This window comes from Symphalangus syndactylus, chromosome 4 (assembly GCF_028878055.3).
Source record: "Symphalangus syndactylus isolate Jambi chromosome 4, NHGRI_mSymSyn1-v2.1_pri, whole genome shotgun sequence".
NCBI classification, from domain to species: domain Eukaryota; kingdom Metazoa; phylum Chordata; class Mammalia; order Primates; family Hylobatidae; genus Symphalangus; species Symphalangus syndactylus.
In genome coordinates, this window is record NC_072426.2 from 159,166,372 (window position 1) to 159,413,249 (window position 246,878).

Genomic DNA, 246,878 nt, shown 5'->3' on the forward strand with positions numbered 1-246,878 from the left:
TGGTGTGATCACAGCTGACAGCAGCCTCAATCTCCCAGGCTCAAGCAATCCTACCCCCTCAGCCACCTAAGTAGCTGGGACTATATGCACACACCACAATGCCTGGCTAATTTTTGTTTCTTTCTTTCTTTCTTTCTTTTTCTTTCTTTCTTTACTTCTTTCTTTCTTTCTCTCTTTCTTTCCTTACTTCTTTCTTTCTTTCTCTCCTTCTTTTCTTTTCTTTCTTTCTTTCTTTCTCTCTCTCTCTCTTTCTTTCTTTCTTTCTTTCCTTTTTTTTGTTTTTGTAGAGACAGGATTTCGCAATGTTGCCCAGGCTGGTCTCGAACCCCTGGGCTCAGGTAATCTGCCCACTTGAGCCTCCCAAAGTGTTCTGTTTACAGGAGTGAGCCACCGAGCACAGCCTCCATTTTATTTTACAATTTTAATTTTCTGCTGAAATTCCTTATCTGTTCACACATTCTATTTTTTCCTGAAAACCTTAAAAAAATTTTCTTTAAACTGCAACTTTTATTTTAGGTTCAGAGAGTATAGGATTATTACAAGGGCCTATTGCATGGTGCTGAGGTTTGGGTACAATTGAGGTAATGAGCATAGTACCCAATAGGTAATTTTCCAGTGCTTGCTTCCCTTCCTCCCTCCCACTTCTTGTAGTCTCCAATGTCTATTGTTCCCATCTTAATGTCGATGTGTACCCAATGTTTAATCTTTTAACATAATTATACCAGCTGTTTTTAAATTCTTTCTTTGCTAATTCCAGAATCTGAGTAATTGAAACTCTATTTCTATTGCTTGTTTTTCTCTTGGTTCTGGGTCACATTTTCCTGCATCTTTGCATAACTAGTAAGTGTGTATTGAATTCTGAACGTTATGTATGAGATATTGTACAAAATCTAGATTCTATTATCTTCCCATAAAGAGTACTCCATTTCATTCTGGCAAATATTTAAATATTTGGTGGATGTTCTTGATTCTATTGAGGCTTGATTTTGGAATTTGTTATGGAGGCTTATTTGAGTTTACCCTTAGATTTGGGGCATGGCTTGGAGTTTATTCTGGTGACATGGCTCTTAGGGTTTCATTGGAAAATCCAAAATGTTTTCTAATCTCCTCCTTCTTGACTAGATTTGAACTCTGAACTATCTTCCTAGAACCATGTAGCTACTGAAATCTCTGCTTATATATATTTTTTTCTTTTAGTTTGTGTGTATTTTCTTTTTTGTATTTTTTATTTGTTATTTTATTTTAAGTTCTGGGATACATGTGTAGGATGTGCAGGTTTGTTACACAGGTAAACATGTGCCATGGTGGTTGGCTGCACCTGTCAACCCAACACCTAGGTATTAAGCCCTGCATGTATTAGCGATTTTTCCTGATGCTCTCCCCACTCCCTGCCCTCCCCTGACAGGCCCCAGTGTGTGTTGTTCCCCTCCCTGTGTCCCTGTGTTCTTATTGTTCAGCTCCCACTTGTAAATGAGAACATGTGGTGTGTGGTATTTGGTTTTCTGTTCCTGATAGTTTGCTAAGGATGAAGCTTCCAGCTTCATTCATGTCCCTGCAAAGGAGGTAATCTTGTTCCTTTTTAGGGCTGCATAATATTTTATCTTTTTAGCCCCTCAGTTGCTGACTTCTGCTGGGTTCCTCGCGTGCCATTTAGGAACCAGCCAGAGACTTGCAGAGACTTTCTATGATGACTTTAGAGCTCTCTCTTTGTGTCTAAGATTTCTGCTAAGATTTGTCCCCTTGGTTTTCAACCACTGTGGCATCTTTGAACTTCAGTTTCTGTTTCCTGAGCAAAAAATGTCTTCTTTCAGTTTGAACTTGATTTCCTCATGCATCATGTGAACTGAAAAGTTCCCATATGGGAAAAGTCAGGTAAATGTAGAAGCCACTTAGTGTCCTTTGCTCCTTTCAAGCGCCTTCTGCTGAACAGTTTCTGCCTTCTTCAGGTTGTTTTGTGTTTTGTATCATTGTTATTAGCATGAGGGTTTGTCTCATACAAGCAACTCCATTATTACTTTACTCCCATTAGTGTTAAGTTCCTCTATTTTCCTAACACTTGACCTGTGTAGCCCCTAAAAGCATTTGAGTTCGTAGCCCCTATTTTAAATTTATAAAGGTCTGATTTTTTTTACAAAATATATTTTATAATGAACATGATCTATTTTTAATCAAAAGAAAAAAAAGGACACAACCACCCAGTTTGGGAAGGGTCTATTTCCCTAGATTTAGACAGGTATGGAGAATGGTATATCCCGTAAGAGCGGGAGAGCACTGCTCAGGGAAAGCCCTCTGTGGAGGGAGGGCAGAGATCAGACATCTAAGCAGATGGCTGTGAGGGGTAAAACTCAAAGCTCCCAGATTCCCAGCTTCAGGCTGGGCGTGGTGGCCCATACCTGTAATCCTAGCACTTGGGGAGGCCAAAGCAGGAGAATTACTTGAGTCCAGGAGTTCAAGTACCATCCTGGGCAACATAGTGAGACTCTGTCTCTACATGAATTAAAAAAGAAAAAATTAGGCGTGGTGGTGCACGCCTATAGTCCTAGCTATTCGGAAGGCCAAGGTGGGAAGATTGTTTGAGCCCGGGAGTTTGTGGCTATAGTAAGAATCATGATGCACTACTGCACTCCAGCCCGAGTGACAGAACAAGACCCCTCACAACAACAACAACAACAACAACAACAACAACATTCCCAGTTTCAGGAAGATTCCCTGCTCTATTGGAGATTTGGAAGCAGAAAGCTAAGGGAGTTTTTAAAAGGTCAGTGGTGACATGGTAACATTGATCCTCATTTCATTTCCTAGGGTTCATGAAAACAGCACATTCTGGAGCATTCTTGGAAAGGATCTCAGTAGCACTGGAAAAATCATTCCTCACCAATACAGTGGAATGGGAGCGGAAATCCAGGATTAATTCATATGAAGGAAATCCAGAAATATTTTTCCTACAGCTGAGTTTTTGGCCTGAGAATCATGCTTTTGCAATCCCGTAGTAGACAGGGTGAGACGTGCTATAGACCCATGTCACAAGGTTCCAGTCATAGCACACCAAACAACACTTTTGAAAAAAAACATGTTTTATGGGTGGGTCAGCACTTGTCAGATTAGGGGACCTTGTCCTCACTGATGTCACTTGATCCTGTTAATTACCGAGTCCTGAGAAAGAGACACAGGTAAAGTAAGCTCTGTATCCGTGGGCCATGTGATGTTTCCAGATAATTTCCAGATTATCTGTAGTTGAACAAGGAGTTCACAAGCTTTCCCCATGACTCAGAAAATTATAACTGCCCGAAGAATTTTTAGAAGGCTGTAAGTGAGGAGATAGTCCTCTGGGACTGAGCAAAACATAGAAAACCATGCTGGATTTTCCAAATGTGGGATGTGATTTAGATAAGCTTCTACCCTTGATATGCTTTTCAAAAATAACCTTTATCATATTGTTATTTATTATTTCACTCAACACATAGTAAGTATTGACTAAGGACCACTCACTATTTTAGGCAGTGACACTACCGCAGGCCGGGGCAGAGGAACCTGATTGGAAACAGTCCTGCAACTGGAGGAGGTGTCTAAAAATGTAGGGAGATTTCCTTGTTTGTCAGAATGACTGGGAGTTTCTACTGACATTAGCTGCCAGGTGTTTAGTGATGGTACAATGTGATGCAATGCACAGAACATACCAAGAGCACTTGCATATGTCAGTATTTGTGAAAGAACAGAAACTATTTAAAATGGAAAATGGCCGGTGCAGTGGCTCACGCCTGTAATCCCAGCACTTTGGGAGGCCGAGGCGGGTGGATCACTTGAGGTCAGGAGTTCGAGTCCAGCCTGGCCTACGTGGTGAAACCCCGTCTTTACTAAAAATACAAAAATTAGCTGGGCGTGGTGGCGGGCACCTGTAATCCCAGCTACTGGGGAGGCTGAGGCAGGAGAATCACTTGAACCTGGGAGGCAGAGGTTGCAGTGAGCCAATATCATGGCATTGCACTCCAGCCTGGGCGACAAGAGTGAAAGTCCATCTCTAAATAAATAAATAAATAAATAAATAAAACAAATAAATAAATAAAATGGAAAATGACTTGTTACAGCAAAATAGGCATGTTCAAAACCATTTTCTGTGCTGGAACACTTGTAGGTTTGCTGTTCATTAGAGATTTATCAAATTGCCTCTGACATCCTTGCTAGGAACTACAGGAACCCACCACCAATAGTCACAGCCGCTTTCATAAGAAAATGCCCTGAGGCCACCAGAAACACCTCAATTCATCTTAGCAGCCAGGAAAAAGTAATGCCTTTTGATCTCCTTCTGCCTTCCAGATCAAAACCAGAACCTTGCTTATGGGCATTCTGGGGAATGTAGTTCCCAGGTTCCTGGTCCTGCAATACAGAGGAATAGCATAGATTAGAGATTCTCAGACTCCATCGCCTCTAGTCACAAGGGTTTGTTGACACACTGTTGGGGTTCAGTACACCTTGATGAGCCCTTGGAATTTGCATCTGTATCACGTCTACAGGTGATGCTCATGCTGGTGGTCTACGCTTTGAGGCCATATGCTTAGAAGGGGAAATAACGATGTATGCAAATGCCCAATCTGTCACAGCCAGATAAAGACATGGCGTTCATCCTGAGTGAAATGAGGGGCCATTGGAGAGTTTTTAAGCAGAGGAATGACATGATCTGACTTCCATTTTAAAAGGGGCTTCCAGGGAAATAATAAAAACAGCCATGCCAGGCAAAAGGTCATTGTGACAAAAAAAAAAATTCATAGTGGAAACTTAGGAAAATACAAAATAAAAAGACAAATACAATAAAAATCACTTACAATCCCACCAGTCGGAACCAACCATTATTAATATTTAGATATATTTCCTTTCTGTGTGTTCACTGAGATTATAGTTTACACGATGTGTAACATCATTGTTTAAACTTTAATATATCATGCCATTGAGAATTCTAGCTCATGGAATAGTCTTCTGCAACAATAAGAGGAAGCTGATTGGTGGAGGGCATGCAGAAAATGTCACTGAGGTGTCACTGGGCCTATTAGTGAATGTGCTTCCTGAGGTGCCGGTCTCTTCTGTTCCTCTTCCTAACACACCTAGCCTATCAAACAGAAAATATTTTAATCAGAATTTCAAGTTCTTGACTTAGCAAGTGCTTAGCAAAGGCTTACTTTTTAAGTCACTGAAGCAGTGAGGGAGGAGCTTGGGCAAGGATCCTTGAGATCTCCAGTCCAGTGTTCTTAAGATCACAAGTGTAGACGATTAGCCGTCAAAGAATGCTGTCACAGGATTTTTCCATGTATATATGATGTATTGCTTATCACCTTGTCAGAACTCAATAAACAGTTATGGGAGAAATACATTAATGAACTACATCTCTAAGCCTTGACCTCTACCATATTTCTTCCTTCCAATCAATATGCTTCTTGAAGTTTAGAAAAAACAGTCTCTAATCCTTCATCTCCTACTCTTTTGCAAGCGGTATGGAATTTGTTTCTTCCTGAAAGAAGGGAAAGGTGAAATATTTTTCTCTGGAAAGAAGGGTAAGAAAATAAGAAACTGCAGAGTTGGAACTAAGAACCCCAGAGTACATTTAAATCAAGCATAAATGTATTACTCACCCTCCCAATGCCCCAAAGTCAACTTCCTTAAAGGGCTAGACAGATAACGTTGTGACTATTTGGAAAAGATAGATATAAGTCAATAGACAGTACTGTGACCCATGATAAATACAATAAAAACATATTGAAATTATACGTCCCAAAACATTATGGATTAGGTATTCTGGAAAACACCTCTGAAAAGAAACTTTAAAATATCAGAAAAACCTGCAATAAATATTTAAATACTTAGTTGAACGTTTAATTGAAGGACCTCATTTTAGGTGATAAAGCAAGGGCTAATGCATGGAAGCCCTAGAATTGCTAGCTGACACCAGCAAGTTTGTGTTTTGGGTTTAATGTGTGAGGAATAAGAGGCAGGACCTCAGGTCAGCTTATGATAGGGAGTTGGGACTGAGATTTCCTCATAAATCTAAGGGTCTTGAAATGCTATAACTTTAATAAAAGAATAGGTTAGAAAAAGAGTCTGTATATTGTCAACAGGAAGGACACTTTTCTTTCTCAGCATCAAATCTGAGTGGGAAAAAAAAAAAAACTTATGTAATTCTAAGCATGCCCGTATAAGAGTCTGCGATTCCCCGACAATCCAGGGAATCCCAAGGAGAGAATTAACACAATGGTCCAGGATCAATACCACTCTTGGATGTGTGTTAGAAGCCAGTACTTTCTGGAATAATGTGCCCTCCACTAAGGCCTCCTGGAGGATTTACTAGATTTGTGTCAGTCAAATAGGTTGGCAATGACACTCTTCCTCTTAGAGCTTTCTAGATATTCCTGATCTATAAAACTAAGTTATTGGGCTAAAATATTTTTAGTGTCATTTCAACTTTCTGTTTGTCTGATTTGGCTTGTGCCACAAATCTAAAATTTTTGCAAGCTAATATCACGGACGTCTCCAAGTAACTGGAAAACACTAAGTGAACTTTGTAGATGTCTCTTGTTTTCCTGTAATGTTACAAACTATATTAGTGCTTGATACATTGAAATTAACATGATGGAAATAAAAAAAAGATTTATTCAGCTAATTTCAAACAAAATAAACAGCTCCCATTCTCATCAGTCAAAATCTTACCCTACTCAGAAGATGATCAAAACCAAAACTAAAGAAGTACCCATGGAGTTGTCATTAAATTTTACTTGAAATGTGTTATGTAAGCAGTCTTGTTCTCAATCATGCAGAAAATAAAAACAGACACGCTGTGGAGGCTGGTTTGAATGGAACAGAACGAAACTCATGTCTGTCAGTCACTGATCCTTGACAAGCTGTGCGAATCATACTTGTTAAAGTGATTGAAGTCCTCAGTGGTAGAATTTATTTTGCCTTATTTTCCCCAAAGCTTTACAAGCAGAAAATGTTTCCATTTGCATAAAAGCTTCAATTAGTACTGACTAATTTTAATTTTAGGTTCTTTGAAAACCCACATCTAATTATCTAGGGCATTTCTGGCACTAATAGTGGACAAACTGTGAAAATTTTTGTCTACTAATAGTAGACAAAAGGGAAAATTTTTCTCTGGAAAGAAGGGTAAGACAATAGACTGTAGAGTTGGAATTGAGAATCCCAGAATACATTTAAGTAAGACATAAATGTATTAATACATATTTGATGAACGGATTAAGAAAAATAAGCTCATGATAATTATGTAATTACCATTGCACTTAAAGGAAAGTCATTTGGGCCCCCAAACTAACTGTAAGGTGAAGCTGGGCTGAAAGCAAACAAAAGGAACTGCAGACATTTTTAAAAAAATAAGAAACACACAAAATTCAAGTCATTTACTCAAATTTAAGTGAAATAATCAGCACAGAGATTGCAATTGTTGCTGTCTATTGTAGAAAAAACTAGAACATAATTCTTCATTGATTGCTTTCAACTGGACCAGTCAGTTGCTTCCTTGATTCATTTTTTTTTAAAAAACAAAAACCTTAACAATTTATTCCTGCTGGTGTACTAAAGCACAGCGCTTATGTCATTCTCCAAGCTCTCGTCAGGGGTAGAATGAAGTCAGGGCTAAAGCTTTTCAGGGCTTTGAAGAGGAAAGTGAGGGTTTAGGGCACCAACAGTGAGAACTGCTTTTCCCCACACTAATACAATATTCCAAGAAGGTTTGCTAAGTTTAATTGAGTCTAACTGAGCTAAGTTGAACTGAATTGAATTCAATGTAAATGAATCAATTGCAGGTCATACTGTTGAGTTTTAAACTCATTTTTTTTTTTTTTTCCTGAAAGAGTCCTTGAGAGCCATCCTTCAGCACAGGCTGAGAATATCTATCTGTAATTTCTTTCTGGGAGCAGTTAATATTTAAAAAGATTTTGTTTAGAAGTGGTTTCCTCAATATCTTTATGATGCAATAGTAGTTCTCTTTCATAGCCATGATTTTCAGTTGGAACCACAAATGAGAATATTTCTTGCTGCACTTCTGGTTAACATCTGATTCCGCAACTAGACTCCACATCTCTGTGCTTTGTTCACCCCTCTGTCCCAGGACTGGTTTAGTGTCTGGCACAGAATAGTTGCTTAATAATTATTTGATGAATGGATTAATTAATATAAATAACAAGAAAAATAAGAGAATCACAATTATGTAATTACCATTTCACTTGAAGGGAAAACTTGGACTAAGGGAAATGTTAATTCTTGCATTTATGTTTAATGAGTATGCTGTGGAAGTTGTTTCTCTCTATACCAGCCCGTGCCTCTACGATTTTGGTCTGTAGAAGTAGTTGATTTCTTTGAAGTGCTCGATTCATTGTTGACATTAGTATGTACAGCAGGAAATAGCTGATTTGAGAATTTGCCAAGGTGTTAGGGCATCAAATATGGGTCTTGGAACAAATGGAACAGAACTGAGTTTGTCTAGCCTTGACGACAGACAAAGTTTTTACCTGCTAAAGTAGATTTTATGTATCAATTTTACCATGAAGAAATTGAAGACCAAAGAGGCCAAGGAGCTTGTCCAAAGTTCAAAGGCAGGGCTCGTGTGCAGGCAGCCGCATGTGCTCCACAGCGACTGTCTTGCTTCGTCAGCCGCGCCATTACTGTGACTGTCTTGCTTCGTCAGCCGCGCCATTACTGGTTGTTAAGATTCAGGTACTGCCGTGGACAGCAGTAGAGCACACACAAAAATAAACTACAAAGCTCCTGTTTTTTCTAATATTCTCTATTGGCCATCACTATATTTTGAGTTCAGAAACCTGAATATGACCCAGGATCCCCTTTGTATTCACTCTATGGCACTCCATAAGGCACTCGTGTCCTCAGAATGTCATTTTCTTTGTATGTGAGAACGAGGATCACGGTCCCCACTTTATTATTGTGAGAGTTAAACAAGAAACCTTTGGGAAAGGTAATGGAAGGCCTGGCACTCACTCACTAAACCCTGGCACTCACTAAACATCATTCAAATCTGGATCTGTCGTGAACCTCAGGCATCCTCTTGATATTCCAGGTTTGATCCATATTTTCCTGGCATTACTCTGAAATGCATTGTCTCACCCTTTCTTCAACATCAAAGCAGTTGAGACCTATGCACCAAACTACCTCGTTTACTGTCTCCCAAAGCTCCCTGGTTGGACTGAGCCTCTGCTGCCCACAGTGGTGAGCGCTTGACACCACACACTTGATTAGCTTCCGGCTCTTCCCCATCTTCCTAGGCTGCTTCCTGGATTCAACATGTAAACAATTTGCATTTAAACTACTCGTCTCGGGAACTCAAACCACTCAACCAAAAAACAATTATCCCATCAAAAAGTGAGCAAAGGTCATGAACAGACATTTTTCAAGAAAACATAAAAATGACCAAGTATATGAAAAAAATGCTCAACATCACTAATCATCAGAAAACTGAAAATTAAAACCACAATGATGCACCATCTGACACCAGTCAGGACGGCTATTAATAAAGTGTCAAGAGATAACAGATGTTGGAACGGCTATGGAGGAAAGGGAAAGCTTATATACACTGTTGGTGGAGATGTAAATTAGCACAGCCTCTATGGAGAACAGCATATGGAGATTTCTCAAAGAAATAAAAATAGAAATAGCACTGGATCCAGGAATCCCCCTACTGGGTATCGACCCAAAAGAAAAGAAATCATTATACCAAAAAGATACCTGCACTCATATGTTTATCACAAGGCTATGCACAATAGCAAAGATATGGAACTAACCTCAGTGTCCATCAGAAGATGATTGGATAAAGAAAGCGTAATACGTATATACATACATAATGGAATATTATTCAGCCATGAAAAATGAAATAATACCTTTGACAGCAACATGGATGGAACTGGAGGCCATTATCCTGAGTGAAACGACTCAGTAACAGAAAGAAAAATATCACATATTCTCACTTATAAGTGGGAGCTAAATAATGAGCAAATGAGACAACGTGTGGAATGATAGATATTGGAGACCTGGAAGACAGTCAGGGTGGATGATGACAAATTACTTAATGGGTACAATGTGTATTATTTGAGTGATGGATACACTAAAAGCTCAGACTACACCACTATGCAATATATCCATGTAACAAAATTGCACTTATACCCCTAACATTTATACAATAAATAAACTACTTGCCTCAGGGTCTGGTTCAGGGGACTCCAATTAAAATAGGGCATGTCTTCATGTATGTATTAGTGAGAGTTCTCCAGAACCAATAGGGTGTGTGTGTGTGTGTGTGTGTGTGTAGATATATATTATGGAAGGTGGCTTGCACAATTATGGAGACCTAGAAGTCCCATGATCTGCCCTCTGCAAGCTGGAGAACCAGGGAAGACAGTGATGTACTTGAGTTTGAGCTTGAAGGCCTGAGAACCAGGAGAGCAGATGGTCTTGCTCCCAGTTCGAGGCCAAAGGCCTAAGCACCCGTGTGGCTGGTGGTGTAAGTCCTGGAGTCCGAAGGCTCAAGAACCAGGAGCTCCAGTGTAAGGGAGGTGGAGGAGATGGCCGTCCCAGCTCCGGAAGAGACCGAATCGGCCTTTCCTCTGCTTTTTTATTCCATTCCAGCCCTCAATGGAATGACTGATGTCCGCTCATATTGGAGAAGGTGATCTTCTTTACTCAGCCACTAATTCAAATGCTAATCTCTTCCAGAAGCACCCTCCCCCACACAGAAATAATGTTTCACCAGCTATCTGGGCCTCCCTTAGTGCAGTCAAGTTGACACATAAAGTGCACCACACAATGTGCTGCACCCCCACTCGCTCCCAGCAGGTGCAAGCTTCTTTCTTTCATAGCAGCCCCACGGCTTTCTGTATCCTAGGGTGGCATAACTGCTTTGGCAGGGCGTACGTTAGAAACCTCTGGCTGGGCCATCGTAGTGTCTCAGTTTGTGCCTGTGTCACTGTTTCTGAACATTAATCCAATTGCCATCCATCCTCACATAAATGGATGCCTGCTCTATGATTTACGTGGTCCTCACCCTTTCGTGGAATTCCACTGTCTGCTTCCATCTTTCTCTCTTTCATTCTTATGGCCTTAGCTACTGCCTGGAGATGCATGACCACCTGGGAAGCAGATCCTGAAGGTGTCAGGAACCAGGCTGCAGACAATGCTGCAGTAAGATTTAGACAAAACAGAAATCTGGGGTGGTGAGAGAGACTTTCCCAACTTCATTGCGATTATGAGAATTTCAAAGAAGTGACATCTGATTTCTTGAGTAGGTTACTTAACATTATTTACAAGACATATATGTGACCCTAAAAAGTAAAATAAGGCTGGGAGCAATGGCTCTCACCTGTAATTGCAGCACTTTGGGAGGCCAAGGCAGGTAGATCACCTGAGGTCAGGAGTTTGAGACCAGCCTGGCCAACATGCTGAAGCCCTGTCTCTACCAAAAATAGAAAAATTAGCCAGGTGTGGTGGTGGGCACCTGTAATCCCAGCTACTAGGGAGGCTGAGGCAGGAGAATCACTTGAACCCAGGAGGCGGAGGTTGCAGTGAGCAGAGACCGCGTCACTATACTCCAGCCTGGGCAACAGAGTGAGGATAAATCTCAAAAAAAAAAAAGAAAAAAGAAAAGAAAAACCAACATTTACCGATTATGAGAAAGTGATACAATTTTCAGATTAGCACTGTTGCCAGCATCAAGACAATGAAACATTCACCTTTCATCCATTCATTCCATAAATTTTAATAATTGATATTTACATGCTTGTGGGAATATTTTGTTTGTTTCCTTGAAACCCATAGCTGTGCCATGTGCTAGGAGATAGGCTGATGAATTAAAATCAACAGTCCATGGTCAGGCACAGTGGCTCACATGTGTAATCCCAGCACTTTGGAAGGCCCAGGTGGGAAGATCACTTGAGCCCAGGAGCTCAAGACTAGCCTGGGCAACAAGGTGAGACCTTGTCTCTATTTAAAAAAAAATTTAAAAATTATTTAAAAATCAATAATCCTTGACTTCAGAGAGCTTATAGTTCAGTAGACAGGAGGCAAAAAATCAAATAATTATCCAAGTGAAGGTATAATCATCATGTGAGATAAACACCTGGAAGAAAATACATTCAGTTTTATGAGATCATAGAAAAGAAACCTTAATGAGACTAAGGTTTCAGGGCAGCCTTCCTTAAGGAAGTCACACTTGAGCTAATATCTGAAAAATGAGCAAGGGGGAGCTACAAATAAGCGGAAATTAACCAGATGGAATTGGAGATGTAAGGTACTAAAGAGAAGTTCCCAAAAAAGAACAGATGCTGCCTGGTTTCCGGTAGCAGAACATTCATGATGGGAGAGAGAAAACTACTTATCCTAACGGGCTGCACCCTCACGGGAGGCTGCACTGGACTAGAACCTCCAGGAGGGAAGGGACTTGCCTGCCCACCTGTGGTTGCTCCTCCAGCACAGAGAGCTGCGTACACGGAGCGTGCCCTGCAACACCAGCCCAGTAGCAGTGCAGACAGCCCCTGGGCTTTCAATGCCAACCCCGGGGCTACCAGAAAGGCTGCCACGTCGGAAGCGCCCAGTAAATACTTATTAAATTAAAGAAAGTGGGCCAAGTGCAGTGGCTCACGCCTGTAATCCCCACACTTTGGGGAGCCGAAGCAGGCAGATCACAAAGTCAGGAGTTTGAAACCAGCCTGGCTAATATGGTGAAACCCCACCTCTACTAAAAATACAAAAAAAAATTAGCTGGTGTGGTGGTGCATGCCTGTAATCCCAGCTACTCGGGAGGCTGAGGCAGGAGAATTGCCTGAACCCAGGAAGCAGAGGTTGCAGTGAGCCAAGATCGCGCCATTGCACTCCAGCCTGAGTGACGGAGTGAGACTTTGTCTCAAAAAAGAAAAAAAAGAAAAAAGAAAGTGAATGAAGCCTCCAGAACATAACTTCATATCTTAATATTAGGAAATTGTTCTTTTCCTGCATTTTTCCTGTTTCATATTAGTAAAGGGAGGAACTATCTGGACATCATGTATTATTTTACCTGATGGGGAACACCCTCCTTCAGTGTTCCCTCCACAAACAAGTGAACATTCCATAATACGATTTTAGATAACTGGGGAGAATTTACCAAGATAAACCAAAGAACATTCCTTCCAAAGTATATTTTTCTTTAAAAGTTTTAATGGCAATTTCTTTACAAAGTTCAATGTATTATAAGACATGGAAAGATATATTGTACCCAGTATTTACTGCAGTCATGAACTCTTAGAGTTTAAAATGTTGCTTTATTCAAAATCCAAAATTATAACTTGAAGTATATGGAAAATTCCCAGAACCTAAGCAAATGAAGTTAAACTGGCATGGGGCATATGCTTTTATTTATTTATATTAAAAAATCAAGTTATCAAAATATTGGCAACATAATTTTAACGTCTAATAGAAAAGGCAAAATAAACATGGCTGATATGTTAAAAACACACACACGCAAAACCTACATTCCTGAAAAATTTTAGTGCGTTTGCAAATCTGTTACCAAATTGAACATCTATAAATGGAAAGATAAACAGTTTGAGAGTCAGCGAGTTCTGGGTTCCAGTCCCACTGTGTACACTCTGGGATTCTGCAGGCCGTGGCATGGCCGGAAGCCTGCAGGCCTGCCAAGAGGCCGTGGGCACAGCACCATGCCTGAGCACAGCGTGGCAGTGACTGGCTGGTAGCCCAGCACATGGGCCTAGGAATCTATTGTGGTGTCTGACGCCATGCAGGTGTCACCACACATTGCTTTACCCGACAGATGGATGAACTGAATTTACAAATAGCTCTAATTGGTTAGCATCAGGGTGAAGACTTAGTATGGTGACAAAGAAATCCCCCAAATAGTGGCATAAAAACCTTTACGTGTATTTCTCCCTCTCAGAAAGCCATCCCTAGGTGGTGGGAAGTGCAGGCTGGCAAAGAGCACGTCCCCCCCATCTCGTTAGCACATCCTCTTCTGCATGATGAGAACTGGGTCAGAGGCACCTGCGTCTACCAGAGCGGGTGAAGGGAGAGGGTCGAGAAGCGCATGCTCAGTGTTTTAAGGCCCTGGTTCAGAAGGGCAAATGCCACTTCCACTCAAACTCCAGTGGCTGGCACTCAGTCACGAGGCCACCACTCTCTCCATGGAAAGTTCAGAAACGTCATCCTGGAAACCCAGCTGCAAGTGCAGGGTCAGCACAGCGTTTCCAGAGTGTGAAGCTGATCTGGTAATGAGCTGTGTCTAGCTCAGACCCCTCCAGTGTCACCCGATATCTGTGTGTGCTCTTATCCTATGCACAGACACATGAGGCACATGTGCCGCCCTCCATGGGGAGCCCCAGAGTCCCCTCTGCATTTCCCCCAGCCCAAGGTCTAGGTCCCTGCAGTATCGGTATTGGAGGATTTTTTTTTTCTTTTTGAGACAGAGTCTCGCTCTGTCTCCCAGGCTGCAGTGCAATGGCGCGATCTCGGCTCACTGCAACCTCTGCCTCCCAGGTTCAAGCGATTCTCCTGCCTCAGCCTCCCAAGTATCTGGGATTATAGGTGTCCATGCCTGGCTAATAATTTTTTGTATTTTTAGTAGAGACAGGGTTTCGCCATGTTGGCCAGACTGGTCTTGAACTCCTGACCTCAGGTGATCCACCCACCAAGGCTTCCCAAAGTGCTGGGATTACAGGAGTGAGCCACCACGCCTGGCCTGGAGGGTCTTTTTGATCTGGTCCAGAGGTAGTGGCTCACTGTCCAGCGGCCTCCAGCTAAAGGGCCAGTTGTCTATGTCTCTCCCACTCACAACCACAGTGGTGGAGCTGGAACAGCACATCTGCAGGGAAGACTCGGTTGGGACAAGGGAGGAGCAAAGGGCGGATCTCTGATGGTCCCCAGCTGGGCAGGAGTTGCTCACGCCCTGCCCTGCCCCTGAGCGTGTCCTTGGCCACTTGCCCTGACTGCGGCTGGCTCTGCGCCTCCCGGAGTCACCCTTGATCACCATCTCCCATGAATCTGGCTGTGACAGCTGGCTTCACCTTTTGGAAAGGGTCTTCTCTGTGCGTTGTGTCCACACCCATATCCAAAGTGGAGCGGGGCTAACGGCTTGCTTAGGTTTCAAGTAGTCACAGGCATTTGTAAACCAGGTTTGTGGTTTTTAAAAATTTTGTGGGCTTCTTAGTGTGTTTATTTTCTTTCACTCAGTCCCAGGTTCCAGAAACCGTGCACAGAACTCCAGCCTGCACATAGTTCTCCAGGCCTGCCTGATGGCCTGGCTTCTGGGATCCATCCCTCTCTTTATTGTGAAGGCACCAATTTTGAGGCCATGGGAAACAGTGAGCTTATAGGTAGAGGTAACACCCCAATCGGGTCTTTTTGGCTTTGGCTTAACAGTAGGCTTTTAAGAAAGGCTCTGAAAACCAAGTTATGTATCTACTGCCTTTGAGAGCACAGAAGCAGGAGGGATTTCTAGCCCCAGCCCCATCTGCTTTCTTCCATCTCTGCTTTAAAACAAGCCAGTTCTTGCCTGTGTTTATTTATCTTGTAAAACCTCCCTAACGCAGCAAGGTCGAGCAACACAGATCCACACTCTGTCACCACGGCTCCAGGTTTGGTCTGTACACGTGGTCTGCCTCTCAGGTTATCACAGGGCACACAGTCTTCCAAACATTTCACTCACAGGGCACAGTCTTCCAAACATTTCACTCACAGGGGACAGTCTTCCAAACATTTCAGTCACAGGGGACAGTCTTGCAAACATTTCAGTCACAGGGGACAGTCTTGCAAATATTTCAGTCACAGGGGACAGTCTTGCAAACATCTCACCGCGCATAACAAGGCTCACTGGTTCCCTACCCTGAAATAAACATGCCTTCCTCTGCCGCCTCCTGGCCGCTAACTCAGTGGACAGGTTCTAGGTCCTGCCGTGTCAGCATCCGAGTTGCAGGTGCTGGCTCTGGCTCCTCTATCAGTTGTAGGGAAACCAAGCTGCCAATATAAAGAGGTACCATGATACCCTGGGTTAAAATAGGGCGACTGTGTAATTCATTTTGACAGCGAAAGGGAATGCCATTTATAATGATGCCAAGACAACAGACATAAAACCAATTGAAACCATGTTCATGCTATTTAAATACCAACAGTTCTTTCACTCTCACGTAAGTGCGCTGAGGTGAGTGGTCTGAATTGATGGTGGGGCCCTCTCCATGGGGACCTTGCAGGGAACCAGCTCCTTCCATCTTCTTTTCCTCCATTCCTTGGGGTGTTTTCCCCAGGGTTCAGTAGGATCTCAGCATTTTAGAGAGAGACAGACAGAAAGTATGGAAGGGTGCTTGCCCGATACTTGAAGGCCAGGACCAGGAGTGGCAAACGTCACTTTATTCTCATGTCATTGGTGAGAACCGTTGCATCAGTTCTGCAAGGATGACTTGGAAATGTGGTATCCGACTGGGCAGCCATGGGCCCAGCAACAAGGGTGGTCACTCTGGAGTAAAAGGAGGAAGGTTTGGCTGGATATACGGAGGCCTCCATCAAAACAGCGATCTTCCTCATCAGGAATTCTTTCCTCTGCAAGGATGACTTGGAAATGTGGTATCTGACTGGGCAGCCATGGGCCCAGCAACAAGGGTGGTCACTCTGGAGTAAAGGGAGGGAGGTTTAGCTGGATATCCAGAGGCCTCCATCAAGAATTCTTTCCTCATTTGTAATTTAAGGATAAAATGCCCAGTGTCTGCAGGCTTTCATAACTTCCTTAAGATGGTATCTACATGTTTATTAACTTCATTCACTCATTAAAGAACCTGGCTTGGAAGTATCCAGGGCCTGAAGCTTTAACCAAACTTTTGACATATGTGGGCTTCCATCGTTACTTTTCATATTCATGCTTAGTTTTGTAGTATTTCAGTAGCGTACTATCTATTTTTTATACAAATTGACCTCCCCTTTTTTGTAAGCACTGACATTATTCTCAATTATTAAATGGTGCAGCCTTTATTATTATATTAGTCAGAGATTCCCAACTTTGCTTATCAAAGAAAAATTATTTTTTATCCTTCTCTTTTCCTTAATTCCTTAAATATATGTTCATATTTTCCCTGATTGTGCATAAGACTTGAGCCACTGTCTTAAGAGCAATCAGCATCCAAGTGTTCTCTGCAGTCTTTTATTGCTTGGAAAAACGTTACTGAAACTTACCTAACAAGAATAATGATTAAATAGTTTTGCTTCCTTTTTTGGAGGCAGCGCAAACACCTCTTTTGGTGGTGGACTCCAGTCCTTCTTTGTGCCCAGTGGCGATGACGGCTGATCTGACTCTTCCCTTCCCTGGGAATGAGTTTCCCACCACTTTTCACTGCTCACGTCATTAACTTTGGTGCTTAGGGATTTACTAATTGAAGCCTTGACAATCTCCTACTGTTAGAGGGGCTTGGTTTGGCAAAACAACTCAGAGGCCGTTTTCACCGAAGAAGGATGACTTATGTGCTCCTCATACACAGAAGGTGCTGGGTCTCAGCCCTTAGTACTTCTCAATCCTTCCACATTCCACATTTCAATTCCACTATTAAGAATATAAGTCCCCACTGTTCCCTGAAATCTTGGTGTAAGTAAGTGCAGAGCAATCGCCTACTTCGAGATCCTTTTTCCCAGTTGTTTATCTTCTCTAGGGCACATTATCCAGCCTTGAGGTCAATTAACTCTTCCAGAAAGCTAGCATAGCATTTCGACTGGGCCACCACTGCAGTGGCCGGAAAGAGTCACTGTGCTTTATAAAAGTTAGGAGTTTTAGAAGAAGATAGCTGGGGGAATTTGTCTCACTGTGGGATCAATTGCTGAGGGAGATAATTCTCTTTGCATAAAAACTGCCTGGAGGTGAAAATGTCAATGTATGAATGTACTGTGCAAACATGAATTTATGAAACGACTAAGTGTGAAATGAACAATTAATGACTGAAGGTTGAAGGGCTCGTTTTACACACAGATGACAGTGATGGTGAAGGTGACACCGGAGCATGCACTTCTGACTGTTGTATTTTCATGAAACACTATCAGAAGGATGATGGAACTTTCGTCTTCTTTTTGAATTTTCCTAATACAGTATGTTAAAATAAAGCCTTTCATGGGAGTTAAAATGAAAGAGTCCTTTCAGCGTTCCAAAAACACTACCCAAACTCTGCCAAGATTAATGCGGTCAAAGTTTCCACGAAAAGCATAATTTCATGGGAGTGAGACTTGTTCAGATGTGTACAAAACATACCTGTCGAGAACTCCTTTCCGATCAGAACACCATATGGAAGTAAATTTGGTTGATCGTATCACACCATTCATATTACCTTTGGTGTTGCTACGATAGCTTTTGTCCATGTCAAAGGTGGAAGTTTTGTTTTTCCTAGTTTAACATCAAACATACAATAATGTGCATTTGTAACTCTTTATCCTTTATATGTTTATGTCACGCTTCCTCATGTCTGAGCTAAGTTTGTTGGATATTGTGTTTTTCTCCAATTTTTAACAAGAAAGAAAGTGAAGCACAGAGACCTTGCGTGACTTAAACCAAAACCATACAGCAAGTAAATGTGAACTCATATCGAAGGCCCCAAGTCTATTGTTTTCTGTCTACTGAAACACCTCTGCAGTATGCCATGATTTTAATAAAACTGGATGATATGAAACAATGGGTTGCCTTTAACACAGTTGTAGCCAGAGACGGCACTTTTTGCTAAGGCCGTACCTTCGTCTTCAGAGCCTGTGCTGGCCACTCGCGTGGGGAAGAAAACAAAACTCCTGAAAACGAGGTCACCTCCAGACTTGCCGTCTCTGGGCCTGCCCAGGAGAGCTAGAAGCGACCAGGGTGCTTTTCGGAACTGTGCTGCCTTTGAGAGATAGCATCGCTGTAAGCAACACTGCTGTCTCATTAGCACAAATTCGAATCTGGCTTTGTGCGAGATTTTCCACTCAGTCCTTGGTTATTGTCCTTTGGTGGAGAGATCTGGCAAATGAGATTTGAGTGACCTCATTCCTCTAAAACACCAGCTTAAGCCAGAAATTGAATTCTGCAAAATGGAAATGGCTTGAGGGCAAAGCAAAGTATGAAGACTGGACCAGTCAGGGAGGCTGCTAGAGGGAACAAGTAAAATGTGACTCTCAGGATTGGATTTGGCGTCCTTTTTAGAGATCAGTTAACAGGTGGTGTCGTTCCGGGTAGACCGGTTAGAAAATTAATTTACCAAATACAGAAGTATTAGATTTGGTGGGCTGTGAACCAAATTAACTTAACTCTTATGAAAATCAAATTTCCCATAAAGTGGTCATTTATATGTGGCACAGATTACATACAAAATACAAAAGACTTGATTCATATTCTAGTTGAATTTTCCATAATACCTGAGGGTAAAATAAACTTCAAAAAATCACTAATATACTGACTTAATTAAAAAGCAAGATTATATCCTGAAAATATCCTAGAAGAATAGTGCCTCAATTGTAATTGGATTTGCCATGTCATATCTCCTCTATAATTAGATCAGACTTGTCAAAAATAAAGGGTCAATTTGAATACTTTACTGCTGTTAAAGACAGACAAAGACACACACACACTCATATAAAAAGACAGCAAGAGTTTAAAGCATGTATAGATCTATGGAAAAAGTAACAATGTCTGTGGTAAATTTATATCTAACATAAATCATCATACAGAAATGAGTTTCCTTCTCACAAAAAATAAACAAAATTGTGGTGCTTAATGCTCTTTTGTGACTAAAGGGACATAGGCTAAGGAGCCAGGCAGACTTCGGTTCATATCTCAGGCCTGTAAATATCTATATAGCCTTAGGCGAATTTCTTAATCTTCTTGAGTCTCAATTTACTCATCTGTGTAATGGGCTTGGTGATAACTGAGGTAAGAAGAGCTTGACATTCAGCAGGTGTTCCATAACGGTACATTCCTGACCTTTCTAACCTTGATGTGATTGTTGCAGGTGGTGGAGTGCGTTTTGGCATCTTCTACCTGTTTTGCTAGCAGGGTAGAACTTTGTAAGTCAAATGCTATTAGTATCCTATAATATTTCTAACAATCATATTTTTTGCAATTTAAAGCTTTATGGAATATACATTTACATTTTAGTTTTGTGACTTTCTACTGCATGTTCACAGACTGAGTCATTATGAACTACTGACTTTTCCATAGTTTTGCAAATGATTTTTTAAAAATACCATTCACAAACATTTTTTGCCTGTCTACTAAATTTTCAACACTTTCGACTCGCTTTATTCAGTGTTCAAGTCATAAACTTCTTAGTTGTTTGGCAAAGATAGATACCTGAAATAAATGAACATTGTATTGTAACCAAGCAGAGTGATACACTCTTTTAAAAATACTTTTTATTTTTTAAATTTACACATAATAATTATATATATGTATGGGTACACAGTGATGTTTCAATACATACAATGGACAAGGATCAGATCGGGGTAATTAACATATCCATCACTTCAAACATTTATTATCTCGTTGTGTTGGGAACATTAAATAACCCCCCTCCTAGCTATTTGAAAATACACAATGAATTTTTGCTAACTATAGTCAGCCCACAGTGATACAGAAACTAGAACTAATTCCTATCTAGCTGTAACTTTGTATCCTTTAACCAATCTCTCCCTATCAGTAACTACTATTCTACTTTCTACTTCATGAAATCAACTTTTCTAGCTTCCACATATGACAACATGTAGTGTTTATCTTTCTGTTTCTGGCTTGTTTCATTCAGCGTAATGACCTCCAGTTCCATCCGTGTTTCTGTGAATGACAGAATTTCATTCTTTTTATGCCTGAATAGTATTCCATTGTGTGTGTGTGTGTGTGTGTGTGTGTGTGTATACATGCACACCATATTTTCTGTGTCCATTCATCTGTTGATGAACACCCAGGTTGATTCTGTATCTGGACTATTGTGAACAGTGCTGCGATAAACATGGGGATGCAGGTATCTCTTATTATACTGATTTCTGCCAGGTGTGGTGGCTCATACCTGGAATCCTGGCACTTTGGGAGGCTGAGGTGGGTGGATCACTTGAGGTCAGGCATTTGAGACTAGCCTGACCAACATGGTGAAACCCTATCTCTGATAGAATTACAAAAATTAGCCGGGCATGGTGGTACATGCCTGTAATCCCAGCTACACAGGAGGCTGTGATAGGAAAATCCCTTGAACCTAGGAGGCGGAGGTTGCAGAGAGTTGAGATCTCACTACTGCACTCACACTCCAGCCTGGGCAACAAAAGTGAAACTCCGTCTCAAAAAAAAAAATATATATATACTGATTTCCTTTCCTGTGGATCTATGCCCAGCAATGGGATTGCTAGATCATATGGTAGGTCAATCTGTAGCTGTTTGAGGAAACTTTAAATTATTCTTTGTAGTGGCTGTACTAGTTTACATTCCCACCAACAGTATATAAGAGTCCCCTTTAACCCTCAGCAGTATTTGTTGTTTTTTGTCTTTTTGAAAATTGCCGTTCTAACTGGAGTGAGATGATACCTCATTGTGGTTTTGATTTGCATTTCCCTGATGATTAATGATGTTGTGGATTTTTTCATATACTTATTGGCCATTATGTGTCTTCTTTAAATAAATTTCACGAGCCCAGGAAGTGAAGGTTGCAGTGAGCCAAAATCATGCCACTGCATTGCAGCCCGGGCAACAGAGACAGACCTTGTGTCAAAAAAAAGAAAAGAGAGAGAAATGTCTATTCATATCATTGTCCACTTTTTAATGACATTATTTGTGTTGTTTTAAACTGCTGAGTTGTTTGAGCTCCTTGTATAGTTTGAATATTAGTCCCTTATCAGATGAATAGTTCACAAATATTTTCTTCCATTCAGCAGGTTGTCTCTTCACTCTGTTGATTGTTTTCTTTGATGTGTGGAAGCTTTTGAGTTTAATATAGTCCTCTTTGTCTATTTTTGTTTTTATTGCCTGTGCTTTGGAGGTCTTAGCCATAAAATTTTTGCCTAAACCAATGTCATGCAATGTTTCCTCTATGCTTTCTTCTAGTAGTTTTACAATTTCAGGTCAGCCATTCTAGCATTTAATCCATTTTGAGATGATATTTTGTATATAATGAGATATATGGGTCTAGCTTCATTCTTGTGTGTGTGGATATCCAGTTTTCCCAACATTATTTATTAAAGAGACTGTCCTTTCCCCAATATATGTTCTTGACACTTTTGTCAAACATCAGTTGGCTGTAAATACCTGAATTTATTGCTGGATCCTCTATTTTATTCTGCTGATCTATGTGTCTGTTTTTATACCAGCACCGTGCTGTTTTAGTTACTACAGCTTTGTAGTATATTTTGAAATCTGGTAGTGTGATGCCTCCAGCTGTGTTCTTTTTGCTCGGAATTGCATTGGCTCTTAGGGATTCTTTGTGGTTCCATATGAATATTAGGATTATTTTTTCTCTTTTTGTGATGAATATTATTGGTAGGGATTTCATTCAATCTGTAGATTGCTTTGGGTATAGTCATTTTAACAATATTCATACTTTCAGTTGATGAACATGGGCTGTCTTTCCAGTTTTTGTGTCCTCTTCAATTTCTTTCATTAGTATTTTATAGTTTTCCTTGTAGAGATCTTTCACCTCCTTGGTTAAATTTATTCCTAAGTATTTTATTATGTTGGTAGCTATTGTAAATAGGATTACTTTCTTTTTTTTTTTTTTTTTTTTTAGGATTACTTTCTTGATTTCCTTTCAGCTAATTCATCATTGGTGTACAGAAACACTGCCAATTTTTGGTATGTTGATTTTGTATCCTGCAACTTTACTGAATGTTTATGAGTTCTAAGAGTTTTATGGTGGAGTTTAGGTTTTTCCAAATGTAAAATCACGTTGTCTGCAGAAAGGGACAATTTGACTTCCTCCATCCTAATTTAGATGACTTTATTTCTTTTACTTGCCTAATAGCTCTGGCTGGGACTTCCAGTATTATGTTGAATAAGTATGGTGAGAGTGGGCATTCATGTCTTATTCCACTTTAGTATGTTGTTCGCTGAGGTTTTGTCATATACAGCCATTACTATGTTGAGATACGTTTCTTCTATACCTAATTTTTTAAGAATTTTTATCCTGAAAGGTTGTTGAATTTTATCAAATCCTTATTCTGTGTCTATTGAGATGATCATGTGGTTTTGTCGTTTATTCTGTTGATGTCATGTATCATAACACACTCTTATTTAGTAAGAATGAGATCATGAGTCTATCTGATTTTAGAGCCACATTCTCTGAGCTGACAGCATAACTGTTTAGTACATGAAAAATAAGAATTCAGACAAACTGATTGCTCATAAACATGAGATTTTATGTTCTAAATTTTTTTCTGTTATGTTAATGTTGGAGGAGTTTTCAGGTTTCAGAATCTTGGCCATTCACATTTCATGTTATCAGAATAAACAAACTCCATAGAAACTTTAGGGCTGAATCATATTTCACATAATGTCACCAACCCAATCAACATCTGAATGCATGTTTTAATGTCTAAGTTTTCTTGCAATGGCTTCTATTTAAAATTTACAAAGCTGTTTTATTTCTACTGACATGTAAAACTCTAGGCTCTGTTTCTCAACCACTTCCTTCATGCCCACAAAAATCTGAGATTTTTTTTCTTTATTCTCTAGGTTCTAGGTCAGTTAATGCTTTCAGACATCCAATTGAATATACTGACTTTTTTGCATAATCATTCATATCATGGTAATATTGGCTTTGCCCTATAAAATCTGCCTTATGTATAACTCTGTATAAAACAAAATCATATACAATGATTTATGAAACATTTTAGATTTTTCATTAAGTTTAAAGTAGCAAACTAGTATGATTAACTGTGGGTAAAGCAAGACTAAATCCAATCACCCTAAACAGACTAACTTCTCAATGATTGAAAAAAAAGATTCAATTTGTATTGAGAAGATCTGTTCTTTTGTTGCCCCATTCCATCACTTCCTTTGATAACAGCATCTTTATTTTCTTCAGCAAGCCATAGTGTTCCTCTTCACTTCCAGACCATGTGGTTTTGGGGGTGCTGATGCTGACTCCAGGCTCTGGTTAATCCTGGTCTGAACCACTGGCATATCCCAGAACTCTGGCTTCGGTGATTGGTTTAAGGATGGTCACATGACCCAAGGTGTTCAGGGGACAGTTGACCGCAGGACGTTAGTTGAACCATTGAGAAAACAATGAGCTTCCTTTCCTACCAGGCTGCTAAGCTGCTATAAGGTGAGCTTGGGAAAGTGAAAAACTTCTTGCCACCATGTCGGGAACCTGTCCTAGAGTGAAGTTCACATCTTGAAAACCAGAGCTAAGACATAAAGACGAGGTCTGTACAACAGCATTTGATTTGGGAATCTGGGACTTTTCAAATAATGTGAGGCAACATGTTCCTTTTTTAGTTGGCTGGTTTGTTATAGCAATTTTTAATGGGATTTCTGTCCCTTGCAACCAGAATAATTGTGATCAACATCACAGTCTTTTAAGAGATCTGAAGGAAACTACATTCCTCAGAGTCCTTAAGCATAGATCAAATAACAACATAAAGAAAATTAGAGTAATTTAAATTGCTGCTTTGTGCTTTAATCTATCTGAAATGTCCTTGACCCAGCCTGCTAAGATAATGTTGTCAATTATCCTGACATTCATCTTTGATGAAATAAAGATGCTTTTCTTCAGAACCTCACTTTAGCCCAGAAGCAAGCTGACAAGCTTCAAGGAAACTTAAATTGGCATTAAATTTCAGGTGCTTGTAACTCACGTGACTGTATCCCAGGGCTTGGAGTCTGACATGCGTGCGTTTCCTCCTCCAGCCATGCCGGGCTGCACCCCATTGCCTGCATGTGGCATCCCCTTCCCACTTACTGACCTTCACACACATGGTTCCGTCCACCAAGAATGCTCTTTGCTCTTCTTTGGATCTAATTAACTTCTATTTATTCTTCACATTTCAGTTCCAAAAAACATTGCTGGCCTCTGGATTTAATGAGGTCCTCTGTTAGCAATCGAATGCCTAGTATGTCTTCTTAGCACTGTGCCTATTCATAATTAATTTGTAGTTATTCATTTAATGTTTGTCTTCTCTGAAGGAAACTGCATTCCTCAGAGTCCATGGGGAATTTGCTTACTACTGCCTTCCAGCACCCCGCCCAATTCCTGGACACAGAAAATACTCAGTAATAATTTCCCTGTAACATACACAGCCTAGGGTCACCGTCTTTATTCCAAAGACTTATTCTACTCTGCAGCCCTGACTTAGCTCAGCCTATTGCTGCTCCAGTACACGTATTGGACAGGGAGCTGGACACCTTCTTTTTGCTCCTTTCTAATTGATGTTTCCTTGCTTCTGGGATCTCTCCAAACTCTCTTTTCCCAAGATATTCACTGCTCATTTAATGCACTGTAAATGATAGCTGTATTTTGAGGTGCATACCTATATGACGCATTACTGAGTAGATATAGTGATTTTTTGTCATGATTCTGTATTTTTATTTATTTACTTATTTTTTTTTTGAGATGGAGTCTTGCTCTTGTCACCCAGGCTGGAGTGCAGTGGCGCAACCTTGGCTCACTACAACCTCCGCCTCCGAGGTTCAAGCGATTCTCCTGCCTCAGCCTCCTGAGTAGCTGGGGATATAGGTGCCTGCCACCACACCCAGCTAATTTTTTTTTTTTTTTTTTTTTTTTGAGATGGAGTCTCACTCTGTCGCCCAGGCTGGAGTGCAGTGGCGCAATCTCGGCTCACTGCAAGCTCCGCCTCCCGGGTTCACGCCATTCTCCTGCCTCAGCCTCTCCGAGTAGCTGGGACTACAGGCGCCTGCCACCACGCCTGGCTAATTTTTTGTATTTTTAGTAGAGACGGGGTTTCACCGTGGTCTCGATCTCCTGCCCTCGTGAACCGCCTGCCTCGGCCTCCCAAAGTGCTGGGATTACAAGCGTGAGCCACCGCGCCCGGCCTAATTTTTGTATTTTTAATAGAGACAGGGCTTCACCATGTTGGCCAGGCTGGTCTCAAACTCCTGACCTCAGGTGATCCACCCACCTCAGCCTCCCAAAATGCTGGGGTTACAGATATGAGCCACTGCACCTGGTGGAATTTCATATTTTCTTATGCATAACAATGATCTCTATTAGAATCCTGGTTTGGGGACGTCAAATGATATTTAGGTGCCCTTAGTACTTTAGCAGATTGTGGTGTGCCCTGACCTAGGAACAGCACTTTCTTCCTTCCAAGAGTAGTGCAGTCATGGTATCAGGGTGAGACAGGCTAGACTGTAGCCTGGCCCCCAGAGGACCAGAGCAGCTGCTCACAGAATCCAGGGTGGACAGTGTGGCCTGATCCATCTGGGCTCCATGAAGATCATCAAGGGAGAAGGTTCCCCACTGTGCCTTCCATCACAAACCTGAGAATGGCCTCTCCACTGATATTTCAGCTTCAAATACATATAAAATGAATATATTTAATTTATACTCTACAATCTATGAATAAATTTTCTCCTGATTCTTCCCCAAATATTTAGCCATTTTTTTAAATGCTAAAATGATGCCATAATAAAGAAATATAAGAATAGGCCAGGCGCAATGGCTGACGCCTGTAATCCCGGCACTCTGGGAGGCTGGCAGGGGCACATTGCCTGAGGTCAGGAGTTCGAGACCAGCCTGCCCAACGTGGTGAAACCCCGTCTCTACTAAAAATTCAAAAATTAGCTGGGCGTGGTGGCGGGCGCCTGTAATCCCAGCTACTCAGGAGACTGAGGTAGGAGCACTGCTTGAACCCAGGAGACAGAGGTTGTAGTGAGCCGAGATCGCACCACTGCACTCCAGCCTGGGGTACAAAGCAAGACTCCGTCTCGAAAAAAAAAAAAAGAAAAGAATAAAAGTTAGAAAACTTCAAACCATCCAGATTGCAGTCTCATTTTACCCATGTAACTTAGGTAATACCGGCTATCTCTTCAATTTTCCAATCTTTAAATTGTGGGAAACCATACTGGGCTTTTATGTATAATAGCTAATTGCAAGCCTAAACGTCTATACTAAATAATAAAGATAAACGGTGGTTTCCTACCTCCTCCATAGGCGCGCCCACAAACTATCCCGACAATGTATTTTATGTCGAAATCATGCCAGTGCTTATATCCCTTCCCCGATCCATTGCAATGCAGTCTGTCGCTTGCAGCACACTGATGACGTAAGAATCTATTTCTGAGCATCTCTTGCAGAGTCCTCATAAAAAATGGCCGCCACTTTGGGGATGACTTTCCCATTTAACTCTTCTTAAAATACTCTGAGTTTCTTCTAATGATTTTAAAGCATCGATATTTAGAAATAAAAATTTTCAAGATGACTTCTGGAATTTTCTTCCTTTTGTAAGAGCAATTTTAAAAGATACCATTTCAATTCCATATTAGACATTCTGCCGCTTCCAATGCAACATCTGGGTTTGTGTGTGTGATCAAGAATGACAGCTGACATGTCACTGCACTGATTTTGACGTTCATGAATACAGAAATCATCACAGACTCGGACAATGTATCTTGGGTGGTAGCGGTATGATCTGTAACATTCACCTATGCGTGTTTTTACCACTTTTTAAAAAATGTAAATAAAGTGAATAACAAGGGAGGTAGATTATGATTTTTAAAAATCTAATGGGAGCATAATAAAACACTCTGAACTTTATTTTTTTCTTTACCATTTTCACCACTACCTACTAGGCTTAAAACTATTCTCCACTCTATGTGGAAGATAACGTTTATACCCACAACCTTGAAAGAACTTCTCCCCAATCAGCTGACTAATTATAATTTACCTAATGCATTAATGTGGCATGTGTAACCTGTGACGTGTAAGTAGAATTAAGGCAGTGGAACTTTAAGAAGTTAACAGATCTGCAAACTTTGCCCCAGGCTTTTGCAATCAGAAACTCAGGGTTTGCTGGAGATCTACAAAGGATTTTGACATAGCCTCAGGTGAGAACCATGAAAATGAGTTCTGTTATGGAGGAATGTGGTAAATGTCCTACACGGGTTAGCTTCATCATGCGCCCCAGAGCTGACCTGAGCTGTCCGGTGGGTACCTAGTTCAACAGCAGCCCAGGCCTGTGGTTGCAGCCCTGCATGCACCCTGCATTACCTGAGCACTTTCAAACACTGCTGGGCACAGCCCTACCGTAGACCATGTGTACACACCACAGTTCCTGGTCTTCACCGCGCATCAGAATGGTCTGCAGAGAGTTTAAAAACAACAGGTGTGTGAGACCCACTGCTTGGAGACTGTGTTTCACATGGTCACGGGCGAGGTCCAGGTGTTCATATATTTTGGAAACCAGGTGGGTGGTTTCAATGAGCAGCCATCAAGTAACACTGGTGTGTGTCCGTGTGTGCACACACACGCATAGGCAGTATAAACACGTATGTTAACATGGGCTCCACTGCAGCCTCGGCTGAGCGTTAAACACGGACCTACCTGTGTGACTGGCTTACTGATGAGGCCACCGGAGTTCTGTTCACGTAAAGGAGCCCAGTGTGAGGGAAGAAGGACTCAGGCAGCTGAAGCCGCTGTGAACAAAGCCTTCGTCGTGGGGGTGGGAGGCGTCGTGCGCCTGAGTGCAGCAAGGCGCCCGCCTTTCAGCTCCGTCCCCACCCCACATCCACAGGCTTGGTCCTGGGAGACGGACAGCTTTAAAGAAAAAAGAAAAAATCCCAGCGACTTGAGATTGCACTAGCCAACAGAAAGGAACACAGAACCACGAAAGCGACATGCTCCTCACTTCTCCACGGATGACCTTTTATTTGCTTTTGTGGGATGAGGCCGTCAGTGCCTTGCAGCGAGTCTGGGGTGGGGAGAAAGGGTCACAGCTCCTGGCACATGGTAGAATTAGTGAAATGTGTCAGGTGGAGGTCTGCAGGCATCTGACTGGACAGTGAAACCCACTGCTCCCCTCGTCCCTTTCTCTGTCACACACACACACCTAGTGACCTTCAAAAGTGTCTCCGGAGAATTTGGCAGGATGCTCGTGTCCTGTGCCGGTGACAGCGCTGTTATCACTGTTAGTGTGACCCTATCTGTTTCTCAGGCTCGTAAGGTGACCAGGAGGAACACACACACACACACACACACACACACGTGGCCACCGTCCCACGGGAAAGTGAGGACAGGTTCACACTCTGGGGACATGGGAAGCAAAATATCACAGTGGAAGCTGCCCCCCAAGCGGAAGACGCTAGACACCCAGTTCACCCGTCCCTTCTGCAACCACAAGAAGTCTAATGATGGGGAAATGGAACCAGCCCACACACCAACACTGGAGTCACATCTTGCACTTGTGTAAACACACAACCAAGCTGCAAGTTACATGGATTTGTTTCTGGCGTTGACCAAAATCCCCCGTCTCTAGGAACTGGTGAACACAGTATCTGGGATGATATTTCTGACCCTATATTTCTGACCTATGTATTTGTTTCTTCGTGTTTCTGTTTTTAAAAATTCTTTGTCTCTTCCAATGAGTTTATAATGGGCTAGCCACTTTCTGGATAAAGGGCATTTATTACATCTATAGAAAAACCTGGTTTCTCTGTCTACAGATAGTAAGTCACATCTCAAGCAGTGAATGTCTCCTTACGAATTTGCCTCTAGCCAGTTATGTGTGATGCTGAAACTGAAGATCTGTCACCCTCTAGAACATCTACAGGATGAATGCCCCCCACAGTGGCTAGTCAGCCAGAATTGTCTCCTCCCCACGTGAACGGTGGCCAGGCACAAACAGCTGGCAATGGCCCCAAGTTGTGGTGAGAAGAAAGTCACTGTTTAATGCTTTCTGAAAATTTCCCTCTCACTTTGCAGAAGATGATGACTTGTTACTTCCTAAATTTCACAGTTGGGAACCCTGGTTTTCCCATACAGGTTTTGCTGTTTAACTCTCCAGGCTGTAAATGCAGAGAAAGGAGTCAGAATTAAATGAGTGCCTCCTGTGGGATATTTTAGAAAGAATTCAATGAATTCAATTCCATAAGAAAGTCTGCAGTTTTATCATTTAAATCATCAAGTCTATAAATTAACAAATTTGGGATTAAACACTCCAGGTATATGATGTGGTGGGGAACTTGTTTTCCAAGCCCTCTGAGAAAGACATGCCAAATGCTTAATTTTTTTAGCATGAGATTTTCTTTATTAAAGGAAACCAAATTAAACACTTTCAGAAAATAATCTGGAACAACAAAGAAAACTGATTTACTTTGTGTTTCCCTACTGTTTTCTGCAATCGCTTGCCCTGCTAAAAGGGACAGACAGTGCTTTTATCAGAGTTTGTGAAAAGGATGCACTATCTGTTCAAGTTTTAAGGCCCACTATTATTTCCACTATTATTTTAATGATCCACAAAGTTGATATGGATTCCACACAGATTAACCAACACCTTCCTCACTATTTCATCCTAATGTCACATGTAAACATTCATGTGAATCCAACCAACTGATCAAATGTAAGAACTTGACGTTCTTTAATTTTGTTTTGCTTTCCTCAGATTCATTCTTCTGAGAATCTAGGGACATAGAATATGCTAGTTTGGATGGCTGTGGATTTGATTAATTTAAAGATTCAAAATAAAAGAAGACCTAATAAATATTTTATTTTCTTCTTATACACACACAACCCTTTTACTCGGTTTTTTATTGTGCACAAAGACATAAGGAACAGATGAAATGATATGTAGGACCCTCCTAACACTGGGTGCTGCTGATTTTATGAAATGTATCATTGATCACTGATCATAATCAGGTGCACAATTCTACCCTAATTGGAAATGAAGAACAGAGCACTCAGCCAATAAAAATTTGAGAGCACATTATTTAAACGCATAAAATACCTAGAATTTTTGCTCTTCAATTATTAATAAAGAAATGTCATGATATTCAAATGATAAGAGATTTCTTTGAAAAGTTTTTTTTGTTTTTTTTTTTTAGAGATGGAGTTTCCTGTTCCCCGAGCTGGAGTGCAGTGATGCGATCTCGGCTCACTGCAACCTCCACCTTCTGAGTTCAAGTGATTCTCCTGCCTCAGCCTCCTGAGTAGCTGGGATTACAGATGCCCGCCACCAAGCCTGGCTAATTTTTTGTATTTTTAGTAGAGACAGGGTTTCACCATGTTGGTCTCGAACTCCTGACCTCAGGTGACCCACCCACCTTGGCTTCCCAAAGTGCTGGGATTACAGGCATGAGCCACTGCATCTGGCCTGAAAAAGTTTTAAACCCACTAATCCCAGATATATAATTTGGTCCGTGCATGTGTCCTGTTATTTGAAGTTTGATCCATCACAGTAGGGATGACAATTATTAATGTTACATTAAATTCATGGAAATATCAGAAAAAGCAATGCTTGGAAGCCAGTTGTTCTGTGAGTTTGTGTCTTTCCTCTCTGTCTCTGCATGCGATCTCACAGCCCATGTTAAATGGATGTCACCCTTTCTCCTCCTTAGATTCGACCTGCTTACCCTGGGCTAACGGAGCCACAGAATGGCCAGTGTGGGAACTGTGTGACTCAGTCTGGGTCCCATCTCCTCCCTATCCCCTCAGATCACACGTAGTCCTGTTTCAATCACTGTTCGGGAACAGCTCTGTTAATTTCACTACAGAATTCTTCTTTCTCACAGTTACTCACTCACTCAGTAGCATTTACTGAGTATCTCCTGCATCCTGGGCACTTCTCCACTCCAATGTAGTGAGTCAAATGACAGCTATCCCTGCCCGCAGGCACTTGCATTCCAGAGAGCGGAGGCAAAGAATACAAAACTAAAAATATAGAAGATGATGTGCCACACGTTGGAAAGTGACACGTACTCTGGAGGTGAGTAAAACATGAAGACAGAAGTATGACTACAGTGAGATAATTTTACCCTCAAAATCTGGACATTTGTAAAAGAGAGAGGATAAGAAATAAATGGCAAAATGTCACATTCACAGCAAGACCTTTCCTGGTTCAATTCATTTATTTTTTTACTTAAGTTTTAATTTTTTTTTTTTTTTTTTTGAGATGGAGCCTTGCTCTGTCTCCCAGGCTGGAGTGCAGTGGCATGATCTCTGTTCACTGCAACCTCCACCTCCCGGGTTCAAGCGATTCTCCTACCTCAGCCTCTTGAGTAGCTGGGATTACAGGCATGCACCACCATGCCCTACTAATTTTGTATTTTTAGTAGAAACGGGGTTTCACCATGTTGGCCAGGCTGGTCTTGAACTCCTGACCTCATGATCCACCTGCCTCAGTCTCCCAAAGTGCTGGGATTACAGGTGTGAGCCACTATACCCGGCCTAAGTTTTAATTTTTAAAAAATTTTTATTTAATTTTTTTTGAGATGGGAGTCTTGCTCTGTTGTCCAGGCTGGAGTGCAGTGGTGCAATCTCAGCTCACTGCAATGTCCTCCTTCTAGGTTCTAGTGATTCTCGTGCCTCAGCCTCCCAAGTACCTGGGATTACAGACGTGCGCCACCATGCTAAGGGGCCACTGCTGATTCTCCTGTAACAAAAGACAGGTTAACAAGAGAAAAGCACACAGATTTGTTTAATCAAAGTTTTACATGCCATGGGAGACTTTGGAAATGAAGACCCCAAGACCCAAAGACCCAAAGACCCCAAGACCCCAAAACCCAAGGGAAAACTGCCCATTTCTGTGCTTAGATTTGATAAAGAGTGGTAGCCCTGTGGAGCTGTGACTGGACACAGAGGGAGCGATGGAAAGTGACAGACGGAGGGGAACCCAGCCGGGCCTGTCTGTCCAGGTTCCTCTTGGCCTCCCTGTGTGGTGTTCCTTCTTTCCGGGTGTAGGGCAGGGCCCCTTCTGGAATGAGGGTCTTATAACCTACTTTCAGGCAAGTAAGTCAGAGAACTTCTTTATGGCCAGCTCTTACTCAGAAAGGCAGGGAAAGTTCGAGTAGTGATTCTAGTTTCTAATGGCTGGCTTTGGGGAAAGAGATTCTAGTTTCCGTGACCTGCTTTAGGGAAGAGGATTTCTCGTTTCTATGACTCACTTCTTTGGGGAATGAGAGGCGAGAGACAGGAAGGCAGGAGGAGGTCAGAGACTTGGTTCTGAGGCTGCTTCTGAGGCTTCCAATGCCCTTTAGTTCAAAGTACTCAGCAGGTCAAGGCCATACTTGGGGTGTCCTTTTTGGAGCCATGACTTATGACTTAAAGCAAGACGAACTCTTTTGCTATTATGTAGCAGAATCAAGACGAACTCTTTTGCTATTATGTAGCAGAATCGGAATGAAACCCCGCCTGCAGAATTCAGAGTCGCATGTGCTCCACTGTTATGCTATCCCAGTCTATGCAGTTGAGTGGATAAAATGAAATGGCTTCATGGTGCTTATCCCGTAGGAAGCAACCCATACATGACAGATACTGCTGTTATAACTCAGCACCATCCATTCAGTCATCCTGTGGTCTTCATCTTTTGAAGCCTCATTTTCTCATCTGTAGAATTTGCGTGAGTATTAAGAAGATGTCTGAGGATGCCAGGTGCTAGAGCTGCAGAGAGAACCTGCAGAGAGAAAGGGTGTTGGTTGTGTTGGTTATTAGGGTGTCTCAGGCCATCGTTCAGCCCCCCGACCTCTTCCCTCAAGCTGAGCCCTGGGGAAGGGAGTAGAGGGCCATGAACAGGTCAGGTTTGGGGCCCGCCCTATGACCTCCACATCTCTCTTCTTCTTTCCTCTTCTCCAAATTTTAGAATGTGCATCCTTTCAAATCTTTTTTGTTGTTATTGTAGTTGTTTGTTCATATGCCAGTACCGCAGCTACAGAGGCCCTGAAATGCCAAAAATTAACTTCTTTTCTTCCCTATACTGTTTTAAAGCACAGGTTTTGTTATAATTTTGATAGGGCAAGACCGGTAGATAGGAGACGACTACCACTGAAAAAAAAAGTCTCATGCTCACAGATGCCAAGAGGAGTGAGCGCCACACCCTGTGGCCACACGGGAAGCAGCCGGGTCAGGCAGGAGGCAGAGTGAGCAGGGGGAGAACCCGGGGGAGAGGATTCTGTGGGAAGGAGCAGGTAAGGCAGGGTGAGCAGGCTCGGGGTGGAGAGTTTGAATAATTTCAGCAGGCCCTGGGCATAGGGCCTGTCCTAACTGTCTGGTACCACCTGGTTTGGGGTGATCAGGGCAGGGGGAGTCATGCCCCCGAATTTGAGATCCCCAATAGAGGAGGTGGTTAGGGGTGTGGGCTTTGGATTGGTTCATTTGCATTTGAAAGGCTCTCACTAGAGGCGGAGGTCCCTCACTAGCTCTAGGAATTGGCTAACTACAGACAGTAGTAGGCTGACTAATCGCCAGTCCCCCCAGGCTCAGCCAGACCCCAGATGTCAGACCATGAACATACATAAAAGAAAAAGACATGGTTAGACACATGCATTCTGCAGGGTCAAATAACACTTTGGCAATGGAAAATTAAGATCTAGTCTCCCAGTTGGGAAAAAAAAAGGAGATATCAAGAACAGTTACTATTGCAAAGTGTTATCCCGCTAAACACCCTCTATCTCTCTGTGTTTTGTAGCATGAAGCTTTGTTATCGTGACGTCACATGCTATCCGTGGGGTTTTGTTGCTGTTACGGGGGTCCCCTTAACATGCTGTTCTGCATTTGTAAAAGTGTCTTTGGTTTGGAAGCTGACACCACCGAAAGAGAACTGCAGTGCAAATGCTGTTGAAATCCTCCACTGATTATCCTAGAAGCTCAGCTAGTTTCAGGGCCTTCCATGACTCCAATTCCGAAGGACTTCACGTCAAAACATTCTTTGCTTATTTTGCTACCCCCCAAAATTGCATTTATCCCTTCTCTGCAGATTTTAACGGCTGGTGAGCTACCCTAGGCTCTGGTGGCACCCTCTGTAAACGACCCTTGACCTTCCGCTTTCCTGAACTGATGAAAACATAGCTGTGTTAGCTCAAATAAATATTTCCTAACTGCCTACTTTGGGGAAAATGCTGTGTGAAATGCTCGACGGATTTATTTATTCAACACCTGTTTATGAAGTGTTGATTATGTGCTAGACACTTTTGTAGACATTGAGGATACAGTAGTGAACTAAATAGACAAAAGCTCCCTCATGGAGCTTATTTTGTAGTGGGGTAGGCGGGTGCTGGCAATAAACAAGGTGAAAATATATGGCATGTCAGGTGGTGATAAGAGCCAGGGGGTAAAATGATGCCAAGATGGGGGAGAGGAGGCCTGCCACTTTAAATAAGACAGTAAGAAAAGGTCTTTGTGAAGGTGACATTTTAGCAAAGACTTGAAGGATGTCTCTGAGAGAGGATTGTTGGAGATGGAAAACGAGGGACTGAGCGAGAAACACAAGCGGTGGCAGCTGAAACCTGGGTTGCTCAAATGGAGTTTATGGAGAGTGTGTGTAACAACAACAAGATAAAAAAAAGCAGAGATAGAAGATCAGTGACTTCGCCTCAAGAACTTCATGGTCTCACTAGAGAGGTTTCTTAACAACAAACCATTAGAAATGAAACAGAGCAGGGACCCCTCTTAGGGGCCTGCCGGTCCCTCAAGCATGAAAGAAAAATCCTGAGTTTCTTCAAGGGGAATTCCAGGCACCCAGCTATCCCTGAAGAGTAAATGAGCAACTTGACCAGCAAGAAGGTGACAGTAGCTTAAAACAATAACCAAGGGAGTTGAAGTCGTGGGGTGTTTGCTGAAGTCATGGGGTGTTTAGACAAAGCTTCACCTCCTTACCCAATTGCAAATCCCAACATCTTTGAATCCACCTGTGACCTGTGGAACCCTGCTCCATGACACCCTACTTTTTTAGGCCAAACTAATATATAGCCTCAATGTATTAATTGACTTCTTCGCCTGCAACCTCTGCTTCTCCAGATTTAAAAACTCCTACCTGCAAGCCATCGAGAGGTCAGGTCTCAAGTGTAAGCTGCTCAATTCTCTTTCCTTGGCATCCTGCAAATAAACGCCTTGCTTTCTCCTGCTGCAAACCACAGTGTGGATGTTTGGCCTCACCCCACGGGAGAGCAGACACCAGTTCAGTTCAGTAACATAAATAGGTTATTAAAGATGGATTCTGTCTATGGTTCACCCAAGCAAGTGAAGTCTATGTTAAAATACTCAATAGTACCTCTCTTAGCTCTTGCCAGAATGAACACGAAGTCAATGACAGGTTGGTAACTCATAAAATTAAGGCAGATTTCCACACTCATCATCACCACTCTCACCTAACACTTCGTCAGCATCTACTGTGCACAGTTTACTGAGTGTAGGAAGAGGCACAGCCGTGAATGTGAGCTTCCTGAGTGGGGACGTCCTGCGCTGTCACTTTTAAGGAAGGCTTCACATACGCCATGCTGGAACTCAGAGTGCCCTGAGACGATTGCTGGGGAGGAGACTGCCTGGGGCCTGTGGTTGAAGGAGAATGAGCCAGGGCTTCTCACAGACAGACATGGGTGTAAAGGGAGACGAGGGAAGGAGTTTGGCCTTGATGTGCTGGTCCTTACCCTGGGCCAATGGCGCTGGATGCAGGGTGAGGTGTGAGAGAGGCAACCCTTTACTGAAGGTCTTAGGAGTTCAGCAGTGTGGGCTTGCTGGGATTCAGCTCCCTGGGCCCTGCCCTCTTCTGCAATGCGGACAGCAACCGGGTAAGGAGGCTTTGAGAGAAGAGACTCGTAGAAGGGCAGGTGTGCAGAAGCAAACACGGAGGGCATTGGTGAGACGTCCCAAGGCTTCCAGGAATAGCTGCAAAGAGCACAGGGCTGCCTGGAGAGCCTGTGTCTACAGCAGAAACCAGCACCTGCGGGACAGGCCATGGCTGTGAGGGGGATGTTGGAGGTGCTCAGTCTACTGAACTCTGGAGCCAGCATCACATGTAAATATGTGTTAGCACGTGGCCCAGCACCGCGTGATTCATAGTAAATCTTTACAGAATTGAAATCTATCCAGTGTCTCTATAAATTGATTTGAAGCACAAGGTAGCAGAAGGTACTTGTCAGAAGGAGACAGACGCTCAGTTCGGAGGAGGGAGAAACAGGGAACCCAGAGGAGGGCAAAGGTGTCACCTGTGAGGCCAGGCGTGTGGCCGTGAGCAGCCCCGTCGTGTTGCAGCGGTTTCACAGATCACTAGTTACTGTCTTCATCTGGACTATGGAGAGCACATATCACATAGGCCACAAAGCCCGTCATTCTCCACAGTAGAAAACTTTTACAGGCTGTTTTTATCGCTAGAAACACTGGATTGTTTGGCCGTCACCAGAAACATCTGTCCACCCACACACGCCCAGGGAAGCATGTTGAACATCAGTGAAGTACGTTACACTGGGGATTGTGCCGTGTATCTTCTTATGTAGCAGTTTTTATATAGTAGTTCATTAGGGGAGCAGAGATTTTTTTCTCTCCCTCCCCTCCCTTTGTAATTTTCAGAATAGCGAATAGCATGATCAAAGCCATCATCTCCTGTTTTCCTTTCTCTAGAGAGTAAATAAATCAGGCTGAAAAATCTCTGAGTCTATGATAACAATCACTCACTTATAGCTTGTCACTTAGGAAGAGGCTTCAAGGGCTAAAAGACGTAATGAAACCCCAACGCAGAACATGTAAATGAACAGACTGTTTCTTTCCCCTCATACATCCCACACTACTCAGTACAGAGGCCAAAGCTCTGTGAGTGCACAGGGCTGGGGAACGAGATGCCATCTGGAACTGGAGAGGCAAAGCCACATCCCATCCCTGATCCGTATGGCCCAGGCCCAGCCTGGGAAGTTGTGGGGTATACTGACTGCGGGGTCCCATCAGTTCTCCTAGAACGGGGTCCCCGCACGCTGTGCAGAGAACAATACTGTCCTCTAGCGGTCAGAGGTCAGAACTGGAAATCAAGAAGCTTGTTTTTATTTCTCCTCCCGATATTGTCAGTGATTCCCAGAGCAATATACCACTCTCAAAGCAAAGGGAATGATTGATACAGTGTACAAAATCCAGGCCAAAATCATCCTGGCTTTGCCTCCCTTGTCTGGGTAATGACAGCTGCAGGGTTTGATCCAGTCTTTGGGGCAGTGAAGCATGTATTTAATCTATCCATAGTTCAGCTTTGCCAAGGGAGAATCAAGATTTTTCTCTCTTTATTAAATATGCATGTAATTTGTCATCAGCTAAATGAGCAAACCATATCTCCTTGTCCATCTCATAGACTTATGATGAGGATCAAATAAAAGCATAAAAACAATGTAAAAGTATAAAACTGAATAAATGGGTTATTATTGAGGAAAATGCACATTTATCTGTTATTTAAAACACTTCTTTAATTCACTTCTATGCTTTAGGATTTTTACCTAGATATACAACATCACAATTTATATATATGCAATGAAAACATAATCTATATTCTATGTAATTATGTCCTTTCTAGCCCTACTGATAAGTCTTATCATGAAGAAAATGCTTTATTTGTGACTTTAAACTCTGGACAATATGTGTCTTCAACCTCTTATAATTCACCCACAGGGATTCTCTTCAAGGATGGTATAACCCACATTTTCAGAGCAGCCACACAGGACAGCCGCCCCTGCACAACCATTACCGTAAGCATGCGTGTGTTTGGTACAGACAGAAATGGATGATGGGGAGTGTGGGCCCTACGTTGGTGAAGGTAATATTTCCTACCAGATACCACCACCAATTTGCTTAAAATTGCTTACAAGCTATTAAAATACTGAGAAGGGGATGATCATAAATACTTAGATGGCTGAAGTTTTTGCTATATTAGGATAAAAATTGGATGGTAATACTTGGGTTCAAATTATATAAGAGCGTAGTGATTTTTTTCACCCTTGCAAGAAAAAGATTCTCAATGAAATATCAGATTCAGAAAGAAAACAAGAGAAAACGTCTTTTCATATGCTTCAGAGGGGAAATGGGATGCAAAGGAACACTTCCAATAAGGAAAACATTTGCTTAAAGTGATTTTTAAGGAAAGTTCTTTTATAATGACCTTCAAGATAGTTAAGATCATATCTGGTGGCTGGGCGTGATGACTCATGTCTGTAATCGCAGCACTTTAGGAGGCCGAGGCGGGCAGATCAATTGAGGTCAGGAGTTCGAGACCAACCTGGCTAACATGATGAAACTCCGTCTCTACTAAAAATACAAAAAAAAAAAATTAACTGGGCATGGTGGTGGGTGCCTGTAATCCCAGCTACTCAGGAGGCTGAGGCATGAGAATCACTTGAACCTGGGAGGCAGAGGGTGGAGTGAGCCGAGATCAGGCCACTGCACTCCAGCCTGGGCAACAGAGTGAGACTCGGTCTCAAAACAAATAAAATAAAATAAACAGATCATATCCAGCAAATGTTGACAATTATTTTACCTTCATACTTATTCAAAAGTTCAAAATAACAGCAAAAGACTAAAGTAGGAGTGCTAAGGCAACCACAAACGGGCCAGCAGTTTAGTTTGCACACAAAATTGAATTGTACAGGGCAGGGCGCACACACTGACCCCTGCCCAGGAGGACCCTTAAATATCGAGGCAGGAGAACATCGGTGTGTCAGCCTACGTGGGACCAAACTGCGGAATTTCCTACAAGATCCGTCTTTCCTCCTCTTTTATGGTCTGATGCTCTCTGTCAACCTGTTTCATTAGTTAGCAGGTCACAAAAAGGGAAACTTCTCAATTGCTGAAAAATCTTTCTCTAATTCTTAAAATCACAAGGTTTGTGCCTTTAACATACATGTTTTATATATATTCCGACAGTTACCGTTCAGTGTGTATTGTTACCACGTTTAATACATTAAAGTAAATCCCACTGCACTGTGCGTGTGGACTGCTCTGCGCACTGACTGTGCTCTCCTCGTTCAATAAGGCTCTGCTTTTAAAGCTGTGGTCTGTGTGTGTGTGGACGGTGTGCACGGCTTTCTGAAACGATGCTCCAGTGGTGGTGAAGGGGACAGTGGGGCTGGACTCTGCCCGCCCTGGCCCAGCTGGGCACCCAGCTCCCGTCCTGGCCCCTGCTGCTGTCCTGCCCATCTCGCCAGATTCTGAGCCTGGGTTTGTTCACAGACTGATCCCCAGACTCCCACACCTTGCACTGCTCATTTTCAATTAGCAATAATCATGCCTTAGATAAACCTCATTGGCTATGATACTGCCACGGCAGAGAGCTATGCTGTTCATTTTCTTCACCTAAGACTCACAAAGCAGGGGATGGGGGGGGCAGTCAGACCTTAGCTACAAGAGGCTGGGAAGTGTAATTTTCATCCATCTTTCTTTCCTTCCCTCCCTGCCTGCCTGCCTGCCTTCCTTCCTTCCTTCCTTGCTTCTTTCCTTCCCTCCTTCCTTCCTTCCCTTTCATCTTTCTTGTCCTTTCTTCTCTTTCTTCTTTCTTTCTTCTCTGCCTCTGCAGTTCAAATAGGCATTCTAGCTGTAGTTCAGAAAGTGATTCCATAAATGGGTTGGAACAGGAGTTGAAAAGCCAGTCCATAATTTCTACTGCACCTCCCATCCCACTAAATACCATTATGTCAGAGATCCTGTTTACTTCCTTTACAGTGCCACAGCACTTACAACAAAACAAAATACACATAATGGTGGTTTATTTTTCCTTATTTAATGTCCTCCTCTGCCCCATTCATTTATAAGTTCCTCTCATTCCTCGTGTAAACAAAAAATAAAACTCTAAGCCCTCAACCAACTGAATGGATCCCTTCTGAGCCACAGAGACCCCAGATGATATGGTTTGGATGTGTGTCCCCTCCAAATCTCATGCTGATGTGATCCCCAATGTTGCAGGTGGGGCCTGGTGAGAAGTGTTGGGTCATGGGGTGGATCCCTCATGAATGGCTTGGTGCTATCCTCATGGTAATAAGTGAGTTCTTCCTGTGTCAGTTCATAGGAGAGCTGGTTGTCTAAAATAACCTGGCACCTCTGTGATTGCCAGGCAGGTTCTTCTTGCCGGCCGCACAGACAACATCAATCCACTGAGACCACGGCGTTGCAGCAGAGAAAGAGTTTAAGCGACACAAAGCCAGCCCACAAGGGAGAACTGGAGCCATCATTCAAATTGGTCTCTCTGAAGGCTCAGAGGTTAGAGTCTTTATGACAATTTGTGGGAATGGGTGCTGCCGATTGGTTGGGGATGAAATCATAGGGTGTGGAAACAATCCCTGTGCTTTGAGTCAGCGGCAGGGTGGAGCCACAGGATCAGGTGAGTCAGGAGTCAGGAGTCCAGGTGGGGTCTGTCTCAAACACATCTCAAAAAACCCATCTTAGGTTCTACAGTAGTGATGTCATCTATAGGAGCAATTGAGAAGGTCTCAAATCTTGTGACTCCTGGCCGCACAACCCCTGAGTAGTTAGGGATTGTAGGAACAACACCTGTCTCTTAGCAGGTTCAGGCCCCTCCCATAATCCTAATCATGAGGTCTTTCATTGGTTCTAGAAAGGTGGTTCAGTTTTGGGAAGGGCTGTTATCATCCTTGTCTTAAGGTTAAACTATAAATTTGTCCCAAGGTTAGCTTGGCCTACACCCAGGAATGACCAAGGACAGCTTGGAGGTTGGAAGCAAGATGGAGTCACCCAGGTCAGATTTCTCTCACTGTCATTATCTTTCCAAAAGCAGTTTCGCCTCGCTGCTCTTTCTCTTGCTCCCTCTCCTGCCTTGTGATACGCTGGCTCCCCCTGAGTCTTCCACCATGATTGGAAGCTTCCTAAGGCCTCACAAGAAGCAGATGCTGGCAACACGCTTCCTATACAGCCTACAGAACTGTAAGTCAAAGTAAACTTTTCTTTATAAATTATCTAGTCTCAGATATCCCTTTATAGCAATGCAAAACAAACTAATACACCAGAGAAGCCTGAAAAACTGAATTCCCCACCACAATGGGAAGGGATGTCAGACACACCTCGCTATGCCCCCTCCCTTTGGAGTTTAGGTACAACTGACCAGCATTAACATGAAAACAGGGATCATAATGCTGACAAAACAGCCTCCATGGCAATAAGATAGCAAATTCCACCTTGACTCTGGTATAGCATCATGTGACAGATAGCACACTCTGAATGAAATCAAGTGTATTTTTCCTTAAAATATATTTCGTTGACATATTTTGAAATGGCCCTGAAAAGCCACCTTTCATGGAGGAAGTTTGTAGAGAATCTTCATTCATGCAGCCTGGCCTTTCCCAATCTAGGAGAGATTAACTAAGAGTCTGACACCTGGCCGGGCACCGTGGCTCACGCCTGTAATTCCAGCACTTTGGGAGGCCAAGGCAGGCGGATCACAAGGTCAGGAGATCAAGACCATCCTGGCTAACACGGTGAAATCTTGTCTCTACTAAAAATACAAAAAATTAGCCAGGCGTGGTGGCGGCGCCTATAGTCCCAGCTACTCGGGAGGCTGAGGCAGGAGAATGGCGTGAACCTGGGAGGCGGAGCTTGCAGTGAGCTGAGATCGTGCCACTGCAGTCCAGCCTGGGCGACAGAGCGAGACTCCATCTCAAAAAAAAGAAAGAAAAGAGTCTGACACCTGTTAAGTTCTGAAAAGAGACATTCAGTATCTATTCTCTATGAAGGCTGCTACCTGGAGGCCTCATCTACATAACAAGGACCTTGCCTTCCACAACTCCCCTTATGTGAACCCAAACATTTCTTTCTACCAACTTCAAGCCTTTAGACAAAGCTTAACTGTTTCAAACAATTGCCAGTCAGAAAATCTTTGAATCTACTTATGACTTATAAGCCCCCCACTTCTCACATTTGAGATATCCCACCTTTCCAGGCAGAACCAATGTACACTGTACATGTATTGATTTATGTCTTTGCCTGTAACTTCTTTCTCCCTAAAATCTATAAAACCAAGCCATAACTCGACCACCTCAGACAGCCTCTGTCAGGACCCCTTGAGACTGTTCTCTGAGTCGTGGCCACTCCTATTGGTGCAGAATAAACCTCTTCAGCTGTTTTACAGAGTTTGGTTTTGCCAGTAACACTCATGCATTGTGCTCTGTCCACCTTGTCCTTGGGGTATCCTCACTCTAAACCACAGTGTTTAGTATATGGTTGGCACTTGATACATATTGCTGAATAAATGATCAGGCCCTTTAAGAACTGGGTAAGAACAAAACAAAAGCAAGACTTTCCTTTCTATGGAAAAATAAATGCTTAGATGTACAGACGTGTTTATACTCAACTTCCTGAATTTCCCAAAAGGAAATGTGGGGAGGGGATGAGATGATGTCTGCTCTAGTTAACTTGCTTGGAAGCAGCAATTTTGATCATGGAACTATTAAAATGTATGTGACCCTCCAAAAAAAAATAAAGAAGAGCAAAAATAGTTCCAATGTTCCAAACTCCCTCTGCGGGTCTGAAACATGTGTCACTGGCAGGTCACCCTCCTGGGAGTGCGCGCCTGCACTAAGCCCATGTTTGGCTGTGCCCGGATGCCTGCAGCGTTGCTCCTGTGTCTCCATGAGCGCTGGCACACACTCCCGCAGCCTGCGCCAGCTGCTTTGCAGACAGATTCACTGGCAACAGAAAAGGAAGAAAAAAAAATCCAAGGTCTTAGGGTACATTTTTTTCATTCTCTTTCTACAGCTAAAAGGAAGCTGGAAGCTTGAGAAGGATTCACAGTAGCTGAATAATAGCCAGAAAGGGAGATTAGCAAGAAACACTGTGAGAGCTGGGAGATATTCCTTGGGTTTAGCACGAGAAGAATGTAGTGCTGTGTGTGTTCGACTTGCTCGTTCTGTTGGTGTCCCCCCTCCCTTGGCTCCAGAGCCCCTGCACGCCTTCCCTCTTCCTTTGCCAGGAAGGGATTGACATGGGGTCAGTCATGAAGATGCTGTCTCCCAGCCCCACCCCAAAGGTTACAGCAGGAGGCTGGTGCAGGCTGCATCTCAGGCTGCCAGTGGGGAACAAAGACAAGGGCCGCTCAGCTCTTTTCTGGCTCCCCAGGGAGAACAGTAAATCCCCTGGTGCCACAGAGAGACCTGGACTTGGCATGGAGACACGCTCCTTCCAAGTGACTAATTGTCAGATTTTCATATTTCATAAGGCACGCCAACAATGAACAAGCAAGCAAATGGACAGCAAATTAAGAAAATTACTCTAATTTATTGGTAACATTCAGCTTTCATTTTCCTTTTTTCCATGGAACTGCTTCCTAATGACCTCCCCTCCTACAGCTGTGTCATTTGGATAAACTCACATCTCCCAGACATTTTTTAATGAAATATGAGGCTATTCACGAAGGATGAAGGGAAGGAAAAAGAGAGCTCCTTATGCTCATCTCCCTTCATATTGTAGATGGTTCATAATGAGCACAGTGTCTTTTGAGATGTACTTTAAGGCAGATTTTTCCATTTCCCATAAATCTTCATGTTCTGGGTGTCCCAGTCGTTGAAGCTGTGGGTTGCAGTGCTCCAAGAGTAAAAGGATTCAGGAAATGCGACCGCAAAATATACTGATGGCTCCAAATGGAGGGCACTGGAGGAGCAGCAATGCAGGGAGGGGCTTTCTCTGAACCTCCCTAACTGCCTAAAAAGCCAACTCTCCAACAGAAGCTCAATTGTCACGCATCTCCTCCCTGGGAATCTCATCAACCTGGGAGGATTATCCAGGAGAGACTTGGGGTCCACAGGACATCCAGGCAGACTCAGTCACAGCCATCACCCATTCACCTTCCCCCAGGTCATTTTCTCTCCCCAAGCTTCCTGCACCTCCCCTCTTTCCCTGGGATGAGGGTCTGTGGGCTTCTAGACCTCACTGGGTTTTGCATTCTCACTTTTCTTCCCTGGGCTGCCCCTGTGCATATAATACATGTGTTTGCCTTTTCTCCCACTCATCTGCCTACTGTCTGTGTATTTCACAGACTCAGTTATCAAACCTTCAGAGGGCAGGGGGGATGTCTTCCCTCCCCTGCAAGGGAAAAGTGGCTTCCTGCTCTTCCAGTTTACAGTTATATGCTTGGACAGTCAAACCTGATTTTTGTTGCTGTCTGAAGCAAGACAGTAAGACCATAGGCTAGACTTTGGAGAGAGGAAGAGAGCAAGAAAAAGTGAAAGAATAAGAGTGAGCAAAAGTGAGGAAGAGAGAGAGAGAAGAGAGAATTTTATGCATCTCTTAAGCATATGTGGAACTCAGCCTGGATGTCTGTGATCACACGATTGGTCCAGGATGGGAGGTGGGCTGCCTTTGTGCCTGGAGGGCATGGCCAGAAGACTCCCGCTGCTGAAGAGCAAGAGGAGGATGCAATGGATGGGAGGGAAGCAAACTGTTGTTCTGCTCCCTTTGTGCTGAGAGATGGTGGAAAGAGGAGAGGCAATGTGGGCAACCAAGCATTGAGGACACTGAGCACTTACTGAAGAAGAGATTTTAAATTAATAAATTGGGTTGAACAAAATCTTGATTCACAGTCCTGCCTGTTCCTAACGCTGGCAGGTTCAGGCCCAGGAGTGAGATGTGATCACTTGTAGAGAAACTGAGAAGTCACGTGTGTTTAATCCATGAGACTGTGATGTGAGTGAGTTTGCTACCCAGCCACAGTTAAACTTAGCCAGCGTCTGCATGTTCTATTTTACTCATGGGATAGCACTGTAGGAGGCAAAAGGAGATTGTGAAATGACACTGAGATCAGTGATAATCTTATTATCAACAAGAAGACTCAAACACTATAAAATGTTTGAAGAGAATTATTCTGAGCCAAATATGACTGACCATGGCCCCAGGAACAATTTCCTGAGGTCCTAGGCACACGTGCCTGAGGTGGTCAGGCTGCAGCTCAGTTTTGTACATTTTAGGGAGACATGAGACATCAGTCAATACACGTAAGGTTCACGTTGGTTCAGTCTAGAAAGGCAGAACAACTCGCATTGGCGGGGGAGAAGAAGTGGATTTGAAGATTTTCTGATTGGCAGTTGGTTGAAAGAGTTCAGTTATTATCTAAAGAGCTGGAATCAGTAGAAAGCAGTGTCTGGGTTAAGACAGGGAGTTGTGGAGACCAAGCTGCTTCTTATCCAGATGAGGCCTCCAGGTAGCAGGCTTCAGAGAGAACAGATTGTAAATGTTTGTTACCAGACTTAAAAAGGTGCCAGACTCTTAGTTAATTCTCTCCCGGATCAGGGAAAAGATGTGGAAAGGAAAAAGGGGTTCTCTACAGAATATAGATTTTCTCCACAAGAGATAGCTTTACAGGACCATTCCAAAATATGTCAAAGAAATATATTTTGGGGAGAAATACTTCCATTTCTTTAAGGCCTGCTCTGTCATGTTGGTATTTTATTGCTAGAAAGTGTGTGTTTTGTCAGTCATAAGGTCTCTGTTTTAATGTTAATGCTGGTCAGCTGGGCTGGATGCCAAAGGGAGGAGGGTACAACAAAGCATATCCAAACACCCCTTCCCATCATGGCCTGAACCCATTTATCAGGTTAACTTTGGAATGCCCTTGGCCAAGAGGAAAGGTCCATTCAGTTGGTTGAAGGGCTTAGAATTTTATTTTTGGTTTACAATGTCCTTTCTCAAAAGGAGCCTTGTTGTTTGTTCTTCATGCCATTGTTGCAAGGCTCTGAGGCAGTAAAAAAAAAAAAAAAAAAAAAAGATACTGGGCACATCAGTGTTTCCCTGGCCTCCCATGGAGGGGCAGAGCATTTTGTCAATCTTGACAAAGATTATAATCAATCCAGTCAAGTTCAGGTCAGTTCAATATCTTGACTGTTTTTCAGAGTGATCTGAAATGGCCTCACCTTGGAAGAACGGCAGGCAACTTCTGGTTTCTCTTGTCAGAACTCCCAGGATTCTAGTAGCTGTTAGAAGAATCTCCATTTTCTCATAACTGACTTCTGTGCTGTGACTTGCAGACTACTATAAAGACTAGAAGGTACTTAAGGAAATAAGAACAGGAAATTCAAAAATGTGATTAACACACTCAGGGAAACTGGGCCAATTCTCTAAAAACAAAGGCTCTTCCACTCTCTGTTTTTTTGTTGTTGTTGTTTTTTTTTTTGAGACAGAGTCTTGCTCCATCACCCAGGCTGGAGTGCAGTGACATGATCTCGGCTCACTGCAACCTCCACCCCCTGAGTTCAAGCGATTCTCCTGTCTCAGCCTCCCAAGTAGCTGCGATTACAGGCACCTGCCACCATGCCCAGCTAATGTTTTGTATTTTTAGTAGAGACGGGGTTTTGCCATGTTGGCCAGCTGGTCTCGAACGCCCGACCTCAGGTGATCCACCAGCCTCACCCTCCCAAAGTGCTGGGATTACAGGCGTGAGCCCCTGCGCCCGGCCCAGCTCTTGCACTCTCCAAAGAACATGAACAAGTGGTGAAAAAAGCAGAGGAAACTGCTTTCACTTGAACAGACAAAGAAAATAAAAACACTTGTCATTTTTAAAAAACAAATGTTATTTCATTTATGAAAAGAGCATCTATATATGTAAAGATTGCTACATACACACAAAGGTTATTATTTACTCAAGGTACAGGTCATGCCTGATGCATGCACTAATTCCCAGTCCCTCAGGGTACAGATCATTACACCTGATACACACATGGATTCCCAATCCCTCAGGGTGCAGATCACCTGATACACACATGGATTCCCAATCCCTCAGGGTGCAGATCACACCTGATACACACATGGATTCCCAATCCCTCAGGGTGCAGATCACACCTGATACACACATGGATTCCCAATCCCTCAGGGTGCGGATCACACCTGATACACACATGGATTCCCAATCCCTCAGGGTACGGATCACACCTGATACACACATGGATTCCCAATCCCTCAGGGTACGGATCACACCTGATACACACATGGATTCCCAATCCCTCAGGGTACAGATCACACCTGATAGACACATGGATTCCCAATCCCTCAGGGTACAGATCACACCTGATAGACACATGGATTCCCAATCCCTCAGGGTGCAGATCACACCTGATACACGCATGGATTCCCAATCCCTCAGGGTGCAGATCACACCTGATACACACATGGATTCCCAATCCCTCAGGGTACAGATCACCTTATACACACATGGATTCCCAATCCCTCAGGGTGCAGATCACACCTGATACACACATGGATTCCCAATCCCTCAGGGTGCAGATCACACCTGATACACACATGGATTCCCAATCCCTCAGGGTACGGATCACACCTGATACACACATGGATTCCCAATCCCTCAGGGTGCGGATCACACCTGATACACACATGGATTCCCAATCCCTCAGGGTATGGATCACACCTGATACACACATGGATTCCCAATCCCTCAGGGTACGGATCACACCTGATACACACATGGATTCCCAATCCCTCAGGGTACAGATCACACCTGATAGACACATGGATTCCCAATCCCTCAGGGTACGGATCACACCTGATAGACACATGGATTCCCAATCCCTCAGGGTCCAGATCACACCTGATACACGCATGGATTCCCAATCCCTCAGGGTGCAGATCATACCTGATACATACATGGATTCCCAATCCCTCAGGGTGCAGATCATACCTGATACACACATGGATTCCCAATCCCTCAGGGTGCAGATCACACCTGATACACACACAGATTCCCAATCCCTCAGGGTGCAGATCACACCTGATACACACATTGATTACCAATCCCTCAGGATACAGATCAAGCCTGAGGCACACATGGATTCCCAATCCCCTTGCTGTATCTTCACTCCCTCCCTAGCCCTCGAGTAGGGAAAGACTTCCTAAGACATATGAGGATACTTTGAAAAAAAATTTCTAATTACTTTTTCTAATTAGTACCTAAATATCCATCCATTTGTGTTATTACAATTAAAATTAAATTTTTATAAAACATTTTGGAGGGTTAAAAAAAGTCTGTTATTTTTACATATAGCAAATTTTTGATAATTCATAACTAACAATTACCTATTAAGGGCTCATTCTTATTTTCAGATATAGACTCTGTATGCTTTTGTACGTATTCAATAGCTATTGTATTGGGTCAGGCACATGACAGGGGCAATGTGCTACTGACCTTTGATATAATAAATAAGGAACAGGTCGAGCGATGTGCCCTGCTCTGCAGACCATCAGTTATCAACTGGTAAAGGCTGGGAATTGACGAGGTGGGCTTGAGCAGCAGCGTCAACTCTGTAAGTATTTTATAAGCATCTGAGACCATTGACCATGGACTGTCCTCCAAAGAATTAAAGCTAACTTGTGGCCAGGCACAGTGGCTCCTGCCTGTAATCCCAGCACTTTGGGAGGCTGAGGAGGGCAGATCACCTGAGGTTAGGAGTTCGTGACCATCTTGGCCAACATGGTGAAACCCCACTCTACCAAAAATACAAGTTAGCCAGGCATGGTGGTGGGTGCCTGTAGTCCCAGCAACTGGGGAAGTTGATGCAGGAGAATCACTTGAACCTGGAAGGCAGAGGTTTCAGTGAGCCAAGACCGTGAGACTCCATCTCAAAAAAAAAAAAAAAAAAAAAAAAGGCTAACTTGTTTCTTATGTTTGTCTGATACTCCGTTACCAATTCACCTCGGTTGTCATAAACTTACTACTCAGATTCAAATCTTATTTGTAAGCTGATATAGTTTGGATATTGTCCCCTCCAAATCTCAGGTTGAATTGTAATCTCCAGTGTTGGAGGTGGGGTCTGGTGGGAGGTGTTTGGGTCATGGGGGTGGATCCCTCGTGGTTTGGTACTGTCCTTGTGATAGTGAGTTCCAGAGAGATTGGTTAAGTGTGTGGCACCTCCTCCCCACTCTCTTGCTCCTGGCTCTGGCTATGTGACGTACCTGCTCCCTCTTCGTCTTCCACTATGAGTAAAAGCTCCCTGAGGCGGCCCAGAAGACAAGCAGATGACAGCACCATGCTTCCTGTACAGCCTGCAGAAGCACGGGCCAATTAAACCTCTTTTCTTATAAATTACCCATCTCAGGTATTTTTTTTTATATATAGCTAGACAAGAACAGCCTAACACTGGAGCTGAGGTAAATCCAAATCTGCCATTTCAATCAATATCTCAGTCATTCTATTGTGGTGAGCAGGAATATAACGCAGATAAGCCAGAGACTGATGTGGCAGGCAAAACACAAAACTCCAGCAACTAAAATGACACAGCAGCGAAGCAAGCAGAGAACAGCAGCAAAGAGTGCAGGAAGGAATGGAGCAGGAGGAGCTGGAATGAGGACCCTAAATTCAGCTGCTGGGAAGGACAGTGAAATGATGAAGAAAAGTACATATTGGGGGGCAGGGTGGGGAAGAGGACACGGAAGGAAATGTTGAAAGTAGGCAGATGAGGTCAGAGAAGCTGGTCATTCATTTGCTTCTTAACCTATTCACTGACCAAACGAGTGCTTATTTAGAATAAAGTGTGGAAGGTTGCCGTGGGACATGAAATACAGGGAACGGAAGGGAAAAGAATGTCATGGGTGAGTGGTGACTATCTGGGCCAGTGGCACGGGGGTGAGAATTTATCAAGGTAGTTGTAGGTAAAGAGAAGCAGGTTTAATAAAGAAAGTACAAAAAAATGTTGCAAGAAGGCAACAGGTAGGCCAGCAGAAGAGGAGCTGACTGCCAGGAAAGAAAGTCTTGCAGGGCTGTGGATGTTATGGGACTGTGCTTCTGCTTTGTGCTGAAGAGGGTTACGAGCAGTACTGATTAACACCAGGGTTACAGGGAGCTCTCTTGCGCATGCCTGGTGAGAAGTTGGGTAGAAGACGACTGAGTTATATTCACAAGAGGACTGGTTCTGGACCAGGAAGAAAGGCAAGCCTATATAACTTATCTGCTTTCTCTTTTTGCTTTCCCTTGGTCCCACCAGCCTGACTCCTTTTCCCTAATTAGGACCCCAACAAGAACAAAGGGATAAACTGGTTCTAAGAATTATAAGCTCTGTAGACTGGGAAAGTGATTGTAGAGATAACCTCACTCAATTTGTTGATTGCACACACTAGGGAGCTGATGCACAGGTGTGCCCCTCTAGGCAGGATGTAGATAGGAGAGATGGAGCTGTTAGGAGAGGGAGCAATACTGCAGGGCAGGTGGGAATCACAGATGGAAGCAGCACCTGGAATCCAGACCTGTGGGCACTCTGCTGAGCTTCCCAGCCAGGGGATGGTAAGGACCAGGGCAGAGATTGTGACCAGGGCTGGCCACGAGCCCAGCACAGCCTTCTAGAACCTGGAAGATAGGCAGCCCAAAAGTCGATGGAAGGCACACAACAACGCCATTCCCTGGTGTTTCCACAGACGAAGGAAAATCGACTCTGTGGATCCTTTACCTACACCTGTTCCAGCAGCAGGAAAAGCCCTTACTTTTCTACTCCTCCAAGAGAGCCCAAATCTCAAGCCATGCTGAAGGAACAAGCGAAGAAAATGAGAAGACGGCGAGGAGGAAGGGAAGGAGCAAAGAGAACACTCAAGTGTCTAATTCTTTGCATCTGTAATTAGCTTATTTAATCACCTAATTATAAAATGAAATTGTGCTTTGCCAGTCATTTCGAATTTCGGGACTGAAATGGGAAAAGGTGATCTCTTTGCGCCATCTAGTGTTGTGTCTTGAAATGACACACTTCTTGACGTCTCAGCCCAGAGGAGCTGCGGCAGCCTTACATAATCAGAAATAGAGTGAGGAACAGAGCGAGATTAGCCTCTCCTGTTACATAACCTTGAGAAGTGTTTCAAAGCAGAAGATTATGCATTCCTAGCACCAAATGAATCTTCTCAATAGTTAGTAAGATAATCCCTAAATCTAGGGCAAGGCAGCAATTATGATCCTATTATCATCTGGAAGTTCAGGTATAGAAGAGAACTCTAGCAGGGTGCAGTGGCTCACACCTGTGATCCCAGAACTTTGAAAGGCTGAGATGGGAGGATCCCTTGGGCCCAGGAATTCAAGACCACCCCACACATAGTGAGACCCTATCTCTATAAAAACAAAAAATAAAAATAATTAGCCAGGCATGGTGGTGCATCCCAGCTACTCAGGGAGGTCAAGGCTGCAGTGAGCCATGCTCACGCCATTGCACTCCAGGCTGGGCAACAGAGCAAGACCCTGTCTCAAAAACAAAAACAAAAAACTTTACTATTAGTACAATGAGAACTAACATGGCCAAGAATGTAGCCTTCTAGAGGTTAACTTTAACAGCAACATGAGATCATTGACAATTACATCATGGACTTAGAAGCTGATGTACAATTCTCAGAGAAAGGAAGGAAAGGAGAGAGAGAACGAAGGATACTAAATCATGGAATTATATCTGGTGAAAATAAATGAATCATTAAGTAAAATACACTGCCATAAGGCTATTTGATTATAAGAAGCATATTGATCAAATGTATTAAATAGGAAAGTAAAATTATCACTGAAAGTTACTAATTATAATGATCACTCCGTATTTACTATATGCTAGAAATAGACGCACATTATTCCATTTAATCCTCACAATAGTCCCCTAAGGTAGCCACGACCATTATTCAGATATGAAACCTGAGGCTTAAGGAGCTTAATAACCTCGCTCAAGGTCACACATAGTCACTAAGAGGCAGAACGATGGTGTGAACCTCAATCTTTCTGATTACAAAACACTGCTTTTCATTGCTGTGTAATGCTGCCTCTTTCTGTCAGAAATGCTTTAAATTCCTGACCAACCGTAAACCTAAAATCTGCAGGCCCTCTTTTGGTTTGCAACTTTTAATCTATTTCCTAACATTTTCATTAGAAGAGCATGATCTATCCAGAAGTAACCATTTAATGTTGAAAAAAGTACAACCTGGCTGAAATGGTCATTTAAAACTTGGAACACACTGGAATCCTGAGGCAAAGGAAGAGAAGTGTGACTTCATACAGCATTTCCAGATTCCAGGACGCAGAGACCTCCATCTAAGGACCAAGCACCGCTGGCACATGGACCGCGTGAGAAGCAGGTCCCTGCCAATGAGTCTTTCCTGCAGAAACCTCGGCTCCATGACTTGGTTAAGCAACAAGCGAACTGCAGCCTCAGCACCAACGTGAGAGGTGCCGAGCCCTCTCCTTCCTTAGCTACGGAGCTGGTTCTTCAGCAGCTTTTTCCTGCTAGTACATGTCAAGAGCTTCCCAAAATGTAAACCAGACGTTGGGGAAAATGTTCTCTCTAGTTGTATTCGGCTTTTCCACAAGCAATCTTTAAACTCAAGCTGCTGAAGTGCTCCTGCTGAGAAGAATGCTGTTCTGTGCAAACGCTGATCCATTGACCATGTCCTGGGCTGTCCAACTCTTCAGTTTGAGACAAAAACTAACACGCTTTTACAATAAAGAGGCATGAAGGAGGTGGCCAATGTGGCATGTTTCAGCTCTCCAAAGTATCCCAGAAGAGTTTGATTTAGGGCTAACGTGTGTTTTGTTGCCACAGTAGTTAAGCTTGCCACCAGAACTCTAATGCGGGGAAATGTTAATTATGTTAATCTACTTCTTTTGGAATTTATGGCTCAATTTATTATAAATTTACTAATGAATTAGCAAATTCAAGTCAGCACAGAAACAAAAGATTATGTCCTTAATACTCCAGAGCTTATATGGGGGAAGTTGGGGGATGAAGGTGGATGTAATTTGCATGTCCAAAAGCTAAAAGTGCAACAGGAGAGGCAGTGCAGCGGCCAGCTTCCCGGGAGCGTTCTTATTGGCATACTGGTGTTTCACTGCACCAGCTGAAGTCAAGAAGGTTTCGTTTTTGTTTGTTTGTTTGTTTGAGACGAAGTCTTACTCTGTCTCCAGGCTGGAGTGCAGTGGCGCAATCTCATCTCACTGCAACCTCTGCCTCCCGGGTTCAAGCGATTTTCCTGCTTCAGCCTCCTGAGTAGCTGGGACTACAGGGGCCCACACCACGCCAAGCTAATTTTTGTATTTTTAGTAGAGATGGGGTTTCACCATGTTGGCCAGGATGGTCTCGAACTCCTGACCTCGTGATCCACCCACCTCAGTCTCCCAAAGTGCTGGGATTACAAGCATGAGCCACCACACTAGGCCTAATTTTTGTGTTTTTTTTAGTAGAGACGGGGTTTCACCATGTTACCCAGGATGGTCTCAATCTCTTAACCTCATGATCTGCCCACCTCAGCCTCCCAAAGTGCTGGGATTACACGTGTGAGCCACCGCGCCTGGCCCAAGATGGCTTCTTGAAGTGCCCCTGACAGGATGGCAGCGCGAGAGTCCAAAGACACCGAGTGCCTCTCAGGGCAGAGCACAAGCTGCAGACACCACGTAAGCCAGCCAGAGAGAAAAAAGAGAAGTAACCCAATTTTTAAAAGGAGGAAAGTATTTGAAGATATTTCACGAGGAAAGACATACCAATGACCACATGGCAACATGCTCAATCTTAGTCATCAAGGAAATGCAAATTCAATCACAATCAACCAGCATGGCTAAACTCTAAAGACCGACAATAGCAAGTATGGGCAAAGATGTAGAGTGACTGGAAGGTGCCTACATTTTTGATGGGAGTAAGAAAGGGCATGATTACTTAGCAAAAGGCCTGGCATTCTCTTATGAAACTAAAGACGCTCCTACCAGCAATTCCAATCCTAGGTGTTTACCTAAGAAAATGAAAACCTCTGTTACAAAAAGACTTTTCCAGGGATGTTCACAACAACTTTCCTTATAATACACGAAACCTAGAAATGAAATAAGATGAGTGATCACTGACAGGAGAATGGATAACTATAGAATTATACAGGGGGATACTACACAGCAATAGAAAGAAATAAACTGCTGGTACAAACGGTAGCATGAATGACTCAAAAACATGCTGAGTGGAGCCGGGCACTGTGGCTCACACCTGTAATCCCAGCACTTTGGGAGGCCACCAAGGTGGGTGGATCGCTTGAGGTCAGGAGTTTGAGACCAGGTTGGCCAGCATGGTGAAACCTTGTCTCTATTAAAAATACAAAAATTAGCCGGGCATGGTGGTGGGCACCTGTAATCCCAGCTACTTAGGAGGCTGAGACCGGAGAATTGCTTGAACCCAGCAGGCAGAGGTTGCAGTGAGCCAAGATCATGCCATTGCACTCCAGCCTGGGTGACAGTGGGAGACTGTCTAAGAAAAAAAAAACCATTATACTGAGTGACAGAAGTCACATAATATCTTATTCTATCTATTGGAAATTCTAGAAATAGGCAAAAACTTACCTGTGGTAAAAAAGATATCAGAACAGCAGATGCTCAGGGAGAAGGTGTCTGGTGAATACTGGCAGGGAATGAGAGAGAACTACTTCCTGGACCAAAGCAATAACGTTTCTATTTTTTTTTTTTTTTTTTGAGACAGGGTCTCACTCTGTTGTCCATGCTGGAATGCAGTGGTGTGGTCACAGTTCACTGCAGCCTCAGGCTCCTGGGCTCAAGTGATCCTCCTGCCTCAGTCTCCCAAGTAGTTGGACCACAAGCGCACACAACCACACCCAGCTAATTTTTTTTTTTTTTTTTTGTAGAGATGGGGTTTTGCCATGTTGCCCAGGCTACATTCTATATTTTAATGATGTGTTCATTTATCCACATTGATCAAGTGAAAACTTAAGATTTATGCATTTTCATTGCATGTAAATATTATCTAAAAAACACTTTAAACAAATATCAAACTCTAGTTAACGACGTGCCTTGTGAAGACTAGGAGTGAAGTATATTGATGTCTGAAATTTACTTTCAAATGCATCAAACAACAAGACGGATTAAGAGAGGAATGGATAGATGGGTGATTATGTGGTAAAGCAAATACAGTAAAACGTTAATTGTACACTTAATCTTGGCCAAAGAGCCAAGAAGCGATAAATGTTAATGGTAGAAGCTGAGTAGTGGTATATGGGTGTTCCCTGTACAATTTTTTCAGCTGTTCTATAAGGTTGAACTGTTGGAAAATGGTGAATATAAAGAATCTCAGTGAATGTTCTGAAAGAAAGTCAATTTGTATGTAACTGGATATGTAACTTAGAATGTCATTAATAGAGTTTGAAGGACCAAACTCGAAGTTTAAAATAGAGGTGAGATTTTTAAAAAGGAATCGTGAAGTTGATCACCTAATTAATTCTGAGAAGTAGTTTATTATTTCAAGGTTTCACTGACAACCATAAACACTTGTGCAGATCTATGATGGTACCTCCCAGCTGTGAAATATACATATATCAACATACACATGCACACAGAATTCATACTATGATGGTACTCACCACCTGTGAAATACACGTATATGAACATACACATGCACACAGAATTCATACTATGATGGTACTTGCCGCCTGTGAAATACACATATATGAACATACACATTAGAAGAAACATTTGTCATGTAGAATTATTGATGATGGCCTGGATATGGTTTTGCATGAATTGAAAAACTAAACGGAATAAAAGAAGGAGAAAAACAGGTATTACAGATGTAAGAATTGGGAGGACCTAGGACATCTAATTAGAGAGTGCCTAAGGAGGTTCAGCATAGCCCTGCCAGCAAAGATTATTTATTTACTTTAAGAGTTAAGAGTGGCAGGTTGGGGATAGCACCAGGAGATATCAGCTGTGATGGCTTGGAGAAACAGTGTAAACCGGCAATGTAATCAAGAGCAGGGCATGTATGATTAGTGAGAACGGTGAATAAGAGTATGACTAGACAGAAGAGAGTAGGGATGACAAGTTTTTGGGGGCACAGCCCAAGTTGGTCTGGTGTCTGGAATGAGACTGGGGCCTAATAAAAAGGAGCGTCCATACAGGAGCTTAAATGGGCTGTACCCTGTAGCATCCCGAGGATAGGCCTGAATTCTGAGAAGGGAAAGTGGTAAAAGTATTGTCCAGTCCTTTTTAAGTTGGTGGCTGACCTTGGTGAGGTGTGTTTTTAAAAGACCATTAGTCCGTTCTACTTTTCCTGAAGACTGAGGACTGTAAGGGATATAAAGGTTTCACTAAATACTAAGAGCCTGAAAAACTGCTTGGCTGATTTGACTAATAAAGGCCGGTCTGCTATCAGACTGTATAGAGGCGGGAAGGCTAAACTGAGGAATTATGTCTGACAGAAGGGAAGAAATGACTGCGGTGACCTTCTCAGACCCTATAGGAAAGGCCTCTACCTATCCAGTGAAAGTGTCTACCTAGACCAAGAGGTATTTTAGTTTCCTGGCTCGGGACATGTTGAGTAAAGTCAATTTGCCAATCCTGGGCGGGGGCAAATCCTTGAGCTGAATGGTGTTTCCTGCCCCCACCTCCAAAAAGATATATCCACACCCTAATTCCTGGAACCTGTAAATGTTACCTTCTTTGAGAAAAGGGTCTTTGCAGATGGAATGAACTTAAAGATCTTGAGATAAAGACATCATCTTAGATCATCTGGCCGGCAAAGTCCAGTGACAAGTGTCCTTATAAGAAGAGAAGGGCAGAGGGAGATTTGAGACAGACAGAGAGGAGACACGACACACAGAGGAGAAGGCATGGTAAAGATGGAGGCAGAGACTGGAGCAACGGGGCCACGAGCCAAGGAGTGCCAAGGATTGCTGTAAGTCACCACGAGGAGGAGAGAGGTGTGGAAGGGATTCGCCCTTAGAGCCTCCAGAAGTAATCAACCCTGCTAGCACTTTGATTTTGGACTTCTAGTCCCCAGAACTCTGAGAGAATAACTTTCTGTTGTTTTAAGACGCTCTATTTATCGTAATTTGTTAAGGAAACCACTGGAAACAAATCTAGGAAGCCAGATAGCAAGGGGCCCAATACACCAAACTGAGGAGACTTAAGGGTTCCACTCTGATGGGAACTGGGAGCTACTGGAAGGTTTTGAGCAGAGTAGCGACATGAACCTGATTCTTGTTTTAAATAGTTAACTTATCCAGCATATAACCCTCCTCTCTCACACATTTTTCTGCCGGGGGATTGGATACATAATTGGCTAGACATGGCCAGAGGCCATCTCAACTTTCAGTTCAATTTCACTCCTTCATGGAAGCACTCCTTTGGATATTAAGCCTCTAAACTGGCTGTGTCCATTAGAACTGGATTTGGCTGCATTTAAGAGAAAACCTGGCCAGGCCCCATGGTTCACACCTGTAATCCAAGCACTGTGGGAGGCTGAGGAGGGCCGATCATCTGAGGTCAGGAGTTCAAGATCAGCCCGGCCAACATGGTGAAATTATGTCTCTACTAAAACTACAAAAAATTAGCAGGGCGTGGTGGCAGGCGCCTGTAGTCCTAGCTACTCAGGAGGCTGATGCAGGAGAATTGCTTGAACCCGGGAGGTGGAGGTTGCAGTGAGCCGAGATTGTGCCACTGCACTCCAGCCTGGGCGACAGAGCAAGACTGTCTCAAGAAGGAAAAAAAAAAGAGAAAACCTAATAGTAGTTTAAGTAGGAGAGAAGTTTATGTCTCTCTCAAGCAATAGAAACCCTGAGCTGGGCAGTCCAGGGCTAGAGTGCGGCTCCATAGGCATCATGGAATTAGAGTTCTTCTGGTTTTTCATCCTATTGTCTTTAGCATGTAGTTTTTAGCTTCAAGGTTGCCTTATGGTCCAAGAAGACAGCTGGAGTTCCATTATTTGAAAATTGCACAGTCAAGGAGAACAGAGGAGCAGAGCAAACTGGTTACACCTCCAAGAAGAATAAAACCTTTCAAAACAGATTTCCTGGAAGCCACAGTCAGTTACTTCTGCTCACATCTTATTGGCCACCCTGTTTTAAAGGAAGAAGGGATATCACATGCCATCAATAAAAAGTCATGGGAACCACCACTCAAGTTAACAGATAGAAAGAACATTTCCAGCATTCCAGAGGCCGCTTCCTTCCCTTCCCAAGTCACCACCTCTCTCCGCACCTCCACCAACGTAGCTATCAACTTAACTCTTACTGGAATTACACCTTTACTTTTCTTTAGAGTTTTATTACCTGAATATGTATGTATTTTTAAATATTAAGATTTAGGTTTGCTTATTTGTTTGGGCTTTACATAAATGGAATTATTTAACAATAATTTTTAAAGCTTGTGTAATGCAGAAAGGGGAGAGAAAGGATATTAGGTGGGCAACTAGTAATCTCCGCTACATCAGCAGAACCCAGAGTTAAGGTTCTTCCAACCATTGGTTTCATTAATGTATCTTCATGATTTACCTGGATCCTGAGCAAAGCCAGTCTAGTCTATGGCATAAGCCTCCCTTAGTATTCTAGGAGAAAGTATTACAATTGCTTATCACCATCTTCCTGTCAATCTAGGAAGACCAAGTGTTTTTGGCAGTACTTCCTTGCTTATTGAAATTTTTAGGGTGCTACATCTAGTAATTGCTAATATGGTTTGGTTGAAGTCCGCCATCTTGTTATTTGTTTCCTACCAGTCCTATCTGTTTTTATTCTTTTGTTTAATCTTTTCCTATCTTCTTTGAGGTTAGCTGAGTATTTTTAGTATTTTTTCTATTAGCTTTTGTTCCTTTTTATTATAATAAACAACACGTAACATGAAATTTACTGTCATAACCATTTTTAAATGTATAGTTCAATAATGTTAGGTATATTCACATTGTTGTAAAACAGAAGATCTCCAGAAATTTTTCATCTTGAAAATCTGAAACTCTATACCCATTAAACAAATCTCTTCTGCTCCCTCCTCCAACTCCTAGTGACTACCATTCTACTTTGTGTTTATATACATTTGGCCACTTTAGATAATGAATGTATGTGTAATTATACATTATTTGGCTTTTTGTGACTAGAGTATTTCACTTAACATAATGTCTTCAAGGTTCATCCATGTTGAAATCTTATGATTTCTTTCTTTTTAAGGATGAATAATATTTCACACATGTGTCTATCACATTTTCTTTATCCATTCATCAATGGAAATTTTAGTTGTCTCTATAGCTTGGCATTGTAATAATCTGCAATACTGCAATGCTCCCAAAATACCTGGGGGTGCAGATACCTCTTTGAGATTCTAATTTCAATTCTTCTGGATATATACCCAGGAGTAGGATGATTGTATCATATGGCAGTTCTATTCTCAATTTCTGAGGAACCTCTATACTTTTTCCATAGTGGTTGTATCATTTTATATTCCCACTAACAATAAATAAGAGGTTCAATTTCTCCACATACTCATCAACATTGTTACTTTTTTGTTTTTTTTTAAATAATAATCATCCTAATAAATGCAAGGTGTTATCTCATTGTGGTTTTAATTTACATCCCTGATAATCAGTAATGTTGAGCACCTTATAATATGCCTGTTGGCCATTTGTGTGTCTTCTTTGGAGAAATATCCATTCCAGATCTTTGCCCATTTTCTAATTGTTTATTTGCTGTTAGATTGTAGGAGTTCCATATATATTTTGGAAATTAACCCATTATCAGACATATAGTTGATAGATATTTTATTTATGTCATAAGTTGTCTCTTCATTCTGTTGATTACTTCCTTTGCTGTACAGATTATTACTTCAATATCCCATTTGGCTATTTTTGCGTTTGCTACTGTTACTTTTGATATTATGTCCATAAAATTATTGTCATGAAGCTTTTCCTTCATGTTTACTTCTAAGCATTTTAAAGTTTCAGGTCTTACATTTAAATCTTTACTCCATGTTCATGTGATCTCTGTATTATGGTGTAAGATAGGAGTCCAGTTTATTCCTTTTGAATGTGAATTTCCAGTTTTCCCAACATCACTTGTGCAAGAGACTATCCTTTCCCCATTGTGTATTCTTTCGTTTGTTTGTTTGAGATGGAGTTTCACTCTTGTTGCCCAGGCTGGAGTGCAATGGCATGATCTTGGCTCACCGCAAACTCTGCGTCCTGGGTTCAAGTGATTCTCCTGCCTTAGCCTCCTGAGTAGCTGGGATTACAGGTATGCACCACCACGCCTGGCTAATTTTGTGTTTTTAGTAGAGATTGGGTTTCTCCATGTTGGTCAGGCTGGTCTCCAAATCTGGACCTCAGATGATCTGCCCGCTTCAGCCTCCCAAAGTGCTGGGATTACAAGCATGAACTACCATCCACGCCCAGGTGCCCATTGTGTATATTCTTGATGCCTTTGTTGAAGATCAATTGACTGTGCATATGTGGGTTTATTCCTGGGCTCTCTATTCTGTTCTGTTGTTCTTTGTGTCTGTCTTTATGCCATTACCAAACTGTGCTGATTATTGTGGCTTACTAATATATTTTGAAATCAGAAAGTGTGATGCCTCCAGCTTTGTTCTTCTTTCTCAGGATTGCTTTGACTATTTTGGGTCTTTTGTTGTTCCATATGAATTCTAGAATTTTTCTCTTTCTTTAAGAAATGCCACTGGGATTTTGATGAGAATAATGTTAAATCTACAGATTGCTTTGTTTAGTATGGACATCTTAATATATTAATTCTTTCAATCCGTGAACACAGAATATTTTTCCATTTATTTGTGTCTTCTTCAATTTCTTTCATCAGTGTATTGCAGTTTCTAGTGTACAAGCTTTTCACTACCTTGGTTAAGCTTATTCCTAAGTAATTTATTATTTTTAATGCTATTGTAAATAGGATTTTTCTTCTTAATTTTCTTTACAGATAGCTTGTTGTTACTGTATAGAAATACAATCATTTCTTTGTATATTGACTTTGTATTCTACAACTTTACTAAATTTGTTTATTAGTTGTAACAGTGTTTTGGTGGAGTCTTAGGGATATATATATATAATATGTTACTAGCAAACAGAGATGATTTAACTTCTTCCTTTACCGTTTGGATGCCTTTTGTTTCTTTTTCTTGCCTATATCCGACTAGAAGTTCCAACACTATTTTGAATAGAAATGATGAGTGGGTATCTTTTACTTGTTCCTGATCTTAGGAGGAAAAACTTTCAGTTTTTCACTGTTGAATATTGTATCAGTTATGGCTTGCCATATATGGCCTTTATGTGTTGAGGTAGATTCTTTCTATCCTAACTTGCTTAGAGTTTTTTTTTTTTTAAATCATGAAAAGAATGAATTTTGTCAAATGCTTTTTCTGCATCACTTTGGGTGATCATGTGATTTTTATCCTTCTTTTTGTTAATGTGGTGTATCGCATTTATAGATTAGTGCACGTTGAACCATCCTTGCGTTTCTGGAATAAATTCCACTTGATTATGATGCATAATCCCTTTAATGTTCTATCGAATACATTTTGCTAGTATTTTGTTGAGGATTTTTGCATCTATAGTCATCAGGGATATTGGCCTGTAATTTTCTTTTTTTGTAGTGTTTTTGTCAGGCATTGGTATCAGGGTAACAAAAAAAACTATACCACTAAAAATACAAAAATTAGCCAGGCGTGGTGGCGGGCACCTGTAATCCCAGCTACTTGGGAGGCTGAGGCAGGAGAATCACTTGAACCTGGGAGGCAGAGGTTGCAGTGAGCCGAGATCGCGCCACTGCACTCCAGCCTTGGTGACAGAGCGAGATTCTGTCTCAAAAAAAAAAAAAAAGGATTTGGCACTTCTTCTAAGAGCTTGCTTTTTCACTATTTAGTAAAGCTGTGGCATCAGATCTTGCCTCTTCTGGCCTCATTTCTTATCATTTCTAACTTAGCATTTCTCTAGAGTCTGAGACCTTCTCATCTCTTTCCTTCAGGGGTTTGGGAATTACGATCCACGGTGTTCCCAGACTTGACCCACCAGGTGTCCCCCCGGGATGGAACTCCCGCCCACCTCCTCACTCACTGTTGATCTGACCTGGCATTTCCACACTCAGCCTGTGGTGACGTGTTTCATACTTCTCTTATGCCCAGTGCTACACTGTAAGGCCCTTATGCACTAGAATCGTGCCCTCCTATTCTCCATACCTAACCAGTGCCCGGAAAACAATAGATACTCCAGAAGTGGGTGGGTGTTTTAACCAGAATATCTCTAAGACCCTTTCAGCTTGGACTCTGTAATTTGAAAGTAAGATTCCCACAATGCCCGTGCCAACACCTAAATGGAAAGACTATTTTCTCTTTCCGCAGACACTTTCAGACTCTTCAAATTTAGCCACTTGGCTCTTTTGGGAGAATAGTAAACCCCAGTGTAACATTCTGGGCACCAACTACACGTAGGCAAAAAATTTATTTCACAAAAACATTGCCCTTCGACCTTCTTGGTCGTCGAATTCAACCTTCTGCCTCAAGTAATTGTACCTGAACTACCTTAGAAAGATTGGAAAATGGAAACTTGCACCATTTATAACAGGTCAGGAATGAAGGGGGCAGAATTTAATACATCGTTTGTGTTTGGTTTCATGTTCAGATTGTTTCCAATATTGTGTTGAACATCCATATTCATGAATCCCACCTTTGATTTCTTTCTTTTGTTATGCTTCTCTAAGTGGAGTTACTGGATCCAAGGCTCCAATGAACACTTTTAAAACCAGTGATAGCCGGGCGTAGTGGCCCATGCCTGTAATCTCAGCCCTTTGGGAGGCTGAGGCGGGTGGATCATTTGAGGTCAGGAGTTTGAGACAGCCCAGCCAACAAGGTGAAACCCCGTCTCTACTAAAAATACAAAAAAATTAGCTGGGCGTGGTGACGGGGCTGAGGCAGAGAATTGCTTGAACCCCGGCGGCGGAGGTTGTAGTTGGCACTACTGCACTCCAACCTGGGCGACAGAGAGAGGCTCCGTCTCAATGAAAACAAATAAACAAACAAACAAAAAACCCTGGATAAATATCGTTCTGTTGCTCCTGCCACAAACGGTGAACAAACGTACATTTCCTCTAGCTGGTATGCATGCCACTCAGGAACTATTTATTTTTGTACATCACAATTTAAAAAGCCAAAAAAGTGAGATTGCATTATTTTCCACTTTCATCATTTTGACTACGTCAAACCCTTTAAAGTCATATTACTTTTTATAAGCCTTCTGTGGGCCTTAAACTGAAATGGAGAAGATGCAGAAAAAAACCCACATTAGTCATTACAAATTGGAACCCAGCCACTGTTCACTGCGCCCACTGCTCACCCCGGTCCAGGCCGCCTTATGTCCTCCCAAGTCGCCCTGCTTCCATCCTGACCTGCTCAGTTCATCCCCGTGGCTGCCAGCATTACCCTTCAGACTGCAGGGAGGGGCTGGAGCTGTTTCCTGCCAAAGTCACCTCAACCTGAAGTCACTGGGGGAGAGGAGCGTCGCTGGGTGCTGGGGGATGATGGAGGCTGGACTGCTAGCCAGAGGTTGGAGGCTCTTCAGGAGGCAGGTGTTGGCTGAATTTGTCTCCTGCGTGGAAGACTAAGGGTGAGAAATAAGATTTCCCCTCCAAACACCTCCCATCCTGAGAAGTCCCTGGAGGCACCCTTCTAAAAGGAAGACCCGCCAGCATTTTCCATGATGCCTCGAGGAAAACCTAACCCCTCCCGACAGTGCGCCGCACCACTGGCTCTGCCATTCTCTGCGACACCAGCTCCCCCATTTCCCACACTTCTTCCTTCCCACCCTCCCGCCCTGGACACTCTTGTCACACCAGGTTTCCCATGGCTGTGTCATCGTCATTGTTTACGCCACCACTCAAGCGTCATCTCACCGCCCCCTCCAAACCCTCCCGGCCCCCTAGCCAATGCTGCACCCCCCTGGCACACTCTCCACTGTTACTTCCACTGCCGACTGCACCTCACTTCCTGAAACTGTCCTGTCTTTTAGCTTACGTGTTCATGATCTGTCTTCTCCCGCCCGCGAGCAAGATTCCTGAGGACAGGGATTCTGTCCGTCTTCTTCTCGGCTCTATCTCAGCATCTCGAATCGTGCCTGATACACTGAGGTTGAAAAAAAAATCAGTGTTTTTGTAACTAACAAATTACGTGAACACACAAGTTTTTAAATAACTAACTATGTCAATATGTCTATTAATTCTATCAAGGCAAGAAGTGGAGCTAAACTACAGCCATGGTCTTGGAATAGTTTCTTCTTTAAATGGCTTAGATAAAGCTGTGACAAATGTATGTCAACTGTGATGTGTCTGGCTCATGACACTTACCCCCTAATTATTTGAATTTGTTGTCTCATGGTGGCAGATCGTATTTTCCAAAGAAATCTGCTGTAACAAATCCCGTTCTACTTGTTCTTCTTATATTGTGACATTGACGTTCCCCCATCAAGTGGTGTCCCCTCTTTTGGAACCTGAGTGGACCTTTGTGACAGCTTTGACCAACGGATGCAGTAGAAGTGATGCCATGTAACTTCTGGGTCTAGGTCACAATCAATGCCAAGCCTGTTCTCTTTGCTTTCTTGGGGTGCTCATGCCTGGAGCACAGTCACCATGCTGTAAGGATGCCAGGTGGCCATATGGAGAGGCCACAGGTGGATGCAGCTGCTGACAACCCAGCTAAGGTCTCAGCCAGCAGCCAGCATCAACTGCCTGCAGATCCTTCCAGCCCTCTGGTGTCAGGTTACCCCAGCCTCTGAGCTGCCCTTGCTGGTGCTGCATCCAGCAGAGAGGAGCTTTCCCTTCCATGCTCCATCCAGACGGCAGATTTGTGAGCTGAATATATGATTATTGTTTAAGCCACTTGAGGTTTGAGGTTGTCGGTTACACCGAAACAGATAACTGATCCGCCCCCTCACTTCAATGTAAGGGGTATACAGGCCAAATAGACATGCCTAAAAGAACCTGCCTGTTTCAGAGAACAGTTCTACTGGGAAGGGATTTTGTGACTAAAAGGAACAGATGTAGGTGATGATTATCGGTGGTTGCTAAAACCATTACATGCAGGTTGATAGGAACCTTCACAGTGGATAGATTAGGCTGACACCATCTAAACCCACCAATCCACTTTAACAGACACCACGAGCCACATGGTGTGATGCGAGAGCAGGTACATGGCACCATGTGTAGTGGATTCTTGCCTAAGACACATGGAACCTGAATCTAAGACCTGTAGATCAAACGAGGAGTCTGCAAGAAATACAGGAGACTAAGGAACATGCTAACGGCACCACGAGGATACAATCAGCCTAATCCAGAATATGGGATGTTTTCAGACAGATGACCCAGTTCCCACCATGAATAAATAGACAAGAATTAATAAAATGGAGGAGAACCATTATCAGTTAAAAGACACTCAAGAAATGCATGGGTTTTGTTTGAATGCTGATTGTTTTTTTTCTTTTCTTTTCTTTTTTGAGACAGAGTCTTACTCTGTCACTCAGGCTGGAGTGCAGTGGTGCAATCTCAGCTCACCACAACCTTCAACTCCCTGGCTCAAGCGATTCTCCTGCCTCAGCCTCCTGAGCAGCTAGTACTACAGGTGCACACCATCACACACGGCTAATTTTTGTATTTCACGTAGAGACAGAGTTTCACCATGTTGCCCAGGCTGGTCTCAAACTCCTGGGCTCCAGATATCCACCAGCCTTGGCCTCCCAAAGTGCTGGAATTACAGGCGTGAGCCACCTTGCCTGGCCTGAATGCTGATTCAAATAAACGAATTTCACAGAGGCATTTTAAAGATAACTAGCAAAAACTCCACATGGACTGGGTATTGAATAATATGAAATAGTTATATTCATTTTGTTGGGTGTGATAACAAGAGTATGTTCTTTTAAAAGTCCCTCAGTACTAGAGACAGGCACAGAAGTATTTATGACTTCAGATGGGATGTCTGGTATTTGCTCTAAAAATATTCCAGTGTGGGGAGGAAGACACGGGAAACCAGGACGGAGCCCTGTCCCGTGTTATCACACTGTTTTGTGCATTCGAATATTTTCATAATAGATAATTTTTAAGCTAAATGTAAGCTCTTCGGGAGAGGTAAACGTAGGTAGTCATCACTTTTAACACGAAGTCGCTTGTGAGATTTGCCACCGGTGATTGGCCTTGGAGAAAGGGGCAAAGTCAGGCGGCTAAGGCCCAGTGCTCAGAAGCCCGGACTGCGGCCCGGAGCCTTCATCTATAGTGGCTCTCAACTGGTGCCCTCCACAGCCAGGACCCAGGCCAGGAGCTGTGAGCTCAGAGGAGGAGGGCAAGGTGGCCAGAAATGTGAAGACGGCAGAGAGAGGAGCCAGGGACAGGCAAAGGAAGCAAGTGACAGAAATCCCAGGCCTGCTACTCCAGGCAGAGAGAGGGCCGGTGGCTCCTGAAAAAAGAAGCAGGAGTGAGGCAGGAGCCAGGAGAGCAGAACTCACCCTCCCCTGCTGCCCTCCCCGTGGCCCTGGCTGTAGCCCCAGCGTCTCTTCCTAGGGCCATGTCTTCACATGGGGACATTTCTTCCCAGCTCAGCCACCGAGAGGAATGGATTCCTCCAGCATGAAGAATCCTCCTGCCCAGCCTGGATCCTGGAGCCACAGTCACTGTGGCAGGAACGCGGCTCCTCGCTGGCCTGGCTAGGGCTGGATGCCACACTTTGCCCTCTCCCCAGAGCCAGAGAGGTTGGGTCACAGACGCTCCTGAATGGGCCATGCAGGGTGCAGGAGGAATTTCGCCTTTCGAGGAACAAAGGGGTGTTCGAAGTTAAACGTCCACTGCAGTGACCATTACAAATTGTGGTTTAAAAAAATCATAAACTTAACCAGAAGAAGAACTAAGAGAAGGAGGGAAAGAAAGGGCTGGGGTCAAGAATAATAAAATCCCAAATAAGAAGCACACATCCTAAAAGGGAAAATGAAACACAACAAGGGTTAGGAGGGTGGGGTGGGGGAATGAGGAAGCGGGGGCGGGGGGGCACAGCACGAGACTCCCTGCCAGGACAGCCCAGGCAAGGCCCCGGCTCCAGGTTCAAGGCCCCGAGGCTCGCGTTTGCTGCAGCCCGTTTGCTGCAGCGCGTGGCCGGCGGACTCTGCCTGCATTCTCGGCGTCTTCAGCACAGTCACAAGCAGCTGTCAGATTTCTGCGAATCCTGGAGGTGGCCTTCAAACCGGGAGAAGCAAACACAGAATTCAAGGCTGGCCCAGCCTGGCGCCTCTCGGCGCACTTCGGGGACGGCTGCGGGCGGTGGTGATGAACGCAGCCGCCAGCAGAGGGCAGTGGCGGGCCAGCGTGGCCAGGCTCAGAGGGCTCGCTCCCAGCCCTCCCGAGCCCCGCCGGCAGTTTCTGCCTGTGACTTTCACCCCCGTGCAAACCTTCCAGCTTCCTGTGCAAGGCAGATGCAACGTGGTGCTGCTTTTCAAGGGGGTTTTCTTTTCTTTTTTGAGACAGAGTCTTACAATGTCACTCAGGCTGGAGTGCAGTGGTGCAAGGGGATTTGAGACTTTTCCTCTGCAAATGATCTGTAGATATCAAGTAAGAAATGGACTGTCCGGCCCCATCCCTCCCTAGAAGAGAATTTTTCAAAGTGCCATTTTTTATTTATTTATTTTTTTTTTTTTTACAAATTTCAATCTATATAGACTTTAATTTGTGCATTTGTGATAATTTATGACAAAAAACATTTGTTTTTTTAGAATGACATAGTGAAAGGCACATTTCATTTGAATGCATAGTGTACCATTCTAAAATATCCAAATTTCTTTACGAAGTGCTTGAGCTGTCACATACACATACAGTAATAGCAAAAGATATTTACACTCTATAAAGCTTAAAATTTTAAATCTGACTAAAATATATATATTTTAAACTACAAAAAATTAGTGCTTTCTTCAGCTTAATTGTGTAAATAGACCCTGCCTTCTAATTTTTTTAGTGATTTGACTTCAATTAAAAAAAATTCTGTACACTGTGTAGTTACAAAATGCTGTCAGTTTTTAATGCCAAAAGCCTATTTTAGACATTACTTTCTTTGCTATTTGAGAACCGAAAAAGTGAGCAGACTGTACCTCAAAAGTATTTAGTGTTTTAATGTTGTATTAACACTGTTTAAATTAAAGCCAGACAATTAAGCTAAGTTCCTCTATTGTCCTTTGCCAAGGAAATTAACTGGCATTTTAAAATAACTTTAAGCCACGTATTGTTCCCCCTTTCTATAAGATTTTCTCCCAAAGGATCTTGGGTAATAAACAATTTGGAAGGTAATATAAATGATCTCTGGACAATTTTCATTGTTCTCAGAGTACAATGAAAAGTTGCTAAAACATCCCAGCAAATATTTATAAATGTTTTTAGCTCAACTCTCCATAAATCAGTGTGCTTTTTCATGTTTCTCATAAGATTTACACCTGAACAATTTTCAAGAGATGAGCTCACTGTGATTAAATAGTTAATTCAGTATGGTTACTTAACAGCTTGCTATTCCTGAGGTATAATGACCCTAACATGCTAAGCACAAGATCAAAGATGCTATTACTAAACTAAGAAAAAACAATAAAGTCATAGATTAGGAGAAAAAAATATAAAATCAAACCAAACCAAAACGAACAAAAAACTACAGGCAAGTGGAAAGTCATGGTTTGCAAAAAGACAACCCTAGAAGAGTATAAAAAGCCATAGATGGATCCTTTGAAGAGTTGTATAAAATATTTCATCAAATTTTGTTGAGACTTTTGAGGTACAGCTTTAGTGTTATAATTCAGTTTTTTATAAAATATAGACTGTTTTATCAAAAATATTTATACATTCTGTTACAATATATTGCCTTTGCCCTCAATAACTGCCAGTATAAAATCTGGATCCAGTGGCCTAAAATGTACAAATGCACTTAATGTAAATGCTGGAGTTTGAGGTGTCTGCTCGGCCACCGTACAAAAGTGATGAAGTGGTAGAATTAAATAATAAGCCTACAACATAGAATACATTAAAACTTGCACATATACATGCTCACAGCATCTATACAATGATAATCCCTATGGTTTAACCAAGTTATAGTTCCCTTCTACAGCAGACACGAAACCAAGGTGAACTAGGTTGGCAGATGTAGAGTGAATATCACAAAAGGGGTGATCAGTTCACTGATTCTGGAACATATGACTGAACATACTGAGCATCTAGACTTTGGGAATGCATGCAGGTAACAATACCTTGGTTTAGCTGATTAAAAATCCTCATTCTTAACATCTTAAGTAAATGCTGATCTTGTTTGTTTCAGCACTGTTTAATAAACAAAAAAAAATTGTTTGGCAAGCAGCTCTATTGGAAAGCTATAAGCCTCTGTTACATGGTTGATAAAAAAAGGCAATATAAAGTTTTCTAATAATTATAGAACATTTATAAAATAAGACATCAATTCATTCTTTTTTTAAAAAAAAATCAAGCCTCAAATTGTATACAAATTGCCATGTTTTTTGATAGTACAGTAAAGTCTTTTTTTAAAAAAAAAGGAGCATTTGCCTTATTCAAACAGAATCATACTTTGTGTGAACAATAATAGCATTCCAAGCCCTTTTTTTCTTTTTGTAAAACACAGTTAAGTGATTAATTTTCTTTCCACTTAAGGCGGGCATATGGCAAAGCTAGGGACTATTAAAAAGTGGGTTTTTTCTTTCTTTTTTAAAATAGACTATTGATCCAAAAGTATTTGTGATGGATTTTCATGGCCGACGTTCACTCAAACTCCATGAAACTGTTCCCGGTGCTCATATTTACACTGAAGTACAATGAGAAGCCACTTTTGAAGAAGTATTAGAATGGTACTTTTAAACAAATCTTCACGTGTTTCAATTAAGAAAAAAAAAAACAAAACAAAATTCAGAAGCTATTGGTGGCACAGAGAGCAAATGAAGGGTTGCTATTTTTAAGAGGTCTTCTTGGGAGTCAGTCAGCTTGGTTTCGCAGAGTCTAGCAACTTAACACCAATCAGCAGTGTAGTCAAAATCTCTGAACATTTCCTGCTCCTCTTCCGAAAGTATCCTTTGTTCTTGAGGTGGAGTCAGAATAGGTGCTTTTGAGGTAAATTCATCAGAAAAATGACTGACATCTTCTCGTCCTTTTATGGCAGGTATAAATGGTGGCTTTACTTTTTTGTCCATCAGAGCGCGCCAATCAATTAGCTGGAAAAATGGGTGCTTTTTTACATCTGCTGCATCTTTCTCGCTAGCCCCAAGGCGCAACTCAGGATTTCTTCTTAACAGCCTTCTCATTATAGAAGTGGCTTCTGTAGATAAGGACCTTGGATACCTTACTTCATCATTTACAATACTGTCAAAAACTTTCTCTTCATCATCACCAGGAAAGGGAGGCTTACCAACAAGCATTTCATATATAAGCACGCCAAGGCCCCACCAATCTACAGCCCTTGTATAAGAAGTTTCTGTTAATACTTCTGGGGCAAGACATTCAGCATTGCCACAAAATGTGCTTGTTCTATCTCCATATCCCATTCCTTGTTTGCAAAGACCAAAATCAGCAATTTTCACAAAGCCCTCTGTATCTAGCAATAAGTTTTCCAATTTCAAATCTCTATGAGCAATTTTGTGTTCATGTAAATACTGCAACCCAAGAACTATACAAGCAGCATAAAATACAGCTCTTGGTTCAGAAAAGACACCAGTATTAATAATGTGCATCAATAAGTCCCCACCGGCAGCGTATTCCATTACAAAGCAAACATGCTCTTTGGTTTGGAAACATGCAAAAAGGTTCACCAAAAAGGGATGCCTTACACTATTCACAGTTTCAAAAATTCTTTTTTCACACATCAGGCTGTCTACTTCATGTCGAGCCACAATATCTCCTTTCTTTAAGGCTTTTATAGCAAACATCTCATTTGTGTGTTTATATTCAGCTAAAAGCACCTTTCCAAAATTTCCTCTTCCCAAGACAGCATAACACCTGAAATCTTGTAGATTACACTGAAACCTTTGCTGACATCTTCTATCCTCAAGTTCTTGAATACCGCTATATTCTAGGCCTGACTGAGGAGTATCAGGCTTGTATTCAGATTGAGATTTTGGAAGCATAGTATTTCTGTCATTCTCAGTATCAAAAGCAGTCTCTGAATCCTGTCCTGGTGTATCCAAAACTCTTAATTCAGAAGATTCATCTATTTCTCCAAGGGAAGAAGCTCGTGGTGGGGATGGAGGAGGTTCAGGCTCAAGATCAAAGTCCAATTTGGTTACTGTAGAATCACTAGCTGGAGGTGCTAGTTTAGGGATGTGTACTTCAACCACTGGCACTGTAGTAGGCACAGGATCTTCAGGGCTGAAGGTGCCAGAATGTTTTACTGTAGGACTAACTCTTCTTACTGGCCTTCCCCAAGTGGCAATATTAATATTCATTTGAGGAATTCTGAGAAATCTTTTGCCTTGTTGCTTTGAAAAAATTTTCTTTTGTTTTTGAAGTTTTGGTCTTCTTTCAATAACTGGATTAAAAAAGGTAACCTCTTCTGGATCTGATACAACAATATGTGCATTTAATTCCTGCAGCTCGTGGTGTAGTTCTTCTAATTTTTTATTTGATTTTTTCAAAATGTTGTCTACATAAGCCAAGCTTTTTTTATCTGTTGTGACTTTCCTCAGATTTTCAGCTCCTTCTTTGATTTTCAGTTCTTTCCTTATTTCTCTCTTAATTCGATCCTTGATATCATCCAATTTCTGCTGCACCATTGTATCTGAAAAGTCTAATGTTTGAACAGCACTCACATTCTCAGAAAACGGAAGACTTCGGGAGTCCCCCTGCAGTTCTGTGAGCAGAATCAACCCCCGTTCGGGGTTGGACGCCATCGCGCTCCGGTATGGATTTCGCACCTGGGCGCGGCCGCCGCTGGCGAAGGGAGCCTTCGATCTATTGTTGCTAGTAGAACAACGAGGGTCACTATTTGGAATATCTGGAGTCCTCGGGCAATCCGTAATATCTTCTGGATCTGATACAACACTATGTGCATTTAATTCCTGCAGCTCGTGATGTAGTTCTTCTAATTTTTTATTTGATTTTTTCAAAATGTTGTCTACATGAGCCAAGCTTTTTTTATCTGTTGTGACTTTCCTCAGATTTTCAGCTCCTTCTTTGATTTTCAGTTCTTTCCTTATTTCTCTCTTAATTCGATCCTTGATATCGTCCAATTTCCGCTGCACCATCGTATCTGAAAAGTCTAATTTTTGAACAGCACTCACATTCTCAGAAAACGGAAGACTTCGGGAGTCCCCCTGCAGTTCTGTGAGCAGAATCAACCCCCGTTCGGGGTTGGACGCCATCGCGCTCCGGTATGGAGGGTCCGCACCTGGACGCCGCCGCCGCGCTGGCGAAGAGAGAAGGCGGGACGGGGCTCGGAGTGGGGGTGAGGAGAGGGGAGAGAAAGAAAAAAAACAACTAGGGATTAATGGAGGCGCAGCCCCTGCGGGAGGTGCGGCTTATTCCGTCGGGTTCATCCAGAGCGGCGTGGAGTGAGGGCCCTCGTAGCTGGCTGCCTCTCGCTGCCTGCCGGCCGCCACCGCTGCCCACACCGGAATGTTGGGCCCACACCGGAATGTTGGTCTAGTCGCTCCCTAGGCAACGCCAGAATCCACCTCAAGCTTCTCTGTTCTGAGCACTGCGGCTACGGCTGCCTCAAAGTGCCATTTTTCAAAGTGGCCTTTTAAAAGGCCCATTGGATTGATAGGATTGGCCTTTTCCACGCCACACATGGTGCCAAAGCTTTCCCTACCTGAAACCACTTAACTCTGAAAAAAGATATGGTTATCTCCATTTTTCAGAGGAGGAAACTGAGGCTCAATAAAGTGGAGTGAGTCGTGTGAGGTGGCTGGGATGGGATTTGAACTCTGGTTTGCTGGGCTCCAAAATTCCTTCCACTTAGGCCACATGGTTCTCACAGGTCCTCGGTTCCTGCCAGTTCTCATCCTACCTGTTCCTTCTGTTTTTAACTCAAAAATCTCCCCTATTCCCCTGGAGTCTACTGCTTGGACTCGGAAACTATCCGAAGGATGCAGCTCGCTTGAGTTGCTCTTTGATCCCTAAGGCAGATTATCTTTCAACAGCTTTTATGCGAAGAGCACCCAAAGAGGATTATAGACATGAATCATTGAATGAGACCCAGTGTCTGCTCCCAGCACCATCTGTTGATATGCAGACCACCAGTGATCATTGATCAGGACAAACCAGCTGTGGCTGCTGTGAAGTTAACTCCTGAGACTTGGGAGGCTGGTCTCACTTCTATATGGGCACACCTGGCCCGAGGCCATGAACCTGGGCAGGCCAGCATCATACCTACCTCACATATTCTAGCAACGACAAGCAAAACTAACCAAGCTAACGAAAATGAGCTTGCTTCCACTTGTTTCTTTCCCTCAGAAAAAGTGGGCGGGGGATGGTTGACTGATGGGTTTGTACTTGACTGAGCTGTTCAAGTCCCTGATGAGTTCATACTCCTAAAGAGCTGGGTTCCATCAATTCCTGGCATTAAAAGTTGATCCAGTAATATTTTGGTAACTAGTCTTTTCTGTTGGAAATCATCACTCATTGGCCATTCTAAGTTCTACTCCAATTGAAAAGCTTGATCCCACTTTGGGAGGCCAAGGGGGGCGGATCACTGAAGTCAGGAGTTTGAGACCAGCCTGGCCAACATGGTGAAACCTGTCTCTACTAAAACTACAAAAATTAGCCGGGCATGGTGGTGGATGCCTGTATTCTCAGCTACTCAGGAGACTGAGACAGGATAATCGCTTGAACCCAGGAGAAGGAGGTTGCAGTGAGCCGAGGTCCCACCACTGCACTCCAGCGTGGGCACCAGAGTGAGACTCCGTCTCAAAAAATAAAGAAAGAAAAGCTATCCTAAATGTGCTTTTTTTACTGAGTTAAATTTCCTATCCTTACCTCCCAACCCCTGCCCCAGGCACAGGTGGGGCAGCTGCGGGATGAGTGCAGTGTCTCTGCCCCTGGCATGAGGAGAATTTCTGCCCTGGGTGAGGACACGGGAAGAGAACATAAAAGGGGTACTCCCACCACCTGCAGGTGGAGCCTGGTTTTTGCCAAAGTCATCACCTACGAGTGTGAGGAACGCAGCCAACCTGGTCACTGGGGAGAGGAGGGAGACCAGTGGGTGGGAAAAGGAACCTTTATCACGAGCCAGAAGACAGAGGTGCTTCAGGATGGAGAGGGTGGCTGACTCTCCTGTATGGAGGTAGACATGCCCCAAGTAAGAAGCTCCTCCCTCCGAATATCTACCATCTTTTGAGAAGCCTCTATAAGAACTCAATAAAATGGGAGTGTGCCTCAAAAGAGATTTCATTTTCAATGCAGTAATTAATTATTGCTCTTTTCCAACTTTGCACAGCAGTGAAGAGGAATTGAATTGTCAGGAAATTTCTTTGAGCTTTGTTAAAAATTAGCTTTCTAAAAGTAAAAAGTGTTTAAGTCAAAACTTCAGGGCTCACATTTTTGTCCTTATGCAGGAAAATTATTTTTGTTTCCTTTTCTATATTCTACTTGTTAAATAATTGCACCAAGCTGGCAGGCACTGCAGAAACATAAAGCAATGCATTTATTTTTAAGTCCAATGACCTCAAAACAATGAGTGTGAATGTTCCTAATCAAAGATGTCTCCTCTTTTGGGGTTATTTTTGTTGCAATCCCTACACTTCACACTATAATCAAAGCCCATTATCTCAGCCTTACAATATTTGTGTCTCAGAATCTAACGATGACTGTGTCTGGCACATACATCAGGAGTTGCTTTTAAGGATGTGCAAATTGTGAGCTTTCGTTTCACCTCAATCGTGCATATTTCATTGGAAACCACTTCTTTAACATCCAAAGTCTGTCTTTGAACACGTTAAAAAAATAAAATGGATTTCCCAACAGAGGTTATCTGCAAGGCAAATTTCAATTTTTAAGTTAGTTACTTTGAGCAACGCATTGTTAATTCTTTCAAGTCTCTTGGTTATAAAGTAGTTATTTGAAAGTTCACTAATCTAAGCAGGGTCTAAACTAATCTTTACACCTCCAAATGCTCAAGGAAAAGTACTAAAGGAAACCTACTAGTGGGAATGTCTGACTTATTTAACATTTTCTGGCTGCTTGGCTCCGAATCGAATATATAAAGTTACTTCTTGTAACCATGTCAATTTGAGATAGCATATGTACGTTCAGTCTCTAAAATGTATCCATTATCTTGAGACCCCCTGATTTCAGAACTTTGGGAGCCTCTCTTTCCACAGCTGGCTTCTTTCCAGAGGAAGAGGAAGCTTAATATTACCATCTCCTTTGTTGATATCCCTAGTCTGAGAGTATTCCCTCCTTAGAGGTATTTACAGTTAAACTTTGGTGCATGATAATTGATTGCAAGAGATAAGAGAATGTCTGGCATTCCAGAGATCTGTGCATCTCCATGTGGTTACTTCGCTGAGAGTCTCAGCATCAGGCCTGACTTATGAGTTCATTTGTATTAAAATGGCAAGCCCTGGTGAACTGATGAGGCAACACCTTGCCTGGAGGGGAGCAGGTGCTGGTGTGGGGGAGGGCGGATGCTGAGTCAGAGACCTGGTTGGGACTGGGGTTCTGCCCTCTTCATAGCTGTGCGGCTTCAGCCTCCTCACTCAGCCACTTTGAATCTTAGTTCTTCCATCTGCAAAATGGAGATAATATTCTCCATCTCCTGGAGTTATCTTGAAGACTAGATGCAAATGTAAAGCATTTAGTTCCAGATACAAAGGAGGTGGCCAAGGACTGGGAACTATTGTAATTAAACTGATCAGCAAGTGTCCAGAAAGTAGATTTCTGCCTTTGGCCCTAGGTTATGAGCTTCACCCCTCCAGAGTCCCAGGTAAAGCACTTCCTCAGTGGGCTCAGCCCCAAGACCTTCCACCTGGACTGACGTGTTCCCCTGAATGCATCCTGTCCTCGAGGGTGGAGGCTTCACAGATTGCATAATAGCAAGTGTCACACCAGCAGCTTCCTTCTCCTGGGGGCTTCCTGAGTGCTGGGAATCGCGTGGAGTGCTGGTTCATTCTGGTTGCACAAGTGTTAGTAGATTGCAGTGGTGAAGAGCTGAGCCTCGGGATCCAGGCTGCCTGGTTTAAATCCTGGCTCCAGTATACCTGGTGGTGTAAGACTTCAGGCAACTCACCTCTGCGCCTCAGTTACTTTACCTGGAAAGCGGGGCTAACAATAGTACTTATCCCTTAGGGCCACGGTGAAGTGGAAATGTGGAATTCCTTTCCTAGGCCTGCTGTAACAAAGTACCACAAGTTTGGGTGGCTTAGAGAAACAGAAATGCATTGTCTTTTAGTTCCGGAGGTCAGAAGTCAGAAATTAAGGTGTGGGTGGGGCGTGCTCCCTCTGAAAATTCCTTGGTTCTTTAGCTTCTCGTAGCCCCAGGTGTTGTCTGCTTTACAGAGCCACCTCTCCCTCTCCAAACACCATCCTCCCTGGGTACAGTCTCTCTGTCCACATTGCCCCTTTTTATAAGGACACCAGAAATGTGGGATTAGGGCCCACCCTAAGAACTTCATTTTCACTTGATGCCATCTGTAAAGACCCAATTTCCAAACAGGGTCACATGCTGAGGTACCCGGGGTGAGGATTTCAACAGATCTTTTTGGAGAAACACAATTCAATCCAACATAAGAGATGCCCTTAGAACAATACCTGCAATATAGCAAGCGTCACCTGTGCATCGACCACTTTTATCTTTAACGCTCATTGCAATCTAGCCAGATGAGTATTATGAATCCCATTTTAGAGAGAGAAAAAGTGAGGCTTTGAGAAGCTGAGGATTAGACTCAATTCCCACAGCTAGAAAGTGAGAAGACCCCAACCCAAACTCCTCTGTCATCTCTCCACCGTAGCCACCATCTCCCAGAGGCAGACAGGATGCCCACAGCCCAGGTCCCTGTGCCCGTCACACGTTGTTATAACCCAGGCTTCCAGCGGGTGGCCCCAGAGGCCTGCCTGCAACTCTGGACTCGGCGCTCCATTGAATGCTGCCTCTGGGCAAAAACCTGTAGGTTAGAAAAGAACGATTTCCATGATCCTTCTTAGTGTATGGTGAGCCCCACTTATATCCCCATGTTTTGACTAAATCGATGTGCCTCAAATGTAACCCCAAGTCTCCCTTTTCTGCCAGCTGTTTTGATCTCTAGTAGTCACAACCACTGTCGCCTAATGGAAACACACAGAGGCCTCAGAGAAATAAAACGAATGCATTACAAATTAAAGATTACTGTCACTTTCTAAAGGTGGTTATACACCGGAATTAAGAAAGCGTTCATGCAATTGAGGAATTCCTCATCGGCTGCAGAGCCTGATTGTTCAGCGAGATAACCAGCTATGCAGTTGTTTTTCTGTATATATATTTGGAGACGTGAATAAAATGGTTTTCTTTTTTAAACCGAGAGCTTTCACCTTGAAATCAGCACACGTTTCATATTCCAGAGTCCAACTGTAACCATAAATCCGTTATTGTCATGGAAAGTGAAGTGTAAAGAGCATGATGTGAGAAGCCAGGAGGTCCAGGTTCAAGTCATCCTCGTTCCCTTTGCTTCTCCACCCCACCCACCGCTTATTGGAATTGTGGCCTTGGGCACACACTCAAGCCTTTCACACCTAATATATACAAAGGGCAGGGAGTTATTCCTCACCTCTGAAATTGCAGGGAGGGGATGAGACTAGGAGGCCACCTGAGGTCCCTTCCATTCCTGAGAATGTGTGATACCATCAAAGCTCACAAGTACTTGTCCAGGGGACGCTCAGCTTGTGTGGTCTCTGATATTTAGTGAAAGACCCTTGCTCAAGTGATCAACACGATTTTCTTGAAAAATCCACGTCTTAGGCTTTTCCCTGGCCCTTGCGCTGGAGAGCCTCTGTTTGCCTGTCTGCCCTCCTCTGCTTTCTCCAGCCTGCCTTGAGCCTCAGAGGGTGACCTTGAGGGATGGCCTCTAGGACAGTGGCTGGAGAGGCAGATCCCCTTGCTATTCACCACCCGGGGAGCTGAGTGGGTGGGTGGTAATGGCTTGCTGCTGCCATTCCTCCTGGGTTGCTTCGCCATGCCATTGGCTCCCCTCAGCCCGGCCCACACCTTTGTAAAAGCCCCTGACTTAAACTCTGCGAAGCCTGTTTATTGCCAGGACCTTGAGTGAGTCCAGCTGTGACCATCTCGAATTGCGCTAGCACCGCATCTAGCACATCAGTAAGAGCATCTCACCTTTCAAAGAAAGTGAACTCTGAGTGTGGGGAATATCAAAATGCCACATTTTACTGGCATGAGGACTATCCTAATTCCTACTTCAATAGGAAGCCCTCTGTCTTGGTTCATTCCCCTCCAGTCATTTTTTCCCTCCCTCCCTCCCTCCCTGCCTCCCTTCCTTCCTTCCTACCTTCCTTCCTTCCTTCCCTGCTTCCTTCTTCCCTCCCTCACTCCCTTTCCTTCCTTTCTTCCTCCTTTCCTTCTTTCAAAAGTTGAAATAACTTAGGCTTCAAAATAGGCTTCTAAAGTTGAAATAACTTACTCTGTCATTTAATAGATTATTGAAGTTGTCTATTTCACTAGCCTGGCATGGGATTAAAGCACCAAGGTCTCGTCTCTTCTTCTGTCATTGAGTGCTTGGTTCACTGATGCCCCCATTTATTTAAAAAAAAAAACTATACTACTAAAAATACAAAACTTAGCCAGGCGTGGTGGCGGGCACCTGTAATCCCAGCTACTTGGGAGGCTGAGGCAGGAGAATCACTTGAACCTGGGAGGCAGAGGTTGCAGTGAGCCGAGATCGCGCCACTGCACTCCAGTCTTGGTGACAGAGCGAGATTCTGTCTCAAAAAAAAAAAAAAATGATTTGGCACTTCTTCTAAGAGCTTGCTTTTTCACTATTTAGTAAAGCTGTGGCATCAGATCTTGCCTCTTCTGGCCTCATTTCTTATCATTTCTAACTTAGCATTTCTCTAGAGTCTGAGACCTTCTCATCTCTTTCCTTCAGAGGTTTGGGAATTACGATCCACGGTGTTCCCAGACTTGACCCACCAGGTGTCCCCCCGGGATGGAACTCCCGCCCACCTCCTCACTCACTGTTGATCTGACCTGGCATTTCCACACTCAGCCTGTGGTGACGTGTTTCATACTTCTCTTATGCCCAGTGCTACACTGTAAGGCCCTTATGCACTAGAATCGTGCCCTCCTATTCTCCATACCTAACCAGTGCCCGGAAAACAATAGATACTCCAGAAGTGGGTGGGTGTTTTAACCAGAATATCTCTAAGACCCTTTCAGCTTGGACTCTGTAATTTGAAAGTAAGATTCCCACAATGCCCGTGCCAACACCTAAATGGAAAGACTATTTTCTCTTTCCGCAGACACTTTCAGACTCTTCAAATTTAGCCACTTGGCTCTTTTGGGAGAATAGTAAACCCCAGTGTAACATTCTGGGCACCAACTACACGTAGGCAAAAAATTTATTTCACAAAAACATTGCCCTTCGACCTTCTTGGTCGTCGAATTCAACCTTCTGCCTCAAGTAATTGTACCTGAACTACCTTAGAAAGATTGGAAAATGGAAACTTGCACCATTTATAACAGGTCAGGAATGAAGGGGGCAGAATTTAATACATCGTTTGTGTTTGGTTTCATGTTCAGATTGTTTCCAATATTGTGTTGAACATCCATATTCATGAATCCCACCTTTGATTTCTTTCTTTTGTTATGCTTCTCTAAGTGGAGTTACTGGATCCAAGGCTCCAATGAACACTTTTAAAACCAGTGATAGCCGGGCGTAGTGGCCCATGCCTGTAATCTCAGCCCTTTGGGAGGCTGAGGCGGGTGGATCATTTGAGGTCAGGAGTTTGAGACAGCCCAGCCAACAAGGTGAAACCCCGTCTCTACTAAAAATACAAAAAAATTAGCTGGGCGTGGTGACGGGGCTGAGGCAGAGAATTGCTTGAACCCCGGCGGCGGAGGTTGTAGTTGGCACTACTGCACTCCAACCTGGGCGACAGAGAGAGGCTCCGTCTCAATGAAAACAAATAAACAAACAAACAAAAAACCCTGGATAAATATCGTTCTGTTGCTCCTGCCACAAACGGTGAACAAACGTACATTTCCTCTAGCTGGTATGCATGCCACTCAGGAACTATTTATTTTTGTACATCACAATTTAAAAAGCCAAAAAAGTGAGATTGCATTATTTTCCACTTTCATCATTTTGACTACGTCAAACCCTTTAAAGTCATATTACTTTTTATAAGCCTTCTGTGGGCCTTAAACTGAAATGGAGAAGATGCAGAAAAAAACCCACATTAGTCATTACAAATTGGAACCCAGCCACTGTTCACTGCGCCCACTGCTCACCCCGGTCCAGGCCGCCTTATGTCCTCCCAAGTCGCCCTGCTTCCATCCTGACCTGCTCAGTTCATCCCCGTGGCTGCCAGCATTACCCTTCAGACTGCAGGGAGGGGCTGGAGCTGTTTCCTGCCAAAGTCACCTCAACCTGAAGTCACTGGGGGAGAGGAGCGTCGCTGGGTGCTGGGGGATGATGGAGGCTGGACTGCTAGCCAGAGGTTGGAGGCTCTTCAGGAGGCAGGTGTTGGCTGAATTTGTCTCCTGCGTGGAAGACTAAGGGTGAGAAATAAGATTTCCCCTCCAAACACCTCCCATCCTGAGAAGTCCCTGGAGGCACCCTTCTAAAAGGAAGACCCGCCAGCATTTTCCATGATGCCTCGAGGAAAACCTAACCCCTCCCGACAGTGCGCCGCACCACTGGCTCTGCCATTCTCTGCGACACCAGCTCCCCCATTTCCCACACTTCTTCCTTCCCACCCTCCCGCCCTGGACACTCTTGTCACACCAGGTTTCCCATGGCTGTGTCATCGTCATTGTTTACGCCACCACTCAAGCGTCATCTCACCGCCCCCTCCAAACCCTCCCGGCCCCCTAGCCAATGCTGCACCCCCCTGGCACACTCTCCACTGTTACTTCCACTGCCGACTGCACCTCACTTCCTGAAACTGTCCTGTCTTTTAGCTTACGTGTTCATGATCTGTCTTCTCCCGCCCGCGAGCAAGATTCCTGAGGACAGGGATTCTGTCCGTCTTCTTCTCGGCTCTATCTCAGCATCTCGAATCGTGCCTGATACACTGAGGTTGAAAAAAAAATCAGTGTTTTTGTAACTAACAAATTACGTGAACACACAAGTTTTTAAATAACTAACTATGTCAATATGTCTATTAATTCTATCAAGGCAAGAAGTGGAGCTAAACTACAGCCATGGTCTTGGAATAGTTTCTTCTTTAAATGGCTTAGATAAAGCTGTGACAAATGTATGTCAACTGTGATGTGTCTGGCTCATGACACTTACCCCCTAATTATTTGAATTTGTTGTCTCATGGTGGCAGATCGTATTTTCCAAAGAAATCTGCTGTAACAAATCCCGTTCTACTTGTTCTTCTTATATTGTGACATTGACGTTCCCCCATCAAGTGGTGTCCCCTCTTTTGGAACCTGAGTGGACCTTTGTGACAGCTTTGACCAACGGATGCAGTAGAAGTGATGCCATGTAACTTCTGGGTCTAGGTCACAATCAATGCCAAGCCTGTTCTCTTTGCTTTCTTGGGGTGCTCATGCCTGGAGCACAGTCACCATGCTGTAAGGATGCCAGGTGGCCATATGGAGAGGCCACAGGTGGATGCAGCTGCTGACAACCCAGCTAAGGTCTCAGCCAGCAGCCAGCATCAACTGCCTGCAGATCCTTCCAGCCCTCTGGTGTCAGGTTACCCCAGCCTCTGAGCTGCCCTTGCTGGTGCTGCATCCAGCAGAGAGGAGCTTTCCCTTCCATGCTCCATCCAGACGGCAGATTTGTGAGCTGAATATATGATTATTGTTTAAGCCACTTGAGGTTTGAGGTTGTCGGTTACACCGAAACAGATAACTGATCCGCCCCCTCACTTCAATGTAAGGGGTATACAGGCCAAATAGACATGCCTAAAAGAACCTGCCTGTTTCAGAGAACAGTTCTACTGGGAAGGGATTTTGTGACTAAAAGGAACAGATGTAGGTGATGATTATCGGTGGTTGCTAAAACCATTACATGCAGGTTGATAGGAACCTTCACAGTGGATAGATTAGGCTGACACCATCTAAACCCACCAATCCACTTTAACAGACACCACGAGCCACATGGTGTGATGCGAGAGCAGGTACATGGCACCATGTGTAGTGGATTCTTGCCTAAGACACATGGAACCTGAATCTAAGACCTGTAGATCAAACGAGGAGTCTGCAAGAAATACAGGAGACTAAGGAACATGCTAACGGCACCACGAGGATACAATCAGCCTAATCCAGAATATGGGATGTTTTCAGACAGATGACCCAGTTCCCACCATGAATAAATAGACAAGAATTAATAAAATGGAGGAGAACCATTATCAGTTAAAAGACACTCAAGAAATGCATGGGTTTTGTTTGAATGCTGATTGTTTTTTTTCTTTTCTTTTCTTTTTTGAGACAGAGTCTTACTCTGTCACTCAGGCTGGAGTGCAGTGGTGCAATCTCAGCTCACCACAACCTTCAACTCCCTGGCTCAAGCGATTCTCCTGCCTCAGCCTCCTGAGCAGCTAGTACTACAGGTGCACACCATCACACACGGCTAATTTTTGTATTTCACGTAGAGACAGAGTTTCACCATGTTGCCCAGGCTGGTCTCAAACTCCTGGGCTCCAGATATCCACCAGCCTTGGCCTCCCAAAGTGCTGGAATTACAGGCGTGAGCCACCTTGCCTGGCCTGAATGCTGATTCAAATAAACGAATTTCACAGAGGCATTTTAAAGATAACTAGCAAAAACTCCACATGGACTGGGTATTGAATAATATGAAATAGTTATATTCATTTTGTTGGGTGTGATAACAAGAGTATGTTCTTTTAAAAGTCCCTCAGTACTAGAGACAGGCACAGAAGTATTTATGACTTCAGATGGGATGTCTGGTATTTGCTCTAAAAATATTCCAGTGTGGGGAGGAAGACACGGGAAACCAGGACGGAGCCCTGTCCCGTGTTATCACACTGTTTTGTGCATTCGAATATTTTCATAATAGATAATTTTTAAGCTAAATGTAAGCTCTTCGGGAGAGGTAAACGTAGGTAGTCATCACTTTTAACACGAAGTCGCTTGTGAGATTTGCCACCGGTGATTGGCCTTGGAGAAAGGGGCAAAGTCAGGCGGCTAAGGCCCAGTGCTCAGAAGCCCGGACTGCGGCCCGGAGCCTTCATCTATAGTGGCTCTCAACTGGTGCCCTCCACAGCCAGGACCCAGGCCAGGAGCTGTGAGCTCAGAGGAGGAGGGCAAGGTGGCCAGAAATGTGAAGACGGCAGAGAGAGGAGCCAGGGACAGGCAAAGGAAGCAAGTGACAGAAATCCCAGGCCTGCTACTCCAGGCAGAGAGAGGGCCGGTGGCTCCTGAAAAAAGAAGCAGGAGTGAGGCAGGAGCCAGGAGAGCAGAACTCACCCTCCCCTGCTGCCCTCCCCGTGGCCCTGGCTGTAGCCCCAGCGTCTCTTCCTAGGGCCATGTCTTCACATGGGGACATTTCTTCCCAGCTCAGCCACCGAGAGGAATGGATTCCTCCAGCATGAAGAATCCTCCTGCCCAGCCTGGATCCTGGAGCCACAGTCACTGTGGCAGGAACGCGGCTCCTCGCTGGCCTGGCTAGGGCTGGATGCCACACTTTGCCCTCTCCCCAGAGCCAGAGAGGTTGGGTCACAGACGCTCCTGAATGGGCCATGCAGGGTGCAGGAGGAATTTCGCCTTTCGAGGAACAAAGGGGTGTTCGAAGTTAAACGTCCACTGCAGTGACCATTACAAATTGTGGTTTAAAAAAATCATAAACTTAACCAGAAGAAGAACTAAGAGAAGGAGGGAAAGAAAGGGCTGGGGTCAAGAATAATAAAATCCCAAATAAGAAGCACACATCCTAAAAGGGAAAATGAAACACAACAAGGGTTAGGAGGGTGGGGTGGGGGAATGAGGAAGCGGGGGCGGGGGGGCACAGCACGAGACTCCCTGCCAGGACAGCCCAGGCAAGGCCCCGGCTCCAGGTTCAAGGCCCCGAGGCTCGCGTTTGCTGCAGCCCGTTTGCTGCAGCGCGTGGCCGGCGGACTCTGCCTGCATTCTCGGCGTCTTCAGCACAGTCACAAGCAGCTGTCAGATTTCTGCGAATCCTGGAGGTGGCCTTCAAACCGGGAGAAGCAAACACAGAATTCAAGGCTGGCCCAGCCTGGCGCCTCTCGGCGCACTTCGGGGACGGCTGCGGGCGGTGGTGATGAACGCAGCCGCCAGCAGAGGGCAGTGGCGGGCCAGCGTGGCCAGGCTCAGAGGGCTCGCTCCCAGCCCTCCCGAGCCCCGCCGGCAGTTTCTGCCTGTGACTTTCACCCCCGTGCAAACCTTCCAGCTTCCTGTGCAAGGCAGATGCAACGTGGTGCTGCTTTTCAAGGGGGTTTTCTTTTCTTTTTTGAGACAGAGTCTTACAATGTCACTCAGGCTGGAGTGCAGTGGTGCAAGGGGATTTGAGACTTTTCCTCTGCAAATGATCTGTAGATATCAAGTAAGAAATGGACTGTCCGGCCCCATCCCTCCCTAGAAGAGAATTTTTCAAAGTGCCATTTTTTATTTATTTATTTTTTTTTTTTTTACAAATTTCAATCTATATAGACTTTAATTTGTGCATTTGTGATAATTTATGACAAAAAACATTTGTTTTTTTAGAATGACATAGTGAAAGGCACATTTCATTTGAATGCATAGTGTACCATTCTAAAATATCCAAATTTCTTTACGAAGTGCTTGAGCTGTCACATACACATACAGTAATAGCAAAAGATATTTACACTCTATAAAGCTTAAAATTTTAAATCTGACTAAAATATATATATTTTAAACTACAAAAAATTAGTGCTTTCTTCAGCTTAATTGTGTAAATAGACCCTGCCTTCTAATTTTTTTAGTGATTTGACTTCAATTAAAAAAAATTCTGTACACTGTGTAGTTACAAAATGCTGTCAGTTTTTAATGCCAAAAGCCTATTTTAGACATTACTTTCTTTGCTATTTGAGAACCGAAAAAGTGAGCAGACTGTACCTCAAAAGTATTTAGTGTTTTAATGTTGTATTAACACTGTTTAAATTAAAGCCAGACAATTAAGCTAAGTTCCTCTATTGTCCTTTGCCAAGGAAATTAACTGGCATTTTAAAATAACTTTAAGCCACGTATTGTTCCCCCTTTCTATAAGATTTTCTCCCAAAGGATCTTGGGTAATAAACAATTTGGAAGGTAATATAAATGATCTCTGGACAATTTTCATTGTTCTCAGAGTACAATGAAAAGTTGCTAAAACATCCCAGCAAATATTTATAAATGTTTTTAGCTCAACTCTCCATAAATCAGTGTGCTTTTTCATGTTTCTCATAAGATTTACACCTGAACAATTTTCAAGAGATGAGCTCACTGTGATTAAATAGTTAATTCAGTATGGTTACTTAACAGCTTGCTATTCCTGAGGTATAATGACCCTAACATGCTAAGCACAAGATCAAAGATGCTATTACTAAACTAAGAAAAAACAATAAAGTCATAGATTAGGAGAAAAAAATATAAAATCAAACCAAACCAAAACGAACAAAAAACTACAGGCAAGTGGAAAGTCATGGTTTGCAAAAAGACAACCCTAGAAGAGTATAAAAAGCCATAGATGGATCCTTTGAAGAGTTGTATAAAATTTTTCATCAAATTTTGTTGAGACTTTTGAGGTACAGCTTTAGTGTTATAATTCAGTTTTTTATAAAATATAGACTGTTTTATCAAAAATATTTATACATTCTGTTACAATATATTGCCTTTGCCCTCAATAACTGCCAGTATAAAATCTGGATCCAGTGGCCTAAAATGTACAAATGCACTTAATGTAAATGCTGGAGTTTGAGGTGTCTGCTCGGCCACCGTACAAAAGTGATGAAGTGGTAGAATTAAATAATAAGCCTACAACATAGAATACATTAAAACTTGCACATATACATGCTCACAGCATCTATACAATGATAATCCCTATGGTTTAACCAAGTTATAGTTCCCTTCTACAGCAGACACGAAACCAAGGTGAACTAGGTTGGCAGATGTAGAGTGAATATCACAAAAGGGGTGATCAGTTCACTGATTCTGGAACATATGACTGAACATACTGAGCATCTAGACTTTGGGAATGCATGCAGGTAACAATACCTTGGTTTAGCTGATTAAAAATCCTCATTCTTAACATCTTAAGTAAATGCTGATCTTGTTTGTTTCAGCACTGTTTAATAAACAAAAAAAAATTGTTTGGCAAGCAGCTCTATTGGAAAGCTATAAGCCTCTGTTACATGGTTGATAAAAAAAGGCAATATAAAGTTTTCTAATAATTATAGAACATTTATAAAATAAGACATCAATTCATTCTTTTTTTAAAAAAAAATCAAGCCTCAAATTGTATACAAATTGCCATGTTTTTTGATAGTACAGTAAAGTCTTTTTTTAAAAAAAAAGGAGCATTTGCCTTATTCAAACAGAATCATACTTTGTGTGAACAATAATAGCATTCCAAGCCCTTTTTTTCTTTTTGTAAAACACAGTTAAGTGATTAATTTTCTTTCCACTTAAGGCGGGCATATGGCAAAGCTAGGGACTATTAAAAAGTGGGTTTTTTCTTTCTTTTTTAAAATAGACTATTGATCCAAAAGTATTTGTGATGGATTTTCATGGCCGACGTTCACTCAAACTCCATGAAACTGTTCCCGGTGCTCATATTTACACTGAAGTACAATGAGAAGCCACTTTTGAAGAAGTATTAGAATGGTACTTTTAAACAAATCTTCACGTGTTTCAATTAAGAAAAAAAAAAACAAAACAAAATTCAGAAGCTATTGGTGGTGGCACAGAGAGCAAATGAAGAGATCTTCTTGGGAGTCAGTCAGCTTGGTTTCGCAGAGTCTAGCAACTTAACACCAATCAGCAGTGTAGTCAAAATCTCTGAACATTTCCTGCTCCTCTTCCGAAAGTATCCTTTGTTCTTGAGGTGGAGTCAGAATAGGTGCTTTTGAGGTAAATTCATCAGAAAAATGACTGACATCTTCTCGTCCTTTTATGGCAGGTATAAATGGTGGCTTTACTTTTTTGTCCATCAGAGCGCGCCAATCAATTAGCTGGAAAAATGGGTGCTTTTTTACATCTGCTGCATCTTTCTCGCTAGCCCCAAGGCGCAACTCAGGATTTCTTCTTAACAGCCTTCTCATTATAGAAGTGGCTTCTGTAGATAAGGACCTTGGATACCTTACTTCATCATTTACAATACTGTCAAAAACTTTCTCTTCATCATCACCAGGAAAGGGAGGCTTACCAACAAGCATTTCATATATAAGCACGCCAAGGCCCCACCAATCTACAGCCCTTGTATAAGAAGTTTCTGTTAATACTTCTGGGGCAAGACATTCAGCATTGCCACAAAATGTGCTTGTTCTATCTCCATATCCCATTCCTTGTTTGCAAAGACCAAAATCAGCAATTTTCACAAAGCCCTCTGTATCTAGCAATAAGTTTTCCAATTTCAAATCTCTATGAGCAATTTTGTGTTCATGTAAATACTGCAACCCAAGAACTATACAAGCAGCATAAAATACAGCTCTTGGTTCAGAAAAGACACCAGTATTAATAATGTGCATCAATAAGTCCCCACCGGCAGCGTATTCCATTACAAAGCAAACATGCTCTTTGGTTTGGAAACATGCAAAAAGGTTCACCAAAAAGGGATGCCTTACACTATTCACAGTTTCAAAAATTCTTTTTTCACACATCAGGCTGTCTACTTCATGTCGAGCCACAATATCTCCTTTCTTTAAGGCTTTTATAGCAAACATCTCATTTGTGTGTTTATATTCAGCTAAAAGCACCTTTCCAAAATTTCCTCTTCCCAAGACAGCATAACACCTGAAATCTTGTAGATTACACTGAAACCTTTGCTGACATCTTCTATCCTCAAGTTCTTGAATACCGCTATATTCTAGGCCTGACTGAGGAGTATCAGGCTTGTATTCAGATTGAGATTTTGGAAGCATAGTATTTCTGTCATTCTCAGTATCAAAAGCAGTCTCTGAATCCTGTCCTGGTGTATCCAAAACTCTTAATTCAGAAGATTCATCTATTTCTCCAAGGGAAGAAGCTCGTGGTGGGGATGGAGGAGGTTCAGGCTCAAGATCAAAGTCCAATTTGGTTACTGTAGAATCACTAGCTGGAGGTGCTAGTTTAGGGATGTGTACTTCAACCACTGGCACTGTAGTAGGCACAGGATCTTCAGGGCTGAAGGTGCCAGAATGTTTTACTGTAGGACTAACTCTTCTTACTGGCCTTCCCCAAGTGGCAATATTAATATTCATTTGAGGAATTCTGAGAAATCTTTTGCCTTGTTGCTTTGAAAAAATTTTCTTTTGTTTTTGAAGTTTTGGTCTTCTTTCAATAACTGGATTAAAAAAGGTAACCTCTTCTGGATCTGATACAACAATATGTGCATTTAATTCCTGCAGCTCGTGGTGTAGTTCTTCTAATTTTTTATTTGATTTTTTCAAAATGTTGTCTACATAAGCCAAGCTTTTTTTATCTGTTGTGACTTTCCTCAGATTTTCAGCTCCTTCTTTGATTTTCAGTTCTTTCCTTATTTCTCTCTTAATTCGATCCTTGATATCATCCAATTTCTGCTGCACCATTGTATCTGAAAAGTCTAATGTTTGAACAGCACTCACATTCTCAGAAAACGGAAGACTTCGGGAGTCCCCCTGCAGTTCTGTGAGCAGAATCAACCCCCGTTCGGGGTTGGACGCCATCGCGCTCCGGTATGGATTTCGCACCTGGGCGCGGCCGCCGCTGGCGAAGGGAGCCTTCGATCTATTGTTGCTAGTAGAACAACGAGGGTCACTATTTGGAATATCTGGAGTCCTCGGGCAATCCGTAATATCTTCTGGATCTGATACAACACTATGTGCATTTAATTCCTGCAGCTCGTGATGTAGTTCTTCTAATTTTTTATTTGATTTTTTCAAAATGTTGTCTACATGAGCCAAGCTTTTTTTATCTGTTGTGACTTTCCTCAGATTTTCAGCTCCTTCTTTGATTTTCAGTTCTTTCCTTATTTCTCTCTTAATTCGATCCTTGATATCGTCCAATTTCCGCTGCACCATCGTATCTGAAAAGTCTAATTTTTGAACAGCACTCACATTCTCAGAAAACGGAAGACTTCGGGAGTCCCCCTGCAGTTCTGTGAGCAGAATCAACCCCCGTTCGGGGTTGGACGCCATCGCGCTCCGGTATGGAGGGTCCGCACCTGGACGCCGCCGCCGCGCTGGCGAAGAGAGAAGGCGGGACGGGGCTCGGAGTGGGGGTGAGGAGAGGGGAGAGAAAGAAAAAAAACAACTAGGGATTAATGGAGGCGCAGCCCCTGCGGGAGGTGCGGCTTATTCCGTCGGGTTCATCCAGAGCGGCGTGGAGTGAGGGCCCTCGTAGCTGGCTGCCTCTCGCTGCCTGCCGGCCGCCACCGCTGCCCACACCGGAATGTTGGGCCCACACCGGAATGTTGGTCTAGTCGCTCCCTAGGCAACGCCAGAATCCACCTCAAGCTTCTCTGTTCTGAGCACTGCGGCTACGGCTGCCTCAAAGTGCCATTTTTCAAAGTGGCCTTTTAAAAGGCCCATTGGATTGATAGGATTGGCCTTTTCCACGCCACACATGGTGCCAAAGCTTTCCCTACCTGAAACCACTTAACTCTGAAAAAAGATATGGTTATCTCCATTTTTCAGAGGAGGAAACTGAGGCTCAATAAAGTGGAGTGAGTCGTGTGAGGTGGCTGGGATGGGATTTGAACTCTGGTTTGCTGGGCTCCAAAATTCCTTCCACTTAGGCCACATGGTTCTCACAGGTCCTCGGTTCCTGCCAGTTCTCATCCTACCTGTTCCTTCTGTTTTTAACTCAAAAATCTCCCCTATTCCCCTGGAGTCTACTGCTTGGACTCGGAAACTATCCGAAGGATGCAGCTCGCTTGAGTTGCTCTTTGATCCCTAAGGCAGATTATCTTTCAACAGCTTTTATGCGAAGAGCACCCAAAGAGGATTATAGACATGAATCATTGAATGAGACCCAGTGTCTGCTCCCAGCACCATCTGTTGATATGCAGACCACCAGTGATCATTGATCAGGACAAACCAGCTGTGGCTGCTGTGAAGTTAACTCCTGAGACTTGGGAGGCTGGTCTCACTTCTATATGGGCACACCTGGCCCGAGGCCATGAACCTGGGCAGGCCAGCATCATACCTACCTCACATATTCTAGCAACGACAAGCAAAACTAACCAAGCTAACGAAAATGAGCTTGCTTCCACTTGTTTCTTTCCCTCAGAAAAAGTGGGCGGGGGATGGTTGACTGATGGGTTTGTACTTGACTGAGCTGTTCAAGTCCCTGATGAGTTCATACTCCTAAAGAGCTGGGTTCCATCAATTCCTGGCATTAAAAGTTGATCCAGTAATATTTTGGTAACTAGTCTTTTCTGTTGGAAATCATCACTCATTGGCCATTCTAAGTTCTACTCCAATTGAAAAGCTTGATCCCACTTTGGGAGGCCAAGGGGGGCGGATCACTGAAGTCAGGAGTTTGAGACCAGCCTGGCCAACATGGTGAAACCTGTCTCTACTAAAACTACAAAAATTAGCCGGGCATGGTGGTGGATGCCTGTATTCTCAGCTACTCAGGAGACTGAGACAGGATAATCGCTTGAACCCAGGAGAAGGAGGTTGCAGTGAGCCGAGGTCCCACCACTGCACTCCAGCGTGGGCACCAGAGTGAGACTCCGTCTCAAAAAATAAAGAAAGAAAAGCTATCCTAAATGTGCTTTTTTTACTGAGTTAAATTTCCTATCCTTACCTCCCAACCCCTGCCCCAGGCACAGGTGGGGCAGCTGCGGGATGAGTGCAGTGTCTCTGCCCCTGGCATGAGGAGAATTTCTGCCCTGGGTGAGGACACGGGAAGAGAACATAAAAGGGGTACTCCCACCACCTGCAGGTGGAGCCTGGTTTTTGCCAAAGTCATCACCTACGAGTGTGAGGAACGCAGCCAACCTGGTCACTGGGGAGAGGAGGGAGACCAGTGGGTGGGAAAAGGAACCTTTATCACGAGCCAGAAGACAGAGGTGCTTCAGGATGGAGAGGGTGGCTGACTCTCCTGTATGGAGGTAGACATGCCCCAAGTAAGAAGCTCCTCCCTCCGAATATCTACCATCTTTTGAGAAGCCTCTATAAGAACTCAATAAAATGGGAGTGTGCCTCAAAAGAGATTTCATTTTCAATGCAGTAATTAATTATTGCTCTTTTCCAACTTTGCACAGCAGTGAAGAGGAATTGAATTGTCAGGAAATTTCTTTGAGCTTTGTTAAAAATTAGCTTTCTAAAAGTAAAAAGTGTTTAAGTCAAAACTTCAGGGCTCACATTTTTGTCCTTATGCAGGAAAATTATTTTTGTTTCCTTTTCTATATTCTACTTGTTAAATAATTGCACCAAGCTGGCAGGCACTGCAGAAACATAAAGCAATGCATTTATTTTTAAGTCCAATGACCTCAAAACAATGAGTGTGAATGTTCCTAATCAAAGATGTCTCCTCTTTTGGGGTTATTTTTGTTGCAATCCCTACACTTCACACTATAATCAAAGCCCATTATCTCAGCCTTACAATATTTGTGTCTCAGAATCTAACGATGACTGTGTCTGGCACATACATCAGGAGTTGCTTTTAAGGATGTGCAAATTGTGAGCTTTCGTTTCACCTCAATCGTGCATATTTCATTGGAAACCACTTCTTTAACATCCAAAGTCTGTCTTTGAACACGTTAAAAAAATAAAATGGATTTCCCAACAGAGGTTATCTGCAAGGCAAATTTCAATTTTTAAGTTAGTTACTTTGAGCAACGCATTGTTAATTCTTTCAAGTCTCTTGGTTATAAAGTAGTTATTTGAAAGTTCACTAATCTAAGCAGGGTCTAAACTAATCTTTACACCTCCAAATGCTCAAGGAAAAGTACTAAAGGAAACCTACTAGTGGGAATGTCTGACTTATTTAACATTTTCTGGCTGCTTGGCTCCGAATCGAATATATAAAGTTACTTCTTGTAACCATGTCAATTTGAGATAGCATATGTACGTTCAGTCTCTAAAATGTATCCATTATCTTGAGACCCCCTGATTTCAGAACTTTGGGAGCCTCTCTTTCCACAGCTGGCTTCTTTCCAGAGGAAGAGGAAGCTTAATATTACCATCTCCTTTGTTGATATCCCTAGTCTGAGAGTATTCCCTCCTTAGAGGTATTTACAGTTAAACTTTGGTGCATGATAATTGATTGCAAGAGATAAGAGAATGTCTGGCATTCCAGAGATCTGTGCATCTCCATGTGGTTACTTCGCTGAGAGTCTCAGCATCAGGCCTGACTTATGAGTTCATTTGTATTAAAATGGCAAGCCCTGGTGAACTGATGAGGCAACACCTTGCCTGGAGGGGAGCAGGTGCTGGTGTGGGGGAGGGCGGATGCTGAGTCAGAGACCTGGTTGGGACTGGGGTTCTGCCCTCTTCATAGCTGTGCGGCTTCAGCCTCCTCACTCAGCCACTTTGAATCTTAGTTCTTCCATCTGCAAAATGGAGATAATATTCTCCATCTCCTGGAGTTATCTTGAAGACTAGATGCAAATGTAAAGCATTTAGTTCCAGATACAAAGGAGGTGGCCAAGGACTGGGAACTATTGTAATTAAACTGATCAGCAAGTGTCCAGAAAGTAGATTTCTGCCTTTGGCCCTAGGTTATGAGCTTCACCCCTCCAGAGTCCCAGGTAAAGCACTTCCTCAGTGGGCTCAGCCCCAAGACCTTCCACCTGGACTGACGTGTTCCCCTGAATGCATCCTGTCCTCGAGGGTGGAGGCTTCACAGATTGCATAATAGCAAGTGTCACACCAGCAGCTTCCTTCTCCTGGGGGCTTCCTGAGTGCTGGGAATCGCGTGGAGTGCTGGTTCATTCTGGTTGCACAAGTGTTAGTAGATTGCAGTGGTGAAGAGCTGAGCCTCGGGATCCAGGCTGCCTGGTTTAAATCCTGGCTCCAGTATACCTGGTGGTGTAAGACTTCAGGCAACTCACCTCTGCGCCTCAGTTACTTTACCTGGAAAGCGGGGCTAACAATAGTACTTATCCCTTAGGGCCACGGTGAAGTGGAAATGTGGAATTCCTTTCCTAGGCCTGCTGTAACAAAGTACCACAAGTTTGGGTGGCTTAGAGAAACAGAAATGCATTGTCTTTTAGTTCCGGAGGTCAGAAGTCAGAAATTAAGGTGTGGGTGGGGCGTGCTCCCTCTGAAAATTCCTTGGTTCTTTAGCTTCTCGTAGCCCCAGGTGTTGTCTGCTTTACAGAGCCACCTCTCCCTCTCCAAACACCATCCTCCCTGGGTACAGTCTCTCTGTCCACATTGCCCCTTTTTATAAGGACACCAGAAATGTGGGATTAGGGCCCACCCTAAGAACTTCATTTTCACTTGATGCCATCTGTAAAGACCCAATTTCCAAACAGGGTCACATGCTGAGGTACCCGGGGTGAGGATTTCAACAGATCTTTTTGGAGAAACACAATTCAATCCAACATAAGAGATGCCCTTAGAACAATACCTGCAATATAGCAAGCGTCACCTGTGCATCGACCACTTTTATCTTTAACGCTCATTGCAATCTAGCCAGATGAGTATTATGAATCCCATTTTAGAGAGAGAAAAAGTGAGGCTTTGAGAAGCTGAGGATTAGACTCAATTCCCACAGCTAGAAAGTGAGAAGACCCCAACCCAAACTCCTCTGTCATCTCTCCACCGTAGCCACCATCTCCCAGAGGCAGACAGGATGCCCACAGCCCAGGTCCCTGTGCCCGTCACACGTTGTTATAACCCAGGCTTCCAGCGGGTGGCCCCAGAGGCCTGCCTGCAACTCTGGACTCGGCGCTCCATTGAATGCTGCCTCTGGGCAAAAACCTGTAGGTTAGAAAAGAACGATTTCCATGATCCTTCTTAGTGTATGGTGAGCCCCACTTATATCCCCATGTTTTGACTAAATCGATGTGCCTCAAATGTAACCCCAAGTCTCCCTTTTCTGCCAGCTGTTTTGATCTCTAGTAGTCACAACCACTGTCGCCTAATGGAAACACACAGAGGCCTCAGAGAAATAAAACGAATGCATTACAAATTAAAGATTACTGTCACTTTCTAAAGGTGGTTATACACCGGAATTAAGAAAGCGTTCATGCAATTGAGGAATTCCTCATCGGCTGCAGAGCCTGATTGTTCAGCGAGATAACCAGCTATGCAGTTGTTTTTCTGTATATATATTTGGAGACGTGAATAAAATGGTTTTCTTTTTTAAACCGAGAGCTTTCACCTTGAAATCAGCACACGTTTCATATTCCAGAGTCCAACTGTAACCATAAATCCGTTATTGTCATGGAAAGTGAAGTGTAAAGAGCATGATGTGAGAAGCCAGGAGGTCCAGGTTCAAGTCATCCTCGTTCCCTTTGCTTCTCCACCCCACCCACCGCTTATTGGAATTGTGGCCTTGGGCACACACTCAAGCCTTTCACACCTAATATATACAAAGGGCAGGGAGTTATTCCTCACCTCTGAAATTGCAGGGAGGGGATGAGACTAGGAGGCCACCTGAGGTCCCTTCCATTCCTGAGAATGTGTGATACCATCAAAGCTCACAAGTACTTGTCCAGGGGACGCTCAGCTTGTGTGGTCTCTGATATTTAGTGAAAGACCCTTGCTCAAGTGATCAACACGATTTTCTTGAAAAATCCACGTCTTAGGCTTTTCCCTGGCCCTTGCGCTGGAGAGCCTCTGTTTGCCTGTCTGCCCTCCTCTGCTTTCTCCAGCCTGCCTTGAGCCTCAGAGGGTGACCTTGAGGGATGGCCTCTAGGACAGTGGCTGGAGAGGCAGATCCCCTTGCTATTCACCACCCGGGGAGCTGAGTGGGTGGGTGGTAATGGCTTGCTGCTGCCATTCCTCCTGGGTTGCTTCGCCATGCCATTGGCTCCCCTCAGCCCGGCCCACACCTTTGTAAAAGCCCCTGACTTAAACTCTGCGAAGCCTGTTTATTGCCAGGACCTTGAGTGAGTCCAGCTGTGACCATCTCGAATTGCGCTAGCACCGCATCTAGCACATCAGTAAGAGCATCTCACCTTTCAAAGAAAGTGAACTCTGAGTGTGGGGAATATCAAAATGCCACATTTTACTGGCATGAGGACTATCCTAATTCCTACTTCAATAGGAAGCCCTCTGTCTTGGTTCATTCCCCTCCAGTCATTTTTTCCCTCCCTCCCTCCCTCCCTGCCTCCCTTCCTTCCTTCCTACCTTCCTTCCTTCCTTCCCTGCTTCCTTCTTCCCTCCCTCACTCCCTTTCCTTCCTTTCTTCCTCCTTTCCTTCTTTCAAAAGTTGAAATAACTTAGGCTTCAAAATAGGCTTCTAAAGTTGAAATAACTTACTCTGTCATTTAATAGATTATTGAAGTTGTCTATTTCACTAGCCTGGCATGGGATTAAAGCACCAAGGTCTCGTCTCTTCTTCTGTCATTGAGTGCTTGGTTCACTGATGCCCCCATTTATTTAAAAAAAAAAACTATACTACTAAAAATACAAAACTTAGCCAGGCGTGGTGGCGGGCACCTGTAATCCCAGCTACTTGGGAGGCTGAGGCAGGAGAATCACTTGAACCTGGGAGGCAGAGGTTGCAGTGAGCCGAGATCGCGCCACTGCACTCCAGTCTTGGTGACAGAGCGAGATTCTGTCTCAAAAAAAAAAAAAAATGATTTGGCACTTCTTCTAAGAGCTTGCTTTTTCACTATTTAGTAAAGCTGTGGCATCAGATCTTGCCTCTTCTGGCCTCATTTCTTATCATTTCTAACTTAGCATTTCTCTAGAGTCTGAGACCTTCTCATCTCTTTCCTTCAGAGGTTTGGGAATTACGATCCACGGTGTTCCCAGACTTGACCCACCAGGTGTCCCCCCGGGATGGAACTCCCGCCCACCTCCTCACTCACTGTTGATCTGACCTGGCATTTCCACACTCAGCCTGTGGTGACGTGTTTCATACTTCTCTTATGCCCAGTGCTACACTGTAAGGCCCTTATGCACTAGAATCGTGCCCTCCTATTCTCCATACCTAACCAGTGCCTGGAAAACAATAGATACTCCAGAAGTGGGTGGGTGTTTTAACCAGAATATCTCTAAGACCCTTTCAACTTGGACTCTGTAATTTGAAAGTAAGATTCCCACAATGCCCCTGCCAACACCTAAATGGAAAGACTATATTCTCTTTCCGCAGACACTTTCAGACTCTTCAAATTTAGCCACTTGGCTCTTTTGGGAGAATAGTAAACCCCAGAGTAACATTCTGGGCACCAACTACACGTAGGCAAAAAATTTATTTCACAAAAACATTTCCCTTAGACCTTCTTGGTCGTCGAATTCAACCTTCTGCCTCAAGTAATTGTACCTGAACTACCTTAGAAAGATTGGAAAATGGAAACTTGCACCATTTATAACAGGTCAGGAATGAAGGGGGCAGAATTTAATACATCGTTTGTGTTTGGTTTCATGTTCAGATTGTTTCCAATATCGTGTTGAACATCCATATTCTTGAATCCCACCTTCGATTTCCTTCTTTTGTTAGGCTTCTCGAAGTGGAGTTACTGGGTCCAAGGCTCCAATGAACACTTTTTTTTTTTTTTTTTTTTTTTGGACGGAGTCTCGCTCTGTCGCCCAGGCTGGAGTGCAGTGGCGCCCTCTCGGCTCACTGCAAGCTCCGCCTCCCGGGTTCATGCCATTCTCCTGCCTCAGCCTCTCCGAGTAGCTGGGACTACAGGCGCCCGCCACTACGCCCGGCTAATTCTTTTGTATTTTTAGTAGAGACGGGGTTTCACCGTGGTCTCGATCTCCTGACCTCGTGATCCGCCCGCCTCGGCCTCCCAAAGTGCTGGGATTACAAGCGTGAGCCACCGCGCCCGGCCAATGAACACTTTTAAAACCCGTGATAGCCGGGCGCGGTGGCCCATGCCTGTAATCTCAGCCCTTTGGGAGGCTGAGGCGGGTGGATCATTTGAGGTCAGGAGTTTGAGACAGCCCAGCCAACATGGTGGAACCCCGTCTCTACTAAAAATACAAAAAAATTAGCTGGGCGTGGTGACGGGCGCCTGTAGACCCAGCCACTCAGGAGGCTGAGGCAGAGAATTGCTTGAACCCCGGCGGCGGAGGTTGTAGTTGGCACTACTGCACTCCAACCTGGGTGACAGAGAGAGGCTCCGTCTCAGTGAAAACAAGTAAACAAACAAACAAACAAAAAACCCTGGATAAATATCGTTCTGTTGCTCCTGCCACAAACGGTGAACAAACATACATTTCCTCTAGCTGGTATGCATGCCACTCAGGAACTATTTATTTTTGTACATCACAATTTAAAAAGCCAAAAAAGTGAGATTGCATTATTTTCCACTTTCATCATTTTGACTACGTCAAATCCTTTAAAGTCATATTACTTTTTATAAGCCTTCTGTGGGCCTTAAACTGAAATGGAGAAGATGCAGAAAAAAACCCACATTAGTCATTACAAATTGGAACCCAGCCACTGTTCACTGCGCCCACTGCTCACCCCGGTCCAGGCCGCCTTATGTCCTCCCAAGTCGCCCTGCTTCCATCCTGACCTGCTCAGTTCATCCCCGTGGCTGCCAGCATTACCCTTCAGACTGCAGGGAGGGGCTGGAGCTGTTTCCTGCCAAAGTCGCCTCAACCTGAAGTCACTGGGGGAGAGGAGCGTCGCTGGGTGCTGGGGGATGATGGAGGCTGGACTGCTAGCCAGAGGTTGGAGGCTCTTCAGGAGGCAGGTGTTGGCTGAATTTGTCTCCTGCGTGGAAGACTAAGGGTGAGAAATAAGATTTCCCCTCCAAACACCTCCCATCCTGAGAAGTCCCTGGAGGCACCCTTCTAAAAGGAAGACCCGCCAGCATTTTCCATTATGCCTCGAGGAAAAACTAACCCCTCCCGACAGTGCGCCGCACCACTGGCTCTGCCATTCTCTGCGACACCAGCTCCCCCATTTCCCACACTTCTTCCTTCCCACCCTCCCGCCCTGGACACTCTTGTCACACCAGGTTTCCCATGGGTGTGTCATCGTCATTGTTTACGCCACCACTCAAGCGTCATCTCACTGCCCCCTCCAAACCCTCCCGGCCCCCTAGCCAATGCTGCACCTCCCTGGCACACTCTCCACTGTTACTTCCACTGCCGACTGCACCTCACTTCCTGAAACTGTCCTGTCTTTTAGCTTACGTGTTCATGATCTGTCTTCTCCCGCCCGCGAGCAAGATTCCTGAGGACAGGGATTCTGTCCGTCTTCTTCTCGGCTCTATCTCAGCATCTCGAATCGTGCCTGATACACTGAGGTTGAAAAAAAATCAGTGTTTTTGTAACTAACAAATTACGTGAACACACAAGTTTTTAAATAACTATGTCAATATGTCTATTAATTCTATCAAGGCAAGAAGTGGAGCTAAACTACAGCCATGGTCTTGGAATAGTTTCTTCTTTAAATGGCTTAGATAAAGCTGTGACAAATGTATGTCAACTGTGATGTGTCTGGCTCATGACACTTACCCCCTCACTATTTGAATTTGTTGTCTCATGGTGGCAGATCGTATTTTCCAAAGAAATCTGCTGTAACAAATCGCGTTCTACTTGTTCTTCTTATATTGTGACATTGACGTTCCCCCATCAAGTGGTGTCCCCTCTTTTTGAACCTGAGTGGACCTTTGTGACAGCTTTGACCAACGGATGCAGTAGAAGTGATGCCATGTAACTTCTGGGTCTAGGTCACAATCAATGCCAAGCCTGTTCTCTTTGCTTTCTTGGGGTGCTCATGCCTGGAGCACAGTCACCATGCTGTAAGGATGCCAGGTGGCCATATGGAGAGGCCACAGGTGGATGCAGCTGCTGACAACCCAGCTAAGGTCTCAGCCAGCAGCCAGCATCAACTGCCTGCAGATCCTTCCAGCCCTCTGGTGTCAGGTTACCCCAGCCTCTGAGCTGCCCTTGCTGGTGCTGCATCCAGCAGAGAGGAGCTTTCCCTTCCATGCTCCATCCAGACGGCAGATTTGTGAGCTGAATATATGATTATTGTTTAAGCCACTTGAGGTTTGAGGTTGTCGGTTACACCGAAACAGATAACTGATCCGCCCCCTCACTTCAATGTAAGGGGTATACAGGCCAAATAGACATGCCTAAAAGAACCTGCCTGTTTCAGAGAACAGTTCTACTGGGAAGGGATTTTGTGACTAAAAGGAACAGATGTAGGTGATGATTATCGGTGGTTGCTAAAACCATTACATGCAGGTTGATAGGAACCTTCACAGTGGATAGATTAGGCTGACACCATCTAAACCCACCAATCCACTTTAACAGACACCACGAGCCACATGGTGTGATGCGAGAGCAGGTACATGGCACCATGTGTAGTGGATTCTTGCCTAAGACACATGGAACCTGAATCTAAGACCTGTAGATCAAACGAGGAGTCTGCAAGAAATACAGGAGACTAAGGAACATGCTAACGGCACCAAGAGGATACAATCAGCCTAATCCAGAATATGGGATGTTTTCAGACAGATGACCCAGTTCCCTCCATGAATAAATAGACAAGAATTAATAAAATGGAGGAGAACCATTATCAGTTAAAAGACACTCAAGAAATGCATGGGTTTTGTTTGAATGCTGATTCTTTTTTTTTTTTTCTATTCTTTTTTGAGACAGAGTCTTACTCTGTCACTCAGGCTGGAGTGCAGTGGTGCAATCTCAGCTCACCACAACCTTCAACTCCCTGGCTCAAGCGATTCTCCTGCCTCAGCCTCCTGAGCAGCTAGTACTACAGGTGCACACCATCACACACGGCTAATTTTTGTATTTCATGTAGAGACAGAGTTTCACCATGTTGCCCAGGCTGGTCTCAAACTCCTGGGCTCCAGATATCCGCCAGCCTTGGCCTCCCAAAGTGCTGGGATTACAGGCGTGAGCCACCTTGCCTGGCCTGAATGCTGATTCAAATAAACGAATTTCACAGAGGCATTTTAAAGATAACTAGCGAAAACTCCACATGGACGGGGTATTGAATAATATGAAATAGTTATATTCATTTTGTTGGGTGTGATAACAAGAGTATGTTTTTTTAAAAGTCCCTCAGTACTAGAGACAGGCACAGAAGTATTTATGACTTCAGATGGGATGTCTGGTATTTGCTCTAAAAATATTCCAGTGTGGGGAGGAAGACACGGGAAACCAGGACGGAGCCCTGTCCCGTGTTATCACACTGTTTTGTGCATTCGAATATTTTCATAATAGATAATTTTTAAGCTAAATGTAAGCTCTTCGGGAGAGGTAAACGTAGGTAGTCATCACTTTTAACACGAAGTCGCTTGTGAGATTTGCCACCGGTGATTGGCCTTGGAGAAAGGGGCAAAGTCAGGCGGCTAAGGCCCAGTGCTCAGAAGCCCGGACTGCGGCCCGGAGCCTTCATCTATAGTGGCTCTAAACTGGTGCCGTCCACAGCCAGGACCCAGGCCAGGAGCTGTGAGCTCAGAGGAGGAGGGCAAGGTGGCCAGAAATGTGAAGACGGCAGAGAGAGGAGCCAGGGACAGGCAAAGGAAGCAAGTGACAGAAATCCCAGGCCTGCTACTCCAGGCAGAGAGAGGGCTGGTGGCTCCTGAAAAAAGAAGCAGGAGTGAGGCAGGAGCCAGGAGAGCAGAACTCACCCTCCCCTGCTGCCCTCCCCGTGGCCCTGGCTGTAGCCCCAGCGTCTCTTCCTAGGGCCATGTCTTCACATGGGGACATTTCTTCCCAGCTCGGCCACCGAGAGGAATGGATTCCTCCAGCATGAAGAATCCTCCTGCCCAGCCTGGATCCTGGAGCCACAGTCACTGTGGCAGGAACGCGGCTCCTCGCTGGCCTGGCTAGGGCTGGATGCCACACTTTGCCCTCTCCCCAGAGCCAGAAAGGTTGGGTCACAGACGCTCCTGAATGGGCCATGCAGGGTGCAGGAGGAATTTCGCCTTTCGAGGAACAAAGGGGTGTTCGAAGTTAAACGTCCACTGCAGTGACCATTACAAATTGTGGTTTAAAAAAATCATAAACTTAACCAAAAGAAGAACTAAGAGAAGGAGGGAAAGAAAGGGCTGGGGTCAAGAATAATAAAATCCCAAATAAGAAGCACACATCCTAAAAGGGAAAATGAAACACAACAAGGGTTAGGAGGGTGGGGTGGGGGAATGAGGAAGCGGGGGCGGGGGGGCACAGCACGAGACTCCCTGCCAGGACAGCCCAGGCAAGGCCCCGGCTCCAGGTTCAAGGCCCCGAGGCTCGCGTTTGCTGCAGCCCGTTTGCTGCAGCGCGTGGCCGGCGGACTCTGCCTGCATTCTCGGGGTCTTCAGCACAGTCACAAGCAGCTGTCAGATTTCTGCGAATCCTGGAGGTGGCCTTCAAACCGGGAGAAGCAAACACAGAATTCAAGGCTGGCCCAGCCTGGCGCCTCTCGGCGCACTTCGGGGACGGCTGCGGGCGGTGGTGATGACCGCAGCCGCCAGCAGAGGGCAGTGGCGGGCCAGCGTGGCCAGGCTCAGAGGGCTCGCTCCCAGCCCTCCCGAGCCCCGCCGGCAGTTTCTGCCTGTGACTTTCACCCCCGTGCAAACCTTCCAGCTTCCTGTGCAAGGCAGATGCAACGTGGTGCTGCTTTTCAAGGGGGTTTTCTTTTCTTTTTTGAGACAGAGTCTTACAATGTCACTCAGGCTGGAGTGCAGTGGTGCAAGGGGATTTGAGACTTTTCCTCTGCAAATGATCTGTAGATATCAAGTAAGAAATGGACTGTCCGGCCCCATCCCTCCCTAGAAGAGAATTTTTCAAAGTGCCATTTTTTATTTATTTATTTTTTTTTTTTTACAAATTTCAATCTATATAGACTTTAATTTGTGCATTTGTGATAATTTATGACAAAAAACATTTGTTTTTTTAGAATGACATAGTGAAAGGCACATTTCATTTGAATGCATAGTGTACCATTCTAAAATATCCAAATTTCTTTACGAAGTGCTTGAGCTGTCACATACACATACAGTAATAGCAAAAGATATTTACACTCTATAAAGCTTAAAATTTTAAATCTGACTAAAATATATATATTTTAAACTACAAAAAATTAGTGCTTTCTTCAGCTTAATTGTGTAAATAGACCCTGCCTTCTAATTTTTTTAGTGATTTGACTTCAATTAAAAAAAATTCTGTACACTGTGTAGTTACAAAATGCTGTCAGTTTTTAATGCCAAAAGCCTATTTTAGACATTACTTTCTTTGCTATTTGAGAACCGAAAAAGTGAGCAGACTGTACCTCAAAAGTATTTAGTGTTTTAATGTTGTATTAACACTGTTTAAATTAAAGCCAGACAATTAAGCTAAGTTCCTCTATTGTCCTTTGCCAAGGAAATTAACTGGCATTTTAAAATAACTTTAAGCCACGTATTGTTCCCCCTTTCTATAAGATTTTCTCCCAAAGGATCTTGGGTAATAAACAATTTGGAAGGTAATATAAATGATCTCTGGACAATTTTCATTGTTCTCAGAGTACAATGAAAAGTTGCTAAAACATCCCAGCAAATATTTATAAATGTTTTTAGCTCAACTCTCCATAAATCAGTGTGCTTTTTCATGTTTCTCATAAGATTTACACCTGAACAATTTTCAAGAGATGAGCTCACTGTGATTAAATAGTTAATTCAGTATGGTTACTTAACAGCTTGCTATTCCTGAGGTATAATGACCCTAACATGCTAAGCACAAGATCAAAGATGCTATTACTAAACTAAGAAAAAACAATAAAGTCATAGATTAGGAGAAAAAAATATAAAATCAAACCAAACCAAAACGAACAAAAAACTACAGGCAAGTGGAAAGTCATGGTTTGCAAAAAGACAACCCTAGAAGAGTATAAAAAGCCATAGATGGATCCTTTGAAGAGTTGTATAAAATTTTTCATCAAATTTTGTTGAGACTTTTGAGGTACAGCTTTAGTGTTATAATTCAGTTTTTTATAAAATATAGACTGTTTTATCAAAAATATTTATACATTCTGTTACAATATATTGCCTTTGCCCTCAATAACTGCCAGTATAAAATCTGGATCCAGTGGCCTAAAATGTACAAATGCACTTAATGTAAATGCTGGAGTTTGAGGTGTCTGCTCGGCCACCGTACAAAAGTGATGAAGTGGTAGAATTAAATAATAAGCCTACAACATAGAATACATTAAAACTTGCACATATACATGCTCACAGCATCTATACAATGATAATCCCTATGGTTTAACCAAGTTATAGTTCCCTTCTACAGCAGACACGAAACCAAGGTGAACTAGGTTGGCAGATGTAGAGTGAATATCACAAAAGGGGTGATCAGTTCACTGATTCTGGAACATATGACTGAACATACTGAGCATCTAGACTTTGGGAATGCATGCAGGTAACAATACCTTGGTTTAGCTGATTAAAAATCCTCATTCTTAACATCTTAAGTAAATGCTGATCTTGTTTGTTTCAGCACTGTTTAATAAACAAAAAAAAATTGTTTGGCAAGCAGCTCTATTGGAAAGCTATAAGCCTCTGTTACATGGTTGATAAAAAAAGGCAATATAAAGTTTTCTAATAATTATAGAACATTTATAAAATAAGACATCAATTCATTCTTTTTTTTAAAAAAAATCAAGCCTCAAATTGTATACAAATTGCCATGTTTTTTGATAGTACAGTAAAGTCTTTTTTTAAAAAAAAAGGAGCATTTGCCTTATTCAAACAGAATCATACTTTGTGTGAACAATAATAGCATTCCAAGCCCTTTTTTTCTTTTTGTAAAACACAGTTAAGTGATTAATTTTCTTTCCACTTAAGGCGGGCATATGGCAAAGCTAGGGACTATTAAAAAGTGGGTTTTTTCTTTCTTTTTTAAAATAGACTATTGATCCAAAAGTATTTGTGATGGATTTTCATGGCCGACGTTCACTCAAACTCCATGAAACTGTTCCCGGTGCTCATATTTACACTGAAGTACAATGAGAAGCCACTTTTGAAGAAGTATTAGAATGGTACTTTTAAACAAATCTTCACGTGTTTCAATTAAGAAAAAAAAAAACAAAACAAAATTCAGAAGCTATTGGTGGCACAGAGAGCAAATGAAGGGTTGCTATTTTTAAGAGGTCTTCTTGGGAGTCAGTCAGCTTGGTTTCGCAGAGTCTAGCAACTTAACACCAATCAGCAGTGTAGTCAAAATCTCTGAACATTTCCTGCTCCTCTTCCGAAAGTATCCTTTGTTCTTGAGGTGGAGTCAGAATAGGTGCTTTTGAGGTAAATTCATCAGAAAAATGACTGACATCTTCTCGTCCTTTTATGGCAGGTATAAATGGTGGCTTTACTTTTTTGTCCATCAGAGCGCGCCAATCAATTAGCTGGAAAAATGGGTGCTTTTTTACATCTGCTGCATCTTTCTCGCTAGCCCCAAGGCGCAACTCAGGATTTCTTCTTAACAGCCTTCTCATTATAGAAGTGGCTTCTGTAGATAAGGACCTTGGATACCTTACTTCATCATTTACAATACTGTCAAAAACTTTCTCTTCATCATCACCAGGAAAGGGAGGCTTACCAACAAGCATTTCATATATAAGCACGCCAAGGCCCCACCAATCTACAGCCCTTGTATAAGAAGTTTCTGTTAATACTTCTGGGGCAAGACATTCAGCATTGCCACAAAATGTGCTTGTTCTATCTCCATATCCCATTCCTTGTTTGCAAAGACCAAAATCAGCAATTTTCACAAAGCCCTCTGTATCTAGCAATAAGTTTTCCAATTTCAAATCTCTATGAGCAATTTTGTGTTCATGTAAATACTGCAACCCAAGAACTATACAAGCAGCATAAAATACAGCTCTTGGTTCAGAAAAGACACCAGTATTAATAATGTGCATCAATAAGTCCCCACCGGCAGCGTATTCCATTACAAAGCAAACATGCTCTTTGGTTTGGAAACATGCAAAAAGGTTCACCAAAAAGGGATGCCTTACACTATTCACAGTTTCAAAAATTCTTTTTTCACACATCAGGCTGTCTACTTCATGTCGAGCCACAATATCTCCTTTCTTTAAGGCTTTTATAGCAAACATCTCATTTGTGTGTTTATATTCAGCTAAAAGCACCTTTCCAAAATTTCCTCTTCCCAAGACAGCATAACACCTGAAATCTTGTAGATTACACTGAAACCTTTGCTGACATCTTCTATCCTCAAGTTCTTGAATACCGCTATATTCTAGGCCTGACTGAGGAGTATCAGGCTTGTATTCAGATTGAGATTTTGGAAGCATAGTATTTCTGTCATTCTCAGTATCAAAAGCAGTCTCTGAATCCTGTCCTGGTGTATCCAAAACTCTTAATTCAGAAGATTCATCTATTTCTCCAAGGGAAGAAGCTCGTGGTGGGGATGGAGGAGGTTCAGGCTCAAGATCAAAGTCCAATTTGGTTACTGTAGAATCACTAACTGGAGGTGCTAGTTTAGGGATGTGTACTTCAACCACTGGCACTGTAGTAGGCACAGGATCTTCAGGGCTGAAGGTGCCAGAATGTTTTACTGTAGGACTAACTCTTCTTACTGGCCTTCCCCAAGTGGCAATATTAATATTCATTTGAGGAATTCTGAGAAATCTTTTGCCTTGTTGCTTTGAAAAAATTTTCTTTTGTTTTTGAAGTTTTGGTCTTCTTTCAATAACTGGATTAAAAAAGGTAACCTCTTCTGGATCTGATACAACAATATGTGCATTTAATTCCTGCAGCTCGTGGTGTAGTTCTTCTAATTTTTTATTTGATTTTTTCAAAATGTTGTCTACATAAGCCAAGCTTTTTTTATCTGTTGTGACTTTCCTCAGATTTTCAGCTCCTTCTTTGATTTTCAGTTCTTTCCTTATTTCTCTCTTAATTCGATCCTTGATATCATCCAATTTCTGCTGCACCATTGTATCTGAAAAGTCTAATGTTTGAACAGCACTCACATTCTCAGAAAACGGAAGACTTCGGGAGTCCCCCTGCAGTTCTGTGAGCAGAATCAACCCCCGTTCGGGGTTGGACGCCATCGCGCTCCGGTATGGATTTCGCACCTGGGCGCGGCCGCCGCTGGCGAAGGGAGCCTTCGATCTATTGTTGCTAGTAGAACAACGAGGGTCACTATTTGGAATATCTGGAGTCCTCGGGCAATCCGTAATATCTTCTGGATCTGATACAACACTATGTGCATTTAATTCCTGCAGCTCGTGATGTAGTTCTTCTAATTTTTTATTTGATTTTTTCAAAATGTTGTCTACATGAGCCAAGCTTTTTTTATCTGTTGTGACTTTCCTCAGATTTTCAGCTCCTTCTTTGATTTTCAGTTCTTTCCTTATTTCTCTCTTAATTCGATCCTTGATATCGTCCAATTTCCGCTGCACCATCGTATCTGAAAAGTCTAATTTTTGAACAGCACTCACATTCTCAGAAAACGGAAGACTTCGGGAGTCCCCCTGCAGTTCTGTGAGCAGAATCAACCCCCGTTCGGGGTTGGACGCCATCGCGCTCCGGTATGGAGGGTCCGCACCTGGACGCCGCCGCCGCGCTGGCGAAGAGAGAAGGCGGGACGGGGCTCGGAGTGGGGGTGAGGAGAGGGGAGAGAAAGAAAAAAAACAACTAGGGATTAATGGAGGCGCAGCCCCTGCGGGAGGTGCGGCTTATTCCGTCGGGTTCATCCAGAGCGGCGTGGAGTGAGGGCCCTCGTAGCTGGCTGCCTCTCGCTGCCTGCCGGCCGCCACCGCTGCCCACACCGGAATGTTGGGCCCACACCGGAATGTTGGTCTAGTCGCTCCCTAGGCAACGCCAGAATCCACCTCAAGCTTCTCTGTTCTGAGCACTGCGGCTACGGCTGCCTCAAAGTGCCATTTTTCAAAGTGGCCTTTTAAAAGGCCCATTGGATTGATAGGATTGGCCTTTTCCACGCCACACATGGTGCCAAAGCTTTCCCTACCTGAAACCACTTAACTCTGAAAAAAGATATGGTTATCTCCATTTTTCAGAGGAGGAAACTGAGGCTCAATAAAGTGGAGTGAGTCGTGTGAGGTGGCTGGGATGGGATTTGAACTCTGGTTTGCTGGGCTCCAAAATTCCTTCCACTTAGGCCACATGGTTCTCACAGGTCCTCGGTTCCTGCCAGTTCTCATCCTACCTGTTCCTTCTGTTTTTAACTCAAAAATCTCCCCTATTCCCCTGGAGTCTACTGCTTGGACTCGGAAACTATCCGAAGGATGCAGCTCGCTTGAGTTGCTCTTTGATCCCTAAGGCAGATTATCTTTCAACAGCTTTTATGCGAAGAGCACCCAAAGAGGATTATAGACATGAATCATTGAATGAGACCCAGTGTCTGCTCCCAGCACCATCTGTTGATATGCAGACCACCAGTGATCATTGATCAGGACAAACCAGCTGTGGCTGCTGTGAAGTTAACTCCTGAGACTTGGGAGGCTGGTCTCACTTCTATATGGGCACACCTGGCCCGAGGCCATGAACCTGGGCAGGCCAGCATCATACCTACCTCACATATTCTAGCAACGACAAGCAAAACTAACCAAGCTAACGAAAATGAGCTTGCTTCCACTTGTTTCTTTCCCTCAGAAAAAGTGGGCGGGGGATGGTTGACTGATGGGTTTGTACTTGACTGAGCTGTTCAAGTCCCTGATGAGTTCATACTCCTAAAGAGCTGGGTTCCATCAATTCCTGGCATTAAAAGTTGATCCAGTAATATTTTGGTAACTAGTCTTTTCTGTTGGAAATCATCACTCATTGGCCATTCTAAGTTCTACTCCAATTGAAAAGCTTGATCCCACTTTGGGAGGCCAAGGGGGGCGGATCACTGAAGTCAGGAGTTTGAGACCAGCCTGGCCAACATGGTGAAACCTGTCTCTACTAAAACTACAAAAATTAGCCGGGCATGGTGGTGGATGCCTGTATTCTCAGCTACTCAGGAGACTGAGACAGGATAATCGCTTGAACCCAGGAGAAGGAGGTTGCAGTGAGCCGAGGTCCCACCACTGCACTCCAGCGTGGGCACCAGAGTGAGACTCCGTCTCAAAAAATAAAGAAAGAAAAGCTATCCTAAATGTGCTTTTTTTACTGAGTTAAATTTCCTATCCTTACCTCCCAACCCCTGCCCCAGGCACAGGTGGGGCAGCTGCGGGATGAGTGCAGTGTCTCTGCCCCTGGCATGAGGAGAATTTCTGCCCTGGGTGAGGACACGGGAAGAGAACATAAAAGGGGTACTCCCACCACCTGCAGGTGGAGCCTGGTTTTTGCCAAAGTCATCACCTACGAGTGTGAGGAACGCAGCCAACCTGGTCACTGGGGAGAGGAGGGAGACCAGTGGGTGGGAAAAGGAACCTTTATCACGAGCCAGAAGACAGAGGTGCTTCAGGATGGACAGGGTGGCTGACTCTCCTGTATGGAGGTAGACATGCCCCAAGTAAGAAGCTCCTCCCTCCGAATATCTACCATCTTTTGAGAAGCCTCTATAAGAACTCAATAAAATGGGAGTGTGCCTCAAAAGAGATTTCATTTTCAATGCAGTAATTAATTATTGCTCTTTTCCAACTTTGCACAGCGGTGAAGAGGAATTGAATTGTCAGGAAATTTCTTTGAGCTTTGTTAAAAATTAGCTTTCTAAAAGTAAAAAGTGTTTAAGTCAAAACTTCAGGGCTCACATTTTTGTCCTTATGCAGGAAAATTATTTTTGTTTCCTTTTCTATATTCTACTTGTTAAATAATTGCACCAAGCTGGCAGGCACTGCAGAAACATAAAGCAATGCATTTATTTTTAAGTCCAATGACCTCAAAACAATGAGTGTGAATGTTCCTAATCAAAGATGTCTCCTCTTTTGGGGTTATTTTTGTTGCAATCCCTACACTTCACACTATAATCAAAGCCCATTATCTCAGCCTTACAATATTTGTGTCTCAGAATCTAACGATGACTGTGTCTGGCACATACATCAGGAGTTGCTTTTAAGGATGTGCAAATTGTGAGCTTTCGTTTCACCTCAATCGTGCATATTTCATTGGAAACCACTTCTTTAACATCCAAAGTCTGTCTTTGAACACGTTAAAAAAATAAAATGGATTTCCCAACAGAGGTTATCTGCAAGGCAAATTTCAATTTTTAAGTTAGTTACTTTGAGCAACGCATTGTTAATTCTTTCAAGTCTCTTGGTTATAAAGTAGTTATTTGAAAGTTCACTAATCTAAGCAGGGTCTAAACTAATCTTTACACCTCCAAATGCTCAAGGAAAAGTACTAAAGGAAACCTACTAGTGGGAATGTCTGACTTATTTAACATTTTCTGGCTGCTTGGCTCCGAATCGAATATATAAAGTTACTTCTTGTAACCATGTCAATTTGAGATAGCATATGTACGTTCAGTCTCTAAAATGTATCCATTATCTTGAGACCCCCTGATTTCAGAACTTTGGGAGCCTCTCTTTCCACAGCTGGCTTCTTTCCAGAGGAAGAGGAAGCTTAACATTACCATCTCCTTTGTTGATATCCCTAGTCTGAGAGTATTACCTCCTTAGAGGTATTTACAGTTAAACTTTGGTGCATGATAATTGATTGCAAGAGATAAGAGAATGTCTGGCATTCCAGAGATCTGTGCATCTCCATGTGGTTACTTCGCTGAGAGTCTCAGCATCAGGCCTGACTTATGAGTTCATTTGTATTAAAATGGCAAGCCCTGGTGAACTGATGAGGCAACACCTTGCCTGGAGGGGAGCAGGTGCTGGTGTGGGGGAGGGCGGATGCTGAGTCAGAGACCTGGTTGGGACTGGGGTTCTGCCCTCTTCATAGCTGTGCGGCTTCAGCCTCCTCACTCAGCCACTTTGAATCTTAGTTCTTCCATCTGCAAAATGGAGATAATATTCTCCATCTCCTGGAGTTATCTTGAAGACTAGATGCAAATGTAAAGCATTTAGTTCCAGATACAAAGGAGGTGGCCAAGGACTGGGAACTATTGTAATTAAACTGATCAGCAAGTGTCCAGAAAGTAGATTTCTGCCTTTGGCCCTAGGTTATGAGCTTCACCCCTCCAGAGTCCCAGGTAAAGCACTTCCTCAGTGGGCTCAGCCCCAAGACCTTCCACCTGGACTGACGTGTTCCCCTGAATGCATCCTGTCCTCGAGGGTGGAGGCTTCACAGATTGCATAATAGCAAGTGTCACACCAGCAGCTTCCTTCTCCTGGGGGCTTCCTGAGTGCTGGGAATCGCGTGGAGTGCTGGTTCATTCTGGTTGCACAAGTGTTAGTAGATTGCAGTGGTGAAGAGCTGAGCCTCGGGATCCAGGCTGCCTGGTTTAAATCCTGGCTCCAGTATACCTGGTGGTGTAAGACTTCAGGCAACTCACCTCTGCGCCTCAGTTACTTTACCTGGAAAGCGGGGCTAACAATAGTACTTATCCCTTAGGGCCACGGTGAAGTGGAAATGTGGAATTCCTTTCCTAGGCCTGCTGTAACAAAGTACCACAAGTTTGGGTGGCTTAGAGAAACAGAAATGCATTGTCTTTTAGTTCCGGAGGTCAGAAGTCAGAAATTAAGGTGTGGGTGGGGCGTGCTCCCTCTGAAAATTCCTTGGTTCTTTAGCTTCTCGTAGCCCCAGGTGTTGTCTGCTTTACAGAGCCACCTCTCCCTCTCCAAACACCATCCTCCCTGGGTACAGTCTCTCTGTCCACATTGCCCCTTTTTATAAGGACACCAGAAATGTGGGATTAGGGCCCACCCTAAGAACTTCATTTTCACTTGATGCCATCTGTAAAGACCCAATTTCCAAACAGGGTCACATGCTGAGGTACCCGGGGTGAGGATTTCAACAGATCTTTTTGGAGAAACACAATTCAATCCAACATAAGAGATGCCCTTAGAACAATACCTGCAATATAGCAAGCGTCACCTGTGCATCGACCACTTTTATCTTTAACACTCATTGCAATCTAGCCAGATGAGTATTATGAATCCCATTTTAGAGAGAGAAAAAGTGAGACTTTGAGAAGCTGAGGATTAGACTCAATTCCCACAGCTAGAAAGTGAGAAGATCCCAACCCAAACTCCTCTGTCATCTCTCCACCGTAGCCACCATCTCCCAGAGGCAGACAGGATGCCCACAGCCCAGGTCCCTGTGCCCGTCACACGTTGTTATAACCCAGGCTTCCAGCGGGTGGCCCCAGAGGCCTGCCTGCAACTCTGGACTCGGCGCTCCATTGAATGCTGCCTCTGGGCAAAAACCTGTAGGTTAGAAGAGAACGATTTCCATGATCCTTCTTAGTGTATGGTGAGCCCCACTTATATCCCCATGTTTTGACTAAATCGATGTGCCTCAAATGTAACCCCAAGTCTCCCTTTTCTGCCAGCTGTTTTGATCTCTAGTAGTCACAACCACTGTCGCCTAATGGAAACACACAGAGGCCTCAGAGAAATAAAACGAATGCATTACAAATTAAAGATTACTGTCACTTTCTAAAGTGGTTATACACCGGAATTAAGAAAGCGTTTCATGCAATTGAGGAATTCCTCATCGGCTGCAGAGCCTGATTGTTCAGCGAGATAACCAGCTATGCAGTTGTTTTTCTGTATATATATTTGGAGACGTGAATAAAATGGTTTTCTTTTTTAAACCGAGAGCTTTCACCTTGAAATCAGCATACGTTTCATATTCCAGAGTCCAACTGTAACCATAAATCCGTTATTGTCATGGAAAGTGAAGTGTAAAGAGCATGATGTGAGAAGCCAGGAGGTCCAGGTTCAAGTCACCCTCGTTCCCTTTGCTTCTCCACCCCACCCACCGCTTATTGGAATTGTGGCCTTGGGCACACACTCAAGCCTTTCACACCTAATATATACAAAGGGCAGGGAGTTATTCCTCACCTCTGAAATTGCAGGGAGGGGATGAGACTAGGAGGCCACCTGAGGTCCCTTCCATTCCTGAGAATGTGTGATACCATCAAAGCTCACAAGTACTTGTCCAGGGGACGCTCAGCTTGTGTGGTCTCTGATATTTAGTGAAAGACCCTTGCTCAAGTGATCAACACTATTTTCTTGAAAAATCCACGTCTTAGGGTTTTCCCTGGCCCTTGCGCTGGAGAGCCTCTGTTTGCCTGTCTGCCCTCCTCTGCTTTCTCCAGCCTGCCTTGAGCCTCAGAGGGTGACCTTGAAGGATGGCCTCTAGGACAGTGGCTGGAGAGGCAGATCCCCGTGCTATTCACCACCCAGGGAGCTGAGTGGGTGGGTGGTAATGGCTTGCTGCTGCCATTCCTCCTGGGTTGCTTCGCCATGCCATTGGCTCCCCTCAGCCCGGCCCACACCTTTGTAAAAGCCCCTGACTTAAACTCTGCGAAGCCTGTTTATTGCCAGGACCTTGAGTGAGTCCAGCTGTGACCATCTCGAATTGTGCTAGCACCGCATCTAGCACATCAGTAAGAGCATCTCACCTTTCAAAGAAAGTGAACTCTGAGTGTGGGGAATAGCAAAATGCCACATTTTACTGGCATGAGGACTATCCTAATTCCTACTTCAATAGGAAGCCCTCTGTCTTGGTTCATTCCCTTCCAGTCATTTTTTCCCTCCCTCCCTCCCTCCCTCCCTGCCTTCCTTCCTTCCTTCCTACCTTCCTTCCTTCCTTCCCTGCTTCCTTCTTCCCTCCCTCACTCCCTTTCCTTCCTTTCTTCCTCCTTTCCTTCTTTCAAAAGTTGAAATAACTTAGGCTTCAAAATAGCCTTCCAAAGTTGAAATAACTCACTCTCCCATTTAATAGATTATTGAAGTTGTCTTTGTAGAAAAAGCAAACTTTCACATATTCATTCAAGTACTCAAGAAGATCAGGGTGATGACAGCATTATCCAACAATAGTCAGGCATTTGAAGTTTCTTCCTTCCTTTCTTCCTTCCTTCCTTCCCCACTTTTTTCCAGCACCCTATGTGCCTGCAAATATAAGTTGAACAAGAACACTGGAGGGCTGAACTGCTTTTGAGAAAACTTTGAAGTTTGTAGAGAAATTTTGGAGGGGGTTGCTGTGGAGCAGAAAATAGGGAAGCAATGAGACAGTGAGATGTGCAGGCTGGGTCCATGAGAGTGGCGACCAGGAGAAAACCATGGGGGGAGGGGGCAGTGGTTGCTGCAAAGACTGGGGATACCTTGGATGTCTTTTTTCTTATTATTTCAATAGGTTTTGGGGAATAGGTGGTGTTTGGTTACATGAATAAGTTCTTTAGTGGTGATTTCTGAGATTTTGGTACACCCATCACCCAAGCAGTGTACCCTGTACCCAATGTGTAGTCTTTTGTCCCTCACCCCCTCCCACCCTTTCCCCCAAGTCCCCAAAGTCCATTACATCTTTCTTATGCCTTTGCATCCTCATAGCTTAGTTCCCTCTTATGAGTGAGAATATACAATGTTTGGTTTTCCATTCCTGAGTTACTTCACTTACAATAATGGTCTCTAATTCTATCCAGGTTGCTGCAAATGCCATTATTTCATTCCTTTTCATGGCTGAGTAGTATTCCATGATATATATATACACCACACTTTCTTTATCCACTCAGTGATTAAGGAGCATTTGGGCTGATTCCATATTTTTGCAATTATGAATTGTGCTGCTATAAACATGTATATGCCAGTATCCTTTTCATATCATGACCTCTTTTCCTCTGGGTAGATGCCCAGGAGTGGGATGGCTGGATTGAATGGTAGTTCTACTTTTAGTTCTTTAAGGAACCTCCACACTTTTCCATAGTGGCTGTACTAGTTTACATTCCCACCAACGGTGTAAAAGTGTTCCATTTGCACCACATCCATGCCAACCTCTATTATTTTTTGATTGCAGCTATTCTTGCAGAAGTGAGGTGGTATTGCATTGTAGTTTTGATTTACATCTCCCTGATCATTAGTGTTGTTGAGCATTTTTTCATATGTTTGCTGGTCGTTTGTATATCTTCTTTTGAGAATTGTCTATTCATGTCCTTAGCCCACTTTTTCATGGGATTTTTTTCTTGCTGATTTGTTTGAGTTCCTTGTAGATTCTGGTTGTCAGTCCTTTGTTGGATGTATAGATTGAGAAGATTTCCTCCCAGTCTGTGGGTTGTCTGTTTACTCTGCTATTTCGTTTGCTGTGCAGAAGCTTTTTAGTTTAATTAAGTCCCATCTATTTCTTTTTGTTTTTGTTGTCTTTGCTTTTGTGTTCTCTGTCAAGAAGAGACGTTGGATGTCTGATGTTCAGTTGGAAGTTCTTTGCTTTGCCCTCAATCTCCCCCTCCTCTCCAGACTGAATCCCCAATAAAGTTCACCCAACTCATGAATATTTCATCTGAGGAGGATCCTTTTTGTCATATAGGAAAGGGCTGAGCTACATTTCTAGACACCATATGTCCTGGAAGCAGGAGTATGGAGGTAGAGATGCCTGCAGTTATGTGCGTCTCCCGGGGACTTGTGAGAATCTTGGTGGAAGTAGGATTGGAACCAGTCATATGGAGAGCTCATGAGAGAGAGTGCTCCAGCTGACCTCTAGATTGCATTCGTTTGTGTGACTCTTCCCCTAATACTCATAGTAATATAAGTTAATATTAACAGTGCTTACCATGTGCTATGTATGTTTATGTGCATGTACACATATGTGCATGCATACACACTCTTTGCTTTGCACAATTCAGATATGCACAAAACTCAATTACCACAGATTAAATAATGTCTGTTCTCCAAATAATCCCATCAAAAAATGGGCAAAAGTCATGAGTAGACAATTCTCAAAAGACGACATATAAATAGCCAACAAACATGAAAAAATGCTCAATGTCACTATTAGGGAAATGCAAATCAAAACCACAATGCAATACCACCTTACTCCAGCAAGAATGGTTATAATTAAAAAGTCAAAAAGTGATATATGTTGGTGTGGATGTGGTGAAAAGAGAACATTTTTACACTGCTGGTGAGAATGTAAACCAGTACAACCACTATTGAAAATAGTATGGAGATTCCTTAAAGAACTAAAAGTACAACCACCATTTGATCCAGCAATCCCACTACTAGGTATCTACCCAAAGGAAAAGAAGTCATTATATAAAAAAGACACTTGCACATGCATGTTTATAACAGCACAATTCACAATTGCAAAAATATGGAACAAACCTAAGTGCCCATCAATCAATGAGTGGATAAAGAGAATGTGGTATATATACACTATGGAATACTATTCAACCATAAAAATGAATGAAATAATGTCTTTAGCAGCAACTTGGATGGAACTGGAGGCCATAATTCTAAGTGAAATAACTCAGGAATGGAAAACCAAATATCGTATGTTCTCACTTATAAGTGGGAGCTAAGCTATGAGAATGCAAAGGCATAAGAATGATGTAATGGACTTTGGGGACTCATGGCAAAAGGGTGGGATGGGGGTGAGGGATAAACACTACACATTGGGTACAATGTACACTGCTTGATGACAGGTTCACCAAAATCTCAGAAATCACCACTAAAGAACTTATCCACACAACCAAAAACCACCTATACCCCAAAATCGATTGAAATAAGATATTTAAAAAAATAAAAAATAATAATGTCAGTTCTCCAACAACATGATTTGAATTTCAGTTACCACAGTATATTGACTAAAATAAATCTGGTGGCCCTAATTGTAGCTGCTGTAGCATAAACTATAAACTTCCCTGCTAGTCCTCAGTCCACTAGGACTATTTATCATTATGCAAATGACAAATATGCATCATGATTATTGGTCAATCACATCACTTCTTTCATAGTCTGCTGGTGATTCGCTGCTGCTCATCTAATATTAGCTCATGCACGGAGAGCAAAGCACGCAGTTGTGTTGCTTCCCTGTGTCCCACTGATAAACCCATATAGTTTAACTTCTAATGCATTACAATCATTGGATAATGCTCCAGGTCACGCTGACCCTCTTGAATACTTGAAAGAATATGAGCAAATTTGCTTTTTCTATAAAAGCAACTTTAATCGTCTATTAAATTGGACAATAAGTTATTGCAACTTTTGAAGCCTATTATTTTAGATGTAAGTAACCTGTATTTCAGACAGGTTATTGATGATACAATGGGAGATAATGCAATTTATTTAGCTAAGCTTTGGAAGAACTGTGACATAAAACATGCAGCCAGAAACATTCAAGCATCATGACAGATAGGAACAGCAAGTAATATACATGGAGGATGGCAGAGACTCTTACTGTACTGGAAAATAACTTTGCAGGATTTGAATCAAATGTAAGTGGAATTATGGAAGAGATCATTGACCATGTGAATATTGACACTGACATCATTTACAAAGCTCTAGATATGTAGCCCAAGGACCTTACTGAGGGTGAATTTATTGACATAAATTAAGAAAAAAGTTATGAAAAAAAAGGATGAAGATGTCCCAGAGGAAGTGACACCAGCAAAAACTTCACATTAAAGAGCCCCTGGAGCTATTTTATGATATTGAAAGCACAAAGGATAAGATGTTGAAAGCCAACCTAAACTTAGAAAGAACATAACAATTCCCTAAGGCATAGAAAAGATGATCACTCATATTTTGTTATATCTCTGGAAGAAGCAGCCAAGCACTGTTCAAAGCATTCTTCATAAATTTCTTACAAAGAAATAGTGCCCTTTAATTCTCCACGTTTCTAATATTGTAAATTATAAAATACTAATAAATTATAATTGTACAATTGTTCCTTCATTTTCCTGTATAACTGATAGGAGAATTTTCAATATTTTGACAAACATTTTTAAGTGTCACAGAACAATCCTATTCCCCTCACCCCACCCCACTGATTATTAAGATAGCTTTTCATGGTTTTGGCCATTTTTATGGTTCCATGCTGCCATGAAAACAGATGACTGTTCACAATAATTGTTATGATGCCCATTACTCAGATGAGGCAATTGAGGCTTCAGAGAGTCTGAGCTACTTGTCCAAGGTCATGCAGACAGTAAATAGTAGAGTTTATACTTGAACCTATACAATCTGACTCCAAGATTCGTTCCCTTAACCACTGTGCCATATTATTGTCCATAGCAGACTGTGAGCCAAAGACAGTGACCATTTCTTTTTTATCTTTATATACTTAGCATGCAAACATTATCTGATAAATACATGTTGAGTGAATGCAAAAAGAATAAAAGAGGTAAGGAACTATAAAAGGAATTGACATTGACTGTTTGAAAACAATGAGAAAAATTAAGACAGATTGAAATCTAAGTAGTAGCAACCTTATAGATGTCCACTGTTAAACAGAAACTTGGCTGGGCACAGTGACTCATGCCTGTAATTCCAGCACTTTGGGATACTGAGGCGGGTGGATCACTTGAGCCCAGGAGTTTGAGACCAACCTTGGCAACATGGCAAAACCCTGTCTCTACAAAAATTCCAAAAAAAAAAAAAAAATTAGCCAAGCTTGATGGCGCATGCCTGTGGTCCCAGCTACTTGGGAGGCTGAGGAGGAGGCTGAACCTGGGGAGGTCGAGGCTGCAGTGAGCAATGATTGCTCCACTACACTCCAGCCTGGGTGACAAAGTGAGATTGGGAAGAAGAAAGAAAGAGAAAGAGAGAAAGAGAGAGAGAGAGGAGAAAGAGAGAAAAGGAAGGAAAGAAATGAAAGAAAGAAAGAGAGAAAGAGAGAGAGAAAGAAAGAAAGAGAGGGAGAGAAAGAGAAAGAGAAGAAAGGAAGGAAAGGAAGGAAAGAAAGAAAGAGAGAGAGAAAGAAAGGAAAGGAAAGAGGGAAAGAAAGAAAGAAAGAAAGAAAGAAAGAAAGAAAGAAAGAAAGAAAGAAAGAAAGAAAGAAAACTTATTTATGATGCTTGTTAAAGATGGTAAGGCAAACTTTCTTTAAGGAGGAACCACTGTGATAGATGGAAGGATCCTGCAGTGGGATCCAGCAGTGGGAGAGAGATTGGGCTCCACTCCAAGTACAACAGACAAGTAGAGATTGACAGAAAAGGAACATGGTGGGGTCAGCGGATGGAAAACTACTAAGAAGAAACATCAAGGGAAACGGAATTCTGGCTAGGTCTACTCAACAGAACTCTTGCTGAAGGCAGGCAGGCTGGTGAGATATTGAGGGTGGTCAGATACCAAGCGTGGAGGATTATCACTAAACTGACTTAGCAGGATTCTTGCTCAACCTGGACTCTACAAGCAAAAGGAAGGAAGCCCAAGGTTGGGTCTAGCTGAGCAGAGGACTCAGAGGTCAAAGAGAAAGTTTCTGTGACCATGAGCTATAGATAAGATGGACATATCCTCTACCTTCTCACGGGATGTGAAGGCCAGCCATTTCTGAGATGAAACATATAACATGGTGCAGAAGTTTCTGGGGGCTTGCTAAGAAACTTCTTGTGATGGTCATTACGTCTGAACACACTTGAGTAAGACTCTGGGGAATGAACACTGAAGGTGTCATATCCCACCCCCTTCATACAGCAGTTCTAGCTATGGGAACGATTCCAGGAGCTCTTTCTGAGAAAAGCAAACACAGATTTCAAAGCCCCCAGAGTAGTCATTTGGAGGAGGAAGAGCAGTAGATATTCCTTACATCATACCTGGAAACCACCTGCAATTGTGGTGTTGGAGGATGTCAGGAAAGTTTCTACTCAAGCCTAGAGCAAAGAAACCAAAAAACCAAACCACATCCAAGCTCTGTTTGGAAAGCACAACCAGAGAAAAACCCAGAACTGCAGTTGTATAAAAATAGATATGGGTCAGGCAGGAATATGGAGATGAGAGCTAGTGGGCTGCAGAAGCCAGTACATTGTGTTCTGTTCTATTCTTTCAGCCACCACTTTTACCGAGGCAATAAAAATGAAAGAGCAAGAGAGACAGAGGGTTGGTAGGGAAATCTGCTTGAGTCTGAGTTGACTTCGACTGTTGCAAGCACAGACTGCAGCCTTACTGTATTCATGGGAAGGCGGGAGAAGATCTGAAGCAGCCTCCTCCTGCCGGCTTCCGGGAAAGGCCACTCTTCCCAGAGCAAAGGAAGCCCTGGGGACAGCACACCCTCCCATCTCAGCTCAGGGCCCAATTCAGCAAAAGAGGAAACCCAACTTTCTCCACAGGAGCCCGAGGTGACCTTCTTGAAAGCGCTCTACCTTATAGGAATTCTCTAGGAGAATGTTCTCTCCATCTCTCTCTCTGTCTCCCTGTTTCTGTCTCTCTTACACCTGTGCATGCACACACACAATCGAGCCATACAACAGCTCTGCAATCCACAAGAGGCTCCTTATAATTTTCTACTCAGAGACAGAGAACAAAGAAGAATGGGCGAGTTTGGACACTTTAGAGTCCAGAGTGCTAAATATGCGTGTTGAAGAGAAGAGAGAAATGTTCACCAAATGATATGGGGTTTCTGAGATCTACAAGTATAGATTATATGTACTTTAAAAATTGTTTTCTGTTTGCTTCATGCTTCCTTGTATGCAGCCTTGTGAAAACCACATCTTGTGAAGCCTCCATTTATCTTTGGGTTTCATGCCCTTGTTCTAAAATGGTCCAAACAACTCAAGCTTGGAAGCAGAGATCCCTCCACCCCTCTCACTCAGCATCTCTCCCTATTATTCCCATGTCTGATATCCCTGGTCCTTTCCTGGTGATTCATTCAGAGGCTCTTCTTTGGTTCCTGACCTCAGGAATGATGCTTCCCACACCCCCTTCCGATTTTGCACATTTGCTCAGCTTCTTTGCACACCAGCTGCAGTTGAGATAATCTCCTGGACTTGGGAGATCAGAGAGCATCTATCTATAAGGAAAGACTGTCCATGAAGGAGGCCTTTTCCTGTGGGTGTGATCGTGGTTATCTTGCCTTGTGAAAGGATGAGTAAGCATCATTAGGATGATACAATTTGTGACACAGAATGCAAAACTTTGAATAAAGGAAATAGATAAGTACTTTTACTTGTAATGGGGCTCTCTGAATATGATTCAACTTTCATATACTAAAAACGATAATATAGTTGAACTAATAAAATTAGGACCCTACTTTTAATGAGTTGGTGAGAACCTACTAGGAAGAATTGGGACCTAGCTCAGCCTGGCAAGGACGAGACAGGTCAGATGGGTCTGTAGAAAAGGAAGGTTAGAAAGACTCAGCAACGCTTGGGGTTGGGACTGAGGGGACAGGCGGGAGGGAAGGAAGATTTGGGACGAGTTGCATTGGGAACAGAGACTGGGGAGGGACCGATGTGTAAAAGAATGCCTGGATGTCAGGCCCCTCAGACTGTTTGCCCATTTTACGACAAGAATTACCTAGATCTAGTATGATAGAAAAATTGAAAATGCCATTTTTCGGCTATTTGGAACTACTGTTGAGTTTATAATGGGGTCAAGTGGCATTGTAGAAGAAAATAAGGTGTTTAGGTTTTAGGTTGGGTGTGAGTTGAAGAGGTTTTAAGTTCTTGAGAACACAGGCTAAGGGAGAAGGAGGAATGGAGGGTGGAAGGCTGCCTATAGTGAAGGTGGCAAGTTTAAAGAGAAGGGTAGAGACCTGGAGAAGGGGGTGGGGAGCAGCCCTGGGTTGCAATGTGGATGAGCAGCCAAAGCAGGCGCCCCCGCAATTGACTTACCACCAAGGGAATGTGGGTGAATGACCAAGGCAGGCGTCCCTGCAGAAATCAGACACCAATGGAATGTGGGTGAATAATCAGAGAGGCATCCCTGCAATGATTAAACACTAAGGGAAGGCTGCCTTCCCAGTCCGTGACCGGTGCCGGAGTTTTGAGTCCACGGATAAAACGTGTCTCCTTTGTCTCCACCAGTAAATAAAAGGAATTGAAATTAAGAGAAGGGAGAGATTGAAGTGTGGCGCCAAGACTGAAAGGAGAAAGAGGTTGAGGGATAGTGAGGGAGGTTGGAGAAGAGTAAAAAGAGGCTGCTTACCGGGTTTGAAATTGGTGAGATGTTCCTTGGGCTGGTCGGTCTGAGGACTGGAGGTCGTAGGTGGATCTTTCTCATGGAGCAAAGAGCAGGAGGACAGGGGATTGATCTCCCAAGGGAGGTCCCCCGATCCGAGTCACGGCACCAAATATCATGCGAGTCCCTGTGAAGAGACCACCAAACAGGCTTTGTGTGAGCAACATGGCTGTTTATTTCACCTGGGTGCAGGCGGGCTGAGTCCGAAAAGAGAGTCAGCAAAGGGAGATAGGGGTGGGGCCGTTTTATAGGATTTGGGTAGGTAAAGGAAAAAGGGAGGTTGTTCTCTGGTGGGCAGAGTGTGGGCCACAAGATGCTCAGTAGGGGAGCTTTTGAGCCAGGATGAGCCAGGAGAAGGAATTTCACAAGGTAATGTCATCAGTTAAGGCAGGAACAGGCCATTTTCACTTCTTTTGTGGTGGAATGTCAACAGTTAAGGCAGGAACTGGCCATCTGGATGTGTACATGCAGGTCACAGGGGATATAATGGCTTAGCTTGGGCTCAGAGGCCTGACAATCACGACGTCGGGAGTTCAAGACCAGCCTGGCCAATATAGTGAAACCCTGTCTCTACTAAAGATACAAAAATTAGCCAGGTGTGGTGTTGCATACCTGTAGTCCCAGCTACTGGAGAGGCTGAGGCAGGAGAATCACTTGAACCTGGGAGGCAGAGGTTGCAGTGAGCCGAGATCACGCCACTGCACTCCAGCCCGGGTGACAGAGCGAGACTCCAGCTCAAAAAAGAAAAAAAAAAGTCAAAAGTATTGAAAAGTCCACTCTTCCTTTAGGAGACAGAGGCTAAGAACAGCTCCTTCCCTACCACTCTTAGCTCCTACTACGTGGAAATAAGGGACAATATGTCATCTGTCTTCTGGACTGCTCCCATCATCCTGCATGGGGAAAAGAGAGATCAACTGTTACTGTGTCTATGTATTAAGAAGTAGACATAAGAGACTCCATTTTGTTCTGTACTAGGAAAAATTCTTTTGCCTTGAGATGCTGTTAATCTGTAACTCTACCCCCAACCCTGTGCTCGCAGAAACATGTGCTGTGTCGACTCAAGGTTTAATGGATTTAGGGCTATGCAGGATGTGCTTTGTTAAACAAATGCTTGAAGGCAGCATGCTTGTTAAAAGTCATCACCACTCCCTAATCTCAAGTACCCAGGGACACAATACACTGTGGAAGGCCACAGGGACCTCTACCTAGGAAAGCCAGGTATTGTCTAAGGTTTCTCCCCATGTGATAGTCTGAAATATGGCCTCGTGGGAAGGGAAAGACCTGACTGTCCCCCAGCCCGACACCCGTGAAGGGTCTGTGCTGAGGAGGATTAGTAAAAGAGGAGGGCCTCTTTGCAGTTGAGATAAGAGGAAGGCATCTGTCTCCTGCTTGTCCCTGGGCAATGGAATGTCTCAGTGTAAAACCGATTGTATATTCCATGTACTGAGATAGGAGAAAACCGCCTTAGGGCTGGAGGTGAGACATGCTGGTGGCAATGCTGCTCTTTAATGCATTGAGATGTTTATTTATGTGCACATCAAAGCACAGCACCTTTTTCTTAGCCTTGTTTATGACACAGAGACGTTTGTTCACATGTTTTCCTGCTGACCCTCTCCCCACTATTACCCTATTGTCCTGCCACATCCCCCTCTCTGAGATGGTAGAGATAATGATCAATAAATACTGAGGGAACTCAGAGACCAGTGCTGGCGCAGGTCCACCGTATGCTGAGCACCGGTCCCCTGGGCCCACTTTTCTTTCTCTATACTTTGTGTCTCTTTCTTTTCTCAGTCTCTCGTCCCACCCAACAAGAAACACCCACAGGTGTGGAGGGGCAGGTCACCCCTTCAATCCTGTCTTGGCCTCATTGGCCTGAGGCTTTTCATACAAACAGAGACAACAGCACTGTCACCACTGACTTAATTACCTAGGTTTGTATATGATCGCAATAATAATGTATTATCAGTGCAAACGTATTCCTCACTTTCTGCAACCAAAAGACAGTGCGGCCCGGGAGGAGTGCTCTCTATTACACGCTGGTGTTTTGGGAGTTATCAGTCCATTAGCCAACAGATTCTGGAGAAACCAGACCCCAGGGGTGGTGGAGGAGGTGGGAATGCAGTATCAGGAAAGTCCCACCCACTGGGTGTCCTCTCCTCCTCTTCCTGTCTTCCCTGCAGCCTGCTTCCCAGAGCGGCAGAAGATGACGAAGCGTGTCTGCAAATTGCTCTCCACAGTGTCTGAGGAATATTCCAGCAGTCTATTCAAATACATTTGCATGCAGTGATTACACTTATTTTCTCTTTCAACCCATAACTTTTATTTTGAAAATATTAACAGATCATAATTATCAGAGCTTACTTGTCAGTTGTAAATGATCCCAGCTGTAAGTCTTGTGGTAGAATTTGAAACAACCGATGTCCCCAAATATGGGCAAGTGAATTGTATGACCAAAGTTAAGTTATACATTAGTTTTTTAAGGCTCACAATCTATTTCCAATGAAACTATGCCAAAACAGTAGTTACATTAAAAATGTGCGTGGAGGCCAGGCACGGTGGCTCATGCCTGTAATTCCAGCACTTTGGGAAGCTGAGGCACGTGGATCACCTGAGGTCGGGAGCTCCAGATCAGCCTGACCAACATGGAGAAACCCCATCTCTACAAAAAATACAAAATTAGCTGGGTGTGGTGGCGCATGCCTGTTATCCCAGCTACTCGGGAGGCTGAGGCAGGAGAATTGCTTGAACCCGGGAGGCGGAAGTTGCAGTGAGCTCAGATCACACCACTGCTCTCCAGCCCGGGCAACAGAAGTAAAACTCCATCCCCCCCAAAAAAAAAACACGTGTGGAATGAACAATTTTAGCTTATGACCAGTAATGCAAATATACAGCTTTCTAATGACTGTTGGGAATCATTCTGAGACCACAAAGCTCACTTTAGAATATTGTTTTCCAGTACTGCATAAGGTGTGAAGAAAACCTGTCATCTGTATCTTGAAAGAGAATAAGGATTGGGGAAAAGAGGCCATTTCAATTCGGTAGCTGCTAATTGGTCTGCACTAGTTGAGGGAGTGTCAGGAGAGCTGAGATGCAGGAAGCATGGGCGAGCACACGCGTATCAACCAGGGGCTTTTTTATACCTGTTGGAAATGGATGCACTTCCCAGAATTCATTCATTTAGCTACATTTCACTACAAACAAAGCAGTTCTTTAAAACAAAAACTAGTGGCTAAAATATTACAAGGAAAAAAGAGTTTTTATATAAATTTCACTATCCTAGCAATCTTTGATATCTTCCTTGATATAAGAATGATAATAAAATGTCGCAGGCTCATTTTGTACACTTCCTGCCCCAGACCTGAAATTATCCATTTCTCTTAGAAGCCTGTTTCTTCTGCTGGGAAATAGTATATAAAAATCACAATCTGGGACTAAGAATACTCATTCCTTCTGTCTCTAGACAGAGTTTATACTAGTATTTTTTTTTTTTTTCCAGGCGGAGTCTCGCTCTCTAGTCACCCAGGCTGGAGTACAGTGGTGGGATCTTGGCTCATTGCAACCTCCACCTCCCAGGTTCAAGCAATTCTCCTGCCTTAGCTTCCCAGAGTAGCTGGGATTACAGGCACCTGCCAGGACCGGCTAATTTTTGTATTTTAGTAGAGACAGGGTTTCACCATGTTGGCCAGGCTGGTCTCAAACTCCTGATTCCAGGTAATCCACTCGCCTCGGCCTTCCAAAGTCCTGGGATTACAGGTGTGAGCCACCGCACCCAGCCTATACTAGTATTTCTTTTCTTTTTCTTTCTTTTTTTGAGATGGAGTCTCACTCTGTCACCAGGCTGGAGTGCAGTGGCATGATCTGGGCTCACTGCAACCTCCACCTCCCGGGTTCAAGCGATTCTCCTGCCTCAGCCTCCTGAGTAGCTGGGGTTACAGGCATCTGCCACCACGCCCAGCTAATTTTTGTATTTTTAGTAGAGACGGGGTTTCACCATGTTGGCCAGGATAGTCTCAATCTCTTGACTTTGTGATCTGCCTGCCTTGGCCTCCCAATGTGCTGGGATTACAGGCTTGAGCCACCGCACCCAGCCTACACTAGTACTTCTGATCCAAATTCAGAACTACATAGTTTTACTTAATGCTTCCATATTAAATCTATATTTTCTTCCACAGGAAGATGCTGGTTTACAAGGATACAAGGGATGACAGAATTGGAATATCCACTAATTATTTATTTGCTTTACCCCACATTCTTTGCAGTAGACACAGTCTTAAAATAACAATACTAATGCAGGCACATTTTGTTTTATTGTGCTTCATTTTATTGTGCTTCACAGATATTGCACTTTTTACAGATTGAAGGTTTGTGGCAATTCTGTGTCAAGCAAATCTGTCAGCATCATTTTTTTTTAACCGCATATGCTGACTTCATATCTCTGTATCACATTTTGTTAATTCTCATTATATTTCAAACTTTTTATTATTTCATTATTACATATTATTATTTATTAAATCTGTTATATGTCACAGTATTTACTATATATTATTTTATGTTGTATTATTATTACATCTGTTATGGTGATCTATGATTAGTGATCTTTGATGTTTCTATTGAAATTGTTTTGGGGTACCAAAAACCACACTCAAATAAGGTGGAAAACGTAATTGATAAATGTGTGTTTTCTGATACAAAACTCAACAAACCTGGCCAGGCACAGTTGTTCATGCCTGTTATCCCAGCACTTTGGGAGTCTGAGGCAGGTGGATCACTTGAGCCCAGGAGTTTGAGACCAGCCTGGGCAACATTGTGAAATCAACAAAACAAAACAAAAACAAAAATAAACAAAAATTAGGCCAGTGGCACGTGCTTGTAGTCCCGGCTACTCAGGAGGCTGAGGTGGGAGAATCTCTTCAGCCTGAGAGGTCGAGGCTGCAGTGAGACGAGGTCACACAATTGCACACCAGTCTGGGTGCTAGAGCAAGAGCCTATCTCAAAAAAATAAATAAATAAATAAAGCCTGGGTGACAGAGTGACATTCTGTCTCAAAAAAAAAAAACAAAAAAACAAAACAACAAATCAGACAAAAACAGTAGCCTGTATGACAAAATACTAATTTTTTTAATATTCAAAAACATGAATAAAAAATATATACATAAAAATAGAAAAACAAGACAAAAGACAAAAAGACAGAAGCAGGCACTTTGGTGAAAAGAAAATACAAACGAGGCCGGGCGCGGTGGCTCATTACTGTAATCCCGCACTTCGGGAGGCCGAGGCGGGCGGATCACGAGGTCAGGAGATCGAGACCATCCTGGCTAATGTGGTGAAACTCCGTCTCTAGTAAAAATACAAAAAAATTAGCCGGGCATGGTAGCGGGTGCCTGTAGCCCCAGCTACTCAGGAGGCTGAGGCAGGAGAATGGCGTGAGCCTGGGAGGCAGAGCTTGCAGTGAGCCCAGTTCGCGTCACTGCGCTCCAGCCTGGGCAACAGAGTGAGACTCCGTCTCAAAAAAAATAAAAAAAAAAATTCAAATGAACAAAAATAACATTAAAAATTAAAGTTATAATATATAATAAAAATTAAAAATACAAAAATATTCAGCTGCAATGATTCAAAATCAACAAACAGTAAGATATTCTTTTCCATTTGTCAAACTGTCAAAGTTTAGCTCTCCTTGAGAATATATGAAAGCAGCTATTCTCAAGAACTATTCGGTGGAGTAACATACATTAGGAATGAAATTTGGTAATCTGTGTAACATTTTCTATGAAAATCCAACAATAAGTATCATAACATTAAAAGCATACGCTTATTTTTAAAAACATACATTTTTTAAGTCTCTTAAAACCTTGATACGAAGTCCATGTCAATGGTATCTCTTTGGCCAATCTCCCTTTTGAATGTGTTGGTGGTACGTCCTGGGACGTGCAGCCACCTGGCTGTCACGGTGTCTGAGTGCCACCAGATGGGGATTTTACAAAGTCAGGTGCTGTTTCCCAGCCTGTGCCTATGGATACTCCTTGGGAAACACTACGTTGCTTATGGAATGCAGCTCTGGACATGCTGACGGCTCTTGTACATTTGTTTGTACTCAGAGGTACTGCCTGTCTGGCTTTTTCTTTTTCTTTTTTTTTGGAGACAGAGTCTCACTCTGCCGCCCAGGTTGGAGTGCAGTGGTGCAAACTGGGCTCACTGCAAGCTCCGCCTCCCGGGTTCACGCCATTCTCCTGCCTCAACCTCCCAAGTAGCTGGGACTACAGGTGCCCGCCACCACGCCCGGCTAATTTTTTGTATTTTTAGTAGAGATGGGGTTTCACTGTGTTAGCCAGGATAGTCTCGATCTCCTGACCTCGTGATCTACCAGCCTTGGCCTCCCAAAGTGCTGGGATTACAGGCGTGAGTCACCGCGCCCAGCCCCTTTTAACCATTTTTCAGTGCACAATTCAGTGGCATTAGTTGCATTTGTATTGTGGCACCATCAGTCTCCAGATGGTGCAACGCTCTGTATATTCAGAACTATTTTCTTACCCTAAACTGAACTCTGTGCCCAATAAACAATAACTCCCTGCTACCCTCTGCTTCCTAGCCCCTAGTAACCATTATTCTACTTTTTGTCTCTATAAATTTGACTATTCTAATCAAATGGAATCATATATCTCTCCTTTTGCGTGTGGCTTATTGCATTCAGCATAATGTTTTCAAGTTTCATCCATGTTATAGTGAATGAAATATCAGAATTGTATTCCCTTTTAAGGCTGAATAATATTCCACCATAGATATATACCACATTGTGCTTCTGCATCTACCCATCGATGACCATGTTTCCCCATTTCTGTATTGGCAGTTTTGCTGCTATGAACATTGGTGTGCACGTACCTGTTCAAGTCTCTGCTTTTGATTCTCATGGGTATACTCCTAGAAGTAGAATTGTAGGATTATATACTAATTCTATGTTTAATTTTTCTGAGGACCCAACATAATGTTTTTCACAGTGCCTTCTCCATTTTACATTCCTATCAGCAACACACAGGGTTCCAGTAGATCCACATCCTTACCAACACTTATTTTGTTTTATTATTGTTATTATTGTTGCTTTGGGATTTTTTTTTTTTAACAAGTCAAGCTCCCAGGCCCAATAATGCCCTCAAATTCTACGAGCAGCTCAGCCTTGTTACAATACCACAGGGTCACAAAAACATGACTCACGTTAACCCAAATTGGTATCCACTTGGGAAGGACGGCCCAGTTCCACAAATGGGACACCATCCTAGCTTGACCCTAAGGAGGATACTGCTCCCCATGTCGAAGACAAGCGCAACCCAGTGCTGAAGCTACCGCCCCAGTAATGCCTGCAGGCTGCCTTTCTTTTTTTTTTTTTTTTTTTTTTTTTTTGAGACGGAGTCTCGCTCTGTCGCCCAGGCTGCAGTGCAGTGGCGCAATCTCGGCTCACTGCAAGCTCCGCCTCCCGGGTTCACGCCATTCTCCTGCCTCAGCCTCTCCGAGTAGCTGGGACTACAGGCCCCCGCCACTACGCCCGGCTAATTTTTTTGTATTTTTAGTAGAGACGGGATTTTCACCGTGGTCTCGATCTCCTGACCTCGTGATCCGCCCGCCTCGGCCTCCCAAAGTGCTGGGATTACAAGCGTGAGCCACCGCGCCCGGCCCAGGCTGCCTTTCTTAAGACACTGACAAATTGGACACAGGCTATTTATTGCTTTTCTTCCTTTGATATTAGAGAATCTATTACACTTCCTGAGCTTGCCACTTGCCTAGTCCTTGATCCTGGTATGCACCTTGCTCTCTGCCAAAACATACACCTGTACACTCCCATGTCTAAAGGCAAATCATACCATAGTCACCACTATTTGTGCTGTTCTAAATATTAATGAAAATGTTTGCTTCCCCCAGGAGGCACCTTCCTCGTATCAGTATCAGTTCACGTGCTGACCCACAGAGGAGACAACCTCCCCCTGTCCGTCTCCTTCTGCCATCCACCCCAAGCTATCCACCTCCCGCCATCCACCTTCAGCCATCCACCTCCAGTCATCCACCTCCAGCCACCCACCTCCAGCCATCCACACCCAGATATCCACCTCCCACCATCCACCTCCAGTCATCCACCTCCCCCCATCCACCACAACCTCCTGCCCTGCGTGTTTGACTGTGACCACGACAGCTACTCCTTTCCTTTGGTTACAAATGCCATTAGTCTTTATATGTCTCTTACTAAGTGATTAATTCATATTTTCCCCCAACATAACTGCTAGACCTGCCATCTTGACCCAAGAAATACACCAAGGTATTACGGTCATAAAAATATAACTCATACTTTGAACATATGTTACAACTCCACCAAGATATTGTTAGAGACCCTGGGGATTTCAGGTCTGCGTTCTTGACAATTATGGATAGGGAACTTGGTTATGAGCCAGCCTTCAGGGACTCCTTATAGTTTTCCTTGTTTTTCTCTTTTTGACTCTCATAATAAATTGTTTTCTATGCTGTTTAAGACAACTTATGCCCTGCTCTCTGGAAACCTCCTCTGCTATTTGGGCTACTCAAGTACCTCCCCCAACACACACACCAAAAAAAAAAAAAAAACAACTAGGCTTAAAACTGAGATCAAGGCATCAAGGAGTCAACTGTAATATAGCTTTTTTTTTTTTTTTTTTTTTGAGACGGAGTCTCGCTCTGTCACCCAGGCTGGAGTGCAGTGGCGTAATCTCGGCTCACTGCAAGCTCCGCCTCCCGGGTTCACGCCATTCTCCTGCCTCAGCCTCTCCGAGTAGCTGGGACTCCAGGCGCCCGCCACCACGCCCGGCTAATTTTTTGTATTTTTAGTAGAGACGGGGTTTCACCGTGGTCTCGATCTCCTGACCTCGTGATCCGCCCGCCTCGGCCTCCCAAAGTGCTGGGATTACAAGCGTGAGCCACCGCGCCCGGCCTGTAATATAGCTTTTTAAAAATCTGTCCTGACCCAGTTGTGAGAAGCTGGTCAGAGGCTGGTCAGCTCCTCTCATTGAGGAGGTGATTAAGTCCACAACTGAACCACTTCCCTTATAGGGCTCTCAGGCTGCAGGCCACTACACAGCCACCTGAATCACCTTAGGGCCAGTTACCATAGCACGAGGGACAGCCCCTATCCCCCAGAGCCTTCTGAAAGTATTCAAATAGCCAACCCACAGGAAACCCACAGAATCTAGCCAGCTCCTCCCAGCTTGCTGTGTGCACACTGCTTCCCACATCTCCAGATTGCTGTTACCCTGGCCTAGGCTCAGTTCCCTGCGTGGCCCTGCCTGGCAGCCTTCTCTGTTTGGAACTGTAAGTAACAAACAATTCTGCTTTTCACCTATCTGGGAGTCGTTGTATTTTGCCCTGTCATCAAAACAATCTTTAAATCATATAAAAGAGTTGAGTATTTGTATCATAAAAAGGTTTTTAACAGGAGCAAATGCTTTTTCTGCATCAAATGAGATGATCATGTGTTTTTGTTTTTATTTATTAGTAGTAGTAGTAGTATTTTTTTGAGGCAGAGTCTTGCTCTGTTGCCCAGGCTGGAGTGCAGTGGCAGAATCTCAGCTCACTGCAACCTCCACCTCCTGGGTTCAAGCGATTCTCCTACCTCAGCCTCCCAAGTAGCTGGGACTACAGGCACCCACCACCACACCAGGCTAATTTTTGTATTTTTAGTAGAAGCAGGCTTTCACCATGTTGGCCAGGCTGGTCTCAAACACCTGACCTCAAGCGATCCACCCAAGTCGGACTCTCAAAGTGCTGGGATTACAGGCATGAGCCACCATGCTAGGCCAATCATGTGGTTTTCTTTTTCATTCTGTTAATGTGGAATATTACCTCTATTAACCTTTGTATGTTGAACCATTAAGGCATTCCAGGAATAAATCCCACTTGGTCATGATGTATAATCTGCTAAATATGCTGCTAGCATTTTGTTAAAGATATATCAGTATTTATAAGGGATACTGGCCTATAATTTTCTTTTCTTGTAGTGACTTTGGCTTTGGTAGTAGGGTGATGCTGGCCTCATCAAATAAGTTAGAAGTGTTCCTTTGTCTCCCATTTTTTGGGAAAGTTTGAGAAAGGTTGGTGTTAATTTTTTAAACGTGTGGTAGAATTAATCAGTAAGCCATCTAGTTCAGAGATCCTGTTGTTTGGAATGTTTTGGTTACTGATTCAAACTCCTTATTAGTTATAGGTCTATTCAGATTTTCTAGGCTTCATGTTTCAGTCTTGGTAGGTTGTGTGTTTCTGAGGATTTGGCCATTTCACCTATATTATCCAATTTGTTGGCATATAGTTTTTCACAGTACTCTTATAATACATTTTTAAAAAATAAAATCAGTTTTAATGCCTCTTTTTCATTTCTGGTTAGAATTATCTGGTTAGATATATTATCAGCAATTTCTTTGTGGTTATCATGGGAATTGCATGCAACATTTTAAAGTTATACCAATTTAATTTGAATTGATACCAATTTAACTTTAATTGCACACAAACGAACATTTAAATATCTCCACCTCTTGTGACTTTATGCTATTTATGTCCAGATTACGTCTTTATACATCAAGCATTCAACTAACATAGATTTATAATTATTTTTATGCATTTGTTTTTTAAATTCTCCAGAAAAGAAAAAAGGAAAGTTACAAACCAAAATTATAATACAACTTTTTTTTTTTTACCATGTGCCTAGGCTTACTGAAGAAATTTATGTCTTTATATGGCTTTGAATTACTGTCTAGAATCATTTTATTTTAATCTAAAGGATTCCTAGTCTTTAGCATGTCTTGTAGGGCAGATCTAGTGGTAATGAACTCCCTCCACTTTTCTTTATCTGGAAATGTCTTAATTTCTCCTTCATTTTTGAAAGACAGTTTTGCCTGATACAGAATTCTTGATTGACAGATTTTTTTCTCTCTTTCAGCACTTTAAATATATCACCTCACTACATTCTGGCCTCAAAGGTTTTTACTAACAAATCCACCAATAATTTTACTGAGGAACTTTGTATATCATAAATAACTTCTCTCTTGCTGCTTTCAAGATTATGTGTGTCTTAGACTTTTATTTTGCTTATAATGTGTCTCAGTGTGAGTCTCTTTAGGTTCATCTTACCTAAAGTTCATTGAGCTTCTTGGATGTTTAGACTCATGTATTTCATCACATTTGTGAAATTTGGGACCATATTTCTTCACATAACCTCCTTGCCCCTTTCTGTATCTCTTCTTTTTCCAAAACTCCCATACTGCATATACTGGCCTGCTTGCCATGTTTCATAAGGCCATGAGGCTCTATTCCCTTTTGTTTATTCTTTTCTTTGTTGTTTCCTGTTTTGCTCCTCAGACTCAATAATTTTAGTTGTCTTGCCTTTAAATTTACTGATTCTTTCTTCTGCTTTCTGAAATCTGCAGTTGAAATCCCTCTAGTAAATTTTTCAATTCAGTTGTATTTTTCAGCTTCATATTTTATATATATATAATATATATATATATATTATTCAAGTATTCAAGTGCCAACAAAAAATCATAGGGTACACAAAGAAGCAGTAAAACATGGTCCAATCAAAGGAAAATATAAATCTCCAGATAATATCCCTAGAAAGCATGTACATTGGACCTACTAGACAAAGACTTTAAAATAGCTGTCTTGAAATATATTATATATATTTATATTATATAATATATATTATATATTATAATTTATATATAATATATAATATATATTTAATAATATATATTATATATATAATATATAATATAATATAATATAATATATATATATAATTTCAACTTCTCTGCTGACTTTTTTGTTGTTGTTGTTCTTGAGACAGAGTTTTGCTCTTGTCACCCAGGCTGGAGTGCAGTGGTGCGATCTCAGCTTGCTGCAACCTCCGCCTCCCAGATTCCAGTGCTTCTCCTGTCTCAGCCTCCCAAGTAGCTGGGATTACAGGTGTGTGCCACCACGCCCAGCTAATTTTCGTATCTTTAGTAGAGACAGGGTTTCACCATTTTGGCCAGGCTGGTATCAAAGTCCTGACCTCAAGTGATCACCCTGTCTCGGCCTCCCAAAGTGCTGGGATTATAGGCGTGGGCCACTGCCCTGGTCTCTGCTGACATTCTTATTTTGTCTGTTCATTGTTGTCCTCATTTTCTTTGGTTCTTTGTGTTTTTCTTTAGGTCTTTGAGCATATTCAAGGCAGCTATTTTAAAGTCTTTGTCTAGTAGGTCCAATGTACATGCTTTCTAGGGATATTATCTGGAGATTTATATTTTCCTTTGATTGGACCATGTTTTACTGCTTCTTTGTGTACCCTATGATTTTTTGTTGGCACTTGAATACTTGAATAAACAGCCACCTCTCTCAGCTTTTGCAGAGAGGCAAAAAGAGATAACCAGAAGCTGGGCTGCTGCCTCCTCTAAAACATGACCATGCTGAGCCAAGGACGGAGTGGGGCAGGGATAATGAAAAATGCCATACAATTTCCTACATTTTTAAGGTGAATTTTTTATTAGGTATTTATGTGGTTGTTGTAGACATTTGTTTTCCAGAGCTACTCTAAGATTTGTTCAGCAGTTTTCTGGTCATTTTATGATGGTTCCATGGGAAAATGAGGAATTGAAGCTTCCTAGTCTGCCATTTTGCTGACATCAATCCTTTGAGGAAGTTTTGACTAGTTAAGACTATCACTTTGAAAAATCAAAAGCAAACAATATATCAGGCAAAATTAGCAACACACTTAGACCAAAGCTAATTTTGGTAATGTCCACAAAACCTCTTAAAAATCTATAATAAAAATATAAATATCAAGTAAATGACATAAACAGGTAATTTAAAGAAAAAGAAATGTTACTTTTTTTTTATGACTTTAAAGTGTACACTCACCTCTTAAACAGTCCTATTTCTAGATAAAGAATAAGACTAGGCATTCTATACATGCTGTAAACTACATTAGAGGATTCTTTTTGAATTTTGGATTTACCTATTTTATCAACAAATATTTATGATAGTAAGGCTTCCCTCTCCCCACTTCTTTCCACTTTTACTTCCTACTTTTTAGGGACCAGCTCTCATATTCTTATTAGAAGATCATCCCACAATACAGATAAAGGTTACTCTTAGGTGGAAAGCAAGAGGCATGTTCAAAAGCAACAGCATCCCTTCCAACTCTGGGCTTTCTTTTAATTTCTCCTGTTGATTTAAAATTTGCATTATAAAATGGAAGTCAATTTGCATGATCATAAAGTCTCACTAATAACCAATTCAATCTGATTATGGTAAGTTATGGCTTGCTTTTGATATGTCAGACTTCCTTCTGTGATCACCTAGAAGTTTTGTCAGACATCTGTGTTTCCATTTATTAGAAGCCTAGTGGATTTAATTAGGATATTTTAAATGGAGGATGATAAGTTGTGTCTAAAATTTTACTTTTGATTTTAATAAATAAATATCAAATTCAGGGTCTACGGATTGAACAGCCATGTCATAACACTGTTAATAAAGGAAAGACCCCATTCACCTAAATTCATTTCATAGATTTATAAGAAACATCAAGAAGTTACCAATTTTCTATTTTTGCTTGTGTTGCCTGGGTTTTTGGTGTCATATCCAAAAAAAATCACTGGCCAAGGCCAATGTCAAGAAGCTTTTTCCTCTGTGTTTCTTCTAAGAGTTTTATGGTTTCATGTCTTATGTTTAGGTATTTAAACTAATTTGAGTGGATTTTTTGTGTATGGTGTAAGACAGGGTTCAATTTTATTCTTTTGCATATGGATACTGAGCTTTCCAAACACCATTTACTGGAGAGACTATTCTGTCCTCTGTTGTGTGTTCTTGGCAGCCCTGTCAAAGAACACTTGATCATCTATGCATGAGTTTATTTATGGGCTCTCTAGTCTGTTCCATTAGTCTGTTTTTAAGCCAGTACCATACTGTCTTGATTACTGTAGCTTTGTCATATACTTTGAAATCAGGACATTTTATGCCCTCAGCTTTGTTCTTGCTCAAGATTGCTTTGGCTATTTGGGGTCTTTTGTGGTTTCATACACATTTTAGGAAATTTTTATATTTCTATAAAAATGCCATTGAGAGTTTGATAGGGGTTATGTTTGAATGTGTAGGACACTTTGAGTAGTATGGGCATTTTAATAATATTAATTCTTCTAATCCATGAACACAGGATGTCTTTACATTTACTTGTGTCTGTTTTAATGTCTTCCATCAATGTTTTATAGTTTTCAGTGTTCAAGTCTTTCACTTCTTTAAGTTTTTTCTTAAGTGTTTTATTCTTTTCAATGCTATTGCCCTCACAATAGCTAAAACATGGAAGCAAACTATATGCCCATTGATGGATGAATGGATAGAGAAAATATGGCATACGCATACAATGGAATATTATTCTACCTTACAAAAGGAAGTTCTGCCATTTGTGACAACATGGATAAACTCAGAGAATGTTATGCTGAGTGAAATAAGCCAGATGCAGAAGGACAGAAGGATGCTACATTATTTCATTTATATGATGAATCTGGAATAGTCAAACTCATAGAAGGAGGGAGTGACATGGTGGCTGCCAGGGACTAGGAGGAGGTGTAAACAGGGAGGTATTAGTCAAAGGGTACAAAGTCCAGGCTATACAATATGAGTAAGCCCTAGAGATCTACTGTACAGTTTAGTGCCTATAGTTAACAATGATGTATTATATATTTAAAAATTTGCTAAAAGGGTAATTTCATGTTGTGCTATTATCACAAAAATAATAATAAATAAAGAGAATAAAGGGAAACTTTTGGAGGTGATGGACAGGCTTATGGTATGGACTGTGGTGATGGTTTCACAGAAGTATACTTGTCTCCAAGCTCATCAAGTTGTATATATTAAATATGTACAGCTTTTTGTATATCGATCATACCTCGATAGAGTGGTTTAAAATGAAGGAATAAAATGGTGCTTATCTCATGAAATTAAAAAAAAAGGTATCACTTTTCAACTACCTTGTAAAATAACAAAAAATACAATAAAATAAATAAATAAAAGTTTAGGTTAGGCTGGGTGTGGTGGCTTACGCCTGTAATTCCAGCACTTTGGGAGGCCAAGGCGAGCGGATCACGAGGTCAGGAGATCGAGACCACCTTGGCTAACACGGTGAAGCCCCATTTCTACTAAAAATACAAAAATTAGCCAGGCATGGTGGCAGGCACCTGTAATCCCAGCTACTTAGGAGGCTGAGGCAGGAGAATGGCTTGAACCAGGGAGGCAGAGGTTGCAGTGAGCCAAGATTGCGCCAGTGCACTCCAGCCTGAGCGACAGAGTGAGACTCCATCTAAAAAAAAAAAAAAAAAAGTTTAGGTTAAACCAGAAGCTCTGTGTGGCAAACATTGGTTTCTTTTTCAGAGGGGAAGTTCAAATTCAATACCGCTCAGTAGACGTGAATGAGAGTAGGGAGACGGACATTTGTTATTTTCTCTCTTGTTAAAGTTGTTGCTGGGGTCTTTGGTTGAGCCTAGTTCAAACTAGCCAAAGCTCAGTGAGCAGAAATACAAGTGACACTGGTAAGAGGAACTATATCTTCACTTTAGAGAAAGAATTCAAAAAGAAAAGAAATGCTTCCTAGAATTTCAGCCAATACAGATCAGCACCATGTCCTTTCCGAATGGTGACTGTGAAGGGACCAGTTGAGCGCAGTTCACAATGACTGTCTATCTGGTGCTTTCAGGGAATTTAACCATTTTTTCAAGTTCATAATATATTCATCACATTACATACCCATGAGAAGTTTGAATGATGAAAAGGCCTAGCCTCACTTTGGCTTCCTACCAACCCAGAGAACATTGGTTGGTCCAATCTCCTTGTTCCTATTGTTAAAAAGTAAACTGATACTAATGGTACGATGTATGTTATTTGGCTGATGAATACCCTAAAGTCTCTGACTCCATCACTATGCAGTCTACGCATGGAGCAAAATGGCACTTGTACTCCCATAAATCTATACAAATAAAAAAGTAAAGTGAGGTACATCACAATTTTACAGTGCTTCTGAACCAGCAATGATTCATGAATCGAAGTGGTTGAGGAGCTCCACCGAGGGAACACAAGAGAAGGCTTTTTCAGGACAGAGACAGAAGTAGAGCAAAGATAGCGCTTGACTGTTTACAGTTATACAGCTACCTTATTTGGTCTATCTCATTGGAAAGTCCTTAGTTATATAATTATAAGTTTGTTGGCTGCTTCTAATTGGTTGCGCTTATGTTTTTTCTTTAATATAGGCATTTACAAGACACAGTGCTCAAGTTATTATGTTTGCATATGTCGCTTATGTTTGCAGATCAAGCAAGGTCGAGGTCGCTTATGAGTCCTTGCTGGTTTGGTATGTTCACGGATTCTTCTGGCCTGGCCTCCAGTTTAATGTACTTTAACACCATGAATAAAGGTTTATTTCTGAGACTCTGAGAGCCCGTCTAAATTAAACCTATGCATGATATTGCCTCAAATACCCAACAGCTCACTGACAATTGGATATTCGTTGCTGGCACAAATGTTAAGTATTACTGAGCAATTAGTTCTCTCTATATTTGGCCCTCACAGAGCCTGGCAAAATATAATTATTGTATTGTTCAGTACTAATCTGCCTTTTCACATACATGCATTGAGAGGACAGTCTTCTGTTGGCCCCACAATTTCAATTCTCTATATTTGTGGTTAGAAGCGGCGGTGACGCTATCCTCATGTCTAAATTCATCCATTCGGGAGATTGTAAAGACCGTTCCGTGAAGCCTCAGTATTGTGGGTGCTGATAATGATGATAATGAAAATGATAAACTTTCCCTTATAAATCTTATAATGAATTGACTAGACAGCCTACAGACTATACACTGTCTTTGTCTATAGTTAAAATGGTTGTAATTGGCTGGGCGCAGTGGCTCACGCCTGTAATCATAGCACTTTGGGAGGCCCAGGTGGGTGGATCACGAGGTAAGGAGATCAAGACCATCCTGGCTAACATGGTGAAACCCCATCTCTACCAAAAATACAAAAAATTAGCCGGGTGTCGTGGCACATGCCTGTAATCCCAGCTACTCAGGAGGCTGAGGCAGGAGAATTACTTGAACCCGGGAGACGGAGGTTGCAGTGAGCCGAGATTGCGCCACTGCACTCCAGCCTGGGTGCAGAGCGAGACTCTGTCTCAGGAAAAAAAAAATTAAAAAAATAAAAACTGTTGTTTTATTAAGAATTGTTATTAGGAGCAGGCCGAGAAGAACAGTGTCTGTGTAGTTCAGTGCGTGAGTGGTAAGTTGCTAGTTATATCTGGCTTGTCACTCCAGTCTGTAACTTGCTGTGTTTTGTCAAGTCATTCTTCCAGAAATTTTGTGTATATTATCTTAGCAAATTCGCATTAAAATGGCCCCTCAAATGGAAGGAGGGAACTTAGAGTTTTTAGAATGTGAATAAATTTAAGGGACTTTGGCTTCTAGAATTCTGCAGCTCTCAGTTTTGCTGCGAATATACAGCTTCCCTTTATTCTGAGATTGGCTGATCTGTAATGCTATGAAATATCTGTGTTTACTAAATTTGTTATTTTACATTTATGAACATACATTTTTTTTTTTAAATTCTCTCTCTCTCTTTTTTTGAGACAGGGTCTCCCTCTGTTCCCCAGGCTGGAGTGCAGTGGCGCGCTCGTGACTCAGTGCAAACTTGAATTTACCTGGACACAAGTGACCCTCCCACCTCAGCCTCCCAAGTAGCTGCGACTGCAGGCATGCACCAATATGCCCAGCTAATTTTTGTAATTTTTGTAGAGGTGGAGTTTTACCATGTTGCTCAGGCTGGTCTTGAACTCCTAGGCTCAGGCAATCTCCCAAAGTGTTGGGATTACAGGCTTGATCCACTGGCCCCAGCCTTAATTCTTTTAAAAAGGGGAAAATGAGGTTTTTCACTATGGCTCCAACCACCATCATAGCTAAATAAGTTAATGCACTAGGTTAAGAAATGTACAGTAGACAGAAAACAATCCGTGTTGTATTTAGAAACTAGCAAGAATTAAGGACTAATAATATCTGAATATGAGCTGGTATTAAGCCCAAACTACTGCATTAGGAGACTATCAATAAAATTTATTTATTGAAAGCCATTCATTAGTCAACCAACGTCGTGGGAAATTTAATCTCTATAAGGAGTCATAAGGCATAAGTGATAGGTATGAAGGATTGTTGAGATGATGTGTTTCATTTCGCTAATAATGCATACGACATCATTCCAATTTTTTTTTAATTTAAAACAACAACAATCATTTATTTGCTTGCTTCTCAAGCCTTGGTAATCATGTTTGGCAATGAGACCTTGTTGCATGCTTGCTAATATCCCGTTGGCCAAAGCTAGTCAAATGGCCAAGCCCAGAGTCAGCATGGGAGAAAACCACACAAGGGTTTGAATTCTGAGGAGTCTCTTTCATTGAAGGCCAAAGGAACAGTCTACCTCAGAGGGTAGCTGGGGAGTCATAATATAAAGAATAAAACTCACCCTGCCTTCACGGCGCTCACAGAGAAGAAATCTTTTGAATCTCAGTGAAGTTTTCCTGGACATCCCAATGGATAGAGGTGAGGGACAGTCACATACTCAGGACATCTGTATGCTTATGGTGTTATGTTACAGATGTCACAAATGAAAATCAGAGACATGTAGCCATGAGCCCCAGGAGAGGGCACTTTGCACCGCGATGCACGCTTGTTTCTTGCCATCAGTTCCACAGTGAGATCAAGCTGATGCCATGTCCCAGCCGTCCAGTTGTTTTATGACTTGTGTGATTGAAGCATATGGTGGCTTGTGGCATGTCCTTGGCAAATCACTCACCTCCCTAGGTTTCGTTTTCCTAATTTCTCAAACAAGGGAGTTAGATTAGGTGGTCTATAGTTCCTTCCGATTGTGATATTTCACTATGTAACAATATAGTTATAATAGATCGTAGTACATCTGTAATGAAAAAAGGTGAGTTCATTTCTTAACAAGCACATTCACTTAACTAGCTGGAGTCATTAAAGCGAATTAAGAACGAAATGCGTAGTTAATCTGAACTTCTCTGGGCATACCGACTTGTTCCCTAGCACGTCTGACCGTGGAGAAGTGGATCGGCAGGAGTGGGACTGACTCTCGGCTTTGCCATGATTGGCCCTTTCTCTGCTGTGGAACTCAGTTTCTTCCTGGATCAAGAGGTTAATTTCTGCCGGTGTTATTTTACAGTGTTGCAAAGAGATGAAAGCCAGACAAAAGAAGTGAAAGTACTTCAGCTTTGATTAGGGATTTTTTTTTTTTCTGTCCCTGTGACCATACACTACTTAATTCTGACAGCTTTGCATGAGTCTAGCAGAAAATTGAGGGATTCGCTGTTATTCATTAACTTGCAGAGGTCCAGACCCGCCCACATCAAATGGTGAGGTCCCCACTTTCAACTTTAGCTGTTGCTAAATCTGTGACCCTTTCAATGAAATCCAAGGATCTCAGCTTAAAAAAGGTTAAAATAAAATAAAAACAAGATGTTTTTCAGAGGCAGTTTGAAACGCCTCTCTGAGGTTGTCGGAGATTGCTTTTGTTTTCTCCCTTTGCCCTTCTTGGAATGCACCAAACATAAAAGCATTTTTTCAAGCTTTACTTTCACTTTCGAGAGTGCCGTCTATTTGCCGCACACTTCCCTGATGAAATGTCTGGATTTGGACTAAAGAAAGAAGGAATGTCCAGCAGTCATCCAAGTAAGTGAAGGTGTTCATTTCACGTTCTTACTGGGCAGGGTCTCTCTTGCTGAGTAGAGTTTGCTAGTAGAATGCATGTGGTTTTAGCCTTCTGTGGTCTTTCTTTGATCTGGTGCTTGAAATCTAGTCAGAATTGTTCAGGAAGGAAAGTGGAAGAAAAGGGATATGATATGGGCATGGGAAAAGGGTATAACTCAGAACACAAGTAATAGCACCAATCTCTAGTTAATGCGATAATATATTTATGCAGTATTTAATTTTTTTTCTCTGTAGCATTCTGTACCTGGAAAAACACACTAGGGAAGCTCTGGAAATCATCTCGCAACAGCCTTTTTAACAAATCACATCTTTACCTTAAAGAAACAAAACTCCAAGAGGTTAAAAGAGCATATCCCCTTTCGTTAGTTTTATTGGCTGGAGGGGAGAGAGAAGCTGGCATTGTGTGACAATGTCTTGGATAGGAGAGAACATTCAGGTATGCCTAGGAGTAAGTAAATGGCTTTCTTTCACCTAATGAAGGATAATGGAAGAAGTGGAGACGTGGAAAGATGTTCATGTGTATGGGAAGATCAGAAACTGGTATCAGCAATTGTGGGGTACTCGGGTGAAAATGGAGTTGGCTTCAGCAAGTTGACTCCCAGGTTTACAGATGATTATGTGCTGGTGTGTGTGTCTGCATATGGGCGTGCCTGTGTATTAACCTACTACAAAGATTGCAAAGTTTACAAATCAAACTATGAATAGTGGTTAATTCCAGGTAGTCTGGCTCCAGACCCCATGTCCTAACCATCAGGCAACATTGTCTCTCCCTTGGAAAAAGAATGTGAATTCCATGTGCCCTCACAAAATATTTCCAAAATTCTAAGGCCGAGTGAGTTTGTTTTTAATTTTTTTTCATTTTCTTTATTTCTGCTAGATCTCATTCAACAGCAACTTTTTCTTCACTCTCATTTCATCCTTTAACTGCATTTTTGCTTGTTTTACTGAAGCATGTCCTAGAATAACCTTTTCATACAGATCGTATGGCTATAAACTTACTGAATTTTTGCATATCTCCAAATACTTGTAGCTTTTTATTTAGTTATTCAGGTAGATGTGAAATTTTATCTTATTTTATTTTATTTTATTTCACTTATTGATTTAGAGACAAGGTCTCGCTGTGTTGCCCAGGCTGAAGTACAGTGGCATGATCGTGGCTTACTGCAGCCTTGACCTCCCTGGCTCAAGCAATTCTCACACCTCAGTGTCCTGAGTAGCTGGGACCACGGGTGTGAACCACCATGCCCAGCTAATTTTTAAAAAATTTTTGGTAGAGATGAGGTTTCCCCGTGTTGCCCAGGCTGGTCCCAAACTCCTGGGCTCAAGGGATCCTCCAGCCTCAGTTTCCTAAAGTGATGGGATTACAGGCATGAGCCACAAGTAATTTTCTTGGCCTGGCCAAAGGTAATTTTCTCGTTTTTTAGAGATAAGGTCTTGCTCTGTTGCCCAGACTGGAGTGCAATGGTGTGATCATGATTCATTGCAGCCTTAACCTCCTGGGCTCAAGCGATCCTCCTGCCTCAGCCTCCTGAGTAGCTGGAACTACAGGCTTGTGCCACCACACTTGGCTAATTTCTAAAAATTTTTTTGTAGATATGGGGCCTCACTATGTTGCCCAGGCTGGTCTTGAACTCCTGGTCTCAAGTATCCTTCCGCCTACACCTTCTAAAGTGCTGGGATTATGGGGATGAGCCACTATGCTTTGCCTGGATGTGAAATTTTAAATTCAAAATAATTTTCTCTAAATGTTTGGAAAGCTTATCTCTATTGTTTTCCAGTGGTTCATGTTACTGATGAAAAGTTTTTTATTAATCAGGATCTCTTTTCTTTGGAAATGAAGGTTTTAGGATTTTTGTGTGTGTGGTTGCAATTCTGAAATTTGTTCCTCTTTCACTCCTCCTGCCTAGCATTTGGTGAGTTTTGCCCACTGATGAAATGTCTTCAGATGGGGAAAGTCCTTCAGTCATTCAGGGATATGCTTTGTAATGGATTAATCCTTCTCAGCAATTCTGACCTCTAGCTGGAGCCCTACCAGAGGGGTACCTCTCGCCTACGCAAGGAGAATGTATCCTAGGGACTTTACCTATGAGTTGGTAAGTAGAGGTAGGAAGTTCTGAAGGAACTGGAAGAGAGGTTTGGGAGACTATCAGAGAGGGGGCGGGTGGGGAGCTGGTCCCTGGCATTTGAGAGGTATCATTGCCAGCCCTGCATTCTTCATGGGCCTGGGCAAGTCAGCAACATGCATCCTTGCTGGCCTGGCTGTGGCATTCCTCATGGCCTGTGGATATAAAGGATGTGCACAGCTTTACAATGATTAGTGCCAGTGTTGTAAAGGCCATGAGACGGGAATATTAGTTTACGGAAGCCAGTTTTTTTTTTCTGTTTCTGAGAACTAAATTAGAATAGTAGTAAAATCACTGTTTTTAAGTATATTAGAACAATTCTAAATACTCACATTAGTTCTGTTTTCCTAGGATTAGTCATCTAAGGTGATTTTATTACCTGAAACTTATCTGGAATAATTTTCGTGTCATGACTTTTAGATCTTGTGGAATATCTTATTTAGATACCGTTACCATTGCTTCATCTCCATACTTTGTGGGTGTATTTGATTTTTTAAAATATGTGAAATTTGGTTGTTGATCACACCACAGAGTATCACATTGGGTACACATCCCACCAAAATAAAGTGACGATGTATGGAGTTAAGAGTGGCTTCCCTGAGCTGATTAAATGCCCATGGAGAACTGTTGTATGAGTGCATTCTCACATCGCTCTACAGAAATACCTGAGACTGGTCATTTATAAAGAAGGAGGTTTAATTGGCTGATGGTTCTGTAAGCTGTACAGGCAGCATAGCAGCCTCTGCTTCTGGGGAAGCCTCAAGGAGCTTTCGCCCATCACAGAAGGCAAAGCCGGAGCTGGCACCTTCACATGGCCAGAGCAGGAAGAAGAGAGAAGGGGAAAGTGCCACACACTTTTATTTATTTCTTTCTTTATTTTGGGGGCAGCGGGGGCGGAGTTTCGCTCTGTCATCCAGGCTGGAGTGCATGTGGTGGGATCTCGGCTCGCTGCAAACTCTGCCTCCCTAGTTCAAGCAATTCTCCTGCCTCAGCCTTCCAGTAGCTGGGATTACAGGCGCCCACCACCACACCCAGCTAATTTTTGTATTTCGTAGAGACAGGGTTATACCATGTTGGCCAGGCTGATTTCAAACTCCTGATCTCAGGTGATCTGCCCGCCTTGGCCTCCCAAGTGCTGGGGTTACAGGCGTGAGCCACTGTGCCCAGCCACCACACACTTTTAAACAATCAAATCTCATAAGAATTCACTCACTCACTATCAGGATAACAGCACCTAGAGGGTGGTGCTAAACCATCTGTGAGATCTCCACCCCATGAGCCAGTCACCTCCCACCAGCCCCCACCTGCAACACTGGGGCTTACAATTCAACATGAGATTTGGGTGGAGACACAGAGCGAAACAACATCAGCTATTTATTCAACATATATTTATTTCTTCAGAGCCAGCAATGTTCCAGGGGTTGTTCTAGGCACAGACAACACCGTATGGAATAAGAACTACATCCTCCACTATTATAGCTTCACATTCTAGTGAGAAGCAGTAATTAATAATAAACAATACACAATATTGGATAATTTCCATCAACCATAGCACGGAAAAAGCAATCTAGAAGAAGAGCAAGATGAGAGGCTTCGCTCTTTGAACTTCAAGACTTGTTATAAAGCTAAAGTAATCCGAACAATGTGGTATTGGCCTAAGAACTAACAAATATTTCAGTGGAAGAGAGTGGACAGCCCAGAAATAGACCCTCACTTAAAACATTTGCTTGGTTTCTAAGGAAGGCACAGAACAATCCAGTGGGGGAAAGAAGTCTCTTTAAAAAATGGCCTGACTGGGCCAGGCACGGTGGCTCACGCCTATAATCCCAGCACCCTGGGAGGCCTAGGCGGGTGGATTACCTGAGATCAGGAGTTCAAGACCAGCCGGGCCAACATGGTGAAACCCCGTCTCTACTAAAAATACAAAAATTAGCTGGGCATGGTGGCGCGTGCCTGTAGTCCCAGCTACTCAGGAGCCTGAGGCAGGAGAATCACTTGAACCCAGGAGGCGTAGGTTGCAGTGAGCCCAGATTGCACCACTGCACTCCAGCCTGGGTGACAGAGTGAGACTCCATCTCAAGAAAAAAAAAAAAAAAAGGTCTGACTGACTGGATATACACACAAAAAACTGTGACTCCTACTTCATGCATACACAACAATTAATTTAGGAGAGATCCATACCTTCACATAGAAGCTAACACCATAAAGCTTTTTAGAGGAGAGTATCTAAGTAATGGGAGTAGGCAAAGTTTCTTAGAGAAGACACAGAAACAATAAAAATAGAAGACGATAAAGTAGGCTTCATCGTAATTAAGAAGACATCAGTAAGAAAATAAATAGGCAACTCACACACTGGGAATAAATATTTACAAAATAGGAATCTGACAAAGGACTGATACTCAGATACGTAAAAAATTCCTGCAACACAATAATAAAAAGGTAACAATCTAATAGATGACCAAAATATTTGGACATATAAGGGAAGATAAATGACCAATAAGCACATGAAAATTGTTAAATATCATTAGTCGGCAGGGAAATGCAAATTAAAACCCTAATTAGCTATCACTATATATTCACCAGAATGATTAAAAATAATAATAAAAATAGGTACCAAATGTTGTCAGGAAAGTTGGTGGTGCAATACTTTCCCAAAAGATCTGGCAGTTTCTTGTAAAACCAAATGGCCTCACCAAATGGCCCAGGCATTCCAATCCTAGTTATTTACCCCAAAGAAACAGAACACAGTCATGTGTCGCTTAGTCATGGGGATATGTTCTGAGAAATGCATTGTGAGGGGACTTCATCCTTGTGGGAACTTCATAGAGAGTGCTTACACAAAACTAGGTAGTACAGCCTGTGGCGCCCAGCCTGCAAAACCAGACAGCCAGCATGTGACTGCACTGAATACTGGAGGCAGTTGTAACAGAATGGGAAGTACTTGTGTATCTAAACATAGAAAAGGTAAGTGAAAATGTGGTACAAAAGGTTACAAATGGCACTTCCATAGGGCACTTACCACGAATGGAGCTTGCAGGACTGGAAGTGGCTCTGGGTGAGTCTGTGAGAGAGAAGGGAAGTGGATGTGAAGGCCTCGGACGTGACTGTGCACCACTGCAGACTTCATGAACACTGCACACTTAGGTTATCTAAACCTATTTAAAAATTTTACTTTCTTCAATAATAATTAACTTACTATAACTGTTTTACTTTATAAATGTTTTAATTTTTCAAAACTTTTTGACTCGTGTAATAATGCTTGGTTTAAAACAAACACATTGTACACCTATACAAAAATATTTTCTTTCTTTATATTCTTATTTTATAAGCTTTTTTCTATTTTTAATTTTCTTCTTTTTTTTTTTTTTAACTTTTTAGACGTTTTTGTTAAAAACGAAGACACAAACACACACATTAGCCTAGGCTGCTCAGAGTCAGGGTCATCAATGTCACTGCCTTCCACCACGTCGTGTCCCCCTGGAAGGTCTTTAGGGGCCACAATATGCACGGACCTGTCGTCTCCTATGACAACAGTGCCTTCTTCTGGAATCCCTCTTGAAGGACCTGCCTGAGGCTGTTTTACAGTTAACTTAAAAAAAATAAGTAGAAGGAGTACACTCTAAAATGATAAAAAGTAGCACCCCGCGCGTCTCTGTCGTGGCGCGGCCTCCCGCGGTCTCGTCTGCAAATGGGCTCCGTGGCCTAACGTCCCCGTCCCCGCCACCCGTGATCGTGCGCCGAGGCCCGCGAGGGGTCGCCGCCCAGATCCCACCAGCCAGCAAGCTAGAGCATGGCGGCCATCCCCTCCAGCGGCTCGCTCGTGGCCACCCACGACTACTACCGGCGCCGCCTGGGTTCCACTTCCAGCAACAGCTCCTGCAGCAGTACCGAGTGCCCCGGGGAAGCCATTCCCCACCCCCCAGGTCTCCCCAAGGCTGACCCGGGTCATTGGTGGGCCAGCTTCTTTTTCGGGAAGTCCACCCTCCCGTTCATGGCCACGGTGTTGGAGTCCGCAGAGCACTCGGAACCCCCCCAGGCCTCCAGCAGCATGACCACCTGTGGCCTGGCTCGGGACGCCCCGAGGAAGCAGCCCAGCGGTCAGTCCACCACAGCCAGCGCTGGGCCCCGGTCCCGACCTGAGCGGTTACCAACGGCCGCAGGCCTGCGGAGGCGCTAGTCCACCAGAGCCCCTCCCCGCCCCCTCCCCACTCCCCGCCCCCTCCCCACTCCCCGCCCCCCACCCCCCACCCCCATTCCCCGCCCCACCCCCACCCCCCATTCCCCGCCCCACCCCCACCCCCCATTCCCCGCCCCACCCCCACCCCCCATTCCCCGCCCCACCCCCTCCCCACCCCCCACCCCCCACCCCCTACCCCCCACCCTGTAGACTAGGCGGCTGCAACAAGCAGACCTTCGCATCAACACAGCAGACACCAAAAAGGAGTGAGAGCCCCGCTCTCTACCGCCCGGCCCCAGCACTCGCTAGCTTTCCTGACACCTGGAACTGTGCACCTGGCACCAAGCGGAAAATAAACTCCAAGCAGCCAGTAAAAAAAAAAAAAAAAAAAAAAAAAAAAAAAAATTATAAAAAGTATAGTATAGTAAATACATAAATCAGTAACATATTCGTTTATTATCATCAACTATTATGTACTGTGAATGTGTGTGCTATATTTCATATAACTAGTAGTGCAGTAGGTTTCTTTATACCAGCATCACTATGAACATGTGAGGAATGCATTGCACTATGGTATTATGACGGCTACATTAGTAGGTGATAAGAATTTTTCAGTTCCATTATGATCTGCAGTGAATATTTATATGATTGTAAAATTGTGATTGAGGCCGGGCACATTGGCTCATGCCTGTAATCCCAGCATTTTAGGAGGCCAAGGCTGGAGGATCACTTGATGTCAAAAGTTTGAGACCAGCCTGGGCAACATAGCGAGACCTTACCTCTCTATAAAATTTAAAACATAATAAAAAATTAGCCGGGTGTGGTACATGCCTGTAGTCCCAGATACTTGGGAGGCTGAGGTGGAAGGAGCCCTTGAGCTCAGGAGCTGGAAGCTGCAGTGGGCCATGATAGTACCACTGTACTCCAGCCTGGGCAACAGAGTGAGACCCTGTCTCTAAAAGTAAATAAATAAATACAAATAATTTTTAAAATTGTAAATAATATTTACTGACTTTAGATTTTCTGAATTAATGTAGGCCAAGGACCTCATATGTAATCATAGTTTCAGGATAAAATGCTAACATTTCAAATCTTGACAATGTCAAGCAATGTTATAGCTGACAGTTTTAGGAAATGTAAGAATGGAAGAAATGTGGAGAACAATGTATTTATTTATTTAAAATAAAATAAAAATTAACTGGCTGGGCGCGGTGGCTCACACCTGTTAACACCAGCACTTTGGGAGGCTGAAGTGGGCAGATCACGAAGTCAAGAGATCGAGACCATCCTGGCCAACATGGTGAAACCTCGTTTCTACTAAAAATACAAAAATTAGCCAGGTGTGGTGGCGGGCACCTGTAATCCCAGCTACTCGGGAGGCTGAGGCAGGAGAATCACTTGAACCCAGGAGGTGGAGGTTGCAGTGAGCCGAGATCGCACCATTGCACTCCAGCGTGGGCGACAGAGCCAGACTCCATCTCAAAAACAAAACAAAACAAAATAAAACAAAAACAAACAAAATTAACTAAAGAAAATTTGTGAAGAGAATGAGAGAAAAATGTAATTAAATTCCTTATCTTTATAGTGAAATGAGTAAATGAAGAAATAGAAGGTCAAGAATATTAAGTTTATGCAGGTAATCACGAGAATTACAGATAGAACCTATCAAAAGAGAGACATTGCAGCTGCAACTGGCATTGAGGTGAAGGATGGGAAGGAAGTTTGGAGGTTTTATTTTTTACCTTTCTGTGCTGTTTGAAATTTTTCCGTTGGACGTATTACTTGTATAATATGTGCTTGTATGGCACAAAAGTATGAGTAATAACGTCATACACAGTCATATTTTGGTGGTATATTTTACAAGGAATATACCAGTGCATTTGAAAGCCATCTGCTATTAATGTTGCTCATACTTTTTAATGTTTCTTTTCTACAGCAGAATCATGAGACAGACTTTGCCTTGTATCTACTTTTGGGGGGGCCTTTTGCCCTTTGGGATGCTGTGTGCATCCTCCACCACCAAGTGCACCGTTAGCCATGAAGTTGCTGACTGCAGCCACCTGAAGTTGACTCAGGTACCCGATGAGCTGCCCACAAACATAACAGTGTTGAATCTTACCCACAATCAACTCAGAAGATTGCCAGCTGCCAACTTTACAAGATATAGCCAACTAACTATCTTGGATGTGGGATTTAACACCATCTCAAAACTGGAGCCAGAATTGTGCCAAAAACTTCCCATGTTAAAAGTTTTGAACCTCCAGCACAACGAGCTATCTCAACTTTCTGATAAAACCTTTGCCTTCTGCACGAATTTGACTGAACTTCATCTGATGTCCAACTCAATCCAGAAAATTAAAAATAATCCCTTTGTAAAGCAGAAGGTAAGATGAAAATGTCTATTGTTACTAATGTTTTTAAGTCACTTATCCAGCCTTAGGCTTACTATCTAAATATCAAGGTAAGAAAGAGGAAGAAATTTGATCTAATCCAATTTGCCACAAATATTGCCATTATAATAGAAAATACTTCCAAAAGAGAAAATATACTCTTAAATCAGTTTCATCCTTAATTTTCAATGTTTGCCTCTCTCGCTTTTTCCCATTAGAAATAGAACTTAGATGCAAGAGATAGAAGTGATGAACAGAGAAGAATCAGAATATCCCATAAGAACATGGAAACTAAACTTTCAATGCTGCTGATTTAGCATGTGAAGTCATGACAAAAGTCTTGAGTCCAAATTCTGACTTAAATAAAATTAACAAATTGATACAATGATCAAGTGAATTGTTCAACTAAAAATTACCTACTCCTGGTTTAAGAAATCTCCTCAGTGGCTATTTCAATGACTTTTTCAATAGCGGTGTCACTTTTTCTATGGCTAGTACCTTTTTCTTTTCAACACTTTGCTTGAATTTTAGTTTTTTTCTTTTCGTTTTAGTTAACATTTAATAATTGCACATATTTATGAGATACAGAATGATCTTTCAGTATGTGTATACAATGTGTAATGATTAAATCAGGGTAATTATCATATCCATCATCTCAAATGTTTCTCATTTGTGTTGTGAGCATTCAAAATACCCTCTTCTGGCTTTTAAAAAATATACAATAAATCAGTTAACCATATTCACCCTACAATGCTTTAGAGCACCAGAAAAAAAAAAAAAAAAAAAAACGCACGCTATTGTTTCTAAATCTGAGGCAATTATTAAATTAAGTGCTTTTCTTTAACCAAAGTGATTTTCAAGTTACTTCATTTTATGGCCTTATAAAAAATTGAGCATTGCTCTTCCTCTGATGCCAAGAATAATGTACAGATGTAAATATGCTGTGAAACATAAAGTGATTTGCTCCCTAGCTATTTTAAATCTTTTCTTGGATCTTCTTAGAGTCTAATGTGGATGAAATATCTTTGAATACAAAGGCCTCAAAATCTGGCTAGAGAAATCATTGCAAAATGTTATTTTTGTAAAGACTTAAATTACCTGCTTCTCGTTAATAGCGATTACATTAGATTTTGCCTTAACTGGTATCGCTTTCCCTTACCTTTTGCCTGAATTTGAAGCGTACATATTCAAAAGTAGCAAAGGGTGATAAAACATCCCACAGTACTGATAAAGCAAACAAAGTTAATATTCTGTACTAGTCATGATCCAAAATTTATATAATATGACTTTCTCAGTATAAAAATCTATTTAAAATTTCATAGATGGCAAAATTCTCAGCTTTTTAAGAAAGCATTCTGTTCTTTTTTCTGATACCAATTTTCAAGGTTAAAGCATGACACTGTGTGTTTGATCAGCCACGTGAAAATTCCTTGCATCATAAGTAAATGGTTATGATAAGTAAGTTCATAAATTAGCAATGTTCCTTATATCCTAAATAAGCTTAAATCTTTTTTATTTTGGCAAGAGAAATAAAATGATTCTTGAAGAAATAAAATCCTTCCTACAATGGTTGCAAGGGTAACCATCACAAAGATTGTAATATGACAAAGATTAATCAGAACAAAGATGTTTCATTATGCTTACTGTTAGTATTCTACAGAATAATAGAGAGGTGTTGATTTTGCTGTTGAAATATTTTTAAGAGGTACTTACATTTAAAAGAACTGTTTTTGACAGCAAGACACTAACATATGCATATTGTTTTTTCCCTTCAGAATTTAATCACATTAGATCTGTCTCATAATGGCTTGTCATCTACAAAATTAGGAACCCAGGTTCAGCTGGAAAATCTCCAAGAGCTTCTATTATCAAACAACAAAATTCAAGTGCTAAAAAGTGAAGAACTGGGTATCTTTGCCAATTCATCTTTAAAAAAATTGGAGTTGTCATCGAATCAAATTAAAGAGGTAAGAAGTAAGGTAAAATTATTTTGCGTTCTGCCTTTAAGGTGGATGGTCCCTATCTGTGTCCCATACACAGGAATCTAAGGCTCTCTAGCCTTTGCCTGTGTGTTCCGGCAATCCTTCACACCTACTGCTTGGGGGCATTGGTGTCATTCTCATGAGAGCTCAGGCAGCCCCAGGAGAGGTCGGGAGATGGGACTCTGCAGTCCTGCTGCACTGGGTGGAACCCCTGTGCCGCGACCTTGCAAACATCCTTAACATCGCTGAGTCTGCTTCCTCACTTGTAAAGTGGAAATAAATAGTGCTCTCTATCACCCAAACTCTCTGACAAAGTTATTAATAAAAGAGTACGATGGTCAGAGCCCCAGGTTCACAGTTGGGTTAGCTGGCTTGGTCTCTGGGCTTTGTCTTTTAACAATCATGTTGCCAGGCAAGTTATTCAAGTTCTCCCTCTCCAGCCTCCCAGCTTTCAAATGGGCGTGATAATGACTCTGCTTCATAGGACTGTGTGGTAAAGAATTTAGGACCATGTCTGGCATAGGCAGTGCTCAGGAAATGATCAACAGCACCATGTTGTTATAAAAACCTTCCTATAATGAAGTCAGCTTAAATAACTGACAGGACTGTCTCTTTTTGGAATCATGATCTTCAAGCTCATCATTTTCTGTCACAGGAGAGCAACAACTATCTGGACCGGTGGCACAGGGGTAAAAGAATTTACCAAGACAGTTGTAGGTGGAGAAAGGCACATTTATTAGAGAAAGTAGGAAACTACATTGCGAGAAGGCAACGGGCACAACAGCAAGAGAAGCTGACTGCAAAGAAACAAAGGCTTGCTGGGGATTTTACAGGATCATGTTTATGCTGTGTGCTGAAGAGGGCTTTGCACTGCGCTGACAGTGCCCAGGTGGCAGTGGGCTAACTCACAGGGGCCTGGTGATAGCTGGGCACAGGAAGAGTGTCAGTTATTTGCACAGGAGGGCTACGTGTCCCGGATCATGCAGAAAGACAGACTAATAACTTACCTGCTCTTTTGCTGTCTCTCGGTCCCGCCAACTGACTACTTTTCCCTAAATAGGACTCCGCATTTTCATATACAGGTTTATCTGTATTTTACACTCATTTTGTTCCAGGCTATAAGACTACTAGAAATCCTTAATTACAACTCTATTCTTTTCAGACGTAAAAACAAATGGTGTACAAATGTATCCTGAGATATTAAGATGTTTTGTGCAAGCTCTTCATTTTTTTTAAACAGCATTTTTCTATGATTAAGACATTTATTGTAGTAATCTTACTAAATATATGAATAAATGAGAAAATAATAATAAGGGGTGATTTTAAAAAATCACTCAAATGTCCACAGTCAGAAACAACCACTGTTAGCATTTGGGTATATTTATCCCTGGCTTTTCTCCAAATCATTATAAGGAAAAACAATAGCTTAAATTCTTACTGTACTGAAATTCATACTGTTTTTCTAAATCCTTAAGGCATTTAACTGTGTGTCAAGTGCTGTGATACATTTTTAAAAATATTCTATGTATATAGTAATTTTAATCAATATTTTATTTTATTTTTTTATGTTATGTTATGTTATGTTGTTATTTTTATTTTTTATTTTTTTTTTTGAGACGGAGTCTCGCTCTGTCGCCCAGGCTGGAGTGCAGTGGCGCAATCTCGGCTCACTGCAAGCTCCGCCTCCCGGGTTCACGCCATTCTCCTGCCTCAGCCTCCCGAGTAGCTGGGACTACAGGCGCCCGCCACCGCGCCCGGCTAACTTTTTTGTATTTTTAGTAGAGACGGGGTTTCACCATGGTCTCGATCTCCTGACCTCGTGATCCGCCCGCCTCGGCCTCCCAAAGTGCTGGGATTACAAGCTTGAGCCACCGCGCCCGGCTATGTTGTTATTTTTTGAGACTGAGTTTCACTCTTTGTTGCCCAGGCTGGAGTGCAGTGGCGTGATCTGGACTCACTGCAACCTCCGACTCCCGGGTTCAAGCGATTCTCCTGTTTCAGCCTCCCGAGTAGCTGGGATTACAGGTGCCCGCCACCACGCCTGGCTAATTTTTGTATTTTTAGTAGAGACGGGGTTTCACCGTGTTGGCCAGGCTGTCTGAAACTCCTGACCTCAGGTGATCCGCCTGCCTTGGCCTCCCAAAGTACTGGGATTACCGGCATGAGCCACCGTGTCTGGCGAAATCGATTTATTCTTAATTGTCATTTTCACAAAAGAAAACTGAGATGAAGAAAGTTTATGTGATGTATCTCAGGCCCCACAGGATCCACCTGGGACAGAGCTGGGTTTCTGGCTCACTTGGACCGGAGGCCCTGCTCCTAACAGCTGTGCTGTATCACCCTCCAAAGATCATGATATCTGCTGCTCTTTAGATTTAATAGCATATCATGATCATCTCCCATACAATTAAGAAGCATTCCAAAGCTTAATTTTAATGCCTGTAAAATACTGCTATCATGTAGATTTATCATACTTAATTTCATAATTTTCTGCTTTGCATTTTAACTCATTTGTTTATGATAAAGCACCCTTTCTTCTACACTTCTTTTTTTCCATTAGCCCTACTGTCCCCCGAGTGACACATTAAAAATCAGAGCCCCCTCCAGGCTGGGTGCGGTGGCTCACGCCTGTAATCCCAGCACTTTGGGAGGCCGAGGTGGGGGTGGATCATGAAGTCAGGAGTTCGAGACCAGCCTGGCCAACATGGTGAAATCCCGTCTTACTAAGAATACAAAAAAAATTAGCCAGGTGTGGTGGCAGGCACCTCTAATCTTAGCTGCTCAGGAGGCTGAGGCAAGAGAATCGCTTGAACCCGGGAGGTGAGGGTTGCAGGGAGCTGAGATTGCACCACTGTACTCCACCCTGGGGGACAGAGCGAAACTGTCTCAAAAAAAAAGAAAAAGAAAAAAAGAAATCAGAGCCCTTTACTCCCCTGGCGGTTTTGACTGCAGGAACTGGCCTCCATCCTCTCTGGATTCCTCCTCTCCCACCTGCTGTTCTCTTGTCCCAGAACAGCCAAGACTCTGGTAAGGGTGTGGGACGGAGCAGAAGGGAGCTGGAAAAACACGATAGTAAAATAAAGTCAGTAGAAAATCTGGGTGGAAAGGCAAGAGGAAGAGCTAGAGCTCAGAGCTCCAGAAAGGAAAGTGTGCCGTCACCGCCTCATCATAAAAGCCATCCACTCCTTCCTTCCATGAGGCTCACTGAGAACAGCGGCACCAAGACAGAACCAGGAACTGCCCCAGGAGTGACTTCACGAGCAGTTTATTCATTGCAATTGTTCTCATGGTGATAAAGAAAAAGTACCAGGAGATTGATCCTGGACTGGAAGGTCAGAGAAGGCTCCCTGAAAAGGTGACATCTAAGCTGAGGCTGTGAATGCTGAGCAGAAGTTGGCCAGTGGCCAGGGGAGGTCAGAGGCTGGAGTAAGAGGTGGGTGCTACAGGAACTGAGTAAGGAAGGACCCGTGCGTTAGAGGAAGGCAGAGAAATGCTCTGCCCGCAGGATGTGGTGAAGGGTGAGCGGAGATGGGTAAAGAACTGCATCCGGCCGGGCGCAGTGGCTCACGCCTATAATCCCAGCACTTTGGGAGGCTGAGGCGGGCGGATCATGAGGTCAGGAGTTCAAGACCAGCCTGGCCTACACCGTGAAACCCCGACTCTACTAAAAATACAAAACTTAGCCGGACGTGGGGGCGCGTGCCTGTAATCCCAGCTACTAGGGAGGCTGAGGCAGGAGAATTGCTTGAACTCGGGAGGTGGAGTTTGCAGTGAGCTGAGATTGCACCACTGTACTCCAGCGTGGGCGACAGAGCGAGACTCCGTATCAAAAAAAAAAAAAAAAAAAAAAAAAGCCTTTCAACAGCCTTACAGAGTCTGTGCTCTTTTGACTGTTAACCTCTTTTTTTCCTACCTTTAGTTTTCTCCAGGGTGTTTTCACGCAATTGGAGGATTATTTGGCCTCTTTCTGAACAATGTCCAGCTGGGTCCCAGCCTCACAGAGAAGCTATGTTTGGAATTAGCAAACACAAGCATTCGGAATCTGTCTCTGAGTAACAGCCAACTGTCCACCACCAGCAATACAACTTTCTTGGGACTAAAGTGGACAAATCTCACTATGCTTGATCTTTCCCACAACAACTTAAATGTGGTTGCTAACGATTCTTTTGCTTGGCTTCCGCATCTAGAATATTTCTTCCTGGAGTATAATAATATACAGCGTTTGTTCTCTCACTCTTTGCACGGGCTTTCCAATTTGCGGTACCTGAATTTGAAACGGTCTTTTACTAAACAAAGTATTTCCCTTGCTTCGCTCCCCAAGATTGATGACTTTTCTTTTCAGTGGCTAAAATGTTTGGAGCACCTTAACATGGAAGATAATGATATTCCAGGCATAAAAAGCAATATGTTCACAGGATTGATAAACCTGAAATACTTAAGTCTATCCAACTCCTTTACAAGTTTGCGAACTTTGACAAATGAAACATTTGTATCACTTGCTCATTCTCCCTTACACATACTCAACCTAACCAAGAATAAAATCTCAAAAATAGAGAGTGAGGCTTTCTCTTGGTTGGGCCGCCTAGAAGTACTTGACCTGGGCCTTAATGAAATTGGGCAAGAACTCACAGGCCAGGAATGGAGAGGGCTAGGAAATATTTTCGAAATCTATCTTTCCTACAACAAGTACCTGCAGCTGACTAGGAACTCCTTTGCCTTGGTCCCAAGCCTTCAACGACTGATGCTCCGAAGGGTGGCCCTTAAAAATGTGGATAGCTCTCCTTCACCATTCCAGCCTCTTCGTAACTTGACCATTCTGGATCTAAGCAACAACAACATAGCCAACATAAATGATGACATGTTGGAGGGTCTTGAGAAACTAGAAATTCTGGATTTGCAGCATAACAACTTAGCACGGCTCTGGAAACACGCAAACCCTGGTGGTCCCGTTTATTTCCTAAAGGGTCTGTCTCACCTCCACATCCTCAACTTGGAGTCTAATGGCTTTGATGAGATCCCAGTTGAGGTCTTCAAGGATTTATTTGAACTAAAGATCATCGATTTAGGATTGAATAATTTAAACACACTTCCAGCATCTGTGTTTAACAATCAGGTGTCTCTAAAGTCATTGAACCTTCAGAAGAATCTCATAACATCGGTTGAGAAGAAGGTGTTCGGGCCAGCTTTCAGGAAGCTGACTGACTTAGATATGCGCTTTAATCCCTTTGATTGCACGTGTGAAAGTATTGCCTGGTTTGTTAATTGGATTAACGAGACCCATACCAACATCCCTGAGCTGTCAAGCCACTACCTTTGCAACACTCCACCTCACTATCATGGGTTCCCAGTGAGACTTTTTGATACATCATCTTGCAAAGACAGCGCCCCCTTTGAACTCTTTTTCATGATCAATACCAGTATCCTGTTGATTTTTATCTTTATTGTACTTCTCATCCACTTTGAGGGCTGGAGGATATCTTTTTATTGGAATGTTTCAGTACATCGAGTTCTTGGTTTCAAAGAAATAGACAGACAGACAGAACAGTTTGAATATGCAGCATATATAATTCATGCCTATAAAGATACGGATTGGGTCTGGGAATACTTCTCTTCAATGGAAAAGGAAGACCAATCTCTCAAATTTTGTCTGGAGGAAAGGGACTTTGAGGCAGGTGTTTTTGAACTGGAAGCAATTGTTAACAGCATCAAAAGAAGCAGAAAAATTATTTTTGTTATAACACACCATTTATTAGAAGACCCATTATGCAAAAGGTAGGTAAACATTGTGAAATTTTAAGTGTGTACTTGCTTTTCAATTAAACTTTTTTTTTTTTTTTTTTGAGATGGAGTCCTGCTCTGTTGCCCAGGCTGGAGTGCAGTGGTGTGATCTCAGCTCACTGCAGCCTCCACCTCCCGGGTTCAAGTAATTCTCCTATCTCAGCCTCTCGAGTAGCTGGGATTACAGGCACACGCCACCAAGCCTGGCTAATTTTTGTATTTTTATTAGAGATGGGGTTTCACCATGTTGGCCAGGCTGATCTTGAACTCCTGGCCTCAGGTGAGCTTCAATTAAACTTTTAAATATTACCAATATTACTCACAACTCAAAGAATTTTTAAAATGAAATTAAGAAAAAAAAAAAAAAACCCTGAGTTTCAGTAACAGTTTAAACTCTACAGAGTATTTTTAAATAGTATTGCTTCTGGCCGTTAAAAACCATATATTAATTCTTCAATACATTTCTTTACTTAGATTCAAGGTACATCATGCAGTTCAACAAGCTATTGAACAAAATCTGGATTCCATTATATTGGTTTTCCTTGAGGAGATTCCAGATTATAAACTGAACCACGCACTCTGTTTGCGAAGAGGAATGTTTAAATCTCGCTGCATCTTGAACTGGCCAGTTCAGAAAGAACGGATAGGTGCCTTTCGTCATAAATTGCAAGTAGCACTTGGATCCAAAAACTCAGTACATTAAATTTATTTAAATATTCAATTAGCAAAGGAGAAACTTTCTCAATTTAAAAAGTTCTATGGCAGATTTAAATTTTCCATAAAGGTGTTATAATTTGTTTATTCATATTTGTAAATGGTTATATTCTATCACAATTATGTCTCTTCTAGGAAAATGTATCTCGTTATTTCAGGCCTATTTTTGACAATTGACTTAATTTTACCCAAAATAAACATACAAGCACATAAGAACATTGTCTACTGATAAATATACAATCGGCCACTGAGCCTATGACAACTTAAGGAGTTTTAAAACATTCCTCATTTTAAGAAAAGTTAGAGTTATATGAGGCTTTGCGATGATCTTTTTGTTTTTTGGATGCGCTTAGAATGAAAGATAATTGTTTCAATTGGTATAATGCTATTTCCTTTGTAAAAGAGTGAAATATATACCCATATTTTTAACAAGTTTAACTACAGTATTTTTTCAATGGAAAAACTTTGTATTTTAGTAAGTACTTGTCTCACTGTTGATTTTGTTAAATGTTAAATATTTTTTAATATGCATATCCAAAGGCAGAAAGCATTTGCAATTCATTTTTATTAGTTAATGAGATGATTATTTGAATGAATATTGACTTGTATTTTCCTGAGATATGAGTTTCTGCTGTGGGCACGTAGAAACAATTCTCTTACTAAAAGTATTGTAGGCAGGCTTGCTTTCTGAAGGTTAATGAGGAACTGGCTTTGTGGAAACAGAACTTTCCTCCCATGGTCACAGACTCAGGAGATGGCGCTGGCGAAATCACTTGGTTCCACTGGGATTCTTTGACTCCTGATCTTGAAAATTATGATAATAAATGCATCTTAGATATTCCTATATAACTAGTGATGATGATCGCTGTATAATATATTCAAAGGAATGTATTATTTTACCATAAAATAATATGCTACGTATAAGGTAGTCCTTATCTAGAAAGACTATTTTTATTTTTGGTTTTTTGTTTGTTTTTTATTTGTTTGTTTGTTTTTGAGATGGAGTCTGGCTCTGTCACCCGGGCTGGAGTGCAGTGGTCCAATCTCAGCCCACCGCAACCTCCATCTCCAAGTTCAAGCTATTCTCCTGCCTCAGCCACCCGCGTAGCTGGGATTACAGGCACGTGCCACCATGCCTGGCTAATTTTTGTATTTGTAGTAGAGATGGGGTTTCACCATGTTGGCCAGCCTGGTCTTGAACTCCTGACCTCAAGTGATCCTCCTGCCTTGGCCTCCCAAAGTGCTAGGATTACAGGTGTGAGCCACCGCACCCTGCCTTTTTATTTTGTTTTACAATACAACAAAAAATTTTTAGTTTTACAATAAAAGAGAATCTGATTATTGGAAATAGACCTGAATAGCTTTTTGAAATATTTATAGTTCTAGTATTTAAAGAGAAACCTGAAATTATAAGGCTGAGTTAATTTCTATACCTGAAATGTTCATTTGTCTGCTGAATTCAGGGAGTATCTGAGATGTCACATTTTGGAACTTTGATTTAAATCGTTCAGTATTCCCAAGGCTGAGTTCCATGACCCTGGAATGAGAAATATCCACTGTACCACTGGTTCTGAAGAGTCTATAGTCGGCCAGCACTGTGAATGTGTGGAGGACTAATTGTCACTTTCATGTTATTTGCCACCCTGACAGCTGAGACACTGCTTTTCAGCATTTTAGTTTTGCTTTTTAACTGCGATAATCATTTTATTTTGGCATTTTAAGTAAAAATCACAGCTTCTGCTTTTCTTATATGCTTTGTGTGTTATCAATATTCTCAAATATTCATAAGATATTTTAAATCATTGTGAATTAGTCAATATATCAAGTTGCTTAATATGTCATATATCAATGCTATTAATATATAATATCTATATTTAATATATTGATATGTTACTGGTGGAGAGTGTCCAGGTTCTTGGTGCTTTGAACAAAGAATTGGACAAAATGCACAAAGAATGAGGCAACAAAAGCAGAGATTTATTGAAAACGAAAGCACACCCTGCAGGGTGGGAGCAGCCCAAGCACGCAGCTCAAAAGCTGGGTTACAGAATTTTCTGGGGTTTAAATACTCTCTAGAGGTTTCCATTGGTTACTTAGTGTATGCCCTATGTAAATGAAGAGGCTAAAGTGAAGTTACAAAGTTATTTACTTGTTGTGCACCCTATGCAAATGAATAGCTGTCATAGCTGAGGTAGAGTTACAAAGTTATTTACTTGGTGGTAGAACTTTGGGGTTTTTCCGTTTGATTTAGTTCTAGGAAGCCTTTAGCTTCCCTGCCTCCAGACCCTATTCCCCTGCCTCAGATAGATCAGTGACATATTCGATACATCATTAAGTTGCTTAATATTTAAGAGGTTAAGATGCACAGGTAATGACCCCTAAATGAATGCCAATAAAACTAGACCTAGGTAGAAAGTAACATCCAGAACTTCTGCAGGCTGTCCTGTGTAATTGTTCTCAGGAGGAACCCTTGTCCCTGGGGTTTGAGAGAAGGGGTTTGAGGAAAAGGATGTTTGTCTGACCTCTTGTTTGATTTGCCCAAGTGGCTTGACCTGTTTGAATCCTCTCAGCGTGCCATCATGTTATCTGTTCACTCCAACTTCTTCCTGTTTTTCACATTGCAAAATAAAACTCAACTGAATTGACACTGAGTTTAAAATAAATCTTGGTATTTAGGTTGTACCTAAAAATGATAACTTTTAGATTGTAATCAGAGGTAGATGCTATCAATTTGTTAGTGAGGAGGGGAGGAGTTTTCAATGCCGCTTAGTTAACAATGTCTAATTGTTCAAATATACATCTTAGGTTGTAAAGGAGACTCAATGGTAAGTTATAGTGACCACTGAAAACTGTAAAGGGGCTTCAAGTCAAGAACTTAGAAGGAATTTCTTGCAATCTATTGAGACACAAAGCAGATTAGTGGTTGTCTGGGCCTAGGAACAGGAATGGGGAGTGGCTGCAAATAGGTGGAAGAGACCTTTTTTGGGTGACGAAAATGCTCTAAAATTGGGTTATGGTAATAATTGTACAACTATGTAAATTTACTGAAAGTCATTGGGTTGGATACTTAAAACAGGTGAATTTTATGATATGTAAATTATATATTCACAAAGCCATTAAAAATAGTATTTTTTGAGCAGCTACAGGTGCCTAGCCCAGTGTTAACTACTGTGGTGAACAGTAGGATGGGATTTAGAGGTGTGGGCAATAGAAGCTGGGTGGAAAGGGATTTCCAAAGATGGCCCTGGGCAGGGAGGACTCCACGGAGGAGACGCAGCCCCTTCCAAGGAGGGTGAGGTTTCAGTGAGTGGAGAAGAAGATGGCAGAATGAACAGCAAGAGAGAAGTTCATGAGGGAGACATGGACTCGGTGTTGGGAGATAGTGGGGTGCCGAAGAGGATGGAACCAGGCTGCAGAGAGCATGGCAGAGGTGTTTAGATGCAATGTTTTGAAATTGTGACTTTATGGGTTTCAACCGGCAAACCCAGACATCACGATGAAATTCCCTCCTGGGATCTGTGCCTTAGATTTAGGTGTCAGCCAGTTAAACAGAGGAACACAGACTATAACTTCACAGTCCAAAGCCAGGCTGACTCTCACGTAACAAAAGGGGCTTTAAGCACTTTTTTTCCCCTATAAACATATACATCTGTGTTAAAATAACAAAGGACGATCATTCATTAGTTAATAATTACACTAGGTGACGTATTAGCCACTCTTGGCTCTTGCACCTCTGTAGCCTTGCTCCGTTGTCCTGTTTATGGGAGAAAACTGTTGTGCCATGTGGCTATTTTCACAAACCATTCTTTATTCTTTGTGTGCATTGGGCAAGAGTCATCAGACTTTTCATTGGTGGAACTCTTCCAGTTTTATTTGAGGATTTCTGGGCAGACAGGGTTGGCTTATTTAGCTTCCTTTTGTCTTAGGTCAGTTCCCCAGGAAACAGGTTTTGGGATGGAGATTTGCAGGAAGGAAGTTTCAGGGGTGCTCTGATTTATAAGTGAGTGAAATAAGCTGGATTGGGAAGAGAGAGAATGATTAACTCTGATGCAATTCACAATTGCAACTGAGTTCTTAGCCAACCCCACGGGGAGCTCTGGAGCTGGAATGACCCTAGAGAATTGACAGAAATCTAGGCAAAGGGGCTGGACCCCTCTCCATGCCCTCACATCAACCAGTCACAGATACAGGCAGCCCCAGGGAGGAAGTGTGACCTTAAGTAAAATGTTTTGCCAAAAGAAATTCAAGGGGGGGCCGGTGCAGTGGCTCACGCCTGTAATCCCAGCACTTTGGGAGGTGGAGGCAGGTGGATCACCTGAGGTCGGGAGTTAGAGACCAGCCTCACCAACATGGAGCAACCCCATTCTACTAAAAATACAAAACTAGCCAGGCTTGGTGGTGCATGCCTGTAATCCCAGCTACTCGGGAGGCTGAGGCAGGAGAATTGGTTGAACTTGAGAGGCGGAGGATGCAGTGAGCCGAGATTGCACCACTGCACTCCAGCCTGGGCAACAAGAGCAAAACTGTCTAAAAACAAAAGGAAGGAAGGAAGAAAGGAAGGAAGGAGGGTGGGAGGGAGGGAAGGAAGGAAGGAAGGAAGAAAGGAAGGAAGGAATTTTCGGGGAGACTGATTTGAGTAATAAAATGCCAGTCTTCTGTTCAGCTGGGTCTGTATGAATTAAACTTTTTTCTATTGCAAATCCCCTGTCTTGATAAATTAGCTCTGTCTGGGCAGCAGACAGATACTCGTTGGTGGTTACACCTGTTTCACTACAACATCCACTGCGCCTTTTAAGGTACTTAAGAATTAAAAGGGCAGGTGCAATGGCTCATTGTAATTCCAGCATTTTGGGAGGCCAAGGTGAGAGGATTGCTTGAGGCCAGAAGTTTGAGACCAGCCTGGGCAACACAGCAAGACTCTGTCTCTACAAAAAATTTAAAAATTAGGTAGTGTGAGCCTGCAGTTGCAGCAACTTGGGAAGCTAAGCTGGGAGAATTGCCTGAGGCCAGGAGTTGAGGATACGGTAAGCTATGATCATGCCACTGCACTCCAGCCTGGGTAACAGAATGAGACCCTATAACCACCAAATGGGTGTATCTTGCCTGCTGCCCAGATAGAGCTGACTGTAAAATTTAAAGGACAATTTGATGGGGGCGGGGGCAGGGAATGGGGAATGCTGATTGGTTGGATGAGAGATAAAATCATGCAGAGTCGAAGCTGTCCTTTTGGACTGAGTAGGCTTTTGGATGGGAGCCACAAGACCAGGTGAGCCCGTTTCTGGATGTGAGTGCTGCCAGCTGATCCATCAAGTGCAGGGTCTGAAAAATACTCCAAACATCAATCTTAGGTTTTATAATGCTATGTTACTCATGGGAGCAATTGAGGAGGCTAGCGATCTTGTGGCCTCTGGCTGCATGATTCCAGAGCCATAACTTCTAATCTCGTGGCTAACTTGTTAGTTTTACAAAGGCAGTCTGGTCCCCAGGCAAGAAGGGGGTTTATTTTAGGAAAGGGCTACCATCCTCATTTAAAGTCAGTTCGGCCTATGCCCAGGAATGAATAAGGCCAGCCTGGAGGTCAGAAGCAAGATGGAGTTGGTTAGGTCAGATCTCTTTCACTGTGATAGCTTTCTCTCTGCTATAATTTGTGCAAAGGTGGTTTCAAGACCCTGCTCTAAAATTAAAACAAGAATTAAAATATACAGAGCTCAGTTGGTTTGGGCACTAACACAAGCTTCCAAAGCTTCCAAACTTTTTTTTTTTTTTTAAATAAGGTCTCTCTCAAAAATTCTGAGAAATAAATGACTTCATAAAAAGCCAATCTTTTGTGTGTGTGTGTGTGTGTTTTTTAACAAATAAGGATGTTTTCACAGTGTTAATGTCCTCCAGTCAACGATAACGAACACACCTGCAGTTAAAGAAGTTGCAGTTGGCGTCGTTGCAGTGAGGGAGGTAACACACCATGGGGTATCTGAGTAAGAAGGGGGTTGAAACATCCTATTATATAGGATTTGGGCTTAGGGTGGGTAAATTCAGGAAGAGGAGACTAGAACAGGGATAAAGTTGTAAAAGAAATAGCAATCACTGGCCGGACGTGGTGGTTCACGCCTGTAATCCCAGTACTTTGGGAGGCCGAGGTGGGAGGATAAACTGAGGTCAGGAGTTGGAGACTAGCCTGGCCAACATAGTAAAACCCCGTCTCTACTAAAAATAAAAAATTAGCCTGGTGTGGTGGCACATGCTTGTAATCCCAGCTACTCGGGAGGCTGAGGCAGGATAATCGCTTGAAGCTGGGAGGCGGAGGTTGCAGTGAGCTGAGATCACGCCATTGCACTCCAGCCTGGGCAACAAGAGTGAAAATCCGTCTCAAAAAAAAAAAAAAGAAAGAAAGAAATAGCAATCACTGAGCTGAGAGAGGAGTGTTTATGGTATTTTGAGGGTGGCACAGTGACCTTATTTTTGTCTGGACTCAGACAAAATTATGACGTGGTGGTGCTTCATGTCGCTTTCTAGTACAGAGCAGTCTTGCGGAGGCTGGTATGCGGTGAGTGTCTGTGTCCCACGGGAGAGGAGCACACCCGCCCCGTGGGTGCCCGGCTGCTCCCGCACCCGCCCCGTGAGTGCCAAGCTGCTCCCGCACCCGCCCTGTGGGTGCCCGGCTGCTCCCGCACCCGCCCCGTGAGTGCCAAGCTGCTCCCGCACCCGCCCCGTGGGTGCCCGGCTGCTCCCGCACCCGCCCCGTGAGTGCCCGGCTGCTCCTGCGCGTCAAGGCCTGTTCCCTTGTTTTCCTTTCCAGCTGCCTTCACATGGAGATCTTCTTGGCTCCTTGCAGAGATCTCTTTTTTTTATCTGAGCGAGTACTTGGTCGAAAGGGACAGAAGCTCAAAGTCGTTTAGGCAAAAAGGAGACACGTTTGTGGGACACCCCAGCTGGGAAGGGGAGCTGGAACGGGGCTCTGACATCACCACGCGGTGTGTGCTTCTCTCTGCATGATGGCGGCACCGGTTTGCACGGCTGGAAATGCAGGCGCCCGGGATCTCCGAGGCTGCCATTTCCCATCCACAAGGCACTAGCCCTCTTTCCCAGTGTGGTTTCCGAAACCTCAGGACAGGCCTCTGCGTGGTCTAGCTGGGGATAGATGTCCGCGTTTGTGGCCATGGGAGTAGGGTGCTGGGGTTGGCAGCACCCACTAGAACCACATGGAGAGAATGGCAGGAGGAATGGCCCCCACAAAACAAATCAATGCTATTTCCCAAAGAGGGGAGCCAGGCAGCAAAGCAAGGTTTGTCCACCCTATGAGCCACGCGGAGCTGGTCTGCTGGACAAGCTAGACTCGTAAAGTCCTATCAGAAACCTCCGTTGTTCTTTCTTCCTCTCTCAAAGCTCTCTTTTTTTTCATCCTGCCATGTGGATGAAACCTCTGGCTTATTAGAGGGCTTATCAGACACACTTAGATAGCACAAAGCATGGTCCAGCATCATGGTGCAAAACTCCAGTCCTGTAGTAATAAGGAAAGCACAAACCCTTTCCCAGTTGGAGTTCTCCTCTTCTCTGTCCCAGGCCTGCTGCAGCCTGCTGGACGCCCGCATGGGGGAGCGGGGTGGTGCTGACTTCCTTTGGCTCCACACTCCCCCTGCTCTTTCACCTGCAACCTGGGGCTCTGAGCATCTCCAGGATCTGAGGGGTTCAGCACGCAGAAGGAGAGAGATAAAAGAGAGGCCTTTACTTGGTGGGCGCAGGTACCATTCAGCTCGGAGCCTTTGGCAGCATAACGCTGAGGTGCTGCTTCTTTCTTTCCTGAATGCTTCTGTCATTTCTTCAGAAATCCAGCTTCTTCCCTTGCAGCCGAACTCACAGGCTCTGGCTAGCCACTCCCAGCACAGGTTCATCCATGCTGCTAGGATGGAATAAAATGAATCCAAAGCTTTCCACTGGCCTGTCTCAATCCAGGTTCCAAATTCTGTCCTGCTATGGCTTCACGCATCGAAGGCATTGACTGGTGTTCCTCACTAGTGTTGTAAGATAACATCTCGTGAAAGGGGTCCCCGCCAAAGAGATGTGGGAAAGACAGTATACTACCTTCTCCTCTCAGAAATACTCAATGCATACCGGCATATTGAAAAACTGAGATGCCTGCTATAAAGAAAGCCATTTAACCTTCATTATTGAGGCAGTTGCCAAACCAATTTGATTAGAGAACCCTTCTAGTGGTAACTGTTATCAGCATCCTGACGAAGGCATGTTCTGCACAGCACACTTTTGGGAACACTCTAGGTAAACTTAATTATTCTAGTTCTTGCACCTCCTAAGAAATTCTCCTTTTCATACCTTGCCTACCATAGATGTCACAGTTTGTGTTTTATTGCCTTCTCCTCCACTTTTGCACCCAATTTTTTTTTTTTTTTTTTTGAGATAGTGTCTTGCTCTGTTGCTCAGGCTGGAGTGCAATGGCATGATCTTGGCTCACTGCAACCTTGACCTCCTGGACTCAAGTGATCCTCCCACCTCAGCCTCCCCAGTAGCCAGGACTACAGGTGTACATCACCACACCCGGCTAATTTTTTTGATTTTTAGTAGAGATGAGTTCCCACTATATTGCCCAGGCTGGTCTTGAACTCCTGGCCTCAAGCGATCTTCCCACCTCAGCCTCCCAAAGTGCTGGGATCACAGGTGTGAGTCACTTAACCCACCCTGCACTCATTTTTTTGAAAGCTTCAGCTAAATGCCATTCCTGCTAGTCAATGGCTTTAGCCAGAATTTCAGCAGCACTTTCTTCCCCTCCTTTTCAGGCCCTAGATGTAGATGCCCCAGATTTTGGATGGGCCAACGCATGAGGTGGGGAAGCTCAAATACCAGACCAAGGAAGTGAGTTAGTGGAAATGAGGAACCATAAAGATGCTCTTACAGTAGAAGGAGTATGGGCTGAAGAGCTGGCTTTTAGGAAGAGTGAGATAGTGGGACCGATTGGGAACAGACTGAGGTTCTTGAGATGCCCCTATTTACATAGGACAAGTTCAGACTGAGGCAGGACAATAGGGTCTGGAGGCAGGGAATATAAGCCCAATTCAGACTTCAGCTGTGACAGGAAATATCCTCAACACAGAGACCATGCTGTAAATGACTTTATAACTTTACTTCAAACTCTCCGTTTACAGAGGGCGCACCCCAAGTAACCAATGGAATCCCCCAGGGGTGCTTAAACTCCCAAAAATTATGTAACAGGGCCTTTGAGCCCCTATGCTCAGGCCACTCCCACACTGTGGCATGTACTTTCTTTCTTTCTTTTTTTTTTTGAGACGGAGCTTCACTCTCGTTGCCCAGGCTGGAGTGCAGTGGTGTGATCTCGGCTCACTGCAACCTCCGCCTCCCGGGTTCAAGCAATTCTCCTGCCTCAGCCTCCTCAGTAGCTGGGACTACAGGCGCCCGCCACCATTCCCAGCTAATTTTTTGTATTTTTAGTAGAGACGGGCTTTCACTATGTTGGCCAGGCTGGTCTCGAACTCCTGATTTCAGGCGATCCACCCACCTCGGCCTCCCAAAGTGCTGGGATTACAGACATGAGGCACTGCACCCAGCTCTGTACTTTCTTTTTCAATAAAACCCTTCATTCCTTCCTTGCTTTGTTTGTGTGTTTTGTCCAATTCTTTGTTCAAGATGCGAAGAACCTGGACACCCTCCACCATTAACATATTGACCTAGTGTGACCTTCAAGACCCTTCGCAGCTGGGTTGAGTTTATCTCTCTGCTTGATTTTGTTTGGTTTTGTTTTACCACGTCTCCTACGCTTGGTGCCATCACCCCTGACTGCTCCGTGCCCTCGCCCGTCACAGTTGTGGCTCTGTGCTCCTCCCTCTGCAAGCAGCGGCCCCTCCTCTCCTCTCCAGCCGGACAGAGCCAACTCTGTGAGAATCCGCCCTTCATAGCACTGCCCTTTCCGTCTCGCAGGATGAATCGCTTCATTACTTAGGTGTCCATCATACTTTATCCATGCCCTAGTCTAAAAGCATACTGTGTTGCAGACACTGTTGTAGGATCTCACTCTGTCCCGAGCCCTTGGAATAGGATAGAACTCTGAACACAGAGAGCTCCATCCTACTCATCTTGGTATCCCCACTCTCTAGAAGGGTGACGGGAACATCGTAATTTGTCAAAGAAGAAGCTGTTGGGAAAAGTAAATGTTCGGTTGAAGTTGTGGCAGGAGGTATAGAAAGGGAATAGGCACACGAGATTGTGTGGAAATACGCTTTTACCACCAGCAAATTTCATCTCCAGTAGCTCTGTTTTCGAGAATGAAAACAAACAAGAGAATCAGGGTGCTTCGGCATTCCCTCCAGCCTCCTCCAGCTCTGCAATCCCTACTCCAAGAACATGCCAGCACTCCAGGAAGAACGGTGCGGGGTTCTAGGTCCCCACTTAAAACCTTAGTTTCTATTCTAAGATTTTTTTGTGATCTCGTTCTCTTTTTTTCTTGCTTCATGTGTGACTATTCCCTCATACTTACATAGTGCCTGACAGAGAGTAGGAATTCACAAAACGTTTGCTGATGGAATAATTAAAGGATTAGTGAATGAATACACCCTGAACAACGTTGTAGCTCTCTATGACAGCAGGGGGAAATCCTCTCAGTTCTCCAAGTGTGCCTCACCCTTTCAAATTTCTATCCATTTGTGGGGTTCCGTTTTCACTGCTCTGTTCTCTCCTTTCCTTGGCTACTTCTTGCAGTTTCAGGGTTAGATTCGGTGTCCACTTCTCCTAGAGGCCTTCCTAAACACGCCTTGGGATGACTGTTAGCGAGGCCTTTACCCTGTGCAAAGGGCCTTGGATAGGAAGGACGTAATCTTGTGAACAGAGTGAGTGCCTGTAAGTGTGCGACCTGGAGATCCACCGTGCCGGTGCAAGGATCTGCACACATCCTAGTGGGAAGCGGGGCTTTGCCTTGGCCGCCATGTGACTTTGAAGGGAGTTCTCAGTTGGGGCCTCTTTTCCAGTCTACTGCTTAGCTGAAAATCGCCCTTCTTCAGAGCAAGGGAGTTTAAAGAGCTGTTCTTCTTCAGGTTGTTTTGGTTTCAAGCAATTTCCACTGGGATGAGCACTGGGTCCAGTGAGCTCCTTCTTCCTCAGAGAAACCCTATTACATACCCAGTGGTGAGAAACAGAAGGCCCCTGCAGACTGCCCCGATCACAGTTCAAGCCCACTCCTGGCAGCTTAGTGATTCTGCAGCTTCCTCCCAAGTCATCCATCTCTGCTGGCTCATGTGTCATGGTCTCGGCTTAAAGTATGTGGTCCTAATATCAGATCCCAGCTTAGAAGAGAGGGGAGGAAACGGCACTGCCCCTCGCCTCGCCCTCCCTCCTTAGGGAGCCCCTGGTGATTTCTGAGCATAATCGTAGAATGTATAAAGCAGGAGGGTGTATTTAAGGGATGGCTTAGGACTGTGGTTAGAAAGTTGACCTTCTTGTTAATCTTGGCACAGTAGATTTTGAGTATTGTACTTTCAAATAACTTCCAGGAGGTGTCATAAGGCGTGCTCCAAACTTTAAGGAGAGTCTCCCCAGTTCCATGCTCTGTTCTTCATCTTCCTCCTCTCCCTCTTCTCTTTTTATCTACCTTCAATCTCCTTTCCCTCCTCTTCTGCTCTCCCTGAATTATGCCCCCGTCTAGAGGCATGCTTAGCAGGAAAACACAAATTCTGGGGGAATGGATATGTCTAAAGTCTGTGTGCATCGCTGTTATTCTTGTGTTTTATGAGCCTCTTACCAAAGCACTCTATGATAAAACGTTGGCATGTCATCCAGAAATACAAAGGCTAGCTTTGAGAAGGTCCCTTGCCATCTCTTGAAGGATAGCATTTGAAATGGCGAAGTGCTCCGTGCATGCATTACATTAACAGAGCATAGAGGTGCTGTAAATCAGTAGCTGCCCTTTTAGTCTAATAACAACGGACAGTCAGACTCTTCACTGGAGCTCCCAACTACAGCAGACACTGCCAGTTACCTGCCCAACAGACACCCACACCTCACACTCTTTCTTGGTTTAGTGATGCTAATTTTGTTCAGGGGCAACATATTCAGGGAAAGGGATCCCTTCTAGCCCTAGAAAAATAGCATTTTTTCTCTTTCCCTTCCTCTTTCTTTTCTTTCCTTTCCTTTATTATTATTATCATTATTTTTAGACAGGGTGTCACTCTGTTACCCAGGCTGGAAGAGTTCAGTGACATGATCTCAGCTCACTGCAGCCTCGACCTGTTGGACTCAAGTGATCCTCTCACCTCAGCCTCTGGAAGAGCTGGGAAGACAGGCGTAAGCCACCATGCCCAGCTAATTTTTTTATATTTGGGCTGGTCTTGAACTTCTGGGCTCAACCCATCTGTCAGCCTCGGCCTCCCAAAGTGCTGGGATTAAGGCGTGAGCCACCCTGCTCCGTCTATTTCTCTTTCTCATGATTAGTTTAGCTGTGGACTTTTGACCTGGTTATAGCCAATGGGACTCAATTGGAGGGGATTCTGGAAAGTAGTTCGTTCTTTAATGAGAGAGGGTGACCTGAGCCGCCTTCTTACCTTGGATGTAGCTATTTATTTATTTATTTATTTTTGAGACAGAGTCTTGCTCTGTCACCCAGGTGTGCAATGGTGAGATCTCGGCTCACTGCAACCTCCCCTTCCCGAGTTCAAGCGATTCTCTTGCCTCAGCCTCCCGAGTAGCTGGGATTACAGGCATGTGCCACCACACCCAGCTAATTTTTGTATTTTTAGTAGAGATGGGATTTCACCATGTTGTCTAGGCTGGTCTCGAACTCCTGACCTCGTGATCCACCCACCTCGGCCTCCCAAAGTGCTGGGATTACAGGCGTGAGCCACCGCGCCTGGCCAGATGTACCTATTTAAAGAAAGATGGCTGGTGCTGAGGGTGACACCTTAGAAACACCAGGAAACAAGCCATACACCCTGACAATGTGTGACTGAAAGAGAATGAGCTTGAGTGTCTGTGACGTTGGTAATTCACCGCAGCAATCCCAGAAGCAGTGAATTGTGGGCTTCCTACCCTGTGAGCTACTTAAGCATCTTGAATGCTCAAGCTAAGGCCAGCGAGGGATTTCCCTGTTCCCTGCAGCTGAACATACCTCACCTGCCTCTGTGGTCTGGTCCTCCACCTGTATCTGCTATAGTACTCGGGGAATGGGGTCATGGTCTATCAAGAATCGCTGTGATGTAACACTGCCTTTTGATCGGTTTAAAATTGTTCTTATTGTTATTGTTATTTTATTTTTTGAGACACTTTCCCTCCTGTCCTCCAGGCTGGAGTGCAATGGCATGATCCCAGCTCACTGCAACCTCCGCCTTCCAGGTTCAAGCTTCTCCTGCCTCAGCCTCCCAAGTAGCTGGGATTACAGGTGTCTGCCACCACATCCAGCCTAAAATTGTTCTTATTGTTGTTTTAATAGTCTTTCCCTCAGTAGAATCCCGAGCCCTCAATCAAATAGCAAGAAAATTTGCCCAAGGCTTTACAGAGGCTTTCATTCATTGTGTTTATCACTGAAAGCAAATAATACATATTTGTTGCAAACAAATTTTGTTCACATTATACGAAAAGGAATAAACTTGGAAGCAAATGTAGCTATAATTTCCTTCTAGATCTTTTTCTCTAGTTATTCAATGTAGCCTGGGGTCATATATAATAAAAACTAACATCTACTGAGAATTCGCCAAGTGCTATGCTCTGTTTCAGCGACCTCACATGTATTAGTTAATGTAACTCTTACAAGGCGCCATTCAGATAATTACAGCCGAGGAAACTAAAGAACAGAGAGAAGTCTTGGTGTTGTTTAGTGGCAAAGACAGACCATGAGCCTACATAGTTCAGACCCACAGTCAGCCAGTCTGCAATGCCTCCCTCTGGTGCTTAGTAAATGTTTGTTGAATCAACAAATGTTCCTCATTGTTCAGAAGTTTGACATTTTTATAATAAAAATTGACAGTATTTTCTTTGTAAATACTGATGTCATGCTAATTGAGGCGATTTAACTTCTTAAACAGATTAATCAGGTTGTTTTAACTTTCAGGTTTCCAAAACACATGTTTTCATAGCAACATGGTCGTAATTTCCTAATACTTTCTCCACGATGTAGCCAAGTGTTATTATACACATCAGAAAGACAATTCATGAAATTGTTCATCAATATAAGCAGAATAATTTTATCACATAAAGCACTACTCTGACATTTCTTTTCTTTCTTTTTTTTTTTTTGAGATGGAGTTTCACTCTTGTTGCCTAGGTTGGAGTGCAATGGCGTGATCTCGGCTCACTGCAACCTCCGCCTCCCAGGTTCAAGCAATTCTCGGGCCTCAGCCTCCCGAGTAGCTGGGATTACTGGCATGGGCCACCACGCCCTGCTAATTTTGTATTTTTAGTAGAGACGGGGTTTCTCCACGTTGGTCAGGCTGGTCTTCAACTTCCAACCTCAGGCAATCCGCCTGCCTCGGCTTCCCAAAGTGCTGGGATTACAGGCATGAGCCACCATGCCTGGCCTTACCCTGACATTTCTAATTGTCTATATAAAATCATTAGAAAGAAAGATTAACAGTTTACTGCATTTACTTTCATTGCCTGATCCTGCTTGAGCCAGACCACATCACCTGAGGCTCATGTTCTGAGAAGGACATGCTGCTGGTAATTAACAGAGAAGCCTGGCCGCATCTATGAAAGGCTGTTGATGGATGAACAAAGGACTGGACAACTTGCTAAGAATGGCTTATCATGTTTGCAATTATAGGTCATTTTCAAAGGAAGGCCCTCCAAAGAAAAGGACCCACTATCCTTTCAGTGTGCCTTCTTCATGGGGCTGGCTGGTCAGAATGCTACATTTACTGCCATAACCAAGGATGATACTTCTTCCCCACCACCACCATCTCCTTTTTATGATTCTTGTCATTCTCCTTATAGATTTAAAACAATTACGATGACCATTTCAATTTGTAGCCAGCTTTTTAGAGTGAATTTACCCACTAAAGACTTTCATAGAGGTACAAGCAAGATACTATGATCTTGAAGTACCCCAAAATTAATACCCCAACCACGGATCTTTCCTAGGATTGCCATAACAAAGTGCTGGGTGGCTTAAAACAACAGAATTTTTTTTCTCACGGTCTGGAAATGGGAAGTCCTAACTGAGGTGTTTGTGGGGCCCTGTGGGGGAGGAGTCATCCCTGCCTCTTCTTAGCGTCTGGTAGTGGCTGTCAGCCTGGAGCGCCCTTCGGCTTGCAGCTTCTTCACTCCAGCCTCTGCCTCTGTCATCCCGTGGTGCTTCCCCTGTGTGTCTGGGCCCACATCTCCCTCTTCTTAAGAGTACACTCATCGTACTGGACAACGGTCCATCCTAATGACCTCAGCTTAACTTGATTACATCTGTAAAGATCCTATTTCCAAATAAGATCACATTGACATGAACTGGCTGGCCTGGAACTCCCTGGGCTCAAGCCATCCTCCCACCTCCCAATCCCCGTGCTGGGATAACAGGTATGAGCCACCGTGCCTGGCTGCAATATTTTATTTTTTAACTCTGTTCAACACTGACCCCATACCCCTTTAGATGCTCGCACCTATACGCTCTACCTTTCACACATATTTTTCAGATTAAGCAAAATACAGTTTATTCCACTTAATAGAAAACTTTGCCTTCCATATCTGTCTTTGAATTTGTAGTCGTTCCGATTATAATTTGAGTTCTCAAACATTTGAGTTACACAGTCTCTTTGTTCACTCCGACAGATGTTTAAACAGGTGTGCGTCGGTCTTTCTACTTCAGCTCTCAGAGCCGGTCTTGTCTGCAGGTTAGTGGGTGGCGCACCTCGCGGTCGCTTCCACCCCAACCTTAGTAACAGGGTTTGAGCAGGACCCTGGGGTAGGGGGGTGGATGCTGCTGTTTCAAGCTCGTTCGCTCAAATACATCCTTCTACCTACTTTCCCTGTCATCAGAGAGGTGGCCTGACCCCAGCACGTGCAAGCTTGTCAGGCTGGGTAAGTTCCAGGACCTTTTGGAGCCAGGATTCTCTTTCCCAGCCCTGGGATCTGAGCTCGGCGGTTGGGAGCTGCGAGGTTCCCAGCGCAGGGGAAATGGGGGCGTGTTCCTTTAAGGCGGAACCAGGCGGGGAGTGGGGCGTCCGCCGCCGGCACAGCCCGAGCCGCACCTGGGGCCCAATTAGCCTGGAGCGCGGCCGGGTGTGTTGCACTTAGCAACGGCGGGCGGCGGGCGGCGGGCGGCGGCCGCGCCTCCCCGGGCTCCTGGCCCTTCGGCCCTTGGGGGTGTCGCGGCGCTGGGACGAGGCGGGGCTGCTCCCCGCAGCCGGGGCGCTCGGCGGGCGGACCCGGACCGGGGAAGGGCGACCCCAGCGGCGCGGAGCTGAGCGCCCCGGGCTGTTCCTCCGGGAGGAGAGGGAGCCGGGGCCTCCGGGGCGCCGGGTGAGGGGACCCCAGGCTCCTCGCCCCCGGCCCGGGCCGCCTCGGCCGGATCCCCGCGGTCTGGACTCTCGGGCGGCGGCGAGGACGGCGTGTCCACCGTCGAGGCATGAAGGCTGCTGTGCTGGACCTTGGGTCTTTCTTGGCCAAACTCTTCGAGACCTCGACGGCGCCCCCCGCAGGCCCCTCCTCCAGACCCTCGGGAGGTGCTGCAGCTGCAGGGTCGGGGGGCTCCAGGGCGGGCACCCCGCTGGGCACCGCCCCGACCCCCGACCCTCCTCCTCACCCTGGCTCCGGACTCCCCCTCCGCCTCGCGCCGGGCGCCCGCCCCGCTGCTCCCCGCCCCCTACTCCGGGGCTCCGCCGCCAGCCGCGCCGCGGGAGCAGTGGGGACCCTGCTCTCTTGGCCCAGTAGCCCGAGAGCGGGTAAAGCCCCGCCCCAGCCCCCCACTCCCTCCGGCGGGGACTGCTCCCGTGCCCGCCTGGTGGTCCCAGCGCGGCCGCCCCCGGGCTCCGGCGGGGTCTGGGCCGCGCTCCCCCGGAACCCGCGCCAGCTTGGCCCCGGAGAGCGAGAGCCCGGCGCCTGCGTGGCCCCCGGGGCTGGCCCCAGAACCCTGTTCCTTACCCTGCCTGACATCGGCGAGGAGGGGGCCTCGGACGGCGACTCCGGGGATGGCGAATCGTGAGTAGCAGCGTGGTCCGGGCGCGTATACCTTTTGCTGGGACCCCCGACCCCTCCGCCTGCCGCACTCACCTTCGCAGGTGCACTTCAGGAAATGAAATATTTGTAGTAACTTCCATAACCCCCGGGCACCCTCCTTGCACGTTTCCTGGGTCTTTACTCCTTGGCTTTGCGGGCTTTCAGACATCAGCTGTGACGTGCTTTGTCCAACTTTCTCGGAGTGAATCCTAAGGGGGCTTGAAGGAAGGGACAGAATTTTGTTTCTCTTCTACCAGAAGCATTGCTACTTAGAGCGTTTGTTTGATTTTCTTAAGGACTTTTTGAAGTCCCTTTCTTTGTCTCAGAATGTAGCAGGTGTGCAGGGAAACCGAATACACGCGTCTGCAGCAAGTATTTTAAGAAATGGTGAGACCTTGTGCTTTCCTAATTTCTAAGGACCAGTCCCTAGCCTCATCCCAAGTGGGATGGGTCTCCTTTGTGTGACATCTAGTTAATTTACATATGCATAACATCATCTGACACAAATGGAATTGTAATGGCCAGGACACGTCTGATTATTACCCTAGAGCTCCTGAGAGCTTTCCACAGTGTCCTGAGTCACTGCAGAAACGTTGACTTCATGGGAACATTTTCAATGGGAATCGGAGGCCACTTCCCTCAACACACACACACCCACACAGCACCCCTTTCACTTCCAAGAGTCGTGATAAAAACATTGCTCTTTTAAAATGTGTTTTAGAACTAGGATGAATTTTAATTTTTAAAGAGTGGAGCATATTGTTAGCTATTCTTGAATGGGTAAATTTTCATCCTGAATGCTGCAAAGAAATAGTGAAATGGTCAAAGACAGATGAGCCAATTCACAGACTGAGGTTTCTGCATTGTAATCTAGTGAGGCCATTCCCTACTCCCTCCAAAAAATCCTGAGTAATTTTTGCATTCATACTGATCCTGACTCACAATTTAAATAATTACAGTTTCACAAAATTGCATGACATTCATGTCAATATGAAAATAAGCTGCCGGGCACGGTGGCTCACGCCTGTAATCCCAGCACTTTGGGAGGCCACGGCGGGCGGATCATGAGGTCAGCAGATCGAGACCATCCTGGCTAACACGGTGAAACCCCGTCTCTACTAAAAATACAAAATATTAGCCGGGCGTGGTAGTACGTGCCTGTAGTCCCAGCTACTGGGGAGGCTGAGGCAGGAGGATAATGGCGTGAACCCGGGAGGCGGAGCTTGCAGTGAGCCGAGATCGCCCCACTGCATTCCAGCCTGGGCGACAGAGAGAGACTCTGTCTCAAAAAAACAACAAAAAAAACAAGAAAATAAGCAGTTAAGCAAAAAGTTGTTCCCACTCATTAGAAAATACTATATTATGACATATGTTTATCAACTGATAGTTTTCCCTAAAACTATCAGTTAATTGCTTTTGGAAAACTCACTGGAATACATATACCTGAGGAATTAAACCTTTGTTGTTGGCAACTGGTCCTTAACATTTATGCAATTAATGTTTTATGAGCAAACAGATCTACACACTGACCTTAAACGCTAGTCTTAGTGCTTTTAACAAATAGGGACTGAAATATGCAGCAAGGCCAGTGAAAGAACTGGTGTTGGTTTCAGTTCTTGAACATATTAGCTCATGTTTATATTGTGCAAATATTTGCAATAGACACTTTTTGAATAACACTGCATTTGGCATTATTTACATAAGAGATTATTCTGAATTAACAAATGCATTCAATTTTATGGACAGTGAAGAACTTGAATTTTTAAATTATTATTTTTTGAGATGAGGCCTCTCTCTGTCACCCAGGTTGGAGTGCAGTGGTGTGATCACTGTTCATTGCAGCCTCAACCCCTCAGGCTCAAGCGATCTCATTCTCCGGTCTCAGACTCTCGAGTAGCTGGGACTACAGGTGTGAGCTACTATGCCTGGCCAATTTTAAAAATGTTTCTGTGGAGACGGGGTCTCCCTATGTTGCCCAGGCTGGTCTTGAACTCCTGGCCTCAAGCAATCTTCCCACCTGGGCATTGCTGGGATTACAGGCATGAGCCACTGCATCTGGCCATGAAATTGGATTTTAGGTAAGTGCCATGAGAAGTAATATACACAGCTAGGTGCTTTGCAGAATCCTCCTGAGCTTGTGTGCTCCTACTGTCTGCAGCAGCAGGTAAAGGCACACACAGGCAGGAAGTAGACTGGCCCTCTGAGTATACCATTTTTCCTTTCAGATCCACGACTACTCACATTCCCTTCCTTTCATCATACCCCACTCCTTTTTCAATCACTAAAACATAAGAGACGAAGGGGAAGGAAGAAAGTATTAAGGCGACTTTTCTTTCAATACTACAGACTTGGCACCTTGAAGGATCTTTTTTTCCCTCCTGGATTTCTGCGGTGGTGATTTATAACACCGAGTAAACAAACATAAGACAATGAATTTAAATTTGCTCCTACCATCTCATCTGTCAGTTGGCAGATAGCTGCTGCTGTTAGCCTGCATGGTTAATATTAAAATCAGGAATTTAAATTTCAAAAGCCTGGGAACATGGAAAGGGAGAAATGGGTAATGTCAGAGAAAAAGAAAAAGAATGATGAGAATGTGAATACATATAAAGGAAACCATAAACCTAGCTGCAAGAAGTGTGGATCTAATTTTAAGGCTGTGGCACTGAGTTCTAAAGGAAAACCCTGTTAACAGTTTATACTTTTTTGACAGTAATGCATACATTTTACATTTGCCTGATTCTGTATTGGCTTTAAAAAAAAAAAAAAAAACCAAAAAAAACTAAAAGTAGTGAAATTAACTTGAGTAGGAAAATATGCAAACTCTCCTGCAATTTAGAGGCTTTTTTCCAAACAAAGATGCTGAATAGCAGCAGGGGTTTTTAATCTCTGACCCAAGAATTCCATAAGTGAAAGGCCCATGGAACGGAGGCTGCCCCTTTCGCTCCACAGGACATACTGGCTGCACCTCTGAGACAGAGGCAGAGGATCCTGAGCTCTCTTTCTTCACCTCACTGTCCTGCATCCCTAGATGTGTGATCCAACACCTTTGATCTTCACCTTGGCTTCCCTGTGCATTTCGTGTATATATTACACCTCAGTGTTTTTCAGTCTCACTCATCCCTCTTCACTACCTCTTTTCACACTTCTGATTTGAACCACACAATACACCTTGTAAAGGTCTTATTCTCTTATTTGTTCTGCAAATATAAGAATTCCTAGCAGTATGTAAGGTGGATAGATAGATAACTGCCGTGTATGAATGTTGGTAGAGTGTAATCTTCTTCTAGTCAGGAAGTATTTATAGCTGGTATAAGTCATAGTTATTAGCAAGCATATACTCTTTTTTTTTTTTTTTTTTTTTGAGTGAGTTCCACTGTTAAAATCACATTACTGTGGAAACATTGCAGTGGCTGCTTGCTTGAAGGGCTTGTCAGCATGGCTGGCAGTAAAGTGACGGGAGGGACTTATCTCGATTCCTCTGACACTGAGGCAGCCTTGAGTGTGGTGAAGCCTGTAGACCCGGAAACCAGACGAGGTGGATTCCACCTCAAAGCGATTGCTAGCTGAGTAATTCTGGGCAGCTTATTCATTCTTCCCTAGCTGTACTTTTTCTTTCTTGATAATATGGAGGTGATAATACTTTCTGCATAGAAGTGCTCCAGAAATTAACTGAAATAATAAGTAACATATGGAGAAATGCTAAAAAATGTTATCTACGATTACTACCTGCTTCTTGGCACAGAAATGAAAATTGAGAGCCATGTTTTATTGAAAGAAACATTCTAGGTGAAGAAAAGACTGAGAGAAATGTTCCATTATATTTACCATGTGACTGTAATAAATGGCATCTTTTAGTTCAGTTATTTGGGAGAACGAATTATAGTACATGCCAGTCTTTCATCATTACCTTCCCTGCAAGACTTACAGAAGATGAGGGTTAGTTTAATTAACATTACCACTGAGCTCTGTGTAACACCCAGAAGGAAATGCATTTGCCACTCTGGGATCAAACTTTTAGTCTGCAGAATAATCAGTAGCATCACAAACCATACATTTGTGTAGCCCTTCTCTTTTCCTCCACTGAAACCCTGTGATATATATTCACATCTTACGTCCATTATCAGACTATAAACTCTTTGTCCTGTGACACTTAAGGGAACACATGCCCAGGAAAGACATTTAGCAAATATTTATTGAATGGATGCAGAAAATATTTTCTTCCTCATATAATCCACTGTCATGGGTTTCTAATCTTACAACAACCCAGGGGCAGTTTAAATGTCTTTCTTGAAGAATAATCATTGTCTTGGGTCTTTTTGTTTCATTGTCTTGAGTTTTTCCAGAGTTAGTAGTGCTTTCTGCTGGGACTTGGCATGTCCTCAGGGATGAACGGTGAGCTCAGTGTACAATTGTCATATGACCGTTACTTTCTATTACAGTGATATGACCGTTGCTTTCATTAAAGATAATAATGAATTCAACTTTGTTTTCCATATTGAATATTTGCTTAAACCTGAGAAAACAATTTTGTTCTGTCTTATGCACTAGACTTTTGCTTTAAATTATCCTCTTTCTTTGTTGTTATATTTAAATCTTTTTTTTTTTTTTTTTGAGACGGAGTCTTGCTCTGCCACCAGGCTGGCTGGAGTGCAGCGGTGCAATCTCGGCTCACTGCAACCTCCGTCTCCTGGGTTCAAGTGATTCTCCTGCCTCAGCCTCCTGAGTAGCTGGGATATATTTAAATCTTGAAAATTGTATTTAAGTTAGAAGTTATATGTATTTTTTTGCTGTATGTTTAAAGAACACATTTTGAGTGTTTTCTAATTTCTTATCCAACAAGCATGGCCCTTGACTTTGTGCCAAGCTCATAATGACAGTCCTATGGGATTTGAACCCTTCAGCATTGTGTAATCATAACAGCTCATGTAAATTAGTATAGTTTTTAAAACACAGATTGAAGTCAGATTGAACTTGATTCAAATCTCATAATTTTTCTTAGAATGCTAGGCGTTCACATTGGGTACTTTACCTCTTTAAGTTTCCCCTTCTCATTCATAAAATGGGAATTAATAATAATGCCTGTTGAAAGAGACATCGTAAGGATTAAAAGAGATCATATATACAAGCTTGTCTCTGTGGTGGCTGGTACATAAACACTGAATAAATATCTGTTACTATTACATGATACTCATTATTCTAAATATATTTTTATTACCCACAGTCAGCATCTTTTGTACAAAATACAGTTTATTGCCATGATCTGCAGTGAAGGCTAATGTATTAATTGTCAACCTGTATTAAATATCTATTCCATCTAAGATCCACGTGGAGCTAGATTTTTGAGTAATCAGGGAAAGAACTGGAAATGAATCTTATAAAAAAGCAGGAAAAATAAGATAAATGAGCCAAGAGTGGTTTCAGACACACTGCTGTGAGCACACAGCTAAGAGAGAAGAGGAGGCGCAGAGATGATGCTGAACGAGGGGAGAGGTCAGGGATCTGAGTTCTAAAGAATGTCCAAAAGTGGGGCACGTGGACACCTGGGGCTTGGGAGGGCGCTGTAGGAGACCAAAGCAGTGGGAACAAACGCGTGGAGGCCCAGAGCCACATGGCACGAGGCTTTCTGTTTGTTAGGAGCACAGCTTTCGTGAAAAGCGTTAAAACTAGGGAGAGCCTTGGATACTGGGCTCTGTTTAGTAAACACTGGAAAAGCCAGGATTTAGGTAGAGAAGTGGCAGGAGCGGGCTGCACTTTAGGAGGGCTGAGCTAATGCGCAGGGAGCTAGTAGGAGGCTCTGGGATTAAACACCTGAGAGGTGTGGAGCCTAGGAATGGACACAGTGAAAAGAAAGATACTGAACTGACAAATCTCACAAGACCAGCAACACATAGGGGAGGCTGAGGAAGCAAGAGGAAGGGCTGAAGATGATGTCATGTGGCTGGGAGGAGAGTGCCACTCATAAAGGGGGACCACAGAAGATGCGGGTTGGTCACGCAGATGAGGAGTTCACTCTGGGATACACACCTTGAGTTGAGGTCTAGGAAAACATCTAGAGAAGGGACCAGCCACGGGGCTGGACATTCATGGTGGAATGTGGCAGGAAGTTAAGGACTGGAAGTATAAACAGGCAGCTTTGCACATGCAGGTGATGGTGAACACACACAGTGATCACAAACTATACAACATGACATCACACACCACGCAAGATGGGAGTCCTCCTTGCTGTTGCTGCGGGGGTTTCAAGACCCTCTAAAATGAGGGGCGTCTCCTTTCTCTGCTGGAACAGTGCTTCTCAATGTGTGTGCCATTAGCTACCTGCTTGCAGTTACCAGGTAGCTGCTTGTTCCCTGTCCACGAAGAGGTAAGTACAAAAAGGGAGAATAACCATTTAGAAATTTTATAGCAACTGGCAGAGGAGCTTTATGTCTGTTGACTCTAACAACTAAACATTTGGATTCACATTTTGTGTATTGTTTTTACCATTTTATTTTTCTATTTTTATTATATTTTAAAAGTCTTTACATACAATAAATTGGAAAAATGATCTGACACTACAGATAGTTTGGAGACCACTGAGGTAGACTTTATTAAGATACCTTTAGACCACACTGAGCAAAACTTTTCAGGACACCAAGAAAAAACAGCCAAATGATGACATTATCTTTTACTGTCCTTAAAATACCGGGCTAAGCAATATTCAAATAGTATCCTCTGGTTGAAGATGAGATTCTTTAAATTGTTCAGACGATCTGGAGTTGAGGATGCGCCCAGTTCACAGTGTCTTTGAGCGCTGCGGTCATCGGATGCAGCCTCCAGCCAAGCACCCACTGTCTGGGAGGGGGGAGCTTCCCATTCTTATTCCTGCTTTAATCCAAGCTTGTAAGTTTCAGTTTTGTTTTGTTTTGACATAAAAACTATGAGGAGTAGAGTCTATTGCTTTCTGTCAAAATAAACCTTTGGATCATTCAATGTGAGGAGGGACAAAGGAAAGTGAAAATGCTGGCGAAAAAAATATCAGTTAACATGTACAAATACCATCCCACATATCCTTCACATACAGAGGACACTCTTCCCTCATGGGTGCAGTCTGGATATTTGTTTCATTTTACACAGTCAAACCACGTACCTTTTTGGATATGCAGAATTTTACTATTCATAGGCAAAAATTACCTTCACATTCAATGGTCTCACAAATAGTGTTACACAGACACATATTTAACAGGACATGATTTTCTAGACACTGTGTACTACGTAGTACTCATCAAGCAAATGGATAAATACTATTCATTATGTATTGAAAAAAAAGTTGCCCCTTTTTGAGAGGTAGAAATAATGAAGATACCATCTTTTGAGAAGCACAGAAATGAAATAAAGTCTTTGTCATGATTAACAATTATGGAACTTTGCAATGATTAAATATTTAGAAGCTGATGGTCTTTGGCAGTGACTAGAAAAACAGCCAAGCTAAGACTTTCCCTTCTTTTGTTTAATAAAGAGGTTATTAAGGCAAAGTTGAACTAAATAAAATGTTCTTCTCAAATGCATGTATACCTATATAATCTTAGAATCATTGCCTTCTTTATAACCATAACTTGAAATTACTTTTAAATATTGTGGAACTTTATAATGTCAGTCGTGAGGATGAGGACACAACTCACCTTGGAAACTCCTGTTCATATCAGGCTTTTAATGTTAATACTATTTCAGAGAATGTCGCTAGTTGTATAGAAAGGTAAAGTGGGGATGTATGTAAAATGCAACATTTAATTCAATTCTCTAATATCAAACAGTGTGAAGACTTGGAAACCATCCCTGTAGATGCAGGACTCTTCATAATCCAGTTGAACTAAGAGTCTACATGAAATAAAATGAACCCCTCCCCTCAAATAGAAGTTTTGTTGCTAAATTAATGCAAACAATTGAATCCTAAGGAACTACAGTTTGAATATATGAAGTGTACTTTAAAGAAGCAGGTGATATATTCCCAAGGAAAGGTCTACTTCAGACCTCTGTTTTACTTACTGGTTTTAACATTTTTATAAGCATGTTTCACAGATTGATGTGATCATTGATCAAAGCCAGGGTTCTTAGCATTTGAAGTAACAGCTGGTATTTCAGGGTCTACTAGGCACCAAATACAGCATGCATGTTTTATGGACATTGTCACAAATCCCCAGAACATACATACAAGGCAGGAATTTTATTTTCATTTTACACATGAAGAAATTGAGGCTCAGAATGAGAAATTGTCTAATTCCACCTAGCTGCTATGTGAAAAATGTAAGATTGAATTCCTGGAAATCAATCTATATCTTCCATACATAGGTATAACCAAGTATTTTTAATGAATTAAGATAGTAATGAAGATTAAAATCTACTTCTAAAGTAATTCATCGTATTTCCACCAGAACAAAATAACTCCAAAGAATTATACTCTTTCCAATAAAAATTTAAAAATCATGTTAGTAAGGCTGGGCGCACTGGCTCACACCTGTAATCCCAGCACTTTGGGAGGCTGAGGCGGGCGGATCACGAGGTTAGGAGTTGGAGACCAGCCTGACCAATATGGTGAAACCCTGTCTCTACTAAAAAAACACAAAAATTAGCCGGGCATGATGGTGTGAGCCCGTAGTCCCGGCTACTCAGGAGGCTGAGGCAGGAGAATCACTGGAACCTGGGAGGCGGAGGTTGCAGTGAGCCGAGATTGCACTCCAGCCTGGGTGACAGAGCAAGACTCCATCTCAAAAAAAAAAAAAAGTAATCTAAAAGTATCTTTCTCAAAATAATATTCCTTTTTTTTTTTTTTTTTTTTTCCTTTTGAGACGGAGTCTCCCTCTGTTGTCCAGGCTGGAGTGCAGTGGCACGATCTCGGCTCACTGCAAGCTCCGCGTCCCGGGTTCACGCCATTCTCCTGCCTCAGCCTCCCTAATATTCCTGTTAGTACTGATAAAGAGACCATAATAGTCCATTTCAAAGTACGGATAAATGCCTTTTGTAATAAAGGCATGACTTCTTAAAAATAAAGCATTTTGTCAACTCTCTTCCAGTTTATGTTTCTTGCAAATTATTTTATGTATGGGGATACCAAATATATTTTATTCATACTCGAAAGGCAGTAATGAGCACGCACTGTCTTACTAGAAAAAATGGAGAAGCAATTAGAGATGGCATTGCCAGGGAAAGGCTGTTCCTGCACGTCAGCGTTTTCTTAATTAGATGTTTCACGTAAGGGTTTGGAAGAAGCCTTATAATTCAATATTGACAACTGTAATCCTTGCCAGGCACTAATGTTGATGTTTATCTAGTGAGTATATTTGTTTCATTTAACTTAACATTTTGGATCTTTTTTGACTGATTTCTAACATAAATGATAAAATCTTGAGGACCTATAAAATATGGTTAAAATATATTTTTAAAAATGTATTTTTAGCCGGGCGCGGTGGCTCACGCTTGTAATCCCAGCACTTTGGGAGGCCGAGGCGGGCGGATCACGAGGTCAGGAGATCGAGACCACGGTGAAACCCCGTCTCTACTAAAAATACAAAAAGTTAGCCGGGCGTGGTGGCGGGCGCCTGTAGTCCCAGCTACTTGGAGAGGCTGAGGCAGGAGAATGGCGTGAACCCGGGAGGCGGAGCTTGCAGTGAGCCGAGATTGCGCCACTGCACTCCAGCCTGGGCGACAGAGCGAGACTCCGTCTCAAAAAAAAAAAAAAAAAAAAAAATGTATTTTTAAAGATTTATTAAAGTGACAATTTAAAACTTAGTCATTAACTTCAGTTCTTTACAGTGAAATTTCTTTAGCAGAGCATGTCAGAATTACATTGAGAAAATCATGGGATCCTATGGAAGATGTAAGGAGACGTTGATGGCAATTGATATTCTGATGCACACAAATGTATTATGACTGCCCTGACAGCCGCCGCACACGTTTACCCCACCTAGCGTGGGACTGAAAACGATGAGCGTGGTGGTGCCATGTTACACTCAGCAGTTGTCTGTCTTCATTCTCTCTTCTGACCCTGTTGAAGTTCGGCTTCTGCTCTTTGGTCTCTGTCTTGCTTTTGTGGTGGAGTTTAAACTCGGACTTGATGAATACATTTGGCTCTTGATATAATCGTCATAGCTCCTGAGAATCTGACTCAAGCGCCCCTGTGATTTATCCTCCTGAATTCTCTGTTAACTGTGCCAACCAACCCAGATCTAGCCCCATGAACTTAACAAGACAGTGACTTCCTGGCTGGCACCGTGCTAGGCCTGCCAGGGAGGTCAGAATAGCCAATACCTGTCTTCCTTTCATTGGTTTCTCACTCGTCTCAATTACGTCTTTGTATTAAGTGAGAAAATTGCTGACAAAATATAGATAAAGATGTTATGAAGAAGTCTAAAATAAACTATTGGTAAAGAAACCAGAAGATGAATGTAGACAGTAAGCTGTTCTGAAAGATAACTGGCCTGCTGTCTTTAAAACTGTCAGTGTCAGTGAGGTCTGGGGAAAGGTGGAAGAACCATTTCCTTTCTATATGAAAATAGACTAAAGACATGTAAGAACAATTTAAAACATGGAATTTGATTGGATGCTAGTTAAAAAATATAGCTATAGAAGACACTTGGGAAAATTAGATTTGAATATTAAAGAGAATATTGGAGTGAGTACTAGTTTTAGGAAACTGTCATTGATTTCCTTAGATATGATAATAGTATGAGGATTATGTAGGAGAACATCCTTTTAGGAAATGTAAGGTAGGGATCAGTAGAGTGTCATGATATTTGCAACTTCCTTTCAAATGGTCCGGAATAAGATACGTTTCTGGATTTAAAACAATATGGTAAAATATTAACCATGGTTGAATCCAGGTGATAGGTATTTTGTTTTTTGGTATAAATCTTTCAATTCTTCCATATTTTTAAAAAAATGTTATAGTAAGAAGTTCAAAAAACTATTGTATATCAGAATCATTATTATTCTGACCTCAACAGAAATGTTAAATATTTACTTTTCATGGGAATTGTTCATAAATAATGTAAATATTTAGAGGATGAATATCTAAATAATGAAACAAAAGATAAGTAAATTCTTGCCTCCTTTTTTGGAGACTAGGTGGTTTCTTAACATTTGTGAACCCTGATGTTCCAAATTTCATATTTCCATCTTTCTTGAAAGCATCTGGTAATGGTGACTTTCTTTTATAGAATTTGAAGCCTTCAGAGAAGAATCTAAAGTTCTGAAGAAGGAAAAATGGAAATTATGATAGAGCCTAGAGGGAAAGAAATGAATATGTTTAATTTTGTTACAAGGGAATAAGAAATGGTGGGGAAGAGAAGACGGAGGAGATACTTTTATTCATAGGCCGTGCCTCTGCGTTCAAATGCTGGTCATTCTGATACAGAGTCCAGTGTTAATACAAGGAACCAGGACAGTTTGAAAAGGAAATGTCACATTACTGAGTTTTCAAAGGATGTCCAAATCTTATTTTTGCAAAATATGGATGTTCGTATAGTTTATTTTTGGCAAAGTATGGTTGTTTGTGAAGTTTATACAGTTAAAAGATTTCTCTAGTCATTGCAAGTTTTCTTGTCTGTACCTTTATGAGATGGGTGAATTTTCATCTCACAGACATGTGCTGATGTTGGGAGACAGTTCTCCCTGGGCCTTTTGTTCCCGTATGTTCTTGCTGGATATGCAGAGATGCAAGGCCCTTCATGGCTCTTTCTTAATAAGGGCCATTTTCCAGGGTTGCATTTGCAATGAGCAGCCTGAAGAGATGAGGGAGAAAGAGCACGTGAGCCACTGGCTGCTATGGAGCAGCGGGTTTGCAAGCTTGGTGTTTCTTGTGACGTGACCCACTGCAGGATCAAGGACCAAACACTTGCCCTGTGGGAAGTGGGGTCCAGGGAACAGACATGAATTCTGATACTGTGGCTGCTGCTTTTGCAGCAAGTAAGAAAGTCTTTCATCTCTGATGTAGGATTCTCATGTTTCCTCTAAGCATCCACAAAATTGTGACAAACTAATGTGCTAGCTTCTCAGCAGCGTAAAATGAAATCCCAGACCCTTCACAGTCCTCGATAGCCAGCATAGAATAGTTAAGCAGCAAATATTTATGTGGCAATCACTTTATTAAAAAAAAAAAAAAAACAACACTTTTTGTGCAAAGCAGTGACAGTAGCTGAAATTGCTAAACAAAATTCTATTCTAAAAATTTGCCATCTTAACTAGATAGCTAAAATTTTCTAATGTGTAAAAGAAAGGGCTGCACACTCACACAGACAATGACAAACTTGGTAGTGGGTGGCCACTTTGTTTCTAGGTCATCCACTCTCCAAAGAGGTGTATCCTCGGTCAGAAAAGAATGGACTTATGATAAGATCCCAAGATACATCCACAGAATAATCCTGTGAGTAGGAAATGCAAGGCACTATATTCCTCCAGAGGGGAGGCGGAGGGTGGGTTGGCTTTCGGTTTCTTGCCATTTTTTTTTTGGGGGGGGGGGGGTTAATTTTTCTTTTTTTTTTTATTATACTTTAAGTTTTAGCGTACATGTGCACAACATGCAGCTTTGTTACATATGTATACATGTGCTATGTTGGTGTGCTGTACCCATTAACTTGTCATTTACATTAGGTACATCTCCTAATGCTATCCCTTCCCCCTCTCCCCACCACACAATAGGCCCCGGTGTGTGATGTTCCCCTTCCTGTGTCCATGTGTTCTCATTGTTCAATTCCCACCTATGAGTGGGAAGGTGCGGTGTTTGGTTTTTTGTCCTTGCGATAGTTTGCTGAGAATGATGGCTACCAGCTTCATCCATGTCCCTACAAAGGACATGAACTCATCATTTTTTATGGCTGCATAGTATTCCATGGTGTATATGTGCCACATTGTCTTAATCCAGTCTATCGTTGTTGGACATTTCGGTTGGTTCCAAGTCTTTGCTATTGTGAATAGTGCCGCAATAAACATACGTGTGCATGTGTCTTTATAGCAGCATGATTTATAATCCTTTGGGTATATACCCAGTAATGGGATGGCTGGGTCAAATGGTATTTCTAGTTCTAAATCCCTGAGGAATCGCCACACTGACTTCCACAATGGTTGAACTAGTTTACAGTCCCACCAACAGTGTCAAAGTGTTCCTATTTCTCCACATCCTCTCCAGCACCTGTTGTTTCCTGACTTTTTAATGATGGCCATTCTAACTGGTGTGAGATGGTATCTCATTGTGGTTTTGATTTGCATTTTTCTGATGGCCATTGATGAGCATTTTTTCACGTGTGTTTTGGCTGCATAAATGTCTTCTTTTGAGAAGTGTCTGTTCATATCCTTCGCCCACTTGTTGATGGGGTTGTCATTTTTATAGAACACAGTGTGGTGATGTGTCCACAGCCATACATGTCAATGACTGGACTATTGGAAATCCTTGCTGGTGGCATCTCACAAACGTTTTCCTTTCTCTCAGTACTTTTTCTCTAAGTAATGATGCAGTTCAGGCCCTCAGCTTGTTGTTTTGTGATATGTGCCAGCCACCTGCTTCTCGAACCGTATCTTTCTCATTGGATGAACACAGAGCCAGGATGCCTGCTACACCCACATCCCCTGTGGAGGTCTCTTGACCATAGCTACTGCCGAGGGAAGAAGCCCTAGGCAGCTCCACAAACACAGTAATGACGCTGCCTCTCCAGAGCTGATCAGAGCACGCTGGGAAGCCTGAGGAAGACAGTCCGTCTGTCAGCCAGCCAGCAATCAGTGACATGGTCCAGGGGTAGCTCTATCCAAGCAGGGATGTCAATGAAGTGAAATAGGTTTCTCACGAGAATTTGCACATGAGGTAAAGGGAGAGTCAACAACACAGGCTTGTTGTCAGGTTTAAGTGAGATCATTCCCATAAGGCACTTAGCAGAGCGCTTGGCTGAAATATGGGGCTTAATAAATGTTGGGGAATTAACACTACCATTATTGTGAATAGTTGAAGCTGAAGGATACTCTGAGAGAAGGCAAAGAACAGAGAGGCCGTGGGCAAGCTGGGGCCATGAATACCCAACCGTTCGAAAGGGAGGCCAAAAGGAAATATGAGGTAGAGGTGAGATGTTGAAGAGGCAGCGTAGAGGAGTGGAATCACATGAACGAGCGTGGCACCCTCTCTGTGTCCTGCAAACTCACGCTGGCAAGAGTGTGAGGTAACAGCCCGGAGGCTGGATGACCTTCACAGTCCCCAAATTCTAACCCTCCTGCCATCTCCTAACTCCCTTATATTCCTGTTTGGGTGGCATTTCCCAGACTCCTGTGGGATCTGGACGCTTGTTTCCAATATTTGTAAGTAATTTCCACAAAATGAAATCCCTTCATTAGTATCATATCACGTGCCCTGTCCATACTGCTCTACTAGGAGTACCTGGAGTAAGCCTCGCGCCTTGTTACCAAAAAAGATACATTGACGTGCTTGCCCTTCCCAACTCACATCTTCCTGAGGTCCCCCTTTCTTGTTGGCTGGATAGAATTTATTCACACTCTCAGCTTCTCTACCATATGGCGGTGTGATGGTCAATTTTATGTGTCAACTTGACTGAGCTAAGGGACACCCAGATAGCTGATAAAATGTTATTTTTGGATGTGTCTGTGAGGGTGTTTCCAGAAGAGATTAGCATTTTCATCAGTAGACGCAGTGGAATCTACCCTCACCAATGAGAGTGGGCATCATCCAATCCCTTAGGGGGTCAAATAGAACAAAAAGGCAGAGGAAGGGCGAATTCTCTTCTTCTTGATCTTGGACATGCAACTCTCCCGTCCTGAGACATTGAAGGGCCTGGTGTTTGGGTCTTTAGACTCCTGGACTCCACCCTCGAATTCTCAGGTCTTTGACTTTGGACTTGGGGGAGTCACACCGTCATGACCCCATTGACTCCCCTGGTTCTCAGGTCTTCACACTCAGGCTGGGTCACACCACTGGCTTTCCTGGTTCTTCAGCTCGCAGATGGCAGATGATGCGACTTCTCAGCCTCTGTGATTGCGTGAGCCTGTTCCCCTAATGTATCTCCTGGTGTATATCTCTGTATCTTATTGGTTCTGTTTCTCTGGAGAACCCCAATACAGGGGGAGGAAGAGACACTTGTCCTTTATAAATGGGCAGTGTGTCACAATTCTGTGGTGATTTTCAGCTAATTTTCTGCTTTGGAACCACTGAAGAGGCTTATTGAAGACTGGAATGGAATGGAATTTTGTAATGGTAGAGCTGTCGTGTATGCCAGTTACAAGTGTTGCAGGCAGGATAGTTACTTCACAGGCAGAAGTAGTGTCTGTGTGATTCTCTGAGAAGCCCTGCCTTCCTGCCAGGCAGAAGGGTGCTGGAGCTGACTGCACGGGCCGACAGGAGCAACTGTACACCTCTCGCCAACTCCACCCTGAGTGGCATCACCTTGGGAGTTTGAAATCAGCCAAGGAGGAACTATTTTCACCCTGCATGCCCACACATCTCAACTCAGAGCTTCGGTTCCTTCCGGAGAGTTAGTCTACCAGCACACCGCTGCTAGGAAGTAGAAGAAGTGTGTTCACTTCACAGTAAACATCCTTTCAATCTACCTGGATTCCACAGGTAGATTGAAACAGGGGGATGCCTTTGACAAAAGGCTTTGTGATTACTGCTTCTGTCACAGGAACACTCAGAAGAGATGTCAGGAGGCTGGCCTCTCCGAAGTCACACAGCTGGAGTGTGGGTACCAGGTTCTGTCTAGTGGCTTTCAACATGTGTTTTCTGTCTTAAAACATCAGAGGATGACATGTACGTGCAAGAAACAGTTTCATGAGCGTTTGTTAATGTAATCACTGCAATTATATCCCTTACTCTTCAGACAAGCAAGAATAAGGGAATGTATGTGAAAGAGGTAGTCTGAAATATTCTGGTGGTTTTGTTTTTGTTTTTGTTTTTGAGATGCAGTTATGCTCTTGTCGCCCAGGCTGGAGTGCAATGGCACGATCTCTGCTCCCTGCAACCTCTGCCTCCCAAGTTCGAGCAATTCCCCTGCCTCAGCCTCTCGAGTAGCTGGAACTACAGGCATGAGCCACCATGCCCAACTAATTTTTTTGTATTTTTAGTAGAGACAGGGTTTCACCATGTTGGCCAGGCTTGTCTCAAACTCCTTACTTCAGTTGATCCTCCCCACTCAACTTCCCAAAGTGTTGGGATTACAGGCATGAGCCACCATGCCCGGCCTTTTTTTTTTTTTTTTTTGATATGGAGTTTCACTTTTGTTGCCCAGGCTGGAGTGCAATGGCACGATCTCAGCTCACTGCCACCTCCACCTCCTGAGTTCAAGCAATTCTCCTGCCTCAGCCTCCCGAGTAGTTGTGACGACAGGTGCATGCCACCATGCCCCACTAATTTTTGTATTTTTAGTAGAGACAGCTTCACCATGTTGGCCAGGCTGGTCTCGAAATCCCGGCCTCAGGTGATCCACCCACCTCTGCCTCCCAAAACTCTGAGATTACAGGCATGAGTCACTGCGCCTGGCCAATATTCTGTTTTTTAATGCAAATTATTGATAAAATTAGTCCTACATTTTTGTGGTCACAGATTACGACTGATACTGAGGTTAAGGACCATGAGTTTAGATGATATAAGGGTGAAGGGAAATTGTGCTCTGCAGGGACTCATGTTGCAATATTCTGTCTTCGGGAGCCACTCAGCTAAATATTATATATATATAAAAAAAAAGAACAACGGAACCTTCCCTGGAACACCTTAGCTCACAATGCTTTCTTTCCTCTTTATAAGGACATGTATTATATGTATTTTTGTTTATTATGGGGAAGGGCTGAGCTCTGCTTAATGGAAATATGTCTAGTATATTCCAGAGCTCATGGTTTTTTGAAATTCAAGGTCCATATTAAATTCAGTTTATTTAGAATTAGAATGTTCACCTTTATTATTTAATGTACTTCAGTTGTTGGTTTGGTTAATTTTCACACTTTTTAATATTCACACTTTGAGCTTTGCATTGTATGTCTGTGTGTGTGCATATATGTATGTGTGTATGGATGGATGTATGTCTCTGTGTCTGCGTATGTGCATGTGTGTATGGTGTATGCATCTGTATACAGGTGTGTGTGTATGGGTGTTTGTGTATGTGTGTGTGTCTGGGTATGTGTCTGTGTTTCTGTGTGTGTGTGCATCTCTGTGTCTATATGAGTGTCTGTGTATATGTGTCTTTTTTGGTGTGTGTGTGTGCCCATGTATGAGCCTGTATCTGTGTGTATGCCTGCATCTCTGTGTGTGTATGAATGTGTGTCTGTGTGTGTATCTGTCACTTTGTGTCCATGTATGTGTATGGGTGTGTGTCTGTCTGTGTCTGTGTATGAGTGTGTGTCTGTGTGTGTGCATCTCTGTGTGTATGTGTGAGTGTGTGTGTGTCTCTGTGTCTGTGTATGAGTAGGTGTGTATGTGCCTCTGTGTGTCTGTGTGTGCATGTGTGTATGTGTCTCTGTGTCTGTGTATGAGTGTGCGTGTGTGTGTGTGTCTATGTAGGTGTGCTCTGAATACACTTCTAATCTGTACCTTCTTATCCCTGTTGGGAAGCCTCTGTTTTTGCTCCACACTGACCCTGAAGCAAGGATGCAGCTCTCCTTTTCCCATAAGGAATTAATGAACTGTAATTGCGTTAAATCACGAGGAAAAACTGTGTATTTCACTAAAGATCCCCTTGAAAGATGAATGTGATTCATATCACATACCGTACAATATCTCACTTCAAAAGTTCTCTTAATTCCACTTCCAGCAAGGGTGGACTGGATTGTTTCAGACCAACCACCAGCTGAGAGCAACTAGAAAAGGTGAACACTAAGTTAAAGACCACGCAGGGGTTAGGGTGACCTGCAAATAGAGCAGCGCCAGGGACTGAAACCCAGTTTTAGATCTTCTCAATTCCTGATTGGATTAAGGTGACCTGGGACTGAGTGAGCCCCCAGCACAGTCTGCTATACGAAGCAAATACAATCCTCTTTGAACTTAAGCTGCAAGCAACAACTCTATATTGTTTACCAGACACCAGTTAAATAGAAGAAAGAAATGTTAAAAATAAAAGTACACATCAAGTGTTTGCATGTGCAAATATTCCAAATAAAAGGAAGCTGATGTATCTTGTATAAGATCAAGTAGACTTCCAAGTAAATAGGAAGCATTGGTAGAAGTAACAAGAGCCATTTCATAAAGATTAAAGCCCACTCTATGAGAAGATAGAAGAATTCTTAATTTATAGGCACCAATAACATCGTTTCAAAAAATATATAAAGATGCACCTATTTGACTAACTTGCAGCAGCTAATGTCTGCTGCCAAGGTTTCCTCTCCAGACACAAGAAAAAAGTGTTTTTTTGCCATTCCTGTCCATCAGCCTGTGGCAGCCAAGATTGAATGGAAGAGTATAGGAAATACAGAACACAGATAGGAGGTAACTGTTATAACCCAAACATAAACTTGTAAACAGTGCAAAACCTGTTTTACTCCAAAAAAGGAATCTAAAATTTGACTTTATGAAATCTCTCTCTCTCTGTCTCTCTCTCTCTATATATATATAATCTATATCAACAGAACTAAAAGGAGAAATAAATCCAAAATTGTAGTGGAAGATTTTAACAGTAATTGTGTATAATTGTTTGTTTGAGACAGGGTCTCACTCTGTCATCCAGACTGGAGTGCAGGGGCGTGATCTCAGCTCACTGCAGCCTCCACCTGCTTGGGGTCAGGTGATCCTCCCACCTCAGCCTCCCCAGTAGCCACCATGCCAGGCAATTGTTTTGTATTTCTGTAGATATGGGGTTTTGCCATGTTGCCCAGGCTGGTCTCAAACTCCTGGACTCAAGCGATCCACCCACCTCAAGTTCCCAAAGTGCTGGGACAACAGGCATGAGCCACGGTGCCTGGCCAATTATGTATAATTTTTTAGAGTCAATTTGTTTCAGAAAAAATACCACCAATTTACCTTAGAAAGATTCGAACAATGCAGTAATTGCTCTCGTAGATGTGAAATGGATTGAGAAGCTACAGTAAGTAGGACAGTATGCTACCGACACAAAGGCAGACAAACAGGCCACAAGAGTACAGTAGACAAGCCAGAAACACCTATTTGTACACGGATGTTTGGTTGCTGCAAAGTTGGTGTTGCAGATATTGGTGAAAAGATGGTTGCTATGAACTGAATCTATCTTTCCCCAAATTCGTATGTTAAGCCCCTAACTCCTAGTGTGTTGGTATTTAGGGAGAAACTAGGTTTAGATTAGGTCTTGAGGAAAGGCCCCTTGTGACAGGGTTAGTGCCCTTATAAGAAGAGGAAGGGCCGGCGCAGTGGCTCACATCTGTAATCCCAGCACTTTGGGAGGCTGAGGTGGGTGGATCAGTTGAGGTCAAGAGTTCGAGACAAGACTGTCTGACATAGTGAAACCCTGTCGCTACTAAAAATACAAAAATTAGCCGGGTGTGCTGGCACATGCCTGTAATCCCATTTACTCAGGAGGCCGAGGCAGGAGAATCGTTTGAATCCATGAGGCGGAGGTTTCAGTGAGCTGAGATCATGCCACTGCACTCCAGCCTGGGTGACAGCAAGACTCCAACTCAAAAAAAAAAAAGATGAAGACAGAGAGTTTCTCTCTCTCCCACTCTCCATGTGTACACAAAGAAGAGGGCATTTGAACACACGGGGAGTTGGCAGCCTTTGGAAAGCCAGGACAACACCCTCACAAGAACCAAAGCAGCCGGCACCTTGATCTTGGACTTCCAGGCTCCATACCTGTGAGAAATAAATGTCTGTTGATTACGCTGCCCAGTCTGTGGTGTCTTGTCATAGCAGCCTGAGCTGAGGCAATGGTCTTTTCAATAAATAGTGCAGAACCAATTGCATATCCTTACAGAAGCGAAAGACACCTGATACCGCAAGTCACACTACACATACAAAACAATTTCATGTGGACTGTAGATCTGAATATGAAAGGTAAAACAATGAAACTTCTAGGAGAGGACATAGATGCCGATTTTCATGCATCTCATCCTTGAGGATGCATCTCATCCTTTCTAACAGACAAAATAATTGCTAACCAAAAAAGTAAAAGTTACACTGTATTAAAATTAAGACCTTCTGTTAATCAAAACAGACCATTTACTGGAAGGTTTTAAATGACCCCAAACAAGCTTTGTAAGGCCAGCTAGCCCTTTAACTGTAATTGATTGTTGGGAAAAAAGTTCTTTTGAATTTGTTTTTGAATGGGTTTAGCTTCTGTTCTAGCTTTCTTTATTATCTCCATAAAAGATTGGAACACAAAACACTAGCTCCATAATAAAGCTTAGCAACACAGATAACACGTCATTTCCACAGCAGAGACTTGGTGATGCTAATCATTTGACAAATTACCTTGGTACAAGATTTTCCAGTTTATGTCACTTTTAATGAAGGGCAAATTTTTAAAGACCTGTTATCTATTTCTGAAAAGTAAGCCATCAGTATTATCATGAGACAAAATTACAACAAATTTAGTTCAAAAATCTCAATGAAATCAATGAAATTGATTTAAAAGCTACAGTAAATAAGACTGTGTTATTGATGCAAAGATACACAGATGGGCCATGGGAGCCCAGTAGAAAAGCCAGAAACAGATCTATTTGTCTATGGGATTGTTGCAAAGTTGGTGTTGCAGACATTGGTGAAAAGATGATTGTTGTGGGCTGAATGTCTGTGTCTTCTAAACCAAAAAGTGTCTAAGACAGGTCTCAACCAATTTAGAAATTTTGCCAAGGTTAAGAACATGCCAGGGAGACAGGTCTGTGCCTTTTTCCAAAGATGGTTTTATTTGCCATTCTGGAACTGGGCAACACTCCCATGAATAGAATCAGTGTGCCGAGGGACAAAGCAGAGGAGGTGAGCTTTATAGACAGGAAACGGGCGAAGAAAGCAGAAACAAAGAACAAAGAGTGAGTTGGTCATTTCAATCATTTTGTTTTTTCCTTGTAAGGCAGGGATTGGGAGACCAAACAATAGAAAACTAACTGATGGGCTAACATTGGGTTACTCCAGGTTAAAGATGAAAACAGAGGGACTTCAGTATCACGCTGATTGAAACTGGTCTGTTTGGGAAATCAGGATGTCTTTCCCTCATGATTTCTGGAAAGGCTGGATAATCGCTCAGTCTGGGGCCGGGCACGGTGGCTCACACCTGTAATCCCAGCACTTTGGGAGGCCGAGGCAGGCAGATCACCTGAGGTCAGGAGTTCAAAACCAGCCTGGCCAACATGGTGAAACCCCGTCTCTACTAAAAATACAAAAATTAGCCAGGCATGGTGGTGCACGCCTTTAGTCCCAGCTACTCAGGAGGCTGAGGCAGGAGAATCGCTTGAACCCGGGAGGCGGAGGTTGCAGTGAGCAGAGATCTTGCCACTGCACTCCAGCCTGGGTGACAGAGCAAGACTCTGTCTCAAAAAAAAAACACCAAAAAAAAAAAAAAAAAAAAAAAACCGACTCAGTTTGGGTTTGGTGATGTGAAACTTTAGCATGTAACTACATTTTGATTTTTAGTCTGGTCTTGGGACCTAGTGCAGAGTTTAAACCAAAACAATGGCCTCCTATAATGTTTATCTAACAGTATTGAGAAAACCTTTTCCCAAGTTGGGAATTACTGAATTTTACTGAATTTAAAATGCAATTGATTATAAGACACACTGTCATTTTACATTCCACTGCAAAGAAAAATGTTGCAATACTTTCTCATTGAGAATTTTAATTCTTATTGTAATAGATTGTTTAAATTTAATCAGAGTTTTAAAAATCATAAGTCACCCTTGTGCTGATATAGAAAGGAAAATATAGGCTCAAAAAATTCCTAAAAGTTGTTAACAGAGACCAACTATTGAGAATTCCTTTTCTGCTCAGCATTTGTGAGGTCTTTGTTTTTCCACTGGTATTTTTTGTATCCTTAAAGCACTGGTAAGCCACAGAACGCAATAATCACTCTCATAGATATGAAATTGATTTAAAAGCTGCAGTAAGTAAGACTGTGTTATTGATGCAAAGATAAACAGATGGGCCATGGGAGCTCAGTAGAAAAGCCAGAAACAGACCTATTTGTCTATGGGATTGTTGCAAAGTTGGTGTTGCAGACATTGGTGAAAAGATGATTGTTGTGGGCTGAATGTCTGTGTCTTCTAAACCAAAAAGTGTCTAAGACAGGTCTCAACCAATTTAGAAATTTTGCCAAGGTTAAGAACATGCCAGGGAGACAGGTCTGTGCCTTTTTCCAAAGATGGTTTTGAGGGCTTCATTATTTAAAGGGGAAAAGCAGGCTGGAGGGGATAGAAGGAGGGTATGGTCTCACTACTGAATCCACTTGTTCCAAGACAAAAGGAGCAGGGAGGGGAATGGCCAATTAGGTACTCGTCTAGGCTTGGTAGAGCTGCTCTTTATGCAAGATAAGGTGAACATAGAGTAGCTACCTGTGAAGATATTTAACCTTTTATCTGTGGCTCTCTGCCTGTCAACAAAAGGAAAGATAGTTTCTTGCATGACTCAACTTTCAGCTGAAGTGTTTCCTTTTGGCATCGTGAACTGGGGTCCCAAGTTTCTGTTTTGCTTTCACAGTCTTTCCCTAAATTCATATGTTAAGCCCTGAACCTCCAATGTGATGGTATTTGGAGATGGATTTTTTAAAAGAGACATTGATGCTGTGCTCTTAGACGAGCTCTGCCTATAAAGCTGGCCTGCACTCAGCACTGCTCAGGGAACATGAGTAAAGGCGTCTGGCTCAACACTGCCCCCTCCTCCCTAGGCGTTCACTGGTGGGTAAAGGTTAGACAGGAGTCATGTATTGTCTCGACATCTTTCAGCCCGCACACTACATTCTGCAAGCTGGGAGGTGATTTTTTAAAAATCGTGATAAATATGCATGATACAGAATTTATTTTAACAATTTTAAGTGTACCATTTAGTGGCATTAAGTACCACATTCATAGTGTTGTGCAGTCATCACCACCATCTCCAGAAGTTTTTCATCATCTCAAACAAACTCACTACCCGCTACCGGTAACTCCCCGTTCCTTCCTCTCCTCAGCCCCTGGCAACCACCATTCTGCTTTCTGTCTGTATGAATTTGACTACTTTAGGGACCTTATATAAGTGGAATCATACAATATTTGGGCTTTTGTGTCTGGCTTGTTTCACTTAGCATAAGGATTTTAAGGTTCATCCATGTTATAGCATGAATGAGATTTTCACTCCCTTTTAAGATAACATTTAATCATATGTATTAATATATACTATCTTTTGTTTATCTATTCTTCTGTTGATGGACATTTGGGTTGTTTCCCTCTTCAGCTATGTGAACAATGCTGCTATGAGCATTCTTTAAAGAGATGGGGTCCTGCTGTGTCACTCAGGCTGGAGTACAGTGGCGGGATCATAGCTCACTGCAACCCTGACCCTCTGGGCTCAGGTGATCCTCCTGCCTCCGCCTCCCAGAGTACCAGGGAGTACAGGCAGGTGCCACCACACCGACCTACTTTTTAAATTTTTTGTAGATACAGGATCTCCCTGTATTGCCCAAGGTGGTCTTGAACTCCTGGCTCAAGTGATCCGCCCACCTCAGCCTCCCAAAGTGTTGGGATTACAGGCATGAGCCACTGCACCTGGCCTGTGTCCCTGCTTTTAATTCTTTCAGTGTATACCAAGAAATGGGATTGCTGGATCCTATGGTAATTTTGTGTTTCACCTTTGAGGAATCACAAACGATTTTTTCCTAGCAGCTGCACCGTTTTACATCTGCACCGGTGATGCACGAAGATTCCCATTTCTCTACATCTTCACCAAAACTTTCTTTTTCTCTTTTGAAACAGCCACTCTAAAGAGTTTGAAATGGAGGACTGATCTTTTTTACATTTTTTGGCAAGGGCTTCCAGACAGCATCGTGCGATGCTGTTGAAGATAGACACATCTCAGCCTCAGAGATTAAACCTGAGCAATTATGATCTTTATTTTCTTCTTTTGCAACACTTTAGACTGGTATTTTCCTGGGTCTAAAATAGGAAGAAAGCTGCATGTGAAGCATGTTCATGCCTGACTCTGTACTAGGTGCTGCAGCAGGGACAGGAAGAGCCTCTTGCTTTTTTTAGGTGCAGGAGAAAGACAACGAGAACAAAGTCATCCTGACAGTGTCTGGCAGCCTGAGTTCTCCTTTCAGCTTTGGTCAGCTCAGAGCCCTGGAGCACCAAGTAAGGAGGAACCTCTGTGCTCTGCCAAGTGTCTTCTTTAGTCAGACCTAGGTTTTCCCAGGGTATCCTGCATTGCCCTAGAATCTGACAGTTTTGTTGTTTTACATTTAGAAAGGGTGTTCTGCTGGTGTTCCCACCCAAAGATGGAATAGGATTTCCTTACAATTAAAGCTGTTGAGGGAAAGCCTAGCAGCCTCGTGTGCTACAGGTTTGCAGGAATCTGGGTTCTGGTCCCTGGCCTTCACCAAGCAGCAGCAGGCCTGCCCCTCTGAGACCTCACTTTTTCTTCTCTGGAATATGAAGGCTTTCATTAGTTCCTCTACTCCTTCAAACATGGATTAAAGGTGTGCTGAGCTGGGGTGACACAATTCAATATGACGCAGTTCCTGGGCTCAAGCAGTCTTTTAGGTGGGAATGGATTGGGAGGATAGAATGTATAACAGATGAATCAGGGCAGTGGCTCTCGAAGTGCCATCCTGGGCCAGCAGTACCAGCAGCACGTGGGATCCTGAGAAATCCACATTCTCACTGCAGACTTGCTGCACCAGAGACTGGGGTGGGGCCCAGCAACTTGGGTTTTTACGATTTTTCTGGTGATACTGCTGCATGTTACAATTTGAGAACCACTGAATTCGATTCTGATCTGACAAACCGCAGTGCAAACGTAAGAGAGCAGGCACCGCCCCTTTGCCTCTACACTCACATTTTTTACTTTAGATTGTGTATTAAACATAAAACACATGCAATCTCCCAATTCTAGTGTTCTGAAATTCGTCTGTAGGTCTTGAAATTTAGTAACAGATTTCTGAAGACATTGCATCATAATGTCGTATAAATATGGGTGGTGGTAGAGGTAATAATCACTTCTCGTTATCCCTGGTGGTCGTGGTCTATGAAGTCACCGGAAACCATGCTATAGTGAATACGGAACCACAGCTGTAGAGGAAATACAGGGTTCGCTTCCTGTGAGCCTCCAACATTTTTGTCAGCTGATCAGTACCTAATCTTGTCTAATGTGTGTTCCTGTTTAAAGGCACCTCGTTTAATATATAGTTGTGACTTGCTGACATTGAACTCACCAACAGCACCGTCTATACCTCGTGCCTGAAAGCTGATCAACACGCATATTTCCTTCCTAAGGCACACCACAGCCTCCTGGCACTTAGGAACACTCAACAGCTTTAGCACAACACTCCAAGACCACTTTACACAGCCAGACAAAAAGCACAACAATTTGGAAAACCTGTGACAGCACTGAATAGACCCACAAAAGTGCACACTTGTTTACAGTGTGAGAGCTGAAACAAGGCAGGGTCGCCTTGTGCGACCGCAGCGGGGAGCATGCAGTTGAAGGCACTCAGATGTGTCATCGTTCTGCACATGTGCGGAGGGGCACAGAGGCACCATGCGTGTGGAGTTGAGGCTTACAGATATATTTTAGCAAGTAGGTGAATTTGCAGAGAGTGAACCAGAGAATAATAAGGATCAATTGCATCTTAATATTTCAGTTACATAAAATCTAATGTACAACAGTGGTCTAGCAATTACTACGAAGTCTTTGTTTTCTGCCGTGCTGTTTAAAAGAATAAATCAAACATTAAAAAACACATTTTAGGAAAATCTGGCCTTATTGATGTTGCAGTTTGCCCAGTCAAACTCTTCATAGAATATATTTGGATAGTTATTTTTATTTTGAAAGACGGTTTAATTATCAGAATTTTTGTAAAACAGTTTTTACATTATTCTTTTTTCACTTTTTACTAAGTATAGTAAACAAATGTGTAAAAGTAAGAAAAAAATTGGATATTAAAGAATGTCCTTGAACCCATTTGTTCAATATATTAGGTTGAAACAATGAAATTTCTGTTTCTCTGGTTCAAAATAGTATAATATGGACAATTTCATATGATTCTGCCTAATAATTACTCTCCGTGATAAATTTTAGCACTTATTTTAAAAAGTTGGGTTTCAGAACTTAGGTGTTTCATTTTGAATAATTTACCAACTCTATATTTTTCTGTATTTTTCTATAAGCTTGTGGACCTCATTGATTACCTAGGACTTTCTATGCTTTTCATACTCGTCATATTAAAAGTCTAAGTATTTTCATCTCTGTTCGGATACAACATTTATAGCAATTTTTAAATGTCCTGATCGTCTTTGCCATGTACAGCAGCTTTAGCGTCTCCGTATGGTTTGTAGAGAGCTGTGGGGGTGTGCCCTGCAGGGCTGGAGGTGGGCTGCTTGACAAGCCAGGCTGCCCACAGCCTAAGAAGGTGGCTCTGCCTTTCCGTCCACCTCTCTGTGCCCGGGTTTTCTCACTGGCAGAATGGCACTAACAGTAGTGCCCCCTTCGAAGAATGATTGTGAAGCTCAAATATACTGATCGATCTCTCTCTCTCTCTCTCTCTCTCTCTCTCAAGTGCTTAAAACAGGGCCTGGCGTGTGGTACATATTCAAGAAATGTTAGTGGATACTATGGTAGAACATATTTGTTGTGTTTAAAACAGACCAATAATGAAAGGAAATTTAACAGAAATCAGCAAATTGGATTTGAGATGAATCTTTGAAAGCTAAACTTTTAAAGCCAGACTGGACTGATCTGGATAAAGCTGTGTACCCTTGGGAATTTACTGGATGTTGCTGACCCTCTTTTTTTTTTTTCCTGTATAAAAGAGTAGCCATCTTTCACGTGGCTGAAGGTTTTGTTCATGTGGTGGTTGTGAGGTTTATGAGTAAGGTACATTGGTCTCTGGCCCTAAGTGCTTGTCAGAGCAAAAGCATACCCTATCCCTCGTGCACTTTCATATCATGACACTTTATGTTGGCCGTGCGTACCAGCTACTGTTCACTGAAATGCTGACTTCTGATTGAAACAGGATTCCCCATCTATTCTGGAATGAAAATTCAGCAAATCCTAAGTCTTGCAAAAAAGACATAAAGTATTAAAATCTGGGCAAGGATTTTTTTTTATAGTGATGAAAGAGGGGAAATGTTGACATCTGGTGGCTTTCTGATAATATTGCATGCCAACATTTCAATGTCGCATGCAGCCCTTCAATCCCAATCTAGAGCTGTATCTTGGTTTACACAGGCTATTCCTAGAACATTCTCATAAAAGAAAAATTATGTTATCGTTTAATATCATATTTATTTATTGTACTTTCCTGGACTCATTTAAAACAATGTACTTATAAATTTCACCACTTAGGTAATTTTTAAAAATTAAATAATCTATATTTTTCTATAATTTTATATAAGCTGTGGACTTCATAGTTTACCTAGCACTTTCCAAGATTTTTATGCTCTTCCCATTAAAATAATAAAACATGATATTGTTTTATTAGTCTTCTCTGAAGGAAGTTACCACTTGTAAAATATATTTAAATGTATAGAGGAGGTTAATGCAAGCATTTTTAAAACAGACTTTTTATTTTAGAGCTAGATTTACAGAAAAGCAGCTCCCTATTATTCTGGCACACATGTCACAACTAATGAACCAGTATCAATCCATTACCATTAACTAAACTCCACATTTATTCTGATTTCACCAGGGTACCGTTCAGGGTTTTTCACAGAAGCAGATCAGACAGGATGAGTTAGAGTGTGTGTCTGTGTGTGTGTGTGTGTGTGTGTGTGTGTGTGTTTGCGTATGTGAAGAGAGAGAGAGATTTTTTAAAATTGATTCACGTGACTGTGGAAGCTTGGTAAGTCCAAAATCTGCAGAGGTGACACATTATTTTGGGGGTTACGATTATATTTTAGCAAACAGGTGAATTTGCAAATAGTGAACCAGAGAATTGCAGAGATTGGATGAGGTCCACCCACATGATGGAGGGTCATCTGCTTCATGCAGGGTCCACTAAACGAGTATTAACCGTCACCACCAGTTTTCCCCAGTGCCCTTCCTCTCCTCCAGGGTCCACTTGACATTACATGGAGTTGTCACGTCTCCTCAGTGTCCTTTGGTCCGAGACAGTTTCTCAGACTTTCTTGTTTTGATGACCACGAGAGTTTAGGGGAGTTATGGTTATGTGTTTTGTAGAAGGCCTCTCCCCTGGGGTTCACCTTGTGTTTTTATCATGGTGAGACTGGGGTTTTGGGTTTGGGGAGGAAGGCCACAGAAGGGAAGTGCCGTTCTCATTGCTTCATCGCAAGGGCGCGTGTCAACATGACGCATCACGGATGGTGCCAGCCTTGACCACCTGGCTCCAGGAGTGCTTGTCAGGTTGCTCCCCTGTAAAGTCACCCCCCGCTTCCATACTGTACTCTTGGAGTCAAGTCCCACTCCAGTTGGGAGAAGAAGGTATGATGCCCGCCTCCTGGAAGGGGAGACACACACCACTGGGGTAGAGTTCTTCTGCGGGAAATGCGCCTCTTCTCCCCATTTCTTTATTTATTTATTTGTTTATTTCTATCAATATGGGCTCATAGAAATGTATTTTGTACTTTAGTTATAATCCGATAGCACATGATGTATTTTGGTACTCAGGTTGTTCCAGCTTTAGCCATTTGGGGCTCTTTCAGGTTGGCGCCTGTGACATGCTCACATTCTTTTGTTGTTTTGGTTTTTGTTTTTTTGAGCACTTTCTTACAGTCTGGCAGTACAGGATGCTCCAGGTACATTTTATATTTCCCTGCCTCAGCCCCCAAATCGGCCGCTTCTCCATGGAGCCCTGGTCCCTCTATTGGAGAATAGGGAGAATAGTATTTGGTGTGGTCTGAATGTTTGTATCCCCCAAAATTCATAGGTTGAAATCTATATCTAATGAAGTGGTGCTAAAGGTGGGGCCTTTAGCAGGTGATTAGGTCATGATTGCAAAGCCCTTGTGAATGGGATTCCTGCCCTTATGAAGGAGGCCCTGGCGGCTTCTTCACCCTTTCGGCCATGTGAAGACACAGCTGGAAGGCACCATCTAGGAAGCGTGGAGCCAGCACCAGACACTGAATCTGCTGCCACCTTGATCTTGGACTTCCCAGCCTTCAGACCTCTGGGAAATAGGTAATGGCAAAAACCGCAGTTACTTTTGCATCCACCTAATACGTTTCTATTGTTTATAAGTCACCCAGTCTATGGTATTTTGTCACAGCAGCCCAAATGGACTAGGACAGTGTTAGGAACCAAGATCTAGGCACTGGAGGTGCTCATTGCTACTGGAGACAGCTCTGTGGTATAGAGAGATGACATAGTTGTATGTATATGTTTGTATTTGCAAAGCAAGGACACAGTTCTGATATGCATAAGTTTCAGTTTACATGATACCCATGTAAAGCCAGGACTGTTCGTACTGGATAAATGTAAAAAATATGTGACTTTTGTATATTATAGTGCATAATATTAAAATGAACTGGTTAATACTCCACCTAACTTAAAGAAAACCACTCTCAATGCTTTAAATGCTGAAAAAAGGAATAATTTACAATTTATTATGTGTCTATATGCACTTTCCAAAATTTGTCTCTAATTCACACAACTCTATAAGGAAGACAGTAATATTAGCCTTGTTTTAGCTAATTTCTGCTCACAGCATTAAGTTATCAGCTCAGGATTGCATGGCTAGGGCAAGACAGAGGCAGCATGTGAAATCAGGTCAATTTTTAGAAGAGTTAGATGTTGCTTATAATTTTTGGAATATTTTATATCTTATATTACTAATTAATTTTCAGAGGGTGATCACATAATCACATATACCACTTCTTATTTTTATTTTTTGAGACAGTGTCTTGTTTTGTCACCCAGGCTGGAGTACAGTAGTGTAATCACAGCTTTCTGCAGCCTCCATCTCCTGGGCTCTAAGCGATCCTCCCACTTCAGTTTCCCAATTAGCTGTGACTACAGATCCATGTGAACACACCCAGCTTTTTTTTTTTTTTTTTTTTTTTTAATTTTTTTGTAGAGACAAGGTCTCATTATGTTGCCCAGGCTTGTCTTGAACTCCTGAGCTCAAGAGATCCTCCTGACTTGGCATCCCAAGGTGCTGAGCCACTGTGCCCGGCCTGTACCATTTCATTTTATCCTAATGAATTCGCCAAAGTAGGCTAAGGCAGATCCTGTTATTTCAGGAATTGAGGTCTCCCATTTAATGACTATAATTACTGATCCCAGGGCCCCTGCCATTAAAATGTAAAACACTTAAACAATAAGATAGAAATAGTCATGTACTTTTCAAATTAGGGTTTAAATAGTCAATGAAAGATGGAAAATCATATGGACTAAGTACAGGTAACATTGTATTAGGTTCTCCAGAGAGACAGAAGCAATAGGAGATACATGTCTACATCTATATTTATATATATCTGTATAAAGAGATTTATTACAAGGACTTAGCTCATTGATTATGGAGGCTGACAAGTCACAAGGCCTTCAAGGTGAATGGCCAAGTTGGAGATCCAGGAGAGCCAGTGAAGTAGTTCTGATCCAACTTGCCAGCATCTGTTATTTTTAAGAATAGCCATTCTGACTGATGTGAGATGGTATCTCATTGTGGCTTTGATTTGCATTTCTCTAATGATAAGTGATGTTGACCTTTGTTTTATGTGATTGTTGGCCACATGTATGTCTTCTTTTGAAAAGTGTCTGTTCATGTCCTTTGCTCACTTGTTTGTGGGTTTTTTTCTTGCAAATGTGTTTTTAAGTTCCTTACAGATACTGGATATTAGACCTTTGTTGGATGCATGAAATATGTTATCAGTGTAAAATACACACTGGATTTCAAAACTTAGTACAAAAAAATTAAAAATATCTAATTACTAATTTTTATACTGATTACATGTTAAAGTGATAATATTTTATATTAGATTAAAATATATCATTAAAATTAATTGTACCTGTTTCTTTCACTGTATAAATGTGGATACTAGAAAATTTAAAATTGTATGTATTCACATTATATTTCTACTGGGCAGTGGTGGTCTAAACCAATCCAACATGAAGATTTTATCACTTTAATCTTTAAGCAAGCAACATAGCTTTAGGTTTTGAAATTTGAGAGAGGAGACAAATGAATTAAGGAACTGTTCAGGTTTTGAACAGAAGTCATAAGAAATATAAAAGTCAAGACTTGCTGGGTTTGTGAAACTTTGACCGTCACAATCTCTCTGGGCAAAACTGAAAAATGGCCTCTGTGCAAAGATAAAATCCTAGGCAGGGGTAAAGGTGAAATCAAAGGTTTGGCTTAATAAGACATCAGATTTAGGAGTGTCTCATAGATCCCCATGATAAACAATAGGGTTTTAAAAAATCATAAGAGAATTGTCCCCCGGCAGTCTCAAAGGTGGACCAAGGGCCCATCTCCGGTCAGTGTGGTTTGTGACTAATGGATGGGGTGAACTCTGATAAAATTCAAAGAAACCCACGAGGTTCATAAGAGAACTGTATTGGCAGAGTGATGGAAGCACCACTGGCTTGAACTAAAAGAGGCACAGACTTTTGGACCCCCTTCCCCAGCCTTCCTTGGAGGAAAGCAGGCTGAGAGGCTACTCAGTTGCAAACCTAGGCCATTTCTTTTCCCTGAGGAAGTCTCGGTAGAAGCAAGAGCCCAGATGACAGAGCTAAGGACCGGGGAGAAGGCAGGAAGCAGAAGTGAGTCCTCCTCAAGGCAAGGCAGCAGGAGCCTGCTGGAACCCGCAGTGGCTGCTGCCGGCTCTGCTGCCTCTCCTGTTGGACAGGTGCCCACTGGGGCTGTCCTGACTCTGTCTCACCATTGTCGGTTGGGTGTGGATAAGACTGCTGCCTTGTCTCTTTAGTTCGCAGGTCTTCAGATGTAAAGGAAATACCCTAAGCAGAAGCCTCATCTGCACACGGACATGCTTTAGATGATGAAACTTCTGAGCATCTTGAAAGAGCTGAGTGTATCGTACATGTGTAAATGACCTGTGGCCAGAGGAGGGTTATGGCAGATTAAAGAGAGCTGTAGGTCCTTCCCATTGAGAGCTGGGGTCTATTTTCCATCTCTTTAATTCTGGACTGCTTTGATTATGGAGTACAGTGGAGGTGACACTGCCAGTTGCAGTCTTGAATAGAGCCGACGGCTTCTGCCTTGCTTTCTCGGGGCTCTAAGCTGCCATGTAGAAATTCTGACGACTTCACTGGAGCGATCACTCAGAGAAGTGTTGAAGCTGCACCAGAGAGGGCTCAACTGGGCCCAGGCTTCCAGCCACCCCCCACTGCATGGTGTAGACACATGAGTGAAGCCTTCTTAGAGCCTCCAGACCAGACCACCCTCCGCCTGTATGCCACTGAGCAACCCCACAGGGAGCAGAAGAAACACTCAACCTGCCAGAATTCCTGAATTCTGTGGATGATGAGCATAACAACATGACTGTTGATTTAATCTACATTTGGGGTGGTTTGTTATGGGGTAATAGATATCTGGGACACATTCACACATATACATCCTAGCTGTGTGACCTCGAACATGTTACTTAAGGTCTCTGACATCAGTATTTTTATCAACAAAATTGTAATAATAGTGCCTACCTACTATGGGTGTAAAATATATGTAAAATAATATATAGAAAAGTAAAAGCAGCTAGCATATGTTTGGATCTTAAATGACATTGTGTTAGATTTTTACCTTTTTTTTTTTTTTTTTTTTTTTGAGAAAAGAGTCTTGCTCTCTTGCCCAGGCTGGTCTTGAACTCTTGGGCTCTAGTGATCCTCCCATCTTGGCCTCTCAGAATGCTGCGGTTACAGGTGGGAGCCATCACATCAGGCTCCTTTCTTTTGTTTCCCTGGCATGTCCATCCTCCCGCCCGTGGCAATATAAATAATATCAGCAAGTCTGTGTGGGCTTAAGATACCAATATAAATAACATCAGCAGGTCTGTGTGGACTTAAGGTACCATCAGTTTTCCTGATAGATATGGATACACATACACATATATCACATATATACACATATACATGTATCAGGATTTAAAATCTCATTAATTTTATAACCACTTACCACTTTTATAAAAGTGGGGAGGATCCCAGTGTTCTTAGTTCAATAATGGATTACTGTTTTGTTTTTGTTTGTTTTTTTGAGACAGAGTCTCCCTCTGTCACTCAGGCTGGAGTGCAGTGGGGCAATCTCCGCCTCCCAGGTTGAAGTGATTCTCGTGCCTCAGCCTCCTGAGTAGCTGGGACCACAGGCGCGTGCCACCACAACCAGCTAATTGTTGTATTTTTAGTAGAGACTGGGGTTTCACCATGTTGGCCAGGCTGGTCTTGAACTCCTGATCTCAAGTGATCTGCCCACCTCAGCCTTCCAACGTGCTGGGATTACAAGTGTGAGCCACCCTGGCCCGACTACTGTTTTTGTTATTGGTAGTGATTTCTTGTCACCATGCTAGGGTGGCCCATCAGAAATAAACTGGGCTTTTTACCAAAAACTCGGAAAGACATAGTTTACCTCTGTAAATGCAGGATACTGGGCAGGAGAAATCGTTTGTACCTGTTGAAACTTAGATGGCCTCAGCTCTCAAAAGAGACTGGCTATGGCAGGACGGGGATGAGTGTTGTACCGGCACCCAGTGCACTGTCATTACTAAAATCCCTGTCGTGGGAAAGGCATACCTCGTGCGGTGCCCACCCTCTGAGACTCAGCTTGGAAAATGTAGTTCACCTCCGCGACCTCACCCCTTCTTCCCTTAGCATGTGAAAATGACGGCTTGGCAGTTTCACCAGCTCACAGGAGAGAGTCCAGCTGCTCTGCTCCTGATATAATCCTGGGCCTCCAAAACTGAAACGAGCACATGTTAACACAAGCGGCAGGCATGCTCTGGGTGTGCAGGAGATGCGCCGGCTTGTGTGAACCAGCAGGACAGGCGTGGAGGTGTGGAAAAGTCCATGTCTTATGTGCATGCTTAGATCTAGCATTCTTGTTGATGGAGTAATGGTTCTCGCATTGACCAGATCCGGGGCTTCATTTTTTAAACCTCATTCACCCACTCCCCACCCCAGCTTGGTGTCTGCATCCTTTGATGGGGCGGGGATAGGCGAGATGGTCCCGTGCTTCTCTGCCTTCTTCTGGTGAATTAAAATCCGATTTGGAAGAGGGAGGAGCAGCCAGCACCAGTATGTTTGCCCCCGGGCCCCAGAGACCCGGGAAGGAGTAGGGAGGCAGGGCGGTGCGCGGAAGAGTGGCCGGGGTTGGAAACCCGCTCCAGCAGGGGGGCGGGGAAGGCGCGCTTTCCCAGAGGTCGGCGCGGGCTGGGGCGGGAGCCAGTGTGTCCGGAATCGGTGGGTTCTGGGTCTGACTTCAAGAATGAAGCCGCTGACCCTCGCGGTGAGTGTTACAGCCCTTAAGGTGGCGCGTCTGGAGTTCATTCCTTCTGATGTTCGGATGTGTTCGGAGTTTCTTGCTTCTGGTGGGTTCGTGGTCTCGCTGGCTCAGGAGTGAAGCTGCAGACCTTCCGGGTGAGTGTTACAGCTCATAAAGGCAGTGTGGACCCAAAGAGTGAGCAGTAGCAAGATTTACTGTAAAGAGCAAAAGGACAAAGCTTCCACAGTGTGGAAGGGGACTCGAGTGGGTTGCCACTGCTGGTTCGGGCAGCCTGCTTTTATTCTCTTATCTGGCCCCACCCACGTCCTGCTGATTGGTAGAGCCCAGTGGTCTGTTTTGACAGGGTGCTGATTGGTGCGTTTACAATCCCTGAGCTAGACATAAAGGTTCTCCACGTCCCCATCAGATCAGTTAGATACAGAGTGTGGACACAAAAGTTCTCCAAGGCCCCACCAGAGCAGCCAGACACAGAGTGTTGATTGGTGCATTCACAGACCCTGAGCTAGACACAGGGTGCTGATTGGTGTGTTTACAATCCCTGAGCTAGACATAAAGGTTTTCCACTTCTCCACCAGACTCAGGAGCCCAGCTGGCTTCACCCAGTGGATCCTGCACCGGGGCTGCAGGTGGAGCTGCCCGCCAGTCCCGCGCCGTGCGCTCGCACTTCTCAGCCCTTGGGTGGTCGATGGGACTGGGCGCCGTGGAGCAGGGGGTGGCGCTAGTCGGGGAGGCTTGGGCGGCACAGGAACCCATGGAGTGAGTGGGAGGCTCAGGCATGGCGGGCTGCAGGTCCCGAGCCCTGCCCCGCGGGGAGGCAGCTAAGGCCTGGCGAGAAATCGAGCGCAGCGCCGGTGGGCTGGCACTGCTGGGGGACCCTGTACACCCTCCGCAGCCGCAGGCCTGGGTGCTAAGTCCCTCATTGCCCGGGGCCTGCAGGGCCGGCCGGCTGCTCTGAGTGAGGGGCCTGCCAAGCCCACGCCCCCCGGAACTCCAGCTGGCCCGCAAGCGCCGCGCGCAGCCCCGGTTCTCGCTCGCGCCTCTCCCTCCACACCTCCCTGCAAGCTGAGGGAGCCGGCTCTGGCCTTGGCCAGCCAGAAAGGCGCTCCCACAGTGCAGCGGCGGGCTGAAGGGCTCCCCAAGTGCCGCCAAAGTGGGAGCCCAGGCAGAGGAGGCACCGAGAGCGAGCGAGGGCTGTGAGGACTGCCAGCAGGCTGTCACCTCTCACCGGGATGGGCGGGCTCGGCCAGGATTAGCAGGCGGGCGAGGGCGCAGCGCAGGGAGGAGGAGGGGAGGCGGCGCCGGCGCGGGCGGGGCGGAGGATCTGGAGAGGGAAGGGGCGCGCGAGCCTCGCGGACCCCGGGCGCGCCCGGGCCGCCTGAGCTGGGCCAGCGGCGCGGCGGGCGCGGGCTTGGGCGGGCGGGGAGCCCCGGCCCCGGGGTTGCGGGGGCGCGTGACTGGCTGTCTGCGTGGGACCCGCGCGCGGTGCCTCTGCCTGACCGTGCCCGAGCCTAGCGTGGAGCCTGGCGCGGGGGCCGCGAGCACAGGCCCGGGGCTGATCGTGATCGGGTGAGTCTCATCCGGCGGCGGGGCTCGCCCTCTGGCCGCTCTGCGGGCGATGTGCACGGTGTTCTCCGCTCGCGGGCCGGCTGCGTTTGGCCCGGGCTTCCCTGCAGGCACTCGGGAAGCGTCAGGCCTGCCCCTGGCATGGCTCACGCGGAGAAGCGTTCGCCGCCAAAGGGACTCCTCCGTCACCGCGGTCGCTCCTGGGACTTGCTGGTCTTGAGTCAGGGCGGTGTGAGTGTTCCGTGTTGAGGAGCGGCTTCCCATGGCCACCCTGGAGTGCCCCTGTGTGCCACCCTGTGTGCCACCCCATCCAGAAAACCAGCCTGCATTTTAACCCCTTCAGAGTACAGTGCTTATGTCAGACAGTCCTGTCAACCAGGAATAGAAAATTTTGAAAGCTGCTGTCACTGACATCAGAATTTCTACAAAGCAGTGTGGCAGAGGTTTGTGGGCTGTCAAGAAGCAACCTAAAAAAGTGACTCTAAATGATTATTTCCCTGACAGCTGGAATGGAGCCATGGAGATTGGAACTCACCCTTAACCTCTATGCGCCAACAAATGAGTGCAATCCAGTTTAGTGACTGCACCTCAGTCCACCCTAGGAAGACCTGTCCCCAGATCAACAGCCTTGCTCTATTTAAACAGTATGGCCAGGAACTAGTGTAGAACTTGCATGTCTATGTATAGAAGCTTCATAGACATGCCACCATATTCAAGTTTTAAAATACCTGGGGGATGCATCCTGTCAGTTGTGTATGCTTTCTTAGACTGTGTAGGATATAGAACTAGTCCATAGTTTATAGGGGATTAAAGAGGTTCAACATTATGCACGAAGGACCAGAAACCAATCCTTGGTTAGAGAACAGAGAAACCAAAGAACCAAAACAAGATGTGAAAGAAAAAAAAAGAAAGAAAAAGACAAGAAAGGGATTTCGTAGGCTCTGCTGTTAATTCATGATATTAGTAACTTGTGGTACTGGAGAGACAGGCAGGTCTGTGGCCTGGGTCTTCGAAGAAACTCCGGCCCTATCTTCTTGTGCTCTTGGGCAATTACTGAGTTATGGACTTAAATTCCTGTTCACCTAGTTTTTTTGTGAATTGTGTGGTCAAGTTTGTATGTCATTACACTGAACTCTGAAGCTCAAGAAATTGCTCAAAAGGAGATACGGAGGGGAAGGGCAGAGAAGAAAAAAGGAGGAGAAATGGCGTGGAGTAGGGGAGTTTTAAGGCACCTAATTTGTAATAATTGGTGTGACTGTTACCCAGCTTCCCATTTCCCCCTGCCCTGCATCCCAAGACCTCCTGGCCTCAGCTCTGCGTCCAAGACAGTAGGATGCCCGGTCCTGGAAAGGATGTGGTGTGATGTGAAGAGACACGAGTTCCTCCGTTTTGTAAATAATTTTCTCCTTAATTTGAAAAGACCTTCCACCTTTTCCCCTGAAAAAGAGTGAATTTCCTAGAGGAGGAAATTATTCATTGAAACACACTTGCATGCGTCCCATTCTGAATTTGGCTTCCGAGTTGCACAAAAGCCGGAGGAGGAGCTAGAAGCAGGATAGGATAGGTGGTCTTGGCAGACGCTCCATTTGGAGGTGAAAACCATTTGGGGGAATACCAGCTGCCCAAAGAAGAGCTGTGACTTTTTAACGAGTAAAACGTTATCCAATAATGTCTTGAATCTGGGGAATATTTTCATGTCAGGTCACAATGTAATCCTATCTTTCAGGCATAAACATTCGAGTAATTCTATAGTGAAAATGAGTTCCGCATTTGAGTTGCTAATTTCACCTTTGCTGTTTGATTCTTTCAACAGAGGGCATCTTTTGTGTGACGAGTGTTATTTCAGGTGCTTAGATTAAAAGATGAATAAGGTGTCAAGGTCACAACAAAAAGTTAAAATGTGAAAAGATCTATATAATACAAAATGCCGTGGGAGGTCCAAAGAAACAAGAACACAGCATCTTCATAGAGTAGCAGGTGATGATGATAATAGCAGTGAGAGGACAGGTGCGGTGGCTCACGCCTGTAGTCCCAGCAGTTTTGGAGGCCAAGGCAGGAGGATCACTTGAGCCCAAGAGTTCAAGACCAGCCTGGGCAATTTAGCAACACCCCATCTCTATAAAACATTAAAAAGTTAGCCAAGCAGGGTGGTAGACACCTGTAGTCCCAGCTACTAGGGAGGCTGAAGGTGGGAGGATAACTTGAGGCCTGGAGGTCGAGATTACAGTGAGCTGTGATCCTGCCACTGCACTCTAGCCTATGGAGCAGAGCAAGACCCTGTGTCAAATAATAACATAATAATAATAGCAGTGAACAGGTAAACCCGATTTATCTGGCACTGATTAGACACTTCATATACTTTATCTACAGATGTGGACACTGAATTCAGGAGAGGAAAAGTAACTTGCTTAAAGCCTCAGTGGCAGAGCAAATTTGAACCCCCTATTATTATTCTGTAGATATGTATCATAAAAGATCAATGTTTCAGCTAATTCATCATGCTGAGTTTTAAAATTATTTCTCAATCATATATTAACTCATATACCAGTATGTTTTTCTTAGTGTTCAAAACAAATCTATTTGATGTAATTTTTAGTTGTTATTTTGTGTCATTAGTATTTGTATGTTTACCTAAAAAGTTATTGAGTCACATGTAAACAAGAAATAATTAGTGGCTTGAAAGCAACTGAAGAGGGTTAAAGGTAAAGCAGTTTGTCAGCATAAAGCATGTCCTTTATTCTTTTCTCTGGGGCCCTTTCTTTAACACCTGTATCCTCAGAGTTACCTGGTTGTCCGTAAGATATATAAGCAATAAAGAGAAGAAAAACATCATGTAATTCTATTATTCTGTCTTGCACGAGACATATCTATGGAAGGTAGATGTTCTTGCTAATCTGTACATGGTAATTACTTTGTTTTAAAAATTCCCTTTGTTGGCTGGGTGCAGTGGCTCACGCCTCTAATCCCAGCACTTTGGGAGGCCGAAGCAGGTAGATCACTTGAGATTAGGAGTTCGAGACCAGCCTGGCTAACACGGTGAAACCCTGTCTCTACTAAAAATACACAAATTAGCTGGGTGTGGTGGCAGGCACCTGTAATCCCAGCTACTCAGGAGGCTGAGGCAGGAGAATTGCTTGAACCCAGGAGGCAGAGGTTGCAGTCAGCCGCAATCAATTAGGTAGCCTTATAATTGAAAGCAACAGCAAACTTTTTAAAAATGCAGGTTAGAGTGGTGTTCTTATTAGAAATATTGAAAGTTGAAGTTTTTCCTAATTCATGACCGTATCTTATGTTAATATATGTTTTATTTGTAAGGGAAAATAAGATTTCTATTAAAGAACAGAAGTAGTTGATTATTAAACATCAGGAAGATATTTTGACTAGAGGAAGCAAATGTTTTAAGCAGTTCATTGAAAGGACATTTCAATGATTAACAGGAACTGTGCTACACCAGTTAGGCTTCATAGTTTATTTAACATCTAGATATTTCTTCTGTTTTAGTTCTTCATTAAATTTTAATATCTTCTAACTCTTGAAAACTCAGTATACCCACAAACAGCAATGCTAAATTAAAGCGAGTTAGATGTCTGTGTGTCTTCTGAGTCTAAAGAATTTGATGCTTCTTAATTAATATGGGATTAATGATTTTTTTACTGGAGGGATGGTTGGGTTTTGTAAGTCTGTTGTCCCTGGTCAAGGGACAACTGGGACCTGAAATCCCTGAAATACTGTGAACTGTTTGGGGCAGCTTTTCCTTCTCTGGCTAAGTCACAAAAAGTTGATGTTGTCTTCAGTTCACATAAAGGTGCATGTAGGTTAATGGCAACCTTGATTTTAAGAAAAATAAAAATGATAAGGTCCTAAGTCTCAGTTTCTTGAGGATATGGGGTGTGTGTGTGTGTGTGTGTGTGCGTGTGTGCATGCTCATGCACAGGTGGGTTTGGAGGGATGTGGCAGAACAAGAGGGGCAACTTTATACAAAAGAGAAATTTTAAAAGTCTTAATGAATAAAACTATATTATTACATTAGGGAGACTTTTCATGTTTTATTTCATTTCCAGAAGAGGACTGTCAGAAGGACGTAGAAGGCACAGTTTTACTGTGAGAAGCAAAGATCCTTTACCTACGCATTTTACAAGAAATGTGCAGAAAGCCATTGATAAATATACCTGGTAAGAATTCACCTCGTTCATTGCTTCAGATTACAAAATCACAAAATGCCCGTAACAAATGTGGGAAAGGAAGTTAGTGACTGGCCATGAATTTCTAAAAGTAAGATGCAGTTTTATTTTTAACCTAGTGTAAACATCACACTGTAAAAATATTTCAAAATTAGTATACTGTGAAATTAATGAATATATTTAATGAAAGAAAGAGGAAGCAGGCTCAGAAAAGTGAAGCCACTTAGCCGTCCAAGCCCTTACAGCAAATGTGATTTCTTTGCCTATGTTCATTCCTGCAGCAAATCCTTGCCATCCTTTTCCTCCAGCAGAAGCCACACACCCACAGGAGCCCACACCTCTTGGTCTGGGTCGGCCACACAAAGCTCTACCACCGGCTCGTCCACGGAGAGGGGCTCCATTTATTCCTGGAGAGATGACGTATGTCTCGGAATATTTTGGATAATCTTGTAATTACAGTTTATAGTGAAGAATTGCTTCCTTATATTCAAAATTATTTTTACCAATTATAAAAGCGTGACCTATTACATACATACATGTACATACATGTAAAAGCATGTACATGTTACATGTGAAAATAATAGATCACGGACTGTGGAGAAAAATAAAACTCCCTGGTGACCTCCTGGCCCCGCCTTAGCTGCCTGCAGTTTTCTTGTTTCCACCCTGCAGCCAGCTCTCCCGGTGTGCGCTCCCTGTGACTTCCCGGATGGTGTCCATGGCCGGAAATTCAGGACTTGAATAAGAAAAAAATGTTGGGAACAGTAAAAGCTGTGACAGCCACAGTGATTAGAGAACTCCCCGCCAGTATTCCCAGTCGGATATTTCACCTTCACCTCCTACCCCTGGGGGAGCTGTAGCCTCTGAACTGCTTTTGTCTGTGTGAGCCTGGGATTGTGGCTGGAGGAGCTCTGCTTCCACTGCCCCAGCTTGCTCGGAGCTCGCTGGCTCCACAGTCTCCTCCCTCCTCCTCCCTCCAAGGGTCTCCGAGGATCCCAGGACACAGCCCTCCTTTGTAAGGCCCACCTGGCTACAGCACCTTGGGTGTTCTGTTTTACCTCGTTTATGCTGATTTTTCTTTTTTTTTTCTTTTGCTTGCTTTCTTGCTGTCTTTCTGTCTTTCTCTTGCTCTCTCTGTCTTTCTCCCTCTCTCTTTTTTTTTTGGGGGGGACGCAGTCCCGCTCTGTCCCCAGGCTGGAGTGCAGTGGCGCAATCTCGGCTCACTGCAAGCTCCACCTCCCGGGTTCACGCCACTCTCCTGACTCAGCCTCCCGAGTAGCTGGGACTACAGGCGCCCGCCACCACGCCCGGCTAATTTTTTTGTATTTTTTAGTAGAGACGAGGTTTCACCATGGTCTTGATCTCCTGACCTCGTGATCCGCCCGCCTCGGCCTCCCAAAGTGCTGGGATTACAGGCGTGAGCCACCGTGCCCAGCCTTTTCTCTCTCTTTTTTAAGACAGAGTCTTGCTTTGTCACTCAAGCTGAAGTGAAGTGGTGCAATCTTGGCTCACTGCAACCTCTGCCTACCAGGTTCAAGCAATTCTCCTGTCTCAGCCTCCCGAGTAGCTGGGATTACAGGTGTGTGCCACCATGCCCAGCTAATTTTTGTATTTTTAGTAGAGATGGTGTTTCTCTGCTAAACTGTTGGCCAGGCTGGTTTCGAACTCCTGACCTCGTAATCCGCCCGCCTCGGCCTCCCAAGGTTTTGAGATTACAGGCATGAGCCACTGCGCCCGGCCTCTTTGCTTTCTTTAAAAGCAGTTCCCCACTCCCACTGCACATGGGAATCCGCTTCTGTCTGCAGCTGTACAGCTGTGATTCTCAGGGGAGTGGGTAGCGGAGGGGCACCGAGGGGGTCTGGAAGGGACTCAGTTCAGCACTGCTAGGAGGACCTTTCATGCACGCAGCTCCCTTACTTAGGGGCAGCTGCCTCCTTCCTCATGCTTATGCCCACTCACTGCTACCCCTCAAGCTTGCCTTCCTTGGTAGAAGGCTGAGCACCACTGCTTTACTCTCCAAATTCTAGGATTCTTTTGGTATAACATTTAATGGAATTACCAGGGAAATTCTTATAACTTCCATTAATAGAATTAAAAATACTCTAGACCCTATAATTGCTTTTCATTTCAATTTTTAAAAATGTATTACATTTTGATGGGAAATATTTGCAAAAACAACAGAATGCAAAAGATAGAGAAATGAAAGTGAGCTCTCTCCCATGCCCCAGCCACCCAGTCTCCTCCTGGGAGATAAATGTTATTATTAGTTTTCCTTTTATTTGTATTTTGAAAGAAATAATTCAACTCCCCTGTAATCTGGGAATCTGTTTTATTATCAATTTGAGAGAGGAGCTAATGCAGAAAATGACAAATAGCATTCTATGAAAATCAGCCTGGACTGACCATCTGGAGACAGGTATGTCTGACTGAATACACTTTGCCCTGTGAACTGTGCAAATTCCGGTGCTTCTAGAAAACCATGTGGCGGGGATCTTGCCTTGGCTCCCAGAGTTCTGGGAGAGTTACCTCCCAAATGAGACCCTCTAGGAAGGCTGAGAGGTTTTCTTATCTCGGATTCACTGCAGCCAAGTGCAAGAATCTCCTAAGGCCAGAGGAAAAATTAATACTCAGGCCTCATCCTAATGACCATACTTCTTAGGATATCTAAGGATTTTTTTTTTCCAGTTCATTGATTTAAGGAGATTAATGGCCTTTTCTACAAAAGTAATTTTCTTTTCCGTGGTATCACCAGAAGAAAAAAAATCTTGTATTTTGCAGGTATGCTTAGGTATGTCAGGCACAGCTCTGTGAGGGACATGTGGCTGCACGTGTGTGCAGACATACAGATGTGGGCGTGTCTGTGTGTCTACGCTGATGTCTGTGGCAGTATGAACACCTCTACCTATACCTCTATCTATGCAAATTCTCGAGTCTCATAACTTCCGTGGTAGAAGTTTTCTCTGTTTAACAGCAAAAGAATCTGAGGCTCAGAATGAGATGGCATTTCTCAGAAAGGTAACAGCTGGAGCACAGGTGTGTCTGACTGCAAAGCCACCTTCTTTTTACCAAGGGATGCACCTTCCTACATAGTGCGTTACAGTAAATGTATAAGTAGCATTGATCCAGAAGCCCGCACTTCTATAACTTTCAATGTCGTAACTAAGTCTGCATTTCTGTTTAGGAATTTGATGAAGCCAGTGCACAGTCAGTGCAGCGGTTACTCTGGGAGGTGGAGGAAATGTTATTTGAAGGGAAAGTGAACCCTCAGACCCAGAGTCTGCTGGCCGAATGCGGGGAGTGGACAAGAAGATCCCTCCATCTGAGGTGGGACCTTGTTGGTGGAAGTTCTCTGGGGTGGGTTTTCGAAGCGCCCACCCCGACCTGCCTCGATACAATCAGTACTTTGGTCTGAAAGCACCTGCCCAGTCAGAATATGGAGGCAGAGCACAGTCCTTCCCTGAGAGATCACTTTCCTCTTATGGTGCCTGAGGAAATACTGAGACATTCCAGTACTCAAGCGCCTTTTAATTTGTGAGAAGCAAATTCAGCCTATCCTGAGAAGGGCATTACACATATACGAATGCAAAAACGGTGGAGGCTACCTCTTAGCTTCACATTCACTGTGTGTGAGCAGCACATGTCTGTCTTCATCACAGAACACAGCGAGGGTGGGCAGAGATGATTTGCTGAACAGGCTGGATAGATGGGTCTTCCCATCTCACCCATTCCTTATGTAGGGAGGAGCATGTGTTACTTTTCATATCAAAGATGGAGAATATGGATTGGGTATGAAGGCAAGCTTTTCTTTTCTTTTCTTTTTCGATATGGAGTCTTGCTCTGTTGCCCAGGCTGGAGTGCAATGGTGTGATCTCAGCTCACTGCAAGCTCCGCCTCCTAGGTTTACGCCATCCTCCTGCCTCAGCCTCCCCAGTGGCTGGGACTACAGGCGCCCACCACCACGCCTGGCTAATTTTTTGTATTCTTAGTAGAGATGGGGTTTCACCGTGTTAGCCAGGATGGTCTTGATCTCCTGACCTCGTGATCCGCCCACCTCAGCCTCCCAAAGTGCTGGGATTACAGGCATGAGCCACCGCGCCTGGCCGAAGGCAAGCTTTTCTTTGAGTCACTCAGCCAACGTACTGGGGGACAGTTTATCAAAGTTACCTGAGTTCCTCTGGATTCTATCTGGGGAGAATCAATCAGAACACTCATGTAAATGTGGCTGGATTTCCTGGTTACATTCACTAGGTAACTTTTACAGAAATCTTGACCAACTAGGGTTTTTTTTTTTTTTTTTCTTTTCAACCCTTACTAAGCCACCTGCCCTAAAGAGTACGATATGTCCACTAGATCCTAGTTGTGGATCCTCGCTTTTCTGGGGTGATCACTCACCAACAATTCGGGACCTCAGACTTATTCTTGTCACTGCTATCTTACATCACTGATAGAAATGGAGGGAAGGTGGGAAAAGAAAAGATTGCCAGGTACATAAGCCAAGTGTGCATATTTATATATTTGTGTACTTGTTATGTTTGTGTTTAACTGTGTGTTAATATGTATGGAGAGCTTCTATGTGCCCAGTGTTGCCTTAGACACCTGAGTCTCTCATATATCATCTCCAAGCCACTCATCAGCCCTGCAAGGTAACCATTATTATCCTATTTTGCAAATGAAAGACAAACAAATGAAATTAGCCTGAGAACCTTGCCTGAGACTGAGTCAGTGGAAGAACAGTCTGGCCTAAACTCTCAAAGTCACACTTCTGTGATGCGTGATGCTTCCCACGTACCCATACACATCTTATCATACACATGCCTTCAAAATCATTGTCTCCTGCTTTTAAAATCCCCATTTTCCCTTTGTCTGATCAAAAATGTCAGTAGCTTCTCTTTGACCTTGCAGAGTATTAGGAAGACAGCTGATCCTGCCCACTGACGAAGGTGTCCAGCATTTCCAGGGCAGCACTCCTGCCTCTGCAGTCCACAGACCCCTGCTCAGTGCCTGCGGACACAGCAGCAGCATCAGAGAGTATGTTCAGATAAGTGACTCTCAAAAAGTATCGTTAGCTGTGTTTTAGTTATACTTTTTCATGTTTATCTCGTCTATAAGCCTTGGCTCCACCCAGTTTGGAAATTTAGATTCCGATGAAGGGCAGGTACAGAGAACAAGTTTTATAAGAAGCTTTTGATTCTGAATTGATGATAGGTGTATGTGTGTGTATAGAGAGAGATGTGTAATATATATATATGGAACACACATGCACATACATGGTAGTTACCTTCCACGTTTGTTCCAAAGGCACTGTGAGAGGTGGACTGGGTGCAGGATGGAACCTGCCTCACCGTGATGGATTATAAGCCTCCAGGCAGTGGCAGCAGGAGAAATGGAGCTCTGTTCTGTCATTTCTGTTCACTAGCAGATTTTGATGACTCTATGCCATTCACACATATTTGGTGTGCCATGACATAATGCAATCCTTTCACTGCAACCAAAGAGGGTACAAACTCATAGAATAGTTTAGGCTTTTAAGAAGCCCTTAAAATGTTTAATGATGCCTGTATTAAAATGTTTCTAAGGACATGAGTTTTGTCCAATATAATATTCAACCGTTTTGAGGGGGGATTCTGTACTTTACAGATAATTGAAAGATCTGCCATGATCATTTAAGCATTGCGTTCTTGGTGTTCTATAAACTCCCATGTAGAATCTGTTTTTTTCCCATAGGTTGTGCATTTCTGGCTATCAAATAGTCCCAGCAGCACTCTCAGCCTCTACCCTGCCAGGCCCTGATGACACAGGGGTTGCTGACCTAACGGCATGTTCATCCCTGGAAGAAGAGGTTTACCATGTGGATGGAAAGATTGAAGAGTATTTTGCTTTTGACAGAAAAGAGGAGTAAATAGAATCTTATTTGACATTGACCTCATAAAATAATATTAATTTATTTGACATTTATTGTTATCGTTTGCTTATAAAGTGTTTTGTGTATTTTTTACTCACCCAAAAGATTTCTGTTCTTTTGAGAGTGATGTACTCCCCAGAGCTTTTGGATTCCTAGCAGGCGGTGCACGTGCGGGAGCAGCAAAGAGGGTGTTCAGCGCCCTTGTAAAAGCAGACAAGGCTCCTCGCAGCCCTGGTGCTGGGGACTCCAGGTTCCCCAGCACTGCTGCCCAGAAGGGCCTAAGGGGAGTTCCCGCCTCTGCGCTAAATTCGTATTTTGTTCTTTTTTTTTTTTTTTTTTTTTGAGACGGAGTCTGGCTATGTCGCCCAGGCTGGAGTGCAGTGGCGCGATCTCGGCTCACTGCAAGCTCCGCCTCCCGGGTTCATGACATTCTCCTGCCTCAGCCTCCCGAGTAGCTGGGACTACAGGCGCCCGCCACCACGCCCGGCTAATTTTTTGTATTTTTTTTTTTAGTAGAGACGGGGTTTCACCGTGTTACCCAGGATGGTCTCGATCTCCTGACCTCGTGATCCTTCCGCCTCGGCCTCCCAAAGTGCTGGGATTACAGGTGTGACCCACCATGCCCGGCCTCGTATTTTGTTCTTAATCAAAAACTACAACTATTACATGATAAAAATTTGCCCCATGATTGAAAATTGGCACGTTAAAAAGTAACACTGATGAAACAAGTCTTAACACATTTAAGAAGACTGAAATCAAGCATCTTTTCTGATCTCAGTGGTACGAAACTGAAAGTCAATAACAGGAAGAAAACTAGAAAACTCACAAATATGTGTAAACTAAACAACCCGCTCCCCAACAACCAGGCAGTAGGTCAAAGAAGAAACCAAAAGGGAAATCAAAAAACATAATGAGACAAATTAAAATGGAAATACAACATATTAAAACCAAGCTTATGGGGTACAGTAGAAGCAGCTCTAAGAGGGAAGCCTATGGCAATAAACGCCTACATTGAGAAAAAAGAAATATCTGAAATAAACAACCTGACTTTATACTTGAAGGAATGAGAAAAAGAACAAACTAAGCCCTGACTTAGTAGAAGGAAGGAAATAACAAAGGTTGGAGCCGAAATAAATGAAGGGACTAGAAAAAAAAGAAAGATCAATGAAACCAAGAGTTGGTTTCTTGTTTTTGTCCCCTCCCCGCAGTTTTATTCATGTGTAAGGGACAAAAATTATATATGTTAAAAAAGAACGATGCTGTTTAACAAAGAATGTTTATTAATATATGTATACATGTACATACATGAATGTGTGTAGATAGAATTATTTTAACTCTAAGCGTTGATATTTTAGTAATTGGAGTGGGTTTTTATTCTTAGTGATGATGAATGTCTTGAACAAAAACCAGCTCAGCCTGGTAGGAAATGGCGCAAACTCGGACTTCCTCCTGTTTCCCCTCATGACTGTGTCAAAGATGCCGTGGCAGCAGAAGTGTTTGATCACGTCTGGACAAATATGGTAGAACTTCTGGAAGAGCTGATTAGAAAACACTGGGAAACTACACTCACAGGTACTTACGTGCAGAATTTGGCTTAATGAAAAGAAAAAGTCCCTGTTCCTCGGCCCTGGGCTGCTGCTCCCCAGCTTGGCCAGACCTAGAACATGACCAGTGAGAAGACAAGTGGGCATTCTGACTTCACTCACGAGTGCTCTTTAGTCCCTTCAAAAAGGACGCTATTGTTTTTTTGCGATATAAAAAATAATGCAGGGCTGGCTGGGTGCGGTGGCTCACACCTGTAATCCCAGCACTTTGGGAGACCGAGGCAGGTAGATCACCTGAGGTCAGCAGTTCAAGACCAGCCTGGCCAACATGATGAAAGCCTGTCTCTACTAAAAATACAAAAATTAGCCGGGCATGATGGCACGTGCCTGTAATCCCAGCTACTCGGGAGGCTGAGGCAGGAGAATTGCTTGAACCCAGGAGGTGGAGATTGCGCCATTGCACTCCAGCCTAGGCAACAAGAGTAAAACTCCATCTCAAAAAAAAGAAAAAAGAATGCAGGGCAGGCATGGTGACTCAGAACTTTGGGAGACCAAGGCAGGAGAATTACTTGAACCCAGAGGTTCAAGGCCAGCTCAGCTTGGGCAACATAGGAAGACCCTGTCTCTTCAAAAAATACAAATAAAAAGTTAGCCAGGCGTGGTGGCACATGCCTGTAGGCCCAGCTACTCAGGAGGCTGAGATGGGAGGACCCCTTGAGCTCAGGTATTCAATATTAAAAGTGAGCTATGATCGCGCCACTGCACTCCATCCTGGGCAACAAAGTGAGACCATCTCCCCCCAAAAAATAACAATGCATATGCAGTCTGGAAAACACACAAATACACAAGAACAAGGCTAGAAGTCATGTTTTTTGTTATAGTAAAAATAATTTACCTAAGTACTCTCTAATAATGAGATATTTGTTTTTAAATGTTCATGACATTATCTGTAATGTGAAATGTAAACATAGCTAATTGAATAATCCTTTAGTCATCTTCCTTCAACATACAAAATATTCTCTAAACTTAACATTGAACAAAAACAAATCATAAAAATGTCAGTGATGGACATTAATGACCAGTTTTATTAATCCATTTGTACAATAAGGCAATAATCATGTTAACTTAAATCCTGTTCTTTTTCCAGTATTTAAGGAATTAGTTGGGCTTTATCATGTGCTGAGAATCTGTACTGCCCACTGTGTAATCTGCTTCTCCACGCACTGCAACCACAGTTACAGCAGCCAGTTGCTCCCCACGGGTCTCTGTCCTCCGTAGTAACGTGCATAGTGGCCGTAGCATGGACTCGTGGTAGCTCAAGCACAAATATTCTCTTTCAAGAGTGAATTTTAAGTATTTGTATTAGATAATCTGATGTTTCTTGTAATATTGATTCTTCTGTTGACACAGAAGGGAAGAAACAGAGAGAAACATTGAAAGTAGCTGGAAACAGATTTCCGCACGTCCTCATTCCACACGCTCGCGCTGATGGAGCCAGTGTCCCCCCGTCCGGAAGCTCCGAGGCTCACAGCATCTCCCTGGCTTCTCATCTGAACCCACCCCAGGTCGGTGCTTTCACACCCTTCTCCCTCTTGCCTTCATTCTGTGTGTCTGTCACCTCCGTTTGTCGGGAGTGCCATTCTATTAAACTGTAGCACTGAGATATCTGGGGCTGCTTTCCACGCTGCCCGCAGGGGGGTCCATGCAGGCTTTCCATGGTAACTTAAAGGGAAACCTTCACAGTGTCACAATGCCTGGAGCCCTTGACGTCCCGCCCATGAAGGATGTGCTCAAGTTCCTTGCAGTAGGAGCCCCCGCAGGCAGCACCAGCCTTGGCCTCCAGATGGAGCAGTATATCCACAAAAGCACCAGTGATGGCATCTCTGTCATAAATCTGAAGGGACCTGGGAAAAGCTGCTGCTGGCAGCTCGTGCGATTGCTGCTGTTGAACCCTGCTGAGGTCCCTGTCGTGCTCCAGGAACACTGGCCGGCGGGCTGTGCTGAAGTTCACTGCTGCCATTGGAGCCACTGCAGCTGCCGGCCGCTTCTCTCCTGGAACCTTCACTCGCCAGATCCAGGCAGCCTTCTGGGAGCCATGTTACGGATGGCGGTTAGGGATCCCAGGCGACCACTAGCCTCTCAGAGAGGCGTCTTGGCTAACCCACCTCCCATTGCACTGTGAAACACAGATTCTCCTCTGTGCTATGTGGAAGTCAGCATCCCGTGCAACAACGGAGCTCGCTCAGTGGGCCTGAAGGGGTGGCTGCTGGCTCAGGGAGTTCTGGGTATGCGTGGCACCACCCCCCAGGAACACCCGTGGGAGTCCACGCCTGACCTCTGCTTCTGCAGAGACCCTGAACAGATTGAGGGGGAAGAGCAGCCTCCTGCTGATGCAGCTGTGGCCAAGGTGGAGTTTCAGGGGAATGGACTGCCTCAGTGCCTGCTGAGCATTGCCGCCCAGCCTGAGGCTGCAGACCCAGCCCCTGTGTGCACGGCCGTTCAGCCCGAGGCTGCAGACCCAGCCCCTGTGCATACTACTGCTCAGCCCAAGGGTGCAGACCCAGCCCCTGCACGCACTGCTGCCCAGCCTGAGGCTGCAGACTGCTCTGAAGGTGCAGGTACCCCCTGTGCCTATTCAGCAAGTCCCTACTGCAGACTGGAGCACTCAGCCTGCCAGGCAAGCCTGTTCTGCAGCTCCCAAAGCTCAGGCCCCTGAATGAGGAGGATCAACCACTGAGTGGTCTCAAGCTGTTCTTCCACAGGCCACCAGCAAGATGGAAATAAGGCTGATGGAAAATAAACATCAGTGTCTATTTAAAACAATGATATTCGGGTCTGTTTGCAACATGATTATTTCATGAAGTTTGACAGAATTACCACATGGCACTGCTTCGAGATGTGAAGCTGTTTTCTACATTTTGGGAGATAAAAAAAATGCTTTCCCCTAATATTTCCAGCTAGTTTGAAAATTATAAATGTTCTCCTTTCTTTCCACCAAAGTGATAAAAGAACCAGTGAGTATACATTGGGCTTACTCAGCATTTATTGCTTGTAGTTGAGGCGTTTTGAGGAGATACAGAGATGAATGCTAGTGATACAAAAGCCATGACGCAGTGTCAGGTGCAATACATTCTGTGAGGGCCGCGCAAAAAAACAAAAACAAAAAAAACCTTGTAGAATAATCAGAGAGAGAGAGGGGGATTGGTCTTTTACATTGGACGTAAAATTTGAGCAGAAACATGAAGGAATGAGCAAGGCTCTTGTGGCAGAGGACTCTGGGTGGGCCATTTCAGGCCAAGCACAGGCGTGGATGCATAAAACATGGGGCCTGTTTGGGGGCCGTGACTGGGCTGAGCTTAGGGGATAAGAAACTGGGAACCACAGCATAGTGGCAAGAACAGGGGATTAGGAATCGCGAGGCCTGAGAGGAGTATTCTTCTGGACACGCTGTTTAACTTTTCTGAACTTTAGTGTCCTTAGCTTATAATGAGATTATTATCTTGTCCAGGGGATTATTGTGAGGATAAAATCATAGAAATACCTGAGAGCTCCTCCCACAGGGTCCAGCACATACTGAGCGCTTAATACATTTTTCTTGAATGGCATTTTTATTGAAAGATCTGGTAGCAGGTGAGGCTGGAAAGGACACCCTTGTTCACGCGAGGCCTGTAGTGGTGCCAAGGAGGTTGTTTCCACCGCCCACCTTGTGTGGGGGAGCAGAGAACACGGATAAGGCAGGATTCCTAGTCCTCAGCTACACAGAATTCACAATAGAGCTGGAGGGAGTCCAGCCATGCTAAACAACACACACACCACACCACTCATACACACACACACACTAGACACACCACACACACCACTCACACACACACACACTAGACACACCACACACACCACTCACACACACACACTAGACACACCACACACACCACTCACACGCACACACTAGACACACCACACACACCACTCACACACACACACACTAGACACACCACACACACCACTCACACTGCACACATTCCCCCCCACACACCCCACACAAACACCACACACCATACACCACACACACACCACACACCAAACACATACCACATACACACAAACTACACACACACCACACACACATGCACACCTCCCCACACGGGAGGCAGTCTAGCTGATAGCAGAGTGAAGCTTGCATATATAGACTACTAGTTCTGAGCTTGACATCTTCATTTAATACTCCATGATTTTAAATCAGTCCCTGTTTCTCAAAACCTCAATTTCTTGATTTATGAAGTAGGAAGCTGTGAGATTAAAGGAGATAAAACATTTCGTATAGTGTCTGGTGTAGAGTGGACATTCAATAAGTGTTACCTTTTATTATAATCAGATGCTAATTATCTATTAATAGTATATATAATCCTTTGTAATTAGATTTTTGTGTAATTTTCTAATTAGATGTAATATTTTATAGTTAGATTATATATATTTTATAATTAGATGTGTTTTGGATCATAAGTGCTCTAGGGGTCAGAGGAAAAATGTACTTTTCACAGAGTAGGGTAAGATATGAACCAAGCCCTAAATGATAGGTGTGATTTGTTAAGATGAGAAAAGAAGGGAGGCTCTTCAAAGCAAAAGCAAAACTGGGCACCTGGCGTGGGAGCATCTAAACCAACGATCTTCGTGAGGCTGAAGGGACACAGGCCTGAGCAGAATCTGTGCTTCAGGGAGCAGTGGGGAGAACAGAGCGTCTCAGAGGCTTGTTTCACTTATTGTATTTTTTTGGTCTCTTTAAACTGCTCTGACAAGTTCAATACAATATTTCCCACTTTAAAAAAAATAGGCAGTATGAATATCACAAAAAGAGCAGTGGATGAACCTTTACATATCAGGCAAAATAAACAGACCTGAAAAATATGGAAATTCTAGAAGCTGAGACATTTTTTAAATAGCTGTTTTGTTTTTATAATTACTTTGTTTGGATAAATGTTAAAAAAAAAATGGACAGCAAAGTTAACAGAATAAAAATAGAGCCTGTTTTGAAATACTCAAGGTGTTCTAGTGGTAATTATGAAAGCTCTCAAGTTGTTCTTCTACATATGATCGTGGTTGCCACATCTGTTCATGAACTAGAACAGAATTCCAGTCCCGGAAATCCTGTTCTCCCGAATCTAAATATTGTTATTTAAAAAAATTTTAATTTTACTTTAAGTACTGGGATACATGTGCAGAATGTGCAGGTTTGTCACACAGGTATACATGTGCCATGGTGGCTTGCTGCACCTGTCAACCTGTCATCTAGGGAAATATTACTTTAAATCCTAGTTGGTCATATTGTGGGACTGAAGAGGGAGTTGAGAATTACTTAGCCCTTAGCTCACGCTTTCTGGCATCTCATTTAATTCTCACAATGGCTCTGTGAAGTAGGTATGATTTTTCCCCAATGTAAAGATGAGGCCATTAAAGGTCCAAGAACAAAGTAAGCTTTCCAGAATTACCAATCAGGAAGCAGTTAGAGCTGGGATTCAGACTGAAGCTTTCAAGGGCCCAGGCCATCTCACTGCTTCTGAGAAGAGAACCCAGGCAAGTGTGGAGAGAAGGAGAGGTGAGGTCCCAGGCAAGCAGGCCAGTGAGGAGCTGTGATGCCCGGCCTGTGCTTCTCCCCGTTCTCTCTCTGCCTTCCTCACCCTGAGGTTACCAGAGGCTGATACACGTTGACCACACCAGGGCTCCCTTGCCCTCCAACCTTTGGGCTCTCAGAGCATGGGGGGAGACTGAAGCACGGCTCTGCTTCCCTGCAGCCTCCCTGCCAGGTCACCCTGGGCTGGTGGTGTTCCTACCCCGTGCAACTACCCTCTCCGGGTGCAGGAACCTCTCCCTCACTTCTGGCCACTTTGGGCCAGGTGTGCTGAATGTCCCCACTGTTAGGAGCCTTGGGGAATTAACCAATTCGTTGTTAATGTCTCAGCCGACATCTTTATAAAATATCTCCCCTTTATTAGTTTTTCCTCCAGTTAGCTGGTGAGTGTGCTGGGTGTTTCCTGCTCATTTCAGACAAGCATCAGTCATTAGAACGGCACTGGGCATTTGTAATTCTTTTTTTTTTTTTTTTTTTTTTTTTTTTTACTGTTCTCAGATTCATCGCTTCTCCAGCAGTTTTTATAGTGACATGAATGGTGTCATGACAATTCAAGCAAAACCGCTTCAACGGAGACCTACCTATTTTGCCGACAGAACACAGTACGTATCAGAATTAATAGTAGTTACCCAGCCTCTTCCCTGTGCTGCAAACACTGGAGCACTGAAGATTGCAGGGGATGTGAGATCACGAAAGTCCCATTTAATCCCGTGCTTCAGATGTGCCTGAGCGCATCTGGAAGAGCAAAAACAGACCCTTCAGTACCAGCCACAAAACAGTTATTATCGTGTATTTGGTTGGGAGAGATGGGGAAAGGGGAATGTAGTCCTGAAATTCTTAATCTTGTGGGCTTGACTGTTTGATTACTAACAGTGAAAACCTTAGCTCTCTTCCTGTGGATGATTCTTCACTGAAACAGAAACGGAAACGATGGGTCTTTTCATTCATTCAACCGGTACTTCGGAGTATGTTCTAGGTGCCAGACTGTTCCAGACAGTGCTCAGCTAAGCACAGACAGGTGCGTTCCCTGTTATCACAGCACTTGCAGCTGAGTAGCTCATAGGATTTCCTTCCCAGGAATGAGAAGGAGGACAAAGCATCGGGTGGAGGGGCAGGTGCTCTCTCCTCCGCACGGCACAGACCGGGACGGGCCTCAGACACTCATGGATTACCACCTTCTGCAAAGAAAACACCAGTGCCCTGGAGGCTGCCTTCTCTTGCTTCAGATTCACAGAGACTAAAAACCCCCAACATCTATACTGACGAAGTTCTTCGGGGGAGAAAACTGTGAGTCTCCTTTCTTTCATAGTAAACCAAAGGTCACACAGGACCTAGATGCTTCTCAGTTAGGGTTTATGGATCATCCTGGACAAAGCATCCTCTATCTAGTTTTACATAAACACTTTTCTAATAAGTTCATTGAGTATTTAACATTCTGCTTGCTCCAGTGGTCTACTTAGCTGTATCCTAGGACACAAGGTCAGGCAATGTCCCTGTCACACAGGCGGAATGAGCCTCTGGTGGTGGGGTGACCTTGGGTGGATTTCAGTGGCCTCATCTGTGAAAGGAATAATTAGCTAATGCCTTTCAATTACATAATTAATACTTTTTAAGGGGAGGCTTAAATAAAATAATGTATATAAAATGCTATAAAAATAAAAGGACTATATCCCTATCGGATTATCTTTAAGGATGCATTTTTCTCTACCTGGGAGTTTCAGCAAAGCTGTTGATTGCAGGGATTCACATCCCGTCATGGCCTCGTTAGAAAGGTGCTTATCTCTTGCCCTCCAGCTAACTTACCAGTATCGGCCAATACTTACATTGATAATAACAGCTAATGTTTATTGATTGCTTTCTTTGTTATCAGCACCAGGTAAATGAATTACATTTATGATCTTATTTATTCGCCACCACAAAACTTTATATGGTTGGGACTCACACTATCCCAAATCTGAGATGAGGAAACAGGCTAAGCCTGCCAGAGGTCATCCCCGCCAGGAAGAGGCCCAGCTGGACACACCCACAAGTGCTCTCAGGCTTCAGAGACCACCCACTGGACCCCCGGCCTGCAGGGGAGCCATTATCAGGAGCTGAGCTCAGGACTGGGCGGCTGCCAACGCTTACCTGGCACCCGGACTTTTTCCAGATGCAGTCATAACCCCCCTTTCAGCTTTTTAATTGGTGATTGTTTCTTTCACAGTTTGGGACTGATGTTTCCAGCTGTGTTGGGTCTGCTGTGCTGATTCCTTTGAGATCCCTCCCCTTCCTCCGCCTCGCTTCCCCCCATGCCAGTCAGCAGCACACGGTGCCAGTCAGCAGCACATGGCAGGCTTTCTCCTCCTGCCCCAGCCTACCTGGGCCCCCCATCACACCTTCATCAAATAGAAACCCATTTATGTTTCCTACTGAGATACATTCAGATGCCACCAACTGTACAAATCCCTCTGTGTTCTGACCCCTCCCTCCCTGTGGGCTGGTGATTTTTCAGCTTTTTATTATTGCCACTCTGAGGAGCCCTTTTGGACCATTCTTCCCAATTGCTCTCCCTACACATGGAATTGTAGTTCCACAGACAGCCTGTTTGTCTGTGTACATAGCTGTGCTCTACACATACGAGGGAAGCTGTGGCTTCAGAGGGGCCAGTGCCTACCCCCTTTGGTGATGCTACCTCACCTGTGTCCCCCGGCTTCTCACCCGCCTGGATTCTCACCTGCCAGTCTCACTTTCCCTCTGACTCCCACACACACCAGCTCTGCATCTTCTCACCTCCATCCTCTGTCTTTCACTTGTATTGAGATAACATTTTCCCCTAGTTATCAGAGTGCTGTAAGTTCCCTGGGGAGCATCTGGATAATACCACACATAGCAGAAATCAAAGACCTCCTGTATGCCCCTCACACAGAAACATCGAAATCATAGCTCTTGGCAGATTTCCGGTCACTTGCCAGTTCTCCATGTACCTGGGTGATCGGTGACATGATGTTGTGTTGCAGGCCGACTGGCGTGGACCACATGGCTTCCCCGCTGGTTCAAACATCACGGAGCAGGTTCCCCCCGATAGGCACGGAGACCAGGGAGCAGAATACAGCAGTTCCTGGATGCCGCCGTGTTTGTGTAAGACAGATTTCATTCTATTTCAGTGGACCATTTAGGTTCTATATTGGAAAACAAACAAAAACAACCTTGGCACTTCCAAGTGAAATTAGTAACATGACATCTGAGTAGCTGTCCTCAAATGCCTTCATAATCTGTTTCCAGAAAGTAAATGAATGGCTTGTGAGAATCTACAGGGAGTGAGAGGCTTAATTCACCGTTTTGTGAAATAAAAGCATGCTTGAACTAAATGAGAAATTCCAGGTGTCGAGGAAATCTCTGATAGGATAGTGGAGCAAAGGGGAGAGCATGAGATTTGGTCAGGAGACAGGCAGGTCCGCGTGGATCCTGCCACAGAAACTCTCTTCTATGACTTGGTACAAGTCACTTTAATCTCCCTGAGCCTTAGTGTTCTCTATAAAAGGGATTAATGATTCTTACCTCTAGAGAATTGTTAGAAGGACGAAATGAACTCATAGGCGTTAAATAATTCCTGACGTGAAATTATGAGCTCAGTAAATTATGACCCTGGTCATCTTTATCAGTCATTTTTGCAGCTAACCTTTGCCATGTCTATTGCAGTGGAGGGCAATACCTTCTGCAGTCAGACTCCCCTCAGCCAGGCAGTCACACAGGTCTGGGGGAGTGTGCTGTTGCCAGCATGCATATCCAGGCGGCCCCCAGGTTTCCAGCCACCCCTCACTCCACTCTCACACAAGTAACTTGTCTCTATTCACTTTATACGACACAGAAGGACCGCTGTTGTAGGAACATAAAGACATAGTGAGAGAAAAACCCTACCTGGGGCCAGGTTTCCTCCTGCATGCCCTGTGCCACCTTGAGCCCAGCACTGGAACCCATTCCCAGAAGGCAAGAGTTGCAAAGTGTTCATGTTTAACCTTAGAATAACATCATTTTACAAAAGGCAGCCGAGCGCAGTGGCTCATGCCTGTAATCCCAGGTGGATCACGAGGGCAAGTGTTCGAGACCAGCCTGGCCAACATAGTGAAACCTCATCTCTACTAAAAATACAAAAAAATTACCTGGATGTGGTGGCACGTGCCTGTAATCCTCGCTACTCGGGAGACTGAGGCAGGAGAATCGCTTGAACCCAGGAGGTCAAGGTTGCAGTGAGCCGCAATCATGCCGTTGTACTCCAGCCTGGGTGACAGAGCAAGACTGTTAAAAAAAAAAAAAAGCAAAAATCACATTAAAAAGCCTGCTACTTCACAAATGCAGAATTACATTCTCTTAAGGTTTTTTATCTCTCTTCCCCTATTATGACACTATCATTTTATCAGATTTAATAGTGCAGTTACATAATCAAAATATATTTCATCAGGTATTTATCCTTAGGAGACCTGATCCTTAGTAATGTCTAACTAAAAGTTTCTAAATAGATGAGTGAACGATTGAGCATGTAGAGATTTTCTTTTGTGTTTTTAAGGATTGCATTTATTTTAAACAAGAATATACTATCCTTCATCTAGTACAGAGGAAGGCATCTACAAAACCGTGTGGCAAGTACCATGCCTGACGGTATAGAACGATCGCGTCTTCGAGAAAGAACCGCTCCCCTGGAACAGCTGTCAAGGCCCAGCACAACCCACACATTCCGGGTGGGTTCTCTGTTTCCTGTAACTTTAATTTTGAAAAACATTTGAAAAAAATGAAACTTGTCCCTGATTTTATTTTTCTTCCAGCAGTCAGATACGCCTCGAAAAAGTTCATTGACACAAATGGAATTTGCTGCTCACACATGGACAGGTCAAAGTATTTTGACAGGTCAGCTTTTCTCCATATATAAATAAAGTGATGCAGTAAGTGAGATTTCAAGTTTCAGACAGTGAAATGGGAGATGATCTACCTTGATAAGCCTATTTTGCTCATGTAGGAGGGAATAGCAAATGTTTGGGGCCTGCGGCCTGACCTCAGAAACCTCAATCACAGAGCACATCTGCACAGACTCACCTGCTGTGAGGTCACTTACCTCCACTCACTCACCTGCTGTGAGGTCAAGAAGAGGGGAATGTCCAAAAGCTCTCAATGAACTGGGGGCCTCACTCTAAAAAAAAAAAAAATGCTGTCTTAGGAGAAGTCAGTACCTCTGTTTGCTACAGAGTTTTCATGCTCTATTTCTAAGTGAAACTGTACTCTTAGATTCTCTTTGAAAATCTAATGATAAAAATGCTTGAGAAAATTAACACAGATTTGTTAATTATAACACAAGGTTTTACAGATGAATAGGTATTCTCAGCCTGGTATGTTGTTCGCAGGATATTCTAGTTTGAATACAGGCCAGTGATGTTTCCACTTCCAGAGCAGTCACCAACACTGTTTTCAAGGCGGTAGTGTGGCCTCATCATGAGGTGTGCCGCTCTGGAGTCTGATGTTGGATTTCCACCCTCGCTCTGCCACCGGCTGTGCAACCCTAGGAATGTCCCAACCTCTCTGGCCCTCAGCTTCCTCTTTTATAACAAGCTGGGTAGATAAAATAATTATTGGAAATCTGAAAAGGATCTAGCTAGATACCAGGCATATATTGCTCAAAAATTATGAATTATGAACCATTTGTATTATAAACAATCTGAAATTTCAGGGATAGTTTATTGTTTTACGGGGAATTTTAAACATATAATTCTAAAAATAAATTTCGTAAAATGTAAGCGTTGTGTAACACAGATCTATCGCTGTTCACATCAACCCTGTTGTCGTCCTGTAGCATAGTGATGTCAGAGATTCTTCAGCTCTTTAAAGTTTTGCTCCTGTGCTAATAGCTCTGGGCTGCTGTGCCTTTTGGTTGCTTTTCTTGTTGTATGTTCCTTAGCAGCATTAGCGGTCATTCTCATGTCAACAGCTCGTTCTCTAAAAAGCAGCCATGCTACATGGTTAGGTGTTGCTTTTTTTTTTTTTGAAACGAAGTCTCGCTGCGATGCCCAGGCTAGTGCAGTGGTGCAATCTCAGCTCACCGCAACCTCCACCTCCCAGGCTCAAGCGATTCTCCTGCCACAGCTCCCCGAGTAGCTGGGATTACAGGCACATGCCACGATGCCTGGCTAATTTTTGTATTTTCAGTAGAGATGAGGTTTTACCATATTGGCCAGGCTGGTCTCAAGCTCCTGACCTCAGGTAATCCACCCATCTTGGCCTCCCAAAGTGCTGGGATTACAGGTATGAGCCACTGCGCCCGGCCCAGGTGTTGCTTTTAACACAATTGTAGATGCTTGGGGGGAAGTAGGTGCCCAACTTAGCTTATCAATCATGGATGGTATATCAAGTGCTCACTCTGTGCCAAGGTGCTGTGCCAAAGGCTGGGATTCAAGCAGCAGGGGTGTTTCCATCTGTGCCTGAGGGAGCATTGAGCCTGGCAGGCAGGCTGGAAAAGGCTGTGAGAGGGGTGAGCAGGACCACCTGGCTCCCCCGTCAGGTGGCTGGAGGGTGCAGAGGCTTCCTGGAGGAGGTGACCATCACAAGGGATGTGAGAGAGAGGGAGTGAGTGCTGACAGACCATGCTGTGGATGGCTAGCAGCAGGTGGTGATGAGAGAGGGAACTGGGGAAATTCTGACCAGTTCGCTTTTGGGGATGCTGACTGCAGCATGCCGAGTGGAGGCGTCCGGGAGGTAGTTGGGGCACACATAAGTAGAGGTTTGGGGTGGGAATTGGGTTCTGAATTTGTTTTAAATCTCACTGTTAATCATTGACCAAATGCTAAGTCAGTGTATTCTCTTATCAATAACTTTTTTTGCTTTAAAATATGCTAGTCATTGTTTCTACAATTATAAAAATAATACATTATCAAAATAGACAACTTACAAAACACAAAAATCCACCAAGGAAAACACAGCCAAGGCCCCTGATGTCACCATGTAGAGAGAACGTGGCTCAAAGGCGCGAGCTGTGATGTCGGTGCGATGAGGCGCGTGCCCCGTGCAGACGTCCCCAGGCCCCAGGTGAGGCTGCAGGTGAGGCGTGCGCGGCCTCACACGTGGATTAGAGCTTGGGAGCAGGAGGCCTAAGTCTTCTCCCTCAAAAACGGAAAGCTCTTTCTTTCCTCCTGAGCACTGTGTCAACGTCAGCCCAGCACGCTGCTCACTCAGGGAGTCAACGTCAGCCCAGCACGCTGCTCACACAGGGAGTCAACGTCAGCCCAGCACGCTGCTCACACAGGGAGTCAACGTCAGCCCAGCACGCTGCTCACACAGGGAGTCAACGTCAGCCCAGCACGCTGCTCACACAGGGAGTCAACGTCAGCCCAGCACGCTGCTCACACAGGGAGTCAACGTCAGCCCAGCACGCTGCTCACACAGGGAGTCGCCTCTCTGGCCACCAGCTTAGGCAGCACACCACGATCTAATAGGACATTCAGGAATGAATTAAAAACCAGAGTGGATTCATGGTGACACTTTCGGCATATCACTCACTGCTTTCTGGAAGAGGAGGTGGGGGTAGAGCCGGTATCGGGGGACTGCAGTGATCCCCCACTGGGGGTGCCCACAGGAGTTACATTAACATGTGCAATCACATATGGCCACTTAACTCATGCAGGACTCAGGGAACAGTCCACGCCAGTCATCTGCACCTCACTGCCTCTTAACTGCCTACCCAAGACAAAAGAGCTATTAGAAGGGAGAATGCAGCCAACCAAACGCACGGCTCCAAGAGGTTTTGCATCTATAACGACAAGCTAACATTTAGTTCTTTGGCTCAGAATATTTCCCTTCCTTAACCATTTTTTAATGCTTCAAAGCTCATCCCCATTTGGGGAGTGGGAAGGGTATGTCCAGACCCCCTCAGGGTCAGGCTGGCTTTTCTTTCTTTCCACCAGGTGCACAGGCACATTGGCTACAGGGCACTCCCTGGAGCACCATGCAGCTCCACATGGCCTGTGCAGTCTGGAAGGGAGGGCAGAGATGCCCAGGGCTGTAGGTGCCGGCCTGTGCATTCCGGAGGAGGCCATGCCTGGTGGTCGTGAGAGACACGGGCCTTGGCACGGAAGTCCTAGTTCTGCTGCTGGGTGCTGTGAGACCAGGCATTGCCTGTGGGTCTCAGCTTCCGTATCTGTAAAATGGGAATAACACCTCACTCAAGGACTCCTGAAAGGATTAAATAAAACACGGAGCAGATAACGCAGTGCCTGGTGCATAACAAGCCTCGACATATCCAAGGACTCATCCTGATCGCCCATGAGCCTATTTAAGGTCAACCCTGTCTCACTTAAAAAACAAAACAAGACTGTGCATTCAAGTTCAGGTAGGGGTGGTCCTGTCCAGGGCCAAACCCCGCCTAGAACCAGCCAGGCTTGTGCTGCTGGAGAGCACTGGCCAAGCCACCGCACTCGGGACCAGCACTGAGCAGCCTGGTGAGCTCTGAGCCCGCAGACCAGGCAGGGCCCCCGACAGGCAGGCTGTGTGCAGAGGCCCCTGGGGCACCGAGGGACAGAAAACCTCAGGCGAAGGAGGCCCTTTCACCCGCCAAAGTGGAACCTTCCCCACTGAACACCAGATCTCCCAGCCCTGTCTGACCTTCAGTCACATTTTAAACACTGAACAGAGGGACAGAGGGACCTGTGTTCCTTGATGTTTCATCTTTGTTCATCCATCGGTCGTCCTCCAAATCAAAATCTAGAAGCTTCTGCACTAATTCTGAAGTCAGGCTGAACCTTAACTCATGAACAAAACTCTTTCAATTTTCCTCTAAGTCTTCGTGGAGCTTATCATAAGCAGGATCCTCATAAAGGAATTTCTGAATCATCCCGATCAGTGATTCTAAGAACCACATCTTTCTGTGGTCCTTCTCAGTGGCACAGCTGTGCAGGAGACATTCCCATGCAAAAGCAAAGCCTTGATAGCACCCGATCTGAGGCCGGATGTTGGCTCCATGCACCATGCAGTGCTGCCTTCCTTCAGTGACGCCCACACTCCTGCCTTCCTCCTCCTTCAGTCACACCCACACTCTGCCTTCCTCCCAGCCTTCCTGACACCCTTCCCCATGTAACCCTGCATCCGGCTTCATGATGGCATCCAACACAGCCTGGTTCCCAGGGTCAGGCTCAGACGCACCGCTTCAGAGGATGAGCTCTTTCCAGGAACTCTGAGACAGCTATTATTGATGGTCAGAGGTCTTTTCTATATCTGCAGAAGTGATCGAGGGTCCATAAGAGGGATCTTCCTGTCTTTCTGAGGGTTTGTTTTCTTTTTCTCTGACAAGCAGGCACACAACCTCTTTGCTACCTTTGCGTCCAGGTCAAAAAGCACTGGGAACTACTAACGTATTATTGTTGTTATTATTATTAACTTTTATTATTTCTGTGATAGAAAAACAAAGGAGCCAAAGGGGTATTCCAGGTAGTGGGAAGGATCCCTTAAAGTACCTGACGTTGCACGTGCCCCTGGGAAGCAGGAGAGCTGCCAGGAAGTAGCGCTTCCTCAGCCTCCTGGGCCAGAACCCGCCTCTGCATGGAAGCTCCTTGCAAATCCACCAGCTCAGGAGGACACGTGGCCTGCACCTCAGCTTGATTTTGGGGGAGCACCCTTCCTTTTCCTTAAGACCCTGATAGGCAGTTTTTGCATATGACTATTTCCTAATTTATACAAAAGTGTATTGAAATATATATTTTAAAGTATTTGCATGGAATGTACAAAACAATCGTTCTGAGTGGTTGCTTTTGTAACATTTTAATGAGAATTACCTTTTGCTTGGTGTTTCCAGGTTCACAATATGTGCCTAAATCTTTTCAGAGGACAACTTTGACTTTAAAGAAGAGATTCCAAGTGACATCTTGAAACCACCTCACCAGAACCATTGGAGCACTCGTGGCCTCAGCACACTGCTTATCACTTGAAAAATGGAGGAACAAGTATTATATTTATCTGTGTGTCTGACAGTGTGAGATGTTAGACTGAGAGAAACGCAAACAAATAAACCACTTAATCTTGAACACTTTGCATTGTAAAGAGAGTGAAAGTCAAACCCACCAAGCTGCCTTGCTGAAAGCATCTCCAAGGTTCTGTGGGCTTTGCTCAGAAGACCTTGATGTGTGTTTGCAATCTGTCATTTTATCAATGATACACAAACATAATTAGCATGTGTATGTACTCACACACTAATTATGTGTAAGAATATATTATCTAGGAATATGCCATTTATAACTTTGTACTCTGACGTGTTTTCTAGTCTCATCCTATTAGTAATTCTGTCAAAATCCTAGACACTAGTAGATATTAGTATTTGAGATGATATGTCACAGTCTGAATAAGACTCAGATTGTTCTAGTCATGCTGAGTTTCTCATACATTTTTTAAAAGTGCTTCTGCCATGAACCTCTTTGAGAAATGTCAGTGGCGAAACCTCCCAAGCTAGTTTTCTTTTTCTATGTTTCATCTTCAAATTCAGACAGTTCACGTGAAGTATCCCACATTTATTGATCTTAGGGTTGAATATAAACGTAATTAAAAGCTATGGCAGGTGATGTCATCTTTATTGTTTACAGTCGAAGCTCCTCCATGGGAGGGGAGCCTCGCACCCTCCACGTGCCATCAGGAGCTGGCCTTTGCTCAGACGCCACCTCTGCAGTGACGCCTTCCCAGAGCCCTCGTCTCCCTGCGCTCTGTCCTCCTGCTCTGCCTGGCTGTTCTTCAGAGTGTGTTTCCCCACCTGACATTACTGTAGAAAATGGAGCAGAGAACGGGAAGGGGAATTGGCAGAGAGGAGGCTCCGGGCATGTCTTTCTCTTGTCCCTCTCCCCACTGTTTCTCTTGATCGTGATTCAAGTCCTTACACTCATTTTTATATTCTCAGATCTCAAATCAGCTAATTTCTTCTTTTCTATCAGATAATTGCATTTTATCAGTCTAATTATTACTAATCCAAACTGTAACTTTATAAGGCTATATATATGAGCATATTTATAAACTTAGATTTATAAACTATATACACACATAGATATATGTATCATATAAATGCATAATAAATTATTTTCAGACTATTTCTGGTAAGGAGAAGGGATCATTGCCTACTTGTAGATGTCTGAAATTTTAAAAGATGTGTTGAGACTAACATTAATGTTGTCCTTTATCACAGAGTGACCAAACAAAAATGACCCTAGAGCCTTGCCTCTGTTTGAAAATTTCTCCTTGACTTTGCTGACTCCATTTCTTTTTTCTTTTCTTTTTTTTTTTGAAACGGAGTCTGGCTCTGTCGCCCAGGCTGGAGTGCAGTGGCACGATCTCGGCTCACTACAACCTCCGCCTCCTGGGCTCAAGCGATTCTCCTGCCTCAGCCTCCTGGGTAGCTAGGATTTCAGGTGCATGCCACCACATCCAGCTAAATTTTTTTGTATTTTTAGTAGGGACAGGGTTTCACCGTGTTAGCCAGGCCGGTGTTGAACTCCTGACCTCAGGTGATCCGCCCACCTCAGCCTCCCAAAGTGCTGGGATTACAGGCGTGAGCTACCGCGCCTGGCCAGCTGACTCCGTTTCTATAGCAATGAGACACATTAGGCAGCAGCAACAGCAGTGACCACGAGGTCCATGCCTCTTTTCCATGGTCACAGCTCCATGTGTCCGGGGAAGATTGCTAATGCTTCGTTTCCTGCACAAAGCAAACCAAAGCATTTTTGAGAATTTTCTACATTATTCCTAAACATTAGCAATAGAAACTTTTAAGAGCAAATGCCAGTCTTAATTCAGCACCTCTCACACTTGAGGAATAGTTAGGTATGTGAGTAGCTGGAGCCCGTGTTATAGGGCTGCTGGTTAGGTGCTCTCTGGTGCATCATTACTGCTCAAAGCATGACCCACTTGTTCTTTCAGATCCACTCAGGGTATTTTATGTCCATTTCCAGGAGCCATCCAACTCCTTCCCTATTCAGTCCAAACTTCCTTTTTTTTTTTTTTTTTTTTTTTTTTTTAAGTTCAGGGGTACATGTGCAGGTTGTTACTTAGGTAAACTTGTGTCCTGGGAGTTTGCTGTACAGATTACTTTATCACCCAGGTGTTAAGCCTAGTATCCATTAGTAATTTTTCCTGATCCTCTCCCTCCTTCCACGCTCCACCCTTTGACAGGCCCCAGTGTGTGCTGTTCCCCTCTGTGTCCGTGTGTTCCCATCATTTAGCTCCCACTTAGAAGTGAGAATGGATGGCATTTGTTTTTCTGTTTCTGCATTAGTTTGCTAAGGATAATGACTTCCAGCTCCAGCCATGCCTCTGCAAAGGACATAATCTCGTTCTTTTTTATGAGCTCAAGCTTCGTGTAGGGAAAACACTGGATATTCAGTCTAAACTAACATTTAGGTAGGGTATCCAAGATAAAATGTTTTTTCTTTGAAAACCAGTGAATATACTTTATGGTAGCTTTACCTTGTTTGGCTCCAGAGGTTTGCAAATAAGAATCTATTATTTATATATATAGGTAAAAAAAAAAAACAAAATATTTTTTAAAAAGTGATCTTGAGTCTTCTAAACATTAAATTGGAAGATAAAGTGCCATTTTAGAGATTACATAGAGACTTGGCCCTGTCATTGATTTTACAAATGAACTTCTCATTGCACTGATTTTTACCCCTGTGTTAAAGTTAGTATTTTATTTATACATTAAATTAGATTTAGAGATTAGTAAATAATGCTTATATCAAGGATGGTGCTTTTTAAGCTAAGTAGGTAAAAATTAGGGCAGTGTTTTTATAATCTACTTTAATAAATGAGTCTTACCTTAGAATTAATGTTAAAAATTAAAAAAGAAAAATTGAACTACTTCTAAGATAGATTTTTAAATTCAACTTAGTGAATTTTACACTAATTGAATTACATTAATTAAAATGCCTGTTAGTTTATCCAAAACCAAAGAAAGAATGAAGAAATTTTAAAACAATCTAAGAAAATGTAAAATACCATAGAAAACTGCTAGATTTTGTGAATTTAATATAAAAGGAAGTATCCATATTGATATTATTCTGAACTAGATGGAATTTCTACACCGATTCAGTACATTTTTATATTATATATCATTTAGGTATTATATTTTTTATTTTCTTATAACTACAGATTATTGTGTAGGATTTTTGATTCCTTAATTTCTAATAAAATATAAAAGTGTTAAAAGTTTTCAAAAATGTGTTACATTTATAAAAGTATTTTTAGATTCCCAATTTTTGTATCATTTGTGCAAATATCTCTATTCTGCAGTTTCTAATACGTAGGTATTTATTATTTCTAACTACATAGCAAACTTTCCGCAGTAAATTCAAAGTATATGTCCATATATATTTGCCAAGCCTTTACGTAATTTATGAATACTCCATTGTAATGTTTGTCTCAGAAGATTATGCTCCTGTGTGGTAATCATCATGGATTTGATTTCATCAAACATTTATTAAGCACTTTCTTGGTGTAAGATTTTGTTCTAAGCATTATAGTGAACAAGACAGTCTTTGGCCTAAAAGAACTTAGATTCTAGTGGAGGCGACAGACTATAAACAATTAAACAAAAACATAATACAGGTCAGTTAGCAATAAGTGCTATGAAGAAACAAAGCGAGGCAAGGTGACGGAGTGGAAGGAGCTGCAACTTTCCATCGAGTGGTTGGGGAAGGCTGTGTTGCAGAGGTGGTATTTGAGCAAACCCCAAAGAAGATGAGAAAAGAAGCCTGGGAGATATCTGGGGAGAAAGAATAGTAGACAGAGCAAAAAGCATGTGCCTAAACAAGAGTCCACCTGGAATGTCTGAAGAACAGCAGAGAGGCCAGTTCATGGGATGCGCTTGGCAAGGGAGTGAATAATAGGAGCTCAGTGAGGTAACAGGAGCTGAGGGACTGAGGTCCCTTTTGGACTATGGGAAATCTGAAATCAGAAGCCACTGGAGCAGTTGAGTTTTGGGGATAGGATGATATAATCGACGAGAGATGATCATGTTTCAGTCAGATGATAGTGGTAAGGCTGATGAGAATCCTAAGACTTTGCATGTGTTTTGAAATTTGAGCCAAAAGATTTGCTGTTGGATGAGAGGTGGAGTGTGTCAACAAAAAGAATTGAGAATGCCTCCAAGGCTTTTGGCTTCACACTTGGAAGGATGGTGTTGATATTCACTGAAATTGGAAAGACTACAAGGGGAACATGTTTGGCAGCATGAGGGGCATGTTATGTGTGAGATGCCAATTAGATGCCTAAGTGGAGATATTGAGATATTTGGATATCCACACTTGGGTGTGGAGGTGAGGTATAGACTGGACGTGTAAGTTTGGGGATTATCAGCACGTAGATGCTATTTAAGAACTGAAATGGATGAGGTAACCAAGAAAATGAGTAGAGAAATGGAGGAAAAAGAAGTACTGAGCCTTGTGCCTGTTAACATCTAAAGGCCTGGGATGTGAAGGAAAACCAGCAAAGCTGCTGAGGGGAAATAAGAGTCAGGAGAATGTGGCATCCTCAAAGTGTGTGTGTTTGTGCTGTGCGGGGGGAAGTGTTTCAAGGAAGCGATAGGGACTCAAGTTGATGAGTCAATTACGATAAGGTCTGAGAATCGGACTAAAGGTTTAGCCACATGGAAGTTACTGGTGGCCTTGACAAGATCTGCTAGGTGAATGCACAAGGCGAAAGTCTGCTTGCTGTGAGTTCAGGAGAAAAGAAGACAGGAATCAAAGACAGTAGTCATGGACAAGTCTTCTAGGGAATTTTTCTGTACAGGGGAGTAGAGTAATGGGTGTGTGTGTGTGCGTGCATGCTTGTGCGTGTGTTTCCTAGTAGGGTTCATCTTGATGAATGTCTTCATTAGTCAGTATAAAAATGTTGATCCAAAAAGAAAGATAGCGGTAGTGTTCTCTGGAGGACATGCGGAGTGTATTCCCGCTGGAAAATTAAAGAAAAAGCTGACAGAGCTGCGTGAATAGTAAGTTATAATTCAGAAGCAACATTCAGAGAAGGCTCCACCTTGTGAAGGATGTCTTCAGAGTTCACAAAAAGAACATTTTGGGGGTGAAAGTTTTAGCTTAGAAGGCAAAAGATTTCAAAAATATACAGAATCAAAATGATGTTAAAAATAAATGTGGAGGCATTCTACTACTGTTTATTGAAGAATAGTTCATGTCAAACTGACCTACTGAGAACAACTATAAAAGCTATAAATGGACAAGAAACAGCTCTTTGGAGGCGCACGTGGGCACCCACATCCCCACCCACCCAACCTCCCAACACAAAGCAGCATAACTTCAGGAAACAAATTGGGAGACAACAGGAATAATACATTGAGGTGAACCCCATATTTGCTGTTTTCTTTCCCTATATCAATATATTTTAGACTAATAATGGCGCATAGAGGCCAAGAAAAAGGGATACCCTCAAAATTTGTGACAAGCTTACTCGGCTACCAAAAGGAATGATGTTGGGAAATGTCTCAGACTTTGAATTGACAAATCTTGAAGGACTCGACTCTAGGAGTGAGGGCAAGCTCAATATAGATGCGTCCTCAAAACACTAGAAGCAGAACCTAGAATCAATGAAACCTCTGTTTAGATCCAGGTTATATGCCTGTACTTTGTATGACCACCAGAAAAAGTATCCTCTTTAAAGAAATATAGCATCACCTAGAATTTCTATAATTTTTAAATACAAGGTACAGCATTCAATCTAAAATTAAGAGACAGCCCAGGATATAGGGCCAAGTGACTGAAAGTCAAGAGAGAAAACAAACAAAACTATAATGGGCCCACAGGTGATTAAAATAGTAGCACTATCAGGTACAAGCTAAGAAACAATTTGATTTGCACATTAAAAAATATATTGAAAAACATAATTTCAAGAGAACTGTAATCTGAAAAATAAACTGATATCCTAGAAATGAATAATACAATGACTCAAGAATTCACTAGCTGTGTTGAACTGCAGATTACACATAGCAGACAAGAGGCTTAGTAAACTGGAAGGCAGATCAATACACAGTATTCATTTTGAACAAGCATAAAATATAGATATTCCTTAAAAATTGTGAGGCCATGTGAAAAAATCTAATATCCATGTAATGATAGTCATAGAGGAGAAAGAGAATGGAACAATGCAGTATTGAACAGATACCGTGAAAGAATCTTCCAAAAATAGATAGAAGATATCAATGCACTAATTCAAGAAGGTATAAGAAACACAAGATAGAAAGCAAAACATACTTAGGTCCATCACAAAGTGCTAGAAACACCAAATCAAAAAGAACCAAACAGCAGTCAGAGGGAGGGGGGAAAGACTCATTATCTTCAAAGAAGCAACAAGACTAATATTTGACTTTTCAACACAAGTGATGGAAGCTGAAAGACAATATAAAAAGCATCTTTAAAGTGCTGAAAAAAATAATTGCCAACCCAGAATTTTATACATAGTGAACATATACCTCAAAAACGAGGGAGAAAGAGCAGGGTTTTCAGATAAGCCAAAATTGGGAATTAATCACCAGCAAATCTGTACTAAAGGAAATACTAACGAGAGCTCTTCACCAAGTAGGAAAATTATCCCAGAAGGAAGTACAATGATAAAAGAAGAAATAATAAACATCAGAATGGATAAATATGTGGGAAAATAGAAAAGAATACTTAGTATAAAATAATGAGTAATATAGAGTTCAGTATATATTTGGGATTAAAATATTACAGAAATAGCTTAAAGTTGGGAAGGGTTTAATTGTTGTTAAAGTGTTATAGATTTATTACATTGTTCAGGAGTACTGTTCTAAGGTAGAGTTTTGTAACCAGTGCGTATGATATAGCGAGATGAAGGCACAAAATACTATCAGGAATGAAAATGAGCATACCACTGCTGATTCTATAGATGTGAAAAAAGATAAGCATTATACTATGAATAACTTGATTTGGTAATTGAGATGAAAATTAAAACTTTTTGAAAAATATCACATCACTCAAGAAGAAACAGAAAATTTGAAAAGGGTTATGTCTATTGTAAGACTTAAATGTATTATTAAAAGCCTTGTCACAAAGACAACTTCAAGTCCTGCTGACTTCATTGGTTAATCCTTCCAAATATTTAGGGAAAAACTAATACCATTAGTAGCAATATCAAAAAGTTCTTCAGGGCTGAGCATGGTGGCTCATGCCTATAATCCCAGCACTTTGGGAGGCTGAAGCAGGAGGAGTGCTTGAGCCCAGAGGTTCGAGGTTACAGTGAGCCATGATCACACCACTGCACTCCAGCCTGGATAACAGAGTGAGACCTTGTCTCTCCAAAAAACTAACAAAATAAAAAAGTTATTCAAGATGATTGTCATTTTGTAAGGCTACCACAACCCTGATACAAAACCTAACAAGGACATTACAAAAAAAAAAAAAAGGTAAATTACAATAAAGTAACTGAGAATTGTAAAAAAAAAAAAAAAAAAAAAAAAAAAAAGCAAATTATAGGTCAATATCATCCCTGAACTCCCAAGCAAAATCAAATCAG

At 43.3% G+C, this 246,878-nt stretch overlaps 6 protein-coding genes, 2 long non-coding RNA genes and 2 pseudogenes across 20 annotated transcripts; 3 read left to right on the plus strand and 7 right to left on the minus strand.

Moving 5' to 3' along the window:
* Positions 1–24,200: 24,200 nt before the first annotated feature.
* Positions 24,201–161,824, plus strand: TLR3 (toll like receptor 3). Of its 7 annotated transcripts, none has more exons than XM_055276640.2 (7): positions 24,228–24,278; positions 33,972–34,087; positions 38,541–38,617; positions 149,959–150,406; positions 152,188–152,379; positions 156,314–158,166; positions 158,647–161,824. In XM_055276640.2, exons 4-7 carry the CDS (start codon positions 149,966–149,968, stop codon positions 158,873–158,875), a joined length of 2,715 nt encoding a protein of 904 aa, XP_055132615.1. In that variant the 5' UTR covers positions 24,228–24,278; positions 33,972–34,087; positions 38,541–38,617; positions 149,959–149,965; the 3' UTR covers positions 158,876–161,824. The 7 variants fall into 7 exon arrangements, with proteins under 7 accessions (XP_055132616.1, XP_055132615.1, XP_055132611.1 ...); XM_055276636.2 differs by having other exon boundaries at positions 24,246–24,378; XM_055276638.2 differs by lacking the exon at positions 24,228–24,278 and adding an exon at positions 33,427–33,522.
* On the minus strand, positions 40,126–40,197 carry LOC129481508 (uncharacterized; annotated as a pseudogene).
* LOC129481337 (uncharacterized) lies at positions 63,956–65,096 on the minus strand. Of its 2 annotated transcripts, none has more exons than XR_008657355.2 (3): positions 64,962–65,096; positions 64,633–64,740; positions 63,956–64,207 (listed from the first exon to the last, which is right to left on the minus strand). It is a non-coding gene; the product is annotated as an uncharacterized lncRNA (long non-coding RNA). The 2 variants fall into 2 exon arrangements; XR_008657354.2 differs by having other exon boundaries at positions 63,956–64,219.
* On the minus strand, positions 70,424–73,009 carry LOC129480187 (serine/threonine-protein kinase N2-like). The gene has a single exon (XM_063637120.1). The coding sequence runs from the start codon at positions 72,980–72,982 to the stop codon at positions 70,637–70,639; it is 2,346 nt and encodes a 781-aa protein (XP_063493190.1). The 5' UTR covers positions 72,983–73,009; the 3' UTR covers positions 70,424–70,636.
* LOC129481336 (uncharacterized) lies at positions 77,324–82,198 on the minus strand. The gene is made up of 4 exons (XR_008657352.2): positions 82,064–82,198; positions 81,735–81,842; positions 81,058–81,321; positions 77,324–77,722 (listed from the first exon to the last, which is right to left on the minus strand). It is a non-coding gene; the product is annotated as an uncharacterized lncRNA (long non-coding RNA).
* Positions 87,697–90,098, minus strand: LOC129480188 (serine/threonine-protein kinase N2-like). Its single transcript, XM_063637121.1, has one exon. The coding sequence runs from the start codon at positions 90,069–90,071 to the stop codon at positions 87,726–87,728; it is 2,346 nt and encodes a 781-aa protein (XP_063493191.1). The 5' UTR covers positions 90,072–90,098; the 3' UTR covers positions 87,697–87,725.
* LOC129480189 (serine/threonine-protein kinase N2-like) lies at positions 104,941–107,526 on the minus strand. The gene is made up of 2 exons (XM_063637122.1): positions 107,074–107,526; positions 104,941–106,869 (listed from the first exon to the last, which is right to left on the minus strand). Exons 1-2 carry the CDS (start codon positions 107,497–107,499, stop codon positions 105,154–105,156), a joined length of 2,142 nt encoding a protein of 713 aa, XP_063493192.1. The 5' UTR covers positions 107,500–107,526; the 3' UTR covers positions 104,941–105,153.
* Positions 147,489–148,103, plus strand: LOC129481335 (pancreatic progenitor cell differentiation and proliferation factor-like). Of its 2 annotated transcripts, XM_055276648.2 has the most exons (2): positions 147,489–147,768; positions 147,806–148,037. In XM_055276648.2, exons 1-2 carry the CDS (start codon positions 147,636–147,638, stop codon positions 147,895–147,897), a joined length of 225 nt encoding a protein of 74 aa, XP_055132623.1. In that variant the 5' UTR covers positions 147,489–147,635; the 3' UTR covers positions 147,898–148,037. The 2 variants fall into 2 exon arrangements, with proteins under 2 accessions (XP_055132623.1, XP_055132622.1); XM_055276647.2 differs by having other exon boundaries at positions 147,489–148,103.
* Positions 161,825–175,161: 13,337 nt separating the features above from the next.
* On the plus strand, positions 175,162–239,907 carry FAM149A (family with sequence similarity 149 member A). 5 transcript variants are annotated; one of them, XM_055276644.2, is made up of 14 exons: positions 175,162–176,019; positions 216,164–216,274; positions 216,565–216,703; positions 219,465–219,607; positions 221,186–221,311; positions 222,008–222,178; positions 223,567–223,757; positions 225,140–225,294; positions 229,851–229,954; positions 230,430–230,639; positions 232,349–232,469; positions 233,939–234,067; positions 234,152–234,233; positions 239,158–239,907. In XM_055276644.2, the coding sequence occupies exons 1-14, from the start codon at positions 175,448–175,450 to the stop codon at positions 239,229–239,231; spliced, it is 2,328 nt and encodes a 775-aa protein (XP_055132619.1). In that variant the 5' UTR covers positions 175,162–175,447; the 3' UTR covers positions 239,232–239,907. The 5 variants fall into 5 exon arrangements, with proteins under 5 accessions (XP_055132619.1, XP_055132617.1, XP_055132618.1 ...); XM_055276642.2 differs by having other exon boundaries at positions 239,187–239,907; XM_055276643.2 differs by having other exon boundaries at positions 234,155–234,233; positions 239,187–239,907.
* Positions 238,064–238,906, minus strand: LOC129480397 (protein LTO1 homolog; annotated as a pseudogene).
* Positions 239,908–246,878: the final 6,971 nt, after the last annotated feature.

Coding starts and splice junctions, on each gene's coding strand:
- LOC129480187 (XM_063637120.1), bottom strand. CDS start 72,982: ATGGCGTCCAACCCCGAACGGGGGTTGATTCTGCTCACAGAACTGCAG.
- LOC129480188 (XM_063637121.1), bottom strand. CDS start 90,071: ATGGCGTCCAACCCCGAACGGGGGTTGATTCTGCTCACAGAACTGCAG.
- LOC129480189 (XM_063637122.1), bottom strand. CDS start 107,499: ATGGCGTCCAACCCCGAACGGGGGTTGATTCTGCTCACAGAACTGCAG. Junction 106,870..107,073: donor ATAGATCGAAGGCTCCCTTC/GCCAGCGGCGGC, acceptor GATCGAATTAAG/AGAGAAATAAGGAAAGAACT.
- TLR3 (XM_055276634.2), top strand. Junction 150,407..152,187: donor ATCCCTTTGTAAAGCAGAAG/GTAAGATGAAAA, acceptor TTTTCCCTTCAG/AATTTAATCACATTAGATCT. Junction 152,380..156,313: donor CATCGAATCAAATTAAAGAG/GTAAGAAGTAAG, acceptor TCCTACCTTTAG/TTTTCTCCAGGGTGTTTTCA.
- LOC129481335 (XM_055276647.2), top strand. CDS start 147,636: ATGGCGGCCATCCCCTCCAGCGGCTCGCTCGTGGCCACCCACGACTAC.
- FAM149A (XM_055276642.2), top strand. CDS start 175,448: ATGAAGGCTGCTGTGCTGGACCTTGGGTCTTTCTTGGCCAAACTCTTC. Junction 176,020..216,163: donor GACTCCGGGGATGGCGAATC/GTGAGTAGCAGC, acceptor TTTCATTTCCAG/AAGAGGACTGTCAGAAGGAC. Junction 216,704..219,464: donor TTTATTCCTGGAGAGATGAC/GTATGTCTCGGA, acceptor ATTTCTGTTTAG/GAATTTGATGAAGCCAGTGC.